Genomic DNA, 288358 nt, shown 5'->3' with positions numbered 1-288358 from the left:
ATAAAATTATTTTTGAAATAGCAACACATATCAGTAAAATTTAATTTGATATTTTTAAAAAGTGTCAGGTATGCTGCCATATGTCTGCAATCAGCACTTGCCAGAAACTAGAAAGAAAACTGCAAGTCTGAAATGAGTCTGGAATACTGGGAGAGTCTAAGTTTGCAGAATCAAACAGAAACCTCGCCACTCAAAACTAACAATAAAGTGTTTTAACGCGGTCATATGGGAAGAAATAGGCGTTTGTATGCTCTGTGTGACCTGTAAAACAATTTATTTACACTATATGGAAGCACATGACACAATTCCACGTAGGAAACTTTTCTTAAAGACAAATGCCCTTGAAGGAAACTCCAGCATTTCTTCGTCCTTCTACAAAACCTAACTGCCCAGCCATCTGTGGCTCCAGGAATCTCACAAACAGCGTAGTGAGGACACCCAGTCCCATGAATTAGCCCATTGGTTATTTGCACCAATTCCTTAAATTTTCTACTTTAGCACCATTTGGAATAACCAACGCTGCCCCTATTTTATATCTGTAATGCCATAGGACAACCCTCAGACTTCTTCAGGCAATGTACTTGAATAGAGCAATTAATTATACTCTTACAAGAGTAGTGATATAAATATGCTTATTAATATTTGATTGATAATTGTTCTTAATAAAGTTTGTTCACAGTATGATTTATTGATGCTAAATTTCCTCACTGGTTTTGAATGCCATCAACATTAACAAAAACAAAACACATGACAAATAGAAAGACAAGCTTTCGTTTGTGATGAACTATGTTCGTTTTTGAGTCTATGCATCTATAGTAGCAGTAAGACTGTCATTTTAAGGTACAGTGGTCTCACCATAATCCCAATATCACAGGTGTGGAGAACCACAGCTCACGCTTTTATTTGCAGCTTTACATTTATTTGTAGTTTTCAGATAATTTTAAGGTAATTTTGACAACTCATAAAGATCATCTCAGAAATAGAACTTTGAATCCAACATTCTGCAATGTCCTTTGAATAAAAATGCTGAGAGTTACATTGAAATCTCTTGATGACAGTCATAAACACACTCATGCATTTTTTCTAATTTTCTTTATGATTTTTAGTAATATGTTAAAGAATATTTATGGGTCGATACAAAGAATTTTAAAATCATACTTAGAGATTTGCTCAGTTTTGTGTTTGTGTTGAATTTTTGTTTCACAATCCCTTTCGTTCAGCTCTCAACTGCTAGGATCACAGACATTGAGGACTGGAGTGAGATACCTTGCACTGATTTTATGGGTTACCCACTGACCACTTGGAACCATTTTATTGGCTGATTTTAAAATAAGATATTTTCTCTCAATATATTTCTTTCAAGATATTGATGTTTCTTTTATGCTATTTCTTTGACTATGTTCTATGGTTATATTATTAAAAATGGCTATAGATACACAATATCTCCTTTTATGCCATGAATAATTTAGAGTTGCCTAGATTATATAAGAAGATTAAGAATTTAGAAGTGTGGTGATTCTCAATTATATAATTTTTATTATCTTTTTAAAAAGTGTTGTTTTTTCTCATTTGTATTTTTTTATAGATTGAAACTCATATTTAAATGAGCCCATTTAAATATGATTTGTTCTTTACAGGCAGAGAGCGCACTGTTCTTCAGATGAGTTCTGTCAGATGAAATTAAAGTTCTGCTGACTGGGACCAATGAAGCCCAAATTCATTTTTATTTTTTTTATTGGTTAAGAAATTCAACACCCCTTTATGTTAAAAGTCTTAGAAAGATCAGGAACTCAAGGCCCATACCTAAGCATAGTAAACGCAATATACAGCAAACCAGTAGCCAACATCAGACTAAATTAAGAGAAATTTAAAGAAATCATGCTAAAATCAGGGACTAGTCAAGGCTGCCCACTCACTCTCTATCTATTCAATATAGTAATCTAAGTTCTAGCCAAGAAATTAGACAACAAAAGGAGGTCAAAGGGATACAAATTAGAAAGGAAGAAGACAAAATATAACTATTTGCAGATGATATGATAGCATACTTAAGTGACCCCAAAAATTCCACCAGAGAACTCCTGAGCCTGATAAACAACTTCAGCAAAATGGCTAGGTAAAAAATTAACTCAAATAATCAGTAGCCTTCCTCTACTCAAAGGATAAACAGGCTGAGAAAGAAATGAGGGAAATGACACCCTTCACAATAGTAATAAATAATATAAAATATCCTGGTGTGACTCTAACTAAGCAAGTGAAAGATCTGTGGGACAAGAACTTCTAGTCTCTGAAGGAAGAAATAGAGGAAGACCTCAGAAGATGGAAAGACCTCCCATGTTCATGGATCAGCAGGCTTAACGTAGTAAAAATGGCATACTTACCAAAAGCAGTCTACAGATACAATGAAATCCCCAGAAAAATTCCCACTCAATTCTTCATAGAGATAGAAAGTATACTTCTGTATACTTAGAAATGGGAAAAATATACTCACAGGAGGTAGAGGGTGGAAGGGAATTGGGAGGAAGAGAAGAGGGGGACAGGAAAAAGGGGGCAGGATCAGGTATGGGAGGAGATGTGGATGATATACAGAGGGTCAGGAATTTGAATAGAGTGTGTAGCAATGGTGGATGGGGTAACCACCAACAAGTCACAGATACCGTGTAAGCAAGAGGCACTGAGGACCCAACGGGGATGAGATTAGCTTAAATGCACAACAGAGGAGAGGGAGAATCTGTAGAGGCCATATCCAAAGGTTAGGCAAGGTCCCCAGTTGGGGATACGGCCACCTACTCATCTCCAAATTTTTAACCCAGAATTTAACCTCACACCAGTCTGCTAAGATCAAAATCTTAGGTGATAGCAGATGCTGGTGAGGATGTGGAGAAAAAGGAACACTCCTCCATTGCTGGTGGGATTACAAGCTAGTACAATCAATGTGAATAATAATACAATCATTTTCTTTGTATCGCAACAGAAATTTTGTTTTAAAATTTCTTAAATTAAAAAATTAGTGTATTGGACTAGTAAGATGTCTCAGCGCTTATGATCACTAGCTTCTCATTAAGAGGACAGAAGTTTGAATTTCAACATCCACATGGCAGCTCATAACTGTCAGTAACTCTCTCTTGTGGTCTCCATGAGCAAAAGGTTTGCAAATGTTATAGAAAAATATATAAGAGGTAGAGGAATTTTACTCCAGCAACATGGCTGCTCTCAAAAAAGGATCACATCCAAAGAGCTAGGTCTGTGTGATCTGACTGGAATTCAAACAAGACACACATTTTTAATTCCTCTGGCAACATCATTAGTCACACCTTTAAGGTAAAATTAGTTTGTAGAAGGAAACACCCATGTTTAAAAGTGACTTCTAATTGAAGGACAGACAAAGTAATGTACTGGAAAGAGATTTGCCAGATTCAGTCAACGGAAGGATACACACAACTCTCAGGAGAACAGCTACTTCAGAGTAGTGTTGCAAAGGAGAGTCAGTTCAGTCCGTTCAGTTGAGTTCAGTCGAGTCACTTGGGATTCATTGCAGTGTGTGCAGTGGACTGGAGTTGAGTTCCTTCAGAACGCCATGCACTTCAGTAAAGGTCAGCAGAAGCAGGTGAAGCCAGAGAATAACAAGGAGCTAGGAAATTAGAACACGTTGTTAAAGATAGTTTTAGGGGCTGGGGATTTAGCTCAGTGGTAGAGCGCTTACCTAGGAAGCGCAAGGCCCTGGGTTCGGTCCCCAGCTCCGAAAAAAATAAAAGAACCAAAAAAAAAAAAAAGAAAGAAAGAAAAGATAGTTTTAGGCCAAGCAGGGCAATTAAGTGAATAGTTAAAAGAACCAAGATTGAATCAATCAGCTTGGAGAGGAATTTGCACCAGAATAGCTAAGCCAGCCATAGTTCAGAAAAAGCTAGAAAGGGTGAGCTTATTCAGCAGTAAGCTTCTGATTCGACAATTACTTCAGGCGAATAAAAAATACATCTACATAGGTAAAATACACATATACATATATGATATGCATATATTACACACACACACACACACACACACACACACACACACGTTGCGGTAAAAGTAAAAAAGCAGCAGAACCGTGTCCCACACGTGTCTTGCTGGTCACTAGTTCCAGCTTCAACGGGTCCTTGGAACTAGCACTAATTCATCTCAGGGTAGTATCTCTCCCACAGGCTTTCAGCTATCCGCAAAAGCTCACAACCGATTGATAAGAATATAAACTGCCCACCTAGATAGGATACAATTTTCCCATCTAGACAACACGAAATCCTGTGCACATCCATCTCTTAAGAATAGTCAAAACATCCTGTAAAATGTGCAGAAGGGAATCTTAACATCAGCCACCATGTTCTCTCAGCGGCCTCCTCCTCGCTCTGCCTCCTCTGACTCTCTAAAGCTTTACTCCCGCCCATTCTTCCTTCTTATCCAATGACCGGCCTCGTTCTATCCTGTACCTGCCTTTTGTTTTAAATTTTCTTAAATTTAAAAACTAGTGTATTGGACTGGTAAGATGTCTCAGCACTTAAGATCACTAACTCCTCATTAAGAAGAGAGAAATTTGATTTTCAACATCATGCATAATGACATCAACCAACGGATGTATTGGACACCTGGGATGGGGGAGACTACTGGGAGTCTATGGTGGTGACCTTAGTTGAGATTCCTACTAACAGGGGATCTAGAGAATAAAATGTCCACCTCTTGTAACCAGTCAGGACTTTCAGGGGGAGGAGGGAACATCAACCTACCTACATATTCTTCAACTCAAAATTTGTACTGCAGTAGAATGTACATGGATAAAGACTTAGTGAATGGCCAACCAATGATTGGCTCAATTTTAGACCTCTCTTAAGGGAGACAGCCAACCGCTGACACTATTAGTGAGACTCTGCTATTCTTACAGACAGGAAAGAAATTGATTCAGAGACCCATAGTCATCCAGCAGGGTGGAGAGTCTTTTGGGGGAAGGCAAGGACACCACAAGAAGACGTACAGAGCTAACTAACCTACATCAGTGAGGACTCACAGAGCCTGAACCACCAACCAAATATCATTCAGTGGCTGGATCTAGCCCACCATACACACATATCTGCAGCAGATGTGCAGCTTGGCTTTCATATGGTGTGATGGATATTACTCGTTGTCAATTTGATTATATCTGGAATGAACTACAATCCAGAAATGGAGGGCACAAGGGTGATCCAGATTTTGAGGCTGGAAGACAAGGTTCTGATCTGGATCTTGACATGGAGATCTTGAGGCATAGCAGTCATAAAAATTTTAGGCCCAGGCAAGGTAGTACAGAAAACTAAAGCAAGCAGATCTTTGAGTTAAATGTCAGCCTGGGACAAAGCAAGTTTTAGGTTAAGGAGTGGTCTTACACATCTTTAATCTGAACCATACCTTCTGTTGGATTCCTACATAAGGACAATGGAAGAAAGAAGAATCACTCGTCTTTGACTGCTTGCACTTACTTGCCAGCACTTCTGTTAGAAACTACATGTACAGAAGACCAGCTTAAACAACTAGCCTCTTGGGACTGAGCAACTATTAGGTCCTTGGACTTCCCATTCCCAGCTGCCCACTGTTGAGTTAGACCCCAGACTGTAAGTCATTACAATAAATCCCCTTAATATAGAGAGACATTCCATAAGTTCAGTGACTCTAGAGAACCCTGACTAAAATATATGGGTCCCTTAACAATTGGACTAGGGCTCTCTCTGATTCTGTGGCCTGTCATGAGATTCCCTTCCCCTATCTAAACTGCTTATGTAAACATGTTTGGTTGAGCCTCAGTGGGAGAGAAGTTGCTTAGTTCTGTTGGAACTAGATGTCCTAGGGTGGGGTGCTATATAAGGGATGCTTCAACTTCTCTGAGGAGAAGGAGAGGAAGAAATGTAAGAAGGGATTTCCAAGGGCAAGGCTAGGGGAGAGGAGGGAATGAGACTGCAATTGGGATGTAATATGAATAAAAAATAAATCAAAGAAAAATTATTTTAAAATCAAGTCACAAGACTTCACAGCTCTTAGATAATCAACTTGCATCCAATTCCCTTCTCCAATGAGAATGAGACTTTTGATTTGCTTTTCGAACTTATTATCTCTACTACTGCTTAAATACAGTTATATTCTGTGCAAAGGTTGAAAATTTGTATTTGATAAAAAATATAATTTTGGCCTATCAGGTGGACCATGCAATTGACAATAATAATCATCTAGACCAAATAACAGGAAAAGAGGTTATTGATTACTGTTAAGCATAATAAACAGTGTATCAAATTTTACATAATGATGGTTGCTATGTAAACATGTGGTACCTGTGTATTTGGGAGGTAGAAAGTGATGGAATCAATGTTTCCAGCTAATTTTTACAATTGAACATCATTGTTTAAGGTAAGGTACAATTACATGATGCAAGATATACTACACAGAGATTTTGGTCCTTTTCATAGTTTCCCAGTGATGAGATATCGACATACTATATACTGTCACAACTAGGAGACTGGAGCAATTAATTGCTATTCTTTCTTCTAAATGCCAAATGTGTTAGAACTAAAGATAAAGAGAGAAGCGATAATTGCTATTGACTGCTATTTCCCAAGTACAACACCAAGTTTATGGTTGTTGAGGAAAGTATATCTATCTAGGTAGCAGATATGTTAAGTAGGCTGTTGTTTTAGGCAGCTGTAGAAACACATAAGAGGATATATTATGCTGGTATGTAAATCAGAATTTATTTGTACTAGTCATTCCTTGCTAATTGAACTAAGAGCTCTAACTCTTTCATGAAAAGCCACTACTTGACTTTCTTTTGCCTTCAGAAGCAGGGCTTCGCCTTGAATTTCCAGCTCTAAACACCAAACGTTCTCCTTGATTCCTGGCATACTGGGTAGGAATGACTGAAAACTCTGTTTCTGACTCTATCCCTGTCTCACTTCCTTTCTTTCTAACCTTTAAAAAGGAGAGTGGAGTCAATCGATTCTCAGGGAGAAAATGAAAAGCATCTTGCCCCTTACATGCATTTACAACATCATGTGAAAGCACAGTTAATTTGGTTCTTAACAATCTGAAAACAGATGGGCACTAAATAACAACAGGATATTGCTATATTGTCAATCATATCAATGGAACTCAAAGTTGTTGATTTGCTTCCCACTTAAAAAAATGAATACGAGTTAAAATGCAAATGAAATAATAAATGCAAGCCCATTTGCCAATTAAAACACTCCCCTGTACAAGAACAGTGGAATAAGATAATGATCCTGTCTTGGGGGAGGCAAGGTAAAATATCAGTCAATAGGTGCTTATTTTGGCTCGCCAGCTCATCACGTCTTTAGAATAGCATTCAGTATGACAGGCCTTGAGAGCCACTCATGAAAACCGTAGCTGTTTCTTCCTTTTTATTTTTTTCTTTCTCTTTTCCTTTTTTTTTCCTCAGAAAAGCATATGACATAAAAACAAGTATCAGTATCTTACAGACTGAATGAGCTCCATGCAAATTAGTCAACAATTATGGTTGAGTAAGAATCATATTTAACAATTGAATGTCATTTCATACATGAATTATCATAGGGCAATTGAGAGGTAGTATCATAAGGCAATTGAAAAATACTATTACAAAGCAATTGAAAAGGAACAGAATATGTGTGGAGAAGTCAATTCTGAAAGGGCAAATGTCACTCAAAGTAGATTTTACTTTTTGAACCAGAGGAAAAACCGAGACTTCTTATATCCCTAATATGAGTAGAGTGAGGTAGTTCCTAGCTCACGGATCATCTTCAGATGATGGGCTGAACAAGATGGATAGGAAATGCAGGGCTTTAACAAGTCTAACTGTAATTTCTCAAGAGCTCAGTAAGATTATTTTCTACTACATAAAATTGTAAAAGTACAATTTATATATTCAGTGGTATCTCATCAAGTTTAATTGCTTAGCCAAATGACCCAGCAGTAATTTCAGATTTGTAACATTTTTATCTCTGTTCCTTTATATCCAAATACATTATTATTGACCTACTATCACCTTTAACTTCTATTTCTAATCAAACTTTCCTCCTGAAAAGAAACACCTGTCATTTGGAACATCTGTCTGATGCTTTCCTCTGCTCATTACGTGGAATCTGCTGATAATATTTTCTTTTTCTTCTAGTTCCTTTGCAAAGCTAATGGCATCAAATACACAGCTTAAGCTTCTGGAATTTTAAATGACTATTTCAAAAAAAATTTAACCCCATTTATCCATGTTTGAACTGAGTGTTTATCCTGGAGATTATTAAAAGTACAGCTCCTAAACAGATTGAAATTGTAACCATCTAGGATAACTAAGATGTTACATAACCAGAAATTTAAATATATTTTTTATTTTCTGAAAGTAGTTTTCTAGTTGAAATCGACGTATCTTAAATTGTGGTTGAAAGTTACAATTATCCCATTATCTTCTTCAGAAAGATGAAAGAAAGAAAGAAAGAAAGAAAGAAAGAAAGAAAGAAAGAAAGAAAGTTTTAAGAGCTTTCCTGTGACACCTTATGTTTTATGTTACTAGTTATCCTGATTTACTTCAAAACTTCTCTGATTACATAATCCCCACTAGCACCATCCTTGGTGGCAGTTTGTTCTGCTAGCTGAGCTTCTTCAAGCCAAGTCCTGTCATAAGTCAATGACATTCAAGCCTGAGCTATCGCTCTTCCTCCATGCTGAAAGTGTGTTATTAGGCAGAAGTCATCTAGGACATCAAGGGTAAACGTTGACCTTCTAAAGGTTCACAGCTTGGACCAAATGAAAAAAAAATGCTATTATAAATCAGTGTTTTAAAGCCCCTAAAGATTGTCTGTATGTACAAAGACTGAGCTGTGAACCTAGTCACAAAAGAAAGGAAATCTTTGACAGTAACGACAAGTTTCCACCCCTAAATTCAAGGACCCTTCAGGGCAGTCCCTAGCATGTCGTGTGGATTATATCCTCCACCTCCTCATGCAGTACCTGTCGCAGAGCAATGCCTTTGGTATTAACTGGAAAAGGAGAAAGAAAAGGTGAGAGGAGGAAACGACAGAAGGAAATAGTCTTTGAATATCACACATCGATATGAAACCTCTTTCGAGCAGAGACTGTTTCTCCTTTAATTTGTATTTCCATTACTAGTTAGTTGTCAGAGAATGAGGGCTGTCAGTCTTTAATTTATGATGATGACAAGAAGTGTGTGGGGAAAGGATCAAATTCATAAGACTCGATTAGAACTAAGAAGCTACTGAGTTTTCCACTGAGATAAAAGTAACAGTTACTCAATTTGAAGTAACTTAGAAGCAAACATAATTTATCATCACATTTTTGGGGGAATTTTTATGAAATAGAAATAGGGCAGGCATTCAGTTACTGAAGGAAGACCTCACCCCAAGCTCTATCTCTGTTCATTGGACCAATTTTTCCATTACATGTATTTAAAATTTCAGAATATAGTCTTCTTTATTTCTTCAAGATTTGATAATACGAGTCATTCTGGCTAGTGTAGGAGCAAGATCTGAGTGTACTCACTAAGAATATCAAAAATGGGAGTGTGGGTTTGGAAAGACAATTTTTAAGAAACAGGAGTCTCTCTGAACAAGCCAAAAGTAATTATCACTTTATGATTTTTAACTCAATGTTCGTTAAAGTAAGGAAACAGGGAAGAAGCTAAAATCAAATAATTTGAATCACAACGGAATTCGAAGAATAACTGGTAGGAAATAGCTGGTAGAGGTACAAAATTTTGGAAAGATAACACATTGATTTCATAAGCACAGTCAACTGTTATTAATGATGTAACTTAATGTGGGTTCTAGAAGGCCTAAGTTATCTCATATTAAATGGTAACAAAAACCACGTGTATATATAGATATAAATTTAATAGTCCTCAAAACCACTTGAAACATCCATCAAAATGTAATTGGGATTATTCTATTATATTAAATCATAATTAATAAAATGCCCAGGAATATACATTAATACAATTCCTTTCTTGTTATGCTTGCTTCTTTAAACATATCTATTTGGGGAAGAGACGATTCAGCAATTATCATTCTGGAAGAGGAGGCAAATTTCTTTTCTAGCCAGTTCTCCACAAGACAGCTGACAGGAGTGTTCAACTCTAGTTCTAGTGCCTCTGACCCAATTCTCTCTTCCTTTGGTTCCAGACACACATGTAATACACCTACATGCATGCAGGTATATCACTCATGCACATAAAGGAAAAACAACTAATTCATTTTTCTGGAACTCTTGACCTGAAACAAGCCTAAAGCTCCTACACCTTAGTAATGTTCAAAAGACCTTTAGACAAACTGGTGGTTTTTAAGATTTGTTTTGTTTTTAATTATATGTGTCTCTGAATGCCCACACATGAGTCCAGGTGATTTCAAGCCTACAGATAAGGATGAGGGGAACTAAATTTGGATCCTCTGAAAGAACAGTGTATGCTGTTGATCACTGACTTAAGTCACCAGGTGTTCTAATCTGTTTTTCTTTTGCTCTGCTTAACACAATAATCAAAAGCAAATTGAAGAAGAAAGAGATTATTTGGCTTACACTTCCAGGTCACAGTCCATCAGTGAGGGAAGCAAGAACTGAAACTTGAGGAGAAAGTGTGAAGGATGTTGCTATCGTGCTCACTCTCTGCCTCATGCATTTCTGGTTTTCTTACACAGCCCAGGATTGACCTGCATAAGACTAGCCCTGCCACAATGAGTTAGGCCCCTTTGTATCAATCATTAATCAAGACAATCTCTCACAGACATGGTCACAACCCACTCCGATGTGTGAAATCTGTCAGTCGAAAAAGTCTTTTATGCTTTCTTCACATAATGTCTGGTCATGCACTCCCTTTGATTGATTACTTTTCTTTCCTCTTCTCATCTTCAGAGGTTATCTCCCACTCATCTTCATATGTAAGGTTAAGCATTTGCTTGTTTGTTGTAAAGTATTTGTTTTGTTTAACTTTATCCAACAAAAACCCTTTATGGACCTGTCTACACTGCTACCACCAGTCAAAGGTAAATGGTCTTTTTAAATATTCTCACACAACTATTTCTTTATTCTGTTTGTAATTATGTTGGCGATGGCATATAACCTTATCTGTCTTATTCAACTATATTAAAATTGAAGCTAGAAAAGGTTGTCTGCCTCTATTCAGAATTGAATAGCCATCTCTTGAAGAGTTTCTTATCAAAGATGAAAACCTCTTACTAGTGATTTGAATGTGTATACAAATTAGTAAGATGTTGAGTCAATGAAAAGAAAAAAGTATTGGGATAGAAGAAGATGAATGGATAATACAAATTCACCACATATATGGAGGAAAGGAAGAGCTATCCAGTCACATCATGACAAAGGCAGAAGAAAATGTAATTGTTGGTGGGTATCTAGTGCTTGAGTCAGAATCCTGGAACAGATGAGACTAGAGGGATATGGAACCATGAATGACTAATTTAGAAACTTCGATTTTTCATCTTGTGGGTTTTGAAGATTCAACATAGATGTTAGGATCAATATTTGCTTATTTATTAAGATAACCAAGCAGCATATGAGGATGAAGAACCAAATACAGAGAGATCATTTAGAAGAAAGCTAGGGACATACAGATCTGATTTTGGAGATAAGCCATTCAAGGAGAGTAGCTAACCAGAACAGTAAAACAAAAAGTAGCTACCATACTGTACTTGGGAAGGAGGTACTCAGAGTTAACTGCTGCATCCAGTTAATGAAGAGTATGTGAATATAACGGTAGAAAAATACCAGTATGTAATGAGTAATAGTTAGCAATGGCATGTTCAGTCAATCAGGGGTTGTGTTTAGCCTTTATAAATTTTATTTTTATTAATAGTTTTTAGAAATATGGCTAAGTAAACTAAGGAAATGGCAACATTTTAAAACAAGGAAAGCAGCCCACAGAATTAATTAAGAAGAGCCCATAGGGACATAAAGAGACTGAAATAACAAAAACAGACCCATAAGAGTCTGAGCTTAGGTACTCCACATGCATTAAGGTATATAACTTGGTGTCACTGTGGAACTCCCAACAGTGGGAATGAGGGTTGTCTCTGACTCTTTTGCCTCATCTTGGTATCTTTTTTTCTCCTATTGCATTGCCTAGTCCAGTTTCAAAATCATGCTTTATGCCTAGTTTCACTGTAACTTGTTAGAGCATGGTTGGGTTATGTCACTGGAAAGCTGCTTTTTCTTCTTCTTCTTCTTCTTCTTCTTCTTCTTCTTCTTCTTCTTCTTCTTCTTCTTCTTCTTCTTCTTCTTCTTCTTCTTCTTCTTCTCCTTCTCCTTCTCCTTCTCCTCCTCCTCCTCCTCTTCCTCCTCCTCATCTTCCTCCTTCTCCTCCTTCTCCTCTCTTCCTCCTCCCCTTCCTCCTCTGCCTCTCTCTCTGTCTTCTTTTTGTAAAATTATTATTATTTTGAAGGGATAGAAAAGGTGTGGATCTGGAGGAGAGTGGAGGTGGGAAAAAGAACTTGGTAGAGAAGAGGGAAGGAAAGGAAGATGGGATGTAATATATAAGTAAAATAATTAAATAATTAATAATAATAATAAATTCAAAATCCTCTCAGGCATTATGTATGTGATTAGGTTGCTGTATACAGGATATTGTTTTTATTTATAAAAATTAAAAATAAAAACAAATGATTGATGGTATGAAAGTTTAAAGTTATCAACCCGTGAAAATGATAAAGAAACTTCCCCTGCCTTATTTGATAATGTTTAATCATTAAATCTTAGGTAACTTCAAAATTACTTGTACTTTTAAAACAATATATTTTAAACAATAAAATAAAATTTCTAGTAAATATGTCATTAAACACTGAAGAAAATACCATGTAATAGCTACTCAGTTTCTAGGGAGAAATTTAAAGATTATTAATTTGTTAATTTATGTATGTCTGCTCATACATGAGTGCACAGAGGCCATAAGAAGGTGATAGATACTCAGGAACCAGAATCACAGTCTGTTGTGAACTATCTAATGTGAGTACTGGCATTAATGTATATGAAAACAATTTAACTTACTGGGGCTTGTTAAATACTCCAGTTAAATAATGTCTTGCCTTTCCTTTGCATGGTAAAATAGAGTCAAGAAATATTCTTCAGCAAGCAAAGTTGGTTCCATTATGTGCACATGGAGATTCTCCCAGATCGTTAGTAGCTCCTAAGGTAGTAACTGACCTGTGCCTATCCTCCTCCCCTGACACCTGTCCCTACCTATCCTCCAATTTTCTTTGTTCTACTTTGAAACCTTGGATATGGACTCCTGATAATTACATCCCCTAAACTACTCTATAGATTGGCTACTAATAAAATCCAGTCATTTAGAACACAAGCAAGAATTGGAAAAATGGAAAAGAGAAATGTTGTTTCTGAATCCTCTGTTCTGAGGATATGTCTGGAGTTCCGTCCTTTGCTCTAGTTCCACTATGCCCAATAGTTAGGTTGACTTTGCTCTCAATATCCACCCATTTCTGGGGCAGCTGGTATTTTCTATTATTGGTAATCTGTGTGTAAAAGTAAGTTGTTGCACTGCTAAACTTTTCTAAAATAAATGTGTCTCCATATAGAACACATCATTTTCTAATTCTATGTTTTCAATAGTTACTCCACCCCTGTGACTTGTAGGACTAGAGCGAGCTATGACTTTGGATGTTCACATGTCTAAAATGAGTGTGATTAATAGATGAGCTTTATTGCAGTCCTCTGAAGACTTGGTGAACAAGAGGATATAAACTACTGTCTACAGGCTATTCCTCAGTGATATGACCAACGTTAGGGAAGAAATTAAGTTAAAATAAGTTATGATTTCATGAATTATGCTAAGGGAAATGTTTGTGTTTTATTTTATACACTGGTCAGGAGAGACTGAGATGTCCTAGATTCTATTCTCTACACCAATTTTCTTCTCAATGAACAAAAGAATTATAGGCCTGACAAGATGAGGTCTACAGGTCAGGACTTCTTAATATCTTATTCTGGAACAGTTATTTTGTATGATGTCACATTTGTAAAACTTACTATAATCAGTCACTTGGAGTTTAAATTACTGTTTTAATTACAGATAGAATTATCAATTTTAGGCCCTCTTCTCATCATATACATGGGAGAAATTATATATGTAATTATTTAAAAAATCATTTTAAAGGCATATTGGAAATAGCAGTTATTCTCAGTGTGCAGATTTTCTATATGTTGCAGAAAAGAGCAACATTAATTGATACTTTATTTAATGGACAATTCATATGCAATCCAATGGAGCAGTAGAGTGTTAAAACAAAACTATAACAATAAAATGTTAGAAAAAAGAATACATATATGATGCCAGATCAAAGATTATATATGACATCAAAGTCTAAAAAAGACTGTATTATATAGTGGCCAAGAAGTCAGGGAAAAAGAAAAGTGCTCTAAGGAATGTATCAGTTCCTCTTGAGCCGTCCATCTACATCAGATCAATAGCTCTTCCAACCATGGGACATTCAAGCTTTCAGCTTGAGAAATTGAAGTTCTCAAAATAAGTCAGGGTTGCAACACAAGTCCATCATGGTGTGTCACAGAAATGAAATGAGTTGTCTCTTGCTCGATTGATGACTGACATCAAACCAGAAGGAAAAACAGAACAAAATAAATGAGACAAGGTTTTTGAAAAGTTGTTTCTGAGACTTCTGTGGGCAAAGTTTACACAGAGGAGCCGTGCTATGCTTAAGCACATGCATAACTTGCCTGCCAGTAATGAGCCACACAGCCTTCTGTGTGGTGCCCATGGAACAAAGAAGAGAGTAGTCCAAGGAAAATTGTTTACTGCAATGACATTCTTTATACAAGATCTGTACAAGAAACCCAGAAATTATCAGATTGGGATGCGTATGGCCAGCAAACACCCAATGACTGAGAGAAGATGAGAAAGGCAAGGGTGGGAACAGGTTATTTTAACAGGCAACGTGATGATAAAGATCTTACATAATGGCCAGACCAACACACACTGTCAGTGGCCTATCCTATAAAACACACTTGTAAGGGGAAAAATCAAAGGCTGTTCAGCATATGTCTGCACTGTACAGCTACAAAGACCCCTGTAGTGCCTACAAACAGGCCACTGAAATCAATGCTTGGCGCAATTGCTAAGCCTCATGGTGATGAAAGAAATAGGAGGGGGAGGATGTTGCTGCCGTTCTGCAAGTCTGCCTGATCCTCTGTTTTTCAGGCTTCCAGGGTGATTGCATTGAAAATACTTTCCACCGGTGTATACAGATGCCCTGGATACATTGGAGACTTATGAACCGCAATGCCTTAAATGCACAGGCTCTTTTTTTCTTTAGTTATTGCCCGGGGCAACAAAAGTAGAATGGGAAGCAATGAGCATCCTTGGATCAAAGGTGAAGAATGCTATGCTCAGAGGTGAGATGGCTGAATTGTCTAAGACTTGCTCCTTCCACGATTTCTAGTTAATGCCTTTTTTTTTTCCTCCAGGAAATTCTAAACCTTTGACAACTGCTGGGAGGCCTAGATCGAAGATCTTGAAATTAGTCTGTTTATGGTCTTGATTTGATATTATCTTCATAACTAACACTTATTTATCACAGAGGCTAATATAATATCACTGTCAGTTCATCTCTGAAATGGGTCTTCCGCCCCTGAAACATGATGGTATAAGGGTGCTGATGGTAATAACAGCTAAAATGATTCCCTAAGAATTTAAAGATTTGACCTCAAAATATTAATGTACACAAATACCCCTATTCTATGTACCTGCTGTGTAAAAAATCAGGGGTTCTACTGTGAATTATGTGCAGCTATGTGATGTTGATTAAATTAGCCCTCACTCTGTTATCAAATATATAATTTTGTGTAGAATTCCTGAAATATATACAGTATTTAGTTCAGTGTAGCTAGAGTAAGCTTAAAGTACAGCTGTAAATTAGTGTTCAGAAAATTGCAATTGGAATATAATGGAGCACACTCGGAAACACATGCTCGCAACTCTATGGCTTAATGTGTCCACGGATGCAATTGCATGCATGATTTGCAATAAAGCACATAGCAAATGCTTCTGATTTTTTACTTAAAATGAATATTGAAACCAACACGTTTTTTCAGCCCTAACTTGACATTAAAATGACTAGTTATCACTCCCTAACGTCCCCCACACCTTGTCTTCCTCTCTCATTTTCCTTCTGACATGAACAAATGTTATCCCCACATATATTGACAGATGCCAAGTTATAGTCATGAAGAATTGTCAGTGACTGTATTGTGAAAAATCTGGATTTTAATTTCATAATAATAAGTTTACAGATGTAAGTTTTATATTTAAAACGGAGTGACGTCTTGATATTTGATCCCAATTTACTTACATTTTACTTACTAATATGTTCCTTTCCACGTTGTTTACTACCGTATCCTGCTTAGTACTGATATTACAGATGGGGCACTAAGTCATGTCTAGTTGCGTGTGTGTGTGTGTGTGTATGTGTGTGTGTGTGTGTGTGTGCTGAGATTTGAACTCACATCTCGATGGTTGTTCAACTATCACTCTTCCCATTGAGTTGTCTCCCAAGCCACATATAAGTTTATTTAAGCACTTCAATCTCTTTCTTTTAACTATAGTCTATTAGGTAGGCATTAAAAATGTGTTATCACAGTGAAAAATTCTGAACTCAGTTTTCTGAATCTGTGCTGCCTGAACAGGAAGTTATATTCCTCCCCTGATGCCCACATAATATTCTCAAGATCCAAATAGAAAAAGAGTCAAGGGTTCTTTGGTTTGTGCTTGCTATATCCTGGGGTGACCTCAGCACATAGGGGTAACTGGTATCTGAGTATATATTACTGGGAGAAATCCACTTAAAACTAGAAACAAGATGGTACAAGTTAGGCTCAAAATTTTAAGTATTTATTTGAAAGAAACTGTCCTTACTGTGGATTTTTTTTTACTTCATGGAAAAGTTAAATCGTCTGGAGGATCTGTCAACTAGACAGATAACTCAGGTTGTCTAGCTTGTTATCCTCCCCTGTGCTCATTTCCATGGCTTGGTAATGAGCCTCAGGAAGAATTTCAATCACTTGATTTTGCTAATTTTATATTATTCCCACCTGCCAACTTCCAACATGCTCTTCAGCTTGTTATAACGCTCGTTTGCATGGCCGTATCAAACTCGCTCTCCATCCCTAGGAAGGGCTCTGCCTGTGCATGTTCTTCTGCGCAGTGCCGATGTTTTGCTTCCTTTCGTCAGCATCTATTCTCTCTTCTCTCTTTAATCTGTCCAGATAGCATGTTTCTATTTCATCATCTATTCCATAAGACTGTGTGTTCTTCATCCGTTCTCACTCAATAACTTGGCTGCCATCTCCTTGTTGAAATCCCTTTCTTATCCAGCATACTATGACATGCTTATTTTATTGCTCATCCACCTCAAGTAAACACTGAACAGTGGGAAACAGCAAAGACCTGTATGACATCATCTGTTGTTGACCCTGTGGGGGAAAAAAAGACAAAATCAAAACCTGCTTTTCAAATATGTTTGGATGAAGGATGATACACTATTCAGAGTCACCCATACATCACTCACGTGATCACTCCAATAAAGTAAACAAAACATATTAGAGCAGATAAGGACATCATGAGGTGGAAAACCATTTTCTAAATTAATTCAGAATATGTCCTCCATACTGGGGTGATATTCTATCCACACACAAGTTGCTCAGAAGTGAATATTACGCCAGTGAAATAGTGCTGCTTACTCTAATGGCCTTAAGATATATAAACAAAACTAAAAGTTGTAGTTAAATAGAGTTAGTTATACGTTAAATCAGGAGACTTAAAATTTTCTTCTTCAATTTGCGTGGGCTGAACACATAGAATGTTAAGTTTTGCATATCTTTTTATTAGTTTGATAGATTGTTACAGACTGAAATAATGAAGAAAAAGGACAGGAAAATAGACAATGTGGCTACAGAGTAAAGAGTTAAAAATTGCTGGGTGTGAATCACTTAATTTTTTTTCTCGCTTGTCTCTTTGTCTGAAAGATCCTTGTCCAGTGGATCAATTTGTCATCAAGGAGGTAATCTATATTTACTTTACAGCAGGTACTGTAGCTCTTAACTCTGCATTTAGCTGATTCAGCTCCGAGCTAAACTACTTTGACCTCAGAAATATTCCCTGCTAACTGTCCTCCTGTACACTCCAATTTGTACTGCCTAAATGCTTACGGCTGAGTGTCCCTCCGGCCATTTTGAAAGGTGTTTCATCACACTACAATAAACGTGAAATACGGATGCACTCAAAATGGCATGTGCACGCGCGCACGCAGACACTCACACACACACAGACACAAACGCGCGCGCACACACACACACACAGCACCAGCAGCAGCTGGATATCGACATGGGACTGGACAGGAGCATTTATTACACTTTACTTTTCTACCATTGTCTACCTTTGGCAAAGGAAGATTGTAAGCGTCCCTGGTGGTCTATGCTGATCAATACTACATGGGAGTTAAATTAGGCCTCAAGTCAAGTACACATCAAAGTTGGCTGAGATACCTTGAACCTAAAATCCCTGGAAAATTTACATTTTTCCACTAAGTTAGCCAGTAATGGAGTGAAGTGAGTGAGAAAAAAAGCAGCTGTCTCATTTGTATCTTAGATTCTTGTTCAGCAAACCTGGTCCCGTAGTCTGTGTCTGTTGATGTGTTTACCTTATAAAGTACCTTTCAAAGTCTCAGCTTAGAAATGATGTTGACGTAATGGCATGCCTTCCTTAAGGAAAATACAGCCTCATGACGTCAAATTTAAATGTGCAAGGAACTGTGATTGTCAAGCTTTTCTAGGTGTCCTGTTTTAAAATTTTCTTCTAAATTCTGAAAGTGACTTGGAAAGCAAATGCACTTTGGACAACAGAAAATACTACCAAGACGTTTACATTTGCTAATTCTTAATTCTGAGTCACAGCATCTATAGTAAACAGAGGCTAAGCAGATAGCCCTCTAAATGGGAACTTGTAGGATTTATATGTTCTATCTCGCCTTTGTTGGGTATTTCCACTAATGTCCTCCCTGCTGGGTTCTGGGAAACCTCTTGTGTCCCTGGCATCTGGGACTTTAGAGGGAATCCCCTTGGTCCTGTGGAGGTTCAATGATCCAGCATAGAGGAAATGTAAACAAACAAATATTTTATACGTTGCTTGGAAGGCATTTTCTCTTACCTACAAATTCCACAACCTTCGAGTTTGCTCCATTTTATTCCTTTTATTTTTTAATTTTATTTTATGTGTGTGACTACATGTTTGCCTGTATAGTGTGTGTGTGTGTGTGTGCACATGTGTACATGTGCACATCAGATGAGAGCATCACATCCCCTAAAACTGGAGTTAGAGGAGGTTGTGTTCGGAGAATTGTATCTGGTTCCTCTGGAAGAACAGCCAGTGTTCTTCTTAAATACTGAAACATCTCTCCAGCCCTGAAGATTGTTTTCAAATCAGGTCAGCCATATTCTTCAAAGGATTATTCTTATTTTTATTTAGCACTCTACTTATCCTTCCCATAAACAGAACCTGGCAATATTGAATGAAATGTCTTGACCAAATTGCTCAAGAGCCTATTTAAAGGAAAAATTTTGTGAAATGCTTTGCCTTAAGTTTAGTTTCTTCTGCTATGCTAAGAACAGGTTGGTAAGTTGGTCAAATAACTTCCATGGAGGGCAGGTATTCACTCATTAAAACTGTTAGCAAGTGATTTAATAGGATTTTGAGAGAAGACTTCCTGCGAATGTCACCAGTTTTAACTATGAAACAGTAAGTTAAAGCCATTGATCATTGACAATATTATGCTCTTGACTCAGGATAGAAGACCCTGACTGGGTTTTGCACAATGAGAAACTCTCCTAAGGGTCAGTTGACCCAGAGAAAGTCATGAGCCAGCAATGAAGTGGCAGCAAGAGCAGCCCAGAAGTCAGCACTGTACTGTGGACTTCCGCTAGAAGGGTGGAATGTCTATATCCTACTCCCAGGGCTTTGTACAAAGATCTCTTCTTACAGAAGAACAGCAGCCCTCATTAAGAGATTCTCCCATTGCTCAGCAAGCGCTGCTCACCTGCGACTCAGAATGAAGAGCCCTGGGTGGTGAAGAGAGAAGACAGTAGCGAAAGATCCAGCTTTGTACATTTGACACATTAATTTGAAATGTCAAGAAGACTTGTGGTCTTTGTTCATGAAACAAAACCTCTGAGATGACCAATGGGAAGAACGATGCTTCTTATGTAAATGGATTCCATGTCCGTTGACATTCTGGGATGTAGCTTTTTGGGACCTCTCGAGAGAGGTGCAAGTGTCCCAGTAATCTGGGGCTCATGCGGGTTCTGTCTTACAAATGCACTGCTAGCTTTGAGCAACAAGATTCATTTTCTGTGTTAACACTCCTTGAAAAACCCTTGTGGTCCATGATGATATGAGAGGCATGTTGGTGTCCATGGCCTGTGCAGCCATCAGAGGCTGTATGGAGTCTACAACCCATACAACCAGTGGTCATTATGGACAGAGACGCTTCTTTTGAAGTAGTACTGATGACAGTCGACTGAGAATGGGAAATTGAGAATGAGACACATTGAAGGCTTCTATGATAACCCCACCCCAACCCCACAAAGACTCAGAAAAAAAAAGGAAAGAAAGAAAGGAAGGAAGAAAGAAAAGAAAAGGAAGAAAGAAAGAAAGAAAGGAAGGAAGGAAGGAAGGAAGGAAGGAAGAAAGAAAGAAAGAAAAAGAAACAATCCAAGTCAAACAGGAAGCCATTGAAGAGAGTGCTTAAAAATTGTGATAAAGATGCTGTAGTACATTTCTTCACAGCTGACAGCTTCTGGCTGGGGTGGAAGTTGAAAGGAATCCGTTATCTTTAAGAGGTGGCCTGTGGGAGTTTGACCATATTCCAATGAGTACAACGGCAACACAAAATACACTTGGTGGTTTAGGTTTAGGTGTTTTGAGGGTGGGGGAAGGGGAGTCACAAGGTAGACATGGGAGGAATGAGAGTGAGTGTGATCAGGATGCAGTGTATAAAATTCCCAAATAATAAATAAAAATTTTGCATTTAAAGCAAAGAAAATTGACTGTTTTTTCCCCGTATGCTGCCTATGGAATCAGATCACTGTGGTTCTGGTTTCGGTGGTAGGTGTAATCCCATCAGGATTCATTTTAATCTGTTAAAATTATGTCTCCAAAGAGAGTCAAGAGAAGTTGGCCCTCTGCTCCGTTAGATGGGCAAACACACTGACTTTTGCTTACCTCCAGAGACCTTGTCTCCTTCACTCTCTGACCTCAGATTTATGACTGGCATTGTTTTGTTTCTTGCCAGAAGAATTAATTAATTAACAAGCTGAAATACACATGTGGAAATAGAATTTCTTAAAAGAAAAATCACCTAGTAAGCAGCCCCTAATCTTTAAACAAACTCTTTTTTCTAAAACATGGAATTAGTATACTACGCACTTGTCCATAGCATTTTAAAATGGCTTGAAAGAAAGGCACAGGCAAGGTTTAAAATAATGGGTTTTAAAGCTACAAACAATTGACCACACAGCTAGAATGAAAAGAGACTATTTTGAAATATAAGGCAGGTAAAGCCCAGTGCCTTTCCCTTGTAAGCAATTTGAATCCAATTTGTGGCAGAAAGTGCAGCTTTCCTGATCAATGGCAAGCATTCAGCACAGCTGACACACTACACCTGACCCAGAGCCAACCTGGCTGGGGACCTATTAGCTATACCTGAGGGACTCTCCCTCGCTTTTATCTCCAAGTACATCTCCTAGGATTACAGGTACTTGAGGCTAATTAGGTCTGCTCTATTACCTGCCATGGAAGGCCCTCTGTTTCTACAACATCCTGTTTACCTCCCAATTTCAATGAGATAATCAGGGTTCCACAGTGCAGGAAAGGTAAAATGATAGCCTAGTGTGCTGCCCCGGTTGCCTTTATCTGATAATGCCATGCACTGGTGCACACGCGAGACACACACAGACACACACACACACATACACACACACACACACACACACACACACACTGGAGAGTAACAGAGATAATAGCGGGACTGACCTGCTACAATTTTACCTGTTTGCTTTGTTGCTTTTCCTCAGAAGTCAGTCCCCTTTCCAATGTAATTATGTAATTAGAGCTAAAGACCACAAACAAACAGAGATTCGCCCCCTCCCCCTTGAGCTCTGAAGTGAAACCTTTTAAATGCTAAGCTTCTGGAAGCCTACAGATCCTGACACATGGTGGCAGACTGGACTTACCTCCTGGATTCTCAAAGCATAGGAAGCACACGAATAGGCAGCAGGGTCTGCCCTCTGCGTGGCGTTCGTTCAAGATTTTGAAGACACGGTTTTGGTTTCCTTCAAATTAGCACTTTCCTTAATTGTATAGCATATTCATAATATCATAACAAGTTACGATCATGGATCAAAAAAAAGTACGGGTCTCTTCTTCATAACTACCCTTTATTATAGGAGTGCCTTTCTTGCTTATTATATGTGAGTTACAGAGTAATTATATTTGTGTGCACAGTCAAATGTTCTGTTACAATGAAACTCTCCAAGGCCAAACCAAATGATTTAACACTTAAAAACCTATTTTTTTCAACTCATAAGGTAAATGGCCCTTGTGAGTCTAGTGTCTGTGAACAGCCCATGTACCTTGTGACCATTAGCAATATCGCTGTGCATTCTGCCTTTGCCGATCCTTCTGTGGCTAGAAGGCAATAATGTCTCAGGAGAAATCTCACCCTCCTTTTTATGTGCTTTACTATAAAGATCTGTGCCTCCACCACATGCCCTCTGTCCATCTTCCAAGTCACTCCATCCTGATAAAGACTCCAAGGTAGACTGTAGAAGTAGGAGCGGCGCCTGAAGTCCCACACTGAATAGCCCAGGTGGGTAAAAGTGAGTCTACAATGGAATCTGCACAGAATTCTCTGCAGATTATTTCCTTCTTCCCCCTTATTTCAAAGTGAGATATATTTGAAATACCTGCTGATTCATATTTGGATATTCAAACCAGACCATAGGAATCACATAAATATTTATACTTCTTGCTCTTATACCTCATATAACTTATAAAACTATGTTACAATGGCACATAGGGTCCTTATAAGACAATACAGCATTTCCATTCTCTCAGTATCCTGTACTTGAGGTACTGGTCCAACCAGCTGTAGCAGCTTTACATGCATATAATCACCCCACAGCTAGGATTCATTAAAATTCTGCATCACCCCAGATTTACTCTTTAGACAGGAAGTACCTTGATACCTTCATATTATCTTACTCTCTCCACTCTTGCTCCTCATTGCCCCCAGTCAAAACTCTGCCATCTTTTGTAGGGTCTCTTGATGCTCTACCACCAGACTGGCTGCTATGAATTTCTTACTCACTAGGTGTTTGCTGAAGAGAGAGAGAGAGAGAGAGAGAGAGAGAGAGAGTGTGTGTGTGTGTGTGTGTGTGTGTGTGTGTGTGTGTGTGTGTGTGTGTTTGTTGCTTCTAATATGACAGGACCTCATATGGGATTTTTGGTCAACAATGCTCTAGTTATACAAAATCTTAGAAACAATCTTTGTGGAGGGGATTGGAAGAGTAAAGGAGGGCCACACTCAGAGAGGGCTGAAAGAGTCTCAGAATCCTCACATAGGCTTAGCAGTGAAAGTGAGGCCAGTCAGTTAGGACTATAAGAAAGGAACATGTTCAGGATTTGTATAAAAAGGCTCCGATCTACTACTATGTGTGTGCACATTTGTGGCACAGTCTATGGGCTGATTAGAAAATTGAAGCACAGTGGTTCCCATAGGCCACACATGAATGCAGGTGGGCTGCCTGGTGAGGTCCAAAGACTAGTAGGTCAGAGAGCTTCTTGTTGCTTATAAGCCATGACTTCTTGGAACAGTCCACCCACATAGTTAGATTACCTGACCACTCAACCCATTATTCTCTTACTTTTTCTGTAACGGAAATTGTGCATGAAGTGACTCTGTCTCAGATTCAGGCTCAAGTACTCCAAGACATCATCGACACAGTCAGGGTAGTCTAAGTGTTTGCCCAAATTGGTATACTGTGGCAGACGGTGCTAGAAAATTCATAATTTGTCATATTGATGATGTCACTGACTCTAGTCAGTTGTGTGATATTAGTTCCTTCTTTTGTCCTAACTTTTTCCTCAGAGAATACTGGAACTATGGTGACAGGCTGTGCTCTTACTTTCTTTTCCAGGGACATGTGTCTATGAAAATACAGATGGGAATAAAAGCAACATATGAATGGTAGACTTCACTGCGGAATTTGATTCTTCTCATCAGAAAAAGATGTTCTTTGTTCTCTATCCTGTTTAATTTTGGTTGCGGTAAGAAAACACTGACAAAAACGAACTTAGAAAGGAAAGGATTTATTTGGCTTACACTTCTTAATTATGGTCCATCGTTAGGGGATGCCAGGGTAAGAACACATGCAGGAACAGAGGCAGGAACCATGGAGAGAAGCTACTTGCTAGTTCACTCTTCATGACTCTTTGCTTTCCTACACAGCCCAAGGCACACCACTCAGTCATATGCAATGGTTTGCCCCCTCCACCCCCATCATCATAAATTAAGAAAATGCTCTATAGGCGTGTATACAGGCCAGTTAGATGGAGGAAAGCTTTTACGAAGGCTCTTTCTTCCTTGATGAATCTAGCTTTTGTTAAGTTGAAAATCAAAAATTTCCAAGAAACCTGTAGAGCCTAACATAGTCACTAGAGAGGGGTTCATGCTTCAGGGGTACTTCAGTGAGTAGCCCTAGGTGTGCTTTAGATCTTATAGGTTTCTCAGACCTTTCTTATTCAAGTTGGATATTTTAGATAAAATAAAATCTCAGAATTATTGGTAAAATACTCATTGCTATAGGCGTGCTAGAGTGAGGAGAATCTACAGCTAGCCAAGATGGCTAAAATATAGCATATGTTTTTCCAAAATAGTAAGTTTTAAGACCCCGTTGGCTTTAGGAAGTGATAGCTTTGAAGAGAAAATCGCATTGCCAATTTTAGCACATTCTTTTCTATTTGAATTGGTACACTGTTGCTCAGACCATCATAAAACTTTAGAAAATTATCAAATCCCAGGGTATTTCAAGTACACTTTGCTCTAGATTACAACACTGAACATCCTCAATGTTTTATAATGTTCTGAAGTTTGCAAATCTCAAGAGAGTGTATAAACGATCCTGACTTCTTTTCCTTTAGCATATTACCTAAGGGAAAAAGGCTACCCCTCCCCAACAAAGAGCTGCTGGAAGTGCACTGTTTGGTGTACACATGAACTAACCTTGTAAGGGATATTTGTTCTTCTCTGTTCATAACCTGGCCTTATGACAAGGTGAGGAGGAAGGAAATGTTGCCGAAGGCATTTACAAGCCTTACAAAGACTTTATTAAGAAGAAAAACACTCACAGCTTTACAGCGGTTCCATCTAGGTTTTTTACCATGCTGGTTAGCTCTCAAGGGAGACCAGCAATATAAGAAATTTAAGTGCAAAAATCTACAAAAGTAACTTTATAATGCAAAGGATAAAGTCCTCAAAGGGTTTTTTTTTTCTTCAAACGTATTTGGTGGGATAATTAGAAGATTCAGGAAAATATTTTTTCTTTATCAATGTCAAAGAAAATTCAGTTCATCTAGCCCACTGGAGTTTAAATTGTTGTTGTTGTTTGCTTTGTTTGTTTCCTTTGTTTTATTGATGGATTGGCATTTGCAGATAGTCTCACTGTAGGTGTAGTTGTTCTGTAACTGACTATGTCTATGTGGAAGGCCTCAAACTCAAGACAGCCGCTGGCCTTTCCCTCCTGAGTGCTGGGAATAAAGGTGTCCACTATCATGCCTAGCATCACTCACATTTTAAAGCTTATATAAAATTTATGTAACTTCTATAATAAATATTTTATTATTATGAAAATATTTATGCAGTATACAAAATATTTATATTTATTTACTACACAAGGAAAATGAGGTTGAAAAATCTTTAATTATAAAAGATAAGTCTCAGCACAACTTGCAGACTTTAGTATTTTGTTACCCAACGTTTTAGGACTTTATATCTCTTTACAACTAAATTTCTACATGAAAAGGGGAAGTGAAATCAAACCTGCTATTCATCATACACATTTCCTTTCCTATTAAATGCCATTATTAGTAGTTTATTTAGACAGTCAGCATAAAACTTAAATAGAGAGAGGCTTCTTCTGGTTAAACTTTAACTTATATTCCCGCAGTTTTACTCTGAGATTTGTTCAAAATACTAAATCTTATAACTTGTTAGTAAATGGATTGCCTAGTAAATACAAGGCCTTGGGTTTAACGTACAATTACACACTAGTACTACTACTACTACTACTACTACTAATAATAATAATAATAATAATAATAATACACTGACATTCTGCATGTTTGAAAGGAAGAATGGCATCCATGGTGGAAAAATGAAGAAATAAATCACTGTATTTACAACCAAAAGAATGTGAGTCAAAAGGAGAAGAAACAGTGAGGTCTGCCTATGTCACTTCTAAAGCCATTAGACTTGACATCTCTTTGTTACCACCTTTTCTGCTAATTGAAGAGGAAATAACTTATCTACCTAAATGAATTATTCTAAATATTAAGCATATAATAAATACAGCTTTGAAAATATAAGTCATTTTCTATATGTATCACATGTGAAAGTAAAATCCAATTACTCAATACCTTATTTAATATCTGTATAATCGAAACATTATTTCTCCTTACAATGTTTAGGGATTGTTTAGCTGGGCATAGGGATGCATGTCTGTGATCCATGTACCCAGAAACCAAAGAAAAGAATATTGCTAGCTTGAAAGAAACTTGGAGTAGATAGGGAGGTTGGGACTGGATCTATGGCCAGTTGGCAGAGAAAGGGTAAATATATTAGGATGCATTGCATAAAAATCTCAAGAAATTAATAAAATGCTATTTTAAACAATACCGAGCAATGAGAGCTTATATTTCCTTCGATTTTTATTTTTTTAAATTGGTTGGGGAAAAAAATCTGTTTCTGCAACCCTAGAGGACATTCTGACAGCATGAATTTGACAGCATGCAAAAACAAAATACTTTCAATGGAGAAATGAAAACTGTAAGAAAGAAGCGCAGGAAAATGGCAGACGTGAGGAACTCAGATGTCACCAGCGGAATGTCCTCCTGAGAGTCCATCAACAGATACAGCATGAACTCAGAAAAAGACAAAGAACGTGGAAGGATGAAGACTCAAATTGGAGACTGAAATATATGTGGAAATATTTTGGGAAAAGACAAGCCTGCAAGACCTAAGAGTACGTTAGTTATCTATGAACATATCTATAAATCTCAGGAACATGACTACTTTCCCCCATCTCTCTCTCTCTCTCTCTCTCTCTCTCTCTCTCTCTCTCTCTCTCTCTCTCTCTCTGTGTGTGTGTGTGTGTGTGTGTATAAATATATAGATTTATATTACCCTAAAACTCAAAACTACTAAAAGTTAAAACAAAGAAACAGTACATAAGAAAAAGGCATAGGCATATATTACCAAAGATAAGGATTTTTAAGAATGCCTCTCTGAAGACACAATGGCCTAGAGATATTGGAAGGTCATTCTTTGTTATGCTGAAAGAAAACTAATAATCAAAAATGGCCACAAAACAAAATCACTATGATGTCCACACCAAGAAATCAGTTCGAAAACTCATTTTTATCACCTCTTCCTCCTCTGGACTAATTAAGAATGGGTAAATAAGAAACACATACATACACACACACACACACACACACACACACACACACACACACAGAGGCAGACACACACACAAATGTTATGAGACAAAATGCAGTAACATTCCATCTCTTTATATTTTTAGAGTAAAATATTTAAGTAACTCTTGGCTCTCTTACTAACTACAAAATTATTTATTAACTATATGTATCATATGAACAAAAACATAATCCACAGTTGTTCATTTTTTCTTAATTAAATTGCCCTGCTCAACCATAGCTTAAGTCAGCCAGAAGACCATGAAGGATACCTGGGAAACTTTCCCACTCTCTCTGTTTCCCCAATTGAAATTCAGAACACCAGCTGCAGTCCCCCCTCTTCTGTGGATCTTATACACCATCTCCTCCTGCCCATTCCCCCATCACCTCATCACTATGTTCTAGCTTGCAACTCTGGCAAATACATTCCTGGTCAACCGCAGGTCATGCTTGCCAGATGACCAGTTAGACTGAGCTGGACCTTCTCCACTCTCTTTGTTCCCTCAGAACCAATACTCAGGTTCAACCTAGTGCTGCAACAGTGGACCATCTCCCTTTTGCATCCCCTTCCCCCACCCTCCAACACCAGCAACTATTTCCCATGAAGATGCCAGCTAAACAGGCCAATCACAGAACACATAGTCAACATACTCACTGAAAACTCAGAGACAAAACAGAAACCAAGGAATAAAATACCACCCAACAAAGCCAAATCCAGAAACCGGCAGCTAGACCTATCCTCATCACAAATCCAGACACCAGCCTGGATACCAGTGTAAGAACACAATTAAAACACCAAAGCAATATGTTTCCACCAGAGCTGAACTATCCTACCATATCAGGCTCTGAATATTCCACCATAACTGAAACACAAATAAAAAACTTTAAACCAACCATATGAAGATGATAGAGGTTCTTAAAGAGGATTAAATACCATAAAGAAACCCAGGAACTGGCAGAGATTGGACTTAGCAGGCAGCTGTGAGGAGAGGAAAGGGGGAAACTGGGGAAACTGTGGTCAGGTTGTACTGTAAGAAAGAAAAAACTAGGGGTTGGGGATTTAGCTCAGTGGTAGAGCGCTTGCCTAGCAAGTGCAAGGCCCTGGGTTCGGTCCCCAGCTCCGGGAAAAAAAGAAAGAAAGAAAGAAAAAAATTGACTTGCAACAAAAATAAATAAATGTATACAAATGAAATTTATTTATATATTTGCTTGTGTGATTGTGTACATCTTGTAACATGCATGTTATTGTGAAAGAAGAGGTGGATGTGTTGTTTCTCTGTGCAACTATATGAAATTCAGGTGGGGAAGCTCAGGTGGTCATGCTTGGATTCAAACACTTTTTGGGGGGATTTCTAAAAATTAATTTATTTATTCTTTTTACAACCCAATATCAGCCCTTCCTCTCCACCTCATGAAAGTTCTCTCCCCTCCCCAATTCCCCTTCGTTTTTTGTTTTTTGTTCTTTTTTTGTATTAGATATATTTCTTTACTTACATTTTAAATGTTATTCTTCCCGGTTTCCTGTCCATAAGTCCCCTCCCCCTCCCCTCCCCCTCTCCCATATGGGTATTCCCCCCATACATCCCCCTTACTGCCCCCCCTATATTCCCCTGCACTGGGGGTCCAACCTTGGCAGGACCAAGGGCTTCCCCTTCCACTGGTGCCCCAACAAGGCTATTCTCTGCTACATATGCAGTTGGAGCCCTGGGTCAGTCCATGTAGTCTTTCGGTAGTGGTTCAGTCCCTGGAAGCTCTGGTTGGTTGGCATTGTTGTTTTTATGGGGTTGCAAGCTCCTTCAACTTTTTCAATACTTCCTCTAATTCCCCACAAGGGGGTCCTGTTCTCGGTTCAGTAGTTTGCTGCTAGCATTGACTTCTGTATTGGACATTCTCTGGATGTATCTCTCAGGATACATCCCAGTCCCTTTCAGCATGCACATGCATTTTTTAGTTTCATCGATCTCATCTAGTTTTGGTGGCTGTGTATATTATATATATATATATATATATATATATATATATATATATATATATATATATACATATATATATGTGCCACATGTGGGGCAGGCTCTCAATGGCCATTCCTTGAGTCATTGCTCTAAACTTCCATTTCCCCTCCTATGGATATTATTCCCCCCTTTAAGAAGGAGTGGGGACATCTGCATTTTGGTCATCCTTCTTCTTGAGCTTCCTGTGGTCTGTGGATTGCATCTTGGGTAATTCGAGCTTTTTGGCTAATATCCATCTATCAGTGAGTGCATACCAAGTGTGTTTTTCTGGAATTGAGTTACCTCACTCAGGATGATATTTTCTAGTTCATTCCATTAGCCTATGAATTTCATGAAGTCATTATTTTAGATAGCTGCATAGTACTCCATTGTGTAGATGTACTACATTTTTTTTAATCCATTCTTCTGTTGAAGGGCATCTGGGTTCTTTCTAGCTTCCAGCTATTATAAATACGGCTGCTATGAACATAGTGGAGCATGTGTCTTAGTTGTATGTTAGAGGATCTTTTGGGTATATGCCCAGGAGAGATGAAATTAGGTCCTCAGGTAATGGAATGTCCTATTTTCTGAGGAACCTCCAGACTGATTTCCAGAGTGGTTGTACCAGTTTGCAATCCCACCAAGAATGGAGGAGTGTTCCTCTTTCTCCACATCCTCGTCAGCATCTGCTGTCACCTGAGTTTTTGATCTTAGTCATTCTGAGTGGTGTGAGGTGAAATCTCAGGGTTGTTTTGATTTGAATTTTCCTGCTGACTTAAGGATGTTGAACACTTTTACTCCCTAGGCCATATCTCTGCCCTTCCCTCTCGGAAGCTCCTCTTTCTCTAAGAAGAAGGATCATTGACAATAAAAATTCACAATGTTAAAATTGAAACTATAATAAATGTGCAGAAAGGACTTCTAAGAGAAGAGAAATCTGAGGGACAGCAAACTAATATGACAAAGACAAAGTAGACTCAAGGAGCACATAAAACACTGCTTTAGTGGAAGGTGAAGAAAAGAAAAAGAAAAAGAAGGTGAAAAAGAGGTGGTACATGTGACTAAAGCAAACTCTATAAACGTCAATATCACCCCGATTCCCTTAACATATGAAAGACGTTTATACTTTCAATTACAAAAATTTTGAATCTATTATGAATTTAAGTGATGTCTCAGAATGTTAGGATATATTTGAGGTGATTGCTTGAAGAGAAAGAGAAACAGTCTAGAAAAAAAAATACAGGTTAAAAATATGCATAAGTACAATGTCAATAACACCTTGAAGCTACTGGGTTTTGCTATTTTAGTGATTTTTTTTTCTTTTCAAGGGAATAAAAGTAATAACACTGGAATTATTAAAACAGTAATATCCAGAAATGGGATATTGTGTAGCAATTTCGCCTCTTTGAAACATTCCCTCCAGGAAAGAATTAGAGGTTCATGAGACTCAGGAAGTAAACACCTCCCAAGTCTCAGGAAGTGCTAAAAACTAACAAGATTTAAAAGGCCACTTCTCAAAGTTATGACAGAAGTGGACTCCTAGGAAAAAGACTGATTTGCTGGTGGCCTAGAAAAAGATACTCTTCAACCTGCATGGCTGGTTGCAAGTTGGGCAGAGAGCTCCTGGTTTCATAATGTAGCACTTAAGTTAAGTTAGACTTTTCAGTGAAGTAGCTGCCCTTGAGTTCTTCTTGGTTATCCAAGTAATCACGAACCATACTCTTGTCAATAACTCCAACAAACACATTGATCCAGCAAGTTGGGCTTTGGTAAAATGGTATCTTTAGTCTGTTGTTTACTTTCTGGGGTGAGTAAACAATTGCTTATGTCTCGTGGGTAAGGGATATTACACAGCATGGAAATATTTGTATCTTCAAACAAATAGATATTAAATGTCAAACAAGTTCAAACAATGCCAAAATAGAATACTTTTTCTTAGAGTTTAGGTTCAATGACAGAGCACTTGTCATTAGGTGGGACCATGGAGTACTGAAACATTAATGGATTGATAAGCAGGGTTACCCTTCTGAGGCTAAACATCTACCTGGCTGCCCACAGAAGTGAGAATACCCCAGTTTCTCCATACACTCCTGTTCCTACAAACACATGAGATTTCCAGACACCCTCTTACATACTGTAGTATAAGAAAGAAAAAAAAAGCCAAAAAAAGAAAAAGGAAAGAAAAAAAACTTGCAGGGGTTTTGTTTTTGTATTTTGGTGGTGTGTTTTTTTCATTTGTTTTGTTTTGTTTTTCGGTTTTTGCTTTAATACTAATGTTTATGTAGTGTTTTAGTTCCTTTGCTCTACAATTTAAAAGACTGCCTTCTGGTTTGATTGTTTGTTTTATTTTGTTGTTGTTTTGCCTTAGAGCTAAGAGGAGGTGGCAGCATTTTAATTTAGCTTAGCTTAGCTGAGTTTAGTTTTCACTCTACCAAGTAAGAAATGCTGGGGGCAGGAGGATTGAAGGTCACATGTCCCTTCCTCATCTTTATCTTCCTCAGTATCGCACTTCATCCTGTCCCTCTCCCCTTCCTCTTCATCCCTAACCTTTTCCTCCTGTCTTGTTTACTCTTCTTTCATTTTCCTGGTTTCTGTTCTCATTCCTCCTCTTTTTCTTCCTCCTCCTCCTCCTTTCTCTCTCTCTCTCTCTCTCTCTCTCTCTCTCTCTCTCTCTTCCCATTTTTAAACAGTATTTCAACTGTAGAACAAGCAATTTTAAGCTGCAGCCTACTACATGGAAATTAGATTCTACACAGAGAACATAATATCAATTAAGACTGAATATATTTATGGCCTTGCTAAATTTTGTTTTTAAATTTTCAGTTTAGAATTATCTTGCAACGGCTTTGTGAAGTTATGTGGATTGACTAGATGGGTTGCAAACACACTAAATTATAGCAGCTTACAATTATTTCCTGTGAATTGGCCCAATGATTTATGAATTTGATGGCATTTCACTTTATGTATATGTTAACTAAACTGTTGGATTTAAGTTAATCAAGTGGAATTGATGCAGGGGAATCTTTTAAGTAAGCCTTACGAAGAGCAACCAGAACCTTCCTTATCAGAAATCTTTCAAGCAAAATATACTCGTGTGTTTGCACTTTTCATGTTCTAAGAGACCAACAGAGCAACACCACCTGAGACAGCAGAGAAGTCTCAGTGAGTTGAGTAGTCCATAGACAGTAGTTGGTAAGTAAAGTAATGCAGTAATAAGAATTAAGAGCCTAAATTCTGTCAACAGATAATTGCACATGGAGAAATACACATATCAATATACACATATATTCAGCCTTGAACAAAAGTGACAAGACCCCACTTCTAGATGGCTCACAGGACCTAGAACTGTAAAATGATAAATGGGTAGTATGTCACATAGTAATAGTGGTTTAGGTAATTTACCATACAATAAAACAAAAGTAGAACAGCCAGCCCACTCAAGTGTCTTTCCTACAGTTTTCTTAACATATTAACTTGTGTGTTAAGTCATCTTAACTACTCCCTTTAAGTATGATACTGGAGGTAGTGATATCTGTGCCAGGGGTAGAGCCTGAGTAGACAGCATAATTCTTTTCATCATTTCTTGCTCCCTACTTGAGAAGAAAGTGTCACCACTTCAGGGACCATCCCTTGTCCTCCTCTAGGTCCTTCAGAGACCCTACCAATTTGTAGCTATAAATAACAATCACTAAATATTTGGCAACGTATAAATAGCTTTACATCCAAATTATGTCCCTATTATGTCACTACTCAGAATACCACATGAGAGTTGTCAGACTAAGTGAATCTTTAGCCTTTTGGTTTTTTAAATAACGCATCAGCAAACTCCAGTTTTACTGATCACAAATACAATTCAGTAGAGAGACTTGTAACTTCTGGAACCAAATTCCATCGATTCTCCTGTTAATCCTAGCCATTGTGTTTTCAAACGGGTCGGGCTATTTGTAGAACACGATTTATGTAGGTAAGCTAAGGTGAAAATTCACAGATAAGTTAAGGCTGAGAGGTGCACAGTTTTGAGGCAGACATAAGCCATGTCTTCAGCTACTGAGGTAGACATATCATCTTTAAAGATGTAAGGTTGAACCAAACAACCTGCTTAAAATTGGCACAGTCCCCTGACTACAGCCACCTGGCTTGTAATTATAGACTCTGTGATAAATAGATGTAAGCTTAGAGTGATTAGTTATTGTGTAGAAACTATTCAACTGTGGGCCACCTGACTTTCACATACTCTATACCTTCCCTTTCAGTGGATACATCTTGCCTATTAATAGAATAGCACCTGTTTCCTGATAGTCTTCCAAGTTTCGCAGACACATATTTATGGGAAAACATCTGGGAGTAAGGTCCTTGTGAAGGACAACCAAATCTTATTCTTACCGTCACAAAAGCTTCTCTGGTAGCTGCTGACGGAAACACTTCGGCTCGCTCCACATCACTCTTGAACATGCTACTACGGCAATCAAAGTGAACCCAGGGATAGTCTTTAGCTACTGTGGGGGGATTAGGAAAATCCTGTAGTAATCAGGTAAGGATTTTTATTTGATCCGACAGACAAAAAAAGCATTTGTAAACTCGCGAACGAGTGATGTAAACTCAGAGCCAGCGATGGAGTTACAAGTATTTAGTGTTTTCTTCTCACGTTGTTTTAGCACCTGCACACATTTCAGCTTCTATTTCTGATATACGGTGGCACCGGGCATGCAGCTACCCCGATAAACATGCAGCTAAAGAAATGGACCATGGCAGGAAATGAAAGTGACAGTTTGTGGGTGTCTGATTACTTTAATACAATGCATGGGGGCCGCAGACATCGTTCCTGTTAACAGTACAACTTGTCTGTGTAGAAAAATAAGAAAACAATAAAAAGAGTAACGGAAATTTCAGAAGAGGACTCAGGCTTTGTGATCAACAAAACCACCTGTTTGGTGCCTTGATTGGAAGCAGCCCCATGCTGCGAGGAGTTATCAGCATCACTCCGAGGCTAGCACTTGGTGCAATGCTTAGCATCTTAACCTCCAAGGAAAGGTGGACGAGATCCTGGAGATCCAGCCCTAAAGAACTCTGGTCGCATTCAGTATAAACATTCTAGAAAAAAAATATATAGCGTAATACCTCAGATTACTTACATCTCTTTAGCGCTTGAGATATCTGACTTTAAATGAATCGGTTTTCTGCTTTCTGCTGAATTCTTTATAATGTAAAAATGATGTTGTTACTTCTGTTCCTCCTCTTAAGGCATGTGAGGTGTACGAAGGTGACTCAGTAGGGGAGGGGTGCTGGGAGTGAGTATGCATTATACATAAGCTTGTATCCAGCAAGGGGGAAGAGAGAGCACTTAATGAATCTATACACAGCCCAGTGTGCTTTCATCTCCTTGTTGGCCCGAGACATCCAACTCTTTCAAGCCCGAATCCTTACAGTTTTCTCCTTTAGACCTATCACAGTCTGATTTCCACTTCTAGCTAATCTAGTTAAATGCCAGCTCTCTCATTTCCAGCAGGCAGCCCTGCCAATTGCCTCCTTTCTGGTAAGTCCCTCTCAGCTCAGAAAATTGTGAATCTGTGGTGCCTGATGCTGCTTTTCTCCTTGAAATGCTTCTCTCCTCTTTTTGTTTTCCTTTTTCAAAAGAAAATACGTTAGAGAAATATGGCTGTAATTAGCAACTGACAAAAATATCTGGGCTTGAGCTGAAGTAGAAAATCACAAAGGTTAGTTACTTATTTTCTCATGCACTTACCATTTGTTCCCTATTCTCGGGGAAGTTGAAAGACCTGAGGTTCAAACTTAATAAGGCCCCATACTGTTTCTAAGAGTATTTACAACATGTAAAGCATAAGCCAGAGCATTGCTTATATTTAAATTTGTTTTCACTCATCTGAGCTATTACACAGTATGCCATCCCTAAACCTTTTATAATAAGGAGCACATGCTTCTCAGAAATGAGAGGAAATAAAATGTTCAGCAATTTGAGCTCTCTGGTACTGAGAAGGTGACAAAACATTTATACTTACCGGAACCATTGCGCTGATTTGGCTCCTGCATTAGGCAGGACTGCCTCAGGCGCTAACCTCCTGCTACATTCACGTTCCTGGGAATTAGCAGGTGAAGCAAATGGCCCATAGTAATGACAGCAACATCTTTCAAAAGACTCTGTGGCACCAAATGGATCCTCCAAATGTAAACCCTCTCTCTGAACAATACCATTTTTTTAATGTTTAACTGATAGCACAGATATTTTTCTCTTTTGTTAGTAGAAAATTCCAAGAAACAAAGGACTCCGATATAGCAAACATTCTTTTTTGCTTTTAGTTGTCCAAGAGAAATAGCCAGTTTTATTTTCTACTAGTTTTCTAGATATCTGTTATTGATTTCAAACTCCCTGATTCATGACAAGATATCTAGAAGAATGATATGTGGAGGAAGGTGTGGCATAGAGTTTAATGTTTTAAATCTGGTCCTTGTGCATGCAAAATAAACAGAAATGGTTTCCCTCTCTGGGGCCATGTCTCTGCCTTGAGTTCCATGTAGAGAATCCTCTGATTGTTATATTGATCTTGTCAACAAACATTTGTGACTTAAGCACTGTAGTTTAGAAAAATGAAAATAACCAGGAAAGCAAGAGTAAAGACAATTTCAGGAGAAAAAAATAACTATAAAAATGTGTTACAATGGTAGAGAGGGGTAGCATTTTACCTACCTGGTTGTAGAGTAACCATTCATTCATAAAGGGAAGACAATGAAAAATTGATCTGAATTCAAGAAGTTTTAACTACTCAAAAGTCCAGAAATTGATGGCTGTGGGACTGACAGTGGGCTGTCCTTGTCTACCTTGCTCCTTCCTGTATAGACTGTTCCCCAAGAGTGGGATGGCAACTGAAAAACCACAACCAGGGGACAGATATGTTAAAATTCACCTGCCTCAAGGAGGGCCATCATTAATTCTAACCACTGAACTTTAGCCTAAATTAGCTGAGTAGATTACATTGTTTTTAATTTTTCAATCACACAAGAGTTTTGAATGCCTTAGCATATAAATATCTGCATTTAAACAATATGTAAAAAGACATTGCTACTAAAACAAAGTCAGCAAACATTCACAACACTTCACAATATTTCCTCATGCTCACATTAAGTATATGGTTTTTGTTCTCTTGTTTGTTTGGTTGTTGTTGTTTTAAACCAGATTCTTCTTAAGCTGACGTGAGCTGGCCTCAAACTCTTCTCAAGAGGCTTCCAGTCAGAGCTGGGCAGCACTATCTTAAATTATATTTTACTCCTTTTCTATTTTTATATGTAAATTGATATTTGCACTTAATGAATCTTGATTCTTCAGGATGGGATTTGGAGAGGAAGCTTGAAAACAGAGGCCCTATAGTTTTCAAAATATGCTCTAGATTGTGGCTTCAGCATTAGCATTTAGCCTCCTGAGGAACAGTCAAGAAATGTAAATCATTTGACCCCACCCACTATCTCCACAATGTGATACTGTAAGGGTCCCAGGAAACATTTATATATATAAATTAGAAGTACTTTAAAGCTGAGAATGGATGAATTAGTCTGTAAAACCATGTTAAAATATATTTATGAACAGTAGGTAACTAGAGACAAACTCTGTTAGTCTTGCATTCCTGTTTCAATTAGAAATATCGCGATTCCAGGAAAGTGGGAGTAATGTTCATGGAAAGACATTTGTAAATTATCTCTAGAGTAATCCATGTCTTTGCTGGGAAGTTTGCTTGTCATAAGTTCTGAAAGTCTCTGAGTAACCCATCCACAATCGCTATACAAGAGGAATGCAAGCTCTATGGCAGTTGACAGGCATGGAAAAAGGTGGTACTCTAGTCCACACATTCCAGACTACAGACTTAAAATGAACAAATGTCTCATGGGATGTTGAAATATCTTTTAGTCATGAAGAGATAACATGAAATGAATCCTATAATAAAAGACTTGTTTGGAAATCATCTCATATTATGGGAGTATTTCTACACAAATAATTCATTCTTCAAATCTATGCCAAAAAGATTATTAAGAGTAAAGGAAGCAAAGGGAAACCTTCTAAGTATTAATCATTGGCTTAAAATTAGAAAAAAAGGAAGATCAGCAATCTCCTTAAGGGTTTAAAAGAAAATTGTACTCAATTCAGATAAGAGTCAAAACTGAGCAGAGGGAAGTTCCAAGAGGCCTTGGATTTCTGTAACAAAGCTTTCGCTATTCTAGGGAGACCTTGACTAAAGTTATCTGACACGTTGGTTGTTATTTAATTTAATTTAATTATATTGGGGTTAGTTTTATCTCCAGATAGTCCCAGAATAAAGACATTAGATAATGACAGCCCAGTGTTTTAATAAGGAAAGGCAAAATGAAATATACATGTACTACAAAAATATTATATAACATATATATGACTACATGATGCAGTTTCAACATAGATAGCATTCATCTAAAACTCAGCTGTTATACATTTGTAGCATAAGAATCAGACAAGAAAGCAGAGCTAATGAGAACATGAGTTTGATAAATCAACTGTTAAAACACCTCTTTCATGGTCATCTTAAGTGGAAATTTGCGGGTTCATTGGAAAGTCTGTTGGATGGTGTTTTGCTAGGGCAAACTTGAAGGAATGTACAGCTGAAGTGGACACAGGTGAAAGATTAAGGCAGATGCATGAAGGAAGGTTTCATGGAAGCAGACACAAGAGCGAGGATGTTCTGCTAACGCAAGCACATCAAAGGACACATGGTCTAGGATTCTTTGCTAACAACATGTATGCATTAGGTCCCTTCATTGTGTTAGTTGAGCTCCGTTTGTCAGGAATCCGTAGAGAAAAATGTACCAAAAAGCTTCTAGTGGCGTGTTGCAGTTTCTTGCCAGTTCCTTAGACTCAGGATGATTGGCAGATTGATGTCAACTGAGACAGACACACATTGGAGGTAAGACGTGTGGAGGATATGTGATGTTGAGAGGGTACAATGACAGAGACTGAGCTAGGCTTGCTTATAGAGCTAGCTGTGCAAAGCTTGTTGGTCTCGAATCTACTGTTCTTCGCCAAGCACTTCTCTAGCCTCCCTTCAGATCCCTCCTGCTGATTCATGCCAAGACTAAGGCCTGGCTGTCTCTGCTACATAGTGCAACTGCTGCTGATTCGTGTTTTCTATCCCAACTCCACCGAGCTGGTCTGTTCACATAGACTCGAAGTGTTTGAGAGTGGATCCAGCTGCTGTTGCTGACCTATGAAATGAACTGTCAATTTCCAGACAGCTCAGACAGGAGTTGCCCTAAAGAACCTTTCTACACAGGTCTACTTTCCCCCACATTCTTTCTTTTCTACTACCTCTGGTGGGTGGTGGGCTACGAGGGAGATAAAATTGTTGAAGAACCATTATTAAAAATCGGTTTTGAAAAAAACTAAAGCTACGCTCATCATCAACATTGAGTTACCAATTCATGTACTGGCTTAAAAGTCATACATCTAAAATGTAATAAGACAGTCTATTTGCTAGTCTTCTACTGGAAGTCATCTAATAATGTATCACACTACTTTTGTCCTACAGGACCCTTTTATCTTACTGAGACCCTTAAAAACTCATTAATCTGGGAGGCCTGAAGAACATAAAAAGCAGATGATCAATTTGAGAATACTTGATACCACTGCAAATACCTTGATCAAGGATACTTTCATGATTGAGTCAGAATCGCAAGCCTTTCCGATGTCTGGAAGTAGTGATTGTCACAAAACCCAAGGCTGGGTCTATGTTGTTCTGTGCCAAAAAAAAAAAAAAAAAAAAACAAAAACTAAAAACCAAAAACCAACCAAACAAACAAAACCCCAAAAAACCCAACTTACAGAAGAAAATAATTTCTACCACATCTGCACATGTATACTCTAGGAGAGTAATAATGAAATTACAATAAGATAAAATAAAGATAAACTCTTATATAAAATTCTAAACTGTCAGAGATTCCTGATAAGATCAAATGTTTCATTTTCTCACTGCTTCCAATTCAGCCAAATGTTTGCTTCTTAGCGTATCTCATGAGCAGAATGAATAGAATGCTTTCTTGAACTGGATAAACTTGGGTTCCAGTCTAGAGGTAGTGAGAGTGAGGCCAATCATCCTGTGAAATATGCATAGTTAAGTTGGAGGTGCACTAGAAACTATGAATTTAAGCTATTGGTTTCTTCCTTGGATAATGCTTTTGCTTCTGTTATTTGGTTTGTTATTATGTCTAATTGAGTACTGAATTCATCTGGGAGAGTGGTTTATCGATGGAGCCTTATTCTGGAGTGTTCCAAAATCCAAACACTCATCTTTTAAAAGTGCCCTTTTAAAAATGCCTTAGGAAAATACAACTAGTTTCCTAAGTCCGTTTAGGAAATGGTTGCTTTGAACAGTCAGGAAAGATTTCAGGTACTTATGGCATCAAAACATTGGTTTTCCAGCATAGATTTCAGTATTCTTTTCATTTTTGTACATTTATATATGCATTTCAACATGCGAGTGTGGTGCATGGGTGGATGTGTGTAAGAGTTTCTGTGCCATGGTTTTTGGGAAGGGATCAGATGAAGACTTTCTGGAGTTTGTATTTCCCTTCCATCAGGTGGAATTCAGGGTCTTATCTCAGGCTGTGAAGCTTGGCACACATGGCCTTTACCCACTGAGCCATTTTTACTGGCTTTTGTTCATTTATATTACTGCAACCTTCAAGTATATTAGTTTGTTGGAAAACAAAGAAATGCTATCATTTTTTAAAAGAAGAAAGTAAAGATACGGCAACCGTGGTAAGAAGGGTCCTGGAGAAACCCCAGGAAGCTCTGTCGCTGCATAGTTATGGGTATCTGCATTGCTATGATTACAGACATAGACCAAGCTATTTCTAACCAAACACCTTCCAAAGTGTTTGAAAGAGAAAATAGTTAAGACAGACTTGTTTCTTTCCAACAGTTTCATTATCCTTATAAACATAACATGAATTCTATATTTATATCTGTTTCATGTTTTTAGTCAGACTATCTGTTGAAGATTGGCTTCTTCGGAAAGAAGATCCCAAGCTGCTATCTGTGTGGTGGATTGAGGCAGGCAGTGGCAGGGACTAGTTCAGTGACTTCCTCGGGTTACACACTCGCTTCTCTTCTGATAATATGCTCTTGGCAGCCAGTGACTCTTATGTGTCTGTTCTATCCTTCTCTGAACAAACCAATCCAGTATCTGGTCTCATCACATTTTCAGTACCATCTTCTCTAAACTACCAAGTAAGTTTCTCCTCCCTTTAGTGATCATCAAGTGTAGATATATTCAACTATACTCCAACTGTGTCCAGGTAAAATGCTATGTGGTGGGAGTAGGGGAATCAGGCCTGGATTCATTTGGGGTTCTTATTCAATACAGAATAACTGTAACCCAAAGTGAACTTCAGGAAGAATTTACCATTTACCATCTTGTGTCTATGTATAACTTACTCAGTATATTATTAAAATCAGATGTATTCTGGAAACACGTATATGCAGATAGTAAGTGGTTATATAAGTTAATCTGCCAATCATAATATATAATCACATAAAAATTGTGCTCCTATTCACCAAGCTTCCATGTAAACCCATGAAAGATAGTTCCTAACATTAATTGGAGTCTTTTAGTACTTCTACCCGTGATGTGCCACCAAACTTGACAGTATCTTCCTTCTAATGTGGACTAGCACTGGGCTCAGAATAAAGTTTTCCCTGCTACTTTACCTACTGTGTATGTCTTTACTTTAATCTTGAATTATATGTCAAATACTTGGAAACATCTAGCCCAGAACTTCACTACCATTAACTGGATGTTTGTCAGAGATGTTGGTGACATCCTACAGGTGAAGTAGGGTTGAGAGACACCCAACTGATGAATTTGACTCTACGATCTTGGTACAGTGACAGGAAAAGATATCCTGTAAAAGAAACTTAGCTGAGAGCTGTCAGATTGAATACTCAGCAGCTGGAAAACGAAATGTTTCAGTTGTGTGGGCAGCAGAGAGCATCAATCCAAAGGAGTCACCGTAACTAAATGTCTGTTTTTACATCTCTAAGAGCCTGTCGGAAATGCCCGTTATCTGTCTTCAGCCTAGAGTTCTATTTTAAAGAACAGTATAATTTCATATGTACTTTCTAGGTTTTTATGTTAGTCGACAGCTTTTAAACAAATTCTTTCATTTACTGATTATTTAACAGCTTACAGGACACACAAAGACCTTTAAAAATCTACTTTATTAACAGGTGAATATTTTGTTTTGATTCCTCTGGAAAAATATTTTCAAAGGCAGTAAAAATAAACCAGATCATTAGCAACCTCTGCATCATTTGAAGACTGTGAGTCATGTTATTATTTTCTAAATGTACTCAGGTTTGTCATTCGATATTAATTTATGTTTGTTATAGGGAATGTGGTCTTAATTAATATTAGATTATGATTTAAGATGTGTATATAGCTAGTTTTTATGTTTCCTGACTTCTTACCATAACTAAGGATACATATTTTGGGCAATGAAAAGAGTTTATATTTAAATTAAGGGTAATTACAAATGCTTTATCCAAACAAAGCAGGGTAGTAGTTTCTTTAATCCCAAAATTCAGGAGGGAGAGGTAAGCAGATCTCTGGGCATTCAAAGCCACCCTGGCCTATAAACTAAGTTCGAGGACAACCAGGCTATAAAGAGAAACCCTGTCTCAAAAAATCAATAAAACAGTTAAAAATTAAAAAAAATACCTACTGGTGATTTTGTGAATAATTTTTTTTCCCAAGCAGGCACTAAACCCCAGACTGAGCATTGCTTGAATTCGTGCTTCTGATGATGTGTGGACTATACTCATATAGAAAATAAGCCCATGCACCCTTTCTGTTTTTCAAGACAGCTGATGAAGCTTCACATTTCTGCAGATCCATTAAAACATTTTCCACTCCATCAATGGCTTGTGAAGTCCAGGAAGCAATGCAAGTTTGCTCTTGCTGTTTTTCTTCTTGGACTTTCTAATTACACAATGACTTTTCAAAGAAGCTATGTATTAATACTTTTCCAGATACTGTAAACAGTCAACCAAAAATGCTGGTATTACAAAGATAAATAAAATGCAGTCCTCGTCCACCAGGAGTTCAAATTCTAGTGGACAAATTGCGTTAAGGTTCAGTGATTAAGGAAATCAATAGAACTGAACAAATGTTCCATTTTCCATTTATTTCTGTTGTCAAGAAGTAGCCACTGCAGCAGTTGTGAACTCAGAAATATCGCTTCAGGAACTGCTGAAAAGTACACAGAGAGCACAATGTTCACCAAAATGAAATGTGTAATCTACATTTCACTGTTTGAGTAACAAAATAATTATTCCAAAAAGCAAGAATACTGTCTATCTGTCCCATCTCTTTATTTAATGCATTACAAATACATTACAAAGCACTGTATTATAATTTATTTCAGATCCTCATGTAGTCCTTCTACCTATTAACTAGACTATGTGAGTTTTTTTTGAGGTTGATAGGGTTTATTATATATAATTTAAATGGTTATATGATAGCCAAGCAGATAAATTAAGTCCAAACTTATACAAGTCAGAAAAAAAAAGATTACATCTACATTTTTGAATCTAAGGCTTTCATAATTCCATATGCATGAACTTCTCAGAACATCATTGTTTTTCACTTGTCTAGGTCCAGTGACAGGCCCAAAGTGGGATCCAGCTCAAGCAGAGGCCCTAGGGCCTGACACCATTACTGAGGCTTTAGAGTGCTCACAAAAAGGGATCTATCATGGCTGCCCTCCTGAAGACCCAATAAGCAGCTGAAAGAGTCAGATGCAGATATTTACACCCAACCAATGGGCAGAAGCTGCTGACCCTGTGGTTGAATTAGGAAAAGCTGGGAGAAGCTGAGGAGGAGGGCAACCCTGTAGGAGGACCAGCAGTCTCAATTAACCTGGACCCCTGAGGTCTCTCAGACACTGGATCACCAACCAGGCAGCATACACCAGCTGAGATGAGGCCTCCAACACATATATATAGCAGAGGACTCCCAGGCCTGGGTTCAGTCAGTAAAGATGTACCTAACCTTCAAGAGACTGGAGGCCCTAGGGAGTTTAGAGGTCTGGTGCAGTGGGTATGGTGGGCAAATCCTCCTGGATATGGGGAAAAGGGTGAGATATGGGATGTGGAATGGTCAGAGGGTGGACCAGGAGGGGAATCAAATCTGGAGTGTAAAATAAAAAAAGATTGTGTTATTTCAATGCACACAAAAAGACAGTGGTCAAAGCCAATTCCATTACCCCTCCTTTGTATTATTCCCCAATCTTCAGGATTAACAATTCTGTATTTATGTTGGTATTTCAGATTTCACATTAGAAGCAGAACAATGGCTTTGTGCTTCTGTGTCTGTATTATTTTGTTTATTATAATTTCTTCAGTTCTGTCTTTTCTTCTCTACAAATTAGTGAATTTATTTTTTTTCTCTAAAAATAACTAAAGACATTGTTTTTGTAATTAATTGGGAATTCCTGGTGGCTATGATCTGTGCTGTTTTATGCAGCCATCATGGATAGACACATGCATCGACTCCGTTTAGCTGCTGTGACTACATGACTAGTGCTACAATGAACAGGAAAGTTCAGGTATCTGCTTGGTGTGTTATTTCATCAATTTTGGAATCATACCCAGAAGTGAACGAGTCACTCCAGATAGTTAACTTCTTGAGCCATCTGAATATAAACAATGGGAACAGATATGGAGGAAATACATTGAACAATATTTGTCTCTGATTTGTTAAATATGAATAGCAGATTAAAGAACAGAACACTGATTTTTAGCTTTCTGAAAGATGGTACTTAATTTACGTTTAACCAAAATGTTACTTACATGTCTTCTCTCTTGATACCCTTCCAAGCATTTGTTATTCTTTGTTTTTCAAAAATTATAATCTTACTAAAAGTTATCCGATTTTCGTCTCGGTACATTTCTCCGATGGCTAGTGATAATGAACACTTTTCAAACACTTGTTGATCATTTATCTTTCTTATTTTGAAAGATATTTAAGTCTCTGTGGTCTATGCCAGTCTTACACTCGCTGTATAGCCCAAGCTATCTTTGAATTCTTAGCAATTCTCCTTCCTCGGCCAGACAAGTGCTTAGCGTACATACCATCCCAGTCAGCTATACAATTTCAGTTGGATTATTTCTTGCATGCTGATAAGGTTTAAATTTCACTCATACTCACTCTGAATATTGGTTGTTATTGTTCAAGATTGTTTTACATATGCATTGTCTTTTGCAGTACGAGTTCTGGGGATATATTGTCTAATTCTGTGAAGACTATCCTAGCTAGCTTGATCAAAATTTCATTGAAAGTACACAAAATTTTAGATAGGATATTTATTTTAAAAGTGTTAAATCTTTAAAGTCATGAACATGGCTGGCACTCCCATTGTGTATTTTTTAATTGGTCTCCTTTAATTTTTACTATAGAAATTTTTATTGGATATTTTATGAATTTACATTTCAAATGTTATCCCCTTTATCGGGTTCTCTTCTGGAACACCCCTCTCCCATTCCTCCTCCCCTGTTTTTATGAGAGTACTCCCCCTCCCACCCACTGATGCCCACCTCACCGCCCTAGCATTCCCCTACACTGGAAAAATGAGTCTTCACAGGACCAAGGGCTTCTTCTCCTATTGATGCCAGACAATGCCATTCACAGCTACATATGCAGGTGGAACCAAGGATCTCTCCATGTGATGGTCTGCTTTATTCTTATGGAATAAATTTTAAAAAGTGTGGGTAGGATAAAGATTTATCATCAATAGATAAAATACTTAATTTTGTATGTTCAGATTGAATACTGAAAACTAACATAATATATTTCTCAATTGTGGTAGTTTCCGTGTTTTTAGAAGGGTATTGCTTTGATTATGGCTATAGTCCTATCATCTGTGAGTAGGAATACTTTAATTTTGTTCTTTCCTATTCATGTTTTTTCACTTAAGATTACTGTCCAATTCTAGTGAGTCAAGCTTCCAGTACTGTAATAAATTAGGATGCTGAGTGTAGGCACAGGGGGAAATATATTTAAAAAAAATCATCAGATCCTACTACAAAAACCTATATTCAACAAAACTGGAAAATCTGGAGGAAATGGACAGTTTCTAGACAGATACCAGGTACCAAAGTTAAATCAGGAGCAAATAAACTACCTAAACAACTCCATAACTCCTAAAGAAATAAAAGCAGTTATTAAAAGTCTCCCAACCAAAAAGATCCCAGGACCAGATGGGTTTAGTACAGAATTCTATTAGACCTTCATAGAAGACCTCATACCAATACTGTCCAAACTACTCCATAAAATAGAAACAGACAGAGTACTACCAAATACCTTCTATGAAGCTACAATTACTCTTATACTGAAACCACGCAAAAACCCAACAAAGAAAGAGAACTTCAGACCAATTTTCTTAATGAATATTGACACAAAAATACTCGATAAAATTCTTGCAAACTGAATCCAAGAACACAACAAAATGATCATCCATCATGATCAAGTAGGCTTTATCCCAGGAATGCAGGGATGGTTTAATATACGGAAATCCATCAACATAATACACTATATAGCCAAACTTGAAGATAAGAACCACATGATCATTTCATTAGATGCTGAGAAAGCATTTGAAAAAAATTCAGCACCACTTCATGATACAAGTCCTGGAAAGATCAGGAATTCAAGGCCCATATCTAAAAATAGTAAAAGCAATATACAGAAAACCAGTAGTTAATATCAAACTAAATGGAGAGAAACTTGAAGCAATCCCACTAAAATCAGGGACTAGACAAGGCTGCCCACTCTCTCCCTACTTATTTAATATAGTACTTGAAGTCCTAGCTAGAGCAATCAGACAAGGAAAGGAGGTCAAAAGGATACAAATTGGAAGAGAAGAAATCAAGTTATCACTATTTGCAAATGATATGATAGTATACTTAAGTGAGCCCAAAATTCCACCAGAGAACTACTTAACCTGATAAACAACTTCAACAAAATAACTGGGTATAAATTAACTCAAACAAATTAATAGTCTTCCTCTACTCAAAGGATAAAAAGGATGAGAAAGAAATTAGGGAAATGACACCCTTCACAATAGTCCCAAATAATATAAAATACCTTGGTGTGACTTTAACCAAGCAAGTGAAAGATTTGTATGACAAGAATTTCAAGCCTCTGAAGAAAGAAATTGAGGTAGATCTCAGAAGATGGAAATATCACCCATGCTCATGAATTGGCAGGATTAATATAGTAAAAATGGTCATTTTACCAAAAGCGATCAATAGATTCAATGCAATCCCCATCAAAATTCCTACACAATTCTTTACAGAGATAGAAAGAGCAATTTGCAAATACATTTGAAATAACAAAAAAACAGGATAGTGAAACTATACTCAACAATAAAAGAACATCTGGGAGAATCATCATCCTCTGACTTCAAGCAGTATTACACAGCAATAATTATAAAAACTGTATGGTATTGGTAGAGAGACAGGCAGATAGATCAGTGGAACAGAATTGAAGACCAAGAAATAAACCCACACACCTATGGACACTTGATATTCAACAAAGGAGCTAAAACTATCCAATGGAAGAAAGATAGCATTTTCAATAAATGGTGGTGGTTCAGCTGGAGGTCAGCATGTAGAAGAATGCAAATCAATTCATTCTTATGTACAAAGCTTAAGTCCAAGTGGATCAAGGACCTCCACATCAAACCAGATACACTCAAACTAATAGAAGAAAGAATGGGGAAGGGTCTTGAACACATGGGCACTGTGGAAAATTTCCTGAACAAAACACCAATGGCTTATGCTCTAAGATCAAAAACAACGACTTCGTGAAATTCATAGGCAAATGGAATGAACTAGAAAATATCATCCTGAGTGAGGTAACCCAATCACAGAAAAACACACTTGGTATGCACTTATTCATAAGTGGATATAAGCCCAAAAGCTCGAATTATCCAAGATGCAATCCACAGACCACAGGAAGCTCAAGAAGAAGGTTGACCAAAATGGGGAAGCTCCCACTCCTTTTTAAAAGGGGAAAAATATATCCATAGGAGGAGATATGGAAGCAAAGTTTGGAGCAGCGACTGAATAAACAGCCATTTAGAGCATGCCCCACATGTGGCCCATATATATATATATATATACAGCCACCAAAACTAGATAAGATTGATGAAGCTAAAAAAAATGCATGCTGAAAGGGACTGGATATAGATCTCTCCTGAGCACATCCACAGCATGTCCAATACTGATGTCAATGCTAGCAGCAAATCAATGAACTGAGAACAGGACCCCATTTAGGGGAATTAGAGGAAGGATTGAAAGAACTGAAGGGGCTTGCAACCCCATAAGAACAGCAATGCCAACCAGCCAGAGCTTCCAGGGACTAAACCACTACCTAAAGTCTATACATGGACTGACCCAGGGCTCCAACTTCCTATGCAGCCTTGTTGGGGCCCAGTGGATGGGGAAGCCTTTGGTCCTGACATGGTTGGACCCCCAGTGCAGGGGAATTTTGGGGGTGGAGTAAGGGAAGTAGAGGGAGGAACACCTGTATGGGGGAGAAGGTGGGGATGCGGGCTTATGGACAAGAAACTGGGAAAGGGAAAACCATTTGAAATGTAAAAAAATATATCTAATAAAAATTTTTTTAAAAAAAAGGAGAAAATGAATAATTCCCTTACAGAAAGCCAAGCAAAACCAAACAGCTGTAGAAAACAAATGAAAGTGTTCAAAATCTAGAAAAGGAAAAATAAGCAAGAAAGAAAACACAAATTGTAGGGATTGTGGAAATGGAAAATATAGGTAAGCAACAGGAAGTACAGATTAAGTATCACCAACAGAATACAAGAGACTGGGGAGAGAATCCCAGGCTTTAAAGACACGATAGAAGAAGTAAATAAATCAGTCAAATGAAAAGTTAAATCAGAAAATTCCTGACATAAGACATGGAGGAAATTTGGGACATGACAAAAGACCAAACCTAAGAATAAGAGGGAAAAAAAGGAGAAAATTATCAGGTTAAAGGTCCACAAACTACTTTTTAAAAAAATCAAAGAAGAAAAATTTCTAATCTAAAGAAACAGATGCCTATAAATGTATAAGCTTACAGAACATCAAATATATTGTTCCAGAAATAAAGTCCCCTAGCCACATAATAATCAAAACAATGAATGCAGAAAAGAAAAGACTATTACAGCTACAAAATAAAAAAGGAAGTAACAAGTAGAGGTAGACCTGCTAGCATTACATCCAACTTTTCAACGAAGACACTAAAACCTATAAGGGCCTGGACCGATGTCCTCCAGACATCAAGAGAGCACAAATGGCAGTGCCAAATACTTCACCCAGCAAAACTATTAACTACAATCGATGAACAAAAAGAGCATTCCACAATAAAAAATGGCTGCCCATTCTTTTGCTACCTATTCAATATAGTACTTGAAGTCCTAGCCAGAGCAATTAGACAACTAAAAGATGTCAAAGGTATACAAATTGGAAAAGAAGAAGTCAAAATGTCACTGTTTGCAGATGATATGATAGTATACTTAAGTGACCACAAAAATTCCACAGAGAATTCCTAAAGCTGATAAACAACTTCAGCAAAGTGGCTAGATATAAAATTAACTCAAGCAAATGAGTAACCTTCCTCTACTCAAAGGAAAAACCAACTGAGAAAGAAATTAGAAAAAGGACACCCTTCACAATAGTCGCAAATAATATAAAATATCGTGGAGTAACTCTAACCAAGCAATCAAAAGATTTTTATGACAAAAACTTTATGTCTCTGTGGTTAGAAATCAAAGAAGATCTCAGAAGATGGAAAAATCTCCCATGCTCATGGATTGGCAGGATTAACATAGTAAAAATGGCCATCTTGCCGAAAACAATTTACATATTTAATGCAATTCTCATCAAAATTCCAATCCAATTCTTCATAGAGATAGAAAGAGTAATTTGCAAATTCATTTGGAATAACAAAAAACCCAGGATAGCGAAAACTATCCTCAACAATAAAAGAACTGAGGAAATCACCATCCCTGAGTTCAAGCAATATTACAGAGAAATAGTGATTAAAAACTGCATGGTATTGGTACAAAGACAGGCAGATAGATCAGTGGAATAGAATTGAAGACCCAGAAATGAACCCACACACCAATGGTCACTTGATTTTTGACAAAGTAACTAAAACCATCCAGTGGATAAAAGACAGCATTTTCAACAAATGGTGCTGGTTTAACTGGTGGTCAGCATGTTGAAGAATGCAAATCAATCCATTCTTATCTCTTTGTACAAAGTTCAAGTTCAAGTAGATCAAGGACCTCCACATCAAACCAGATACATTCAAACTGATAGGAAATAAAGTGGAAATGAGCCTTGAACACATGAACACTGGGGAAAATTTCCTGAAAAAAGCACCAATGGCTATCCTCTAAGATCAAGAATTGATAAATGGGACCTCATAAAATTGCAAAGCTTCTGTGAGGCAAAGAGCACTGTCAATTGGACAAAATGGCAACCAACAGATTGGGAAAAGACCTTAACCAATCCTACATCTGATAGAGGGCAAATATCTAATGTATGCAAAGAACTGAAGAAGTTAGACTGCAGAGAATCAAATAACCTTGTTAAAATGGGGTACAGAACTAAACAAAGAATTCTAAACTGAGGAATATATAATGGCTGAGAAGCACCTTAAGAAATGTTCAACATCCTTAGTCATGAAGAAAATGCAAATTAAAACAACCCTTAGATTCCACCTCACATCAGTCAGAATGGCTAAGATAACAAAACTCAGATGACAGCAGATACTGTCAAGAATGTGGAGAAAGGGGAATACTATTCCATTGTTGGTGGCATTTCAAGCTGTTACAACCACTCTGGAAATCAGTGTTGTGGTTCCTCAGAAAATTGAACATTGCACTACCTGAGGACACAGGTATACCATTCCTGGGCATATACCCAAAAGATGCTCCAACATATAACAAGGACACATGCTCCACTATGTTCATAACAGCTTTATTTATAATAGCCAGAATCTAGAAAGAACTCAGATGTTCTTCAACAGAGAAATGGATACAGAAAATATGGTACATCTACTTAGTGGAGTACTACTCAGGCATTAAAAACAATCACTTCATGAGACTTTTAGGCAAATAGATGGAACTATAAAATATTATTCTGAGTGAGGTAACCCAGGCCAAAAAGAACACACATGATATGTACTCATGTATAAGTGGATATTAGCCCAAAATCTCAGAATACACATGATAAAATTCATAGATCATATGAAGCTCAAGACAATGGAAGACCAAAATATGTATGTTTCAATCCTTCTTAGAAGGGTGAAACAAAATACTCATTGGAGGAAATACAGGGACAAAGAGTAGAGCAGAGACTGAAGGAAAGGCTACCCAGAGACTGCCCCACCTGGGGATCCATCCCATATGCAGACACTAAACCCAGTCACTATTGCTGATGCCAAGAAGTGCTTACTGACAAGAGACGGATATGGCTGTCTCCTGAGAGGCTCTGCCAGATCCTGACCAATACAGATGAGCATGATTGAAGCTATCCATCAGATTGAGCACAGGGACCCCAATAGAGGAGTTAGAGAAAGGACTGAAGGAGGTGAAGGAGTTTGCAACCCCATAAGAAAAACAACAATAGTAACCAACCAGAGCTCCCAGGGATTAAACCACCAACCAAAGGATACATATGGAGGGACCCATGGCTCGAGCTTCATATATAGCAGAGAGTGGCATTGTCTGGCATCAATAAGAGGAGAAGCACTTGGTCCTGTGAAGGTTTGTTTCCCCAGTTTTAGGGAATGGCAGGGTGTTGAGGTGGGAGTGAGTGGGTGGGAGGGAGAGCATCCTCGTAGAAATGGTGCGAAGGGGAATGGGAGAGGGAGGAACCATGAAGGGGATAACATTTGAAATGTAAATACATAAAAAGTCCAATAAACTGTGAAAGAAAAAAAGGAAAGGAATAAAAAGAAAATATATCCATGAAGATTAACTATGATATAGTTTCCACCTTGGTCAGAGCATATTAATCCATGGAAAAGATTACTGCATATTCATATGTATATTAATATATGAATATATATTAATATATTATGGATATATATTCATAACATAATGTGATATATTATGTATTTCATATACTATATATGTGGCTGAAAGGATGCTGATCTGTTAAGAAAAGAAAAATATTTATTTCCTAGGAATTCTTAGTAATTAGTGCATCTCACTTATTCTACCTACTCTATATATATACTGTGTGTTCTTAACTTTATATAAATGATGATATTGTCTCTTGAAACGACCTTTCATTAAACATGATGGGCAGATGAAATTTTAACAACAAGAAAGGTTTTATAGTTACCTGGATCATTGTGTTGGACTCTGTGGCTGAGGTTTCTGGTTTCAAGATGTGAACTAATAACATTTGAGGTTTAAGGACACTATTCATTAGAGAAGCTAAGACTATTTCCAAGTCAGATATCACACACAAACTCAGAGGTAATATTTAATCATAGAGTGATGTCAGGGCAAATCTTTGGCTGGAGACACCCTCCCTGTCAGGAGGAAGCCTTTCTTCTCTTACCCAAAGTCATGATTATGGTGGCCAGAATTTACTGTTTGAAATTCTCATCAGGACACATAATATGTAAGTTGTGTTCTTTTGAGATGTAAGACAATATATTGGGCTTCTCAAAGATTTATTACATGTGACTATACACAAGGGGCATTTCGAGGTCATGAAGGTATCACTGGACAAGCAAGATGTCTCATATCAAAAAGGGGTCCAAGTGAAGAAGTACCAAGTCCACTCATGCTGCTTTTCACACTAGGACAGAGGGATGTGAAGCAATTCCAAACAATGCAACTTAATGATTCTTTAAAACTGTATATATTTATTGTTATTATGTGTCTGTGTGAGTGTAGGCACACAAATGTGGAAAGGGCAGACAGCACTGTTCAATAGCCATTTCTCTCCTCCTACCTCTGTATGGATTCCAGAGATTAACTCAAGTCATCAAACTTTCATTGTTCACTTCACCAGCTGAACAATCTCATCAGCTCTAACAAATGATTTTACTCTACCTGGGATGGTGAAATTAAGAAAACACACAGAGAGCATATTGAATCTAATGTGTATAATGCTTTACAGGTCAAGGGAAAGAACAAATGCTAACACAAGATTTGGTTTGTTCTTTGGTTGTTTTTTGTTTGTTTGTTTTGTTTTTGTTTGTGTTTTTGTTTTTGTTTTTTGCAGTTAAAGAAGCTTCATTCTTAAAGAATAGAGAGACAGAAATGTCTACCCTGAGCTGTGCCTAATGCTTGACCGTGGGTCTCTTATTTGTTTCCGTCAGCTTCTCAATGATGCCTTTCAGAAGACAGTTATGCTAGCTACTCCTATCTCTAAGCATAGTACAGTATCATTGATAGAGTCAGCGGAAGAGTGGAGGAATGATTGAGGCATCCAGAGGGGTCAAGATCAACAGAGTCAACTATCTTGGGCCCATGGGGACTCCCAGAAACTGAACCACCAATCACAGAGTATGAATGGGCTAAACGTAGGCCCTCTTCACATACATAGCAAATTGCAGTATGTTATCAATGTGGGCATTCTAACCACCACAGCAGGGGCTGACTCTTACTCTTTTGCCTTCCTTTAAATCCCTTTCCCCTAGCTGGGCTGCCTTTTCTGGCCTCAGTGGAAGAGGATGTACCTAGTCTGATATACCTTGATGTGCCAATGTGAGAAAGTACCCAGGAGGGCTTGGGTTTCCCTTCTCATTAGGGAAGAGGAGGTGAGGATGGGAAAGAGGCTGGGACTGGGTGGAGAGTATGGAGGGGAGCAGTAATCGGGATGTAATGAATAAATAAAAAATTAAGAAAATAAAGAAATATCTATCTATGAATATGGAACATGGAAGATACTAGAAAGAAAACTCCAAACCAAGAAGGTTAACTAGATCCATGAAATCACAGGAAATAAATCTCATGCCAACCACATCAAAAGAAGGAAAATGCACACACACACACACACACACACACACACACACAAACACAAACATACACACAAACACACAAGCAAACCACCACCAACAACAACAACAAAGTAACAGGAATTAACAATCATTTGTTATTGATATCTCCCAGTATCAATGAATTTAATTTCCCAATAAAAAGATACAAACTAACAAAATGGATGGGAAAATAATTTTCATCCTTCTGCTGCATACAATTTTCTCGATAGATACCACTTTTCCAAGTTAAATCAAGATCAAATAACCAACATAAATAGATACATAACTACTAAGGAAGTAAAAATCAGTCATTAAATATCTTCCAACCATAAAAGCCCAGGGCCAGATGGTTTTAGTGCAGAATTCTATCAGATTTTCAAAGAAGAATTAATGCCAATATCCATCAAATTATTCCACAAAATAGAAATACAGGAAACATTACTAAATTCATTTTATGAGGTCAAAGTCACCCTGACACCTAAACATACAAAGAGTCAACAAAGAAAGAGAATTACAGAACAGTTTTCCTTAAGAACACAGATACAAAAATAATCGAAATGCTAACAAACTGAATCCAAGAACACATCAAGATCATCCGACATGATTAAGTAGGCCATGTCCCAAAAATCCAGGGATGGGTCAACATACACAAATCAGTCAATGTCATCCAACATATAAACAAACTGAAAGAAAAAAAATCATATGCCAATCTCATCAGATTCCAAAAAGGCCTCTGACAAAATCCAAAACCACAACATGATGAATATCTTGGAGAGACTGAGGACACAAGGGGCATACCTAAACAAAATAAAGGCAGTTTGCACCAATCTGACAGGCAACATCAAATTAAATGAAGAGTCCTCAAAGAAATCCCACTTCCATCACGAACAGTAGAAGGATGTCCATTCTCTCCATGTCCATGGCAGAATAACTGTGACCAGCAATGTAGCTGTCAAAAGAGTTAGACAGATTGGTGTGCTCAGACATTCAAGACATCTTTCCCACAATAACCAGGAAAAAATAGACTAATGAAACTCAAACATTCAGAATTGAATTAATGGACTATTTCTTTTAATAAGATAGCTAAATTACTATTCTGATACATACATAGATATAGATATGATATATATGTATTATACATATATCATAAATATATATCATATATATCACTTATATATATATCGGCCTACATATATATAATATATATCAAATATATATATATATCAACCTACATATATGTCATATATATCAGTTATAAGCTATGTAAGTAGTAATGACAAAAAACAATATTTAATTCACTAATTAACCATCAAAAGAATTTATCGCTGTTAAATAGATCACAGGTTGTGGAAATCTACTCGGGTTAAGAGTCCACTTGGAAGTTAGCTAGAACAGGGAATAATTAGCAATAACCACAGAATAGGCTGCCAACTAGCACATGGGGTTTGTCAAGACACTGCTTTAATCTTCAGCACAACATCCTGACTATGCTCTAGGGACACCTCTCCCAATAAATGGGGAGTTAGGTTTGCGGGACACTTGATGATAGGGCCAAGGACTTGTGCAGTGCATGGTTGCCTTACTATTTTAGTCAAGCAGTCATGAAACCTGCAGTAGTTTAGATGAAAATGTTGTAGTTCCTATCATGAGGAAGGGCTTCAAAGAATATGTTGCCAACTATAACCAACCTCAATGTATACAGACAAAGTAGAGTATTAGTAAAGAGACATAAAGGAGAAAAGAAGTCAGTAGTTTTAGTGGGTAAGATGGGTGCTTGGTACAAAGTGCCTGGGTCGCAACACAATTTTATCATTTCATTAGTTTTCTTCCTAATTATGTTTTAAAGGTGTTAATAAGAGAAAGCAAAAATGCCACGTGAGTGTTAGTAGATTGTGCAAGAATCAGAAATTCTCCTCAAGAAGAGAGTACCCTTAGGGGAGATCCAGATTTTAGATAAGGGAAACAGGAAACAATTTCCTGGAGAGGTTGGGGGCACAGCTGTGTTTATTGATTCTTAAAGGGAAGATCTAGAGGACATAGGAAAGGATGGCTCATGAAGGAGAACAAGATGACATTGTGTCGCTTTAGGACAGAGGTCTGTGGGACCGATTACAAGTGTGCAGGTGGATAGCTGGCAACTCAGTTGTCTGAAAAGAAGCCCCAGTGGGTGTGTGAGGGAGATGCACATGGACTTCTTCAGGTCCACACGAGCCTAAAAGGGATAAACAGCCTGAGTGGATCACATGGATTGACAGACAACTAGTGCTGGTATCCAGGGTTGATTACATGTGCCCCTGTGTATGTGAGTGTGTGTGTGCTTGCGTGTGCATGTGCATGAGCAAGTGCATGTCTATGTGTGTGTCAGTATGTGTGCATGTCTGACGGATCCCCATAAACATGAATTACAATCAACTCCATGTGAGCTTTCATGGGCAGAGATATCGATACATATATGATACAGGACCTAGATTTAAAGAGTGACCATATAATCCAACCTCCCTTTAGAGTGAAAGAATGTACTGAATATTTATCTTTTATCTCTGCTGATAATGAATCCTGATAAGTTTAGAGTCCAATCTTTAAGTCAAAATAAAGTACCTGTTTATGCTACACTAGTGGTGCTTGATTTGTCTTCCCTAGTAAGACTTGGACACTACCGTTCTCTCTCTCCTCTCTCTCTCTCTCTCTCTCTCTCTCTCTCTCTCTCTCTCTCTCTCTCTCTCTCTCTCTGCTTCCCATTCTTTCTAAAAGCCACCAAATGATAGATATCTTGGGTTTTTCCATTAATGGAAAGTTATCATTATGGGTAACTTGACTGTAAATTTTATTCACCTGGAAAAAGCTAAAACATTTTCTAGATGTTTCTACATGTGTGTGTTCCAGAAAGACTTGGGGTGCTGGAAGAAGACCCTTCCCAGATTGGTGTCACTTTCTTGTGACCCAGATATTAGGATGTCTGAAGAAAAAGCCCCACCATGGCTTGTCTTTACTTCATGGTCTGGGAAGGTTCTAACTGTGATGCTGACGTTCTATTTTTCACTGACATGATACTCAAGCTTTTATGGGTTCCAGTATGGACAGCAATACAATTCATTATCCAACATGTCTAAGATCTCAGTACCAAATTGGGACTGCTGAAGCATCCAGTTTCACAGGCCTTGCAACTATCCTGTTCTCAGCTTCTTGTCACCTAGGTGGATAGTGTTTCAGTACTTAGCTCCTACCAGTTTTAAGCCATTCTAGTAGTCCCTGAATGAGTGTGTGTGTGTGTGTGTGTGTGTGTGTGAGAGAGAGAGAGAGAGAGAGAGAGAGAGAGAGAGAGAGAGAGAGAGAGAGAGAGATTCTACATGTTCTTTTCCACTAAATACAGAAGGGAGTTGAACCTTTTGACACTGAATAATGGGGTCATCTGAAAATGTATTAGTCTGCATTCATGACCCCCTTGGAATGCATACAGACCCTAATCCACAGGTTGCAAATGAGAGAACCTTGCCTTATACTGTTCTTAACTTCTAGAATGTGACCTCTTTCAGGACTTAACATTTAAGTAAGTGTAGGTTTTTAGTGAAACTGCCTCGGTTGAGAGTCAATCGCCGTTCAAATCAATATTCAAATTTCATAGGAAGTTTATTCTAGAAAATCAGTTTCCTGAGAATTGGCGCCAACTCAAAATGGGCACTGTTGCTGGTAGAGGAATTACAGGGAAATTACAGGTCTTCACATAGCCCAACTCTTAAACTGTTGAATTGTTTTGAGATATGAGCATCTTCTAGTGAAAATCAAAAGGAAAATTAAAATTCTGGATACAATGTACTTTTTTTTTTTAGGTTAAAAACTCAAGACTGTATTGTTTTCTTTTTGCTGCATATGTCATTAAAATAATGAATGTTATTGAAAATAGGTTATTTGTTGGGCTTTTTTTTATAACATTTTAGATTCAAACTGTCAAAATGATATACTAATGACATTGGATCTTTGAAATATTACTGGGACATCTCTTTTAAAAAAGTGTCCAGATATCATTCAATGAAGTGAATGAGATTATTATGTAAATAATTTCATTTAGGTGTACTTTGGTTATAAATAATTTATGTTTATCTATATAATTATATAACATTTTATTCGAATTATAATCAAACATTATTTTATAGAGGAATGTATTATTTTAACTTTTATTATTGAAGAATAAGAATATTTTTATCTATTGTAAACACTTACATGTCAATATATATATGCATTTAAAAATCTCTAATTTGCTTTTCTAAGTGAAAACAGCTTAGATACTTTTATTTCTATGTGTATGTGTGTGTGTGTGTGTCTATTTTGCTTTTCCTTTGTTTTTTCAGTCTTCAATGCATGAGCTCTTTGTAGATTTTTTCCTATATAAATATTAGTGTTATGTTAACAATAGGTGCTTGCAGATGGAGCCTTGTTATGTTTTCTTGTGGGTTTGTCCTTATAGTCCTTCTTTTATAGATTTTTCTCTTCTTTGAAGCAGTATGGCTGGTGTTGTGACTTTGTGCTGTTCTAGTAATAGTCACAGGACACCTGGAATCAGTTTTCTTCATTCCTCTAACCTTATTGCTTCCTAATCCAATCTCAGGATACATTTTTCCCTCAGGTGACGTCATAACCTTTCACACAATTTTGTTTCATATATATATATATATATATATATATATGAAATGTATACAAACATGTATGTATGTGTATATATGTGTGTGTATGTGTGTATATGTGTATATATGTGTGTATGTGTGTGTATGTCTATTTTCTTAAGAGAAATCTTATCTCATGTTTTCCATTCAGTGTCACTAGACAGTAGATGAGAAAGTCCTGAGCGCTGAAAGCAGGAGAAATGTGGTTTTAGCTTCTGCATAGTAAATAAACTGAGGACGCAGTCCAGAGAAAGAACAGTACTTGTTCTCAAAATGTGGGGCTATGGGAGAAGAGTCAGTTTTACATATCTCAAGCTTTGTAAAATGAGTTTTTAGTTGACCAGGGATATGTTTACTTTTCATATCAATGTATTGTTACTAATATTCCTATTGTATCTTATAATTTCTGTCTCTCCTAGGTCTCTCTATTTTCCTTGGTAATTTATGTTAAGAAATAAACATATCAAAACTGTGTACAATATAATCAAACTGAAAACACAGAAAATGACAAGTAAACCAACACAGACAGACAGACAAAATTAGGAAGATATTCCTTTTGGATTTGAGGCACACCTCAGTCCAGCTTCCTGCCATGGTCTCCCCCTCCATCATAGGAGTTGCAGACCAAGGTAAGTTCAGACCTCAAACCTCATTAAAGAAGCCACAGATGACCAGAGTGAGAGAGCAGACCAGGGGCCTGTTTCCATTGATGTATCAAGGATACAACCAGGAGCTCATGAACATGATAGAAGACAGGGCATAGATTGTAGAAGCCTGAGGAGCAACAAATCGACTGTGAGATTGTATTTTTCTCTTTCTGACAGAAAAGGTACACCTAAGAAAGCTCAGCATCATGGCTCCCTGGACAAGACTTAATGCAAACAGTAGATGACACTGACATGGCCAGCCAGGGTAGAAGGAAGGAAAGAGAGAATATTGACATTTATCTCAAAAGAAATTGAGTAAATAAACTGAAAAAAAAAACCAAACAGTTACTGAGTTTCCTAAGACCAAACGACTCAAACATGAAAGAAAAAAAAATGGATTTAATTCTGATTGGTCTCACACTGAGTTCTGTGGCAGGAAGAAAGAGTTAATAAGAACAAAACCCCAAAGATAATATTATAAAGACTTTCCAGAGTTTTCAGACAAATGGAAAATAAGAGAAAATGAGGACAAGCATGGAGAAAATTTTCCCTTTCCCAAAAGCTCCTTTGGAAAATTACTTGGAGACTTAGAGACCCTGTTGACTTTAATTAAGTGCTCATTAGATTGACAAACTTTTTAAAACAGTGTTGCTGCTTGCCATGTGGGTTTTCATATGCTCTCCTGGATTTCTCTCTAAATTACTTTAGAACCCTGTCAAAATAACTTGTTTATTCAAGGGAAATCACTCATAACTCTTTAAAGAACTCGGATAGATTTTTGTCTTGTGGTTGCTGGTTTGTTATTTTTACACGGTCCTATAATTTCCACCGAAATCTCTTAACTCCCCTCTGCAAAGTCAAAGTCTTCCCAAATTGGACTTAATTCCTCTGATACCAGTGGGGAAATAACTTATAATCTTCAAAATCTCCTGAGTCAGAAGTCATTGGTTATATAATTGAATAGAGAAAGTCCTGGAGGCAAGACTGTGCCCAAACAAACAACTGGACGATCCTTCCAAACACACACCTTAGCAGAAAGGAAAGACAAGGGGAATTCGCAGAATAGTGTGTACAGATAGAGTAATGCTGTTGTCTGAGTGAACGCTATGTTTGAAGGGAATTTGATACAGGCTTGTCAAACAGTCTTGGCTTACAAAAGGCCAGGAGAGCCGAGCACTGAAGAAACTGCTGTGAAAGGATTAGAATCAGGACATAATGTGGGGGACCCACCACAAAATGGTGACTTGGAAATGTATCGCTCTAAAGTACTTACCATCAGTTGCGTATCCTCACAATCATCGCCCTCTTGATCCTCTTCTCTTGTTATTTCCTTCTTGTCATTCACTAAAATATCAGATAGAGTATCCATAAAATTAATACTAAAATAGGTTTTCAAGCATGACCCAGAGACCACTAACATACTGTTTTCTACTTTGTTCCTATTACTTATAGGTTTTTTTTTGATTCACATATATATTAATGGTTATTTGAAAGAAATGTCATCAAACAAGATTTGTGGTTACTTCCATATGGTAGGGTGTCATCAGTGGTATAAATGGATAGTTAGTAGCAGTAGGTAGGTTTTGTTTATTCTAGTTTTCCTAATTCAGAACAATGAGTCCTCCTACTACATAAATGGAAGCATTATCTGAAAAGTTAAGTAATGGGAATAGGTACTCATAATTCTTATAGTATCTGCGACATTTCAACACAACATAAAATGTTATAACTTCTGACAAAAGTTCATATAGAACACAGGACCTGTCTTTGACACTGTAGTGAAGTAAGGCTAATAAAAATGGTATGTCATTTGACACCAGGTATGGTGGATAACATTCAAAGAATGGATGTAGAAGAAATTAATCTCTTTATCAGCATTCCCATAGGTGTAAAATGTCACCACTAGGTAGGAGAATCATGAACAGATAAAATCAAGCAAACTTCTACTCTAGAAATCAGCAGTGCAGTCCAAGTAGATTGATAGCAGGATAATACAGCTTCCTCGCTTTATAGTACTTCCAAACAAAACCAATGTTATCCAATAGGGATGAGAATCAGGAAACAACGTAGGATGGAGTCATACAATAGAATGTTATTTGCTGATTGATTGATTGATTGATGGATGGATTGATTTACTCTGGTACTGAGGATTGAAACTAAGGTTTTGCACATTGTTGCCAATTACTTCATCACTGTACAAAATCCCAGCACTTTTTTTGTTTGTTTTGAGATGGGGTCTTGCTAACACATACAGGTTGGGTTTGAATCTATTCTGTAACCCAGAGAGGTCTTCAGCTTTTGAAGTTCCAGTCTCTGATTCCTGAATAGCTGGCTGGCCTTAGAAGGCTATGCTACTAGGGTTGATTACTTAGTGTTTTATTAAATTGGTATCTGAGAGGCTAGAGAGATGGTTCAGTGGTTAAGAGCACTCATTGCTCTTCCAGAGGTCCTGAGTTCAATTCCCAGCAACCACATGTGGCTCACAGCCATCTGTAATGGGATCTGATGCCCTCTTCTGGTGTGTCTGAAAACAGGTACAGTGTACCCATATACATAAAATAAAGACATTTTTAAAAATTAAAAAATTAAAAAACAGATACCTATTATAGGTTAAACATAATGAGTGGGGATAGTGAGATTACTTGTACATAAAGGGGCTTGCTGCCAACTTGATAATCTGTGTTTGTTTCCTATAACAAATGTAAAGCAAGGAGAGAATGAACTCCAGAGACTCACTGGCACAAGAGAGCCAGGACACACCTATACACACATATGTACACACACTCATGCACACACAGATGCAAACACACAGATATGCACACACACACACACACACACACACACACATACACGGTAATAATATAGTTAAACATATTTTTTTTAATTTACCAAATTCTGAGAGCCATAGACAAGACACCAATTTGTATGAAGCTCAAGAGAAACTGAAGTTATTTTCTGGGGAGAAAAAGCTGAAGCATTGTCCGTAGGCTGAGATTGATGTGGAGGAACAAAAGGAGACACACGGAATTCATCTCCTCTTCTGCTATTTAGTCCTAAAATCAGAATAAATAAATCATTTCAATGTGGTTTATATGCTACAGTCCTGCAACTTACTATAGGATAAATTTGACAATAAGGTGACTTTGATCAAAGTCCCATGTTCCTGCTTGCTTGACTTGGGTTAGCATCTGAACCAAGTGCCTATCGGCCTCCCAATTTACTTAGTAACTGAATGTTCTCATCCTGTAGCTTCAGACAATATAGGTTATGTTTCCTTCTACATGTCATACAGAAGAAAAGTATAAATAAATCTTGAAGCCATTAAATAATGTGTCTTTCTATGACAGAAGTCTAGATTAGCTGGAGGCTAATCATATATAGTTTTGCTTCCCCCCACATTTTTTTTACCAAATAATTGATTTTGGTTTATGTTTACAACCAGAAACAAATTTTAATTGAGTTTCCAGACTTTACAGTTCCATTCCTCACATTACAGTAGCCAGATCAATCATTTTGTGTCTTGCTATGCTTGACACCTAGCCACAGACGGTAGGAAGTTCGCCTGTCTATCATATCCTTGCCTTAGGTACAAACTGATAAAAAGTTTAGATGAGATTTCCATATTGACAGCTACCTCAGTAGGGAACGGGGTAGAAGGTGGGTAATAGCTTATACCAACATGCCTGGTAGACAAAAAAGGGCCCGTTTTCCATAATTCGCTCAAACTCCAAACAGCAACTTAATTTTCTTTCAGTTTTCAGTTTGAGATGCACGGCAGGGTTCTCCTCCCTAGGCAAAAGGCAATATGAGGTGAGAAGAAGAACACGCTGCCAGCACAGGTATAGGCCTGCATAATGGAGCCCTGGTTCTGGGAAAGAGCCTTTTCATTTTAACAACTGTGAGAGTGAGGAAAGGAGCATAATGAAGAGAACGTAATTGAGTGGGAGAGAAACATTAGCTATGCACGGAGAGGAAGACTTCAGAGGCCTTTGACTTCGAGTGTGCGCACTAAAGCTGCCTGTGAAGGGCCCAGAAAGCCAGAGCGGTCAGCACCTACATCTCCACAAAGTCACGACTTTTTAAAAAGCGTTTATTTTTAATTACATGATGACAGCATTTAATGTTATTCCATGGCCCTATGAGGATCTAAGTTATATGGGGGCCTGGTAGTTCTTTGGTTTATTTCTTTTTGACACATACGTCAATTTAACAACAAAAAAAAAATAAAAATAAAATAAAATACAAAATTGAAACCATTAAACATAACACAAACTGAGGGAGTGAAAAGGTGTGGAAGAAAGAGAAGGTACAGTGAGGTCCTAAGGCAGCAAAGGGAGCAGGCATAGGCACACACATTAGCAATACTAAAGTAATAGATTGTAGAATCTTTTACTCTGTTATGCACACTCTATAGAGACAAGGTTAAAATCATCGAGTCACTAGTGCTTAATAACTAATATTCATTTTAATTCACATCAAAGTCGTGTGATCGTGACTGTGCATTTTTGAACATTGACTAACGAAGCTAACAGTGGAAACACATTTGTTAAATATTTTTTTCTTTCAATACGACTAAGTCTAATGAGGATGCTACCCCATCATGTGACGCACGTTGATTTCAAACCTGTGGCAATCCTAAGTCAGCCTTCGGGGTGCTGGAAATACAGATAGGCATCGCCATACTCCTATTATTTTATTTATGAGGCATAGCTAATTATACCGGCTGTAGCCAATTGGCTTCCTGAACTTGTCAAACCTCTAAGAATTCTTGGGAAAAACAAAGCACACAGTTGAATGCACTATGGGCTTAACTGGTGTTAGAACATTCCTGGGGCATATTTAATAGAAATAAATAACAAATCTCTAAAGTAAAACGATATTTGTGTTCTTACCTACAGGAAGCTCATGATGAACCCATCGAGGATAAAACAAGGCCACTGTTTATTTCACTTAGGTTCTTATGTCTTTGACTTTATTGATCAATATCACCCCTGAATAGGGATTACTATAGGATTGAGGCTTTACTCGATTCAATAAACCCCCAAGTTTCTTAACCCCTCCCATGTTTTTAAAGAAAGGTGAACAAATACTTTTAAAAGGAGGGTTTATTTTCTCTTAGTGCCTTGAGAAATTCTTCAGCCACACTTTAAAGGTATGTGGATGCTTTTGAAATGCATCATGCTCTAATCTACCCATAGGCTAGGAAAAAACTGAAAATCATTTATTTTTTAGCCTTAAAAAAATCAATGTAGGAAAAAAATGGCATCTGTGTAGATAGAAAAGGCAAATGCTGCTTTATGGCACAATATAGGAACGAGTATCTTAAAGACAGAGTCACTAGGCAGCACTGCTGTGTTAGACACCCAAAACATGCCTTCCTATATGGTTTTATTTATGTATGCATTTATTTTTTTTGGTACTTTTTTTCGGAGCTGGGGACCGAACCCAGGGCCTTGCGCTTCCTAGGCAAGCGCTCTACCACTGAGCTAAATCTCCAACCCCTATGTATGCATTTATTAACAGAGATGTGAGCATCTATTTCTTCAGCTCTTGTGCAAAAATATCAGAAATGTGTTTTTCACATAAAACTGAATTTAATAAACTTGATGCTCTGTAATTTGGCAAATCACATACTATATAATGTTTGAAAATTGAGGATCAATAACTTTACTTAAAGTCCATAGTGATGAATCTGAAATTTGTATTTTAAAATATAGAAACTAAATAAGCTGTTGACTATAGGATAACATATTTTGCTGTATTTCTGGAATTTCAGTAAGCCATGTGGATTTTATAAAAGGCGGAGCCATTTAATTACAATATCTTTCCAGGTCATTGTAGATGAAAACTCATTGATATAATATACCATTCACTTTATTAAGTAATGTAATATACCTTACATTTCTTTGTCCAACATTTCACAGTAGCATTTCCAGGACAATAGAGAAATCATGTCATAGTTTGTTTACTATGTATGCATTACGCACTGATTATAGAGACTGGATTCCTCTAAACAGTGTTTTCTCTCAGCAGTCATCAAACTGAATGACAAGGCACGCTGTCACAGCTGGAGGTTGCCTGTACATTTCCATTTTTAGTTGCTTGTACATTTCTTCCTTTGGATTCGTTAGAATAATGTTAATATTTAATATTAGTTCATATGTATGTAAGTTCTGACCAGCAGCCCTGAACTCATCACCATATACCAATTATTACTTTTCTATCTGGTGGTTATTATGCATTACTATGAAATTTGGATATTCCATGCACACCAATCTCAAAGTTTCCAGTTCTACAATGTGCAACTGATACCAAAAGTGGACATAAGTTATTAAAAAATGCAATATTTAAATAGTAGGCCATATTCTCTGATTCATATTTTTATGTTCTTAAGATTTCATTAGAGTGTGTTTCAGTTAGTATTAGAAGACGTGGTATCATTTTGTGTGTGTGTGTGTGTGTGTGTGTGTGTGTGTGTGTTTGTCACCTGTATCACTCCATGTCACCTTGAATTTCTATTCACTTTTCCACCTTCTATCCATCTTAACAAATTTTCCTTACATTTAAAATATTTTAATTGAATGTTATTAAGGTACAAAGCACAGATACATATAATAGTTGAAAGATTGTCATAGTAAAGAAATGAACATTTCATCACTTAATATGGCTATTCTTGTACTGGTTCCTTAGTAAAAACAGTTGACATTCAACTGTTCACATGACTGTTTGACATGGTACAATTATTTTTATCACATATCAACATTTTATTGTGCGCTGGATTTCTCTGCCTGTTCTACTGTCATTAATTGTCTATTTTTAAAACATTCTATAGCTCCCTTGCCTCTTCACAGCTTCTCCTCCATGCTGTGAGCCCCTGACTCCATTTCATTACCTCCACTGCAGTGTGATACTGGCTTCCTGCCACGCATTCCACAGGACATACTTCTGTGATATCAGAGCTCTTGAAAGGTGCTTCGAAGACTTTTAACTTTGTTATGTGTGTGAGCTTCAATCTAGCTAGTCAATGTAAACACTGTGCTCTTACCTCTTCCTACCTGTTAGCCTAAGTAGTTTTGCATGAAATATTTCCTCATTTACAACTTGCCTGTCCTATGCCAAGAGGTGCTCAGAGCACAGAACCCATAGCCGTACACAAAACAGATAAAAGGAATGTTTTCATGAGTCTCGTATTCTGATTGGAAGACAGTTGTTACTAAGGTACCCTGTTCTGATATCCTGGTCAGACTGACACTCCCAGTCACTATATTTTGTTTGGTTTGATGATTATTTCTGAGTCTTTATTTACATTCCCCTTCTAGAGCAGGGAACACTTCAGACAAACTTCAATTCATAGTCATCATGTATGAATATACAAAGATCTGGCCCAATGAACTCAAGTAGCAACAACGCTAATGGGCTTCCAAAATCCATCCTTCATTGTAACGTGAATTGATACTCAGTTGCAAGCACATGAGAACTCAGTTTCATCCTTTCCTTACTTGTCCTTCCTTACTTGACTACAGGTATATTTCCAAGTAGCACTTCCTTTCTGGGCAGTCTTCATTTCAGAACACTTCCAAGTGAACTTTATCTAAGACATGAAGACAAAAAGTAAAAAACAAATCTTGTACATTTATGGCATATAAGGTAGATGTTTCCATTGCTTCTTTCTGTATACTCCAACATGTTGTTTTATTGTGTATAAGAATCTTATTTTCTTATATCTTTGATGTCATATATTTACACACACATATGCATATACATGCTCACACAAAAGGAACTGTGTGTGTGTGTGTGTGTGTGTGTGTGTGTGTGTGTGTGTGTGGTGTGTGTGTGTGTGAAAAATTGTGGCATTCTCAAAAGTTTCATTCAGAGTCAGATTATCACTGATTTTTCTTTCATTACCTTCTGCCAAAATGACCAGTAGTAACCTGGACAGAAGTAACATTTTATCCTGAAATGGTAGGGAGAGTTTCTCATGCAACAGACACATGTGATCCAGATATGTAAATGTGCTTAAAACAGCTAGTGGGTGTCACAATCAAACAAGGTAAAGCCAGGGAGAGAGTTAAGGAGAGCAGAGCAGGAATGGAGGAGTCAGTGACTTAGGGAACTCACTGATAATATGCCATTTGAACAGAGCTCTGTACTATAGATCTCAAGGAATGGTCTTCATAAGTATCCTGATACTAATCTCCAGAGGCTACACAGGCTGTTGGTATAAATAGGATATTGTGAAAGAGAAACAATTTCGGGATGCAGAGTGTGTAGGCCTCAAAGATCACTAATGCTAGTTTGAACAGTGAGAAGGGAGGCATCAGAGATTGTGTGCCAATACAGGAAGAAATAACAAACATCTAGGCATGTCGCAAAGTTAGACTGAACTGACATAAGGCAGGATGGAGGTAGGTGTATAAAAAAGGATGATTCCTTGACCAAAGTGATTGGAATGGCAGACTTTCCATTTTCTGAGAGACTTCAGAACGAAAGAATTTTGTTAACTCAGGACATCTAGCACACTACTTTTTGCTTGAATTTTCAACACTTTTTTACACTTCTTCACTTTTCTGTTTTAACCCTTACTTTTCTCTCATCTTTATATGATAAATGTTTTTGCCTCTTCCATGTTTCAGATATGTGTTACTCTTCTGTAGAATCTTTTCGGTGATAAATCTCCATATAAAGTATGACCTTGTTCTCTCCCATATTAAAACTCTTTAACCACGTTACTTTTGCCAGTCAAACTTATTATTATATATGGATAATAAGAAGGCCATTGACGGAGAGATAATATAAATGAGAAAAAGATCATAGGCATGAGAAAAAACATGAAAAGGAAAGTGTTATCATTAAAACTTACTGGCACTTCTAAAACACCAATTTACAATCTAAATAATTGGATATTATAATTCACTTGTTGCAATCTCTTTCCTGGTTTTGTTTTTAATATCTTAAAACGTTTTTTACAGTCCATCCCCATCCTGTTCTTCCCTCAGACAGATCCTCTATTCATTCTATCTAACCTGAAACCATGAGGCTACATGCCTTTGTAAATCATCATCTCTTCTGGAACTTGAATGACTTCCTGAAAATTTTTCTGACTTGTCCAGTGGCCATGTTCTCATTTTGTTTTCCGTGTTTCTTGTATTTTCTCCTTTTTGGTCTTTTCATTTACATACTTTGCATTTCTTGAATCAGCATCTAATGTGTGTCATGTAAAATTTGTAGATTTACAATTTTAAATTTTAAATGTTGGAGAGAGTACTTGTTTTTTGCACGAAATCTGGGTTCACTTCCCAGCAGCAACATGACAGCTCAAAACTGTTAATAATTTCAATTCCAGAGGATCTGGTTCCTACTTCTGATCTCTGTGGGAACCAGGAATGCATGTGGTACACAGACATACACGCAAACAAAACATTCACACAAATAAAGTAAAAATAATACAAATATATTAAATAGGAGAAGTCATCATATATATATGTATATGTGTGTATATATATATATATATATATTTGTGTTGTATGGCACCGTTATTCCTGTACAAATTCCCATGATTATCCCCTAAAGTCAATTTGCCATCAGGTAACTATTTCCATATGAAGGATTTTATTAGAGAAAACTCAAAATACTATTTTTAGTATTACAAGTCATGCAAAATTTTCTGTGAGATAATATAATATAGCCATAAAGCCAATAATGAAGCTTGGCCTGAGTGTTACAGAGAAATCTTTTTTAAAATCAAAGATGCAGAATTCTCATGATGAGTTAGATCAGAAATAAGTCAACATATTTATTAGACAATCTCTCTCTAATCTTTGTTTTCAAAATGTATCCAAACTGGAATTTAAGCATCTTCGGAATTTGATGACTCCCACAGGGAATTTGTGTATGAACAGTTTTGAAAAGATGCCAAAACAACTGGCCACATCAATCAAAAAAATTAGTTGAGCAATTTCTCCATGCCATGTAGACAATGGCCCAGTTGGTTATACTTTTCATTCCTCTGCTAAATACTTTGGCAGCATGCTGACATCAAGGCAGTTTGGCCACGCCTCTGATGAATGCGAGGCTGTGTGTCTGACGTGTATGACCTACAACTCAATGCTTTGATGGAGATTTTCTGCAAAAGTTTGACAGATTCCCAGCTATTCAAACTTCATGCTTCTTGAAATTCAAGATTTTTGGATGGTCCCCTAGAAGACTGTGATTCAACAAATCATGGGATCATATAGCACAAAGAGGCCCCTGAGAGTGCCTGTGGTCCTGCAGTTGGCTGTGTATATTTATTTCTTGGAGTCACTTGTACTTCTATCCATATATTTATGTTGGTGTTGCCTTCCCATTATGCCAGGAGGTCTTTACAGACCTGCCCTGCTCCTTTGCTTGAAGTCCCCATAGTCCAATAGATGACTCTAAATCAGCACTGCCTACTTTCTGAGAGTAGCCTGTGAAAAATTCCTATCATGCCACATAACTAGGCAGAATTTACAAGGGTAGCAAAATCCTGGGCCCTCACCTTCCCAATAAACACACACATCTCAGCAGCCATTGGATACATTTGAAATGCCTCATGCTGTTCTATTTTTATTTTCAGTACAAGTTTCACCATTTTTAATTGTAAATTCATGAAGTTTTGGAAAGCGTGCCTATGCAGATAACAGTGATTTACCACGAGAGCAGAATCAAAAGCTACTGTTGGAATATAATGGAAGCTTGACCTAGAGCATAGCAAGAGTGGGCAATAGATCTGGGTGGTTGCTATCATCTTCCATGTCTAGTACATAGCAAATATCCAAGCTGTATAACATAAATAATTATAAGAGAAAGGGGAGTAGTAACTATTATTTCTTTCACTAGAATTAATTATAGAGCTAAAATAGCTAAAATTTGGTTCACTTTAGACAAATGTTTATTTTTACTTTTAAATGGTTTTTATAGTTGGTTTCCAAGTTTTTCGATCTCTTATTTCAAAATGTTATCACTGATCACAAGAAACAAAGTGATTTTATTGCATAAAGTCAGACGTATAGTAGCCTAACAACTCTTTCCTTCTTAAATATTATTGTCCGTATTTAGATTCAGAAAACATATAAAAGTAGAGTTGGTCTCAGTCCACAATGTTGTATACAATATTGCATTTGAGCTATAAAATTTTTCAATTGAATTTGAAGTGTTTGGAATTCATTAATGTTTAAAGATCCACCTAAATGAAAATACAATTAATTTTTGTTTAAAGTTCGGTATGATACTAACAAAACCTAGTACTGAGAAGACAATGAGATTGTTGATCAACTTAAATCACAGGCCACCCAGGCCTGACGAGCGGAGTTTGATCCTAGGCAACCATGCAAAACAAAATCAAACAAGGCAGACACAGTGCCTGTCTAAAATCAAAGCGTTCTTGCAGTGAAACGCTCAGCAAGGACTAGAATCACCTGGAGCATAAGTACACAAGAGTGGACACAAAAGAACGCTTGCACTGACAATGTGGAAGGCAAGAAGAGATCCCCAAATCTATCCTTGATCTCCACAGAAACAAAAGCACTAATTCAGCAGCCTGACAAAAACATGAATGAAATTAATTAATTCCAATTCAAATGTTGAATTCAACACGCCACTTAATCTTTTAGTATAAGATAGTTTTACAATTAAGTCAAGAAAGTGTTGAGGCTGGCGTTTCTGGGTACGCAACCTTTCCAGGACACAGGTTCTAAATTTGTCCTGAGTAATATTTCAGATCAATATACATGCTAAGATGACGTTGCCATAGAATATAATGCTTATCCCATTCAGGATAAAGGATAATTATAACGGAGGAAAAATATCTTGCATTTTCATTCCAAAGAATTAAAAGAAAAAGTTTTAAAACAAATCTAGGAAGTACCAGCTTGTTGAGCTCACCTTTACTGGACAGATGGCAGTGACAAACTCATCTCAGCCAATAGAAGCTGTCAAAACAATCTGTCATGAGCAGGTGTCAGGTAATTATCTAATGAACAGATATGTAAAATAACAAACAAACTAGAAAGAGACTTCAAACATGGAACCGAAGCATCTAAACCTGCAGTTTAGTCTTAAAACATGCATATATAATAAGAATTGGCTAGTACCTCAAGTGTGATGGAGCTCTTGATAGACGTTCTTGTTCTCTTTACCTAATTATTGCTGAGGGAAAGCAAGTTTCATGACGTTCACTCAAACAGAATGTTGGTTTCATTATTGTAATATAGTAATAAAAACAACTTTTACTTGCAAAGTATATTTTAATATCATGTCTTATTTTGAGAAATCAAATTTTATTATAAAAGATATGAATAAATATAAACACAAATATCTATTTAATTTACAATTATGTAAGACATGCAAACATTTTCTTTCAAGTAAGTGAGTATTTGTGTACAGTATTATGGATCATATTCATCGAGTTGCAGACATTTGTAAAACTAAAATTATGTGATTCGCTTTGGTGAAATGCTGACAATCTTTCAATGCATATAAGAAACCAGTATTTATTTCCATAGACAAACGGTGACATTTTCAGTACCAAGAAACTTCCAATTGTTGTTTTGTTTACCTGAAGTCAGTCATTTTCATTTCAGTAAAATGTGTCTCAATGAGTTATTTTGCAATTGGCAAGTTCTGTGAGCAGCAGGGGACTCAGGTGACTCTGCACGGGGGTGGGAAAAAACAACCCTGTTATTTGAGTTTTCTATTTAAGACACTGACTTTTTGGTCTCCAAAGAATCACTTGCAAGGGAGATCTTGCTTCTGTAAATAAAAGAACATTAGCAGCCACTCCCAGGTGGGAAGATGTGTCCTGAAAGAACCTGTCTCTGTTTGCCTTTCAATATCCTTTACAAAACTGGTGCGTTTGCACAAAAGCTCTAACTCCTTGGAGAAGGTGAACTTACTGTTCTGTTCTGGCCCCATCTGATTAACTGCTGTGGCACTGACTGTATTCTCGGTGATTCCTGGCAACAGTTCTCCAACATTTGGTCGGAAGCTCCATTTACACTCGTAAGATTATCTGTGCACCCTAAAGAGCTGTTGATTGTATCTCTCAACTTTCCTCATACTAATAATGAAAGGCAGACATCTTAAAATATGTATTTACCACTCAAAGTAATAACAAACTCAAACAGGATAATGTTAAATGTATTTTGCTGTCATTTTCAAAATGAAAAATATTGGCATGGGCTACTGGTTCACATATTTAAAACTACACTGTATCTGGCAATAAAAAAAAAACACCTAAGTTCTTTATTTGCTTCTGTATTTGATCTATGAAAATGCAGTCTTTTGATTGAAGTATATATAAAAAAACACATATAATGTAGTTGGGAAATATAGGGGTAATTTAAAATCTTTTAAACAGTTTGCATATTCTTTAATATATCAGCATTTTACAAATCTCAGTGTTTTCAAAAGGATTAGAAAGTGAACTCTAAAACAATACTAATGTACTTTTTTTCATTTGTTTATATTAATACCAATCTGTCCAGCATGAACTTCAAATGTGTCTGTTAATCACACATGATTTTACAAAATTGTGCATCATGTCATTGAACTAAATAGACCCACCAAATGCACACTAGAAAAATCAGATGAGAGAATGAAAATTATAATTCATATAATATCTTGATTTTACTAGGAAAGTACTGTTTACCTCATCATCATCATGCAAATGATCTCAGGGTGGATCTCAAGATCTCCCTGCTCCACATATTTAGAATCAGTGTATTTACAGAAGTGCCACGTTGACTTAGAGACCACACTCAGCAGCAAATATCAGAGTAGCAGGGTGTGACAAGACCTCAGGAAAAAGCTGATGCTTATCACCAGCATTGTATAGAAGCACACATCAAATGTGGATCAGATATTCAAAGAGTCAGAATTTTCACAAGCACTCACTGAACATGATGCTATTTTATGGGCAGAGAAAAATCCCGCAGTGGATTTGAGCCTGAAGTTTGTCTCGTATATACATCAGACAGTGTGATCTCTACATAGCCATACGTCCACTGTGAAAAGGCTACTTACTAAGTAGAAGTTGACTAGCAGCTATACAAGATTATAAACTTGGCACCATAAATCCAGATACTTACTGGCCATCGAAGAGTGCAAAAATTATGCTAAGGTAGAATCAGTTTTTCCTTATATGCCTTGCCATGAAGAAACCTCAGTATGTGAGTAGACAAGACCATTTCAGATAGTCTGTTTTACAAAAGGAACAAATAGTTTGTAACTGAAAGGAACAAAATAGAAAATAGGACTTACAAACGTACAGACAGAAGAAAGGATTCATATCCTTTTAGACTTCCTGGTCAGATTCTGTCACTGAGCTAAGCCATGACAGTATCACGAAGCAGGAATAAATCCTGGAGCAGAAGTTGTGGAAGAACTCTGGTTTCTGGCTCACTCTCTGGCTCGCCCTTAGCTGCCTTTCTTATAAAACCCTGGATATCTGTTGATCTCACCTTTCTTTTTGACACGAATTCTCTCAATGACATTGGAGCTCACCGTTTTTCTAGACTAGCTGGTTACTAATACCCAGGATCTACCTGTCTAACACCCCTCACCCCACTTTGGTATTATCAGCATGCTCCATCACAACTGTGTTTTACATAGATATTGGGGATCTGATCTCATTTCATGCTTACTCACCACTTTACCCTCTGACCTCACCCCCCAGTTCTCTGTTATAGTATTCTCTTTCACATGGCAATAGTATTCTAGAACAACATAATAGTAATAAAACCCAATGAAATATACCCATTGAATATTTTCTTACTTATTTAAACAAAGCTTAACCCCCCCAAAGAGACTTTTGTTAATTTTCATATTATGTTTCTTTATGTTTTTAAAGATATAATATGTCAACATATCCCTGGCTACCCTGGAACTTGCTGTGTTGACCAGGCTTGCATAAAACTCACAGAGATCTAAGTTCTGGGATTAAAGATGCTGGTCATTGTTGTGCACACTTCCTGAATCAGTGCTTCATACATTCTCTTGGCTAAGGTTATAGAAAAAATAGTGGAAAGGTTAGGGAATTCAGACAAACGAAGAAGAAATCACATTAACACAAATGAAAACACATTTGCATTTGTAGGTTTAAACAAGCTACAGAGCTTGCTAAATAAAGTGCACGAGTACTCTGACGGGATCTTTCGGGTTATAGACTACCCCTTGAGGAAGCGCCCACACCCACAGAGTTCCTGAACTCAAGGGACACACAAATGCTCTGGCAGTACACTGAAGAAGTCATATGCTCAAGACCCAGGCAGGCTTGTGCATGGCCAATACCAACTTTTCTGATACCACTTTTCCAGTGTGGTTTACTTCACATTTAAATGAATGTATGCTGTTCCTATGACTAAGTATACAACTGTCAGTTCCCTTCTGTTTGGTGAAAAGCAAAGAGGAGGCAGAGGATGGATAAATTCCAGTTACTGGAGCAAATACGACGCACCTGCTTCCTATAACCTGGGGAAGAAATACAAGCCCATTAGAGAAATATCCATGACATCTCTACTTCTTTACAAACAATTAGGCCTCTATAAGGATTTGTCTCCTCATTACAAATTTGTTCCTGTTTGTTCAGTAGACCTCTGCAGTGTGGATTCTTAATAAATGAGGGACGTTCACAGAACACATTGGGCACTTTCCCTGGGGGACAACCGTAATCACAAAACAGACTAGAAATAACTCAATTATTGTCTGTTCCCTGCTCAGGGGACAGAAGGAGGGCTGTTAGGCTAAGAAATCAGGACAGACTATACCCAGGAGCTAAACAGACCTGGCTGCAAATACATAACGTTCAACAGTATAGGGCGTTTTTTTTTTTCTTTTTCCTCTCTCTCAGTTATTAAAACTCTGAAAATAACTGAAGTAGCACAAAAACAAGAAACCTGGTTACCTTCCTGGAAAGACTATTATTCTCTTGATTTAAGAAAATGCTGTTTGTTTGTTTGTTTCTGATGAGATTTCATGCATGAAGTTCTCATGGATGGGGCTTGGGAACCGCTGCTTTGCCTAGTCTGACTCAGAAGCCATAGTAATCCTCCAGCCTCAGGAATCTAAGCACAGATGCTACTGGTATCAATTTCCAGGTAGTGATAGCAGCAGTTACCCCTCCTCCTCCCCCTCCTTCTCATCCTCCTCCCCCTCCCCCTCCTCCTCCTCCTCCTCCTCCTCCCTCTCCTCCTCCTAAAAATTTCTTAATTACGAAATCTGAAAATGGAGGAGAATATTTTGCCAAGAACTTGTGATTATTAAGTCCAGCACATACAGGGAAGCCTGAATACACTGTACGCTACTCATTGAATCCAATCCATCCACATTCCCTTCACAAAAAGTGCTGAAGATGAGCGAAAGAGAAAGGTACCAGAGTGTCATAACTCTAAATGACTTTTAAAGAGAAGAACTTTTCTTCTCTGAGTTTGTATTTTTGTCATGCTAATTCATTGGGTTGCTCATGCTAACAGATGCATCAACAGAGTGCTAGACATATCGTGGGTGCTTAATAATGCCTTATGATTGACAAACTCAAAAAGTGATCTAGATAAGCCTTATTTCTTTGGAGTCCATTTTGCATTACTTAAACATCAGTAGACCGGCTGCCAAGTCCCAAGCTTCTCTAGGTCTTTGCTCTGCATTTTGCCAGGCAGGACTGATATTTTTTAGTTGGTTATGGCATGAAAATGCCCCTTCAACACTGACATCCCTAACTCGTTTACAAGAACACAGTTGGATCTTTTATAACCATAAAGTAATGTAGTTTCACACTGAAAATTTGAATTAATAGAAGGGAATAAAAAATAAATTAATGCTCCAAAACTTCAGGGAATGTTTATTGAAACCTGCCTTTCACAAATGTTTTCTTCAATGTACTTGTATCAATCTGCTTATTCTCTAACTATGAATGCATATGCCCATGATCATAATATACATCATATATACATGTACATATTTATGTTTATCGGAATTTTATGATTCACTTCACAGTGCAAAATAGTCATGAGACCCTCTTGTGGCATCCAGTACTGCTTTAAAATGCCTACCCCATCTATTGTTACAGCATTTCAGTGTACATCTCTCATTCACAATCTGGTTAGCTATCTTCTGTTACGAAGTAATATTATTTGTAATAACCAAGATCAACCAGAAAACATCTGGGCATACTTTCTTAAAATTTAAGCCGAATGCCAAAAAGCTTTGAACATGAAACCCTATAGCTCGATTGCATTCAATGATATTGATGTCAGAAGCTTTACACCTATTTTTTTCAAATGTTGCCATTGTTTTCCTCTAGGGTACTGTTTTTGTTTTGTATATAAAATAATCTTTCTTATTCTGAGTCTGCGCTAATTTAATATATTCATAATTTGTTTTATTTTGAAATATTTTTATATATCAATAATGGTTTTTAACACAGGTATAAAAATCAAATTCGTTTGACTCTTCTTCAAAAGCATAGTTGATTTCCCAGCATCAGCAATGGAGTAAATCTTGGTTTTGCAATTAGTTAAAGCACTAGCACAATCATTTCATAAATTCTCATTTTTTTTAACCCCAGTCTTGTCATTCCATCCTCTTCTAGTTCATACAGTGATTCATAGATTTGTCCTTTTGACCACTGTCCATTCCCTCCTCACCTAGTGTTGGACGGAGTGTTGGCTGGTGAGTAGTAGCATTGCTCTCCAGTTTATAAAAGAGCATCCAAGCTCTAACCATTCAGGTTCCTTGCTCTACTCAAACAGACATTGAAGTCAGAGGAACTTACAAACCAACATTGTACGTCAGCATTATGTTTGTTCTTGTTCTGATGGACACACAAGGGAGCAAGCATATAATATGGAGACAAGAGACTCCGGAAAGTTAAATGTCTCAATGATCTACTGCATTGTGAAAGAGGCATTTGTAAAAAGAGGGGTTGCCTAAAATACTCCTGTTTTCTTCCAGGACCTCATGTTGAACCAACCCTAAGACCATGTTTATTTAAAGTGTGTTCTACTGTGAGGGTCTGTTTTCTTCAGCTAAAGGCAATTTCAGAGGAGAAAAGCTAACCAGAAAAATCAGAGATTTAGCAAGTCCCGTGAAGTCTATTCCAGGTGTTTACCTTTATAAAAGTTATTTTTCAGATATAAGTTAAATATTTTAAATGTTTCTAGTCGTCTATGAAGTCAAAGTTGTTTGGGAGTTATCGTAGAGTCTCATAGTCCCTTAGTGAACTGAGGGGTTTGCCTGCTACCACTGTACTGCCATCATGAAAGCTAACTAAACCCTTAGGGGGAAAAAAAAGAAGAAGGAAAAAAAAAAACCTTGCTTCTTGTCTTACCCACACTGCTATTATCACATAGTGTGTTTCACATGAGAAGCCATTCATTAAAGCGTCACCTACTGTTTTTTCCTTCCACAGAACCAGCTAGAACATGATCTGTCTCTGCATGAAGACATTGGACCTCTGACCTTTTTTGTAGCTATTCTGGGCAAGTATAATAAACAGGGTTCACTAGGTTTCTGTAAATCTCTGATTATATTTACTGTGAAATCCAAGTGTTCATCTCAGGCAGAAAAAAAATTAAGGCTGATTTTCAAATATTATGTACAAACTGTAGCTACTAAGCACTCCATAATGAGCACTTTGGCAATTCAAAGCAAATTAGGGTTCCCACTAGGCAAAGATGACATGCACTGCAGTCAAAGAGAGATGGTGTGTTGCTAATGGAGAATATTCACTGAGAATTTAAAGCAAATCCAGACAGCACTGCCCACTGTAGTTTGAGAGAGAGAGAAAGAAAAAACATCTTAGTGTACTTCATTAGTGTGATTTTTGTGTCAGTCTTAACTATTCGCCTCTATTTTTAATATCAGTTTACAGAACAACGCTAATGAGTTACAACCTACTAAGCAGTGGGTAGTTCTTTAGAAAGATGCATTTGTACAAAAACCAGTTTCTTCCTCGTGTTCATCAGTGAAATATTTGTTCGAGCTGCCAGTGACTAATGCAGGAGTTGATTAAAATTGAAGAAGGAACTTTTTATTCTCAACCAAGCACAAAATCTAATCAGAATCACACCAATCACACATAGAAAAGGACAAAGTTAGTTGCTAACTCATGGCAGGCAATTTACTCACATTATTTAATGTGCACATATAGAAAACATAAAGATACGAGTAAAGATCATGAAATGATAAATTCATCAACATTCCTATAATACTGACATAGTCATGATTGACAGGTAAGACCTATATTTCTTAGGAAATTGTGTGAAATATAGATCAAGAAAGAGATAGCAACAAATGTATGTTGTAGAAAAGACGATATGCAAATATAATAGATATGTATGTATATGACAATGGAACTTTAATGTTGAGCTAGAGAAATGATTAAAGTGTGAAGAATGCTTGTTACCCCTGCAGAGTACCAGAGTTTTGTTCCCAGCACCCATGTCAGGCCACTCACTGCCACCTATAACTCCAAATCTAGGAGGTACAAAGCCCTCTTCTGGTTTCCGTGGGTATTGCATATACATGCACACACACACACACACACACACACACACACACACACACACACACACACATTTCTCACCCCTCCTTTGCCCTTGTGGATATATATGAAGATACTCATGCATTTTTATATGTAGTGTATATATTTACTTCCAAAACAATTTGGCCAACCACATCTCTATGACACACACACCTATTTAAGTCTTAAGAGAAGAGTTCACTTTGATTGATAGTCCATCATTACTATTATTTTTTTTACTATTGTTGAAGTATATCTTGTTTTCAGCTTGTTTTAGTATTAACATTTTAATGAAAATCACGTATACAATTCTTTGATAGGCTTCTTAAGAATAATGAAATTACTGGGTTCTTATTAATGTTCTTACAAATCTTATAAAAATATTAATAACTACGTTACTTCCAGAAACTTTGTGTTAGTTTACCTTGCTATTAACAATGTATTAGAATAGTTCTTTCTTTCCTAAACCGAGATGCTTCATCATAGTAGCAAATTTGATCTGTATTAAATACAAAGGAAATTAAATTTTGTGTGCTTTCTCTTTTCATTAAAATATTTCTTTTCTCATACCAACATATGTAAGTATGTATTATACATATATATAGTAATGGGTTTTCTTCAGACATTTCCGTTGAAATGATTTTTTTCCTCTTTGTCTTTGCCTTTTAGTTGATTATGGTGGTAAAGGTTTTTGGTTTTGTTTTGGTTTTTTTCCATTCAGTTGCACTTAACCAAAAAGAAGAAGAATGCATTTTACATTCTTCAGACATTTCTGTTGAAATAGGTTTTTTTTCTCTTTGTCTTTGCCTTTTAGTTGATTATGGTGGTAAGGGTTTTTGTTTTTGTTTTTGTTTTTTTTTCCATTCAGTTGCACTTAACCAAAAAGAACAAGAATGCATTTTACATATTCAAATCTATCCTTTATCCAGTGGCCTAGAAAGCCCATTGTCTCCAAATGAACCTTTCCTGGTTTTTCTTCTTGTTTTACCCAATTCACCATTCTCAGAACTGATCCTCAGGGTGATTTTTGGCACTTAGACATACTAATCTACTTTTCATTTCCAGAACTGCATTCTTTTTATATTTTTCTTATAGAATTAATATTTTCCAAAGAAGCATACAGTATTTTTGTTTATTACCATGTAGGACTATAACCTTCTCTTCCATTTAATTTTCAGATTTTCAATATAAGTACAAGTTGCATATGTACATTTTTTACATCATATCTCATTAATGAGTTATATCACAAGGTCTACTACACAAATTATACAACATATGTTATATGTTAATATGTTAACATGATGGGTTCCTTTTCTATTTGGAAATTATAATCTCTTTATTTTGTAATCCACCTTGACGTCATACCATACACAAAGTATTCATCTTTAGATACTGTCATTACCCTGATATCTTACTCAGATTTTCTTTTGACATTTGACAGATACGGTATACTATTTCCAAATGCTCTGTAAACATAGACAGAAAGAATCTGACTTTCAAGATTATAGGAAACCTGATGACATGACATTTAATCCAAATAACTTCTGAGAAACTAATATTTGATTTCTTTTCATTCATGCTTGAACTCGTTTAGCTCAGGTTGTGTCCTTTCCTCTTCTGCAGCTGCTTGTGTAGCATTCTATCAGCACCAGAGAGAAGGCAGTCTCTGATCTGAGATATCTTTCTCCTGACACTTCCTAGATTTCATATTTCTCATTCCATGGTATGTTCTTTTCACTTAATGCTCTCCATTGTCTGCACCCCTTCCTTACGTGATGCAGGCTGCAATTTTCCAATGTCCTATCACAATAAACTTCGAATAAGTTGTAGTTACATCAGGCAAAACGTCTGTGTGTCTGTCTATAGGTGAGTTCATCTCCCATCTCTACTTCAGTTTCTGTTCTTGATCAGGTTTGCCTGTGGCTTTTGATCATCATCAATTATTTCAACAACAAGTATTCCACCTGCATCTGTACTCTTCTGCTAAAGTACGTTTGTGGCATGGCCACATTTGTCAATTCAATGCCACCAGGAAGTGTTGGGAAATTTTTCTTTTTTTTTATTAACTTGAGTATTTCTTATATATATTTCGAGTGTTATTCCCTTTCCCGGTTGAGAAAATTTTCTAAAATGCTTAATGTGAGTTGATTCATATGGCCAGATAACTTATTTAATATTAATTAAAACTTTATAATCACAAATGACTGCTGCCTTATTAGGCCCTCTCACATCGACCGCTATTCACTATGGGCTTGTCCACAAGCCAATCTGTGTGTGTGTGTGTGTGCGTGTGTGTGTGTGTGTGTGTGTGTGTGTGTGTGTGTGTGTGTGTATGATGGGTATTTCCTTAATTGAAGCTCATCTTCCTGAATGACTCTGTATTTTTTTAAAAGTTGATGTAAAATTTGCCTACACAACTGAGCCTAGTCAACTTGACCTACAAGATTTCACTTTAATGGTTCTGGTCTCTTGTTAATCATAGCCTATTTCTCAGCTCTGGCTAGCCAGATCTACATGTTCTTAAAGCTCAAAATATCAAATGACTTCAATAGTCTTTAAGAGATGAGCATTCTTTTCTAAGTTCCTACAGAACAGCATTATGTGCTCTCAGAAAGTAATGACTTCTACAGCCTAAAATTTCAAAGTCTTTTGACAACCCTCCCCAAACTGGTCACGATAGTCATAGCAATATCTCACAATCTGATAGAAATATGTCATAACTCAATAACAATGTTTGCCTTAGTTACAGCATCTACTGCTCTGTGTGATAGAACATCATAGACAGAAGCACCTTGGGAGGAAAGTGTTTGTCTTGCTTACAGTATCAAATTACCATCCATCACTGAAAGATGTAGGACAGAAACCCAAAGGAACATTTCTGTCTGGAGTTTCTATTTGTTTGCTTGTTTTGTTTTGTTTTGTTTTTGTTTTGTTTTACAGAGACTGAATATGAACTTGGTTGGGTAGCATGGAGGGTAGAATCTAGAACGAACTGACAGAGGGGAAAGAATATCAAAATATACTGGCTGTGAAAAAAATAAAGGCCATAAATAACTGAAAAGAACCACTTGGAAATAAACAGTGTCCTTCTGGAGAAGGAGAACAAAGTATACAATGCCCAGAAATCTTAGGAATTTTCTGAAACAAAATATTTGCAAGGGTTCTGCCCAAGGATATGCAGGCCACATGACTGTCCAGTTGGGAAGAGTGAATTATGCTGAGTGACTTGCAAGCTGCCTGCCTCCATAACTCCAGAGGTGAAGCTGTTGGAACTCACCACCCCTGCTGGGGTGGGCTTTTGGTGATGAACTTCCTTTGAGTCATCTATGTGCTGGTAAGTAACCCCAATAAACTCGCTGTGTTTCTAATGTGGGCTGGAGTAGAATCAGTTCTTTGGTGTTTCACTGGTGACCTATGTAGGGCGAATAGATGGCTGTTTATGTTTGTAGACAAATGTCAATGCATCTGAATCTGTATAGCTGAAGAGTTGGGTTCTTATACAGCCTTAGAAATATCCCACATGCCAGATTTTGCCATTGAGTGCAAGGATAGGAGCTTATTTTGGTCAGCTCTGAGAGCAAACACTGATGCACGTAAGGAGTAGGCAGGAGTTGCAATGTTACCATCCTCTGCCCTGAGTGTTACTGTCTAATCAGGCATAGGCAAAGCCTCAAACCCAGTTATGTTCAAAGAATCAACAGTGCAATCTTCTCATTGGGTCATTTCAAAGAATGTATGAACACTCCACTCCCAATAAACACCCCTCCCCCAATCAGCTTCCCAACTTTAAAATGCAGCAAATATCAGTTGGCAATCTCAGTCTAAAACTGTGATTTAAAAATATTCAAACCCGCTGGCACATATGTAGCAGAGGGCTGCTTTGTGTGGCCTCCGTGGTAGAGGATTCACCTAATTCTGTAGAGGCTTGATGTCCCAGGTTGGGGGGATATGGGTGGCCTCTCTGAGTTTGAGGCAAAGTGGATGGGGGATAGGGGAAAGAACTCTGAAGGTTGACAAGGAGGAAGCAACATCTGGGATGTAAATACATAGAATAATTAATTAAAAAATATTCTAAAATGTGATACATTTTTAGTGTTACCATGGTACCAGAAGTGGAAAAATTGAAATCAATTATGCTCATCACAGATTTATTTCAACTGTTATATTTGAATATGGAACGGTCACCAGGTAGACACAGTCTGCTCCCTCTAACCTGGTTCCTGTCCCATTAGCTAGCAGAACAGAGTTGGGGGAGACAATGAGTGCAAATGGAAGATTCTTTAGTGCAGAGACCTTTAAACCAGTAAAACTGCTTAAACTGCATTGCCACAGGGGATTCAAGTAAAAGGAGTTTGAACTCTGCCTAGCACTGAGATACTAGCCACTAAAGCTTCAAGAAGTGTTAATGTCCACACTCTTCGGGGCTCAGAGTGTGATCAGACAGCAGCCCTTTGCTGACTAGGTCTTCTCGCAGAAGTAGCAGGTGCAGACCTCCTCATGTCTCTGGCAGTTTTGAAGTCTAATGTCACAGGTCACTGATAGTTGAGACAGGAAAGAGTCCCTCTGCTTGAAGAGTCCTGATTACTGACTAGAGCAGGGGTAGAAAATAAAGAACTCTCTGGTGACCTGTCTGCCAGGCCCGAAAGGCTGTCATCTGGTTCCTCATCTAGGGTAAGTTAGCAGACACAGGAGCATCTAGGGCTGGCCCTGGCTACAGTAGTAGAAGACAGAAGAGTTCCTCAGCAAAAGTAGGTATCAAAACCCCCAAACTGGCATCCAGGCAATCAGGAAGAGTGGTCTGAACAAAAAATGATCATCAGTTGTAGTTGTGGGGCTTCTTTTAGCCTGTTGTGCTTAGCGCCTGGTCACACGGGTTTTGGCTTGTTAGAAACTGGTGACATTGTGCTGTCTTCACTCAGGGTTTTGTTTGTCCTTCTGCTCCCGGGACCTCCAGGCTTCAGTTTCTGGGAGCCCCACAGCCACCACGAGCTGGAAACTCAGCATCAGGAATCCTCCCACCCCTATCAATTACTTTCAGGACATACATGTCTATGGGAAAGTAAGTAAGTAACTGAATTAAATCTTTACATTTGAGTTCTATACCATAGGTACGTCATTTTTACATATGCAAATAGTGCCACATCTGAAAAACTCCACAGTTCGAAGCTTTTCTGCTCCAGAATATTTTGGGACAGTTATTCTCAATTTGTAATTTCAAATAACTACAGTTGGTTTTATGTAAGGATTAAATTAGTTAATACATGCAAAATCCTTATTGGCACATAGTAAATATTCAATAAATGCTAGCTATTAGTCTTACGATTGCATAACTGGAAATATTACTGTATAGCAATTACACTAATTGTTGCTATGGGCTCATAATTACGTTTATTAACACTTGCTAAATCGACATTTTTTTTTTGCATACCGAGCATTCATTTATTTTCTCGGTTCCATGACTTTTAGTAAGTTTTTTCTTTTCTAGTTACTTCATATTCTGTCAGACAGATGTGAATCCTTTGGCACTCAGAAGTCAGACCAGTAGTCGGTTGTGTGGTAGAAATAATAAAAACCAAGCAAGAGCTTTATAGTTTATAACATGCTTGCATATTTTGTGACCATTTACCTATATATTCCCTCAAGAAAATGTTGCAATAAAATGCTTCCTGAGTGCATTCATTTAAACTGAAAATGTACTTGAGACTTTGGGGCTTAAGAATTACCTTTTATTTATTGGTCCAATAAAAAAATATCATATTATCTACTTCATCTACTTTTCCTGCAAGGTACAATATCATTATGAATATATTTTCCATGGATTTGTAAATTTTATCTTTATCAAATTCAACTTAAATAGCAATTTAATCCAAGAAATCTGGTTCTAATGAGAAAAAAAAACCATTATCATTTTGTATTTCTGAAAATCTGCTGTATCTTCTTTGGAGATGGTATTGCAGCCGTTCCAAAAGCTGTGCAATTGTTTCAGCCCATTCTGCTGAAAGACTTCTGATATAGATGCTTTTAAAAATTTTTTTGTTTGCTTTGTTTATATTTTACCATTTCTCAAAACTCCCCATTCCTTACGCCTTTGTTCTACCAAACGTATTATGCTTTAATTATTGCAAATATTCTTTCATTACTGAACTTGAATCAATGTCCCTGTTTTTACAGAAGGGCTAATTATTTATAGGGTTAAAACAGCAAGACATGCCTATAAGGGTGTCGATTAAAATTGACACAATTTTTCCTGCTATCCAGAACGCAATGACCCCTCATTATATAATATAAATTTAACATGTCAGCATAGGGCTGAGAGACAAGCTTTGTCAAAGAGGTCAGGACCCCATTAAGGGTGGGGCTTTAAACTCAAAGGCTAACAAGTGCCAGTCAGGGAAGTCAAATGGATGAAGCTAGCATGCGATTACACAAATGCAAAATTAAGATCTCAGGGATTAGAGAAAGAGATGTCTCATTTACAGGGTCAGCTACGAAAGCTCATGTGCTCAGCTCTGGGCCAACACCTACATGCCAATATTTTGTTAGTAAATTTTCTTGGAAGTAGCCTTATGTATAATAAACTTAGAGTCTGAAGAAGGGGTGTAATTAAAAGGGGGCAGTCAATAAAAGCTCCATGCTTTATAATTGAAAAATCTCTTCTGCTTAATTTTTTCCTTATAGCCAATAACATTAAAGTTTTTCAATACTTTACACAAGAAAATAACTGCATTTTTAAAATTGCATACCTATATTATTTTATTTATTTATTTTTGTTCTCTAGACACTGAACATTTACCAAAAGCTAGACAGATTAAAGACTTTTTCCAGTGTGTGTGTGTGTGTGTGTGTGTGTGTGTGTGGTGTATGTGTGTGTTTACTGGAATACAGCTAATTAAGGTTTTAAAATCTTTCCTTATTTTTTCTTTGCTATTTGTTCTGTTTTCAGATTATATGCCTTTACTGATGGTTAGCCAAGACTATATAGAACACTGCAACATTGAAAACCTAGTCAATAATATCACTAAATGGATGTCAGGTGTAATGAAAAGTCTATATCATTCAGAAAATAGGTTCAAAACTACAGCTCACCACAGCTGTTTCAACTAACAAAAGCATGTAACCTGCAACTACCAATGCTACCCATATGATGAGTCTGGGGACAGAAGTTACATAGAATGAAAGTTTTCCAGATTGTATTTTCTTTTAGAATTTGCTGGACTAAGTTAGGTCTTTTGTCTAACTTTGATCTCTTACCAGTTCTCCAGAATTTGGACACTCCTATTGTTTTCTCTGTATCCTTTTCAGTGTATTCTTTCTGGTTTAGGTTTTTGTAAGTAATGTAATGTCTGTATGGTACTTCTTGAGCCCAGATGCTGCCTTATCTGAGAAAAGCCTTCATATGTTGTTGCTTATTGCTTTGTATATCATAAAGAGGTGACCCATATCGTGGGAACATTCCTATCATGAGTGCTGGTGCCAGATTGCCCGTAGTCGGTGGATAACTAGAGCTGGAAGTTATTCTTTCCCCTCCGAGTGCATTTTTTTGGATCAAATCAGAAGATTTGACATAAATGTTTAGTTTTCCCATTAAATTAGTGTTTATTTATTAAGTAAATGAAACCAACCTGGGCCTGGCTTTCAATCTCCAACTAGAATTCAGATTTTCTTTCTTACTTCAATTAGCAATGCATCTAGACCATTAATAGGAATTTTGTGTAGATTTTTATTTCTAGTGTCAAAAATTTGTAATATAAACATACTAAAATTCATCATGGACCGTGTGCACCTAAACAAACTGAGTGTTGCCAGGTAAATCATGCATTGCACAAAAAGGTATCAGAGGTAAAACAACCCTGGGGAAAGAGCATCAGTATCACTGCCAGAGGGAGGACCGGCATCCACCTTACAATGAAAATAGTTGCGCTGTTGGACTGTTTATAACTGGTAGCTCAGAATTCAAAGTATGCTTCTCTGACATCTCCCCAATTCCTTGTACGCTCTTTCCCTTTTTCCTATTAAGTACTGAGACACAATCTTTCTAAGAAGAATACTTCGTATTTCACCATATAGTTTGTATTTCTTTATTCTGTCTGATACATTAAATTCAATTTACCTCATTCGCTACCAAATTTTAAAATCATTTGTCATCACTGCGCACTCTCGTTTTGTATTATTTATTCATAATAACACATGTCGACTTATAATTATAAGCAGAAACTATTAGAGTCACAAGGCATAAATAAATGAACATCACCTACACTACAACTTTTTAAAACCCATTTCTAATGATTCAGATGTGGCAATATTCATTACCACTGAGCGACAAAATCCTCCAAAAGTGTGAACCAGTTCCAATGAGAATAAAGAGAGGAGAATGGTATGTGCAAAGAAGTAAATTTTTATTTTATTTTCCAAGAGAAATGGAGACCCATGAGAAAAGACTAGTGGATTCTCATTAGAAAACAATTCAGCAATGTATGGGGGAACCAGTATATAATCCCTGGGGCAGGATGTATGTTCCACCCTCCTGGGTCCCATCAGTGTTTGACCCCTGCTGAGTCTTGCTGATGCATGTGGAAGCCTTTTTTTTTCTTAACAAAGGAACGCCCTGACCTTTCTGTTTGCCCTGGGAGGTACACCAGGGAGGTACACCTGGGTAGAAACACTGTTAAGTCGGTTCCTGTTTTTTGTTCCTGTTTCTTTGTTCCTGAGGGCATAAGACTGTTTTTCCACTGTGCTTCCTGGAATTTTCCACCCAGTGAACTTGGGGTATATATTCTGTGAACCACAGTAAAAGCTTTGGCATTCACATAACATGAGTGTGTGTGTTTTTCCTTAAACCTCCCAGGCCTATGCCCGGTTCTCAGTACTGTGTCGGCACTGGCACTGCCAAATGTGAAGAAAACAAAATAGAAAGAAGAAAAGGGAAGATAAGCTGGATTCAGCGCCATGACAAGTACACACCTTGGTGGCTACCTTGAGAGACAGCAGCTAGCCATCCTTTACCTAAATGAATCATATGTGGCAACTCTGAAAGTACCTGAAGGCACACCCAGAACCCTCACAAGACCTACCAGATTAATTTCCCACATCTTTGATTCAAATCTCAATCTGACCCCACAGCCTCGTGTTCTGGGTCTTCCCACGCTACAGACAACCTACAGACAATTGTACCAACCTGCTGCTGGTGTTGCCTTAATTTAAAACACAAGAAGAATGGCATTGACCAGTAGACAAACCATGCTTTTCCCTTCCTACATTTCTGGGTTCTTTACTAAAGCCTGGAGGATGTAACCATGCCAGGAAGTTTGGTAAGGTGGAGCAGACTGAGTCCTGGAGACTCAGTGGTCACACACCTGAGGCTTAGGTGACTCCCTGCTCCCTGCCAGACTCCTGACATAGAAAACCTGCCAATGTTCTTACAAAAAAAGGACATGACTGCAGTCACATAGGCCCCAAACTGAGTTCTCTATCCTAATGAGGTACCTAGAGGCACAGAGGGCTTAGCCAATAAGCTTTCCTTCCCAGACATTCCTCCTTATAAAATGTATTTAGTCTCAGGCCCACCCTGAGAAGCAGGGTATGGTTTTAGTCATCTATTTTCTGCCGTGGCAATAAACTGTTTAGAACCACGGTCTGTCTCTTTCCACCAAGATCTGCCATAACCACCACCAAGATAAGGACAATCCCCACTTCGACCCCCTACCCCCTGCTCCAGGCTCCCCAGCCCTTGGGGTCCTGAATCCATTCTCTGCTCTTCTGTGACTCCCAGCGGTGCCTGGATGTCTAAGAGCATGGGAACCCCTCAGCCCAGATCTCATGGCAGACCCTGGGACCCTTGAGCCAGCTCTGGCTTTCCCACATCTCAGACTGTATTTTCCCACACCAGAGAAGTGCCTCTGGGCTTCCCTACGGCCCAGTACCCACACCTTAAACACAGACAAACTCCCCAAGTTCCATCTCCCCAAGTGGCAGTGCCATGTGGCGGGGTGGATGCAGGCACCACAAGCCGATTACACACTTCATTCCAGAGCAATGAGAATAAAAGTTAGGACACCAAACTAATACATTACATAATCTACCAATAACACAAATTGTGCGTTTTGACTTCATTTTTTAAATTATTGCACTTAGTATTTGATATTATGATATAATTACATCAATTTTCCCTTTCCTTTCCTCCAATTTGCTATCTTTCAACTTCCTGACATCTTCTTCCTCCTCTTCTTCTTCTTTCATTAATTGTTGGTACGCCCACATGCACTCATGAACACAGATACAGTTTTTAAATCCATAATTACATCCTACCCAATGTGTATAAAGTTGCTTTTATGCTTGTTTTCAGGGCTAGCCATTTGAAAAATTAGTTGGTATACTCTTTCCTAGGGAAGATTATTTCTCTGATTCTTGGCATTCCTTATTTGCCTGTAGTTCTTTGTGTAAAACTGAGGCCTCCTGGACTTTCCCCAGTCCTCTTTAGTATATTTATTTTTGTTATCCATGTTCACCTAGTGGTTAAGCAACCATGTTGGTTAGACACTATGGCTAGAGATTCTGACATTGTAGAAGACACAATTTCACAGAAAAAAATCTTAAGCTTATATTCTTTTTATCGACATTTTTCAAATATTCCCTAAGGATTGAGTGCAGGAGTTTTCTCATAAACGTATATCCTGGGATTTGGTCCCATAGCTCTGCATTCTGATTGATCATGGGTTTTGGAGTGGTCTCTGTCAGTTGCAAGGAGAAAATTCCTTGATGAGAGATGAGGACCACTTATCTGTGGGCATAAGAACAAATAATTATATATTATGATAGTTTAATAAAGTGGTGGCTAAGGATTTTCTTCTAAGATCTAAGATCTAGCCCTGGGTTGGTGGCTAGGTTTCCAGTGCCAGGCATGATCACCCTCTTTTTGGGTTGATGTCAAGCTCAATTTAAGAACTGTTGATTACCTCTACATCCTTATCAAGGCATGAGTAGTACCATTTTGAGTTCATCACCAAGGCAGTCTAAGAGGCTCCCAACGTATACAGCCTATTACAGTTGTCTTTGCTTAGCTCCGGAGGTGAGAAATGAGTTCCATTTTGAAGACATGATATATTTCTGAAACAGGAAACTGAAACCCTGAACTGGAGCTGACCTTAATGTCCCTCCATGAGAACAACTTTTTACAACCTTCCAAAGGAGGGAAACAGCCAATAATCATACCCAGATTAACACAAACCATACCAATGAACAGCATAGTAGGTTTTATAGTGTTTAAGTTTTTTTTTTTGTTTTGTTTGGTAAGTAGTAAAAAATATGATTCCCAGTGAGTTTCCTAGACATCTTTCCTTCTTCTGCATTTATCTTCTACCTTCGCCCCAAGTAGAGGCAACTTTATTCCATTCATTTCCTTCATCAGATTTTTCACCCACTCTTTTTCACCCACTTACCCACCTTGGATATGCTTTATTACTACTTTCCTTGTTTCTGCACTTACTCTGGGCTATGTACTGAAATCTGGGGACTTAGAGTTAGAAACCTCAGATGAGAGAACATGTAGAGTGTTTTGGGAGTCTGGGTTACCTTACTCAATATACTCTTCTGTAGCTCAATCTATTTGCCTATACAGTTCATGAATTCCTTGCTCCTTATAGCTGAATGCTATTCGGCACTGAACATTTATAGGTGTCATGCACGCTAAAATGTCCATTCATACAGTGATATAGGGTCCTAATCTTGGTAATTGCAGAATTTTAAATTCAACTGCTCCCTGTAAATCATTTAACTCAGTAAAGTGGATATAAACCTCTTATTTCAACATTGTCTTCCTCCAATTATTTTCTCCTACAAGGTTAAGGATTTACTTTTTACTGACTTTCATGGTCATAGAGGCTTGCTGTTACTAGGATCATCTTATTTTCTCTAAAGTTATTTTACTTTCCAGTTACTGCTGCTTCATCATTCCATAGAGTCAGTTCTCATAAAAATTATTCAGAAATTAATCAGTTTCTCTCCTCCTGTTATCTCAAAAGGTGTAGTAATATATTTTACTAGAGAAACTATTGATGGAGCCTCATTAAGGCCTCCTATTTTATTATCTTGTTGATTCTGATAGTCTTTTAACAAATTATTTACTTTATATCCCAATCACAACTTCCCCTCCCTCCTCTCCAACTAGTACTTGCTTCTCACCCCCCATCCACCACTCCTGCCTTTCTCCTAAGTAAAGTAGAGGTCTCCCAGGAATATCAACCAGCCTTGGTATATCAAGTTGCAGTAAGACTAGGCACATATTCTATTGAGGCTAGACAGAGCAGCCCAATTAGTGGAAAGTGATCCAAAGGCCAACAGTGCAGACAACCCTTACTCCTGTTTAAGAGTCCCACATGAAGGCACAGCTGTACAATTGTATATGTGCAGGGAGTCTAGGTCAATCCAATGAGTACTCTCTGGCAGTTCAGACTCTGACCGCTATAGTTTCAGGTTAGTTGATTTCTGTAGGTTTTCATGTGGTGTCTTTGACCCTTTTGACTCCTTCAATTTTTCCTTCACTTACAGGATTCACCAACACCCACTTAATGTTTGGTTGTGTGTCTCTGCATGGGTTTCCATCAGTTGCTGGGTGAAGCCTCTATAATGACTGTTATGCTAGGTACCTGTCTGCAAGTTTAACAGAATATCACTAATAGTCTCAGAGGTTGGTTACTTCTCATTGCATGGGTCTCAAGATGGACCAGTCATTGATTAGCCTTTCCCTCAAATTCTGCTCAATCTTTTATCCCTATACATATTGTAGACAGGAAAGATTGTGGGTCTAACAATTTGCAGATGGGTTGGAGTCTGAAGCCCTCCATTGGAAGTCTTGCCTGGTTATAGGAGATGGCCAGTTAGGGCTCCATATTGCCTCATTGCTAGGAGTCTTAGCTAGGGTCACCCTCATAGATTTCAGGAGTTTCCATTGTCCTAGGTTTCTAGCTCATCCTATAGATGTTCCCACAATCCAGTTGTTTCTCTCAGTATTCGCTCCCTCAATCCTTCCCTGCCTCATCCCTCCCGTTCCCAGGGGGAAAGGACAATTCTGACATTCTTGACATGTGACCATTGTCTTCACTTGGCTTCTAGGATATTATAGCCATGATTTCTTTCAAAACTCAGTGTTTGCTTCTTTCCAAACTTTATTTTATTTTACTGAGTTCCATTCAAATTTCCAGTCTTATAATATTAGATGCCATAAAAATTGATCGCATTATATATTCTTCTTTTAATCCATACTCTCTGTGGAATATTTTATTGGAGATGATAGCTTTACAGGTTTGCAATAGGGTGATGTGTTTTTACATATCCTTTGTAAAAGTGAGAGTCCAGTGGGGTATTGTGGTAGGGACAGCAGTAAAGGCAGACACATAGTAACGTAAAGCATAAACTAGACCACAAAGCAATGCCGGATAGCACAAAACAGTTATAAGAACAGCAAAAATGTGAGAGTCCCCCACTCTATTTCCTCACAGATATTTACAAAAGTAAGAACTAGAGACGGTGCAGGAAAATAAATGTTAGAGATTGCTAAGCAGCTTTAATATAGCCTACGCAATAAACTAAATAATGTGAATACAAAATATTGTGGGGTGTATTTTTCTTTACTCCATATTTCAAATATGAAGAAGGAAAGAGATAAGAGAGTGAAAAGACGTTAAATCTATGAGGAGATAAAACATGTGTCATCATTTGTTTCATTATTTTCTTTTCCTTCACTACTTCCATAGAAAACAGCTTCATAGCTTCGTACAAACCCAACTTAAAAATAAAAAAAAAAGTGTTATCCTCTCTAGATAATCATCTGCTGACAATCAGAAAAAAATAAATAGAATTAATTGATTGGTTGAAAATTCTTTGGTGTAACATTTGTAAAGCATGAAAATTTGCATAGTTGCTATTTAAACAGGCTGGATAATAGCACTTTCTAAGAAAATGAATGAGGAAGAAAGGCCTTTTAACCCCATGGCTGCATATACTTACATAAACTCCAAACTGCAAATCAACTGTGAATTACTCATTATTTAAGCAGCCATGTTTCCAGCCGAAATTTTTCATTGCCAAAATGCCTTTTTCATTCAATTGGAGTTCAACTGAATTTCCTACAGTTTTGCTGTCCACATAGCTATCCATTGAAAGTGATGACTATTTAGAAATTTTAAAGAATGTATATGTGTAATTTGGCTGATCCAGTTAACAGATGTCTCATAATACTCTTTGTACCAATTCCTTCTGATGTTAGCAAGATTTCTAGATAAAGACAAAATTACCCTTTGCCACCTCTCAGCTTGACAGACATACTAATATCCCCACTCCCTCTCCCTCCCTCTCTCTCTCTCCTTCCCTCCATCCATCCCCCTTCTCCCTCTGCCTGTGGTGTGAGTGTGCATGTATGTTAGAGAGAGAGATGTAGTTTTGCATTTGAAAACAAATATGTTTCCTTATTTGAAATGCTGGCATTATTATCAACATTGAGCAAGAATTTCGTAAGTTTCTAACTTGACCCACAGGTTGGGAAACAAAGCATTATTTTTGTATTATATTTCATATTTAACTACATATGACATTGCTTTGTTGAGAGGGCTAGGTCTTTACATGCCCACCTTCATTCTCATTTGCACTTACTTTGTTGTTAATTTCTCTAGTATATTAATAAAGGGAAAACTTTCAAGCAATTGTTTCAAATGTTTACTAACAGATCATATAAAAGATTCACAGAGAAAAGTGGAATTATTTTATAAAATGAGATTTAAATCTATCAATCATTATTAGAGCTCTAGTCACTTAAACATCCCCTTTTGGATATCGAACCTGGAAAGGCCACCTCCTTTAGCCAGACAGGTACACCAGTGGAGTCATAGAGACATAAACTTACCCACAAAACTTTTAACCCAAAATGTACTCTGTTTACAAGAAATGCAGGCACAGGGGATGGAACAGAGACTTGGGGGATGGCCAACCAATGACTGGCCCAACTTAAGACCCATTCCATGGACAAGCACCAATCCCTGAAACTGTTTATGAAACTTATTATGGTTATAGCCAGGAGCATGTTTTCCTCTGAGAGGGTCTACCCAGAAACTGACTCAGACAGATATAGACACCCACAGTCAAACAGTTGTTGGATTTAAGAAGAAGGTTGCTGGCAGAGAACAGAATAGGAACTCCACAGGTAGTACAAGAGTCTACTAACCTGGACCCTTAGGACTCTCAGAGTCTGAACCACCAACCAAAGAACATACAGGGGCTGGACCTAGGCCTCCCTGCACTTATACAGCAGATATGCAGTTCAGTCTTCCTGTGGGTTCCAAACAACTTGAGTGGGGGCTGTCCCAAAAAACTATTGCTTGTATGTGGGATATGTTCTTCTAGTTGCCTGCCTTGTCTGGCTTTAGCGGGAAAGGAAAGCCTGGCATCACAGAAACTTGAAGTGCCAGGGTCAGAGGATACCCAGGGGTCTCCACCCACTCAGAGGGCAAAGGAGGGGGATAGGGGAAGGATTGTGGGAAGGAATAACTAGGAGGGTGAGCAGGATGTAAAGTAAATAAGTAAAAAATTAAATTAAAAAGATACCTTTTTTTTTTCTGGACACAGACCTAAACATCTTTTCCCTGCCCTATCAGGTCATATTTCAGCAATAACAAATCAAAAGATAAAGTCTTCAAATATTTTGCCAACTGGAAATCATACTTTGAGCTCAGTACTGAGTTGTCAGCTTCCCCAACTTTTTATATTATGTTTCTGATGTTGAAGTGTATTATTAATCTCAGTCAATAGAACAATAGGAACAGCAAGCCGATGTCCCTTTTTTCGATGGCAAAACACATACTTTTATCATATCCCCAACAAAATAATTGTGGTTTTCAATTTAGAGAATTAGAGAAAAAAGTTTAATCGGCCTTTTGGAAATAGATCTTTATATATATATATATATATATATATATATATATATATATATATATATATTTTAACATCTAAACTCAAAGAGGAATCGAGCAACTGCCAAACAAAAACAAACAAAATGGAATTAAAGAGTAAATGGAATAAAACCTATAAGGCACTGTTGTATGTTTCGAGAAAGAAAATGCAGGTGGTACTGGTGAGAATCCAGCCATGGTGTCTTCTCCAGTTCCTCTGCAGGTGTGTGCAGTGTAGGTGCTGGGAACATTGCAGCCAGAACAGGGCCGAGCCCAGCATCAGGTTTGAGTTTAGCCATTTAGACAGTAACCTCCTCAGGAGGGGAGAATAGAATTTACTAGAATTTGGTAAAATAGGGGTTATCTAAAAGACAGCAATTGGAAAACGATTGCTCGGAAGGCTTTCAGACTTAGGCCATCTGAACTCAGATGTGGCTTCTCCATGACAGAGTGGATTAATGTTTTATTTTAGTATATTTTTTGAGGCACGGTCCTACAAAGTAGACCTGCCAAACTCAGCGGTCATTACATAGTCCAAGCTGGACTGAAACTCTCAGAAACTATGCTTCAGCCTTCTGAACGGTGGCTTATAGGTTTATACCACTGCACCTGGCTTAGGTATTTATCTTAAGCAACTTCCATATGTAATAAATGTGAATAACAACTGTGAAAACAGTGCTCTGTGTGCGTGTCTACTTGTTCTGGGAATGAAATGAGACCTAATCTAGAAAGCACATATAAATTACCATCACTAAGTATTTGTATTACTATGATGCAAATGTGAGATTGGACTGTTTACTAATCAGTGTGGCCATCATGAGCACAGTGGAATCTTGTCATCTCAATGCTCAATATGGGTGTGCTGTTCCAATATCATACATATTTGCACAAAATGTTTGACTTGTGCTCATTCTCTTTATCCCGATTATCTATTTTCATTTTGTATGGAAAACCTAAAATTAAAAAAAAAAAAGAGATTAGACCCAGGCATCCAAAGGAAGAAGAAAATCAAAAGAATAAATAAGTCAAATAAATGTAATGACAATAACCTCTCATTTAAAATGTCCCCCCATTTCTTAATAAGGGGTGCTCTCCTTCACATGTCTGCCAATACTACTTAGAATGTGAACCAGCAACAGATGGAGGGGAATTCCAGTGCATCTTAAATTTACTCTCTGGCTTTTAAATTGTGTACCCTATATTTCTGATAGATTAACCATAATGCAATTCTTCGGAAGACTGAGCAAGCAAGACACCCCCATGCTTCTCAAAAATAATTTGTGATGAACAACGTCAAAAATACACCCCACAACACCTGCTGGGTTAAGGCTATAAAATAAAACCTGTAGTAGCAATTTCAGATTAGCATTCAACAATTACCTAGCATTTATTAGTTCTTTTAAATGTTTTATTGGAATTGAAACGACCAATATTTGCTCATGTTTCATTAAATCCCATTTTCAATGTTGAGCTCAAACCTAGTGATGAAGGAAGGTCCTTTGAGCTTAGTGGTAATATCATTTAAGCCTGAGAATAACAGAAAAGACTTCAAAGTCAACATCTCTTTGGTCTAAGGTAACAAGAATACCTGAATAATTACTCAAAATTATAATACTAATAAAACATGAATAAAGAACCACTTATAGTTCATCTGGCATGAATTATTTTAAGTATGTCTAATAAAAAACGCTTTAAAAGAGCATTAGCAGAATTTATTTAATTGCAATGTGTTCAGGGCGGTGTTATACTATGTACCTGTGGCTTTTAAGAATCACCCGCAATCTCGTACTTAATGTATATAATCAAACAGGAGAATAATAAAGCTGAAAACTATTCTTCAATGGTAAATTTTAGCCCACTGAGCTGTCCATTGTTGATGGATTCATGATTGATCGGAATAATACACAATGGCACAGTGTAATTCTTTAGTGTTGTGTTGTAAAATGGAGTATTGCTTCTGCTATTTTATCCAGTTTGCTTTTATATGACAGGGTTTATTGTGCGTTATGTTGTAGCTCATTCCTCTGTTCACAATGCCTACTGATGTGTAATTATGACTTGTCTGAACTGTAAGAAGGAGCAATATGTGAAAGAAAATCTGCAAACACGCCTGATTTATGAGTTCGGATACTATATTACCAGCCCTAATCTGCCTGCTTAACTTAGCTTCAGGCTCACATAGTGTACAGCGTGCTTACGATTAGCAAGGCAGCAAGTTATGGAAGATGTACTTTGAAGGAGCCACTGCACCCTTTCTTTAAAAATTTACCATAATTTCAGTTACAGGTAATGTGATATATTAATTTATTTTGTAAAGACTGCGTGTGAAGCAAAACCTTAAAATGCATTTTCTGTAATAGCAAAGAATGGTGTGTGGAATCTTTCCCCCTTGTTAAATATCATAATGTTGTTGCTTATGTTTTATGATAAAATCAGTCATGATCTTCCCTTTATTTCTTGGTGTTACAACTATGCTATGAGACCCTGTTTTGATCTGGGGCATCTGATTTTTTTTTTTGCAGCAGCAGCCAAAATCAGAAATGACTCTAGACGAACAAATGAAAGCAATCCCATAAAGCAATGACCTCAGTGTCAGCAAGGAAAGATGCAAGCAAATTTGCCTTTTTAGAACCCCATTCACAAAGACAGATACAGCTGGAGTTAAGCATCACAGTGCTGTTATTGAGTTCTGGCACGTTCAATTCACATGCTTTTAATAAGCTAAAGTTATAAATTACTGTGTGTTTCAATCTAAGTCACCAATATGAAAAATATTCTTCTCCAATCTTTATTTCTGATCAGGTTTTGCTAAACGTCTAAGGGGAAAAAGAACTTGAAAAATCATCTGCATCTGATATTTTGGTATGAAATAAACAGCTTTGTGCATAAGGACATGCAAACACCCATGACTCATTACAGAAGTATCTTTAAACTGTATCAAGAAGACGATTTGTGTAATTCCAGATTTTTAAAAAATCCTGTCATTTATGTCGTTTTTGAATTGTCTTTTGTTCGGCTATCTTCCTATTTCTTTTCATTTCTCCTGAGTATCGCCTCCGTAATCAGCAAAGCCTGCATTTTTGGAACCAATGGACAAAAAAGTATAAATTACTAACTGATTATGTCATGTCCACTAGAGAGTTCCAAAAAAGCAAGACAGAAATAATCTCATGGTGGACAAAGAAAGACTGCCATCAGGAACAAGCATCCTCGAACTTGTATAATTTTTTTGAAAGTCATTCAGAACAATGGCCTTTACACAAAAGCATGCTGTTACACTTGAGATGTGTGAGAATTCGTTGTGCAAAATATTTTGATTGTTTTGTGTTAACTAATTAGTTAAGTTCTCATTCTCAGTGCAAGAGAAAAACATACTTTGAGCTAAGGAAAGTAAACCCTTGCTAAAATCCCTTCAGAAGTAAGGGTTCCAGTAGGTAAATATGTGAAGTGATGGTGGGAGAGTTCGTCACAGTAGGAATCATTACAGACAAGGTGTTTCAAAATGCACAAATGATATTTACTAAACTAAATAAATGTCTGAACAATGGGAGAAAACACAGAATGTTTCTCCTCTACAAATTATCAAACCAAACCTGATTCTCCACAGTTTTAATGTACAAAGATGTTTATAAGTACTGCAGATTCAATTCAATGTCTTTTAATTTAATTAAACTGTTTCTTTCGTAGTTCAGCTACTGGTGACAAAGTAGATATGATGCCCCCATCCTGTTAGAATAAACCAGAAAGCATGCACTTTTCTCAAAGCAGCAGAGTTCAAGGTTGGCATAGCTCACACTCAGGAGAGATGGCAAGTCATTTTGTACAAACATCCCAATCAGTAAAAGCCTCTTCCTGTAACCAAATGGAGCTTTAACAGTTAGTTATGTGGTGACTAAAATTATCAACCAAAACCAAAGAAATGCGGTGGGTAAGAAATGTTGGTTATCATATTTTCAATAATGATCTCACAGCTAGGCAAACTACATGTATTTTCAAGAGAGCATATATTTAATGTAATTCTCAGCACACTTATTAATATACTTGCCATGGTGACGTATTTATGCCTATAGGACTATATTTTCTGGCCTTTCCTAAACTAAAATCTCACATTATGATCACTATATCCATATAGAGTCTGTACAGATGGCCCAGTATTATTGAGCAAAACTCTCCATTTTATCAGTGTTTAATAAAATCAGGGTTTTGTTGTATTGTAGTATCATGCAATATGTGAGTTTATTACAGTCTTAATCTGATATACGAAGCCTCACAAAGCAAACCGTTTATAGTGTTCAACATTTCGTTTCTTTCAGAGTAATTAAAATCATTTGTTGCTTTTCTTTAGGGGTCTCTTAATAGACAGATATGACATACCAGAAGATCTGAAGGTCAGCTAGGCCTTCTCTAGCTGGTGATCACCCGGCATTAGAACAATGTATCACCAGCCTTGAAAACAGGACACCAGGTATAGCTTTCTTTTCATATAACATTGCTAATTTCTCTCCAAAAGAGCCTGAGGTTAAATGGCAAATATCTGGTCTCAGTTCCCTCCTGCTTCCCATGTTTCTAATTCTTTGACATAACTATACACATATTATGATTCTTTAAAATGTCTAATAATTGCCTTAAGAGCAGGCTTATAAAAAAGTTGAAATACAAAAAAAAAAAACAAAAACAAAAACAAAAACAAAAAACATCCTGAGAGAATCATGCAAACTGCTTCCCCTCTACCTGTTAAATGCGTCTATGTAGACTTCATCACCATCAACATCACCACAATAGACACCACTGCCACAACCCTTAGTCATCTCTCTGGGATCCCTGTTTTAAATGGTTCCCCTCCTCTAATGTCACCATCCCAGCGATCATTCAGGTCTTCAAACCTGACATGGCCGCATGCACTTAAGCATCCTGAGTATGGACTTCCTTATTTCCCAATAGACTCCCAAGATGCATTTCCCCCCCATCACTTCTAATCTCTCCTTATCCCTTTATGGAAACAAGGTGTCATACATTCAAGCATCTCTTTCCTAGCATCCTCCTAGGCTCGACTCCTTTAGCAGAGAATTTCAAATCTGCATCCTTAGGGAAATCTTTCCCAATTAATAGAGATTTGTTATGCCATTTGCATCATCCTCCACCACCTAATCAAGCCTAAGCCCTGTGTATAAACAAGGACAGCAGTGCAGCTTAGGAATCCAATATTATTATGTTCGTTCCTACGCAATTTGTTATTTGATGTGTAGTATGTTTATGCTTGCATTTTTGCTGTCTTAAAGGCTAAGGAAGTAAGACCAGCCATGCTCAGGGAACACAGCATATTACAGAAGAGCTGTTCATTTCCAGTGCCTACTGCTTTTTCTTGATAATTATTTGATGGGACGACACATGTATTAGAAAGTAATTAGGTAAGAAGCATCTACTTGGAGTGACACTTGAAAACAGAAAAACTAAGATGCCTTTGCGACAGGAAACCTAGCGTTTAGGCAATAATACACAGAAATGGAAATGTTTGCCAAACTAATAATCGCTAGATTTTCTTTTAAAATTAGCAGTCGAAAATAAGAGGCTATAAAATAAGAGGTATGCTTTAGGAACCCACGTAAAAGCAGGCTTTTTGTCAACAAAAACTAATAAAATCCCTCACATACAAAGTTAAAAATGTGACTATGTTGTTAAAGGGATAATCCAGATTTCACACGGACAGAAAACCATCAGTGTCACATTCAGAAAATATGCAACATTAATGGTGAAGCATCTGTGTATCATGTGGTGTGTTCTAAGGACGGTGGCCCTTACCATCAGTGTTTATCTGAAACACAGACTGTGCTTAAGAATTACCTGAGTGGCTTGCAGGAAAATAATCTCTTGTGCACTCCTAATAAAATCTTCAGGGCCTACTTCTCAGAAGTGATTCTGTCTTCTCAACCTGTTGTAAGGGTCCTGGCCACTTTCTCTGTCCTGGACATGTACACACTACTCTCAAAGCAAAACAATATTCAGGGAAAATATTATTTTGAAGTTTTAGACTTAAATTTTTCTCTTTCTAATCAGTAACTGTATTCTCCTTTAGAACACCTTGTTGTTGAATTGGGAGAAAATCTTTGCACGATGGTGTGTGTGTGTGTGTGTGTGTGTGTGTGTGTGTGTGTGTGTGTGTGTATTTTTTCTTTGGCGATAGGATAGTAACTGGATAATTTGACTTATAAATGAATAAAACAAGTATAAAGATACATATTGGGTTGTAAAACACCTTTTGAAATAAATAAATGAAGTCATAGAGATAATCTTTTTATTCTATATTATACTGATTCTATTCTGATTGTGAAATCAATAGCATATAAACATTTTATGAATTTATTTACCAATAGATGATACTAAATATTTCCTAGTTCCTCAACAGATAGAACATTATTCGAAGAGGAAAATTCCCCCTTAGAATATCTTCCATTTTCTCTTTTTAATCTATTTTAAAATGTAAAGCACAAGACTCCCTCTGGGCTAGTGGTCTGCTGAGTGAGGTGCTTAGCTCTAACCCTGATCCCCAGAACCTACAGGATGGAAGTAGGCCTTCTTACATGCACAGTGACACCTGAGTACCTCTGCAAAAAAAAACCCCAAAAACCAATCAATTAATGTTTATATGTATGTTTGTATGTATGCATGAATGTATGCATATATGTATGTATGCTGTAAATTTTCCTTCAGGAAACATTTGATTAACTAAAAATTAATATCTTTAAATTGTAATTTATTCTTATATGTATAGTAATATTGTGAAAATTCTGATTTAAATATTTACATTTTATTTTATGTTTTATATTATCTTTAACAAAATAGCACATAGTTCTAAGTATTGTATCTTTGGATGGTTTGCTTTGATAATAAGTAATTTGAAAGAATATTTATATACTATATCATCCAAAATCTTCTCAAAGTCTCCTTGGTAAAAAATATAATGCTGCTTAAATTTGTTAGGCAACATACACTCTACCTATTTGCATTATGCCAAATGAACTGGATCATTCCAATATGGTGTCACATGTGTATGGAAGCCTGTAGCATTTTGTAACAGGTGTTAGGAAAATGTACTTGACAGAGATGTTTACAATAAGGTCATCTGTAAGCATGAAAACTGAAAATAGCAAGGAGAAAATGAAGTCACTGTTAAAATGGAAAAGAAAAGCAATATCCAAGAGGAATTGACTATGATGTCCTCCATCCTCCAAAAACATCATCAAAGTATATATGCATAAATAGATACTTCTTAATGTTTTTATTTATTCTTTGAGAGTTTCATAAAACATATTTTGATTGCTTTATTTTTCCCTTCTCCAACTACTTCTAGATCTTTTCATCCCCTTCCCCTCCAACATTTAGGTGCTCTCTCTTTCTCTCTCTCTCTCTCTCTCTCTCTCTCTCTCTCTCTCTCTCTCTCTCTCTCTCTCTGAGGATCCTATTTTGTTGTTGTTGGTGTTGTTGTTGTTGTTGTAGTGGTGGTAGTTGTGGTTGTGGTTGTTAGTTAAGTACTCCTCAGCACAGAGTGTGGCTGGTATACCCAGTGTCACTCCATTGGAGAAAACTCAGTGCAATGATTGTCTGTGAATATCTGCATCTGTCTTTGTCGGGTGTAGCAGAGTCTCTCAGACGAGAGTCATTCCAGGCTCCTGTCTGCAAGAACATCTTGGCATAAGCCACAGTGTTGGAGTTTGGTATCTGGGGATGGAGTGGGTCAGTGTCTGGACACCCTTTCCTTCAGCCTCTGCTCCATTTTCCCCCCATGCATTTCCTTTAGACAGAGATAGTTCTGGATTAAAACATTTGAGATGTGTGGATGGTGCCATCCCTCCACTGTGGGCAATATCTATCTATTAGAGATGGTCACTTCAGGGTCTATCGCCCTGTTGTTGAGTATTTCAGCTAATATCATCCCCACTAGGTCCTGGGAGCCTCCCATATCCTTGACATCTGGGACTTTCTAGTGGTTCCCCCATTCCCCACTCTTACTGCTCACTGCTACTTATTTTTACTCATTCTCCTTTCCCTCTGAACTTATCCTCTGTCTCCTCACATACCTGGTCCTGCCTCTGCTTATTTTCCTCTCTGCTCCCCATCGCCCAGCCAGGTTCCTCCTTCCCTCTGCCTACCATAATTATTTTGTTACCCCTTCTAAGTAGGTTTGAAGCCTTCACACTTTGGCCTTCCTTCTTGTTCAGTTTCATATGGTCTATAAGTTGTATTGTATGGTCTATAAGTTGTATTGTATGGTCTATAAGTTGTATTGTATGGTCTATAAGTTGTATTGTATGGTCTATAAGTTGTATTGTATGGTCTATAAGTTGTATTGTATGGTCTATAAGTTGTATTGCGCGTTTCTGAACTTTTGGGTAAATAAGTGCGTACCATGTATGTTCTTTTGAGTCTGGGCTGCCTCACACAGGATGAGTTTTTCTAGTTTCGTCCATTTGCCTATGGATTTTAGGAAGTCATTGTTTTTAATAGCTTTGCTAAGTTGTCATTTTTAATAGCTAAGTAGAACTCCATTATGTAAATGTACCACATTTTCTGTGTCCATTGTATCCATTGTGCCATTGAGGAGCGTCTGGGTTTTTTCCAGCTTCTGGGTATTATAAATATGGCTTCTATGAACATATTGGAGCTGTGTCTTTGTTATATGTTGAAGCACCTTTTGGGTACACACCCAGGAGTGGTATAGTTGGGTCTTCAGGTAGAGACATTTCCATTTTCCAAGGAACCCACAGACTGATTTCCAAAGTGACTGTACCAGCTTAGAATCCCACCAGCAATGGAGGAGTGTTCCTCTTTCTCCCCATCCTCACCAGCATTTGCTGTCAACTGAGTTTTGATTGGTGTAAGGTGGAATCTCAGGGTCAATTTGATTTGCATTTTCATGATGACTAAGGAAATTGAACATTTATTTAGATGCTTCTAGGCCATTTGAGAAATCTAAGTTATTAGAGGTAGAATTATGTTTGTGTAGCTATGTTCTTTTGGGTTTGTTGAAAGATTATTTTCTTGCTTTTCCTAGGGTATCATTTCCCTCTTTGTGTTGGAGTTTTCCTTCTATTATCCTCTGTAGGGCTGGAAAGATATTGCTTAATTTTAGTTTTGTCATGGAATATATTGGTTTTTTCCATCTATGGTGATTGAGAATTTTGCTGGGTATCGTAGCCTGGGCTGGCATTTGTATTCTTTCAGGGCCTATATGCCATCTGTCCAAGATCTTCTAGCTTTGCTGAGAAGTCTGGTGTTATTCTGATAGGTCTGCCTATATGTGTTACTTCACCTTTTTCCCTTACAACTTTTAAAATTTGTTCTGTGCATTTAGTGTTTTGATTATTATGTGATGGGAAGAATTTCTTTTCTGGTTGCATCTATTTGGTATTCTATGAGAGCTTCTTGTACATTTATGATCATTTCTTTCTTTAGGTTAGGGCAGTTTTCTTCTATGATTGGTTTAAGATATTTCCTGACCCTTTGCTTTGGAAATCTTCTATTTCTATTATTCTTAGGTTTATTTATTTTCATTGTATATCCGGAATTTCCTAAATGTTTTGGGTTAGAAGCTTTTTTTTTTACTTTGTATTTTCTTTGTTGTGTCAATATATTTTATGGTATCTTCTAGGCCTGAGATTTTGTCTTCTATCTCTTGTATTCTGTTGGTGATGCTTGCATCTGTAACTACTGATTTCTTTCCTGGGTTTTCCTCTATTGTTTCTATTTCCAGCTTTAGATACTGGATGGTTTTGTTCAACTCCTTCATCTGTTTGACTGTGTTTTCCTGTATTTCTTTGAGGGATTTATGTGTTTCCTCTTTAAGGGTTTACCTGTGTTCTCCTATATTTCTTTAAGAGAATTACATATGTTTCAAGGTCTCTATCATCTTCATGAGACGGGAATTTAGGTCAGAGTTTTGCTTTTTTGGTGTGTTAGGATATCCAGGGCTTGCTGTGGTAGGAGAACTGGGTTCTGATTTTAACAAGTGGCATTGGCTTCTTTTGCCTATGTTTTTGCACTTACCCCACACCATCTGGTTATCTCAGGTGTTATCTGGCCTTGCTGTCTCTGACTAGATTCCTTCCTCCCTGTGAGACTTTGCCTGGTTGTGATGAATCTCCTGGGAGTCAAGTTGTGTCTGGGTGTGGAAGGGTGTCTGGAGTGCTAACTTTGCCACCCCTGACCCCCTGGGGTCAAATAGTGGGCTGGAAAAAAGATGTATCTTTAGGATGGCAGGGCAGAAAGGGCCTGCTTATGCTGTGCCCCTTGGGGGTCCCAAATATACTAGGTATTGGGTCAGGGTATGTTTCACCTGTGACCTGGTTGTGATGGAGTTCCTGGGAGTCAAGCTGTCCCTGGATGTGGGAAGGAGTCTGGAGGGCCACCTCTGTTCTGTGGTGAGTTATGTGAGTTTTATGAAGTCATAAAATACAGCTGAAGTTTTGGCATTTAAAATATCTTGAACCTACTGAGTACAAGTGATTTGTGAAATGTGATCACAAAATACATTATACAACATTATGTCATAATATGTACATAATATATACACATGCATACATCTTTGGATTTTTACAAAGACACTTCAGCAACATTTTCAATGAGGGAAGCATTTCAACTTCTGCAGTATCTGCAGGAGTAACTAATGATGGCCAAATTTGCCTGTAGCGTTTGCTTCAACATGTTCGTGCACTTCCCACTTCTCTGGCAGCCAGAGCATTTGTAAATTTTCTGGTCACTAATCTCTCAAGAACAATTGTAAGTGATCAGTTTTTAATTGTCCAGCTAAGAGAAAAAAATGAAAGGAAATTTGCATGTAGTTATAAATGAATACTTACAAATTAATACTGTAAAATCTTAAAGGCTTATGCATAGAAAATTATTTGCTGTCTGATCTATAGTTTGTTCTATTTTAAAATCTAGTTGTTTATGAAGATAATATTTTCTTTAGCTTAGGCAGATAAAGCCCATATTTTGAAGGATCTTTATTATAACATCATGTTTGAAACATGCTTTATTCTCTATTCTTAGCCTGCTTACCATCTATATTTGCTTGTTTTAATAAAAAATGTTACTTTAATTATGTCAAAATCAAAAAAGTATATTTCTCCTACCTACTTTACAAGCAAAAACATTTAAATAATTCATAGTATAAGTAAAAACTTTCCTGCCAGAACCCAACATTCTTATTATAATTTTATCAAGACATAGCAGAGATAATTTTCAGATACAGTTTTGATGAGAATGAAGATCACATGCAGAACCTCAAGAAATTAGATATATAATCCTAAAATATTTTGAAAAATTAAAACCATACTAATTAAAAATTTATGGAAAATGATGAGGATGCAGGCATTTAATCGCCAGTATCTTATCTCATACAGAGCTATTACCAGTAAGAATCAAGAGAAATTTTTAACTGAACAAAGAGAGTTATTGCTCAGGGAAGCTTTCAGAGGCACTGTTGCTGCATCCCGGTATCTCTGCTTTCCTAGGCATGATAATCATTGTTCCATGCACTTTACTGAATGTATAGCACAGATGAAGCTAGGTTCTCTTGTAAAAAGCAAGCTGACCCTAGAACATCGAGCCATGATATGCCCCCAAGAAAAAGGAAAAATCATATACAGACTGATTGAATGTATGTATGTGTGAATGAGAAATGAACAGCTTCTAAATAATTCACAGATGAGCTTGATCCAAATTTCTTAACATTTTTAAAAGATGGCATTTCATGTTCATGCTTATACTGTGTATGTGTTTGTCATTTCCATTTAAATTTCTCTTGACTGATAAATTATGAGGTTACATTATTTGGCTGAGAGAATCTCTAAGTGCATAGGAGTTTGTTGACTACGAGGTGCCAAATCAGCTTTAAATATATCTCACATTATGGCTTAATTTCATGTTTTCATTGAAGCCCAATCACACTGGCTGCCATTCAACTGGCTACCAAAATCTGATAGACGATGGATATAGAACTGTTACAAATAAAGAAGCACTTGCTAGGCAAAGAGAAGAAGAAAGGTTCTGCCACTTGGGACATAAGTGTCATTCTTAGCTTCCTGTATTAGACGTCTTGTTCTCTGATCCAAACATTGGAGTTCTTGTACCAACATATTAATGCAGGTAAACAAAAACTGATAATGAAAATGTAACCAAAGCCTTCAGGAGCACACAGTGAGAATTATATAAAAAGAAGATCAACTTGGCATCTCCATTGTATCTTTCTTGTTCAGCTCACATTTGAGCAGTCATGTTGCTGAGATTCTATGGCTATAGATTCTGATGTTACTAAGAGACACATCACACAGCACACTCTTAGAATCTTCTCGCCCCATATTCTGCCATGTTGCCTGAACCTTAGGTGTGGGAGTGTCTTCTAGATGTATCCATTGAGAGTGGATTCCTCAACTATGCATTTCTATTAGTTGTAGATTTCTGTTGTGCTCTCCATCTGTCATAAGAGGTTTTTGTGATGACGAGTGAAGACTGTACGCATCAGTGGGTATGAAGACAAATGTTTCCAGACTGCTATTAGAGTAAAGTTCACAGACCCTCAATCCTACACAAAGAAATATAGGCAATTGAGGAAATCAGGGACCCGTAGAAGTGGTCCTCTTCTGGGATGAACATACCATTTTCTTGTCCAGTGCCAAATAATCAATACTGAAAACATGCATACAAACAATATTGTATAGAGTGAACAGTTATCTGAGTAATATGTATGCATGTTTATGTGTTTGTATGTGTGCATGTGTGTGTATGTGTATGAGTATGTTTGTGTGTATATGTGTATGTGTACATTATGTGTATGTGATGTATATGCATACGTATATATAAATGTGATAGGTTTTTTGAATTTAGAAAAAATAAGAAGTTTTTATTTTTTCCTCATCTTACAATCGTGAAGTTACATTAAATTCTTCCAAAGAGGTTAGCATAAATTTAAAGTTCTGAATTGTATACAAGCTGTTTTTCTTAGATAAATGATATTAATTACAAAGTTTAGTCACAAGCAGAGAAGAAGGAAAGTTAAGAGAAACAAAAATTAAGAAATGCAATTTGCTCCTAGAGAATCCAGACTCTTCAATCTTTAGACCTAATTTCTTGGACTCCATATTTCAAAATAGGAGTGTGGAATGATATACTTATTCCAAACATTTCTACACGTTTACCTTTGACCTACATTGGATCCAAGATCTATCACTATAATTCTGAAACCTTTCTCTTGACCATGTGGTTTGGATCTATTTGGAAATTTGAAGGAGAGAAGGAATAGTTATGTGGGAGGGTTTGGAAGGAAAAGAAAAGGGAAATGTGGTGAATATATTATATTACTATGATATAGATATATCATAGTAGATTCCTTCGTGTATCAGATCCTTCCCTCTGGAAGAATCCCTCTCCCAGTCAAAGGCGAATGTAGAAGAAAGTGCATTTGTTTCAAGCATTGTTCTTATGAAACAGTTCTGTTCTATACCTGAATCGAAGCTCTGACAGGTAGAGCATGGCCTAGTTTGAATTTCAATTGTGTTTGCTCCTATTCTCCAGAGATTTTATGGTGAATAAAAGCTATATATCCTTGCAAAGTTACCCTAGACAAAACTAACACCTCTTCAAAATGATTAACCAGCTTCTGCTTTTCAAGTAATACTCTTTTGAAGTGCTCAGTTCTAAGTCCTGAAAGAAAGTTAGAGAAGCTAAATTAACATTAGAAAGATCATCAAGGTAATCTGGGTAAAACAAAGAAACAAAATGGGTCTCTTAGCAGAAAGAAAGATTCTGAGTGAAGAAAAAAGCACATAGAAAAGAAATGGAAATGAGATTAAGAAACTATTAACTCTGAATAGGAGAGGAAATTAGTAGTGGGATAATTTTCCAAGTCTAATTGCAAAGGTATGGTTAGAAAGTAGAGGAAACCACAGTGGACAGCTGACAATATGTAAATTATTTTCATTACAGAAAGTGGCAAGAGCAGAACCTCAGAGCAAGATCCCAGAGTCCAAAGGTACAACCTGCTTTGGGAAAAGCAGATCCTCTATCAATGGATACAGTCCAGCTGTCACCATATTGATGGAAACCTACAGAGTCAGAAATATAGATATAATTTCATATTCTTTCGTTTTCCAGCATCTACTCATTGTTCACATCAAACCCAATAAAAGTCTTATCTGTATTTATTCATACTTGCAGCCTTGTTTTTGTAGAGCTGGACTGAATATGCTTGAAATATCTGAGAAGGTAGGCAGATAGACCATGGGACTGAAACTTTGTAGTGAGAGGCTGAAAGGGGAACTGAGTATGATGGTGACACCATGAAATGCATCATCCAGTAAGAAACCAAATGAAGACATGTTAGGGCAATAGTTCCATACCTGTGAGTTGTGGCCTCTTGGGGTCAATGAACCTTTTTGCAAGGGTGGTATATCAGATATCTTGCATCTATGATAGTTGCATTATGATTCATAATAGTAGCAGTATGAAGTAACAACAGAAATTGTTTCATAATTGAGAGTCCCCACAACACCTGGAACAGGGTTGAAGAGGCACAGCATCAGGAAGGTTGAGAACCACTGTTTCCATGTATAACTTCTCAGTTGTGTATTTCTTTGCTATGTTGAAGATGCTGTAGTTGATTGTCCAGCCAATGATCATCTGTGGTCCTCTAGCTCAGAGTCTCTCCCATCAGCAGTGACCCACTTTTGAGTATTTTATACATGTACCTATCACACGCATTTCCAATTCCTTCCACGTCTAACCATTACCCATGTGCTCCCCCAAAAAATAATATAAAAAACAAAACAAAATACCAAATTCACTTTTTGTTACCTATGTACTCATTGGAGTATGGTCATCCCTTTAAAAGTAACTGAGTCTGTCCCTACCCCATGCCCCAGGATAAGCTATCAACTGTGAAAAGCTATACAACAGCATCTTTATCACAATTTTAAGTACACTCCACAATGGCTTCCTGTCTAGAGTGTTTCAATTTTAGCCGGAAGGTTTGTTAAAGAAGTCTTCAATGTCTCCCAGACTCAATTAGGAGTCTGGAGTCATTATATCACTGCAATAGAAGCTTCTTGTCTCAAACAGCCAGCAACAGCATGGATCTGGACTTTCATGGTTTCTCATGGCTACATGGATCTTGGACATCCACATAGCCTCAGGTTGTACCATGGAAGATGGATTTCAATGTGGTCCCTGGTGACAGCATGCAACACGAACCTCATAATGGCCTCCAGTAGTATGGCGGGCATGTGGTCGTCCACAAACTATGCTGCCAATGAAGGTCATGTCTAGGTTTTGGGTCTGTGGTCCCTGCTGTTGTCCAAAGTCATACCACCTAAGGCCATGTTTGTCTCCAAGGTGTCACCTACAGCTAGAGGCCACGTGAGAAGATGGTATTTCTAAGGCTACAGATGGCTGTACTCACACCTTCTTGTTGGCTTTGACATAGGGTTTCTCACAGCCCAGCATCTGTCTTACCTGAGAAGGTATAGGAAAGAGAAAAGAGAAGAGCAAAGAGACTGAAGTAGCTATTAATAGTAGTACTATGTCTTTGTGTAGTCTATCTTAAAAATTTATCTGAACTTTATTGATACACTTCTCCAGATAATGAAAACTGCATGTAATTATAAAGAATAATATAGAGAAATAAAATTTTTGTAAAACTATAGTAAAATGAACTCAAGAAATTGATACATATTTCATCAGATTTTTTAAAAAAGATTTCTACAGATTATTTCTTGCTTAGTCAAGTGCATATTTGTATTTAACTCCTTATACTTTTACCACATGTGTAAATTTATGAGTCTTATTTCTTCACCTGATATTTTTAACTGTGCTGGCAATGAATTTATCTTTATTGGCTTATTTTTTCATACTTTTTTCTCCTAATCTTACCCTACCTACACCCTACCTTCTCTCTATATCTAATATTGCCAACCATTGTCTTTTCTCAAGTTCTATTATTTGTTATTTTAAATTATTATATGCATTGAATAGTCCATTGTACATCAATGGATTTTAGATTAACTTTTCCACTCAGCACAATTACTTCAAGATCTAATCAAGTTAACCAAGTTATCACACACATCAAAAGTCATTCCCTGTGTGTCATGAGTTATCATCTATGATAGGTATGGGTTAGTATAAGCAATTAGTTATTGAAGAATATAATTTTCATTCTCACTTTTTGCTTCTTATGTCTGTAAATAACACACACACACACACACACACACACACACACACACACGAACAAACACATGGGTTGACCATACACAAGTTTACTTTCATGTGGAAGACAGACATCACTGTCATCATCTCACTTTTTGAGACAGGGCATCTCACTGTTCTTAGAGCTTCCCGGACTAGCCTCAGTAGTGACACTACTATTACAGATCCATGTCCCCAGGTCTGGCTTTTTACATGGGTAATGAGGATCCAAACCAGGTCTTTATCATTTTCCAACAGGGATTTTACTGACTGAGTCATGCTCCAGATTCCAAGACCAGTTTTGACAAAGCTAAACAAAGCTCCTAAAGCATCTGAGTACCATCTTAAATGATCTTAAGCTATCATGCCTTTGGGAAAAACTGGTCAACAAATATGATTATAGGTAGTTACATATTTAGTCTTATGAGAATCATTTCAACATCTTAAAATATTCTTTTTGTCAAAAGTGAGTTTCTTGGTCTAAGCCACATTCAGAGAGTTCATTACAAAGAAGAGGAAGGGCCCCAGGAACATTGGGACCTGTTCTGTTGTTTGCCTAAACCACCTTCTGATACCTCCCTAAAATCTTCAGATTTATTTGTGTTTTCTCCCATTTAGAACGTATAACTGAATAGGTGCAGGCTGATGGAGAAGGTTAAATATGTTCTGTGTATAAAATGCTTTGGTGGCAACACTCCCATTCCTGAATTTGATTCCCAAGTTCCCTCTATGATTTAAAAAAAAAGTAGATTGAAGTGTAGTCTATTCAAAAGTAGGACAGTTCTGTGCCAGTTGAAACTGATTACATATTAAATTCTCCAGCATTTCTAAGAGAAAACAGCTTTGAATAGAGATAAATTTATTCATTCTTGTTAATGTGTAGATAATCTTCCAGAACACTATTTTTAGGACAATAGATAAAATACTCTAGTTTCTCTATTGTTCTTGAGAATCTATTGGTTGTATATATGTATTGGGGTGTGTATGTGTGTGTGATATTTTATATAAATGTTTACAGGAATAAGAATAAGAATAAATATATATTTAATGGTATTCAATAATAAATGGCAGATAAACACATTAAAAATGGCAGTTTCCAGGTCAGATCCTTGTTTGAAATCAGAATATCTACGCAAGTGACTAGTCCCAATGAATAAGTTGGTTCAGTTCAGGTTTCCAATTATAAATCTGGTACTATAGATACAGAAGCAAGAGGATTACGAGTTCATGGTCACCCCAAGATACATGCAAAGACATGTTAAGGAAAACAAAACAAAACAAAATTGTAAAGCAAACAAGTAAAACCCAAGGGAAATTTTAAAACACATTTAATAGAGAAGTGGTGGTCCTGGCAGTCATGGCCCTAGTCATACGTGCAGAATAATTGCTGAGTTCCTACAAACTGAGACACTTTTAGGAAAAACTTCAGTGTTTTGGAGCTGCATATTCTGAACCAAACTAAGATGCATATTGTGTCAAGGAAAGCACCACCTTTTCACCTAGGAGAAGGTTTTTTTTTTTTTCACAGACCAGGCTCTCATCCTATTTGTCACCATGAGCTTGGTGAGCCAATGCTAAGAACTGAAACCCTGTTCTCAGCTAAGCTCAACAGGGCCTCTAATGTTCAGTAAATCTTCCTGTTCACTTTATTGAAAATAACTAAAGAAGACTCCCAAGGAAAACTGAAGTCTCCCCTTCCTTTGTAGTTCAACAGTAACAGTGCCCTTTGCCCTATATTATCAAACCATTTTAACTCAATGAGCATCATAATAATTATCAGTGAATGTAGTTCCTTTCAATTTAGAATACAAAGGTAAAGAAGCGTAGCCATTTGATATCTTTTTGATTGGCAACTTGTTCAACTGATGTGAAATATTAGTCATATATGGATTATTTTGGAAATAAAAGGGTAGATTGATACTAATTTCATGGATAATATGAAACAACTACTATTTGCCTTTCTCTGAAAGGAGGCTGGTCACACACATAAACATGAGGCATCTAAGCACCCCATAGAAGACAGGCTGACTTTCCTCCAACTACACTACTTTCAACTTCAAAGTTCTCTCCTTAGCATCAACTACATTATCTTGATAACTATAATTTCCTTTTCAAAAACATCTTAACTTAAAAAGAAAAAGGAAGTAATTTTCTGCCCACATGACTAGACCAGAAGACACTAGACAGGAGTTCAATAAAACCATTATAGTTTTTGTAATGAGATTAAATCAGTTCTTGATTGAAGTACACAATATACTTCTTGCCAAATCATATTAGGTCCTCCACAATCACCACCATTTTAGGGCAAGGGATATTACTGAAGTCAATTTTCCATTTTAAAAATGTTGCACTTTGACGAATCCTAAGTGCTTCAAAATACCTCCATAGAAGTCTTTGAAAAATATAATAATTTTTAAATAATAGGACAGTTTCACCAAGTCTTATAGTTGTTTTTATAATTTTAAATGCTAAAAACATATACATCATGAATAGTGATATTTCCTTCAATATCAGGCCATCATTTCACTGGCAGATTCCCTGTTATCCCAACACTGTACATATTTGTGGAGTATCTGTGATCTATAAACCCCAGAGTTTTCCCCCAAAGTAATATTTAAGATTGTTATTTTTAGCAATATAAAAGGATCCTTGTTGTACATAGTATTAGCCTTTTATTTAAATAAATAAGATTAAGACCTTTTAAAATTGTTGACTACCATATAGAATAAGAATGAATAAGAATATAGATTCAACCAAAATCCCTTGAATGTCAATATTATCATGGTTTTAACAAGACTACATTTTAAAAACAAATAAAATTCTGATTTATGGGGGAACTACTAGCAAATATGTATTTATATAGCATATTTTCCATTACCTGATAATTGCAACTTCCTTTAGACATCAAAACTTGGAGTAAAAAAATGCGTTATATGATTTCAAAATAAAGTATTTTGGAAATTCAGTTACATTTCTTCTTTCCTTCTGGTAATGTATGAATGGCATGTGTCAGAATCATATGCTGACTGAATCAAACTGAGGACAATGCTGATATGATTGGTTATTCTACAAGCAAAACCACATCTATAATATGTTGGGTGTGTAATTCCGTTTATGAGAAATGCACTGATGATCCCGTGAGGTTAATCTGGAAAACCAGAGAAAACAAGGAAAGTGGTGCTGGTAATTGAGCAAGTTCCTGAGGGTCAGAGTTCAGCTTTATTCTATAAAGCTCCATCGCTCTCTTTGTATTCAGATCGCTCATGCTTAGTGGCTGAGAACATTGAACATAGTCTTCTCTTTTTTATTTAGAAAAATACTTATCATGCAGTATATTTGGTCCTTTTACCCCTTACTCAACTTCTATATTCTCCCCACCTCCCTACCAATGCAATAGTATACACTTCCCTTCTCTCTCTCTCTCTCTCTCTCTCTCTCTCTCTCTCTCTCTCTCTCCCTCCCTCTTCCCCTCCCTCCCTTACTCCCTCCCCTTCTAAAAAGGCACACACACAAAAAGAACATAAAATCAAAACAGACAAATAAAGAATACAGAAAACTACCAAAACAAAACAAAATGCCCACAAAAAGAAAATGACGTTACTTTCACACTGGCCAACTACTCCAAGGCATGGGGGATCCCCTAGAGCATGGTAGATATACTTAGTTACACTACAATAAAGAAAGATGACTTTTTTCTTTGCCAGTGCCTATCAATTGCAAATAGCTTCTTGGTTAGACATGGGACTTTCGAAAAAACTTCATGGAAAATTACAACTATAAATGCAGCCTAAAATATAAGCACATGTGGAAGGACTCTATATGGAGTCATCATATATTGGAGCAGATATTGCCATCACTAGACCTCCTATACCACCAAGTAAAACCTCTGGAGCCAGGAGTGAGTTACAGCTACATCTTGCTGATGCCTTTGGTAATTCCAAATATCACAGGCTATCACCAGAACAATTTACTGCTTGCCTTTTACAATCTGATGGTAAGACCGTACTGTTGAAAATAACACTTAACTTATACCATCAAACATGGAGAACTTGAACTTGTCCCCAACTAGAAATTTGTTAGAAGAGATAAACACAGGTGAGACACTTTGGAATCTTTCACATCCATATTAATGACAGTAGCAAACACAAGTTTCACTGTGTGGAGCACAAGAAAACTCACTTGAAGACTAGAGGTCCCAGCACCAGTCAGTAGATCCTTCTTCAATACTATAACAAGCTGACTTTTGTCTCCGTGAAAACTATCGAGAACAGAAAAAGGGCTTCTGGATGTAATGCTACCTCTCACTTTAGATTAAAGTAGAATTGGTTTTATTTCATTCTGTAATGGCCTCACGGTCTTGAGACACATCTTTAGTAAGAAGAAAATTACCATTTTTAAAGATCTGAGCACTGTCATCATTATTTGTAAACATTCTGTCTAAACTCCACCCCACAGTTACCTGGCAATAGCCAGGTATGCCTGACTCACTATAAAAGGGGCTGCTTGCCCTCTGACCCTCTCCTCCTCACTCTCTTGCTCTCTTCTTCTCTTACCCTTTTCCCTCTTTGTTCCTTCTCTCCCCATTCCTCTCCCCTGTCTCTCTCCATATGCTGATGGCCAGTCTCTCTCTCTCTCTCTCTCTCTCTCTCTCTCTCTCTCTCTTTCTCTCTCTCTCTCTTCCCCCCTCCCCCCGCTCTCTTCCCCATGCCCCAAATGAACTATTCTATACTATATCTATACCATATTGTGGCTGGTCCCTCAGAGGAAAAGGATGCCTCAGCATGGGTGCCAAGAGGCACCCCCTTCCCCTACGCCTCCATAGAGCATATGCCCACTCTCTTTTTTTTTATATATAAACACATCATTATTGCCAGCCAGCAAATATCTTTAGGTCAGTTGCCAGAGTTATTTCCTCCTTCAGACCTAAAGGTACTGAGAAGTTCATTCCCAAGTTCTATGGCTGGATTTCCTCTTGATAGTCTACAATTGTAGGAGGGTTTTCCCTTCCGGGGTATTTGACCTGAATACACTGCCATCAATTCTCTCAGCTTCAGCTCTCTGCTCCTTATCTTGGTTTGGATGGTCTAAATTTTGTTGTTGTTGTTGTTGTTGTTGTTGTTGTTGTTATTGTTATTGTTGTTGTTGTTGCTGCTGCTGTTGTTGTTGTTGCTTGTCACTATGCTACAAGTAAAAAGAATGCAATACAATTTCTGATAGTTTACAGTCTGCAAGAATTAGAAATCTAAGTTGCTATTTTGCCTTTTATTAAAAAAATACATTGAGTACACTTCCTTCAGTGATAGCTTGACTTTTAGTCTATTTATTTAATTTTAACTTTCTTGTACCCAATCAGCCTAACCTCTTCACAAAAGACGATACTATACCTATTCATGTAACAAAAATCCATTGTAAGACAGAAGTGATAAAAAAAGAAAGAAAAAAAAAACGGAGTTTGCAAATTAGAACTAGAGATTTTTACCACCTTTAGTTAATGTTAATGCCTTTCTTACAATGCAGATCATTAAAATTCTTCACAATGCTTTTGGAACCAACAGTTGTGAGCATACTGTCAGCATTGCAAGCAAACATCCAATGTGAGTTTCTATTTTAATAAAAATCTCGATATGCACTTTATCATATATATTACATAAAATAAATGGGTTTTTCTAGAGTTCCTTTTTCCTCTCTATTCATAAATAACAGGATTACCAGTGAATGATTGATTGAGTGAAATACACTGCTGTTTACTTGACATGGGAATTTGCAATGAAAAGTGAAAGGGTTAAAAAAATAACTAGTATTTAGACTACTAAGAAAGTTTATGAAAAAATTACAAACTGCAAATTAGATAATTGACAGAGTTGTTATAAAACATAGTTCGCATGTTACTATTAAGGACAAACAAAAAAGAAGAAGTAAAATAAGAGGAAGTAGGGAGGAAGGGAGAAGGAGGAGGAAGGAAGAATGGGGAAAAGGAGGAAAGAGGAGGGAGGAATTGTGAGGAGTAGAAAGAGGAGGAGAGGAGGAAGAAGAACAACAAGAAGAAGGAGAATAGAAATATGGAGATGTGTTGAAGTTACCTGTGTAGGATAATCATGAAATTGATAGTTGTACCTGTCATTTTATAGAGCTGGGTTTTTTGTTTTTGTTTTTTTGTTTTTTATTAACTTGAGTATTTCTTATATACATTTCGAGTGTTATTCCCTTTCCCGGTTTCCGGGCAAACATCCCCCTCCCCCCTCCCCTTCTTTATGGGTGTTCCCCTCCCCATCCTCCCCCCCTTGTCACCCTCCCCCCAACAATCTAGTTCACTGGGGGTTCAGTCTTAGCAGGACCCAGGGCTTCCCCTTCCACTGGTGTATAGAGCTGGGTTTAAGATATTATTATCCACATGTATTATCTTAAACGTTTTTGCAGCTCAGAGTCTCAAGTTTTTCGAACAGAAAAGCCTAAGTATTCTGGTTAGTACAGATATTTTTTTAATCATATACAAACTGAGCAAAGAGCAGTTTATAATTTATCTTAATATATAAAATATCCCCTTATGAGAACTTTCTGAATAAGCAACTAAATTTTAAAGCATTAGCTTAATAATATAATATATAATGCATAAAGATAAATATCTCATTAAAAAGATTAAAATTTCAAAGTTTAGAAATTATTTTAAAATGAAATAGATCATGTAACACTTTATAAGTGTCACATCAAAGAAAGTTTATCACAAATCCATAAGCAGTAGACTTGCTTTTTTATCATTTTTATTTCTTATTTTAATTATTTATATTCAAATTGATATTCTCCTCAGTTTTCCCCCAACAGACCCTCTAGCGCCTCCCCTGTCTCTATCAGGGTGCTTCCCCACCCAGCCACCCACTCCTGCCTCAGCACACTAGCTGTCCCTTACCTAGGTCCATTGAGCCTCCACGGGACCAAGAAACTTCCCTCCCATTGATGTCAGACAATGCCATCCTCTGCTATATATCCAGCTGGAGCCATGGGTCCCCCCATTTATACTCTTTGAAGGGTGGTTTAGTCCCTGGAAGCTCTGGGGAGAATCAGGTTGGATGATGTTGTTGTTCTTCCTATGGGATTGCAAACCCCTTCAGTTCCTTCAGTCCTTGCCCTAATTTCTCCATTGGGGTCCCTGCACTCAATCCAATGTTTGGCTGTGTGCATCTGCATTTGTATTGATCAGACTCTGGTAGAGCTTCTCAGGGGAGAGCTATATGTAGCAGGATCCTGTCAGCAAATCTTTCTTGACATCAACAGATGGATGTCAGATCCCTAGGTGGGGAAATCTCTGGATGGTCTTTCTTTCAGTTTCTGCTCTATCCTTTATCTCCACATTTCCTTTTGACAGGAGGAATTCTGGATTAATATTTTTGAGGTGGGTGAGTGGTCCCATTCCTCAACTGGGTGCTGTGCTTGTCCACTGGATATGGTCTCTACAGGTTCTCTCTCCTCTCTGTTAGGTATTTTGGCTAATGTTATCCATGTTGGGTCCTGGGAAATTCTTGGGTCTCTGGCATCTGGAACTTTCTAGTAGCTACCCCCAGTTCTCCCTCCCGCACTGCTACACACCTCCTTACAAATTCCTGACCCTCTGTACTTCTCCCTCATCTCCTCCCATATCTGAATCATCCTCTCTTCCCCTTCCCTTCCTCTCATCCTCCCAAATCCCTTTCTCTACTTCCTGAGATTATGTTCTACCCCCTTCTGAGTAGGACTGTGGCATCCACACTTCGGTGTGGTCTTCTTTCTTCTTGGGTTTCATATGCTCTGTGAGTTGTATCGTCGGTACTCTGAGCTCTTTTTGGCTAATATCCACTTATCAGTAAATATATACCATTTGTTTTCTTTTGTAATGGGGTTACCTCACTCAGGGTGATAATTTCAAGTTCCATCCATTTGCCTGCGAATTTCATAAAGTCATTGTTATTAATAGCTGAGTAGTACTTGCTTCTTCTTAAGAAACTGGTTTCAAACATAGTTCAGAGACATTAAGAACATTTATTTGCATGATACATCGATGGCTCCATTATCCATCCCCGTTATCCATCTCCATATCCAGAACCTGTCTCATTTCCCTAAACTGAAACTTTATTCCTCTCAAGTAAGTTCTATTCCTCTCTCCTCCAGCCCCTGTCAATGCTTCTACTTTCTGTCTATAAATTTGACCACTTTGGGTCCTCCTGTAAGTGCGATCAGATACTTGTTCCTGTCTTTTGCCCTTGGTGTGATGCCTTCAAATTCCATGCAGGCTGTTATATTTGTCAGAATTAGCTTTATGTCTGGTTGCCGATTCACCATGTTGTGTGTGTGTGTGTGTGTGTGTGTGTGTGTGTATTCCATATGCCTTACCCATTCAACTGTCAACTTGGGATTCTTGTACCTTCGGAATTATAGTATGAAACTGGGTAAGCAAATATCTCCTGTAGGTTTGCTATGAATTCTTTAGGCACATATAATTCTATTTTTGATATCCAAGGGAACCTCCATAACATCACAGTGACAGTGCCATTTCACATTAAGTGTCGGGAGGCATACTTGTATGTGAGAATATGCATGGATAATATGCTTGTATGTAGAGGTCAGAGAACAAGCTTGGCTGTCATTCTTTTTCTTCCTTTTTATAAATTATGAATAATTCATCATCATAAAAAATTAAGCTAAAGCCCCTGGCAGGGATGGGGTGGAGGTAGGAGAAATGGTCCCCACCTCACCAGAGTATAGATGGTTGTTAAAGGCTTCCTTACTGGAAACAAACCTCAAGATTCTACATTTACATTCAAAGGGAAAGATTAAGGACAGTTTTGTGAATTCATTGTGTGTTTGGACCGTGGCAGGTTCTTCTGCTCCATTCACCTTAACACAACCATTGGAATTCTGGGAAAAACAGAAGCAGAAATAGTGGCAAGAAAGATTGCAATCTGCTCGCTACCTGTTCCTACCCCTCTTCTGCTCATCTCCTAAATTTTGCTTTCCAGGATAGTGAGAATCCTACAAATAGTTTGGAGAAAATAATCCTGGGTGTTACCTTTCAGGAATCAAATTATTAGACTGAAGAACTAAACATATCATGATTGAATTGAGATGAAATAGTTAGGAATGGGTAGGCACTTTGTTGGTTCCTTAGCCACATAGTGTAAAACCTTATTTCAAGGAATTTAAGTTATATATTACTATTCTTTCTTTTCATAGGGAAAAAAAGCAATTGCAACTAGTTTAAGTCAAGGAATATCACACTGACAAATATTGAGGTTGAGATTTGACACAGGTTGCCCTGGAGACCACCCTGACACCTTGTTATTTCCAAAATCTCTAATCTCTTTTTCTTATTCTTTTTATTTTTCCTTTTGACAAACTTTGACTATTTAGCCCTGGCTGGGCTGCAATTCACTTTTCCCATAAGACTGTTTTTGAACTCAAAGAGAACTTCTAGCCTTTACCTCCTTAGAGCTGAAGATAAAGGCATGGGCCTCTACCCCTAGCATTATTTATTTTTTCTTTTCTTTTATTGGATAATTTATGTATTTATGTTTCAAATATTATCCCCTTTCCCTGTTCCTACCTCTCCCATCCACCATGCCCCTGCTTCTATGAGGATGCTCCCCCTCCCACCCGCCCACTCCCACCTTACTACCCTGGCATTCCCCTACACTGGGGAAAAGAGCGTTCAAAAGGGCTTCTCCTCCTATTGATCGCAGTCAATGCCATCCTCTGCTACATATGCAGCTGGAGACATGGGTCCTTCCCATGAGTACTCTTTGGATGGTGGTTTAGTCCATGAAAGCTCTGGGGGGGGGGAGTCTAGTTGGTTGATATTGTTCTTCCTATGGGGTTGCATACCCCATTAGCTCCTTCAGTCCTTTCTCATAACTCCTTGACAAGGGTCTCAGTGTTCAGTCTGATGGTTAGCTGCAAGCTTCTTAATCTGTATCAGTAAGGCTCTGGCAGAGCCTCTCCAGAGACATTCATATCAGGCTCCTGTCAACAAGCACTTCTTGGCATCAGCAGTAGTGACTGGGGTTGGTGGCTGCATATGAGATGGATCTCAGGGAGAAGCAGTCTCTGGACAGTCTTTCCTTCAGTCTCTGCTCCAGTTTGTTCCTGTATCTCCCCTGTGAGTGTTCTACCTCACACCAGTCAGAATGACTAAGATCAAAAACTCAGGTGACAGCAGATGCTGGCAAGGATGTGGAGAAAGAGGAACACTCACTCCTCCATTGTTGGTGGGATTCCAAGCTGGTGCAAACATTCTGGAAATCAGTCTGGAAGTTCCTCAGAAAATTCGACATAGTATTACATGAGGACCCAGCTATACCACACCTGGCTGTATACCCAAAAGATGCTCCAAAATATAACAAGGACACATGCTCCAGTGTGTTCATAGCAGCCCTTTTTTTATATTAGCCAGAAGCTGGAAAGAACCCAGATATCCTTCAGCAGAGTAATGGATACAGAAAATGTGGTACATCTACACAATGGAGTACTACTCAGCTATTAAAAAAACAATGACATCATGAAATTCTTAGGCAAATGAATGGAACTAGAAAATATCATTCTAAGTGAGGAAACCCAGTCACAAAGAACCCATATGGTATACACTTACTGATAAGTGAATATTAGCCCAAAAGCTCAGAATTCTCAAGATACAATTCACAGACCATATGAAGCTCAAGAAGAAGGAAGACCAAAATATGCATGCTTCAGTCCTTCTTAAAATGGGAAACAAAATACTCACCCCCAGCATTCTATTTTCTTTCTAAGTTGCTTTCTAGCTTCCTGTTTGTTCTCTTTCTCAGCTGCTTCCATTTAGAATAGTCTACACAGTCTCACCATCTTTCACTGTTTCATATTTACTCATGAAAACTTCCTAACATTAGATGCATCTGCTTTCCTGAAGTGTACTCTGTTACTGAAGTCATTGGTTGGATTCAAAATATCCCAGGTGGGTGTTTCCTCTGCATTGGCCATTGTGGTGGTTTGAATAGAAATCCATGTGTTTGACTGCTTGGCCATAGCGAGTGCCACAATTAGGAGGTGTGGCCTTATTGGAGGAGATATGGCTTGTGAGAGGAAGTGTATCACTGTGAAGGCAGCCTTTGCCCAGTATGGCACATATTCAATTTTCTCCTGGCTGCCTTCAGATTAAGATGTAGAACTCTCAGCTCCTTCTTGAGCACCATAGCTGCCTAGGTGCTGCCGTGCTTCAACCGTGACCATCATGGACCAAGCCTCTGAAACTATAAGCCAGTACAACTACATATTTTCCTTTATAAGAGTAGCCTTGGTCATTGTGTCTCTTTACAGCAATAGAATCACTAAAACAGCCATTGTCAATGACATTAGTGTACAGATATTCTGTGTATATTTCACTTTTAAGTAGTTGAAAATGCTTAATTTTCTTTTAATCTTGATATTTGTATTGTGTTTCCATCTTTTTCTGTGAATGTGACAAGCCCCACTCAGGTGTCTGAACTCTAATCCCAGGTTTAATCCAAACTAAGTAGTAGGGTTTTTGTTTGTTTGTTTGTTTTTTGGGGTTTTTTGGATTTTTGTTTGTTTGTTTTTTGTGGGAGAAGTTAAGTTTGTTTGTTTAGAGAAAAGTTTTTTTCTTTGTAGCTCTGGCTGTCCTGGGTCTTGCACTGTAGACCAATTTAGCCTCAAACTCAGAGATTTCTCTGCCTGTGACTCCTGAGTGTTGGGATTAAAGATCTGAGCCACCAGGCCTGCTCCCTGGCACCCCCCCAAAAAAATCTCTGTATTTTTATGACTATTACTGTAATAGAATATTCCTCACTAGGTTATATGAGGAAAAGAGAGTTTGAATTTGAGTATCTATCTTTATAAGTTTTCCTATGATGCAATCCAGAATATTCTACAAGATTGTGAGTCATTTCTTGATAAGGCCTTTAAAGTACGGAGGTCTATCTTCCACAGGGTCTGAGCAGAAAGCAAGGCCCAGTGGAAGTGTAAGGCCTTCACGCATGGGGTAGAGAGTCACCCTGGCATTTTCCAAGCATGCGCATTTTAGCAGGTCAATCAAGCACATAGTTGCCAAGTCAGCCTCATCCTTGGACTATGGGATTCCAAATGATTCTACATAATAAAAGAGTTTGTGCAAAGCCAATTTCTACTTGGTGTCTTCTGTTCTTGTCAAAGCCTAGCTTTATTCCTCCTTTTGCTAACCAGCTTTATTACAGAAGATAGGCTGTCAATGAGACAGAAAACCAGGGAAAGATTAAATGGAGATCATCAGGAAGGAAGAAGCTATACAGAGTACCTCAAAAATGCAAGCTTTCTAGTGACATTCACTTCACAGCCTTGCTGGACCAAGTGAGTCAGTCACACACTGTGAAGCAAATTGATTCTTAGAAAACACTTTCTGTAACACGGAAAGCCCAACATGCATTTATCCTAGAACCATCCATTTCCAACACACTTATTTCTGTGGTATATATTTCAATAGCAAGATCTAGAGTGCAGTTTCCACTATTAAAAATTATCATCCTGAGAAAAAATTCAGATATTATAGGTTGACATACTTATTCTTCATCTTGAAAAATACCAACATTTTATGAAAAATCTCTTAATGAGAGTTCTCATATATGATTAGTTACTTGACTATTTTTTAAAACAATAAAATACACTTTGGGGAGTATAATAAAAAGGAAGAATACAAAATTATATAATATGCAGTTGTGGATAACTATGGAGCACATTTAATGCCATGGTTTGCTCTGTGCATTTTTAGTAGGCAAATAGCTTTTACGAGGAAAAGCTAATGGTCTAAAAGAGGCTATAGACCATTTTATATAAACCTAATTAGTAGATGTATATACTAATTATATATATAAACCTAATTAGTAGATAATTATAATTATTTATTAAATGTGCTGACTTACCTGTTCATATTGTTACATGGTAACTGAATTCGGAAGTCATGTCCAATCACTACACATTAACTCAGAAATGTCATAGGAACTTGAAAATAGAGTTTCATACTGAGTTTGCAGCTGGATTCAACCACCGATGGAATTATAACTCAAGGTAAAATTCGTAAGTCACTGATCACATGAACCATCATTAAGAAAATCATTATATTGAACTCAAAGAATTGTCATATATCTCTTAAATTTTTCCTCCAGTGTTTTTCAGGGCATTATTTCCCTTCATGTAATTTCAATTCATCACCTGTGTGTTTGACACGACAATGAAGTAAATTCTTCCATCCCTTAAAAAAGAAAATTTATGACAGATTTAATAAACCTCATATTTGGTTGGTAGTTTTCTTTAACCACAGTTGATTTCTTAGAAACACTTAAAAATCCTCTCTCTTTGGCATTTGTTAGTTGCTTTTAATATGATTTCAGAATTGGAAATGGCTTGCTACATTGATGACTAAAATTTGTGTGGTTTTCTACCTCTAGATCAGCGTGGAGACAGCATTCAGTTCTAACAGGTCTTTATTAGAAGTGTACTGAACCATCTGCTCCTGACAGCATACTTTATAGAATATGCTAAGGAACCAAATTTATTTTTGTCTGAACCAACATATTCTTAGTATCTATGTAGCTTTATCAATATGAAGTTTTTACCGTTGTTGTGGACAAAGGACTAAAATGTCAATGATATGGACAGGTACTAAAAGGGACAAAAATTGACTAATTGAAAAGCAATAGAAAATACCTGAGCCTAAGAAACAAGAAGAGAGTAAGAGTCATCTAAACACAGCTGTCATTGTGCTAATCCATTTATGCTGTCAATCAAGCTAAAAGAAAATATGTCTCATGTGCCTATGGCCCCAACCTCTCCCTGAAGGCTATCAGTCTTCAGACCTTGTTTAAGCAATCAATTTGTCAAAGCTTGATTAAGTAACATAAACGAAGCTAAGTATTTGCTGAGGGGTCAAAAAGTAAGAAGATAAATCATCCTCTTGAGAGAGGACTTCGTAGATGGACAACCTCTGTGACCTGCAAGAACCACACACTTAGAAAGGCACCCGGTTTGGGGTAGTGTTCTCCTGTTGACCCTGTGACATTCTTAACAGGTTGTTGGAGCAGAAGCCTTGGTGGATTCATTTCATACAGGGTATAGTAAACCAAGCAACTGGTTCTGATCCTGTTCAAGATAGCATTTGAAGCATTTCTCATTTATGAGCTAATATTTTTCTTTGCAGACCTGATTAGCTACTTAGGGGGAGTTTTTGCGATGCACAAAAAAAGCATGCGGACAATGTGGTTCTTGCAAACAGTCATGTGAGAATTTGAATGAGTATGCCTTTTCACTTTTCTTCCCATTAGCCACCTGCCAAAAATAGGTGTGGGGGGGGGATTTGCCTGTTTCGTGCAACAATGGAACAAGGGTAAAAAAAAAAGAGGAGAAGACTAGATTCAAATTTACTTGTTCAATTTATTACAAGGCTTAAGGAAACCCAGAAGTTTCATTCTTCCTTTGAATTAAATGTAAAATTATGAAAAGAATTCTAAAATAGGTTCGTAGTTGATGTTGCTGACAACTGTGGTTCTGCTAATCTTCAGGTTTCTCTTAATTGTATATGAAATAAGTTGTCAGTTCAGTTTGCCTTTAGCATTAGCCGGGAGGAGTGGTTTATATTGTGTAGACGGTATCTGAATCATCTCTTCGCCACAGTGGACTCAAGTACAACACCAACTTCACTGGCATTCACTGAAATGCAACTGGACCTTTTTGTAGCTCCCCGAACACCAGTAATCCACCTATTTCTGGCTCATAGAAAAAACTACAGGCATTTAACTTTAAATCTTGGGGACGGAAAGCATAGCTGGATTAGTTCATTTTCCCTACCCACCAATGCTTTCGACATGGTGCTGGAGCATGCCTCTTGCCATTGTGTGGGCATGACTAAGTACTGTCTCAGGCATGGCATCAAGTATCAGTTGTCTTGGGTTCTCCAGGCTGGCTACAGACACGACAGCACACAGTGACAGTAATTTGCACTGATCTGCCCCCACTGGTAGTCTCGCTGCTACAAATAGCAATTGATTATTATGTTGCCACGTTATTGACTCACTATGAACACAACAAGCTTTATTTCATTTTTAAAGCGACATGTTGCAGATCTGTTCGCAGGAAAATATTAGTTTCTAAGAATTGTTTGCAGTCACAAACACACAACTAAAGTTTGGTCATCAAACATTTACTTTAAGTCATGATGAACATCAGCAGCAACAAACAACAAACTCTGCTGTGACATTTATATATAGTATGATATAAATAAATAATTTCCAAACCCATAAAAAGTACAGAAAACTGAAACCTTTCTCTGCTCCTAATTGCAGGGAAGAGAGGGATAGAAATGTTTACATATCCTTCCTTCTCTGACTTACTCTTCACCCATGCCTTGACCTCCTCTCTTTGTTGAAAAAGAACTCAGAAGACTATTTTCCTCACATGTATTCATTGACACAACTGATACTTAGTAGTCTGGGTTTCCCTGGTGTTCATAATATAATATCCTTTCTCCCTTCCCATCTGAAGCCAGCCAGGAATGGTCCTCATACTGCAAACTTCAGTAATGTAGATATAAAGTTACCATGTACAACACTAACACATGTGTCCTAATTATAAGCCTGAGCTTCTAGGAACTGCTAGTTTGAATTCTTAAATTCTTCAAATATCAGCATTACTAGGTAGCAACCCTGACTTTTTTTATGCCATCAGCACCCCATAAGCTTGGCTGTTCTACCAATATGCTATCAGCGTTTCAAACTAGAGATTGGAGTCAAATACCAAGTAGAGTTCAGAACACAACACTGTTTTTATAAGGACATAAAACTACATGAAATTCAGCAGGCTTTAGCTGCCTGGTCCTCTGAATGGCTCTGTGCCCAACTCCAAAGATTCTGGGTAACAGAAGGGGGTAGTTTGACATTGAGGTCTTCAGCGTCCTACCGATATGAGCCATCGGCAGTGGATTACTCTGGCTTGGGGCAATAGATGTTTTGAGATGCTATTTTGACATCTTCGTATTTATTAGTTTTTCCTTACAGCATTTTATACAAAATAGAAAATTTTGTCTAATTTGGGGCAACGTAAACTATTTAAATATTTTCCCCTTTCTGTTCTGAAGTCTACTGTCAAAAGAGGAATTCAGATATTTATAGCCAAAAGGTAACTTTGTCATCCACTCCGAGGCAACTTAGTATCTAAATGGCTATGAAAACATGTTTTTAAGATATCTCCACTAATCATTTGAGAATTTCATGCAATTCATCTTTTAAAAGGATCATACTCACCTTCTATCTGTCATCACCTCCAATGCCATGACCTCTTTACTTAGAAAGTCCAATTTCTGTTTTTGAAATGTATCTCTGTTATAATTGTCATTGTCTATAGATAATTTAACTTTTTCTCTGTATCGATAAAGGAAGGGAGAGGTATAAAGAATTTTACAGCAGAAGTGAAGAAATTCACTCTCGTGCTTTGCTTAATACTTAGGGTAGTTTATCTTACATCATGTCCAAAACAGCTCAGAAGTATTTCAGAGGTCACAGAGAGTAAGAAAATGTTGGATAAAACTAAAGCAATCAACTACTATTCAAAGATATTTCCTTTAAGTATTTTCAAGCCTGAAATTTGTGGTCAAACATTAGCATTTTTTTCTTAAGAGAGCTACTCCGATACTGCACTATGCCACAAAAGGTGTGTGATATTTGTTAGTGGAAAGAAAATGACAGGTAATATTGGTTTCATAGTCATAACATGATTCAAATCAATGCTAATAGCTATGTGTTTATCAATTAGCATTATTTCGCTCTCTCTCTCTCTGACTCTATATTGGTGTAATTTCATCAAATAGTCATTTGCTTTTATATGGTAATAATCCCTTCATTTTCCTTCCTTTTATCTGAATCTTTGTATGTTATTTGTTGTTCTGCTAAATCCTTATTACAGAGGCCTATGAGTTCCAAGAGATTGATGAATAATTTGAAACGTTTTATCCCTGAGCTTCAAAAAAAGTGCTACAAATAATTATAAGTAAATATCTTCTGTGGCGTCCCATATCAACCCCATCCTGCTTTATGCTGTTTGTACTTTAGATCGAGAAGGAAGCACTGAGGCCCTGTGTACCAGCTCTCGCTGCATAAAGGAGACAGATGTTTTGGTTTGCACTGCTTTTTCTTCTCTCTGCTCTGTTCTTTCTGGCAGCCTGAGCCTGTTCACTACAATACGTTCCACGGTTAGTCAAGCCTGTAATTTCACAAGGTACAGTTAATTATTGATCAATCAAAATGAACTTCATAATCCTTTTGGCAGCTTGTTCTGCACTTGAACTTCTCTCTTGCCCATAAAATAGCTTAATGGTCTGCAGTGTAATGAACATGAAGGATATGAACTAATGTTCAAAGAACTCAGCAAATCCTACCTTTCCTGTGAGTGCCAATTCAGGATTACTTTTCCTAGCATACGACATACTCCCTATCCTCTGCAGCTCATCAGCAAAGATAAAAGTCTGCTCTAAACCCTGTTCCCATCAGAGATGAGGAGCTCTCATATCTTCTCTGAGAATTTGGCTCCTTTTAAAATATATCATTTTTGCATACAATATTTTAGGTTTTTTTTTTGCTTTTAATATATAAATCACTTTTACCAGATAAGAATTGTTCTCATAAGCCACAAAGCTTAAATATTTGTGCAAGTAAAACTGCTTTTCTGAACAGGCAGTTTGCTTAAATATTAAAAAAAAAATCTAAACGGGCCATACATCATAGATTAGGCCGTTCTCTCCCCTTTTCCCCCGTTAGTGACTTCATGGGGACAAACATCCCAAACTACATAACATCTATACAATGTATATGAAAATTATACAGGCTGGTCACTGTCCACATATTCAGTCAACATTTACTGAGTGCCAACTTCTCATTCTAAGGACAAGCAGAAATTTAAGAGTGGTGTGTGCATAACAGAGCACTGGCTGTCCTGAAAATCGCTTTGTAGAGCAGTCTGTCCTTGAACTCAGAAACTTGTACCACTAATTGAAAAACAATTTGGTGGTTTCTTAGAAAACTGGCAATAGTTCTACCTCAAGACCCAGCTGTACTACCCAAAAGATGCCCCACTCTACCACTGGGACATATGTTCAACTATGTTCATAGCAGCTTTATTTGTAGTAGCCAGAAACTGGAAACAACCTAGATCTCCCTCAACTGAAGAATGGATAAAGAAAATGTCATACATCTATGCAATGGAATACTATTCAGCTATTAAAACAAAGACATCATGAGTTTTGCAAACAAATGGATGGAATTTGAGGATATCATCCTGAGTGAGGTAACCCAGTCCCAAAAGGACATGCATGGTATGTAATTATTTATCAGTAGATATTAACCATAAAGTATTGGATACCCACACTCCACTCCACAAACCAAAAGAAGCTAAAGAAGGAAGGCCCAAGCAAGGATGCATTAATCTCACTTAGAAGGGGGAACAAAATAGCCATGGGAGGTCGATAGAGGGAGAAAACAGGGTGGAAGAGGGGATTTGGAGGGGAATTGGGGTGGGTCTCATGATCAGGAGTGAAGCAGGACAGGAGAGATGGCAAAATGGCCATGAAAATGAATGGAAATATGCGGCTTATGAGGGTGGAGGTAAGGTGGCATCTCAAGGGCATACCAGAGTCCTGGCAAGGGGATGGTTCCCAAGAGTCAATGGGAGTGACTTTATCTGAGACTCTTAGCAGTAGGAAATGGGATCTGAAGAGGTCACACCCTGTAGCCAGACAGGAACACCAGTGAAGGGATAAGGACACCAACCCACTCAAAAAAGTTTCAATCCAAAATGTATCTTCTGTACAAGGAATACAGGGACAAAGATGAAACAGAAACTGAAGGAACGGTCAACCAATAATGAGACCCATCCCACGGACAAGCACCAATCCCTGACACTAAGAACACTTTGTTATCTTCTAGACAGGATCCCAGCACACCTGTCCTCTGAGACAGCAGGTGACTGAAACAAATACAGAGAGCCACAGCCAAACATTGGGTGGAGCTTGAAGACTCTTTTGGAAAAGTAAATATGGATTGAGGGCCCTGAAGGAGATAGGGACTCCACAGAAAGACCAACAGAATCAGGTAACCTAGGTCTTTACAGGCTCACATAGACTGAACTACCAACCAAGAGCATACATTGACTGGAGCTAGGCTCCTGCACATATTAAGCAAATGTGTAGCTTGGTCTTCATGTGGGTCCCCTAACAACTGGAGCAGGGGCTATCCCTAAATCTGTTGCCTGTCTGTGAATCTTGTTCTGCTAACTGGGCTCGCTTGTCTGGCCTCTGTGGGAGAGGATGCACCTAGCCCTTCAGAAACTTGATGTTCCAGGGTTGGGGGTGGGGATCCCAGTGGTGCCTTTACCTTCTCAGAAGAGAAGGGGAAGGGAAGTGGGGGGAGGTACTGTGTAAGGGTAGGCTGGGATGGGGGCATTGACTGGGGTATATAGTTAATAAACAAACAAACAAATAAACAAATAAACAAATAAATAAATAGAAAAAAGATTTAAAAGTGGTATATGAATGTTAGTGCATCATTTATAGTGAAAGAACTATAGTCTATAACTAAGAACATGTGAAGGGTATACAATAATTGTCTCGTTAATCAAGTTCGCTCAGTCTGCCACCCCAACAGTGTTTTCCTACAAGGGGTGTTTTCATTGTGTTACCCAGACAACCCTCAGCGTCTGCATCAAATTCTGCATGTCCTTATGCTTAAGGTGCTACGCTTGCTATCATTAATGAGTCATGGTCCTTTCCTGCAGGCTGTATGGATACTGTTAGTTTCTCAACTTGGTTTCCATTAAAGGAACACAGTCCTAGGGTCGCCTCTGTTTCCCCATAAATATGGGTATGTAATTTAGCTTTTATGTAAATATTAACGTATAGACATGAACCCAGGAGCTTTAAAGTTACCCAAGAAATATTTTGAATTCATTGACTGAGCATTAAAACCAGCTTCAATTTTAGAGGATAGTGACAAACTAGACAAGAAAAGTAAAGTAAAATATCAGCTGTGTCAAGGAGAAAGACCATTGCAACTGAAGGAATCAAGGAGAGTTCTAGATTTTGTGGCCATTTGTGTTGGGGTGTCTAAGGATGATCACTTTAACGTGCAGAGAAACTGGAGAAGACAAGATATTAACCATGAAGAGAGGGTTGGGGAGAATTAGCAGCAAAAACTGACAAGGAAATGTAGATGCAGTGGTTTCAGTGAGAATGGCTCACATCTCCGAGTGCTTGTTCTCTGCTTGATGAAAACCTCTGGGAATGAACTTTGAAGTTTTGAAAGATTGCCTCCATCATAAATTAGCTCTCTCCCTCTTTCTCTTTCTCTCTCTCCCTCTCTCCCTCCCTCCCTCCCTCCTCCCTCACCATCTCTCTTTCTCTCTGCCTCATGCTTGTGGATCAGATGTAAATTCTCAGATAATCATTCTCTGAAGAACTTCCCTAAGCCAATGCTAGAAGAAGCTCCTGTCTCCAGCTTGGTTGCTTTTCTATATCCTGTTTCCATCTTGTGGTGAAGATTGGTCTACATGATCTCTTTACTGTCCTCTGGCTTTGTGAATGCCAAAACATATAGCCTCTCACCAACAAAAACAAAAACATGTCTGTCTACATACAAACACATACTTATGGCACCACATACATAGTCACTTTTGTTTACAGCATGAGCTTTCTACATGTTTAGAGAAAACATTCTCAAGAGGAAAAGAAACATACCCAGTATAAAAGTAGCTTTGTAATCTTTTCCTTTGTCATATAGATATCTGTAATGGGGTTTAAGGGAGATTGCTCAGTGGGTATACCTGTTTTCTGCACATGTGAGGATCTACTTTAGATTTTTAGTACCCATATTGTTTTTAAAAGTATACATGTGTAACAATCATGCCTATCTTAACTACAGTGCTAGGGACATTAGCTGGAGACAGCAGGATTGCAAGGTTTGTTGTCTATCAAGATAACCATGAAATGACATAATTCAGGATCAAAGGGAGACCATTTCTCAAAAGAACAACATGAGATATATAAAGATACCCAAACTTCTTCTGGCTTCATTCACAAATGGAGACACATGCAAACAATACACACACACACACACACACACACACACACACGCATACACAAGCACACACACAAGCATACACAAGCACACACACATTCTGGGACACAGAGATATTATGAAGAAAGCCATTGTTTTCAAATGCCTAAGGAAATTAATCATTTCTTAATGTTTTAAATGTTAATATTAATATACTTAAAGGCTTATCAATGATGGTTATATTCGGGTTTTAAATCTCTATTTCTATGGTCAAATTTTATACTTCCTAATTTCCAAACAATTCCTTCTCCAATAAAAAGAAGAAAGGGGAAAGAAAAAGACAAGTGGCAAAAGATGAAACAAGAAGACACTTGCCTGAAGGAAGTAAGCCTGTGACATCATTGTTTGTAGAAGTTTGTGAGCAATAAGGAAATATGATCACAACCAGGCTTTGGCTAAGGAAACCAAACACAGGTTTCTATTGTGGAGACAAAGACACAATAGTAAACACCAGGGTAGAGTTTTGTTGGTGTAATAAACTCTGACTTGCAGGAATGAAGTTAGAAGGTAGAACCCAGTGTTTGCAGCCCAGATTCCTCTGTGCTCTGTGAGAGCAAGGCAGGGCAGAAGGGAGTCACATTCTTCTAGCAGTGTGGTCCCCAAGATGAGCTCATTGATGGGCACAGCAAAGGGAATTCTCTGAATCTATGCTCTGATGCCTTCCCTGGGAATGAGAGGTTTCTTGAGGCTTCATTGTGTCTATAGTTACAGTAGGAATCTTCCCTTCAGGACTTCACATATTGAAGGACGGTACAAACAAATATGGATTTCCCCCCTTATTTTAGTAGAATTTTACTAAATATATTCTCATTATATGCAATAATTTCAATAGGAACAGTCCTCCCAGAAGCTCCTATGTGAAAAGCAGGGTTCTCTAGCAGACTTTAGTAAATTGCAGAAAACTTTAATGGGTTGTACCCAGCACAGAAAAGAAGGAAATATCTACCAAAAGATTCTGTCTTGCCTCAGACCCTAAGAAATGGTTCTACTCAACCTCTGACTTCAGTCTGTGAGACCAAATATTATCCTAGTTTATCCCAGGGAATTTTCACTTTAGAGGAAAAACTAGCATAACACAGTAATCAAGCATATCAGGTCTGACCGGAAAGGGTGTGTCTTATCTGTCTTCAAATCCCAATTCAGTTGTCTCCATCCACCATGTAGAGTCTGTGTACCACAGGGACCCAATATCAGAGAAAGTCACTAAGAGTTTTAGAAAGATTTAGAGGAACAAACTTGTATATAAAGGACTACCGTTCTCTAGGTGGCTAAGTTCTGAGGTTTTGTCTCTTCATCAGCAGTTCTTCTATGGACACAGAGCGATCAAATGTTATTAACAACTAGGAACATTGCTCAGTAAGGGAACACTTAGCTACCATGTGCTCAGTTCTTTGTACAATTCCAGTGCTACAAAGAGACATTAGACCTAAGCTTTCAACACATAAGCCTGAAAGTACTGGTGATTTTAAAACAGTGTAGGAATGATAACTCTTTCTTTTCTTTTTTTTAATTGGATTTTTTCTTTAATTATTGGATTTTTTTAACTTACATTTTCAGATGTTATCCCCTTTCCTGGTTTTACGGACATCCCATCCCCATCCTCTTCTTTTATAAGGATTCCCCTCCCTACACACAAACACACACACATACACACACACGCGTGCGCACACACACACACACACACACACACACACACACACACACACGGGGCAGGCTCTGGATGGTAGTTCCTTCACTTGCTGCTCCAAACTCTGCCTCCATTTCCCCTTCTATGAATATTTTTGTTCTCCCTTTTAAGAAGGAGTGAAGCATCCACACTTTGGACGTCCTTTTTCTTGAGCTGTATGTGGTCTGTGTATTGCATCTTGGGTGATTTGAGCTTTTAGGCTACTATCCACTTATCAGTGAGTACATACCATGTGTGTTTTTCTGTCATTGTATTATCTCACTCAGGATGATATTTTCTAGTTCAATCCATCTGCCTATGAATTTCATAAAGTCATTGTTTTTGATAGCTGAGTAGTATTCCTTTGTGTAGATGTACCACATTTTCTGTATCCATTTTTCTGTTGAAGGGCATCTGGGTTCTTTCCAGCTTCTGACTATTACAAATAAAGCTGCTATGATCGTAGTGGAGCATGTGACTTTGTTGTGTGTTGGAGCATCTTTTGGGTATAAGGCCAGGAGAGGTATAGCTGGGTCCTTAGGTATTAGAATGTTCAGCTTCCTGAGGAACCTCCAGACTGGTTTCCAGAATGGTTGTACCACTTTGCAATCCCAACAACAATGGAGGAGTGTTCTCCTTTCTCCACATCCTCAGATCCTACTACAAAAGTCTGTATTCAACAAAATTGGAAAATCTGGAGGAAATGTCCATATCCTAGACAAATATCAGGTATCAAAGTTAAATAAGGAACAGATAAACAATCTAAACAACCCCATAACTCCTAAAGAAATAGAAGCAGTCATTAAAGGTCTCCCAACCAAAAGGAGCCCAGGACCAGACGGGTTTAGTGCAGAATTGTATCAGACCTTCATAGAAGACCTCATACCAATACTGTCCAAACTATTCCACAAAATTGAAACAGATGAAGCACTACCAAATTCCTTCTATGAAGCCACAGTTACTCTTATACCTACACCACATAAAGACCCAAAAAGGAAAGAGAACTTCAGACCAATTTCCCTTTATGAATATTAATGCAAAAATACTCAATAGAATTCTTTCAAACTGGATCCAAGAACACATCAAAACGATCAACCACCATGATCAAGTAGGCTTCATCCCAGGGAGGCAGGGATGGTTCAATATACAAAAAAAAAAATCAACCTAATCCATTTTATACCCTAACTGAAAGAAAAAAACCACATGATCATTTCATTAGATGCTTAGAAAGCATTTGACAATATTTGACACCCCTTCAAGATAAAAGTCCTGGAAAGATCAGGAATTCAAGGCCCATACCTAAACAATATATAGCATGTCAGAGCTAACATTAAATTAAATGGAGAGAACTTGAAGCAATCCCACTAAAATCAGAGATTAGACAAGGCTGCCCATTCTCTCCCTACTTATTCAATATAGTACTCGAAGTCCTATCCAGAGCAGAGAACGAAAAGAGGTCAAAGGGATACAAATTGGAAAGGAAGAAGTCAAAATATCACTATTTGTAGATGATATGATAGTGACCCCAAAAATTGCACCAGAAAGCTACTAAGCCTGATGAACAACTACAGCAAAGTGGCTGGGTATAAAATTAACTCAAACAAATCAGTAGCCTTCCTCTACTCAAAGGATAAACAGGCTGAGAAAGAAATTAGGGAAACGACACCCTTTACAATAGTCCCAAATAATATAAAATACCTCGGTGTGACTTAACCAAGCAAATAAAAGATTTGTGTGTTAAGAACTTCAAGTCTACAAAGAAAGAAACTGAGGAATGATAACTCTTAAAAACCTTGCCTTTAGGAGGAAGGAAGGAAGGAAGGAAGGAAGGAAGGAAGGAAGGAAGGAAGGAAGGAAGGAAGGAAGGAATTGCTACTGCTGGGTAGATTGCTCAGTCAGTGAAAGAAAAAGAAAGCTGGGCATAGCCTAATTAAAAAAAAACCTTGCCTTTATTTAAAAAGAACTATAACTACCATGCATTGGGTTTAAATCTAGAAAAATTTACAAATAGACTTATATCAAATTGATTATATTAAAAACTAGTTTTTAGATTGCATCTTGATATATTTGATAATTTAGAAAATATCTATTCATACTAAAATATTGTAGAATATTTTAGTATTTTACAATATTTTAAAATTTTACAATATTTTTAGTACTGTAAAAACCTTTTGTTTTTTAAGCTCTATTTTAAACAGATACATTTGAGTGCCTAAAATAAAGAAAACAATTTTGAAAATCAAATGTATAAAAGGTTTATAAACATTTTTTTCACAAAGGGTCGGACAACAGATGCTTTCTTTGACACATCCTTCCCATCATATTTTCCTCACAGTGAGAAAGCAACCAAAGGTAAACATGTGGCTGTGACTGTGTCTCAATGTAACTGTATTTGTAAAAACAACAGCAGGATTTGCTCCATGGCTATCAGCTGATAAGCACTTTAAAGCAATCACATGTTGGGGAATTAAAGACACTACATTCAAAAGGAAAAAATATTCCTAAAAGAGGATGAATTATAGGGACTGAGAATACTGCCAAAATATGGGATTGGTGGGGAAAAGTCTTTACTACTCTCTCCATCGATATTACCTTCAGGGAACAACACTTCTCTCTTAGAACAAAACACTAAACATATTGACTCCAGGTGACTTGTTGCATAGGGAATTTACCATTTACATGATAGAATACATTCACTATTTCTAAATCCCATTTGGGATGTAAGTCCCAAATACAAGGGGAATTAGAGGCAATGTCTTCTCTCTTTTCCTGGAGTTCTGTGAGCAAGGATTTTTTTTTCTGATTTCCTCAATTTTAAATTGTCTGACCATGTTGGAAATGCCTCACCCACATCCAGGAATTTCAATGGCATCCTGGTCAGCCAGGTACCAGTGACTGAGCTCCCTAGAGTATTCTGTGCTTAGAGAAAAGTTAAATAAGCAATTAGAAGAGTTCTTTCCTCAGTCAAGATTAAGATTCCATCACAAAATACATGAATCTACACTAGACACGCAGGTGCTGAATGCTTCTTAGTTTGTGTTATTTGAATATGGAGCCTGAGTTCTGTAGATTCCTGGTAGAAAAAAAAATACTTTGGCAAATAGAAAAATAAACTTTGTCTCAGTGGAAGATTAGTCAAGGAGGCCCAGTGGACATTTCACAGCCATAAAATCCATGCAAAATGAATTTGGACAAGAATACTCTGTCTAAGATATCAATTTGCCCAAATAATATATTTATGGGCTATTATTACATCTAGGGGAAAAACCCAGTAGATTAAAACTGTAAAAACCCTCTGATAAAAATGATCCATTCTCAAACGTCAACCAGCATTAAAAGGGAAAATTTGACACCTTTAAATAAAAAATGATTTGCAAATTACACAAGGAGTCTACAGAGACTTCTTCAGGTCTGTTCTTTCTCTCTCCCACTCTAAAACATGCAATAAACCTTTTTCAATTGGAGGTTTAATCTATGTGTACAAGGGGACTTAGAGGCAATGCCTGCTCGCTTTTCCTGGAGGCCTGTGAGCAAGGCTTTTTCCTGATATTGATTGGGAAAGTGATATCACACCAGAAGGTGCACTGATACGGTGCTGGGCAGAAAGAAAGCAGCAAAGGGTCCTTGCAGTCTAATCAAAGCTCTGTCCAAGCCCCACACTCTGATGAAATCCAATCGATGTAGACGATTAAATGACACACATGGAGTCATCAATATTAAATACACTCCATTTCCTGTACAAGATCTGGGTAGCACAAAGTGGACAAGATAGAACTTGACTCTGCAGCCTTATTTATAGTGCTTGAGGTATATTTAAATACGGTGATGAACTTTGACTTCTGTCATCATTTGCCCAACATCTGTACACTTAAAAATGTATTGAAGAAACTTTTGAAGGGACTCTCCTGGAGAAATTTTTACAAACTTTTCATTTTTTGTTGTTATTTGATTTTTTGTTTGTTTGTTTGAAGTTGAGGATGCTACTACAGAGAAATGCTGTGTAGTATGAATTTCCTACTCAGGAAAGTGAGCTCTCTGCTAGGAATTACAACCCACACACTCCTCACTGGTATGGCCCAAACCCACAGCTACATGATCTGCAAAGACTGCCTGATGTCTGTCTAATTGAAGGCTCTTTAAAGTAAGAGGCTTAGACTAAGAACTTAATTTGCTTCTCTTGATGTGAGTCTTTAAACATCAGTGGGAGAAGCATAATGGCCCACTAGGTATGTATGAAGTATGAATAAAATCACATTTTAAGCTGTCCACTTGTTGCAGAGGAGGAAGTTATCAAGGGATGAAAAATGTCTGTGTCTAGTTTAGATTAACAGGTATGACAATCAGATAATAGAAGCAAGGATATTTTGAAGCAAGGTTTAGCAAAATGGATTCAGGAATATTCTCTGTGACGGAGCAGTGCGAGCACCAGTGTGCTTCAGTCAGTGTGGAGGAGAGTAGAGAGTCACTTTGCTGGTCCTTAAACTCAAGAGGTAGGCTTAAACTATACTCTGAAATTGTTCTCGCTTTTTTAAAACCAAAACCACTATGCAACCAACTAACTCAGGCTCTGTAAGTGGAACACATCCCAAATCTTCATCCAGACAACCAATTAAAAACACATACAACGCTCAACACGCGCCAAGTACTATTTGAATATCTTTATATTATTGTGTATAGTGTTCACAGCACGTCACTATAGCTGATATCCTCCTATTCTCCCCATTTTGGAGATGTGGTAGCAAAGACACGGGGAACACCTTTCACAAAATAATGCACATGCTTGTACTTTGTCTTCTATTATGTTCTGAGGAAAAGGTGCTTGTGAAGAAAAGAGTCTATGCAAATTAAAGCTTATAGTCCCCATGGGAAGCAAAGCCAGGATAAGCTCTAATATAGACCATGGAGGAAGGCTGCTTACTGCCTGGAATAGAATGACTTCCTCATCCTACTTTCTTATTACATCTTGGACCACCTTATTACAAATTGGCACCACCCAACATGGGCTTGGCCATTTCACACCAATCATTAATAATAATAATAATAATAATAATAATAATAATAATAATAATAATAATAATAATAACAGCTTCACAGGTTTGACTGAAGGTGAATCCAATGGACCCAATTCCTCACCACAGGTTTTCTTGTCTGAGAGAACTTTAGCTTGAATCAACGTGACAAAAAACAAAACAAAACAAAACAAAAAAAAACAAACAAACCAAACACCAAAACACTAACACACACAGACATGAACGCACAAATGAAATATCGTCTTTAAACTCAGGCGTCTGTTCACACTGTAATCTACTATTCTATGCTTAACCTATAACTCTTACATATAAAGTTATATAGAAAAGGTAGAATTTTAGAGATATCTGTTAGAAGAAGAAATCAAAAAGCTTCTTAGCGATTGAAACGTATTACAGGGGTTTGAAATGTATTATAGGCACACAAAAGACAGTTCCTCTGTCGACAGTGACTTCTGGTAATATTTCTGGGAAGGAATGAGAACAGGTACAGTCATGTTACGTTCACAGGTGTTGAGGAAGAGTTCACAGGCAACAATGAATTTTGACTATGGGACACCATTGTTGACACTGTGGCCGTGCACTGAACACTAGGGAATTATTATTCAGAATCCCCAGCGCAGAGAGTTATTGTATTAAGAAAAAATGTCATTTGTCATTCGTAGAATAATGTGACTTTTATTATTTTCAGTACACAATGTAAGAGGAAAAGAAACTGATTGCTTAATCTAGGATGGAAGTTATAGAAATAGCTTATCAAGCTATTTCCTATATTGCATTGGCTTTTTAAAAAAGTGTGTCCCCTTAGGAGTAACAACAATGTCAACCAGCCAGACCTATCAGAGCCCCCAGGGACTAAACCACCAACCAAACAGTACACATAGGGGGACCCATGGCTTCAGCCACATATGTAGCAGAGGATGGCACTGTCTGGCATCAATAGGAGGAGAAGGCCTTGGTCCTATGAAGCCTCTTTTCCCTAGTGTAGGTGAATGCCAGGGCGGGTGGGTGGGTGGGGCATCCTTAGAAAAGAACAGGGAGGTGGTATGGAAGAGGGGGGAACTAGGAAAAGGGATAACATTTGAAATACAAATACATAAACTAGCCAATAAAAAAGTGGATCTTTCCTCTCTCTCTCTCTCTCTCTCTCTCTCTTTGCAGGTAATATCACTTATTTCCTTTTTTCTGCTTATGCAAAATAACAAATGTCTAATTTAGAAACTGGGTATTTGGCAAATTTAGACAATTGTTCCAGAACCACATCTTAGTATACCTTTGAAGCACGTGTTGGAAGTTCAAAGGCTTTGAGAGGCCAACTACTGCACAGCCTGCTTCCCCAAGTCCTTTGATGTAAGTGGTCTTGTCTGATTATGTTTTAAGCTGAGGAAGTAGGGCTTTAATACCACAATCAGATACAGGTTTTAAGCGGAGGAGGTCACGTTTTCCTCCCAGATGTAGATGCATGCTTGATAAGGCAGAAAACAGACAGATGTGCCTCTATGCACCAGGGAAGAGGTGTGGAGAAGGAACAGATAAAACAGTTGAGAAAATTCCATTAAGCTGGAGTGAAGTACTTTTGGAAGCAGTCCCAGTTAGGAAATTTCTCATGAGCACGCAACTCATAATTTAGGCACAGACTCTAGACTTTAATTTTGCTACCGACCTAAACCTACACATTATCCTCCTCAAGTTAAAAGTGGACTAGCAATTTGCACACAGTCAACTTGTTGAATAAAAGCATCTTGTTAAAAAAAATTAGTTACCAGTCTCTGACTTTTCTTTCAAAAGTGTGATACTAAGATACAGCCTACATTTACCTTGTTAATGCTCTACAATGAGGATCATTACATAGAATCTATTTCATGAGTAATGAAAGGCAAAAAGACTCAACTCCAGAGAAAACATGTATGTGTTTTTGTGTCCTTCTGCAGAAACTTCCCCCTACTTACATATGTGTGCAAACAAGGCCAAATTTTAATCCAATTATAAGAAGCAAACACACACATACAAGCATGTGTGCTCATGCAAGTGTACACACAGGTGTGTGTGCTCACCATATGCACACACATGCACACACACATACACACACACATGAGAGAGAGAGAGAAAGAAGAGAGAGAGAGAGAATTTAAGTGTTTCTCATGAGATAGTTAACAAATATTTATAGAATACTTAAAATGGGTAAGACACTGGACTAATTTCAGACATTATAAGATAAAAGCCTTGTATGGGACATTTATAATCTAACAGGACAAAACATACCATGGCACACATAGTAAGAAAACTTAACAAAGGAGAGCAGGATCCAGGAAAAACAAAGTCCTCGAAGATGAGGCTATCTGAAGTTTTGTTTCCAGGAGGAGACAGCTGTAGGTAACAAGGAGTTACATAAAAGAGAATACTCCATCCTTAAGTCATTGGCCTGTGGATCCAGGAGAGAAAGACAGAAGCTTAGTATATTCTTGTTTCACACCATAGTAGGAATAATGACTAGAGGCAAGATCTTAAGAGGCAGATAAAGGGCAACTGAAGTCCATTATCAGAAGGGAAATCCAGGGCCTCTCTCCATCAGCTCTCTCGGAGCCCGTGCACACCTGCTGAACCTTCAAAAAGACATAGCTTGGCTGAAAATGTACATATACTAAATACGAGGAGGACCTTCGCAAATAGCTCTTCTTAAAAGGTACTTGTGCTGAAGATCAAAAGTGCTAGGGAAAGGGATGTGCTTACACATGCAAAGCAAAAAGACTCCTGGTGACAAGGTGAACACATTCGGTTCCAGCTGGAGAAAGGGAATTCGGACCCACCGAACAAGGACCTGGTTCTTACAAACTTCTCAAGCAGTTTTGCTGCTGAGATCGTTGGCGCCCGCAACCATGCTGTGTTCCATGGTTCAAACCAACTGAAAGAGAATTTTAAAATGGATCTGTGCTTTTGTTTCTAACAGAAGGAAAATATCAGAGCAGAAACCCCCTTGTGAAGGACACATATGCCGGGTGATGGGTAGGTTGTATCAAGCGATGCTGAGGTATGATGGAAGAGGACAGTGATGCCAAGTGAAGGTAACTAAAGTTCATACCATTTTTATGGATCATTTTGATTAGATAACAAAGATTCTCAAATTTTTTAAAACATTAATTTGTAGACATTAAAATGCACATTTTGGTTCTGGGGAGATTGTTTAGTGACTAAACCTGTCCTGCAAATCTGAGCACAGAAGGTGCGATGCCAGGACTGAAATAACAGGTAGACACCTAGGCTCATCTGTAACTCCAGTCTCAGAAGGCAGAAATGGGGATCCTCAGAGCATCAAGATGGGTCACACCAGCAAGCTCTGGGCTTTTTTGATATACACAACCTCAGTGAAGAAAATGGAAAGTGACCAAGGCTGATTTCTGACGTCAATATTTTGCCTTCCAAGGTGCATACACACATGCTTGTACACATACAAATGTGCATCCATATGCATACAAGATTATACATACACACACACACTTGTACACATACAAATGTGCATCCGTATGCATACAAGATTATACATACACACACACTTGTACACATACAAATGTGCATCCGTATGCATACAAGATTATACATACACACACACACACTTGTACACATACAAATGTGCATCCGTATGCATACAAGATTATACATACACACACACACACTTGTACACATACAAATGTGCATCCGTATGCATACAAGATTATACACACACACACACACATGCTTGTACGCACACACAGGAAGAAAATTCAAAAGAAAAATAAGTGTTACACACATGTTTTTGTGCATGCCTGCATAAACATGCCCCCACACACATACACAATAAATGCACATAAAAAGAAGGAAGAAATAATAGTTATTTATTAGTCCTGGAAACCAGTGCTTTGTTAGATGAGTACATGGTATTACGAGTACTTCTTCCTTCTGACCTGCTCACACTTCTCACAGTGACCATGCTAGAAACCTGCTAATGTGCCATGCTCATTCTGAAATGTCATCAGCTCAGAGTAATGACCAAAGAAAACCTCACATGTAGGCAACTATTCCTTTGGAAAGAAAATGCCCGTCACCCTCAACAGGCCCATGCCCTTTAGCCCTTCATTTTTTTCTTCTTTGTCATTTTCTAGAAAGAACTGTACACTGTGTCCAATTTCAGAATCTATACATGGCATCCTCATTCGCAGTGACAAAGTCCTTCCTCCAACAGGGCCTACTCCGCCAAGGCCACACCTCCTAATAGTGCCACTCCCCAGGGGGCAAGCCTTTAAACACTGTCCTTAGAATAAAAGGAAATTTCATGTGTCATATGTCATGTATGTCTTTCTGTTTCTGTCTTGCAACCATCATCTTCTTCTAGTAGATTTTAATGTATATACATCCACATACTCACTCAGTAATTCCAGCTTTCTTTCAATACTATCATTCTATGTGTCTATTTTTTTCTTCTCATACATTTTCACCTCACACTTCGGTTTTATGCCTTGAGATGTGAGCCATTTTCTTGACTAATGTCTGTTCTAAGGGCCACTTGGTACAATCTACCCAGAGCTATTTCACACACACACACACACACACACACACACGCACACGCACACGCACACGCACACGCACACGCGCGCACGCGCACACGCACACGCGCACGCACACACACACGCACACACGCACGCACACACGCACACACGCACACACGCACGCACACGCACACTCACACGCGCACACGCGCACACGCGCACACGCACACACGCACACACACACACGCACACATGCACACACGCACACACACGCACGCACACACGCACACACACACGCACACGCACACGCACACGCGCACACGCGCACACGCACACACACACGCACACACACGCACACATGCACACACGCACACACACACGCACACACACACGCACACACACACACATACGCACACACGCACACACACACACGCACACACACACACGCACACACGCACATACACGCACACACGCACACACACACACGCACACACACACGCACACACACGCACACGCACACGCACACACGCACACACACGCGCACACACGCACACACGCACACACGCACACACGCACACACATACACGCACACGCACACACACTCCATTCTACTGCTGTCTTTACATCTGCTGAGTTTACCCACTATCCATTGCCATGGTATCCCCACCTTTCACCCAGTCCTCCCTTTCTTTTACAAGTTTATTTCTGGTCCGTTACATGTGTGACTCCTTCACTGATATTCCGGAGAGTACAGAGTTATTTTTCATTTGTGCTTTCTCATTCTTTCATGCTTGTCCCCAATAGCTATGGTCACCTTGACATGCTATACAAACAGTTCACTTGAGAAGTAAGAGAACTTGTTACCGTTTTGCAAAAGATTGTAGATAGCAAGTCTTGAAGACTACTTCTATGAGTTGCTTAATCCCTTTCGGGTCCAACCATTTCAGATGCCGCTAGCATATATCAGCTAATTAGTATGTCACACAGCATTTCTCCAAGTGCTATATAAGCATTCCTTAGCATTCCCTCCAGTGACCATATACTGTAAATACTATTCCTTCCCACCAGTGAGCCATGCTAAACTCAGGATAGAGAAAAAGTGAGTAACTTGCTCCAGGTTTCCCGGTGAGTAATTGTGGTTCCACAACAACCCTCTTACCAACTATGTTCTGTTCACATCAATAAACACGATTACAGGAAAAATGGGGCCCTAAGCAGCCTCTTCTCCCACACAGACTGCATGCCGCATCCTGGCCAGCAGGAGGTGGTGGCTGTTTTGCACCAACTGTTTAACAGAGAAAAAGAGGCACTGACCTTTTCCACTAATATCCATTTTGGAATGTAGAATACCATAACTTGTTCATCCACCATCTCACAGATAAGAGCTAAGCAGGGACATTTGGGTCAAGTAACCTTTGTGGACAAAGAGAAGAACCCTGGGCCACAGGAACTCCCTCACTCTTCTCTGATCTCATAACCTAGTGCTGGAGAAGGCCTTTCCATTTTCCTAGAGTACTGGGTGGTGAGAGGAATTCCTAGGCATGATAGGCTCCTTTTTTTTTTTAGCACAGATAATGTTATATCATTTCTCAACATGAAGCCTTTCAGGGGCTGTCCACACTTTGAATAAATATCCTGCATGCTAAGGTGCACAGTGCTCTCTGCAGCAGTGTGCCCCTACCAGTCAAGATTTTTATGCTGTCGCTATTCTCAACCTACCCTGATCTATTTTGTTCCCTTTCTCATTTTCCCTCTCTTGACAAGGTAACTCCTTTCATCCTTTAAGTATCAAAAGAGATATCAGCTCCTTAGCTTGACCTGTTCTGGACATCTAAGTATGTCAGCCTGCCTTCCAAAAAAATCTCTACCCTCTCACCTTATAGGGCTCTGTCATGATTCAATATTACTATGTTTGTGTATTTATTTACATTCTTTATCTGCCGCTTCTACTAGAAGGCAAGTTACTTCTACGAAGAATTTTATCATATTCAAAATCTCACTGATAACACCTCATTTAACACAGAATGTTTTGTATATTCTAAATATGAGATATTTTGGAAGGAAAAAGTAATAAGTGATATACTTCACTGACTTTCTAAGATCCCTTTTCTGCCAACTTATATAATCTTCAATTTCTTTTATATATTTATCTGAAGGAATATAGATTTAGGAGTGAAGTAGGTAGAATCATCAGCATTTGGGTATCTTTATACCCTATAATTTTTCTCTGATTTGATCAATGAAAAATTAGATTTTTACCCCAGAGTCAGAAATAATCATTTAGTAAAATAATATATTTTGAATGATTATCTAAGCTCCTGGCATACAAATAATAGATGTTTATTTTCATTATTCTTTTGATTTCGTGTAGCTGTGTTGAGAGTTCTGTGTGACTACATGTTCTTGTCCATGGGTATATGTGAGTATGTGTACTCAAGCAGACGAGGTGTTGGGTATGTCTTTCCTCACATGCTAGCATACTTCTCCCACCATTTTGTTTTCATTTTTATTCTTTGAAAACAGAATCTCTCAGTATTCTAAAATGTCATCTGTACATAAGGCTCGCTGGCCAGATAATCCAGCAGGTCACTTGCTGCTATCTCTCTAGCACCAGGATAATAAGCATGCCACCCCACTCTGCTTTTTAAATTTTATTTTATTTTTTTACTTATTTATTCACTGCCATCTCCTGTTCATCCCCCTCACAATCATTCCCCCTTCAACCCCTCTCACCTTTTCTCTAGCTGGTGGAACTCCCCACCCCCACCCATGGCCTGTGTATCATCCTACTCTATCACATCATGTCAGTGTGAGTCTAGGTGCACCCTCTCTCACTGTGGCCAGAAAAGGCAGGCCAGCAAGAATAACACATCCCCCATACAGACAATCAGCTTTTGAGATAGTCTTGCTCCAGTTGTTCAGGAGATCAAGCTGTACAACTGCTACACACATGCAAGGAGGCCTAGGTCCAGCCCATGTACGTTCTTTGGATGGTGGTTCAGACTCTGAGAACCCCAAGAGTCCAGGTGGGATGACCCTTTCGATCTTCCTATGAAGTTCCTATCCCTTTCTGGGCCAACAATTCTTTCTCCTATTCTTCCATAAGAGTCCCCAAGCTCCATCAATTGTTTGGCTTTGGGTATCTATATTTGTCTGAGTCAGCTGCTGAGTGGAGCCTCTCAGAGAACAACATTTTCCTGTCTGTAAGTATAACAGAGTGTCATTAATAGTGTCAAGGATTAGTGTTTGGAATAAATCTCAAATTGGGCTGGTTATTGGATGGTCATTCCCCCCAATCTCTGCCCCATCCCTGCACTTCTTTTAGACAAGATAAATTTTGAGTTGAAAGTTTTGTGGGGGTTGATGTCCACTGGTATTCTGGCCTTGCTACAGGAGGTGGCCTTTTCAGGTTCCATAGCCCCAGTGTTGTGAGTCACAGCTACAATCACTCCCATTGATTCTTGGATGACTACGTTATTTCAGGTCTGTCTCATCCTGGAGATGCACCCCTAACTCCTCACCCCTGTCAGTTGCAGATTTCCTTTCCATAGTTATCTAGCCATCTCTCCTGTCCTTCCCCACATCTGATCCTGACCCCCTCCTTCCCTTACCCATCAGCCCTCACTCCAGTTCTCTCCCTCCAGCTGCCTCTTAGGACTGTTTTATTCCCCTGTCTAAGTGAGATTAAAACATCCTTGCTTGGGCTTCCTTTCTTTAGCTTCTTTGGGTCTGTGGAATACAGTGTGGCTATCCTATACTTTATGGCTAATATCTATTGATAAATGAGTACATATTACGCACGTCCTTTGGGCACTGAGTTATCTCGCTTATTTTCCATCCATTTGCCTGAAAAACTCACGATGTTTTTGTTTTTAATAACCAAATAGTATTCCATTGTATAGATGTACAACATTTTCTTTATCCATTATTCACTTGAGGGACATCTAGGTCATTTCTAGTTTCTGGATATTACAAATGAAAGCTCCTTTGAATAGGATTGGGCAAGTGTCTTTATAAGACGTTATAGTATCTTTCAGGTATATGCCCAGAAGTAGAATAGCTGGGTTTTGAGGTAGGACTATTACTAATTTTCTGAGAAAATGCCGGATTGATTTCCACAGTTGTACAAGTTTACAGCATGTGCTATCCCTTGAGTTTTTGATCTAAGTCATTCTGATGGATGTAAAATGGACCCTCAGATTCGTTCTGATTTGCATTTCACTGATGACTGAAGACTTTGAATATTTCCTTGAGTACTTCTCAGCCATTTAAGATTCCTCTGCTGAGAATTCTCTGTTTAGCACTGTACCCCATTTTATAATTGCCCATCCAGCTATTTTATATTGGTTTTAGAAATCACATGTAAGCTCAGCTGTGTATACAGCAATAACTTTATAAACTAGGCTATCTCCTTATTCCTCACTCTTCATGTCTTTACTACTAACCCTCTCTAACTTAAAAACTGCCTCTCACATATGGTAGAAACTGAAAGGTAAATAGAAAAGTAATTTTGTCTACTGTGCCAACAATTTACAATTACTTTTCTTACCTTCAATATGGTAGCATATATATCACAAAGCTGTATTTATACTCTGCCTTTATGCTTCTTACTTTTGAACATAGTAACCCTATAATCTGGAGTTCTTTGAGTGGGTATGTTAGATATAACGCTGACCAACAGACTCACTTTCTTATAGTGCCTTGTGCATGGTAAAATGATACCCTTGCAACAGTTGACAGTTACCATAATAAAAATAATTTCTGGTCATTTCCCATAAAAAGCAACAGAAAACCTTGACTCCTGAATTCCTGGGAAGTCCATGCCATTCCTAGAAAAGACATCCCTTGCTTCATAAATCCATTTAGCTCTCTCATTTCATTTAACTCATGTATCAAACCTTCTTACTTCCCACAAGTTGAACAGTTGATTTTTTTTTAATTTATCACCCATTCCTCCTCATCTTAACAAAGACTTCAATGAAGTCAGCTTTATGACCTATCATTGGCTTCGTCTATTCCATAATTCTGAGAATAAAAACATGCAGTTTGGCAAGATAGATTGATAACAGCTTGATGCGAAGGCTCCTTCACTAGCCAATGTCTCTTGGGAGTGGCATGAATTTTAAGATGTGGAACCTAGTTAAAGAAGTAGTTTATGTGGGTATCTATAGATGGTAATATTGGTACACAACCCTTTCACTCTTTGCTTCCTGGCTCCATAAATTAATCAGCCTCTTTTATTATATATCTAGCATGAGACTTGCTGCTGTTAAAATTGGACATAATATAAGAACATGTTGAATGGATACCTCAATTGAAAATCCCCTCAAGAAAAATGATATTAATATATTTTACATTATTGTCCTCATGGGGGAATATGTATACATGCATGTATGCATGTGTGTGGGTGTGCATGCATACATGTGTGTATTTGCACAGTCTGAAGTCACCAGAATCCAGTGTCTTACTGGACTACATCCTATCTTTCTTCTGGAGCAGGATCTCTCACTGCACAGGGCTCACTTTTGTTCAGACTTGCTAGCCAGAAATCATTTGGGATCTTTCTCTCTCTACCTCCCAGCAGTGAGATTGCAGGCCTCAGTCATCATGTTGGCCTTGCTACATGGTTACTCAGAATCCATGATCAGGGCCTCAAAATTGCCTAGCAAGCACTTTATCCACTGTCATCTCCCTGAACCCCATGAAAAAGACTAGTATTATTTTCTTACTAATATTATCAAAACAGCTTGGCAAACATTTTATATATACTATCTCATCTACTCTCCAAAATCTTTTATGATGTAATTAGACATGTAATTTGTCTGTATTGGTTAGCTGGTGACTGTCTCTGCCTTGGAGCTAATTTAAGGTCCATTTTGCATGGCCTTTTAAACCTTCGTCGTCATTGTAGATAATTCTCTTACCAAAACATATTGCAGATGCAAAAGCCAGGATTAACTAACTCCTTTATCACCTGAAAACAGGCCAAAGAAAGACCTTGGCTTTGCCACCATAGCTTGTTAACTTCTAGTTCATAAACGTGACATTGGTGTATCAGTCTTACTCAGAAGGGAGAAATTTGTGTTTTGAAGACGTAAAGATAGTGTGCCCAAGTTATGTACTTAGCATGAGCAGTCTTCAGGTAAAGATGCTGAGGATTTTGTTACAGTGATTAAATATATGACTTACTGTAAGTGGGATGGATTTAGAAATATATAAAACCTCAAGTGAAACCCAAACTCTTACCAGTATTTACAGATGTGACTATAATCAGTTTATAAACACTCCACTGGATACACTCAGACATAGCAACTATATTACCTCTATCACTTGCATATAACCACAAACACCATTTCATAGCCACAAGCACCTCTTCTGATTTCATTGTATCCTCTGAGAATGCTAGGATATCATATCCTTAATTCTGACTCTGGGTATAGTTTTTGGCTTTCAAATTAAGGAAAAGGTAGTTCAGTATATCAAAATTACAACCTAGCTTTGTTCAAGAAAAGAAAAAAAAGATACTGTTAGGTTAGGAAGAAAAATCTAAATGCTAATTATTCTAAATCTTTTCTAGTTATCTATTTTAGTTACTGTTCTATTGCTGTGAAAAGACACCATGAGGAAGACAACTGGTATAAAAGAAAGCATTTAGTAGGGGCTTCCTTACATTAAGAAATTTAGTCCATTATCATCAGGGTTAAAACATGGCAGCCTGCAAACTGTCACGATACTGGAGAGGTAGCTGAGAGTTCCACCTCCAGGTCTGCAGACAGCAGGAGAAAAGAGATAGCTATTGGGCTTGGCTTGAGTATTTGAAGCCCAAAGGCACACCCCCAGTGACACTCTATAAATGACACGCAAGCATAAAATTAGGGGAAATTTCCACAACGTAAAAATTTCCTGGATCCTCTTCTGACACCTAAATTCAAACTCAACTGATTGGTTAAACTAATAGCATAGCATGGGTAGCAGAGTAGACCAAATGTATAATTTACCCCACCACATTGAAACCACCACTTCTGTTCTCTTGGGTGTGCAACAAAAATTTAAACGTGCGTTCATCTAAAAGTCAGGAGGGCAATCATGAATTGTAGATTATGTAAGCCTCTCTCTCTCTCCCTTTTTTTAATACACTATGGCAAAAGAAAACTTAGCTGACTGCAACTAACAAAACACGCTATAGATACAGAAAGAACTTTTGATTTCTATCACAGCACATTTTTCTGCAGGCAACACTACACTGTACTGTCAAGGGCAGGATGGATGTCTTGGAGAGCAGATGGTAGGTGAGTTAGGCCAGATAGAAAAAAAGGAAGGTGTGACCACCAGACAAGTGTTGGTAAATTATGCAGTTTGCTTTTCTCACTTTCATTTAAAGAAAGAACTAAAGAAAAAAAAGGAAAGAAGGAAAGGGAGGGAGGGAGGGAGGGAGGGAGGGAAGGAGGGAGGGAGGGAGGAAAGAAGAAGGGAAGAAAGGAAGAAAGAGAAGAATCAGAGCATCATGCATAGGTGCATGGCTATGGTCAGAATTGCAGCCACGTGAAGGCTGTCCAGTTTTTGGGGGAAAGCGAGGTGTCCAAGACAGGACCTAGTTTGCAGGTTCTCCCAAGGAGTGAGGAGATGGTAATAAGATCTTGCAGTAACTCAGCTGCAAAACTCAGCTCGGCTCATAACCACAGTTTTGTCTTGGAGAAGACAGTGCTATTTGAAAAGATAGGTGAGGTGTGAACCTTTATCATTAGGAGCAGACCCAGCTGTGGTAAGCTGCTATTTTGCTTCTCAGGGTGTAACAATCAAGAAGAAAATAAATAAGCTTCAGAGACAGAGGAGGACGGAAGCTGAGACGCTTGATTTAGATCTGAGACCTGAAAAGTCTGGGAAACCACACCAGAAGAGATTATGGGGTTCCCTTTGAAGGTCTCGAATTATCGAATCGATATTTTCAAGACTTGGGTCAATTTATTTGTGAACAAAAATGCCGTGAGATAATGTTAGATAAAAGGACAATATCTCAAAATATTTTTTTCACTCTTTGTGCTGAACAGCAAAATGATTGGGCCACCCTGCCCACTCTAATGCGTCCGTCCTTCTTAACAGCATCACGTTGCATGAGGTCGCCCTTCCTAAGAGCATTATCCGTTCGCCAGCAGCACTGCAAACACCGCCACAGGGCCCACACCTATGTTCTTCGCATTCTATTTACACAGAAAAAAGGAAAGAGAGAGAGAAGTTGGTGAAATCTGAGCTCATCCTCATCAACCGCCTTCCCAAGACTCTACTCATCCCGACTTGTTACCGTGTACTTGAGCACTGCCGGGGTGCTAGATCGGCACTGAGCTGAGTGTGAGGAATAACATTGAAGAAGCGCGGAGAAACAGTAGACAGCAAGCATCTTAGAGCTGCAAACAAGTCACTTTGGTAGAAAGGAGTGTGGGAGGAGAGAGAGCTCCATCTGGGAACCTCACAATGACAGTGCCACAATTTGTAAGAACCTCAGAAATAACATCCACAAACTGATTTGCGGGCATTCTCCTAACAGCCACAGGGAACCTGCAAGGAGATCTCAGCAATGAAATCAGAAATTAGAAGGGAGCTCAGGTATATGTTTAGCTTGGACTAGAGAGAGACTAGTTTGGGGGCACAGAACTCTGTTTGGACTCTTCAACAGGGCCATGGGTTGAAGATGGTGTCGAATTGTACCAAGAAAAACTGGATATAAGTGAACCCTGACTAGGACACAGGAGTACATTGGAGGGAAAAGAAGAGAGATAAGGGTGACCGCCATCTTTCTAGTCCCAGAAAGCACAGGAACTGTGACTTTGGGAGAAAGAAAAGAAATTACATTTTAAAATGACATCTTCTGCTTTTGAGCTAAAAACTGTAGCTTCAGTAATCTGCCACTGATTCTCCTCCAGTCCATTATTAATTGTTAGAAGATTCTGCATAGAGATTGGATATTTTTATTAAAATTGAAGTGTGCAAAGTACAACATGCCCTAAATTATCACAACGAATAAATCTAATTGGCATCAATTAACATCTTGAATTCCCTTCCAAAAATTGATGATCTTGTTCTTTCACAAAATAGTTTTCAAATATGCAGACCAGCACCATCCTTAAATTTTGTCTAAATTATATATATATATGCATATATACATATCTGTTTATGCATATATGTAATACATAGATTTAGGCAGTATTCATAGCGTTACCAAACCCAAAACAATATTTTTGTATCAGTTTCAAACTCTCTCCTCACGATTGGGAAGCCTTTCAGCAGGATACAGAATGTATTGTGCATTCTTTAGTCCGGACTGCAGGAGTTCTAAAGCATACACTGCTTCCTTCAGAAATGAAGTCTTCATTCACAGATGTACTTGTACACTCCTTATGCCAAGATGAGACAGATGTGGCTCTATTCACTCAGGGACAGGTGCTATGGAAAAAGAGATAAAACATTTGGAGAAAGTGTAAGCAGCTCCATTGCTGTTGCTAAATAAATAAACCCTCTGCCAGAATTAAAAAAAAAAAAAACTTTGTTTGCTTATTTCTACTCACTCCTTCCTAATGTTTATTTTTAAGATCTAGTAGAGCTGAGGTCTTTTCAGTTTCACTTATCTGTATGGATCAAGTGTGCAGAATGTACATGTATTTGATTAGGTTCTATATGAATGAATAGTACAGAAGCCGTATTCGGTACCCACTTTCATTCATTTAAAGCAACTTCCCTTCCTTCCATACACAACCCTGATTCACACGACTTCTAATAATACCATCTTCACGATCCTTTAAAGCAGCATAAATTTGTATAACTGGGAAGCCAGGAAAGTTCCAGCCATTTGGATAGGGGAGAAAAACAACTGCATTTTTTTTTCCTAAGAGGCGTTTTGGTGAGCTGCAGACTGAGAAGAAAGCCGGGAGAAGAAATCTGCAGCTGCTGGAGTAGGGCAAGGAAACAGAAAATGATTTTGATTTTTAAAGATTCATATTAAATCTGATTCCAAAAGAAGGATCGGGTGGGCATCAGCAGATGGGAGAGGAAAGGCGAGTGGAAGAGATGATGTTGATTTTAAATGTATTTAATCATACTGAGACAGAAAAAGGACAGGAATCTGCAGCTGGGCTGAGGGAGGAAGGTGGGGAGCTCTGCTAGAATATTGTTCCAGGAGGACCAGGAAATGTGTAAATACATAGCATGATTTTACAATGTGACAGGGTTGTAAATGGAAAAACTTGTCTGCCAGTGTAGACCTAGAAATCATAATATTGACTATTAGGACACTTAGATATAAACTCAGATTCATACTCAGACCAGAAAGTCAGTGAGCTGTTGGATACGAGCTCCGTATAATGAAGAATCACTCTGCTTATCTGATTCTTCTATTATACAAACTATTGCATGGCCATTCCTCAATAATCAGTCACCCAAAATATACCAGGCACTGACACACTAATGAATACGGTGCCCTACCAAATTTGTGATTCTAAAATAGTATATGAACTTTCAGGATTTTAGAGCCTCATATTAGGGCATATAATTTGAGGTCGGTTCGACATATTTGTAGAATGAAGTGAAAATTCGTCAATCAATCATCACTAACCCGAGTCTTACACGCGGAGCCTCCAGTACCCTGTGTATATAGTTTTGTTTAGTTTTGGTGGGTGTTGGGGGGAGATTATGTCCTTGTTGTTTGTCTTGCAAAATGTAGTGCAATAATAATGGAACTGTCTTTCTTTTTCTTTTTCTTTTTTCATATTGTGAGTTAATGCTGAGTTGCATGTGGTAAGCTTCCATAGACAATTCCCCTCCCAGGGAAACGTGGTTAGCCCATAACTTCACTGCTTTAAGTTGGGAAAGCTCGCTGCTTTTAGTTCCTCATTTCAAAGTTTAACTTAAAACCCGACATTCCAGATTCCACGTATCTTAGGTCCTTTTCAACAACACCTATATCGATTTCTTTTTTTTTTTTTTTTTTATTAACTTGAGTATTTCTTATATACATTTCGAGTGTTATTCCCTTTCCCGGTTTCCGGGCAAACATCCCCCTCCCCCCTCCCCTTCCTTATGGGGGTTCCCCTCCCAACCCTCCCCCCATTGCCGCCCTCCCCCCATAGACTAGTTCACTGGGGGTTCAGTCTTAGCAGGACCCAGGGCTTCCCCTTCCACTGGTGCTCTTACTAGGATATTCATTGCTACCTATGAGGTCAGAGTCCAGGGTCAGTCCATGTATAGTCTTTAGGTAGTGGCTTAGTCCCTGGAAGCTCTGGTTGCTTGGCATTGTTGTACTTTTGGGGTCTCGAGCCTCTTATACTGCACTTTACAGAAAAGAAAGCTGAAGTCAGCCAGCATCTCGGTGAAGTGATTTATAAGTGAAATTCAAATTCGTGCTGCAATAACCGGGGAGTTATTTGCTTTTTAAAGAAAGATGCAAGCAAAAATTAATTTCCATGGTGCCACATTTATTTCGCTTGGGATTATTTACCACCTTGAGATAGTATTTGTGAGAGAGAATTTAATATTAGATCTAATTCTTATATCTGTAATGATATGATTTCAGATGTAATAGATACTTTGTTGATAACTAGCAATATCTTCTTTTTAGTAAACTGAAGTATTTCAGTTTGGAACAATGCTTTTAAAAAAAAGCCAAGCATTCGCAATGTCGTCAGGATTAAGGCTCAGTGGTGGATTATCGGAGGAATGCTGCACAGGAACCAGTCTTTAGTTGTTGATATTTGTTTGTTTGTTTGTTTGGTCAACCTCCCTCCCTAGGAGGTGCCTTCAGCTATGCTTTTCAAAGCTTGACCAATGAATCCAGCATAACACAACCGTTTCCTTTTAGCTGCAGAAGACTCAAGGCCTTAACTGGTTAAATACAAAGGAGAGATTTCAGTTTGTCTGAACGCCAGAACGCACACAAACAACAATTATCCAAGGCATAAAATCCATCTTTATGCCCATCGAGAAGCTCTGAGTAGCAATGGGCGCCCATTGTTCAATGTCACCCCGTGTGCTCCTAGGCGGCTCTCTTGGAAATATATTCTTTATTTTATTTTTTTCTTTACAATTTCTGTCAATAACAGTCTTGGAAGTAGGCTGTATTTTTCCCTTTCAGGGAAGCTGGAAGAGGCAAGTGTATATAAAAAAAAATACGGTTACTTCCTTACATTTATATTTTGTACAACCCAGCATTGATTTGCTCCTTATTTAAGCAACATTTTCTTGATAAATTAAAAAAGCAGCAATAGCCATTACTGCAGGCTATATACAGCCTCTAATATCACTTAAGCATATTACAGAATATAATATCTGGTACTTAACGACTAACTTGCATATGAAAGCTCACATAATGTCTCATAAAACCCTTAAAATGGCTTCAGTTTAAGAGTCTCTTTAAAAAAAAAAACACCTTCAGGGAATATTGTAAATGAAGTAGCACTCTAGCCCTGGAAAAAAAATTCACACACTTGCAGAAATTTTTAATATAAATTGAACACATTAAAAATTAATTTTGCATGACCATTTCGCATTGCGGTGCCAATGCATAGTTAAGATAAGGCCTTAACTCTTCTTTGTTTAAAGTAACGCGGAAGCTCTTGGCTTTCTCTTTCTGCTTTCATCTGTACGTAATTATTATTTTCATTAATCAGAAAACGGACCCCCTTTTTTCCTATTCTGACAGTCTCAGCTGGAGTTAAAAGAAACCCTACCTGAGTCACCGGGGTAACTTAACCATAAACTTCTAGGCAACTCATTAAAGGAAGGTGTGAGCTGACAATTACGGGAGGCGGCGGCTGTTCGCCTTCATCCCTTTAAGTCAAGGAGCTCAGAGCAAAGCTTACTCTTCAGAAAAGCGGGTTTCTTCTGGGGAGATATGCATGTACCATCGCTTTCTCTTCCCAGACGGCAGATTTGAATCCACTCATTTGCTCCAGCTGCATCGAGGCTGCCCTTCCTTGTCTGTGTGCTTTTAGCTTGAACATTAACAAAGAAACAAGACATAGATTTTTTTTCCTTTTGTTAACATATTATTTGTTGATGATGATAACGGGGGGCAAAAATAACAACCAAAGGCATTCTGTTGCATATGTACAGATCTTTTTAATAGTCTCATGGCCACAATTTTACAACAAAATTCCCCAAGTGTACATCAGTCGCAATAAGACATTGAGTGATGTCTTTCTCTGAAGAGAGCTGGCGCGGCATGGATGTGACAGGCCGTGGTTTTCTATGGTTCTGACATGAGCAGGCAGTACGTGCCAGTGGGAGCTTGCAGAAAGTCAGTGGGGTGATTCACGGATTACATCTCAGGTGATCAATTTTAAAAAGGTGGGGAAGGGTTGACCGAAGAATGGGCCCCAGACCTTAGATCAAAGGTGACATATAAATCTGGCAAATGAAGAGATACAGAAACTAAGAAAACATTTTCATGGCTCAAATAAGAGATTTTTCACTAGGCCAATCTTAAAGCCTGAGAATGGAGAACAAACATTGGGCTTCTGTCAAAATTATTGTCTATCATACTTGGAATAGGACAGAAAGTTTTGCATAGGAGTATTTTTGTAGCATCCTGATTCTTCTAAAAAAAAAAAAACCCATTTAAACTTAAGAATGCATTCTCAGCTCTCTCAGTTCGTAGACTTCATGCAAATACAACACAAGGTACACAAACCTACAGACTCCAAAGCCTTTGAGAATACATGCATAGTTGTGCTGACGTCCAAGGAGATATTATATGCTGAAAACCATCATTTCAACTATAAATACACAGAAGAGTTGAGAAAAAACGTCTAACGGCTTCCAAAGCATAAAAATCTTCTACCGTGTTCACCTTCCACAATCATGCCACCCCCACTTACTGGGTGCCACGGGCTTGTTCTGAAAGTTCACAACCTGCTTTTGCCTTGAAATGCTTCTGTCTAGAGAAATTTTATGCATTAATTTATAGCAAAATCAATCTCTTACCCTACAACATTTTTTTGGGGTGAAATGTGTGAGTCAAGCTTGCTTCTTGTTGTTCTTTCTTTGTTCATTTGTTTGTTGTGTTTTGTTTTTCTATGTCAGGGAAAAGTGGTGATGAGGAGACCCTGACAAGGGCTCGATACTTTATAATCTTTAGAGGCTTCAGGGTAACGCAGGATCCACTGGTGTACTAAATTATACCAAATGGGAATGCATGCAACAGCAGGTGCCCACAGAGAAGCACACTCCTTAGACATCTCAGAAATTCTGATATGCAAGTTTGTGAATGATATCATTGTCTTTGCCTTGCTGCCACTCAGTTTCTCTCTCTCTCTCTCTCTCTCTCTCTCTCTCTCTCTCTCTCTCTGTCTCGTCTCTCTCTGTCTGTCTCTGTCTCTGTCTCTCTCTCTCTGTCTCTCTGTGTGTGTGTGTGTGTGTGTGTATGTGTGTGTGTGTGTGTATCTTTGTCTCTGTATGCTTTTCTCTTTCTCTGTCTTTAGGTATCTTGCCCTATCATACACGTATATGCAGAAATCAATGGGAATCTATTTAAGCTCAAATTTAAAACAATTAGACAAAATTATTTCTCAATATCCATTTATTTCAGTGATGACCTGGAACAAAGCTATTCAGTGGATAAAGGCAATGGAAATACAATAATCTATATGATTAAAAGTACAAGAAATTTTTAATTAAATTATTACTTATTTTATAGTTTAGAAACAGGAGGAAATCAAATCAAATAAATATATCAAAGTTGATTGGATGTTAACGCACACAAAAAAAGCATGCTTGCATGATAATTAAGAAATGCACGATTGTCAGCTAAATTTGCTAGGGAGACTTAATGAGTAATTCCAAAGGCAGTGAAACCACTAGAACACAAACAACCCTGGGTTTCAAAACACCCTTCCTGCTACTGCAGCTTTGAGCATGATATTTGGGTGCTACTCTAACCTCATATATGATCGTTCGAGTAATAAAAATGATATGAAATTTATTTAGCATGCATTTTCATTCTCTAAGTGCAAGTGATAAAATTAAAATTAATTGATATTTAAATTTTATAATATTTTAACTGATATGTGATCTACTGTGTGTGTATGCACATGCACACATTTGCATGTATATATGTGTGTGTGTGTGTATGCTTTGTTTCTAAAATATTTCTAAAGAAACATATTCATGCTCTTGAAAATGTTGGTACAGGTGTTTAGAAGATATGAAAGGGGTGATTTAGGTAATGTCCTCCTCTATTCTTCTGTGATTCACAAGTAATGAAAAAAAAATCACAAATCATAATCCTCAAAATGTCTATGTGGAAGTATTGAAGTTCTATCCCTAAAATGTTGGGTGAAATGGGAATAACATTGCCCATCCAGCTTGTTAAAGTTGGGTGAAGTCATAATACAGCATGAGTAGTGGTTTTATGAAAAGAAGCAGGGATAGAATTGTCTCCGTGTTTAATAACACTAGTTATTTTTGTAGATGATCTATGTTTGACACCCAATAACTACACTGGAAGACTCACCAACACTTGTACCTCAACTCCAGAGTATCAAACTCCTTCTGCCCACCATGGGCACTCATGTGCTTATACATGCACCTAAATATTTACACATATATAAAAATACATAAGAAGATAAGCCTTAAAAATAAAATAAAAGAGGGACACTTAGACTGAGCTATTCAAAAAGAACGATGCTTGTGAACATAAAAACAAGGATAAGATTAGTGTATCTACCAGTCAAGAACAAGAATATCCATGATACAACCCACAGAAAATATGAATTTAATAAAAGGGAAGACCAAAGTGTGGATGCTTCAATCCCACATAGAACGGGAAAGAAAATAATCACAAGAGGTAGGAGGAGGGAGGGGCCTGGAGGGAGTGAGGAGGGGGAGGAAAAATGGGGCAGGATCCGGCATGGAAAGGGACAGAAGAGAAGTACAGAGAGTCAGGAAATTGAATAGAAACATGTAGCAGTAGGAGATGGGAAACTGGAGTTATTCACTAGAAAGTCTCAGAGCCAGGGAAGAAGAGGTTCCCAGGATTCATGGGAATGACTTTATCAAAAATACGCAACAATGGAGAGATAGAACCTGTAGTGACCACTTCCGGTACATAGGCACAGCCCTCAGCCAAAGGATGTGGCCACCCACCCATTTTTAATCCAGAATTGCTCCTGTCCAAAAAAAAATAAGAATCAGGGACAAAAAATAGATCATGTAGGGATCCTCCCCACCTAGGGACACCAAACCCAGACACTATTGCTGAGTACGAGAAGCGTTTGCTGACAATAGCGTCATATAGCTGTCTCCTGAGAGGCTCTGCCAGAATCTGACCAATACAGATACAGACAATCACAGCTAGCCAGCCATCAGACTGAGCCTGAGAACTCAATGGAAGAGCTAGGGGAAGGACTAAAGGAGCTGAAGAGTATTGTAATCTCATAGAAAGAACAATATCAACTCTCCAACTAGACCACATAGAACTCCCAGGGACTAAACCACCAACCAAAGAGAAACATGGATGGATCCATGGCTCCAGTCTCATATGTTGTAGAGGATGGCCTTATCTGGCATCAGAGGGAGGGGAGGCCCTTAATGCTCCAGCATCAGGGGATGCTACAGTGGTGAGCCTGGAGTGAGTAAGTGGCTGGAGGAACACCCTCATAGATACAGGCAAAGAGGATGCGGGATTGGATGGCAGGTTTGTGGGTTTCTGGAGGGGAAGTCGGGAAGGGAGATATCATTTGAATTGCAAACAAATAATATGAATATATTATATATGAATATATTCATTCCTGAGTTCATTTGCTGGAGGGTGAGTAAATAAATAAACAAAAACAAACAAACAGATAAATAGTATTCTAGCTCCCAAGTCTTTGTGTAGGATTTCCAGACCCCTAGTTTCCTGAGCAGTGTGTCATAAGTATGGTAAACAGCCAAAAGAGAAATTTGAAATTCAACGTAGGATAATGTTGGGGCTTGGTATTGTGCAATGTATATTCAGATGCTGATTTCTGTATCTACAGAGCTGTTACAGTATGGACACTAGCATTGTTGTTATTATTAACTCATCTTCTTCATCGATATTGTATAAAGAATGCTCCCCAATTATCTCTGATTGGTAAATAAAGAGTGAATAGCCCTATGGATGAGCAAAGGAGATTGGAAGTCTAGTCTTCCAATCTCTTCAAGAAGACCCAGGGAATGGGAAGTAGAAGAAGGCCCATGAGGAAAGAAGGGAAGAAATTAGAGAGACCATGGGCAGAGACCAGGAGGTGGCCATGAAGCAGAGGATCCAAGGGGTGTTGTGATGGGCAAGCTGTTCACAAAGGGATTCAGTATGGAGCAGAGCTAACCAGAGCAAGACTGGGATGGAAGGGAAAGTCCATGTGGCTGAGAAATAGACAGTTGAGAGGGTTAGAATAGATGAATATCTGCCGAGCATAGGCCTACACTTTATTAATAAACTTCAGAGGTCTTTGTGTCAATTATCTGGAAGCTAAAGGGAACAGATAAGGATTTCATGCTTAAATTACAGGCTACAGGATAAAGGTCAAAACAGCATTGCTTTATGTGGTAACTTAATAAAGAATCAACAAAAGCAAGAAAGACTGAATCTGCCTTTCACTGACTTTTTTCCCCTTACTACTCCTGTTGCCTGAAGGATAGTTATCACCATTGGAGAGAAAAAAGAAGTCCCAATTCACTATCCATCAAGAAGAGAATCCATGTCAAAGCTTTTAGCAAATATTTGTTAATGATTAAACAGAGAAATGAAGTCCAGAAAAGATTTGAAGAAGTAAAGATTTAGGAACTCAGGAAAAATCTGAATACTAGAATATGTGACCTGGTCATTTATATGTTCTCTAAAAAGAAGAATGTGGCTTAAACCATAGAGGATGGTATGATTTGACTTCTTTTCTGGTACTTTTCTGATCTTTGGTAGATAGATAGATAGATAGATAGATAGATAGATAGATAGATAGATAGGTAGATAGATTATATATGTATTATATATAACATATGGCTCACATACAAATACATAATCACATATGCACCTAACTATATAGCCATGGGCAATATGCCAGAGAAGTCTGGCACCTACTGAGCATAAGTAGATGCTTTAGGAATGTATCTAGAGTGCTTTCTACATCCCATTGGGCTTCCTAAGGAAGCAGAAGCTTGAGCATTCTCACCCTGCTTCCTCCAGCTAAACACTGCCAAGGCAAACATGTGGTTATTAGTAGACTCATCCTTCTGTTTATCTTCTTGCGTTTTTCCTTTAAAGTGATTACAGACAAAGGAAAAGAAAATAAATCAACCCTTCTCCTTAATTATTTAACAATATAAAGATTTTCTCGAAGAGAACTAATATAAGTGGATTGAGGTGAGATAGGATTCCCCTTATGACTAACTATATCCATCCATTAGAATTGTATCATGTCCAAAACTACAGAGGCATGTAGTAAATTTAATCCTAGAGATAAACTAAGATACAACTTTACTACCTCTAATTCACATAAGGCATCCATATGTCATAAATTAATGACACAGTTTAAATAGCAGTACATTAGTAACGAATAGACAACATTCAGTCTTAATCTGTGACATATATAAAAGGTTTTGGGAATTCAATAAAAAATACATGCTACACTATTTCTTTGATTTAAAACCAAGAAACAAATGAAATCAACAATGGTCAAAACAATGTCCCTTTAAATCAGATTTTAACTAAAATTATATCAGTAAAAACAGACTTTTATTTTATCTAAATAAGAAAAAGATGAGGGCAATGGAATGTATTGAAGAAAGAAAATAAAATGCCATGCAAAAATACACATATATAATGTGATAGTTGGGTTTAGGTGACAAGCTTATGGGGCTACTGGGTGTTCAGGTAGATGGTAAAAGAGTTCTGTGGATGTGGATGTGAGGGTGGTTCTGAATAAGACTAACATTTAATCAGTATAATATCCAAAGTGGCTGTCCTTTTTAATATAACAGAATCTAGTCAGTCCATTGCTAGTGCAGAGGAAATGTGCCCTTCACTGTGTTCATACTCAAAGCTAAACTGAGCTATACCCTTGGTTCTCTGAGGTTTCAGATTGCTTATCCTATACATAGATTTATTCATTAAATTTAATTGTGGTATACTTATTTTAATATTCTCCAACTCTTTCAGTGCACCCCTTTTCTGCCTCTCATATTCATACCCTCTATTTCTTTCATTGTTGTTACACACACACACACACATATATGTATGTATATATATACATATATACACACACATATATTATATGTGTATATATATACTAATATTATATGTGTATTATACGTATAATATATATATATATATATATATATATTCCTAAAGACAACTACTCACCTTGAGCTTTTAATGTCTATGGCTTTGTAAGATAATTTTTGCATAACTTATTTTATGTTATATATCATTGTGTTTCTCTAGAAAACAGTCTTATGCTTATGTTTGCACACATATCAGTGATTTTATGACTTTGAAGTTATGTCCGGTAACACCAACATATCATTGGACAGTATGTATTGCCAAAAAGAAAAGCTGGACTTTTACAGAATATTTTACAGAATATTGAGGTGTTTTTAATTCATCTTAAACATGTTATTCACTTTAAAAATAGTGAAACAAATGTTACAAACTTACTATGGGAACTTTAACTCTTCCTGTTAACTGACATCCATGTGTTTCTTCACTGAATTCTTCAGAATTAAAGAAACAGTGTATCACATTGTCTTCCATATAACATTTGAACCACAAGTTTATTTAATCATAGCTTGCAACAAACATATATGCACCAGATAAGGTCTTCGGAATCATTCAAAATCCTAAGCAATGTTACCAGAACAAATTCCTGCCAAGAGCCAGTCTCAAAGTCTAAAGCATAGTTGAAGTTGGTGGATGGGTGGAAGGAAACACTATGGTTCAGATGGTCAGGGCTACCGCACATAGTGATTTTGACAGCATGCGCAGAACCTATGTAAGCGTAAACTTTAATTTTAAGCAACTCAATTTTAAATTTAAATGACCTGAAGCTAAGCTTAAAGAGGGGCACATACTCTTATCCCTAGAATTGGAGTAATTTGCAATTGATAGCTATGGAGAAAACAAAGGTTAGTCTCTCCTGAGAGTGTAACCTTTGTTAAAGTAACCATTCTCCAGGGAAGGACAACCCCTGCAAGAACATTTTGGGCATTACGAATTGGTCCGGAAGGGTTAAAAATAAGTAATAAATTCCTAACTTTGTGTGGTTAGGAAAAGTGCTGTGGATCCGGAAAGAGTTGGGGGTGACTATTATCAAAACATGTTGTACAAAAGGTGAATATTTCAAGAACAAATAATCAACAAACAAATCTAAAAACAGTTAGCACAGGAATGTGCTCCATGGGTCAACTTTGATCCCTTCCCATGCGTGCCTTCCTCTTGAGACTTTGAAAACATCCGTCTGAACACTGAGGATTACTTGGACTTATCAGTCACCTCGTAACTCTTTTCTTTTTTCTTTGAAAATGAATTTGCCACACATTTTAAAAATACATCTGAAGATTTATGGAATGTTATACAAAACATGTTTTCTTAATCACAGTGGAAATCAGCAATGATTCCACTACCGCTCTATGCTAGATATAATTCATGTGGTACAAGGAATTGGTAAGCTGTACCACTTTATGTTCAAGGGCAGAGTTTGACCCATTTTAACAAGGGATGTTTCATTTCTTCTTACAGAAAGCTTTAAATACTCCCTAAAGGATAAGCTCTTACAAAGCAGAATCAGGATTGATCCTGCCATTTCCCATGTTCCTGAAAGATTCAACATTCTGTGGTGGAATAAGGATATGTATGATAATGCTAAATCATGCAAAAAAAACTGTAATGAAATTTGTATTAGATGGTACTCTTTGTGTCCATTTCTTTGATTAACTACCAAAATTAGGGATACTCAAATTGATAGCATATTATACTTCTCTGAGAAACTTGTTTTAAAAAAGAGAGATTATAGGTCAAGGGTAAGTGTACTAAATGATGCCAATATTTACACAGGGTCAAGAACACCTACACTGAGCCAACAGTTCCTGAATATGCCTGATAATCACAAGTACCTGGGAGTTCTTTAGATGTATAGAGACCTTAGATACTTTACAGTCAACTACTTCACAAACTATGAAATAACTCTGGAATCTTCAAAAATCTCTGAGCAAATTCTTTAGAAATTTCTCTATTATTTTAATATATAACTAGCTTCAGAGACCATAGACTATACACAGTGTCTTATATCAAGTAAAAAAAAAAGGTAACACTCAAGACAAATAATCAAAATGTGGAGTTTTGACAAACTTTGCAATAATAGTGCATTGAAATTAGACATCATATTATCAAAATATCATGATATCAAAATATTTGGTGTTACATATTCTCGTGTAACCATTTCATAAATGTGGTATTATAGCATGTACCCAACTACTTCACTAGCTTCAAGAGTCTCCTCTTTAGAGATTCTCTCTGTACACCTCCCATGAAGTTAGATGCTCCATTCTGTCAGTTTTAGGTCTTTCCATACAAAAATTCATTATGGAATCTATTCCCATGGATTTTTTCTACATTGGATCTATAGAATATTCCATGCTTTATGCATATATATCTCCTCAGTAGATTTTCTTAGATTTCAAGAGCCACGCAAAATATGGAAAATTGAAACATACTTCTCTGCCAACTAAAACTGGAAGGTTCCAAAGTGATGATACTTTTTCTTTTGACACTAAAGTTTTAACAATAAAACTGGAAGCTATAGTCTCTAAGATTATAGAAAGAGAGGAAAGGAGAATCAATGGCATATCTTTCTTCTGTTGTGCTCCATGCATTTTCTGTATTGGACCAAACTAGGAAAAAATAAGTATAATTACTTAATAAGCTTCTTCATTCTCCCCTAAGCCCTCCTAGAGATACTATGCTTTAGAATTTGAATCCATAGCTTAGCTAAGTTACTTGTTCAAGAGTAGAATACTCCTGGTGGTCAAGAAGCCAATTAATTCCAGAAGAAAGCGTAGCTAATACAAAGAATTTGTTTTTTTATTATGGTATCTAATTTGTGTGTAACACCTCACATAGGAGATCAGCTTTACTATAAATCCTTTTAGAATTGCTTTCTTTATGCCCTTATGATACAATGTGAGAGAGATTCCCTATGAGATTCTTTGTCAGTGATGCCTGCCTTCTTTCCCACTAGAACCACTTTTTTACAACAGTTGGCATAATTTCCACATCATTCTGTCCCTATTACTAGCAGAATTGTTAAAGACACAACTCCTTTAGATGTATGTCAGATATTAACATTGGACATATGTAATACACCCTAAAAATAAGGTGTGAAAATGTTAGGATAGATAGGCATTTCCTCTAAGAGGTTGGACATTTTATGGAAATATGAATGTCCAATTCTCATTTCTGAAATTTAGATATTCTTGTCCTTAGTTGATACTGGAAAAATAATATTGAATGGATACAGAGTAAATTTACAGGCAAATGGATGGAACTAGAAATTATCACCCTTAGTGCGGTACTGCAGACCTAAAGTAACATGTATGGTATGTACTCATGGATAAGTAGACATTAGCCATAAAATATAGGACACAATGCTACAGTCCAAAGAGTCAAAAAAGCTAAATAACAAGGAGGGCCCAAAGAGGAATGCTTTAATCTCACTCACAGGGGGAGATAAAGTAATCATCATAGGGAGGTAAATGGAAAACTTGGGTGGGAAAGGAGATTCGAGGGGATGGGGGATCAGAGGGTCAAGTGAAGGAAGAACTGGGAAGAGAGGGCAGAGAGAGTAAAAAAAAATAATCAGCAGTAAGGAGGGGAATATCTCTAGGACATGCCAGAGACCTAGGATGTGGGTGCCTCCGGGAGTCTATGAGGGTGACTATTTTTTCTATCTTTATTAAATTGGGTATTTCATATTTACATTTCAAATGTTATTCCGTTTCCCAGTTTCCAGGCCAACATCCTCCTAACCCCTCCACTTCCCCTTCTATGTGGGTGTTCCCCTCCCCATTCTCCCCCCATTACCGCCCTCCCCGGACAATTCCATTCACTGGGGGTTCAGTCTTGGCAGAACCAAGGGCTTCCCCTTCCACTGATGCCGCTACTAGGCTATTCATTGCTACCTATGCAGTTGGAGCCCAGGATTAGTCCATGGTTAGTGGCTTACTCCCTGGAAGCTCTGGTTGGTTGGCATTGTTGTTCCTATGGGGTCTCAAGCCCCTTCAGCTCTTTCAGTCCTTTCTCTGATTCCTTCATCGGGGGTCCCGTTCTCAGTTCAGTGGTTTGTTGCTGGCATTCGCCTATGTATTTGTCATATTGCAGCTGTGTCTCTCAGGAGAGATATACATCCAGTTCCTGTCAGCCTGCACCTCTTTGCTTCATCCATCTTATCTAGTTTGGTGGCTGTATATGTATGGGCCACATGTGGGGCAGGCTCTGAATGGGCGTTCCTTCAGTCTCTGTTCTAAACTTTGCCTCCCTATCCCCTCCTACGGGTATTCTTGTTCCCCTTTTAAAGAAGGAGTGAAGCATCCACATTTTGGTCATCCTTCTTGAGTTTCATGTGTTCTGCGCATCTTGGGTAATTCGAGCATTTGGGCTAATATCCACTTATCAATGGGTGCATACCATGTGTGTTTTTCTGTGATTGGGTTACCTCATGCAGGATGATATTTCCCAGTTCCATCCATTTGCCTATGAATTTCTTAAAGTCATTGTTTTTGATAGCTGAGTAGTATTCCTTGTGTAGATGTACCACATTTTCTGTATCCATTCCTCTGTTGAAGGGCATCTGGGTTCTCTCCAGCTTCTGGCTATTATAAATAAGGCTGCTATGAACATAGTGGACCATGTGTCTTTGTTGTATGGTGGAGCATCTTTTGGGTACCTGCCCAAGAGAGTTATAGCTTGGTCCTCAGGTAGTGCAATGTCCAATTTTCTGAGGAACCTCCAGACTGATTTCCAGCATGGTTGTACCAGTCTGCAATCCCACCAACAATGAAGGAGTGTTCCTCTTTCTCCACATCCTCGCCAGCATCTGCTATTGCCTGAGTTTTTGATCTTAGCCATTCTGACTGGTGTGAGGTGGAATCTCAGGGTTGTTTTGATTTGCATTTTCCTTATGACTAAAGATGTTGAACATTTCTTCAGGTGCTTCTCAGCCATTCGATATTCCTCAGCTGTGAATTCTTCGTTTAGCTCTGAACCCCATTTTTAATAGAGTTATTTGCTTCCCTGCAGTCTAACTTCGTGAGTTCTTTGTATATTTTGGATATCAGTTGTAGGATTGGTAAATATCTTTTCCCAATATGTTGGTTGCTGTTTTGTCCTAACAACAGTGTCCTCTGCCTTACAGAAGCTTTGTAGCTTTTTGAGATCCCACTTATCAATTCTTGATCTTAGAGGATAAGCCATTGGTGTTTTGTTCAGGAAATTTTCTCCAGTGCCCATGTGTTCAAGATGATTCCCCACTGTTTCTTCTATTAGTTTGAGTGTATCTGGTTTAATGTGGAGGTCCTTGATCCAATTGGACTTAAGCTTTGTACAAGGTGATAAGCATGGATTGATCTGCATTCTTCTACATGCTGACCTCTAGTTGAACCAGCACCATTTGCTGAAAATGCTATCTTTTTTCCATTGGATGGTTTTGGCTCCTTTGTGACCATAGGTGTGTGGGTTCATTTCTGGGTCTTATATTCTATTCCACTGGTCTATCTGTCTGTCTCTGTACCAATACCATACAGTTTTTATCACTATTGCTCTGTGATACTGCTTGAGTTCAGGGATAGTGATCCCCCCAGAAATCCTTTTATTGTTGAGGATAGTTTTAGCTATCCTGGGTTTTTTGTTAGTCCAGATGAATTTGCAAATTGTTCTGTCTAACACTCTGAAGAATTGTGTTGGACTTTTGATGGGGATTGCATTGAATCTGTAGATCGCTTTTGGTAAAATGGCCATTTTTACTATATTAATCCTGCCAATCCATGAGCATGGGAGGTCTTTCTCCTATTTCTCCCAACAACTGATTCTGACACCAAATTCTCATCCCTATACCCTCTCCCACCAAGTTCCCTTCCTCCATTTGCCTCTTATATCTATTCCCCTTATAAGTGAGATTCAAGCATCATTGTTTGTGCATTCTTTCTTGCTTAGCTTCTTTGGCTCTATAGAGTATATCATGGGTATCCTGTATATCACGGCTAATATCCACGTATCAGTGACTACATACTGTGCACTTCTTTCTAGATCTGGGTTACCTCACCCAGGATAATATTTTATAGTTCCATCCATTTGCCTGCGAAATTAATGATGTCCTGATTTTAAATAGCGGAATAGTATTCCATTGTGTAAATGAACCACATTTTCTGCATCCATTCTTCAGTTGAGGGACACCTAGGTTACCATGAGGTCCTTTTTATCAATTGTTGATCTTAGAGCCTGAACCACTGGTATTCTATTCAGGAAATTAGCTCCTGTACCAATTTATTCAAGGCTTTTTTCTAGTTTCTCTTCTATTGAACTTAGAATATACAATTTTATGTTTAAGTTCTTGATACATTTGTACTTGAGTTTTGTGTAAGACAATAAATATGAATATATTGACATTATATTTTTCTTTATTTTTATTGGATTTTTAAATTTACATTGCTAATGTTATCCTCTTTCCCTGTTTCCCATACATAAACCCCCTATCTGCTCCTCCCTTCCCATTCTTCTAAGAGAGTGTTACCTCCCAACTACCCACATCTTCCTGTATCCCCGCCCTTACATTCCCATGTACTGGGGGGGTCCAGCCTTGGCAGGACCAAGGACTTCTCCTCCCATTGGTGCCCAACAAGGCTATTCTCTGCTGCATATGCAACTGGAGCATGTGTAGTGGTAGTGGTTTAGTCCCTGGGAGCTCTGGTTGGTTGGTACTGTTGTTTTTATGGGGTTTCAAGCCCCTTCAGCTTCTTCAGTCCTTTCTCTAACTCCTCCATTGGGGAACACTGTTCTAAGTTCAATGGTTGGCTCAGAGTGTCTACCTCTTTATTTGTCATGATCTGGTAGAGCCTCTCAGGAGAGAGCTTTATCAGGCTCCTGTCAGCTTGCACTTCCTGGCATCATCAATATTGTCTGGGTTTGATGGCTGTATATGGGCTGGATCCCCAGGGGATAGGCTCTGCATGGCCATTCCTTCAGTCTCTGCTCCAAACTTTGTCTCCATATCTCCTCCTATGAATATTTTGTTCCCTCTTCTAAGAAGGACTAAAGCACGGTTGTCCTTCTTCTTGAGCTTCATGTGGTCTGTGGATTGTATCTTGGGTAATTCGAGCTCTTGGACTAGTATCCACTTATCAGAGTGTGCATACCATGTGCGTTTTTTTGTGATTAGGTTAACTCACTCAGGATGATATTTTTCAGTTCCATCCACATGCCTATGAATTTCATGAACTCATTGTTTCCAATAGCTGAGTAGTACATCATTGTGTAGATGTTCCACATTTTCTGTATCCATTCCTCTGTTGAAGGATATCTGGGTTCTTTCCAGCTTCTGGCTATTATATATAAGGTTGTTATTATATAGCGGAGCATGTGTCCTTGTTATATTTTGGAACATAATTTGAATATATGGCCAGGAGTGGGATAGCTGGGTCCTCAGGTAGTAGTATAATTCACTTTTCTGAGGATTCTCCAGACTAATTTCCAGAGAGGTAGTACCAGCTTGCAATCCCACCAACAATGGAGGAGAGATCCTATTCCTCAACATTCTTGTCACCATAGGTCGTTACATATGTTTTTGATCTTAGTCATTCTGACTGGTGTGAGGTGGAATCTCAGGGTTGTTTTGATTTGCATTTCCCTGATGACTAAGGATGTTGAACATTTCTTTAGGTGCTTCTCAGCCATTCTATATTCCTCAGCTGAGAATTCTTTGTTTAGTTCTATACCCCATTTTAATAGGGTTATTTGATTCTCTGGAGTCTAACTTCTTGAATTCTTTGTACATATTGGATATTTGCCCTCTGTCTGATATAGGATTGGTAAAGATCTTTTCCCAATCTGTTGGTTGCCATTTTGTCTTAATGACAGTGTCCTTTGCCTTACAGAAGCTTTATAGTTTTATGAGGTCCCACTTATTGATTCTTGATCTTAGAGTATAAGTTTTGTTTAGGAAAATTTCCTCAGTGCCCATGTGTTCAAGGCTCTGCTCCACTTTTTCTTCTATTACTTTGAGTGTATCTGGTTTTATGTGGAGGTCCTTGACCCATTTGTACTTGAGCTTTGTACAGGAAGATAAGAATGGGTCAATTTGCATTCTTCTACATGCTGACCTCCAATTAAACCAGTGCCGTTTGTTGAAAATGCTATATTTTTTCCACTGGATGGTTTTAGCTCCTTTGTCAAAGATCAAGTGACCATAGGTGTACAGGTTCATTTTTGAGTCTTCAGTTCTATTCCCTTAATCTACATGCCTGTCTCTGTACCAGTCTCATATAGTTTTTATCACTATTGCTCTGTAATACAGCTTGAAGTCTGGGATGGTGATTTCCCCAGAAGTTCTTCTATTGTTAAGGATAGTTTTCACTATCCTGGTGTGTTCTTTTAATTCCAAATGAATTTGCAAATTGCTCTTTCTAACTCTATGAAGAATTGAGTAGGAATTTTGATGGGGATTGCATTGAATCTGTAGATTATTTTTGGCAAGATGGCCATTTTTACAATATTAATCCTGCCAGTCCATGAGCATGGGACATCTTTTCATCTTCTGAGATCTTAAATTTCTTTCTTCAGAGACTTGAAGTTCTTGTGATACAGATCTTTTACGTGCTTGGTTAGAGTCACACCGAGGTATTTTATGTTATTGTGAAGGGTGTTGTTTCTCTAATTTCTCTCTCTCTCTTTTTTTTTTATTAACTTGGGTATTTCTTATTTACATTTCAAATGTTATTCCCTTTCTGGTTTTCTGGGAAAACATCCCCCAGCCCCTCCCCCCCTTCTTTATGGGTGTTCCTCTCCCCATCCTCTCGCCATTGCCGCCCTCCCCCCCAACAATAACATTCACAGGGGGTTCAGTCTTAGCAGGACCCAGGGCTTCCCCTTCCACTGGTGCTCTTACTAGGATATTTATTGCTACCTATGAGGTTGGAGCCCAGGGTCAGTCCATGTATAGTCTTTAGGTAGTGGCTTAGTCCCTGGAAGCTCTGGTTGCTTGGCATTGTTGTTCTTAAGGGGTCTCGAGCCCCTTCAAGCTCTTCCAGTTTTTTCTCTAATTCATTCAACGGGGATCCTATTCTCAGTTCAGTGGTTTGTTGCTGGCATTTGCCTCTGTATTTGCTGTATTCTGGCTGTGTCTCTCAGGAGAAATCTACATCCGGCTCCTGTCAGCTTGCACTTCTTTGCTTCATCCATCTTGTCTAATTGGGTGGCTGTATATGTATGGGCCTCAACCAGTTTATCCTTTGAATAGAGGAAGGCTACAGATTTGTTTGAGCTAATTTTATACCCAACCACTTTGCTGAAGTTGTTTATCAGGATTAGTAGTTCTCTAGTGGAGTTTTTGGGGTCACTAAAGTATACTAATATATCATCTGCAAATAGTGATATTTTGACTTCTTCCTTTCCAATTTGTACCCTTTGGTCTCCTTTTGTTGTCTGATTGCTCTGGCTATATTGCCACTATTAATTAGTCTCTATTATGCTTTCAGACATGAGCCTAGAAGATCTGTTCTGTTAGAGGTTCCACACAGCAGCTGACAGAAGTAGTTGCAGCTACTCACAGCCAAACATCAGACCAGAGTCTGGAAAATCTTGTAGATGAAATGGGAGAAGGACTGAGTGACCTGGAGCAGTCCACAAGAAGACCAACAGAGTCACCTAATCTGGACACTTAGGGGCTCCCAGAGACTAAACTACTAATCAAAAGACATACACAGGCTGGACCTAGCCTCCACCCCCCCTTTTATATAGTAGATATTCAGTTTGGTCTTCATGCAGGTCACCCAACAACTGGAGCAGCTATGTCCCTGGCTCTGTTTTCTGCTATGGATCCTGCTTCCCTAACTGGGCTGCCTGTCTGTCCTCAGTTGGAAAGCTTGTACTTAGTACTTCAGTGACTTGATGTGCCCAAGTGTACAAGGAAGCCTCTACCTTTTCAGAGAAGGGGAGGGAGGATTGGGTTATGACCTGGAGGGGTGAGGGTGTGGCTAGAAGGAGAAGGGGGCTACAATTGGGATGTAAATAAATAAATTAATGGAATGAAAACAAAAGAAACAAAAAACTTACTCAAATATCTTCCAAAATATGTCTAATTTTTAGGAGTTCCTAATGTATACTTCAAGTCCAAGGTTTTAATGCAATATACTCAGACTTCTATTTTTCTGTTTCTATGTTTTGTTTTAGTTTAGGAATAACAAGAAGCACAGTCTTGGAATATTCTGCTAGTATCCACTTCTCCCCTAATTTCAATAATTACTGACGACCTTTCACACAGTCTTGGGCTTTTCCTGGCATTCAACTCTCCAGTTTCAGATGCTGATGTCTTTCAGGCTTGCCTAATCAGATCTTGGCCTTGTTTTACATGAACCGCCTAGATGCAGGGATAAGTACTTGATCTAATTTTAGCCTAATAGACAATAAGATTTTAGCAGATGTTTTTGCTTGAAAATTTGAAGTAGGAATCATTCTTTTCAGTTAAAAATTTTAAGAATATGAAACGTGGGGTAGTGGTGGCCACTGGACCACTCTATGTATAAAAATATACTGACATGGACACAATGCAGAAGGAAACATGACTTAGAGATGGAAATTCTCCCCAGAATGGGAAGCATTTCAAAAGAAATGCCTTGTGGGCTTCTGATTTATCACACACACACACACACACACACACACACACATTCCGCATACAGTGGTAGAAAATACATGCAGATATACACACAGGCATTGAATTTATCTATAAAGTATGTTAAATATAAGGTTTGAAGTTATATATATATATATATATATATATATATATATATATTTACTGAAGTGTGTGCTGACATGCTCAAATGCCCAGGACAAATAAGGCAATTTCAAAAAATTCCTTTAACTAGGGTACTAGAGTGCTTCAGTGGAATTTGCTGAGAGTAAATGCTATAAATAAAGAAGCAAATGGATATAAACCTTTTAAAGATCTTGGTAACAATGTAGAGCCTTAGATAGTATAATCTAAACATGTTTGGACAATGAGATAGGATCAATAGTTGACAGTAAGAATACTGTTGCCTTTTTTAAACTTTTACTGCTGAGAATATCTGTTGCCATTTTAATCTAACATTAGTTATTAGGAGGTGGAAGTAATGTCCAAGCAGATGGTTGTCAGTAAACTGACGACTACAGTTATGGATGTGTGTCCAAATACAATCCTCAGAATTTGGTATGCTACAGAGATTCCTGAATGTGACTGCCAAAATAAATCTGGCCTGGAAAATAATTTTGAGGATTTTTACCCTCTTAAATTTTTCCCAGCATTTTAAGAGAAAGTTATTTACACAAAACTGAAATTACAGAGACCTAGACACTCACTCAATAGTGCAACTTTAAAGCTTTTGAGGAAAAGTTATCCCAATACACACCTCATGTTAGTTTCATCAATCCCATCTGTTTCTTTATTGTAAAAGTATCATGGAAAATATCATCCTGAGTGAGCTAACCCAATCACAGAAAGACATACATGGTATGCACTCATTGATAAGTGGCTATTAGCCCAAATGCTTGAATTACCCTAGATGCCTAGAACAAATGAAACTCAAGACGGATGATCAAAATGTGAATGCTTCACTCCTTCTTTAAAAGGGGAACAAGAATACCCTTGGCAGGGAAGAGAGAGGCAAAGATTAAAACAGAGACTGAAGGAACACCCATTCAGAGCCTGCCCCACATGTGGCTCATACATATACAGCCACCCAATTAGACAAGATGGATGAAGCAAAGAAGTGCAGGCCGACAGGAGCCGGATGTAGATCGCTCCTGAGAGACACAGCCAGAATACAGCAAATACAGAGGCGAATGCCAGCAGCAAACCACTGAACTGAGAATAGGACCCCTGTTGAAGGAATCAGAGAAAGAACTGGAAGAGCTTGAAGGGGCTCGAGACCCCATATGTACAACAATGCCAAGCAACCAGAGCTTCCAGGGACTAAGCCACTACCTAAAGACTATACATGGACTGACCCTGGACTCTGACCTCATAGGTAGCAATAAATATCCTAGTAAGAGCACCAGTGGAAGGGGAAGCCCTGGGTCCTGCTAAGACTGAACCCCCAGTGAACTAGACTGTTGGTGGGAGGGCGGCAATGGGGGAAGGGTTGGGAGGGGAACACCCATAAGGAAGGGAAGGGGGGAGGGTGATGTTTGCCTGGAAACCGGGAAAGGGAATAACACTCAAAATGTATATAAGAAATACTCAAGTTAATAAAAAAAATACTGAAGTTAATAAAGATGTATCCAATTCAAACTTTAAAAAAAAGTATCATTTATTCACTACATGCAATTGACATCATGGAGGCTTACTGCTGAATAAGTTTACCCTTTCAAGCTCATATTGAACTCTGGTTGGCTGGTTCAACTCAGCTCTTCTGACTAAAACTCTTCTCCAAGATGACTGATCTATCTTCTCTCAACTTCTCACTGAATTGTTCTGCTTGACCTCAAACGAACTCTGGGAATTTCTTCTAATCTCTGGCTCCTTCTTATTCTTGGGATTCAACTGACTTTGTTTACTTGCACTGCACAAACTGCACAAACTGGACAGAATTCATGAACAGACTCATTTTGGGTGTGTCCTATATGATTCATTCAGTGAAATCTTTCTCTGATTTATCACTTTATCCGCTCCTCAATTAGACGTCACTTTCAAACATGGCTGCTTCCTTCTACGAACTAACTTTACCTTCATTGTTTGGTATTAAAGGTGTGAACTAAGGACATGTCTGTCTTCCAGTAAGAGGGAGTAAATGTGTATGCTATGGGCATGTCTGTATTCCAACCAGAACACACAGAGCTAGAAGGCCTTTGCATAGGATCTCTTGCCAAACTAGCCATGTTGCTAAGAGTAAGATTTCTCTACACTTTATTTATAAAACAGGCGTTTGTGATCAGTGTTAGTTTTTTACTATCCTCTCACATTAGCTCCCCTGTATGTTGGATAATTTTTGTATACATGACCAAAATAAGTGATGGAATATTCCATGCCCACCAGTTCTGTGATCTTTGTTCACATTTTACTGAAACACAAGCTGCCTTTTGTACAGGAAGTGGCGTGTAGGGCCTCAGTCATTAGACAGTTTGAACTTACACTTGTTGATTTCCAAAACATGTAAAAAAGTATATTAAACTCACCACAGAAAAATTCCCCCCTCTACCTGGTAGTTATAAAGGCTTACCTTAAAGGTGAACAGCTCCTCTGAGTTCTCTAAAATGTACTCAGCATTAAACTTAAGAAGCATCAATAGTTATATCATCAGGTAATGGTTTCCCCAGCACATTTGCAGAGAGCCATTTCCCTTGGACCATGTCCTTTGATAAAATGCAGAAGACACTGCTAAAAATTGGATGATGAAACCATGGCTATAGTCGTGATAATGGTGACAATGAGTATGGCTCTCATCGTGTTACACAACATTCCTTGTAAAAGGACCTTTGAGAGGGCAAGCAAATAAATTACGGTTTTACAGTAGCAGAAGTCATTTCCTTAAGCATTTGGTTTGCTTTTATCATAGCAAATTTTTATTCGCCTTTAAGGTAGATGTCAGGCTGCTGTCTCTGCCGTGAATTAGCAACATTTATAGATTAGCTTCCATAGCCTCATTAAAAGTCAGAGATGCTGCAAAATGTCTCTACAACATGGTTTCCTAAACAAGACTGGAAAAAGGAGGACATCAATGGGTAAGCAACATGTATGGGGTCTCAACCCCAGTCAGAGGACCAAGGATAAATGGTGAGAACTGTAGAAATGATCTTCCTCAAGGACGACCTACCAATTGGTATATTGGTATGTGTGTGTGTGTGTGTGTGTGTGTGTGTGTATGTGTGTGTGTATGTGTGTGTGTGCGTATGTGTGTGTGTTTGTGTGTAACATGAAAGCAAAAAGATGTATAAAATGGAGTAGAGAAACGAAATAACATAATTTTAGTTTCAAAATTAATAATTAACAAAAACGTAGTCACTCTTTGGTGTTTAGACATAATCTTTATTCTTGTAACTGCCCAGCTCACGTGGGTTGTTCTTCTGGATGGACAGTAGAAGAGGTAAGTGTGATTTCCTCGCTCCTCAGCTGGAGTACTTGTATAGGAAGCACACTGGCCACCCGAACTTCAGTTCAATAGGTACATACTGAGAATTTGCCAAGTTCTGTGCTAAAAATCTGAAACTGTCTATGTTACATTTAATCATGTTCTTAATTTTACATTTTTTTCTTTCCTGTTTTCGCTTTTATTCAACTCTTCTATATTATTTTTGGATTATCCTTTAGTCCTGGATATATACCATTTTCTGTTGTTGACCTAGATTCAAATTTACACACTGTGAAGCAGCTAATAAATCCCTATTAGGGTTATAAAAGGAGAGGGTCCAACTGGTATATATGCTATCAAATTCTCACATAAAGCTGAATGGTCCTTGATATTAATGATTTGGACAAATTGTGCCCCTCTTCTTAGGATATTTTACGAAAAAGAGATTTGAAGCGGTTTGGTTAAAGGTAACTCACCTACTCTTGAATGACCCAAGGATTTCTGTGCTCTGGCATGGTCAATTCTCTCTCTCTCTCTCTCTCTCTCTCTCTCTCTCTCTCTCTCTCTCTCTGTCTCTCTATCTCTATCTCTATCTCTATCTCTCTCTGCCTTTCTCTGTCTCTTTCTGTCTGTCACTCTGTCTCTGTCTCTCGGTCTCTCTCTATCTCTCTCTGTCTCTCTCTTTCTCTGTCTCTGTCACTCTGTCTCTGTCTCTTGATATCTCTCTCTCTGTCTATTTCTGTCTCTGTCACTCTGTCACTGTCTCTCGGTCTCTCTCTCTCTCTCTCTCTCTCTCTCTCTGTCTATTTCTCTGTCTATTTCTGTCTCTGTCACTCTGTCTCTGTCCCTCTCTCTCTCTCTCTCTCTCTCTCTCTCTCTCTGTCTATTTCTCTGTCTATTTCTGTCTCTGTCACTCTGTCTCTGTCCCTCTCTCTCTCTCTCTCTCTCTCTCTCTCTCTCTCTCTCTCTCTCTCTCTCTCTCCCCACCTTAAAGACCACACTTTCTTTCAGTGCCTACATTACTTGTACTAACTCCGTTTGCTAATTTTGCTTGTATCTTTGAGGCTGGGGTGTTAAGGGAACTTTCCTTTATGCTTTGGGCTGCTGGAGTTTGGGGAAAGTGGGACATAAAGCCCTGTGGAGATGTTTTTTTCTTTTCCCTTTTTTTTTGTCGAGCAATAGAGAGTATTACAATGATTTACACAGACATGTTGAAAGTAAATTATGTTGTAAATGCTTGTCCCTTGGGTCAGCTAAGAATCACAGGGAAAAAAATGCAAAAAGTTTGAAATTCCCAACAGCAAAGGTTGACAAGAAAATATGGTTTTGTTTTTCTATGAGTAAAAGTAACTTTTATGTTGTGTTTTCCCATGAGAAATTATAAACTTTCAAAGAAATTTCAGTCTCTTGCATGCACATATAAGAGCAATTTATCTGGGACTGCCCTAGTGAAAACAATCCTAAGACTTAAAGCTGTTAGAACTAGGGCTGAGTCTCTTCAAAACCACTACTTCTTATTTGTCCTTGGTGTCTCATCTTGTCAAAACATTTACTCAGTCTTTGAAGTGCTGCAAGTCGGCAACATGTTAATAATATGAAAATGCATTTGTGCTGCCCATGTGGCTGCAATTTTTGAGGATACTCATCACTTACTTAATGACTTACTGAAAACTTTGCAGTAGCTATGGTTACGCAGAAGGACGTAGCTTCCAATACATCCAACTTGTCAATGTAAAAAAAAATGCTAAGTGTCACCAGTGGATCTTTGCCTCTTTGTAGCTTCCCGCAAGACCCTCTGTTAAAACTTTCCTTCTGACTCACCTAGAGAGACAGGTTGACAGAAATTCTATAGGTAGGTGGGCGTTTTAAATAGCTCAATTCTATTTTGTGACTATAACACAATTTTGTTCCCCAGATATCAAGATCTATATTTACTTCAGCCTCATAATTCTGTTCTGGATTTTTCATATATGTTTATGACCTAAGCTGGGTAAGCAGTACAAGTCTCAAACTACTCAGCCGCCTTCTCAGCTCACGCCCCGTGTCTTCCTCTGTGCTGTTTACCGTTGGCTGGTTTTGATCTGGACATCCTTAGTGTGTGTCCCATCTCCAAAGCTCTTCTTGTTAAAGATTCAAGTTGTCTTTGGTGTTTATAAATCCTCCTGATCAAAATACAAAATAGTCTATTTCTCACATGGCAGGAAAAAAATCCAGCTAATGTCATACCAGAAACAATGAGGATACGTAGTGATTCACCACTCTTTGCCTGCCATTTCAGTCCTGGAATCAAAACTCCAGTGTGCACAAGCTGGATAAACACCTCAAATCTCGAGTCCTTCTGATAAAGCACTCCATACTCAGGGAATTCATCTCTTGTACAACACACACACACACACACACACACACACACACACACACAGACACACACACACACACACACACACACACACACACTCCCTGAAAAATGATCATAAAACATTAGGAAAGCTATAAACATCATAAAGTACACATGTATTCCACTGACGTAAAGTAGCTGTTTATCATTACTTCATATATAGCTGTGATGAACAGAATGAAACGTAAGGCAGCATCATCCTCCTTTGCTAATTGCTCCGCTGAATAGGCAGAGACCCTGCTGCCATGCATTGTGTCTGCACCCACCCCTTCATTTACTCCGCCTGTGATCGACATATCCTCATTTATGGATTAACAAGCATGGAGATCATGTCACTTCCTGACATAAATGATAATATACTTTTGCTCTGAAAGATATATTTAGACAGAATAAAATCCCCATGAAAAGGATCAGATTGAGTTGTTGGCTAAATAGAACTATTCGATTAAAAATACCATGGGGGATTCTTTGGAATGAGAATGCTTAAAGCAAATACTTATGGAGTGGGAGAGGCTGTAATTCCAGTTATACAGCTTAGATTTTTTTTTCCCAAAATGATCCTCATTTAGATCACAATTTTTAAGGGGAAAAGATGAAGGGGGTCATCAAAAAAAGATCCACAAGTGCTTAGTTTTCTCATTGTTGTCCTGCAAAGGAGAAAATATTTTTAAATGTTAAACTTCTTAATGTTTAAACATAATTAATGAAAGTAAAGCAGATATAGTCCCAGAGTTGACCATGATTATATATTGAGGATTTATCAGGTATTATTTTTGCTATTTAACAATTTTTTCATGTGCATATTGCATGCTCATTACCTGTCTCCTCCCCTGCCTGTTTTTGCTCCTCAGTCAATACCAATGTCTGTTCCCTGTTTTTTGAACTGTTAATTTAGCCATGGCCATTTCTATGACCACTGGATTTGAATAATCCATTGGTGTCTGATGGCATCCGCAGTAGATTATATACAACAAAGCGCGTTCTTTACACCTTTCATATAATTGATTGGAAGCAAATAATCCAGCAGTAAGGAAAGGAGCCCCACAAGTTTTTCCTTCATCCTGGCTTGAATGTTGACATGCCCATTCTGGTACAGATCTAATATAGGCATCTAGAGTTGCTGTGAATTTGTGATTAGAATGCCTCTCTCTTGTTCAGAAAATGTTAATTCATGGCTCCTCTACCTATCTTATAGCTCCCCCATTCCTTCTATCTTTATTTTCAATATTTTCTGAGCCTTAGAGAGGTTAATATTAATGACTTGTTCAGGAGTAATCATTCACCTGCATTTATTCACGATATTTTGTGTGTCCATAAAACTCCATTCAAACAGTTCCCTAGAAAGAGAGGCTTCCTAGTTAAGACTAAGAATGCTTATCCATATGTATAAATATAAATATTTAGTGGACAAAGCTTAACCTTGCCAATCTTGCTAAACAGCAGTATTTACTTTTCCATGAGGGTCTAAAAACTCTTTGGACATTTTTTGTTTTGTTGTTGTTGTTGTTGTTGTGGATTTCTGTTGTTTATTTGTTTAAAAAAACAAGCAGCTTTCTATTGCCAATCATAAATTCTGTCTGCAGAACAGGTCCTAAATCCAATCAGAGAATGTTTGGTTACCTCCATAAGAGAAGTGCCACAATCACACAAGTGGGCAAGTCTTATTTGGCATGCTGCTCTTGAAGTCTGTGGAATTTACTGGTAGTTAAGACAATTGCCTCCTTTTCTCCTCCAGAAGCTTGCAGAGTATCTTTGAGGATTGGAAAATGATTACGGTATTGGGTAAGAAACTTCCAGTTCAATTCTATTTAGTTCTTTCTACGTAGTAGCATCCAAGATGGGTGATACTTTTAGCAGTGGGAACAGATCATCTACCTCTGGTATGCAGCTAAAAGTAATGGTAAGTGCATATTTGGGGGAAGAGGACTCTTGCCCTTTGCTAAGCAATATGTTAGGAGAAGGTAGTCCATACCTAGCATTAGGATGTATTTCTTTGTTTGTTTAATAACCCACAACATCTTGGAACAACTTTTCCAGTTATTTTACATATATATATGTATATATTATTGACCCCTGATCTCCTTTAAAATATAAATTGTATTTTGAAAATTTTTACAAAAGTGTAGGTCTCCAAATGGCTCTTTCATACCTTCTCTATTTTATTTTATTTTATTTTACTGGTTTTACCATACAGTTTTTTTGTATCTCCCTGGCAGTCCTGGAACTCTGTGCTTAAACCAGGCCGCAATCAAACTTGGATGCTTCTGCCACCTTAGTGCTAGGATTAAGAGTTTGCATCCCGCACGTCTTTATTTTAATTAACTCTACCCAATCCCATGGTCTCTCCTATCACCATACCCTTTCTGAGTAAACATTTCTACCTCCAATATCACAACACTCCACTTTCAAATAACCTGCATTCTACTGCCCTCTTCCCCATGCAGCAACTTGCATGGCAGAGAGGTTGACATACTGGGGAAGTAGAGAATGAAGAAATCACAGACACTCACTCAGAAAAGGTGAGATTGAGTGGAATATGTGTTCTGTTAGAGACACATTAGAAGGAGCCTGGAAACTCAGTGTGTTTATTACATGTAGCTCTATGAACTGGAAAACAATTAGCTAATATCAGTATAAGGTCTGAAGAGTCAGCTTATAGGCATTCAGGAAGAGGAAGGCACAGTTGGTATTTTCTGTACATGTTGGTTTTAGTTAAAGGTCACATCAATATCTGTACTTGAACTAGGGAAATGTTTTGCCATTCCTCTAAGCTTAACTTCAAAAAGGCCTTGTCATTCCCGTGTTCCTGAGTCATGGGAGACGTTGACAGCCATGCTTTTATCAATAATATTCATTCTCTCAAGATTTCATTTTCTCCCACACCTGGACCTCAAGGTATCCTTTTCCTAAAGACCTTTGTTCCTCTTTTCTTTTCTTCTCTTTTCTTTTCTTTTTTCAGTAGCCTTTTTGTAGTAAGTGACACAAGACACTGAAATGACAGAATAAAGTGGGGGAAGAGGGTAAGAATTATTCTTTGCTTCTGTTCATGGCACTGAACTTAAAAACAAACATACATGCACATGTGACCACAGATACATATACACACAGGAGGAAGGATAGAAATGATGAGAGAAGAAAAGGGGGAAGAACAGGGGAGAGAGAGAGAGAGAGAGAGAGAGAGAGAGAGAGAGAGAGAGAGAGAAAGAGAGAGATCAGCAAAATCTTTTACTCTCCATAAAGATAGTATTGTCTTTTAGGATAATGAGGTTACTAACATACATGTGGGGATGTTCAGATAGTTTCCTAAAAATTTATATGGAAAATTACATTCTTTTTTAAAACTTTGTTATTTTACTTATTTACATTTCAAACATTGTCCCCCTTCCCCCTTCCAGGTCTCCCTTCTGCAAACCTCCCATCTACTTTGCTTCTAACAGCATGTTCCCTGACAAGTCTTTATTCATTTTAATTATATGTGATTAACTAAAGATGAATGGTAAAGGGTTCAGTGGGATTTATCTTTTTCCTTATCATTCTAAGATATGTCACTCCTATACATATTTTCTCTAAAAAAGTCTTAAATCTTGTTTTCCTGAGGAAATATCCTAAATATTTTTCACTAAGAACTTTATTTATAATCAGAAATTATTTTGTTTCTCATTAAAGAAATTTCCATAATATATATTCTGACTATGGTTCCCCCTCTTCCAACTCCTTCAAAATTCTTGCTATAGCCCACCTTGCCACCTCATTTCTCTTTCTCTTTAGAAAACAAACAGGAAAAAATAAAGAAACTAAAAATAAACAAGCAAACAAAACAATAATATACATATACACAAACACATAAAAGCTCAAAATTGGAAGCCATAACACACAGGCAAAAGACATTAAAATAGTACTCGAACAAAGCAATATGAGACAAATATTCTTCAAAATTGCCACTGACTCTTACATCATCCCTCACACCCACACCCATACCCACACCCAATTTGATTCAACTAATCTGGTCTCCTAGGAGCTCACAGAGACTGAACCAACAACCAAGGAGCCTTTATGGTCTAACCTAGGTCTTGTACATATATGTAGCTATAATTGTGTTGCTTGGTCCTCTTGTGGGACTACTAATAATAGGAGCAGGGACTGTCTATGACTCTTTTGCCTGCTTATGAGACCCTTTTCATCCTACTGGGTTGCCTTGGCCAACTTCAATATGAGAGGAGCTGCCTAATCTTACTGCATCTTGAGGTTATGTGTTTGTTCATATCCATGGGAGGCCCGCCGTTTTCTCTAGAGAAGAGAGGAGGGGTGGATGGGGAGGAGAAAAGGGAGAGATTTGGAGGAGAGGAGGAAGGTCCAGATGTAATACATGAGAGAACACTAAATAAAAAAAAACAATAAATGCCACTGAATTTCCTTTGTGTTCTCCATCTGCTACTAGGCATAAAATAAGGCCTTCCCTTAAGTGTCATTAGTATGGCAATTCAAAGAGAATGTACACACACACACACACACACACACACACACACACACAGAGAGAGAAATCTACTCATATATTCTGTTCACATAATATATATTTATATGATATATAATATATATTTATATTTATAATTCTATATATATGTATATATATATATATGAAAACAGTCACCATAATCAGTTCGTCAACCACTTTAGGGAGAATTAGTCTTATTACAGTGAGCTTTAATGCTTCTTTCACCACAGTTGAAACACACCTCTTAGCAAGAAGACAGGTCACATGCTATGTGTCACCCAGCTATAAAAATTCCTAGGCTTTTAGAATGTGTGTGGCTAGTTTACCTACACGTCACTATTTTAATGTGTTTCTGTAAAGAATATCTATTCAATTTGTTTTTTCCTGTGAAATTGGTAGCTTACACACTCAGAATCACTGTTATTTTTATTTTTATAAGTCATCCAAAATCTTAGTCCTGGATACCCACAGTACACAGGTTGCCCTTTCATTTTTAATTTCATATGTTACATTTCCATTAGACAAGTTACAATCCTAAAGTTTGTTGTGTCAAGCTCCTTGTTCTACAAATGAGAAAATATATGCTCACCGTTAATTATGGAAGAAATTCTGCTCATTAACCTTTCCCTACAGTATCATTTGCATTCTTCTAAAATAATAAAAACCACAGATAACACCAAGATGAATATTTCAGCTATCACTCCTATTTAAACTTTGCATAAGACATGACAGGATTTACACTCTAACCACGATCACTAAGTAGTACTTCCTTAAGAAACTTGGAGATGGATATCCACTTTTCTCACAGTGCCAAACACAGAACTTTAATGTAATCCAGTTGCTTCTTTACAACCTAGGATCTGTGAACTCATTTTGATTTTTGGTGGTGAGCAGTTATACCATCACAGAGAGAAGGAAATAAACTAGAAAGCCTCCAGAGATCTCACATTTGCCGCCAAATCTGTTAGTGATTTTGAATCATTATTATATTTAGAGCTCCCAGATACTATAATTTCCATTTCTCATAAATTGCACGATAACATTTTTCTTATTACACATCCAGACAGATTACCAGAAAGCTTATTGGAGTATCATACTTATAATGTACTCGTCCTGTTTGTGCATTCTCTGCGGTTACCTCAAAACACATGAGCATTCATACCTAAGATAGAATTAATGCATTATTGCTGCCGTCATTTACAATCTGTACTCCCATCGATTCCACAAAAAGAAAACATGAATGCCAAGCTAAAGTGGCCCAAATCGAGAAAGAGTCCATTCCCCCATTCAGTGTGATTTGTGATATTTTCTACCTAAACCAATGCTAGCAACGATATTACATTTAAATAGACATTCCATACTGGAGTGATGACAACTGGCAGGACATGGTGTAGTAACAGAGAAAGTATAACATTTGTGGTGTAATTGAACAACGTTGTTTCCAAAGGGGAGAAGCAGCATTTCTCTACAAAGGAAATTGCAAGATGAGGTAGGCACGAGCCGTCATCCTGGGTACAGATGAGAACCTAGAAATGTCATAAAAATCTCTCTTTGATCTGTTGTCATGAGCATTGGTTGTCTGGGAAATTAACATATTTAATTAACTGTCTGACCAAAGCAGCTGTTACCTTATATAAGACCTTGAACATTGATGCCTGGCTTATCCCACTAGGTGTTTGAATGTGCCAGTGGCATTAGACTGAGGTATTTTTATATCGCATGGCACAGCATGATTCCTCCCGCAATCAGCTCAAATGAAGATCTTCTTTAAACTCTTAGTGAGAATAACGATGTTCCAACTGAAACTGCTTAACGTCATACCACTTCAGGCCAGCTAACAGGAATCTTCAAGCACAACCAAATATGTTAAGTGTCTCAATCACTCCAAGATCCTCAAAGAGCCCCTGCTACCTGGGAGCTAGAAGGTCCAGCCATGTCTTGCTCTTCTTCACCACACAGTGCTCTATTTTCGGTCTATTTCTCATACTTTTGAAAGACGATGATTTACTTTCCTTTTTTTTTTTTTTTCAAAAAAAATTCTCCGGCTGCAAAATTTCCAAATGGAAATAAATGTTTTCAAGTCAGAAGTTACTTTCCATTAGTTTGCTAAGTTGAGGGTCCAAAGCTATTGTGAAGATCTTATAAAATAAATTTAATGCATCTAATTTCATGTGGTACAAGGACTGGCTTGAAGAATTTCTCTGAGCAGTAAGTAGTAGGTAGTAGGTAGCTTTTCTGACCATTGGGGAAAATGCTTCCTTTACTTGGTTTGTTATTTCACCCATTTGTGAGAGAGTAAGGATCAAGCATTTTCTATTTCGGAAGGCTAGAGCTTTGAAGTGCTGAGTTTATCTCTGGCTAAGATGGAAACCGGAATGTTCAATACCTTTCTCGGGGGTAATGTGGCCACACTGGTTATCTTGATTGCCTGTGCTGCCCTTTTCTGAGTGAATTTGCTTTGCATTGAATGTGTCTTCCTCATCATACCTTTGCGACGGGATACATTTAATATTTCCTTTGTGACATTTCTGAAATTCTTGGAAACTCTTGCAAAGTCTGCAGTTCTGGCTGGTACCATATGCAACTTACAAACACTTTGCCAGTTCAGCAACTGAGAGGCTCAAAATCCTGATTAGACAGCAAGGCCTCCACAACATCTATGGGAAAAAGTTAGCAAGTGAGGACTTTTCTTCAGCACTGGAATTATTGTATTTTAAGCAGCAAATGCTAAAATGTGCAATGACTACACATATTAATTTATTTGACTGCAAATAACTTCTGTGAATGCAGAACTGACAAAACGTAGATATATGAATGACATTTACTTCATTTTTAATGAGCATATCCTGCATTACACATGCATTTGATCATACAAATACTACATATATAATCACATAGAAAATAAAAACCTTCCAATATCAAAGAAAGACAAAATGCTGAATGGGTAGTTTATCTTTTAGATAACTCATTGTAAAATATGTATAAATATACATAATATGTACATAGATACACATACTCAGATATGTAATTATAGACTTTATTTGTTATTTGAAAATATAGTACCACAAGTGTTCTTTTAAAAAGCATTACCCAGATGACAAGATGTCTCAACAGGTACAGGTGCCTGGACCCAAGCCTGATGACCCAAACGCAATCTCCAGAAATTACACAGGGAAGGGCAAGAACCCATTCCCACAAGATTTCCTCTGACCCTCATACACTAGTACCTCCATATTGTAGGTACATATACAAAATAAAAGGCAAGTTCATAACATCCAAGATATATTACTAAAACTCCCGGGGAACCCCAACTTTATTACACTGAAAATTACAGAGCATTTACAGGCCTATGCCATTTTCAAGCTCAATTACAATTAGAGGCAGAAACGACATCTTCCGGTCACTAAGTAAGATTCTACTAGTCTGCCATACACCTGCTTGGTTTACTCTGATCATGATGTTTCTGACTGCCATATTTAGACAAAATAATTAGCTCCGTCCCAGCAACTGTTTTGCTAGGCACTGGAACAGAAGCTACGAAGGGCCACATGAAACTGCCTCTCTCATGGTACTAATGGGGTGGATGTGTATATTCATAAGTGGGGAGCCGGGAATTTGTTGGAAAGAGAAGTTTGATGAACATCAACATAGCAGCCCTTGCTTTAATTCCCTGGATTCCATGTCTAGAATTGAAGCAGAGAAAAGTAAAACACTGGTGCCAAACGTCTGGAATCCTAGTAATGAAGAAGGTAAGACAGAGATCTAATGAGTTCAAGAACAGCATGGTGAACAAAGGAAGAGCTTGTGCCAACGTGATAATATATTGTTAATAAAATTAAAATTAATGAATCAAATCAGGTATTCAGTTAAGGGGTCTGTACAGTTCCTTTCCTGCATGTTCCATGCTATGATTCCGCCAGTAATCTTATCTGTTTGGTCAAATATGATGCAAGAGATTAATTTCCAAAGGAAATTGTCACTCATAAGTGTCAGAGGAGTTTGTATGTGTGTGAAGATCTTCTCATCTACGCGTGTTATGTGCTCTCTGACTATAAAAGTCTTAAGTCTGATCAGCTGGTAAATTCTTTTGGCAGCTGGCAGTTGTTGTGATCTTTTGCTAAGTCTGAATTTAGCTCGGGACAGGGGTAGGCTTTATATATCCGCATGCCAGTTTCATTTTTGCTAGCATTTTATTCTATTGTTTTATTTTATTATACATTTTGGATGTCCACAATCTTCTGAACTGCCTTTGAAGGTCTCCTTTCTGCCATCTTCCTTGTTATTCTTCATCCTAGAATGCCTCCTCTCCCTCTTTCCTTAGGCCTAGCTCACCACTTCCTGTTTCCACACACTGGTGTAAGCTGTACGGAATCTGCTGAGGATTTAGACACGCCTTAAGAAGGATAAGAATTCCTACTGGAATTCTCATTATCACTTTACTGCATTTTCCCACCCTTGCACTCCCTCAGAAGTATGAATCTCTCCTTGGCCAGCCATGAATGTAGTACAAATTGGTATAAATACAAGTACATAGGTGATAATGTGATCATCCATCCATCTTTCTATTTATAATATTATAAACTTTTTTCCTAGTCTTTGTCTCTTAATTATAAAGAGACCTTAAACCAAGTTTCGTATTTTCGCAGAGAAGTGGGTAATACGTAAAGTAAGGTAGAACAGTGGAACTCCTGCTTCTCCCATTTGCCCCTAGTTACAGAGTCTCTATAATAAAAGTGTATATCACACAGGCAACGTGGAGCCTAGGTTTCATTTTGGTTTGGTACTTAGGTGGGTTTTTAACAATTTTTGGATAATGTATCTATTTTTAATGTGATAATTCATCATTTACTGGTAATCTGAGTAAAAATATTCTACTTTCTACTGCCCCAATCCATTACAAAAAATAATTAAAGTCACAAATATTTAAAAAGTAACTATAAGGAACTTACTTGTAATAGAAACATACTGCAGCCATGATTCTTGAACTAACTTTGCTCATACTATACCTTGTGCTATCTTTCTGTCGATTCTTGCCTAGAAATGGGTATCAGACACACATCATATACACATACAAACATATACAATTTATATTTCTACTTATCTATATATGTCATTATGCAGATGCAGCAGAATACATTTATGTATTTTATATGTATTTATTTATATAATAATAATACTTAAATTAAAATATAAAAGTACATGAATTAAAAAGGGGGTTGAGTGAAGCATGGATTGGGTTGGAAGAAGGAAATGGGGATAATGTAACTGCATTTTAATTAAAAAATAAGGTGGTCCAGACTGTGCCCAGATATGAACAGACCCGATCAAAGAGCTCCCTCCACCCAAATCCCATGGGAGGGAGAGCTAGACCTTCAGAGGGGCAGACATGCCTGGGAAACTAGAGGAGACTATTCTCTGCCCACATTTCTGACTCTAGAGAAAAACACCACCGACATCAGGGTCCCCTGCACACAGGGACCCAGAAGTAGGGGCAGGCCCTTCTGGTTGTTGCCCTCAAGGAGAGATGAAACCTAGCCTCGAGGAGTGACATCAGGGCCAAGACAAGAGGTACGACCAACTTTTCTTCTCCAAGTGACCTGTCTAGTGGACTCAGGACACACACTCACAGGAGCAGCTGAAAGCCAGTGGACAGGAATGACTACACTCCTGAAAGCAGAACACTCTGTTCCCATAACTGGCTGAAAGAAAACAGGAAAACAGGTCTACAGCACTCCTGACACACAGACCTATAGGATGGTCAAGCCACTGTCAGAAATAGCAGAACGAGGTAACACCAGAGACAACCTGATGGCAAGAGTCAAGCACAGGAACCCAAGCAACAGAAATCAAGACTACATGGCATCATCAGAGCCCAATTCTCCCACCAAAGCAAACAATGAATATCCAAACATGTCAGAAAAGCAAAATATACTAGATTTAAAATCACATTGATCATGATGATGGAGGACTTTAAGAAAGACATAAAGAACTCCCTTAGAGAAATGCAGAAAAACACAAGTAAACAAGTAGAAGTCCTTAGAAAGAAAATATAAAAATCCCTGAAAGAATTACAGGAAAAAAATAATCAAACAGGTAAGGAATTGAAAATGGAAATATAAACAACAAAGAAAGCACAAAGGGAGACATTCCTGGATATAGAAAACCAAAGTAAGAGACAAGAAGCCGTAGATACAAGCATCACCAACAGAATACAAGAGATAGAAGAGAGAATCTCAGGAGCAGAAAAGTCCATAGAAATCATTGAAACAACTGTCAAAGATAATGTAAAGCAGAAAAAGCTACTGGCCAAAAACATACAGGAAATCCAGGACACAATGAGAAGATCAAATGTAAGGATAATAGGTATAGAAGAAAGTGAAGACTTCCAATTCAAAGGACCAGTAAATATCTTCAACAAAATCATAGAAGAAAACTTCCCTAACCTAAAGAAAGAGATGCCCATAGACATACAAGAAGCCTACAGAACTCCAAATAGAGTAGACCAGAAAAGAAACTCCTCCTGTCACATAACAGTCAAAACACCAAATGCACAAAACAAAGAGAGAATGTTAAAAGCAGTAAGGGAAAAAGGTCAAGTAACATATAAAGGCAGACCTATCAGAATCGCACCAGACTTCTCTCCAGAGACTATGAAAGCCAGAAGATCCTCAACAGATGTCATACAGACCCTAAGAGAACACAAATACAAGCCCAGGTTACTGTATCCAGCAAAACTCTCAATTAACATAGATGGAGAAACCAAGATATTCCATGACAAAACCAAATTTACACAATATCTTTCTACAAATCCAGCCCTACAAAGTATAATAAAGTCCAACACAAGGAGACAAGCTACACCCTAGAAAAAAGTAAGAAACTAATCATTTTGCTACAAAACAAAGAGAAGACAAGCACACAAACATAATCTCACCTCCAAATAAGAAGAAAACAGGAAGCAACAATCACTATTCCTTAATATCTCTCAACATCAATGGACTTAATTCCCCAATAAAAAGACACAGATTAACAAACTGGATATGTAATGAGGACCCAGCTTTTGCTGCCTACAGGAAACACACCTCAGAGACAAAGACAGACACTACCTCAGAGTGAAAGGCTGGAAAACAACTTTCCAAGCAAAGGGTCTGAAGAAGCAAGCTGGAGTAGCCATTCTAATATCAAATAAAACCAATTTTCAACCAAAAGTCATCAAAAAAGATAAGGAAGGACACTTCATATTCATCAAAGGAAAAATCCACCAAGATGAACTCTCAATCCTAAATATCTATGCTCCAAGTAGAAGGGTACCTACATACATTAAAGAAACCTTACTAAAGCTCAAAGCACACATTGCACCTCACACAATAATAGTAGGAGATGTAAATACCCCACTCTCATCAAAGGACAGATCATGTTTGAAACAGAAATTGAATAGAGACATAGACTGACTAACAGAGTTATGAAACAAATGGACTTAACAGATACTTGTAGAATATTCTATCCTAAAACTAAAGGATATACCTTCTTTTCACCACATCATGGTACTTTCTCAAAAATTGACCATATAATCCGTCATGAAACAGGCCTCAAAAGATACAGAAAGATAGAAATAATCCCATGCGTCCTTTCAGACCACCACGGGCTAAAGCTGGTTTTCAAGAACAATAAGGAATGAACGCCCACATATACATGGAAATTGAACAATGCTCTACTCAATGATAACCTGGTCAAGGAAGAAATAAAGAAAGAAATTAAAGACTTCTTAGAATTTAATGAAAATGAAGGCACAATATACCCAAACTTATGGGAAACAATGACAGCTGTGCTAAGAGGAAAACTCATAGCTCTGAGTGCCTGCAGAAAGACACAGGAGAAAGCATATATCAGCAGCTTGACAGCACACCTAAAAGCTCTAGAAGAAAAAGAAGCAAATGCACCAGGAGGAGTAGAAGGCAGGAAATAATCAAACTCAGAGCTGAAATCAACCAAGTTTCTATTCTCGGTCTTCTGTAGGTAATGATTTCTTCTTTATACTGAACTTAGGGTTTACCTTTATTCTTTCTCTTTTGATTTAGTTGTATTAAATGGAGTTTGCCCCACATTTAGTTTTAATTCCATCCTTCCTTTATGTTTGTAGGTATATACTCTCTTAATTTTAGAAGTATGCATATTTGATTAAATATGAAATGTTTAAATGGATTTTTAGGAAAAAATCATGAAAAAATATGAGAAATACAATCTTTTTAAACTAACAAAACTAGTCAGACTTAAAGGATTTTGCACATTTTATTTTATATATTGACAAGGATCATAATAACTTTGATGAAAAACATGTAACAAAATGGCTTCCTCAGAAAAACAGGGAATTGTACATTTGTACATGTGTACATGTTCTATTTCTAACATAAGCTGAGACACTTTTCACATTTGCTTGACTAGGCCCAAATAACTTAATAAAAAGGCAAATCATGTCTCCACCACACCACTACTAGGACATAACATTCCAACTTTTCTTTTAAGAGAAAAAAATCATCAAACATAAAATCCTGGGATAAAACCTATAATAAGAAAGTTACTGCCTTAATGAAATATTAAAATTGCATCAGGAATACTCCTCTGTCATTAAAAATAAACAATAACATTTATCCCTAGTTATGGTTCACTTTGATTCTTTAAAAATTAATTATTACCTTTTTAAATATTTGATTAAATTAGATTTCAGTGGGCTATAGCTACCCACAAAATACATGCTACTATATATAAATTCTCATCTCAGTTCTGATATATTTGTCATGTCATTATTTAATTCTATGATGAATTCCTTGAATTTTACCTCAGTAGTATTAAAAAGTGAACATAACCAAAGCTATTATTTTCAGTATAAATATTGTATCCTGTAAAGAAGTACCATAAAAGATAAAGTATTACAAGAATGCCTGGTACCTCCCTATCTTATATTGTCTGAGTTTCTCAGTCCTTAGCAATTGAACTCTCAAAAATTCCCCCCCAGAATTCCCAGGAGTCGTTCAGCTCAGCTGTCTATGATATACACGGTTTTGACTGTCAACTCAAACATTTCTGGCACGTATGTTCACAATAATAATAAAACCACATTTTCAAGGGAAGTGAAGATGTTTAATATTGTGTTCAGTCTTCCATACTCACACACATCTTCTAGTGCATCCTACATTTATAATATTACATGTAGATATATACAGTATTATCAACACAAGGAATTAACATGTCAAGACACCATTATTTTCCACATAACTGTCTTAGGACAATTCATATTTTACCTAAATTTTCATAAGTGTGTACATTGTCAGTCAATAAGCTTCAGCATTTATACTTAAAAGGAGGAAAAGCTAATTTAGTTGGTATGCAAAAAATCTTATAGAAAAGATTATGTAGATGTGATTGGAAAATAAAAAACACTTGAGGCTCTTTTACTTATGCAATATCTCATTGAAGCCATTTTTCCCATACATCAAAATTTATAAGTTAATGACAAATGACTATTCTTTAACCTAAACCAGTGTCACTTTTACCATGTATGTCACCAACTCTTCTCTCCAATCCAGTTCCTATTTTAATATTAAAATTTACCAATAGTACTAAATTCTCTCAAATTACTGGACCTGTAAATGGTGGATTTATGTCACTTCTGCATTATCTAGGATCCTCCATGTTAATTCTTTTTTCTTGGATGGTACCTTAATGCCCAACCTCACTATGACAGTGACTTTTGCAGTGGTAAGGTAAAATATATACTCATCAAAGTAAAATATAACAAATACATTTTTTTAAAATGATACATGAAATTAAGTAGTTCCAGAAAGAATTGTTAATTTCAATTCCTAATTTCTTAGAACCCAAGTTTAGTCACCAGGAAAACCAAATTTATACTCCCTAGTCTCAGATACTAAGTATTGTTTTGTGGCCTTTATTCTAAATGTTCAGCTTTTCTGGCTGTCTATGTTTTCAGAAAAGTACTATTTCTCAAAATTCAAGGCCTTGCCTAATGGCTCTGAAAGTCGTGTGTGTGTGTGTGTGTGTGTGTGTGTGTGTGTGTGTGTGTGTGTGTGTGTGTATGTGTGTGTGTGTTTGCATGATATATATATATATATATGTATATATATATATATATGTTTTAGTTAAATTCCTATTGCTGTAATAAAGACCATGAGACCATAACCAAAAGCTATTTGGAGAGTGTAGAGAACTTTTATTTAATCCAGCAACATGGCTACTCTGGCTAGAATACAGACATACCCCTAGTACATACCTTTAATCCTAAACAATGTGTGCAAGGTTAGTTTGTACAAAAAAAGCAGCCATCTTTCAAAGTGACTTCTAATTCAGGGGCAGACAAAGTGACAATTCAGACAGATTTGACAAAATGAATAAGAAATAGAATGTGACCGACCCTCACAAGAACAGACAGGAATGGGAGGGTTTTTAAGAGAAGTGCAAAAAACAAGAGAGTGAGTGGACAATCAGTTCTGTCCAGATAACTGAGTTCAGAGTAGTTGGAATTGAGTTGAGTCAGTCAATTAGAAGTCAGAGCAGTAAGAGGAGTGCAAGTAGAGTTGAGTTTGGTGAACAGTTCATGAAGTTCAGTACAGGTCAGAAGAAGCCATTGAAATCAAAGAAGAAGGAGACAGAAGCCTAAAATAAATTGCTAGAGTTAGTTTGAGGCCAAGCAGAACATTCAGTGAGAAGCAGAGAGAAGCCAGATTGAATCATTCAGCTTGGAAAGGAGTTTGAGCCAAAGCAGGTAAGTTGAACCAGCCAACAAGAGTTCACAAAGAATTGTAAAGTGTGAGTTTATTCCACAATGGGCCTCTGAGATAATGAATACATCTTGTGAATAAAAATTACATTTACAGAAGAGGAAAGAATTTATTTAGTTAAGAAGACAAAGTTCATCACAAGAGAAAGCAAGGGTAGGAACTCAAGGCCTAACATTGGTTGAAGAAAATGATGCAAAGCTCATGGACAAACTCAGTGTAGTGTCTTACTTCTACAAGGACTGCTTATCTCTTTTTCTTATACTACCCAGAACCACCTACCTGGGACTAGTACCATCCACAGTAACCTGGTCCCTCCTGCCTCAAACGGTGATAGAAAAAATATACCTATGGGCTTGCCTACAGACAAACTGATGAAGGCATTTTCTCAATTGACTTTCCTTTTCCTATGTACCTCAAGCTTCTATCAAATTGAAAAAAAATTATCAGGACAAGAAGAATCCTCACACAACAACATTTATTAAAACCAAACAGAAAACAAAACAAAACTTTAAAAAAGTTAAGAAGGGGTGGAAAAAGAAATATCTTCACATTTCCATTCACATTTTACCTATAAAAGGTAATAAGAAATTATCATTAGGGTGTATTCCAATAACCAGGGACAGCAAGGAAGAAAAATTATCAAAATAAGACTGGATATCCCACTGTGGGTGCCACTATTTCTACACAAGGAATCTTAGACTATATAATAATGGTGCTAGTGAGCTGAGGACTCACAGGCAGGCATTTATTTCCAGGAAGCACCCTGGAATTGTAAGGTAAAGTTAACCTCTTTCGGAATTAAGTTGGGGTTGTCAGATTATTTTATCACTATGAAAAAAGTTGTGAGGTTATATAAGTTTTAAGTGGACATTCAGTATTTTGAAAAAGTTGTCTTTTATAGCATATATCAGCAATGTAATTCAACATGAATGTTTCTTCTATTCAGCCTTTGACTTAGAGTGATCCCTGCATAATATTCTATTATTAAGTCTTTCCACTTTACTCAATTCTTAGAACATTATTACCCATATCATTGTAGACCTTTAAACTAGATGTCGCCTTAAAAAAAAGTGAGATTATTCCTATAAATACTTAACATAATGCCATGCATTTTAAAAGCACGTAAAACATCCTTGCTAAATTTAATTGCCTAATTATATAGGCAAAAGTTGAATATATTATTAATTTTCACACATCACCTGGAAAGTCTTCGCAGTTACAAGGTGATATAGGTGTTAGGAATTGATAATATTGCTGAGGCTCTAATGTTAATGGATGAGATGCTTGTCTAAATTTTTTTATCTCTTTTCTTTATTTAAATGTATGAGGAATGGAAGTTATTACCAGCTTACAAAATGAGAGCAGAATTAATCTGTATTGAATGGAAAATTATTTATCCCAAGGATATAAGTTTATGGGATTTGAATAAAAAGAAGACTACAAAGCAGAAACTTTGACACAAACATGACCTTAGTTCAGGATTCAAGTCAAAGCAAGATACCTTAGCCAAGGACTCTTCTCTCTTGGTCTGTAACTGCTCCAAGACACATGGTTACTATTTGCATATTTATGTTTATTCTTCATATTATTCTTATTTACTCTACTTCCTTGCTCAAAAACTAGTGAGCATGATTGTGTATATGTGTCTTCTCATGGGCTTCATAGCTACCTAAACTGTTTTGTTTCTCCAGTCAGAGACGTTTTAATATCTCATTTATGACTTCTTGGGTCTTGAGTTTTGACATGTGTGGGTTTCCTCATCAATCTTTTCAAAATGGTAAGTTCCATACCAAAGCAAGAAAATCTAATTGATCCAGATAATCACGCTGAGTCAGATAGCATTGTAGGGTAGAAAAACAGATTTGATGATATATAATTTCTTATTTTTGTAAACAGATTTTACTATTTAGGAAAATCCATGTTCAATCTTATTCCTCCTTCTTTAAGCCCTGACACTAATCTTAAATATACAACAGTGTCTAAATGTTGAAGGATGCTATTCACACACTAAAACCTCTTCCTGTCTCATCAATTTTTCTAAACTTACAAAAACAAAGAATAATAAGAAATAAGAAAGATTTCTATTGTGACAAATCAAACCAAGGATTTGATGTTAAAATTTTGAGAAAATTATGAAAAATAGAGGCTACAAGCATCAATGGAAGGCAATAGGTTAAGAAAGATGGAATTTTAATGGAATTACCCTAAAATGGGTGGTGGGGGCAAAGTTCTATCTAATCAACATAAATGTCAAATAGAAAGAACAGGTTAACTCTTTTTAAATTGTTAGTCAAAAGTTATATAGATCCTCTGAAACATCACAGGATATTGCCATTGCTATTGGTTACCCTCTAAGCATGACATCACTTGCTTGCCATGTGGGGAAGTACAACTCATGCTTAAACGGAAGATTCATTCCTACTGGATAGCTTAAATAGTTCTGAAAGTTGCTATGTACTCTACCTGAGGAGAAAAACAGTCATGAATCACACCCCACTGTGAACATAGTCAGTTACAATAATGACCTTCCTGATTGGATATGTTCACTACTACAGTGGTTACAAAACAAATTTTATGGGAGTTTATCACTTCTCTTTGGTTGGGTTCAAGGAACATTTCATAAGATAGAATCCATACCTCATACTGTAACTGAAGCTAGGAACCTGTGGCTAAATAACACATTTACCCTAGGATAAAACCTATTATTCTGCCAATTGGACATAGCAATAAAAATGGCTCCTGGTCATATATTACTATATAAACAGAGCAGTATATCCATCAAACTTCATCAGAGAACCTACATTTTGGAATAAATTTGACTTAGCATAGAAACCCAGAAATGGACAATGTACAAAACTAAGAATGTTCAACCCTAAATAGGATGTCTATATTCTACTGTCCTTATTAATTCATTGATCTATGTGTAAGAGAACGCATAAAGATTTTCAAAGATCTCAGAAGATGGAAAGATCTCCCATGCTCATGGATGAGCAGGATTAACATAGTAAAAATAGCCAAGAAACTTGAAGCAATCCCACTAAAATCAGAGACTACATAAGGCTGCCCACTCTCCCTACTTATACAATATAAGTCCTAGCCAAAGCAATCAGATGACAAAGGGAGGTCAAAAGGTTACACATTGGAAAGGAAAAAGTCAAAATATCACTATTTGGAGATGATATGACAGTATATTTAAGTGACCCTAAATTTCCACCAGAAAAAAATAGTAAGTCTGATAAACAACTTTAGCAAAGTAGCTGGGCATAAAATTAACTCAAACATATTAACTCAAAGTAGCTTTCCTCTACTCAAAGGATAAACAGGTTGAGAAAGAAATTAGGGAAATGACACCTTTCACAATAGTCACAAAGAACAGAAAATACCTCCGTGTGACCTTAACCAAGCAAGTGAAAGATCTGTCTGACAAGAACTTCAAGTCTCTGAAGAAAGAAGTTGAAGAAGATCTCAGAAGATAAAAAGACCTCCATGTTCATGGATTGACAAGAGTAATATAGCAAAAATGGGCATTTTGCTCAAAGCAATCTACAGAATCAATGCACTCCCTATCAAAATTACAACTCAGTTCTTCATAAAGTTAGAAAGATCCATTTGCAAGATCGTTTGGAATAACAAAAACCTAGGATAGTGAAAACTATCCTCAACAATAAAATACTAATGGGAGATTCACCATTCCTGACCTCAAGCAGTATTACAGAGCAATTGTGATTTTAAAAAAAAACTGTATGGTATTGGTACAGAGACAGGCAGGTAGATCAAGGGAATAGAATTGAAGACTCAGAAATGAACCCACACACCTATGGTCACTTGATTTTTGACAAAGGAGCTAACCATGCAGTGGGAAAAAACCATAGCATTTTCAACAAATGATGTTGGTTCAACTGGAGGTCAGCATGTAGAAGAATGCAGATCGATGAATTTTTATCACCTTATACAAACCTCAAGTCCAAGTGCATCACGGGCCTCCACATAAAACCAGATACACTCAAATTAATAGAAGAAAAAGTGGGGAAAAGCCTTGAACACATGGGCACTGGGGAAAATTTTCTGAACAGAACACCAATAGCTCATGCTCTAAGATAAAGAATCGACGAATGAGACCTCATAAAATTGCAAAGCTTCTGTAAGGCAAAAGACACTTTCAATAGGACAAAACAGCAACCAATAGTTTGGGAAATGATCTTAACCAATCCTACATCTAGTAGTGGGCTACTATCCAATATATACAAAGAACTAAAAATGTTATACTGCAGAGAATCAAATAACCCTATTTTAAAAATGAGGTATAGAGCTAAACAGAGAAATCTCAGCTGAGGAATATCGAATGGCTGAGAAGTACCTAAAAAAAATGTTCAACATCCTTACTCATCAAGGAAATGCAAATTAAAACAACTCTGAGATTCCACCCCACACCAGTCAGAATGGCTAAGATCAAAAACTCAGGCAACAACAGATGCTGGCGAGGATGTGGAGAAAGAGGAACATTTTGTCATTTTTGGTGGGATTACAAACTGGTACAACCACTCTGGAACTTGGACATTTCACTACCTGAAATACCATTCCTGGGCATGGTATTACATGCTCTAACATATAACAAGGACACATGCTCCACTATATTCATAGCAGCCTTATTTATAAGAAGCTAGAAGAACCCAGATACCCTTAAACAGAGGAATGGATTCAGAAAGTGTGGTACATGTTCACAATGGAGTACTACTTAGCTATCAAAAACAATGACTTCATGAAACTCATAGGCAATATCCTCCTGAGTGAGGTAACCCTCCCCAAAAAACCACACATGGTATGCACTCACAGATAAATGAATATTAGGCCCAAAGCTCGAATTACCCAAGATACAATCCACAGATGGCATGAAGCTTGAGAAGAAGGATGACCAAAGTGCGGATGCTTCAGTCCTTCTTTATTTTTTTTTCCTGTCTAGAGGAATTAGAAGGACAAACAGTCAAGTAGAGAGTGACGGAAATGCCATCTAGAGACTGCCTCAGCTAGGGATCCAACACAGCTGCAAACATTAAACCCAGAAACTATTGCTAATGCCAAGAAATGCTTGCTGACAGGAGCCTGGTATAGTTGTCTCATGAGAGGCTCCACCAGAGCCTGACCAATACAGATGTCGATGCTCACAGCCAACCATTGGACTGAGCATGGGACTCCAGTGGAAGAATAAGAAAAGGACTGAAGGAGCTGAAGGGGATTGTAACCCCATAGGAAGAACAATAATACCAACCAACCAGACCTCCCTCACCCCCGGCGATTCCAGGGAGTAAACTACCAACTGAGGAGTACACATAAAATGACCCTTGGCTTCCAGTTACATATGTAGCAGATGATTGCCTTATCTGGCCTCAATGGTCCTGTGGAGGTTTGATGCCCCAGTGTAGGGGATCGTAGCCTGGTCTAGGAGAAGCGAGTGGGTGGTTAGGGAAGCACTCTCATAAAGTCAGGGGAAGGAAGAGTGGGATAGTGGGGTTGAGCAGGGGAAACATGGAAGGGAGACAACATTTGAAATGCAAATAAATAAAATAACCAATATAAAAATATTTTCAGAGTAAGAGGTATTTGGTGGCTTCCAGGAAACAGTGTTTTCTTGACATAAAGGGGCAGATACAGATATGAACTTACAGATTGTGACGGAATGCACAGACACACACAGGCTCAAACAAGACAAAAACACCAACTGGATTCAAGAGGGATGGGGACAGAAAAGAGACACAGACAGGGAGGCAAAGACAGAGACAGAAAATAATAGAGTAATTGAGAAAGAAGTTGGGCAGACAGGAAAATAATGTAGAATATGAAAAGAGTTGTGGGGGGAAAGTAGTGAGGAATGCTATCAAAATATGTTGAATGGAATTCTCAAAAAGTAAATAAAAATCTATCTTCAAAAGAAAAGAAAACACTGTAATATGCATTGCATTGTCTTTCCACTTTATTTGCTGTTATCAAATGCTGGGAGAGGAGGTTGAATGGAAACTATCTCTGATTTCCGCATACAAGAGACAGCAAATTCAGTGAGGCATGAATGCAGACACTCATCTGATGGAATTACTACTAGAAATGACATCCTTTGATGAAATTACTACTAGAAACGACATCCAAATACAAAAATGTTATTTTTTTACTTTGTTGACTACTCAATTATGTTTGTTTATTTTAGTGTGGGTAGCATAAGTTCCTGCCCCATGACTATTTTTAAAATAGCATGAAATAACTTAAATTTCATTTTATAAGATTGTTAGCTCCCAATTGTCATAATTTTCCAAAAGCTATAGAGGCATCTCCAGGGGTAAGGACATAGGACTCTTTCTGTCAATGAACGAGGACATGGACTTGATCCCCAGCATCCATGTAGAAAGTTATTATTGTGTGTGGAGGAATTTTATTCCTTCAATATGGCTGATTGTGCAAGAGATCACATTCAAAAATAACATTTTAAGAACAAAGCACCCATATTTGAAAGTCGCACCTAATCGAGGAACAGATAAAGTGACGAATCAGAGAAAGATTTGGCGGAATATGTCAGAGAGGATATATCCAAACTCACACAAGAGTAGCAGAGGAAGAGGGGTTACTTAAAAGCAGAGAGAGAAAAAAGGTGTGGTGTGTGGGAGATAGTGTGTGTGTAATGGCAGTTCTAACAAGACAGGTTACAGAGAGAACAAGCTAGACACAAGAAAGACAGAACCAGTCAGAGAATGAGAGAAAGTGCAAGATTAGAATGTATTTCCAAAGTGAGTATGAGACCAGTCAGAGCAATTCACTCAGAAGCTGAGAAAAGCTGGAATGAATCAGTCAGCTTTGAAATTAGATTCTACAGAGACTAAGAAGCTTTCAGGTCTAGGCCTAGGGATAGTTAGAACAGAAAAGGAAATGATCTGGGCTCAGCCCAAGTCAGGTATTTGCACATCATTGGTAGGCTCTCATCTTTTCACTTCATCTGAGAAAATGTGATGTTTACAGTTGTGTATTCTCTCATGTAACTACAGTCCAGTTTGGGACAGAAACAAAAGGCTACATGTGGCTTGTTGCCTACTAGCCTAACTCCAGGCTTAGAAGCTGTTAACAAAAATTATCACTGAGAGAACAGGGCAGAACAGCCCACATTTTTCCTGACCTATGAATGTATGTGCACAGGCATACATATAGATGTGTGTCTGTGTGTGTGTGTGTGTGTTTATGTGTGTGTGTGTGTGTGTGTGTGTTTCACAAAATGTTTCTATTGCATTGAGGGTGAGCTATGAAGTCTAAAGAGAAAATAGAAAAACTTAAGATGTCCCAATCTATTTTTTCTATAAGATATCACAAACCAGTCATAGTGAGTGCCAATATTAACAATGCTATCAACAGACCACCAGAACCACTTAGCTAAAGAGTCTTCTGGGATATTATTGTACATTATGAGGATATTATTCTTTTTAAGGATACCTATTGCTGCATGATAAATGTGGTAATTGAAAATCTGTCTTGGCCAATTTTGATCCTGTGCTTTTACTAGAAAAACCACCTGAAATTAATTATATTACTTTATTTGACCTCTACATATTCAGATTTTCAACTATGGAATTTACCCAGGCAAAGAAGTTGGGCTCATTATTGGTTTAAAGGCGTTTTCATGGATGTCAGGTGGTAGTGTAGGTGAAGTTTCTTGGGCTGGAACTGTTCTTTTTGGTTTGATATGGAAGTAGCAACAAAATATTTCGTCAATGGTACATCTCAACTTCTATCATCTTTTAACTTTGAATATCTTTAGAGTATTTATGAATAAGCCATGACAATGAAATCAACTCAGTTACTTCTTATAACTTATAAAATTCTTCATGGTAGAGTGTCACCACCCCCCTTGTTTTACTATTATGCAAAATGATAAATCAAGAGGAAAATTTTTATTCTTTTTCCTTAATGGCAGGCGCTAATTATAGGACTTCAAACATGCTCGGCAACGCATTATAGCCCAGAAATACAGCATGGGTCTAAAAGACAAGGTCTAAGCTTAAACTAGTGAATTAATAGACCATTGTTATTTTATAAGAGAAACATATTTGAGTCAGTATTTACTGTGGGTTTTCCTAACACATACAGGATTCAAGGCATTTGGGGGTGTTTGTGTTTACTTTTAGAAGACTCTCAGTGCCAGGAGTTCTCTTTACAAAGAAAATTTCCTGAATCTGCAATAACTTCAGGGACTAAACAACCTTCAGTCATAGAATATTTCTCCATTAACTTCCTCTTTATTACTGTATTTTACTTTTTATTAAGAACTCACATCAAGATACTGTAAAGAATATGTGAGAAATAATAAATTACAATGCCTTATATTTACATTCTACTTTCCAGAAAGTTTATTTATTATATATTGTCTTACTGATATTTAGACTTACCCTGAGAAGGAGGCAGAGATACTGACCTGTGAGAGGATTGCAAAGAAGCACCTCCCATCTGCCTTCACCCCTGCGTTTTATCTTTACTTGTAAAAGACAAAGAAAAGTAATAGAAGAAATTTCTATTCTTCTATATAACCTAAAGTCAGTAACTCTATCTAACGCTGATGGAATGAACGGTTAACAAATTAAGAAAATGTCTTGTATATTCAAAGGATTAGTAACTTTAATGAATTTTTAGCCTTGTCATAATTATACTTACATGTCACACATAAACTCTTCCCCTGCTTAGATTATTTTACCACAATTTTAGAAACATTTACCACAATTTTAGGAAAGTACATAAACAGCAGCAATTTTTATTGGACATTTTATGTGTTTTCATTTCAAATGTTATTCCCTTTCCCAGTTACCCCATCTCCCATACCCTCTCTACTTCTATGAGGATGCTCCCTCGCCCACCCTCCCATTTCCACCTCACCTCCCTGGCATTCCCCTACACAGGAGAATCGAGCCTTCACAGGATCAAGGGCTTCTACTCCTATTGATTCCAGACAATGCCATTGTCTGTTACATTTGCAATGCGGCCATTGTCCACAAGACTAGAAAGACATATTGGGATAGTCATCATCAAACTTCAAGTATAGCAACTAAAAGGGCTAATACCCAATGATAAGTTTAGCTTCTAAAATCTCAGTTTTTTTCTCTGAAGTTTAGTTCATTCCTCTTTGGCTTTACTAACACTAGTAGTGGAAAAGAAAGCAAGGGACTATGAAACGATTGAATTTAAAAACACTCATCTGTCAGGAAAGTTCTCCAGGAATTTAAAAAATTTTGCATAAATACCCTTAGAGAAATATGGTGTCAATATTTGTTTTCATTCTTTAAGCCTAAACTATGTTAACCACAATTATCCTGTTAAAGAAAGAAATATATGTAATAAAAGGAAAACTGTATAAAGAAATAACACTGGGTAGGGTTCATAATGGAAACAAGTCTAAGACTCTGGTGTTGTTAGACATTGCAAGCAACTGAATTGGAGGATAAGGATTCTCCATGTTGCATAAATATAATTACATAAGCTAAATTTTTATCAGGAACACATCACAACTTGATTATAATGTGTATATATTCAGGATCAAAGCTGAGGGAGCACAAGTATGGATATATTAATCTTAAAGGACACAGAGCTCATTTAAATTTATTCACATGGAAATCTTATAAAAATCTAGTTTGCTACACACATTTATAAATTAAAAAACATGTTGCAAACAAAGTATTCAGACACAGGCTTACATTCTTAAATTTAAAGTTAGCTCTTCTGAATGTTAAGGTTCTGGTTCTTCAACAAACAGCAAAAGTAGACTTAACTTTTTTGTCTCTTCTTTTTCTTTCTGAGACAAGGGTCTCATTAGGTATCCCAGACTCACCCGGAGTTTGTGCTCTTCCTCCCCAAATCTCTATGGTGCTGATCCTATTGCTGTTACCCCCATATTTTTATTTTTTCTTGGATATTTTATGCATTTGCACTTCAAATGTTATTCCCTCCCCCATCTACCCTCCCCCTCCCCCTGCCTCTATGAAGATGCTCCCACTCCCACCTCATCATGCTGGCATTCCCCTACACTGGGGAAAGGAGTCCTCACCAGACCAAGGGTTTATCCTCCTATTGATGCCAGACAAGGCCATCCTCTGCTACATATGCAGCTGGAGCCATGGTTCCTGCCATGTGTACTCTTTGATGGGTGGTTTAGTCCTCAGGAGCTCTGGGGGATCTGGTTGTTTGATATTGTTGTCCCTTTTATGGGGTTGCAAACCCCTTAGGCTCCTTCAATCCTAAGATGTTGTGTAAAGATGGTTTGAACTAAAGCTCAACATCACAGGTTTGGTTGGATAATAAATTAAAATATGAACAATGTGATACATATATAATAGTGAGATAATGAAAAATGTATGTATATTTGAAAGTTTAGCTATGTCACTGTGGGTATATTCGTGTATATATTTGCTTACATATAGTACTAAAGAGATAAACTTTTTTAAATAGTTGACAGTCCAGCCAAATATTTCTATTCTGTGTATTCAACTTTCACTATATATCTTATCAACCAAACAATGAAAATCACCCCACAATATCTCTCTCTAATTATTCTATTTGTCTTTGTTATTAAATGAGCACTATTATATCACAGTATATAAAATGTCAATCTTGTCAGGCCATTGCTTAAACATTTTTTCATTATTCAGGAGAGAATGTGCTCGCTCTCTCTCTCTCTCTCTCTCTCTCTCTCTCTCTCTCTCTCTCTCTCTCTCTCTCCTATTATACCATCCCATTGCCTGTTGGCCTTCTACCACTTTAAGCCATGTTGAATGTTTTGGGTTGTCCCAATTTGCAACCTCTTTGTCATAATGTAATTTAACATGGTCACTTAAAATTTTAGATATGTCAATTTGTGTTCATATTTGTTTTGATTTATTGTAATTATTTTTCCAGTTTAAATATTAACCAGCATATGCCCTAAACCCTTACTTTAGAATTAGTCCTTGTTCATATTTATCCTGTGCTTCAAAGATATCTTCTCATAAAAATATTGTATGCCAGTTATATAAATGAACATTCACCCAAAATAATTTCTGTCGGGAAATCATAGTTTCGAATAGCAAGTGAGACTCTTTATTTCGCATGCAACAATAAACTTTATAAAATAAAAATATGGCATGTTATATTGGTTGTCAAATAGTAGAGGGTGCTTTTCAAACTTCAGAATAGATCAAAAACTGATGGGAAGAACGAGACACCCTTTCACACAGCCCTGTGAACCCTGTCTAGTTACTTACCACTTACAGCACTTAGCCGCTTCCACAACTTGCTCCGACAAATTTTACCACAAAACCACAAGCTCCTGCAACTGCTCGACAGAAGTTCAACTTGAAAAGATTTTCACCACAGTGGATTTTCTTGATGTTTCCAGCTAGCGCTCGAACTGAAGCCTGTCACGGTCTGGGTGGGCTTTATTCTCAAATAATCTGGGACCCCAAATAAAGGGGTAAGCAAAACAAAGAAAGAATTAAAAAACAACAAAGAGCCAACAAATAGGATAGCCCACAGGACTGTCGCTTGAGACACATAGTTGGCTGCTCTTGATAAAGCTAAATGGCCTTTTTTCTAAGGAGTATGATCTGGTACGTGAGACCAGATATTTGCCAAGTGGTAGCAAGGTTCAAAATTATGCATGCAAGTAGCGCGTGTTATTTTGAGGTGGTCAATATGGGAAGTGACTGATATGGTAGCTGTTGAGCTGGGGAAAGAGACGAGGCAGCCAAAAGAATGATGGCTTTAAATGTGTTTGATTCAGTCACATACTGTAGTATTCAAAGCAATACTCCATCCCACAGAGATGAGGTTACTAGAATACCAAGAATGTGTGATCCTCAGGAGAGCAGGCTGCTCCACTCTTGCCTTGGGTGGCTGTTGTGTTAATACAAGCTGTGTGGTCTCTTGGCCCAGATGGAGTACCACTGTGGATCGCAGCCTCCTGTGGGGGTCTGGTGATGGAATACTGGGGGGAGTTTTCTGTCTTAAGAGTTTGTCATGTGGTGCCAGGATAGTTTCAGAGAACTTCGTGTCATCAGATGCACAGAAACAGTGCAGAACTTTCTAAAATGCAACTACAACAGTATAGGTTTGGACTTTGCTGTTCTAGCTCGTAGCCTTGCTTGGTAGTTACCGGGCCCTGCTGATAAAATAATGCTGTAGAGGTCTGTGAGCATGTCCAGGTTACATTTGAAGTCCTCCACTTTCTGCTTAGCAGACTCTAGGACAGGAAGCCTAGAAATGTTATTTCTCCTGTGTCTTTTCAAAGGCCTCTGGAGAAGGCTTGAATTTGACTAGTCAAGGTTCTTCTTCTCCTTGTTCCTTTTGCTTCCAACCATCACCTGCAGCAGTATGGTCTACCTTTATTGTCCTTCTGACTTTTACACTGAGTTCTGTGGCTTCTTTTAGTTTCATAGGACCTTTCTGGGACGGTTCATTGACTCTGTGGATCATGCTGGCTCTTCTGTGGACATCACGAACGATTTTTATAATTAGGAAAATCTGAATGATCAATCAGTAGCTGGCTAAAGGAATCTAATAATTTGGTTGCTTTTTTACTAAGCTACAAACGCCATGAGATTTAGACTTATAATTCTTTGGTAAGTAGTTTTGTTGACATGTGTCCTGTTTCACACTAAAAATAATTGTGAAAAATACTTTCTTCAATATACATGAAAAATTGGAGAGAAGTAAAATTTTCCTTTCACCATTTTCTGTGTTATGTTCACAAATCATATAGGTTCCCTGTGTCTTGGTTACATCATAATCCTCTGGGGTAAGAGGTTTCTTTTCTTTGAGGAGTAGTCTAAATTGTCAGAATCTCTCTTTCCATTGTCTTCAAGTTTCTTAACACTGTGTCAAAAGACATGCTTTGTCCTTGTTCTTTTTTAACTTGTTAAGGCTTGTTTGGTGATCCAACATCTCCATTTGAGAAGATGTTTAAAAACTTGAAGCTAATGAATATTTTATTGTTTAATAGAGGTTTTAAATTACTTTAAAATAAAATTGGCTAATTTTGATAAAGTGCTTAGTTTCTCACAAAACCGATAGCTAAATAGTTCTTTTATAACTGCAATACAATAAGCAAAATGTGGATTCTGATATACTATAAACAGGACATAAAGCTCTGTATGTGATTCCTCTGTGTTTTCACACTTCTCAGCCAGAGCAAATTGTGTGTGTGTGTGTGTGTGTGTGTGTGTGTGTGTGTGTGTGTACTGGCTTCTTTAATATAGCAGTGTGAGTTCACACTTCATTTAGCTAAATAAAAGATGTTTACACTTCCTTTAAGACCATTGCTCTTCCAGCCACTCTGGCAAGAGATGTAAGAGAATAACATCCTGTTTTGAACGGTCAAAGGTTCCTAGGCTGCAAAGATGCTGTACCAAATGTATTTAAAAAGTTAATGGTGCACTGCTTTTAGAAACACTGTATTACCAGTGAGAGGAGTTCAATCTTTACCTTTGATTTTCTATTCAGTTTACTGTTATTCCCAAACTTTCCTGGACTCCCAGATGGTAGGCAGAAGTTTTTGAATCTAATGACATCCACAAACAAGTTCAGCTGAACACTTTCAGCCTTTTATTTTCAATTTCAATTCTTAGGAGTGAATTTAAGCACAAGTGGAATATGTAATTCTGCAGAAAGTTCAATAGCTGCTTTAATGTACATACAGAGTGCTCTCCAGGAGAACTATCTAAAAGAACTTATAAATTCAAAAGGTCACCATGACATATGTTAGCTTTTTTTTTTTCATTTCTCTATGATTTAGAATTAAGGAGGTAACACTTCTAACACTTTCATTAGGGTCACTGAAATAATAAGACCCCTCTAGCCAATCACCATTTCCTTCTAAACTTTAGGAATGAAAGTAGTGAAGAGATCAGTTGATGCCCTTCGTAATACTTACACACTAAAACTACATACAAATTTTCTTTGGAATGAATTCATATATAAGGTATGTCCTTGTGGCAAAATGCAGGAGTGCTAGGACACAAACCTAATAATGTATGCGCACCTCAGTATTCATGACACGTTCTGCTTTCTATCCAAAGTGTCCATTTAAGACAAGGAGTTGGGGAGTAAACTAAGCCAACCTGAAATTAAGAGAGAATTGAGAGAGGGATAGACAATTGGTGATACATACATGACCAAACTGTAGATTGCCAGGCTAGTTTCCAAATTAAAAGCACTACTTCCATTGTTCCTTGGGTCTTGATAATGGTGCTTCAGCTTGCCTTTCAAGCTCTTTCTTAGGAGTCCAAGAAACTCCCCAAACAATATAGGTTATTACTATTGCCCTAGATTCCATCCCAGAATATGAAGGTAAGATCCTATAGCTGAAGACTTCACAAAATTCAAAAGGAGGATTTGAGGAAACAAGCTAGAACTGGTGTGAAAGTTACTTTCCCACCATATTACAACAAGAAAGGACTTGTTGCCATATTACCAGAGGACCCTATGAGATGCCAATGAGGGAGAGTGATCAATAGTCCTACAGAGCAATCATCTTCAGAAATCAGCCTTGTTATAGGTTATCCAATTCTAACATAGCAGCCATGTACACACATGAGCAATATTAAAGGAGCCTAACATATATAATAAGATGCCATGAATTGGAGGAGTTGTGGGCTGGCATGTGAGGACTCAGAGAGAGAAGGGGACATAATATGAATACAGTATTGCATTGATGTGTGAAAATTTCACAAAATAAGATATTACATTACAATAATATTAATACATTAATATATACTAATAGTTGTAATGGGAATTTTGGTTTCTTTAAAAAAATAACATAGGAATAAGAATTACCCAAGATATAATCCACAGACCACATGAAGCTCAAGAAGGATGAACAAAATGCAGATGCTGCAGTCCTTCTTAGAAGGGGGAACAAAAATATTCATAGGAGGAGATATAGAGAAAAAATTTGGAGCACAGACTAAAGGAAGGGCCATCCAGATACTGCCCCACCTGGGGAATCCAGTCCATATACAGCTACCAAACCCAGACAATATTGCTGATGTCAAGAAGGGCAAGCTGACAGGAGCCTGATATAGCTGTTTCCTGAGATGCTTTGCCAGAGCATGACAAATACAGAGGCAGATGCCCTGGGTCCATATTGAAGGAGTTAGAGAAAGGATTGAGGGAACTGAAGGGGTTTGAAATCCCATAAGAACAACAATACCAACCAAGCAGAGCTCCCTGGGACTAAACCACCATCCAAAGAGTACACATGGACAGACTCATGGCTCCAGGTGCCTATGTAGCAGAGGAGGGCCTTGTTGGGCATCAATGGGAGGAGAAGTCTTTGGTCCGGCCAAGGCTCAATATCCCTGTGTAGGGAATGTCATGGCAGGGAGGCAGAAAGAGGTGGGTGGGTGGGTGAACACCTTTATAGAAGCAGACGGAGGGGAGAAGGGATAGGAGGTTTATGAACAGGAAACCGGGATGGGAATATCATTTGAAATGTAAATTTAAAATCCAATAAAAAAAGAATGTTCTCGTGTTTTAACCACATATGTGAGGATGTGGGATGCTTCAGATTGTCCAGAGAAGCTGTGATTTGTCTTATGCTCTGGCAGTGCCTCAAATTAAAAGGATGGACATTAACATAGTAATATATTAAAATAGTAACATAGTAAAGAGGAAACAGCATCCTGTATTATACCTGACCACAAGGGCAGACATTTAGATACCAGTGGCAAAAGAAACCAAAGAACAGATCTAAAGAGGCACTAAAAGGGTTCCAAACTAAAAATTTTTTAAAGCCCAGATTTATTCATTGCAAATATTGCCAGATCTTCAAAAATTAACTGATAGCAAAACTATTCTAATTATTCTATGTAATAGAAAATAAGGCATGACTCCAACTTTTTTATTTTGGTATGAGTCCGCAAAAATCCTGTGTTGCCCAAACTAAGTAAATACAAATGCACACAAAATTACAGAATGTTATCTCTGATGGGTGTCACAATAAAATATGGAAAAGCTAAAACTTATATAGAAAAGCTGGATTCAAGATGATATCAGTCATTTGATTAAGTTGGTTTCATACCAAAATGAAAAGATAGTTTAACATATATAAATTAATCAAAGCATTATATCATATAAATAGATTCAAAGACAGAAACCATATGATTTAGATATTTGACTCAGCATATGTCTTTTATAGAATCTAATATCCCTTCATGAGGCTAGAGATGGAAAGAGCATATCTCAATACAATAAAGTTTAGATTAAAAAACATGTACCCGATATCACACGAGATTGGGGAAAATCAAAGTACTGATAATAAAATTAGGAATAAAACAAGTGTAGTAAGCTGCTTAGTCATTTATAATATAATGCTTAAATTCTTAACTAGATCAGTGTGAAAGATAAGCAAATAAAAGGGGAACAAATAGAAAAAAATTCAAAGTAATCCTATTTGAAGATGATACAATTCTCTATATAACATACTCTAAAGGATTTACCAGAACAAACCACAATGAACCAAAACAAACAAAACATATACTTAGAGCAGATAAACACTTTTAATAATGTTTTTTTATATGAACTTGAGTATTCCTTATATATATTTCAAGTGTTATTCCCTTTCCCGGTTTCCGGGCAAACATCCCCCTAATCCCTCCCCCTCCCCTTTTTTATGGGTTTTCCCCTCCCCATCCTCCCCCCATTGCCGCCCTCCCCCCAACACTCTAGTTCACTGGGGGTTAAGTCTTAGCAGGACTCAGGGCTTCCCCTTCCACTGGTGCTCTTACTAGGATATTCATTGCTACCTATGAGGTCAGAGTCCAGGGTCAGTCTATGTATAGTCTTTAGGTAGTGGCTTAGTCCCTGGAAGCTCTGGTTGCTTGGCATTGTTGTACATATGGGGTCTCGAGCCCCTTCAAGCTCTTCCAGTTCTTTCTCTAATTCCTTCAATGGGGGTCCTATCCTCAGTTCAGTGGTTTGCTGCTGGCATTCGCCTCTGTATATGCTGTATTCTGGCTGTGTCTCTCAGGAGCGATCTACATCCAGCTCCTGTCGGCCTGCACTTCTTTGCTTCATCCATCTTGTCTAATTGGATGGCTGTATATGTATGGGCCACATGTGGGGCAGGTTCTAAATGGGTGTCCCTTCTGTGTCTGTTTTAATCTTTGCCTCTCTATTCCCTGCCAAGGGTATTCTTGTTCCCCTTTTAAAGAAGGAGCGAAGCATTCACATTTTGATCATCCGTCTTGAGTTTCATTTGTTCTAGGCATCTAGGGTAATTCAAGCATTTGGGCTAATAGCCACTTATCAATGAGTGCATACCATGTGTGTTTTTCTGTGATTGGGTTACCTCACTCAGGATGATATTTTCCAGTTCCAACCATTTACCTACGAATTTCATAAAGTCATTGTTTTAGATAGCTGAGTAATATTCCATTGTGTAGATGTACCACATTTTCTGTATCCATTCTTCTGTTGAAGGGCATCTGGGTTCTTCCAGCTTCTGGCTATTATAAATAAGGCTGTGATGAACATAGTGGTGCACGTGTCTTTTTTATATGTTGGGGCATCTTTTGGATATATGCCCAAGAGAGGTATAGCTGGATCCTCAGGCAGCTCAATGTCCAATTTTCTGAGGATCCTCCAGACTGATTTCCAGAATGGTTGTACCAGTTTGCAATCCCACCAACAATGGAGGAGTGTTCCTCTTTCTCCACATCCTCTCCAGCATCTGCTGTCACCTGAGTTTTTGATCTTAGCCATTCTCACTGGTGTGAGGTGAAATCTCAGGGTTGTTTTGATTTGCATTTCCCTTATAACTAAAGATGTTGAACATTTCTTTAGGTGTTTCTCAGCCATTCGGCATTCCTCAGCTGTGAATTCTTTGTTTAGCTCTGAACCCCATTTTTCAATAGGGTTATTTGTCTCCCTGCGGTCTAACTTCTTCAGTTCTTTGTATTTTTTGGATATAAGGCCTCTATCTGTTGTAGTATTGGTAAATATCTTTTCCCAATCTGTTGGTTGCCGTTTTGTCCTAACCTCAGTGTCCTTTGCCTTACAGAAGCTTTGCAGTTTTATGAGATCCCCTTTGTCGATTCTTGATCTTAGAGCATAAGCCATTGGTGTTTTGTTCAGGAAATTTTTTCCAGTGCCCATGTGTTCCAGATGCTTCCCTAGTTTTTCTTCTATTAGTTTGAGTGTATCTGGTTTGATGTGGAGGTCCTTGATCCAATTGGACTTAAGCTTTGTACAGGGTGATAAGCATGGATCGATCTGCATTCTTCTACATGTTGACCTCCAGTTGAACCAGCACCATTTGCTGAAAATGCTATCTTTTTTCCATTGGATGGTTTTGGCTCCTTTGTCAAAAATCAAGTGCCCATAGGTGTGTGGGTTCATTTCTGGGTCTTCAATTCTGTTCCATTGGTCTATCTCTCTGTCTCTGTACCAATACCATGCAGTTTTTATCACTATTGCTCTGTAATACTGCTTGAGTTCAGGGATAGTGATTCCCCCTGAAGTCCTTTTATTGTTGAGGATAGCTTTAGCTATCCTGGGTTTTTTGTTATTCCAGATGAATTTGCAAATTGTTCTGTCTAACTCTTTGAAGAATTGGATTGGTATTTTGATGGGGATTGCATTGAATCTGTAGATCGCTTTTGGTAAAATGGCCATTTTTACTATATTAATCCTGCCAATCCGTTAGCATGGGAGATCTTTCCATCTGCTGATGTCTTCTTCAATTTCTTTCTTCAGAGTCTTGAACTTCTTATTGTACAAATCTTTTACTTGCTTGGTTAAAGTCACACCGAGGTACTTTATAGTATTTGGGACTATTATGAAGGGTGTCGTTTCCCTAATTTCTTTCTCGGCTTGTTTCTCTTTTGTGTAGAGGAAGGCTACTGATTTATTTGAGTTAATTTTATACCCAGTCACTTTGCTGAAGTTGTCTATCAGCTTTAGTAGTTCTCTGGTGGAACTTTTGGGATCACTTAAATATACTATCATATCATCTGCAAATAGTGATATTTTGACTTCTTCTTTTCTGATCTGTATCCCCTTGACCTCCTTTTGTTGTCTGATTGCTCTGCCTAGAACTTCAAGAACTATATTGAATAAGTAGGGAGATAGTGGGCAGCCTTTTCTAGTCCCTGATTTTAGTGGGATTGCTTCAAGTTTCTCTCCATTTAGTTTAATGTTAGCAACTGGTTTGCTGTATATGGCTTTTACTATGTTTACGTATGGGCCTTGAATTCCAATTCTTTCTAGGACTTTTATCATGAAGGGGTGTTGAATTTTGTCAAATGCTTTCTCAGCATCTAATGAAATGATCATGTGGTTTTGTTAATGTTGATAGGACCCAAATAAACTAAAAATTACTGGTATATATATATATATGTATGTATATATATATATATATAAATGATAAACATATGGGGCAAAAGATATGGGAAAATTTCTATTTAGAATGGCCATAAAAGGGTAAATTATAATTTCTAGAATAACCTAGAAATGGAAGTACATCATAACCAAAGAAATAAAGACTTCTACAATGGATGCTTCAAAACCTAGACAAAATCGAGGAAAACATTAGAAAATGTAAAATTATTCAATACTCATAGAATGGAAGAATTAATATGATGAAAATGACTACCATACCAAAAGCAATTTATAGATTTAATAAAATCCCAGTAAAATTCTAGGGCTGTTTTCCACAGATAGAGAAAAAAATACTTTAGAATACAGAGGGAATTACAAAAGAACAACAAAAACAATTCTAAACACACACAAAACAATGTACAAGGTGTCACCACAACGGATTTAAAAATATACTAGTGTCAGAATAGTCAAAGCATCATAGCACTTGCACAAAATTGATGCATACAGCAATCTGACAGAATAGATAACCCATATGGGAATACACATAACTATATCTACCTATTTTGACAAAAATGCCAAAATACATTACAGAAATATAGCATCATCTACACAACAGTAGAGAAACTGCATATAAAAAACAAATCTCAATCCTTATTTCTCACCTTGAACATGACTGAACCCTAAATGGACCAACTTGCTCAATGGAAAGCCAAGTACTCTGACACTGCTGAAGGTAAAGCCCTATGCTTCAACATAGGCACAAGTAGAATCTTTCTAAATATGACCGCAGTAGCACAAGAAAGAGGTATCTATTGAAAAATGGGACCTTGTGACATTGCATCATTTCGGCACAGCTAAAGGAACTGCCAATTTGGTTAAGAGAGGGGTCCCACAGAATAGCTGGAGAAAATACAAATACCAGAGATCTACATGTACCAGAGGATTAGTATCTAGAATCCATAAAGACTTCAAAAACTAAATATTGAGAAAAAATCCAATTAAATTGGTCTACAGAGGAATGAATACAGATGCTTGGAAATCTCTTTCAAAGTCTTCAATATCCGTAACTATCAGGGAAAACACTTCAATGGCAAGTTAGACAGATGGAGAAGAGTTATTTGCTGTTCTTGCAGAGGACCTGGGTTGACTTCCAGGTACCCATCTGATGGCTCTGGTTCTATAACTCTGGTTCTAGTGACTCATACTCTCCCTTCTAGCCTCTGCAGGCAACAAGGAAGCATTGGCACATGTATACACATATATAAAAGCACTCAAAAATTAAATAAAATGTAAACCTTGAAAAAAGTGTCAATTCCAACCATTACCTCTTTCCTTTTGAGAGAATATTGGCCAGGGTGACCCCGGAGACACTCCTGCAAACAATCTGGACTAAAGCAATTGCTATTTGTTGTTAACCATAACTCAGAAGGTAAGATTCCACAGCTGAAAATGTATGTTTTGTTAAAGGACACAGAGAAATCAATTTTGAGTCAACAAAGAAACTACCTCCCAGCTGGCTAACTTTCACAACACATATATGTTGGAATGAGGACATTAGTGATCTTACCTGGTGTTGGGCATCACATGTTTTAAATAGCAATTTTCCTGCCAAGATATCCCTACTTGTGCAATAGTGGCACAACTTTGATGGGGTAACCAATCACTTCAAAGCAGATTTGAGGTCTGATAAAGAAGAAGGAATTCCTACCTGATACTATAAACCTGGTCAAAACATAGCTTAAGTATTCATAGGCAGTAGGAGTGACAATACCATTATCATTTTGCCAAATGATAATGTCAAAAATCCATCTCTGTATTTGTTTATACCTACAGATATGTGTGTTTCACATAACTTCAATCAGGGAAGTTTCTTTTGCAGTAGATAGTACCTAATGCAAAGACTCATATTTGGTCAAAATGCTGAGAATTAGTCACTGCGAGTTCTCAGGCTTCTTGAAATGATCAATATTCCATCGCTAAGCGCGCGCGCACACACACACACACACACATGAGCAAGGGACATCATAACAGGAGACAGAAGATATATAGAAGCAGAGGGGGATAAGGAATATTGTTTATGCTATCTTCAGGACATGACTAGCCATTGGTCTCATGAACCTGCCAGATCTGTGTTACATACATAGGACTTACACAGGATCAGTGTAGTTGACATTCCCACTATGAATGGAGGAAGAGTCTCATAAGGTCCCAATCCAAGCTGTGTAGCAAGTGGATGCAAGGGGACAGGGAATAATTTGGAGGTGGAGGCAAGTGTGACCACTGGTAGGTTGCCAGTGCTTTAGTGTATGGCCCCATAACCGTGTAAAATTGTCAATACTAATTGGATTTAGTGAGTTGTACAAAAAGAGAATAAGATGTAGATTTGTAAGTAGGAGGTGTTGAGCAGGGGTTTTGGGGAGCTGAATAGGAAGAATGGACTGGAAAAGAAAATGAAAAATTAGAAGTCAGATGTATCTTTATCATCCATATTTATGTGTATAAATGATAAAGGTAAGAGCATGGCCTGAACTTAGGTTTGTTGTGATAAAGGAAAGTAGCATCTAAGGGCACAGGCAAAGCAGTCTTGATGTCTTGATGGCCTCAAGACAACGTCAGGAGTTGGAATCATGAAGAGTCCCAGGTCTTTCAAAGAACATTCAGTGTTCCTGCTGCTTGTAGCCTCTCAAAATGGGTGTGCACACAGCTGAGGTTGGTAGTGGAAATTAAATGGTAAACGTAGAGTAAAATTACAATGTTCTAGAAGTGAGATGTCTCAACACTTGATTCAAATTTCTTCTTTCTGTTGAATGCAAGAGGCCCATAGGGTGTTAGTCTTTTTTACTTCAAATTTACAACATTCTAAATATAGTACGCCATGCCAATATGTATAAAACTATATGATCTCTTCTCCTACATTAACAATAGCATACTTTTTTTTTCTTTTTTATTTTTTCTTTCTTTTTTTTTTATTAACTTGAGTATTTCTTATATACATTTCAAGTGTTATTCCCTTTCCCGTTTCCGGACAAACATCCCCCTCCCCCCTCCCATTCCTTATGGGTGTTTCCCTCCCAACCCTCCCCCCTCCCATTCCTTATGGGTGTTCCCCTCCCAACCCTCCCCCCATTGCCGCCCTCCCCCCATAGTCTAGTTCACTGGGGGTTCAGTCTTAGCAGGACCCAGGGCTTCCCCTTCCACTGGTGCTCTTACTAGGATATTCATTGCTACCTATGAGGTCAGAGTCCAGGGTCAGTCCATGTATAGTCTTTAGGTAGTGGCTTAGTCCCTGGAAGCTCTGGTTGCTTGACATTGTTCTACTTTTGGGGTCTCGAGCACCTTCAAGCTCTTCCAGTTCTTTCTCTGATTCCTTCAATAGGGGACCTATTCTCAGTTCAGTGGTTTGCTGCTGGCATTCGCCTCTGTATTTGCTGTATTCTGGCTGTGTCTCTCAGGAGCGATCTACATCCAGCTCCTGTCGGTCTGCACTTCTTTGCTTCATCCATCTTGTCTAATTGGGTGGCTGTATATGTATGGGCCACATGTGGGGCAGGCTCTGAATGGGTGTTCCTTCAGTCTCTGTTTTAATCTTTGCCTCTCCCTTCCCTGCCAAGGGTATTCTTTTTCCTCATTTAAAGAAGGAGTGAAGCATTCACATTTTGATCATCCGTCTTGAGTTTCGTTTGTTCTAGGGATCTAGGGTAGTTCAAGCATTTGGGCTAATAGCCACTTATCAATGAGTGCATACCATGTATGTCTTTCTGTGATTGGGTTAGCTCACTCAGGATGATATTTTCCAGTTCCAACCATTTGCCTACGAATTTCATAAACTCGTTGTTTTTGATAGCTGAGTAATATTCCATTGTGTAGATGTACCATATTTTCTGTATCCATTCCTCTGTTGAAGGGCACCTGGGTTCTTTCCAGTTTCTGGCTATAATAAATAAGGCTGCGATGAACATAGTAGAGCACGTGTCTCTTTTATATGTTGAGGCATCTTTTGGGTATATGCCCAAGAGAGGTATAGCTGGATCCTCAGGCAGTTCAATGTCCAATTTTCTGAGGAACCTCCAGACTGATTTCCAGAATGGTTTTACCAGTCTGCAATCCCACCAACAATGGAGGAGTGTTCCTCTTTCTCCACATCCTCGCCAGCATCTGCTGTCCCCTGAGTTTTTGATCTTAGCCATTCTCACTGGTGTGAGGTGAAATCTCAGGGTTGTTTTGATTTGCATTTCCCTTATGACTAAAGATGTTGAACATTTCTTTAGGTGTTTCTCAGCCATTCGGCATTCCTCAGCTGTGAATTCTGTTTAGCTCTGAACCCCATTTTTTAATAGGATTATTTGTTTCCCTGCGGTCTAACTTCTTGAGTTCTTTGTATATTTTGGATATAAGGCCTCTATCTGTTGTAGGATTGGTAAAGATCTTTTCCCAAGCTGTTGGTTGTCGTTTTGTCCTAACCACAGTGTCCTTTGCCTTACAGAAGCTTTGCAGTTTTATGAGATCCCATTTGTCGATTCTTGATCTTAGAGCATAAGCCATTGGTGTTTTGTTCAGGAAATTTTTTCCAGTGCCCATGTGTTCCAGATGCTTCCCTAGTTTTTCTTCTATTAGTTTGAGTGTATCTGGTTTGATGTGTAGGTCCTTGATCCACTTGGACTTAAGCTTTGTACAGGGTGATAAGGATGGATCGATCTGCATTCTTCTACATGTTGCCCTCCAGTTGAACCAGCACCATTTGCTGAAAATGCTATCTTTTTTCCATTGGATGGTTTTGGCTCCTTTGTCAAAAATCAAGTGACCATAGGTGTGTGCGTTCATTTCTGGGTCTTCAATTCTATTCCATTGGTCTATCTGTCTGTCTCTGTACCAATACCATGCAGATTTTATCACTATTGCTCTGTAATACTGCTTGAGTTCAGGGATAGTGATTCCCCCTGAAGTCCTTTTATTGTTGAGGATAGCTTTAGCTATCCTGGGTTTTTTGTTATTCCAGATGAATTTGCAAATTGTTCTGTCTAACTCTTTGAAGAATTGGATTGGTATTTTGATGGGGATTGCATTGAATCTGTAGATTGCTTTTGGTAAAATGGCCATTTTTACTATATTAATCCTGCCAATCCATGAGCATGGGAGATCTTTCCATCTTCTGAGGTCTTCTTCAATTTCTTTCCTCAGTGTCTTGAAGTTCTTATTGTACAGATCTTTTACTTGCTTGGTTAAAGTCACACCGAGGTACTTTATATTATTTGGGTCTATTATGAAGGGTGTCGTTTCCCTAATTTCTTTCTCGGCTTGTTTCTCTTTTGTATAGAGGAAGGCAACTGATTTATTTGAGTTAATTTTATACCCAGCCACTTTGCTGAAGATGTTTATCAGCTTTAGTAGTTCTCTGGTGGAACTTTTGGGATCACTTAAATATACTATCATGTCGTCTGCAAATAGTGATATTTTGACCTCTTCTTTTCTGATCTGTATCCCCTTGGTCTCCTTTTGTTGTCTGATTGCTCTGGCTAGAACTTCAAGAACTATATTGAATAAGTAGGGAGAGAGTGGGCAGCCTTGTCTAGTCCCTGATTTTAGTGGGATTGCTTCAAGTTTCTCTCCATTTAGTTTAGTGTTAGCAACTGGTTTGCTGTATATGGCTTTTACTATGTTTACGTATGGGCCTTGAATTTCTATTGTTTCCAGGACTTTTATCATGAAGGAGTGTTGAATTTTGTCAAATAATAGCATACTCTTTTAACCTCACATGCTTCATCTACATCTCATGTAAAAGTGTAATAATTAATAGTATCGAGCTTATGTGGTGTCCTGGAGGCCTCATTTACTTAATTATACAGAGCTCTTAAAACAAATGCTAAATTAAATGTCTCTGCATTGTTTAGATTTTAAGAGTTCTTAGTTGAAGACTAACATTCATAGTAAATTTATGTAAGTATTATATAAGAAAAAGGGACATTCAGTCTCATACATATATTTAATTCACATTAGTTGTATAACATTACAAAAGTTAATTAATATCTTTGAAGATAAATAGACAATCTCTTCTTCAAAATATATTATAGTGAAGGTACTAAAGTATTTCAGAACTTTCCGTCTCATTTGTGAACTAGATTGCTAGTAAAACTGTAATTTAATAGTGGGTGTTATAGTTGATAAACCATGATTTTAATTTTAGATACCATAACACAATTTGTTAATGGTCTTTTAGAAGCTCACATGGAACCCTAAAATGGGGAACATTTGGCAATGATGATATATAAAAACAGGGATTAAACATCATTATTGTGTATATCTGTCATCACAAATGCATTTCTTGCTAAAATCATTCATGTCTAAATTAGGTAAAGGGAAATCATATAATTTTATCTTTGGGCCTCGTTTAAAGCCAAAAAGATGAAAATTTTTTGATCTTTCATTCTCAGATCTAAATTTTTAAATATTACAACAAAGAAGCAAAAGTATGTTGTCTTTTTACCTGAAAAAAAATTCAACCTTTATCTGAATTTTATTCCTTCGAACTCTGTGATGAGCAAGGGCTTCACTTCACCTGCCAGAAAATTCACTCATAAAATTTTTCCATTGTTCTATTTCCAATGCAGCCACAATCTCATGGCTCCTGACCTTTTCTGGCTTTGGCCAACCAGTTGCTGGGTTCTTTGAGTGATTATGGCGGTCATACCTAGTGATACTCTTATGTCATGGACAGCAGTAAGGCTTTGAATGCTCAAAATCCCAAGACTGTCCATGAACAGATTCTTGAAAACTCAACCCAAGCTCCCTCAGTGCAACAATGCTCTGTTGCATATGATTTGTCTTTGAACCAAACCTTAAGAATCAATAAATATTTGAGGAAAACTGGAGCTCTCTGATTTTAGTCCATGAAGTCAGAGAAATAACTGTATCATATAAAAATGTCACAATAGTGTCTTAAGTGAGTCGCAAGTTGTAGTTTTTATTTCCAGATGAAGTAATCTTTGGGGCACAGAAAGGACTTTTAGGAGCGTGAATGCTTCCCAGTCTGACGCTTCCTAATCTATTAGACTCAATACAAAGTTGATCTGTGATATGGATAATGCATATTTTTAGCATTCAATAATCACATTTACTATCTGTTAACACATAATGTTATTTGAGCATTATATTTTAAAGTGGCACGAAAAGTAAAAACTCAAAGAATTCATCAGAAGTGTTGACAAGATTTTTAATTCCTTCTGTTTCCTTTGATATTTTTCTTAAATAGAATATATAAGCAATGCAACCCAGGCGTAAACACATCTCAGTTTATGTTTATTCTGCTTTTATTGCACATTTGAAAATTAATAATTCAATGTTCTAATATTAGCTGTCATCTTAGCTGTGATAAAATTAATAATTCATCAAAATGATATCAAACAAATGGGGCCTTTTTTGTTCTGGATGAGAAACAATCTTTTCAGTGTTGAAAAATTACAATGGTAAATTTATTACTTTTCTTTTGGGTCAAATAATATTTAATCTTTTCAGCTATAATTTCAATGTTTTCATTTTAAATATAGAAATCTGCATATGTCACAACTGATGCTAAGAAACAACCTTCGTCTTGTTCCAGAAGGTTGTTTTACCCTTGCTTATATCTTGGCAGTTACATCTTCTTCAGAAAAACCACAATAAAAGAGTCATGTTTTGGAAAAGTTGAATATAAATGAAATGAATTCTTTTTTCGTTCTGGCTGATGTAATCTCCTCCATTTGCTGTGTGCATAAAATAGGAACTATGGTTGCACCAGGAAAAGACTGAACAGTATTTCTGCACATAATACATTTCTTGAATCTATTTGTATGTATTTTTAAGTTAAAATATATGATTAGGTTAAGCATACACATTTACTTATAAATGGGATCTTAAAACATTTGTTTCCAGGAGTCTGTAATTGGATATGTTTTAAGGACAGAAATTTGTTTCCTTTTAACTTATAGTGATTGCTCTGGGTTTCCTACACTTTCAATGGGGGTGGTAGTAAAGACGTTTATTTAAATTCTACTAATTTAACTCTCACACTGTTTTCAGAGAGGTGTTAGCAGCAAAAAGAAGAACATTGCAACTTAAATTAAGGCCTTAGTTACCACCTCTACTCAGGTAGATGTTACCCACGACATATATACAGTAGGAGTTTGTAATATATCAAAGGATATTTGAGGTCTTATGGTAAATTTCTACCATATGAACATGCAGGGTCTCCATGAATCATGATGCACATTCCTAGATATGCTAAGAATAATTATATCTCCTTGGTGAGTATTAAAAAAAATGGGATACCTGACTCTTCACTGTGAGGCCAACTATTGTTTTGATTCTAATCTCTCCAGTCATAATGTTCATTAGTACCTTCTGAAATAACTGCTTAGATGTGGAACTCCAGATGAATGAGATGAGAAGTGAACTCATAACTCTCCTATACCAGTAGTCTGCAAATCATAACCATCCATACAACTTGACTAGAGAGTTACAGCAGACCTACCAATACTAATATGAAATATGTGCTTAAGATAATACTAGTTCTTAGAAATATTTTCATTTAGATGATAAATAAAATGTTTACCCTATCCCTAAGTCTATAGTACAGAGCACGGAGCCATTATTCCCATCCATTTCTTCCCATTATCGCATGAACACTTACGTTCTGAGAAAGCACAGCGATGTGACATATTCTGGGCTGGTTTGAGCTTCTGAACAAATGTTTCCCTTTCCTTCCATTTCTTGCCTCCCTACCTTCTGTGCTAGCACCCCACATTCTTCATCTCAATACACTCAAATTTCTCTTAGTTTATATGGAGATTATTTAGTTAAATGAAGATGTCAAAGTAACCAGTATTTACCCTTAAGCATAGTTGTTTGCCACACCTATATACTAACAAAAATTACCCTTAGATGTGAATCTTCTATGTGCAAAAAATATCTGATAAATATGTCCATGAAAAAGGGATGCATATTAATAATGAAAATTTACAGTCTTTTTTATCTTTTACTCCCACTTTTTACATATTAAGTAAAACTATCCTCACAGCAACACAGCAGTCCTGTACTGTTTCCCTTCCAGGTAGAGTGCTTTTCACTTTAATAAGTCTTTTAATACACATTTTTTTCTTAATACTTAAGTTTTCTACAAATATTTAGTCTCCAGTGCACTGTAGGTGCTATGGTTTAATGTCTCCTCCAGAACACAAGTTCAGTATAACTATCTTGCAATAGTTAAGATGCATTTATGCCATAATGGCTGTAGGATGCCCACGCGTGAACCAAGGCATGTGAACAGATGAGAAATTAACTTTTGATAGTGTCAGTTGTCTGCTTCTATTATGCTGAGTCCAGGGATTGCATTAAGGTTTTAGCAGCAAGCACCTTGACCTATCCTCATTAACTTGGTACTGCCTTCATGGGTGAGATTTTGCCATTATCATAGGAATGGGTAGATTATGACTGAAATGGGCTGCAAAGAAACAATAGTTGGGCTAGCTTTCTTCTTTCTCTTTTCATATAGGTTAACTTGCCCTCCTGCTATATTAGACAAGATAAAGAGCCTCACCTGACACATGTAATGTGCTTTTGAACTTCTGGGCACACAGAACTATAAGGCAGTTAAGCCTTACTGATTTTTTAATTATCAAGTATTGATTATCTAGCATTACAAAAGAAAATGAAATGGTAATATAATATGCTGACCCTACAATACAAAGAAAACATAATCCATTTTGAGAAAATAATTTACTATAAAAAGTAAATAGTTAAACCCTTTAACCTCATTGTAATGCACACTATCCTCTAGGCAGATGAGAATTGCTATAGAAATATGTAAGATGCTTAGTTCCATTACGGCCCACCCTAAACAATCAGCAATACTTTCTTTTCACAAATATCTAACTAATAGAGCATTCAGTCAGGCCATTCATTATGAAACAATTCTAATTGTAAAATAATATGCAAGTGAAACTTTCCTGAGTGTTTCGTTCAACTTTTAGTATACACTGAAGAACCTACTACATGCAAGCCAGTTTTCTTAGTAGAGAAGCTAACAAGTCATATAAAGCATGGCTTCTGACCTAAACTAGCTTGCAGCCATGATCTAGAACACGACATAATAGCTGGTCTGAAAGAACAGTTTAACCTGGGGGTTCCGGTTCTGGATGATGAAATGGGGAACAGATCTGCACCCCAGCTTGTGCCAAGGCAACAAGAAGAGAGAACAGATAGGTAATTGAAATTAAAAACAACTACTTGTTCATTTCTTGGTTAGTGTGTGTGTGTGACAGAGAGAAGGGCCAATGAGGGAGTGATGGAGGAGAGCGCAGGAGAGTGAGAGACTTCAGGTAGATGAGTGTTATGGTCAGCATGTGGAGGTCAGAGGACAGCTTTTAGAAATCAGTTCTCGCTTTCCACAATACTGAAAAAGGGTCTCTGTTTTTGTAATTAGCTTCGTGTCAATCAAGTTTACACCCTCCCATTTCCCGCTAAGAGTGCTGTATTTAGAGACTCATCCTATCTCATCCCATCCCATCCAGGTTTTATATGGGTTCTGGGAGTGAAAGTCAGAGGAAGTTTGGCTTGCCAGATAACTTGACCACCTGAGGGGTCATATCTCATATCCCAAGATAATTTTTTATTGGGTAGAGAATAATGATTTCTAGTATTAGTAATAAATTTTTGATTTGGGCTTCTAAAATATAATCCTGAAGATCTATTTATCTATATACTATCGATCTATCTATCTATCTATCTACCTACCTACCTAACTCTATTTGTCTGTCTGTGTATGTGTGAATGTGTATTCAAAATTGAACTTTTGCCTGCCACAATTTTCTTAATAAAGTATTTTTCTATAACTTTATACCAAATTCTTAAAGCACAGTAATGCACTAGAATGGTATCTCTTCTCTCCTCTCTAGTTGCATTGACATAGGCTGTGCTATACATCTATTCTCTATTTCATTATCCTTTTTTGTAGAGCACAAAACCCTGCTTTCTCATATCAATGAGCTCCTTAGAACTTGTCAATTCCTGGTTTACCATGGGATGGTTTCTAAATGCCTTTCCCCATAATAGTTGAGCCAGAACCTGAGAACTCTTAAATACTATGTATTCGGATCATTTTCCTATACAGTGCTCTACTTTGAATTCAGTAAATGGTACCTAATTTTCTGTTATCTGGAACTGCCCTGAGGAGTTGAGAATTTGTGAGACTCTGGTTAGAAAAATACAGAAAACTACATCCTTTTAAGTAATTAAAGAATTGTGTATCTAGAATATATGAGTAACTTAGTAGACACATGAAGTGTTAAGCTGAAGGAGAAATAAGTACTCTAGAAATTATAGCTCATTCTGAGAGACAATATTTCAAATGACACTTGAATGAGCAAACTTCAAATTTAGCTCAATATTATCCTCCTATTTGTTTCTTTTCCTTCCAAGATAGATAAATAAGAGCTAACATGAAGAAAGAATTTTAGTATCTAATAATGCAATATGATTGAAAACCATTTGTCTTCTGGAGACATGAACAGTGTATGTCTCCATTATGTATCCTATGTCCTTTGTGGTATTATTTAGAATTATGACTTCTTTATACCTTTGGAGTAAATAATATCTGATAATGCTCAAAACTGACAAGTTAAACATGCTAAGGAAATTTCTGAACTATAAACTTTCTGGTCTGCTATTCCTTCTGCCTATTAGCCATGCACATGGTTTTAGCGTTACTTTTTATTTGTATCCAAATCTATTGACTCACAAGATAAATATTGACCTGACCTTGCCTTCACCTCAGTTTATATCTACTTCTTAAGTCAATAAATCCAGAAACTGATCTGACAGCAGTCAATATTAGTTGAATTTTTTAAATAGCAGCCTTGCTGTAAAGTAATCATTCAGTATTTTATAGTTTCTGCCTCAAAGAAATAAAAATGCAGTGGGACTCACCAATTTGTTGGGCAAAACTATTCCTAATGTCATTTGAAGGCAAATACAAAGCTGCCCTTGGTGCCAAAGAGCATCTCTAATGTTCATAAATCTTCTAATCTCGGATCGGAAGAGCTTGAAATATTTTACTCTGCTTGCTGGTGGCAACTGCACACCAGTGTCCTGCTTAGGTTCTAATTATAATTAGACCACATAATTATTCTTCAGGTGACGGATGCTATTTTGTTGGTTTCGCTTCCCTCTGGACTTATTTTTACCTGAGGGCGTAATAAATAGAGTCAATAGTCATACTGGACCTTAGAAGTTAAAGGCAAGAACACGTTTGTCACTCCATTTATCAGCTTGTTTTGATCTTTTCAAAGTCGAGCGGGTATAAATCTGTGGGTCACGATTTGCATATATTTATACTGTGTGCTATGGAAGGAAGCTTAAGGGGCTGGTCATAACCAAGGCACTGCGTTTGACAATTTATCGTCATTCTGAAGGCCATAGCACTCATCTTTGACTTACAGAGTTTCTTAGCGCTCTGGGGAATGGATGGCAGGCCCATACTTCAGGACGCCATAACGAAAGACGCCAGAGTAGTCTTTAAAAACTTTCATTCCCATAGAAGTAGAAAATAACCTGTTTGAAAATAGTACTGTGAAAATAACCAATACAGAATTGTGTGCTAAAAAAATAGATTGTAATATTAAAATACAACTATTTAGAAATGGAGGCTACATGTCAAATTTGAAACCGTATCTAGTTCAGGATTCTACTCCATCAGTGAAAAACAAACAACCTAATTTAGGCTATTTCAAAGTTTGTGGTAAAGCATAAAGTTCCTGATAATATTATTGAAATTGTCATCTATTCCTGCTGAATCACCACTGAACCATAGAGAAATCGTGAAAATTGAGAAAAATTCTACAAAGGAGAAATTAATGTTTTAGATAATGCTAAAACATGGCTGAAAAATCACTCTAGAACACGGGAGTACAGATAAAAGCCAGACAAAAAATTCGGAGGTTCTTTGGTGCAGACATCATATCTTGTTCATATTCTTCTTACTATTACAATTATGTAAGTGGGTTGCTCTTACTCAGTTCTGAATCATTTGCAACCAGATTGTGATAACCTTACCATTTCTTAATAATCCTTACCATCATTTATCCAAATGAGACCTCCAGATTTGATAGAAATACAATGGCTAATTATATATTCATTGTGGGTTGAGTCACTTTGTCATGTATCATGCAAGTCAAGACCACAGGGAAAACGCATATAGGTAAACATCTTGACTAGAACAGTAGAATTCTTCTTAACTTGTTCACTTTTAATCCTATTTGTTTGTAAACTTTGCCATTTGATTTTATCTCTATGACTTATCATCTATTTCATCTCAATTATTTTATTTGTCACACAGAACATGGCACATACCATGAAGAATATTTTTCACAGTGCCTACTTGATCATGAAACTTATTAAGAAAGGAAGCAATTTTGGATTTAAGATACAACTAGCAATAACTGCATAACAGATTCCAGTGAGATTACTTGCGATGTTTTTGTCTACTTTTTATCTAAACTCATAGCCCGGAGAATAAGAATAATGAAAGAGGATCCCTCATCACATTGCTCAGTTCCCTGCACTCTCTGATGTTAAGAACCAAAAAAACGGCTAGATAGAGACAGTTATTTCCAGACAAGTAGCATTTGAAATTCAGCTAACTGCACCCTCCCGATACCTAAGACTCTTCATATTTTTCATACATAGTTTTGGTTAGCAGAGAGTGCTGCTTACAGTATCTCTCATTTGTGTAAGTGAAAAATAACTATGTTTTTATTACTTAAAATATTACAAAAAGGGACAATATGCTAAAAATATGCACTGAACAAATATCATCTGTACAGACTGGAAGAGAACCTTCATAAATTAACCTTATTAGTGCATTACTGTAAGCGAATGCCAAAAAGCTCCTAATTTGCATTAAGATAGATTTTTCAGGTTGGCTGCATGATTTAATTAAAGAAAAGATTAAGAATCATTAAACAAGCTGCTCTACCTTGCAATAACAGAATTCATATCTGATTCAGGTTAACGAAAACACAGATGGTGATTCAGTAACTGTTGAGTTGCTGTAACAGAATGAAAATGATCCCATTAGTTCTCTGGAAATGTGAGGGAATTTGGAAATTAGTATGCAGATACATTGTATGGTGCTAGACAGCTTGGTCTGCTTGGATCATCGCTGATTATACTTTGTTTGGGTTGGCAACACTGAACTTAATAAATGAAAAAATGTTCCAGTATACCACAGTTGGAAACTGTTCAAGGTTGAAATAGGTGTGCAGGCTCTCAAAAAAAGAGAGCTAAGCAAACAAATGCCAATCAATGCAAAGCTAGCTACTTTTTTTTCCTTTAAAGAATATGTCTGCTCTTGAGAAGCAAGTGTCATAAAAATGGAAGGCCTTTACTGGATACATATGTCTGTGTGGTATTTATTATCACAGAGGCATTTTAAATGCATAGTATCAGTTGGAGGGAGATGTGTAAGCATTTTAATAGTTTTCTTTCTGGCAGAAATAGAGAAAAAAAAAACTTGGTCGCTATGAGGATTACTATATTTTTTCACAAAAGAAATCAATATAATTCTGATGGAAAATGTTATGACAGGATAAAAAAAAAAGTGTAAGTGTAATGGCTACTGAAAGTTTAAAGGTGTCAAGAAGAACCACAAAGTAATCCTCAAGGAGCCTTCTGGGAAAGGACGACTTAGAAAAAGTGGCATAGTTAATCACAGCAGCTGACAGAAATAACCAGTGCATCAAAGGCTCAACCGGACAAGAAGCTTCCATTTTCCACACCTGGTTCGTGCCAGCAGGCTGTGTGCTTAGCATTTGACCCTTCTGAATGCATCTCAGGATAGCGCAAAAGACATGTGTGGTCAGAGGACCATCCCGGCAGGAAGAAAGCGGCCCTTTTCTATTAACATGCTGGGGTGCATCACGGTCAGCAAAGTGTAATTTAAGTCCAATTTGATTTGCGCACTTTCCAGACACTAACTTAAAGCCTAGACTTAAATAAATGTTCAGAGATTTGAAGATGGAATGTAAACAATTGAGATTGCAATGTCCCCTACTTATATATACCTAGTAATCTTTCCAGAACACAGTGTATCAAGAAATTCTTCCTGGAGAGCACATATTCCCAACGTGGTGATATTAGTCTTAAAGAGACCATTCCTTTTGTCAGGATCACGACAAATAGGCTCTAAGCATGTGCTTTTTCTCTACTGCTACTCACTTCATTCAATCATCTAAATGACCGCTTTTCTAAAGTGGACACACTAAGATTTCTACTCTACAATACTTCAATCCTGGCAACACTGGAAAGTGCAGTTTACAAACAAGAGTATGGTTACTACAAGTCACTTTTACACAGTACGGGGTAACAAGTCGTTTCTGTGGTATTCAAGCCAGCTTTTTAATGAAATAGCACTGGCTATTTCACAAATAATTCACTTGGATCTGCAATATCACAAAAACACTTTCTGTATGGTGAAGGATGAAAATTCACCATTTATGTTACAAGGCCTTGGTATCTCCTCTGAAGGCATCTTAAACCCGTTTAAAACTTTTTTTTATTGTTTTAAAAGTTGTCCCTATGGCTCCTTGAGGAGCTGTAGGAAGAAACACATGAGGATCCGGTGAGGCAGATAATCTGTTAAGACTGTTCTTCAGGAAGGACTACATTCACTGCCCAGTAACCAAATCAGATGGTTTGTAGCCACCTGTATGTACAACTCCTGTGAACTGAGACCTTCTTCTAGTCTCCACAGACACCTGCATACACAGACACATAGACAGACAGACACAGATGCATTTTATAGAGCAAGACAGAAAGAGATAGAGAGGGGGATAGGGATAGACAGAAAGACACAAAGAGACAGAGAAAGAGAATAACCCACATACACACATTCTTTAAATAAAACAAAATTTTTTAAAAAACATAAAGACCTTTAGAGCCAACTAACCTGGGCCCATTGGGGCTCACAGAGACCAAATCACCAACCAAAGAGTATGCAGGGGCTGGACCTAGGCCTCTTACACATATGTAGCAGATGTGCAGCTTGGTCCTTATGTGGGTCCCTTAACAACTGGAATGGGAGGTGTGTTTGACTCTGTTACCTACCTTTGGATCCCTTTTCCCTATCTGAGCTGCCTTTGTCTTCTGGCTTCAGTGGGAGAGAATGCGCCTATTTCTGTGGCAATGATGTGCCACACCAGGTTGGTACCCATGTTTTGGGGAGGGGCTCTCTTTCTCTGAGAATAATGGAAGAGGAGGAAGTAGGTGTGTGAGGATGAGACCGAGAGGAGAGGAGGTGGGCTGTGATCAGGATATAAAGTGAATAAACTAATTAATAAATGGAAAAATGAAAAGATTTTGAGAATATGACTTGTACATAGAACATTTGGTGTTATCTTAAGTGGGGATGTAGAAGAAGGAATAGTTATTGAATAGAGGTGAGACACTTCGACCCTGAAGGTGCAATGATTGTACAGTTAGATTTCACAGTGTTATTTAAGTGTTTATTCTGGCCCCTTTCGACTGTCCTTTAATGACTTTAACTAGGCTTTCATGTCACGTGCCAGATTTAGCCATTATCTTCATGTCTAAGTATCTACAGAAAGGCTTTAAGCCAATGAACTATTGAGTTTTGGAAAGAATTGTGTATTCAGATCTATTTTTCTGGTATTTAAAATTACTTGACCCATTTCTTATACAGAAACTCTGTTCTGTGGCAAATTGGTAGTTACTCTTTTACTGTTGAGAAAGTTATTTATGGTGTTATAATTGCCTGTAATGACTCGAAGAGAAGTTGAGTTACAAAGTTAGAAAAGTAAGACATAAGAAATAGTAAGCAGCTTTATTTTATTCCGAGCTTTAGAAATAATCACTTATTATAAAATGTTAATTCCTCTTTAGGAATTAACATTTATATATTATAATATACTGAATATAATAAAGTAAATTTCTACATACATTTTAGGTAAACAGTCCTACATACACAGTTAGGCTAGTAGATAATAATAATAGTAATAATACATGTCCTATTTTATAAACACATTTTATGAGATGATTAAAATTAAAAATGCCACTGCATAAATACACTTGCATGTTACTGGATGTTTATCAGTGCTGTCATTGCTATATATGACTTGAACACAGAGCCTCTACTGTTACATTATTTCCTCAGTCATGATAAAGCTAACCAGTACAACTATTTCAACCATACCTATAGTTATTCTAAGAACATACTACGCAACCTAGAAGCACTTGGATCTGCAACATCGTGTACCAGGTTGAAGTCAGCTCCTTAGTGCGTTGCTTTGCAGCATCCTTTAGCGTCTTTTCTGCACTGTAGTCTGCTTTTCCAACAATATCACTTAAAGCTCTCATCTCAGCTACCTTCATAACTCTTCTACAAACTCAAACCTACACTAAAGAGTAAACAATGTCCCCATGAAGACTGTTGTTTCTCTGTTCCCTTTTACTTTTGATCGTTTTAAGGCTGCAAAAAATGTACTGTGATCATATTCACCCAGTACCCTCCCATTCTTGCTATCTTCCTTCTTCCCAACTAGTCCTTTCCCGTGTGTGTGTGTGTGTGTGTGTGTGTGTGTGTGTGTGTATGTGTATGCATGTGTGTGCGTGTGTGTGTATATGGATGTGTGGACCATGTACAAGTATTCATAGCTGCTGTATGTTCATTTTCTAAATAGCCACATCATGTCCAGAACACAGTGTAATGTAGCAAACCCCAAACCTTTAACTCTTACAGTTATTTTCCTCCAGCATCATTGACAGTGTCTCCAGGACTTTCAAAGGGATAATTTAAATGTCCCATTTAAACCTGGGTGTTTATTCTCAGCAGTTTTGACCAGTTTTGAGTATCTGTATGAACTATTGATTACTACAAAAAGAAAATTTACAAAGTCTTATATTAGCTCTGATCTATGGATCTAAAAAATATATTTAGAGAATATTTTGACTCCATGTTCTGTGCTGCCAAGTTTTATGTCAACCTGAAACAAGCTAGTCATCTAAAAGGACAAAATATTGATATTTAAAATGATTCTATAAGACCTCAGTATAGGGCTCTTATTAGTGATTGATGAGGGAGGACTTAGGTCATCGTTGGTGGTGCCACCCCTGGCCTCCTGGTCTTGGATGCTATAAGAAGTCAGGCCAACCAAGCCATAGTAACCAAGTCAGCAGTCAGCACCTACTTCTGTGGCTTCTGCATCAGCTCGTGCCTTTAGGCTCCTGCCCTACTTGAGGCTCTGTCCTGACTTTCTAATTTGATGAACAGTGATGTGGAATCATAAGCCAAATAAGCCCTTTTCTCCCCAAGTAGTTTTTGGTCATGATGCTTTATCCAAGCAGTACTAAGCCTGACTAACACGTGTCCATCTGACAAGATATCAATAGTAGGTTCCCCTCCAGAGTTTGTGACCAACCTCCTCATAGATTTTTGACTAGTTTACAGGATGACACATTTTCCCCTGTCATGAATCAGGCTTAAAAGCCAATCAGAAACTGGTTTAATTTACATCCCAGCCAAGCTGCAATTTCATGAATTGGCATAGCTTAATGCAAGAGGCTGATGTAGCATGGGTGGGCCACAAACAGGTAAGGTTATTGATCTCATTTCTTTCCCAGCAGTCTATACGATACCTCCCAGCACCATGAGAATGAACCAGCAGCAAGAAAGCCTCCAGCTTACCTCCAGCTTCATGTCTTATACCCAAATGCATAGTCATCAGCTATAGGGTCTTGCCATCTGTTTCTGTTAAGACAGAAGGAACAATAGAAACTGTGTGCATTGTTTAGGAGTTAAGAGGAACCTACTGGACAGTAACTCATAAAAGTTATTCCACACCTGTCACTGGGATTTTCCTTTAGAAACTTTTGGTTCTGACTTTTTTACCATACAATATACTTCCATTCAAATTTTTTCCAAATTATATTTTCTAGTTGCTTTATGAAGCAGTAGCTTTCTTTTTGTCTTTTTCAAAAAGCCTTAGTTTTGAATAACCCTTTCTTCAACCTGCACCTTTCTTTTTAAACATTGCCATCCTCATATTTGCTTCAGAACCCATGTGCTAAGGAAAATATCTGTTTATGACATGCTTCTCTGGCTAACTGTTTCTACAATAATATTCTCTTCATGGTAGTAAATCTCTTTCATCAAAGTAGGCAGAGATCCAAGATTCCAATAAACTAGTAATAAACTTACCTCTCTTGTAGAACTTGTAGATTTCCTCTTCTGAAGATGATAGACAACCATTATTGCATTATTATTTATATATTGTGGTGGGAGGAGGCTTCCCACCACAGTGTGTGTGCCTGGTCCTCTGGCGCTACAGTGACTTGTGAGTTAGCCATCAATAGTGGAAGCTAGGAAACAAACTGTGTCCTCTCAACAGTAGTATGTGCTTTTAACTGCTACATCGTCTCTCAGCCTCAGATAGGTTACTTGTTAAAGCAACGAAAGACTGATGGGAGAGAGAGAGATTCGCTGGTTATATAACTGCCTGCCTCCAAGTTTTACAGGAAGCACCGGGATGCAGCTTTCATAAGCTGTGATGCATGCTGGGAAGGACTCATCACTGGTAATCCATGCTGTATCAGGTTTGTGGCATTGTAGGTGCCTTTGTGTCCTCTCCTTTGTAAAGGAGCCCTCAGCCACAATTTTAAGTAACTACAGTTAAGATTACTGGTTCATTAATAGAGAGATGGTTGTAGTCATGGCACTGGACCATTGAGTTGCTCAACACAGAATTTCACTGTGCAAATAGAACTGGGCTCGAATGTGCAGTCCTCCTGGTTCTGCCTCCCAGGTTTCTAAAGTTGGGATTCCAAAGTTGTAATAAAAAAGACCTCATTTAAAAAATTTAAATTGAACTAATATGTGAGTGATACCTAGTCAATAAAAAAGTAAATTCATAAAAAGTAAAGAAGAACCAGTCAGATTTTGTTTTAATATTACCTTGTTCTTGGAATTGTGGCATGAATGCATTCAAACATATTGATATCTATATCATCTATATCTATATCATCTATATCTATTTGATAAATATCATATATAATGTATATAGAGATACAGACATCAATGATATCAATATAGATAAAGGTATAGGTATAGATAGATGGTATACATACTGATAAATGATATAGATACAAATTGGTACAATTATATATATTGCTATATATAGTGATATAATATATAGTAGTATAATTATGTCATTTTGCAGAAAGAGCTAAAATGGGCATACTGAAAAAATTTTAAAGCATACAACATTATTCTCTTATGGATCTGACAGACTATTGTCTGTATTATATCTTAACGTTTAGAAAGAAAACAAACCTCTTTGTATTACCAGATCATACAGTATAAAGAAAAACTTTAGGAAAACAACAACCACCACCACAAAACTCAGGATGCTAAAAAGCACTAGACAAAGCATGTGTTGCAATAGTGAGGAATAACCCTTACAATTCATAGTGTTACACACACAACGTGGATTATACATAGGGGTATGTATGTATACCCATATTTGCATGCAATAACAATCAGTGTAAAGTGCTTTTATAATTTTGAGAAAGACCAAGAAGGACAATAAAGAATTGTTTGGAGAGAGGTAGGGGAGGCATAAGTATTGTAGTTATAATTTCAAAAAAATGTAAAAAAAAAAAGACTGAACTACATAATGTATCTGTATGAAAAGGTCCAAACAAAATGTATTATTATATATGAATACATACTAATATAAAATCATCATTAATACAAAAATAAAAACACCCTAAATCACAGCCAAGACTTAGTAAGCTGACTCTTGGGAAACTCGTCCTCTATGAAATTCAAAACAGAGTAAGAGTTTAAAATTAAAAGGAATTTTAGTTTATTTGATGTTCTCATCGCTGACCTGATTATGCGTCTCTGAGAAATTGGATTGGTTGTTGTGTCTCAGGTCCGGTAAGAAGTACTGACCTGCATGGAATCTTCCCTTTTGAAATATTATATTCATGTCTTATAAAATGAAGCCTTTAGCCAAGGAAAGAACTCTGTCTCTTTAACTCATTTCTGACAGGAAAACAAAAACACACAATCAAACAAACAAAAACCCCACAAGAACCACTTAGTCCAGGAGAGTATTAAACTCTCTTGCTTTTGTCTAGCTTTCTTTGTGACTTCATAGAGTGAAAGCCACCAAAAAACTACTGGTATTATGCTGACTCTTCTTTTCCCTCCCTCCCTCCCTCCCTCCCTCCCTCCCTCCCTCCCTCCCTCCCTCCCTTCCTTCCTTCCTTCCTTCCTTCCTTTCCATTTATAATGATAATTTCTTCTTTTAATTGAATATTTTATTTATTTACATTTCAAATGCTATCCCCTGTCCCGCTTTCTCCTCCACATATACCCTATCCAGTCCCACTCCCCCTGCTTCTATGAGAATGCTTACCCACTCACTCATTCTCTCACTTACCCACTCACTACCACCTCCCCACCCTGGCATTCACAAACACTGGGTCACCAAGCCGTCACAGGACCAAGGTTCTCTCCTCCCATTGATGCTCAACATGACCATCCTCTGCTATATATAAGACTGGAGCCATGGGTCCCTCCATGTGTACTCTTTGGTTGGTGGGAGGTCTGGAAGGTCTGGTTGGTTGATATTGTTGTTCTTTCTATGGGGTTGAAAACCTCTTAAGCTTCAGGAACCTTATTCTCAGCCCAATGGTTGGCTGCAAGCATCTACCTCTGTATTTGTCAGTTTCTCGTAGAGCCTCTCAGGAGACATCTATATCAAGATCCGGTCAGCAAGCACTTCTTGTCATCACCAATAGTGTCTGGGTTTGGTGTCTGTATATGGGCTGGATCCCCAGGTGGGGCAGTGTCTGGATGGCCTGTCCTTAAGTCTCTGTTCCACACTTTGTCTCTGTATTTCCTTTAGACAGGAGCAATGCTGGGTTAAAAATTTGGAAATGAGTGAGTGGCCCCATCCCCCAACCAGGGCCCTTAAGCAACCTCTGGATTTCGTCTCTACAGGTTCTCCCTCCTCTTTGTTGGGCATTTCAGATAATCTCATCCCCACTGAGTCCTGGGGGCCTCTTGCTTTCCTGGCATCTAGGAATTGCTGGTGGCTACCCCCAGTTCCCAATGCCCTATTGCTACACACCTCTGTTTAAACTCCTGACTCTGTATATCATCCCACAGTCTCCCCCCATGCTTGTTCCTGCATGCTTTTCCTCCTAAACTCCTTTCTCACTCCCAAGTTCCTCCCACCCTCTGCCTCTCCTGAGTATTTTGTTCCCCCTTCTAAAATGAATGAAGCATCTACATTTTGGTCTTTATTCTTCTTGAGCTTCATATGGTCTGTGAATTGTATCTTGGGTATTCTAAGCTTTGGGGCTAATATCCACTTATCAGTGAGTACACACTAGGTGTGTTCTTTTGTGACTGAGTTACCTCACTCAGAATGATATCTTCTAGTTCTATCCATTTGTCTAAGAATTTCATGAAGTTATTGTTTTTAATAGCTTTGTGGTACTCCATTCTGTAAATGTACCAAATTTTCTGTATCCATTCCTCTGTTGAAAGACATCTTGGTTCTTTCGAGTTTCTGCCTACTATAAATAAGGCTGCTATAAACATTGTGGAACATGTGTCCTTGTTATATGTTGGAACATCACTTGGGTATATGCCTAGCAGTGGGATAGCTGGGCCCTCAGGTAGTACAATGTCCAATTTTCTGAGGAACCTCCAGACTGATTTCTACAGTGGTTGTACCAGTCTGCAATCCCACCAACAATGGAGGAGTGTTCCTCTTTGTCTACATCCTCACCAGTGTCTGCTGTCACCTGAGTTCTTGATCTTAGCCATTCTGACTGGTGTGAGGGGGAATCTCAAGGGTTGTTTTGATTTGAATTTCCCTGATAGCTAATGATGTTGAACATTTCTTTATCTGCTTTTCAGCCATTTGAGATTCCTCAGTTGAGAATTCTTTATTTAGCTCTGTACCCCATTTTAATAGGGTTATTTGTTTCTCTGATATTTATAAAGATATAAAAATCACACAAGGCCCCAAGCTGATCCTGTGCCACAACCCTTCATACCCAAATCCCACCTGGACAGAGCTGGTCTCCCAGAAATGCTCTCAATTCTAAGTTCACAGGTGAGACCACCACTTTGGTTTCAATAACTGGCCAAAAAGGGACCCACCAAGAGCCCACAGGGCACATGAACAGTGAACCAGTCAAAGACAGGATCTTTCTGGTTTCCATCACCACCCTGGAGCTGACCCTGTGACACTATGCTTCAAACCCAAATCCAACCCTGAGAGAGCTGTTCTCCTAGGAGTGCTAACACACCTAAGGTCACAGGCTCACAGGTTCATAGGAAATACAAGCTCCAGTCAGGGACAGCGAGACCAACTAACACCGGAGATAACCAGATGGTGAGAGGCAAGCTCAAGAACCTAAGGAACAGAAACCAAGACTAGTTGGCATCATCAGAACCAGTTCTCCCAACATAGCAAGTCCTGGATACCCTAACAAACTGAAAAAGTGAAATTCTGATTTAAAATCACATCTCATGATGATGATAGAGGACTTTAAGGACATAAATAACTTCCTTAAAGAAATACAGAACAACACAGGTAAACAAGTAGAAGCCCTCAAAGAGAAAACACAAAAATTCCTTAAGGAATTACAGGAAAACACAAGGAAACAAGTGAACAAAACCATCCAGGATCTAAAAATGGAAATAGAAACAATAAAGAAATTGCAAAGGGAGACAACCCTGGAGATAGAAAACTTGGAAAGAGATCAGGAGGCACTGACACAAGCATCACCAACAGAATACAAGAAATAGAAGAGAGTCTCAAGTGCAGAAGATACCATAGAAAACAATAACACAACAGTCAAGGAAAATGCAAAATACTAAAAGCTCCTAACCCAAAACATCAAGGAAATCCAAGACACTGTTAGAAGACCAAACCTAAAGATAATAGGTATAGAAGAGAGTAAAGATTCCCAACTTAAAGGGCCAGTAAATATTTTCAACAAAATTATAGAAGAAAACTTCCCTAACCTAAAGAAAGTGATGCCCATAAACATACAAGAAGCCTACAGAACTCCAGATAGACTGGACCAAAAAAGAAATTCCTCCTGTCAAATAATAATCAAAACACCAAATGCACAAAACAAAGAAAGAATATTAAAAGCAGTAAAGGAAACAAGGTCAAGGAACATATAAAGGCAGACCTATCAAAATTACACTGGACTTCTTACCAGAGACTCTAAAAGCCAGAAAATTCTGGGCAGATATCATACAGACCCTAAGATAACACAAATGCCAGACCAGGCTACTATATCCAGCAAAATTATCAATTATCATAGATGAAGAAACCAAGATATTCCATGACAAAAACAAATTTAAACAATACCTTTCCATAAATCCAGCCCTACAATGGATGATAGATGGAAAAACTTTAATGCAAAAAAGGGAAACTACACCCTAGAAAAAAAGCAAGAATCTTTCAAGGCACCCAAAAAAAGAGTCACACAAACAGAATTCCACCTCCAAACAACAAAAGTAATAGGAAGCAAAAATCACTGTTTCTTAATATCTCTTAACATCAATGGACTCAATTCCCTAATAAAAAGACGTTGATTTTGCGGTCTGAAATTGGCAGTCACTCTTTGAGAGAAAATCAGAATTTGTAAAAAGTGCTCAGGGCTGGAAACAGTGTTAATACTGACTAGTTCTTGACCTTAGATAAAATTCCTAGAAATCTCCATTTACTCATGCCCTTCACCTACGTTACTATGCACAGAGAAAGATACACCCCTTCTACTGAAGCATGTAATTTTATTAGGAAATTTATGACATGAAAAGAAATCAAGCCATTTAGTGTCTAAAGGGCCATGTCTACAATGGGAAGAAATGTTTTCCATGTGAGATTTGTTTGAGAAGACACAACACAGTGAAAATATCTCTTCTAATTCTTAAATGAAACAAGTCAATGTAGGATTAGTTGAATGTAATCAAAAGCTGTAACTGGATAAATCAAATGGAGAGATTCAGAATGTAGAGTTTGCATGTACTTCATGATGGTCTCATATAGAGTTACCATGTTAATCAAACCATTGCTACTTTCATTTGATTCACATCCCTTCTTCAGCCGTCACCTGAATTTCAATTATATTTTGAAATGCCTTAGATTCCCAACCATAATATGTCTATATGATGTGACTTGAATTTGTAAAAATTTTACATGTTTTAGGCCTAAGAGTCACCACTTGCTGGACCTTTCTCTTCTATAAATAACCCAATCTTTTTGTTTATCCCAAATGTATTCTGTTAGTCTATGGCAGAGGTAGAGTGGCAGGCTACTGACTTACACCACTCCTGCCAGATCGCACATTGTACAGAGAAATTCAGTAGGAGTTACCACAAAAAGCATTATCTCTCACCCTGGGAGGTTTGCCCTTCTTGAGAAAAGTTGAAAGAAATACAGGGAAGTCCACACTAATCCCCTTCACAGTTTACCAGACTGAGAATACAACACAGCATCCGGAGACACAAGTCCATGGGCACTTTTGAGAAGCCGTCTGGAAGGGGTGGATTCAGAGATAGAAGCAAAAAAGTATTTTCCTGCAGAACCCATTCTGATTCAGAACCATAATACACAGCCCTTAAAACTGCCAGTGTTATCCAGCAGCTGAAGCACCGTAAGCTAGTGTGCTTATGTTTAAAATGCAGAAGGCACCTTTCTGTTGCTTTTATTTCACTGTGCCCTGGGACGAGGATAACTTTTGTAAACATTCATTTATCTTAATAAGATTGTGCTTTCATAAAAAACCATTAATTCTATGATAAGTTTCGAGGGGACCTAAGGGTAAAGCTGGCAGATAAAGTAAAACACTCGATCTCTTTCCCACAAGAACTCCTTCTCACTCCTGGAAAACGTTTAAAAGCATAGTCACTGCGATGCAGCTCAACAGAAACAAGGAAGGCTAAGCTGTAATACTGTGGCCAAGGAGAACAGGAGAGTATGGTGTGCTTTATGTGTTTGCTGGGCACATAGGTCTCCCTCTTCTTACCAAGGAAGACAGAGAGAGAACATAAGCGAGCAAACTGTAAGGGAAACTATCTGAGTGAGAGAACTGACTGGTGACTCAGTTGCTGCCTGTGGAAATGAATCACAGGAATGCAACAGAAAGAGGGGGAGGGGTGTCGGAGAGAAGGTCAAACCACGGACTGTCTTAAGGTGGGGAGATCAGGCAAATCCCGGAAAGATGGTGTCCAGTAATCAAAGCCAAATGAAGAGAAATATCCCACGTAATAAAGTCGAACTTACTAAAATTTAATGTAAAGAGAAATCTGACAGTGACTTCAGAAGGATCAAACGTTAAATATACTTAAGTTCCAGTAGTGAGCGATTGTCCCTTTCCTGGCCGTCATCACAGTGGCCACTGACACCAACATGTTTTCTGGCTAGTGCTGTTTCTTCAGGAGCTCTAGGAAAGCCTGCAGTTCCTACTCTACAAGATTACGGTATCATGCTTGCCTGCTGGCCTACTTTCAGGAACAATAAAGCTGAGGGGTTTAACAAGTGTCTGAGTCCATGACAGAAACACTAATGATTTAAACTTTATGAGACATGGGAGGGACTTAAGTTCTAGACCATTGCTCCTACACCCATGACTGGGGCTTTGTCAAAGCCACAGAAACGAACACGATCCACAACTTCGTCAAGTATATACCATCCAGTATAGTGTTTCTCTCGGCCTAGCTAACCATACATGACTATTGCCAATTCTGCAGAACATGAGGAAAAAACAGATCACAGACCTGTAGTCATTCACTGAATGCAACTAATCTTTAGTAAGATGAGGAAAGGAAGTGTGCTTCTAAGAATGTACACCTATATTATGGCAGAAGCATCTGAAAGTCTGTATGAAAATTCTCACATCAGGCTAAACTAAAAAAAACAAAAAACAAAAAAAAACAAAACAAAACAAAAAAACCCAGAAATACAGAAAAACTAAGAACTGAACAGATCATGCAGGAAAAGCTCAGTGACTGTAATCCAAAGTGAGGAAGGAAATGCAAATGAAAATATTTCTTGTGATTCACAGTAAACAAACATTTAAACTGAAAAAAAAATCAGTCCCCAGTGATTTACTTGCAAGAGGGTAGCTGAAAACAGTTAAAAGAATAGCAGTACCAATAAATGTGAAAACCTAAGTGTTTTCAAGAATAAATTTAATGACAGCGAGTCCTGTGGTTTAAAAGTTTTTTGATTCCTTCTAAATCTCAACTTTAACCATGATAACCACTGTCAAAGTGTTGGGAAGCAGGTGGTTAGTGGACGGTGTCTGGGATAAAGCAGCACTGACCTTGTAAATGGATGGGTGAGTCAGTAACGCAATTGGTCACCTTTACTTACATAGTTCCCTCATGGCCTTCTTCCCATATGACGCCACCATTTAGTGATGCAACAAGAAAATCCATACCAGAACCCGATTGACAATCGAAGACCTCACAGGCCTGCAAGATTTTGTGCCAGTAAATTTATGTTCATTCTTAGTAACCCAACATGGCTTTTGGTTGTAATTAATAATGTAGACAGACTAAGACAGTGAGTGAGGCCTAATCAGGACTACTCGTAGCATAGAAAATCTGTAAAGATATTTAAGAATCAATAAAGGTGTTGAAAGTGAGAAGCATATGGATATTGTGTTAAAACCCAGTCTCAGCACATTAAGTTCTGAACCTGTGAGAGAAGGGGCTCAATCACGTGACTCTGACATTACATTGCATTCAAATATACATAGGGATCCAAAGGTGTACAGAAAACTTGAAGTAGCATGGTACACATAGCTTTACTGATGTGCAGATAAACACAACTATACAAACCACTGCTAAACAGTTTACTACTGTAATGTACTACTGAGGATGCGGGAGAAGTGGAGTGGTGGCCTTCCTAAGACAAAGCACGACAATCGGCCATCTAGTGCCCACTGGTCAGCACTTAGAACTTACATGCAGGTACCATTACACATAATCAACAGGTAATATTTAAAAATGCATGTGTGTGTGTGCGTGTGCGTGTGTGTGTGTGTGTGCGTGTGTGTGTGTGTGTGTGCGTGTGTGCGTGTGTGTGTGTGTGTGTGCGTGCGTGCATGCGTGCAATAAGAATTTGTTTTTTAAAAGACACTATAAATTTGACAGAAGGTGGGGAAGAGTATATGAGACAATTTGAACGAAGAAAAGAGAAAGATTTTATAATTAAAATATAATCTCAAAAAATGTAAAGGGAAGAAAAGAACAAAGGAGAAAAGGAGGGACTATAGTGTAAGTTTTTCAAAACAGAATGAAGACAACATAGCAAAGGAACAGAACCAGAGGTTGGGCTATTTAAAAGAGGAAAGTAAAATAACCAGCAAATCTAAGGGTTAAAGAAATCCAGATTTAGCTTTGAAATGATTCAAAACAGAAGGAAAAAGTCAGTAGAAAAATAGTGAGATAAACTTAATATGTCTCTGGGACTATAAGTGCTCAAACTATTGTCGCACATTAATATGGCTGGTTTAGTTGTCAGTTTGACAGGACACAGCTAGGAAGGAGGCTCAATGAAGTGTGGTCTTCACTGTGCCCAGCCGATGGACATATCCATGGGGGTTTATCTTAAATAAGTGATGTGGGACGTCCACTGTGAGTGCCGTCATTCCCTGGCTTGCTGTAACACAGTAAAGAGTAGAGAAAGCTAGCTGAGCATTAGCAAGAAAGAAAACAAACCATCAAACATGCATGCAGTATTTCCCCTCTGTTTCTTCTTCTGGTATGACCAATCAGCTGTCACCGTCTCCTGCCACTGTGACTCTCCTACAAGCGTATAGTCTGGACCTGTAACATGGAATAGAACGTTCTCTTCTAAGTTGTTTTCTGTCAGAATATGTTATTACAGCACTGAAAATGACACTGGAACGTATATTCTCCTCAGAAAATTACTCGACAATGGGCAAACACATGGAGACAGGTGTGACATCGCGAGGTGAGGAGGCAAATGGAATTTAGAGACAGTAGAGAAAAGGAACACCGGGGTGACACTGTGTAAGGAGCGTGGAGAGTACACAGACAGAAGCAGGTGCCCACGAGTACACAACTGATGGATCACAGACCATCGAGGACATACACAAATGAGGTTTCCCGTGTGTTGGCTTTAGGAAATGAGTAGTTAATATACGCCAATATAAGGCAAACAAAAGTCAATGTAAGTGCAGGAGCAAAAGGAACTGTAGTCTCCTCCATGTATCTTTTGTAAACAACAGTTATCTAGCAAAATCTGACATTAAATCTTCTCTGAAAGGATAGATCAAACCAAATAACAAGGACAACTGTGTCACACCTAATGGATACTTATTACATCTCCATTACGGCCTGCTTGCATTAGCTAAAAAACCATGGTAGATACAAGCATCATATAGTTTTTAAAAGGAGCAATTGGTCCAAGCAGAAATTTTTAGCAGACACGGAGGTTTTATTTTTAATGTGAATGAAAGAGAAACTCTACCTACAGAAAGCTTGGGTATGCTGCAGTAATGATTGCAGGAGGAAGTCAATGCCAGTGCCTAAGCCGGTTAAGTGACAGAGCCTTTCAGACATCTGCACAAGAACAAGCCCAGCTCCTAGCAGCCTGTTTCTAGCAGTATTCACCATTTCACAGGGTGACGGAACTCCCTGTGAACCAGATTTTGTTTCAGGCCACAGTGGACCCGAATAGATATAATAAAGGTTCCCTCATCCACTTTGCCTTTTCATGAATTCAGTGTCAGAGATAGGAGGACAGTGTGTACCAGCTCAGAGGAGATATTAAATTCAGGTCTAATGCTGTTTAAATATAACATGAAGGAATGAACATTTTAAAGTGTGAAAATGCTCAGGACATATGAACGTGGACTTTTTATGTCACAAGTCAATCAAGAAGTGACACTGAATAAAGAACTCATGAATGAAGAGTGTATTGCAAAAAGAAAAAAAAAGGAAAAAGATACGGAAGAGTAAGGATTCTATATAACCTTAACTGTAAAGTAAGTGTGACTGTTTATAAGAATTCTTTCAAGAACTAAAACAAAATTAGTAAGAATTGGATATTATACCATTATTTCTGATTTTGAAATATCAATCAGCTAGAATAAATGGATTCAGAGAATGAGGCATCATTTGTTTACCCAGAAATAACACAGTTTTAAAATATTGACCCTGGCTTTGTAGATTTATAACTTCTTCCTTGAATTGCGCAAGATGTTTTCATAACTGGTTTATCTGGAAGTTTATCTGTGAAATGTACTTCAGGTTCATCTCATTCAGTAAAAACAAACTGCTTATGCTATTTTTCATACTTTTAAAAATTGCTTCTGTTTTAACCCACCTGTGCATTCTTTTTTTTTTTTATTAACTTGAGTATTTCTTATATACATTTCGAGTGTTATTCCCTTTCCCGCTTTCCGGGCAAACATCCCCCTCCCTCCTCCCCTTCCTTATGGGTGTTCCCCTCCCCATCCTGCCCCCATTGCCGCCCTCCCCCCAACAATCTAATTCACTGGGGGTTCAGTCTTAGCAGGACCCAGGGCTTCCCCTTCCACTGGTGCTCTTACTAGGATATTCATTGCTACCTATAAGGTCAGAGTCCAGGGTCCATCTGTGCATTCTTATCATTTTGGAGAAATATTAACTTTCATCCAATAACAGCTACTATTAGGTAATGTGCTTTGAATTTTTTATTTTCTTGCTTGGGTTTGATTCTTTTATTCTCTAAAATGGTTATAATAAAATGAATCCATTTTCTAAATTGTAAGTATTTTATTTTAGAATTAGGAAGTTATATTTGGGTTTTTGTTTCACTTTCTTCTTGTTTTCCAACATATTTATTTTTAATTGTTTAAATGTATGTCTCTTGTGTCTTTGTATGTGTGTGCATATGAGTGTGTAAATACCCAAGGAAGCCAGAAGAAGTCTGAGACCCTGGAGCTGCCATTATAGATAGACGTGAGTTGCCCAACATGGGCAATGGATAATGAACACCAGTAGCACTGGAGAAGAGGAAGCAGTTTTAATCTCTAAGGTGTCCATAGGACTCCACAGGTATATATTTTTGACATAAGCTATCATTTATATGTCTGTCCATCCAACCACCTAGCTATTGATTCAACTAAGTAGTCCATCCTTTCCTCTACCTGTTCAAGTATCTCTTCACCCACTCATGATCCCAACATAATTTTTAATTATTTTATTTACATTCCAGTCTTTGCTTCCCTCCTGGTTCTGCCTTCCACAGTTCCTCACCCCATTCCTCCTCTCCCTTCTCCAAAAGAGTGCTCTCCCCCACCAAATCTCCCCTTCCCTGGGGCCTAAAACTCTTGAGGATTAAGTGAATCTTTTCTCACTGTGACCAGGCAGGGCGGACCTCTGCTATATGTGTGCCAGGGGCCTCAGACTTGCCTACGTATGTTCCTGGTTGGTGTCTCAGACTCTAGGAGCTCCCTGCGGTTTGGGTTAGTTGAGACTGCTGGTTTTCCTATAGGGTAACTCTCCCCTTTAGCTTCTTCAATCCTTCCCCTAATCAAACATATCGGTCCCCAACTTCAGTCAAATGATTGGGTGTAAGTATCTGCATCTGTCTCAGCCAACTGCTGCAGAAGAGCCAAGCTAGGCTACTGTCTGTAAACATATCAGAGCGTCAGTAATGGTGTAAGACATTGGAGCCCCCACCTCCAACATGAGATGAATCCTAAGTTAAGCCTGTCATTGCACTGTCTTTTCCTTCACTCTCTTCTCCATTCTTGTACCTGTAGTTCTTTTAGACAGGAACAATTCTGGGTCAGAAATCTTGACTGTGCGTTAGAAACACCATCGCTCCACTTGAGGGCCAGGCTATCTACTAGAGGTGGACTCTTTGAGTTCCCTCTCACCAGTGTTGGGTATTTTGGTTAAGGTCACTCCCACCTAGTCCTGAGAATCTCTCACCTCTCCAGTCTCTGGCACTTTCTTAGAGGGCCTCCCCACCGCTCACAAGTCTATTTTTATGCCTGCTTTCTCACATTACATTTCCAAATTTACTAAAGTATTTTAATCTTTAAACTCCAGTCACGGATGGAATCAAGAAACCCCATTCCTTCCTAACACTAAGAATTGGATGGCTGGTGAAGGCCTCAGTTCTGGAGAATGAAAGTTACCTTTTACAGGCAATAAGGGATTCATAGAAATCATGTTAAAAATCAGCAGGGAGAACAAAGAGCCTTGGAATTCTGGGGAGAATATGAAAGTAGTCTTCTTGCAAACACAAATCCTTCAAACTCTGTCAATCTGGGAAGTAAACATTTCTTGAAGTAGAAACAGAGTCTGCAGTCCCTTAGGAATACATGAAGTATAGTAATTCTGATGGTTCAGACTAGGTCTTCTTAATATGAGAAGGATCCATGAAACAAACTCTAGTAAGTGGAGGACACATGCCAGATGTTGGCTTTCTTGGATCCATTTACAAGTTAACCATTCTAAGTATTGAGCCATGAGTTCTTTTCCAAAACCAGTGTCTTTAATTTCATTGTTCACCTGGCCTCCTTTGAATTCTTTTGCAATGTTAGAACATTTTCCAGAATCCATTGATAAAGATTATAAGTTATCCTGAAGAATTATCTTGAAAAAGAATCTTAACTCTACCATTAATTCCATTGACTGTCTTCCTAACCTTCTAAAAAATATGAGAAGAGACAGGTATCATTGTGTGCTGTGAACATTATCTGTGTATCACTAATGTCTCAACTCCTACTAGATAAAAAGCCTAGGCAAGCTATATCAATCTACATGAGCCCTGTAATAAAACTGATTCTCAGGGTTGCTCACATTTATCCCCTGGCCTTGCTATTGCTATGTTGCTTATATGTCTCTGCCAATAGGGACAGCTTTTCACAGCCTAGTTTAGGTTCCTTCTAATCTTCTATAAAATTGATTTCTTCTAAAATTAAGTTGATACTTCATATCATCATTTTCACAATGTCTACTGGACTTCTGAGTTAGAGATTCTGTATTAGGCTTGATTATCATGTGGTGCTATGGACCTAGAACTATGATCTTGGGAAGCATTAAATTAAGCTAAGTGAACTTTCTGCTTCACCTTCATTTTCTTCTCCCGTCATGATTTTCTCTTTTATTTTATAGTTTTCCAGTATGTAGTGGCCAAAGCCATCACAGTTTCTTCAATTCGGCCTTCAGATTCAGCCAAGTTAAATAGAGTTGATTGTCCTCTAGACAGTTCTGCCTCCACAGAACACTCCCTTTTTGATGCACAGGAAACCAAATCAAATTAAAGGCTCACTACGATGTGTATGCATATCAGGCATACTCTTACTGCAGTTCATGAGGGAAAAACTTTCAAAAACAAACAAATGAACAAACAGAGATTAATGAGAAGCTAAAACCCCCATTCAAGACTTTTGCACTCTTTTCTGATCTGTCTTAAATCTGCAATGTCCTACCTTTCAAGAGAAATGGGTCTTTGCTGACACTCTGGTCCCCAGAGGGGCTTCTTTGATACAGTCCTTGGCTCCCATTGAAACACTTCTGTGTATTAAAGTGTAAGAAATTATTCAGAGAATTCCAAAAGTATTGTATTGTCAAGAAGAGGGGAAAGTAGACCGGCAGGAGCAGCTGCAACACAGAGTGGGCCCCACACCCTTGTGCATGTCTCAACATTGAAGAGATTTCTATCTCCACTCTTTCATAGGGTGTAGCCCTTTCGGAACACCCAAGATCAAGCATGCTTGTCAAACCCCATGTCATGTCCTCACGTTTCCCATGGCCAGGAGCCAACACTGTCAACACTCAGTTTTGTGCTGGTTTAGGACAGAAAACGTGATTGTTCAGCAACGTGTAATCAGCTTAAAACAAATCTGGAAGATGTTACCCAGAGACGAGATGATATCCAGGCCCTGGAACATTGAGCAGACAAAGAAAATGAAAGATTCCTTTAAGATAAAACTCTATCTGTGGCAAGGAACTTGAGACGCTGGAACAGGTTTCAAGTCGATAAGTTTCATAGTAAAGCTTCAAGAAACAGAGGAAACAATCCAAACAGCCCAGTCACTTCCTTTGAGCAGTGAAAGAAGCCAGGATTCAATTTCTGTAACTGTAATCTCTGTCTCCCATGCCCAGAAATCACTTATAATGTGTTACTCAGGGAAGGCACCCTCCCATGGGAAGAGAATGACGCTTAGGAAGAGCCAAGATAGCAGTTCTACCATTTGAACTTAGTCCTGACTTAGATGATTTGTGGCCATGGCTATGGCATCTGGCTTATTAGCCCATTTTTCCTTTATGTGAAAAAAGTGGAGGTAGCAAAAAGAAAAAAAAAGAGAAAAGAGTTCAGATAGTGTTTCAAGCTAACATCCTTTTCATTCATATTTTCACCCCATCATATCTTACGCTATGCTAATGTAGGGGACATAAAATTTATGATACAGCATAGGATTAGAGAGGGAATCATAATACGCCAATGTTAGTAAGAATTTGCTTTCTGAATTGTAAAACCCTGTTCTTTTCTATAAAGATGGGTTTTTGTCCCTTCTGAATCGGTGCCGTGTGCATGCCCTCTCTTCTTCCCTGGGACTCCCTTTTGTTAGACTTTGCAGAAGGACATAGCAGAAGAACTTCTGCTAGGAGTTCAAACCTGAAAACATGCATGAAGCCTATCTGGAAGCAAAGGCACTGAGTGGATCTGCAAAACTGAGTGAAAACAGCTAATGCCAACGAAGTATGAATTACCATGATGTATTTTAATGATTCATTTAAACCTTAGGCTACAGCCTTGAAGAAGCAATCTGATTATTATTAGCATGGGGTAGATGATAAACGGAGGGTGACAAGAAGGCTCAGTGAATTGGAAGCAGATGTCATCTTCAGGTTTAGAAGGGATGCTAGATTGTAAAACAACTTCAGACTGTATATTTTCAGCAATAAGTTGCTGTGGCATAAAATTTGGCCTGAAAGAGAAAATAAAAAAAAAAAAACACAGACAAATTCCTAATTGGTAAAAGGAAGCCTCTTTAGAAAGTACAAAACAATTTCACAAGGTGAGGAAAGAAACAAGGTGAAAAGGCAGGAATGATAGAAATTTTGTTTTTGCACAGGGCCTGAGAGTGAGAGGGTGTACTCCAAACTCCAGACAAAGTCAAGTTAACGAGAGAAATCTGGAGCTTCTCATTACCCAGCATCCTAAAGGGCAGTAGCTTACCAATAGCTTCATGGTGTTTATCTGTTAAGCCACAACTTTCTAGGAAAGAAAAAAGCAAAACCAAGTAATGGTTGTCTTAAAGCCAGTGAAAAGCAAAAGCTGCCTCCTAGAATAAAACAAACCTAAACACCATGCACTTGCGGAAAGAGGATCAATATGTGCACACAGTTACATAACATGGAGTCTTGGATTAAACCAGGTCTCATCAGGTATCATCGTGACAGAATACTTTCCCTGTGGCCCATTTAGCCATCATCCATGTTCAACTCTGTGTAAATTAGTCTTTTAGTCTTGAAAACATTCGTTTTAGTTTTTGTGATTATAATTTTATCACCACACTTCTTTCCTTATCCTCCCTCCAAACCCTCTCACATATTTCTTCCCACTCACCTTCAAATTCAAGGCCTCGTCTTTTTACTAGTTGTTATTACATGTATATATTTCACTCACATGTGTGTACACATACACACACAACCTGTTTTTTATTATTATTAAAAGTATTTATTATTAGGATTAAAATAAAATAAATAAAATATTATTATTAATTAATAATAATGTTATTATTGCTGTGATGAAATACCCTTGTCAAATACAACATGGGAATTTTGTTTGGCTTAAGCTTCAACATCACTGTTAATTGTTGAGGGAAGTCAGGCCATGAATTCAAACAAGGTCGGAACTTTGAGGCAGAAGCTGGTGCAGAGGTAATAGAAGATTGTTGCACATTACTTGATTAGCTTTCTTTCTTATAGAACCTAGGACTACTACCCAGGAGTGGTCACACCCACAATGGGCTGAACAATCCTACATCAAGTCTATACAATCTTACTTGGATGTGTGTTTTCATGGTCAAACCTTTAGCACTGGACAACCAATCAATGTGCTGCTCCCCGGAGGAGAACCTCTCTTGGTCCCAGCTTCCCTCAGTTGTTTATAATTCTCTGTGCAGAACTGAGACTTCATGAGCTTTCTTCTGTCCAATATGGTGTGTTTGGTGTTATTACTCTTGTTCAACTCACATTTGGGCATTCATTTTGATGAGACTCCATGGGTTTAGCTTCTGACATTACCAGGAGACACAAACTCCCTGACCTCTCTGGTTCTTACAGATGTTCATGGCCCTCGTCCACCATGTTTCCTAATCCTTAGATTTCTCTCTCTCTCTCTCTCTCTCTCTCTCTCTCTCTCTCTCTCTCTCTCTCTCTCTCATATATGTATATAAGCGTGTGTGTGTGTGTGTGTGTGTGTGTGTGTGTGTACACATGTACATCCACTGTCAGTAGACTATACAACTGCATTTTAATTGGTCGTCATTTTCTGTAGTGAGCCCTATCGGTTGTAAAAAGAAGTTTACTAAATGAGTGCTGAAAACTACATTTATTTGTTACTATAAGAATAAGAAGAAATGTTTATAGATTGTTATTAGGGATTATACTGGTTTAGTAAATTCCTAGTTGTAGATTAGTCTCCAGTAACCATGACTTCACAAACCCTTAGTAGCTTATCTAGGTTTCCAGGACCCAGTAGGGTTCCTCTCTTGTTGAGAGGGCCTTAAGTCTAATTATGGAGCTGTTAGTTACCACGAAGGTATGCATGTCAGTGCTGATCCTGCAGGGTTACTAGCCATCCACAGTAACATTGATTTGGTTCCCATTTATCAGCCTGGGTAGGACTGTTGACTGCTTCCCTATGTTGGAAGTTTCTACAGTGCTTTCTGGTACTATGAAATCAGTTCTTACGGAAGACCATTCAGGTCAGTTCTAGCTCAGGATTCTGGCCCAGAATCTGAACGACATTGTATGTTCAGCAATGGGAATTTCCTTCCACCTCTCTGGAACTCATCAGACTCAGGATTCTGCTTTCTCACAGACCTTCTAACTAATCCATGTGGTATGGAGACAACGAAACCTACCTGTACTCATTTCATAAGGGAAGAAAAGATAAAGCGAATGAAAATTAAAAAGAAGCTCATCTAAGGTCACACAGCTCATATAGTATTGATTGTAGGTAGGCAAGCTATAGACTCCAAGCTTCTGTCTAACACAAGATGCTGTTTCTCCATTTTAAAATTATCTGTGCACATTTAAATTAAGTTAAGCAGGGAGTCTGTCCTTAAGGGACTGGCAACTTAACACAGAATGTAAAATCCTAACAAATAAGATTCTGAATGTAGAGCAGAGGTCCTCAGAACTGCTCAGTACGCCTCACCTGTTTCCCTCACATGACGGTGGATACTATGTCTATGCAGCACTGGCATTTACTTTAGCAGACAAGGAGGTTTCTCCACTTTGAATTATAACTAGCTTGTGTTCTTGGGAGCTTACTAACCATTTGCACGACCAGGAGAGTAGATCACCACAGCTCAGAAGTTCAACAAGAGCCAAGGCCAGGGCAAAATTAATTGCTATGTACTTATCTATGACAATTTCCTGTCCAACGACCCTCTCCAGCACTGAGCCTCTTGGAGACCTCAAACAGGTACAATGAGCTTGGTAATGCTCATTCTGATCTGAGAGAAATCCTTCACTTATGATAATAACTTGCAATTACACAGCACCTGCCTGCTTTCCAAGCCAGGCTTTATGAGTTCCAAGGTGAGCATCTGCTAATAAAAATTTGCAATTAACAAGATGAAAAGCAGAAGGCGACAAGCTTGAACAATCTTTAGGAGTTTTGTGTCTCCACAGAGTAGTGACTGGGACACTCAGAGTTATAAATTTTTCTACATAGTCTATCCCTACAGCAGGGATTAAATAATAAGTGTTAAATTAACTAAACCATAAATATTTAAACTTGAGTTTACATACAAAATTTTACATTTAAACTTTCTAGAATAAAAAGGAACCATTATAATTATTATATAATTAAAATTATTACATAATTAAAATTAATTTTTAAATTATCTCCTAAGTAACCTTTGGGGGTGTAAATAAAGTCAGTATCCCACTTTTGTGGTAAGAAGATTGAGTCTGAAAGCTATTTTTCTCAAATGCATGAGTGTGTTTAGCAAACTGTATTTGAACTGTGTTTTAAAGAAATTTCTGTTCTGGTTACCTCACTCAGGATGATATTTTATAGTTCCACCTATTTGCCTGCAAAATTCATGATATCCTTGTTTTTAATAGTTGAATAGTAGTCCATTGTGTAAATGAACCACATTTCTGCATCAATTCTTCAGTTGAGGAACATCTGGGTTGCTTCTATTTTCTGGTTATTATGAATAAAGCTGCTATGAACATAGTAGAGCACATGTTCTTGGGTGTTCAGTGGAACATCTTTTGGGTATATGCCCAGAAATACTTCAGGTAGAACTATTTCGAAAAGGACATGCATGGTACGTCCTCACTAATAACCAAAAAGTTCAGGATACTCATGATACACCCCACAGACCCAAAGAAATTAAACAAAAGGAAGGCCCAAGTGAGGATGCTTGAATCACACTTAGAAGGGGAAACAAAATAGTCATGGGAGGCAGAGGGAGGGAGGGACCTGGTTGGGTGAATGAAGGGATAGGGAAATGGGGGATGGGGGGAGGGCATCAGGAATTGGGAGAGAGACAGGAGTCTCAGAGGCCCAGGAGAATGATTGGAAATATGCAGCTGCCTGAGGTTGGAAATCAGATTCTCAGGAAGTCCCAGAGACTCCGGATGAGCGAGGTTCCCATGAGACAATGCAGGTGACCGTAGTAGAAACGTCCAACAATTTGGAATGTGGAACCCAAAGAGAACATCTCCAGTAGCCATACAAGACCCCAAGTGGTGCGATAAGGACATCAACCCATCTAAAAACTGTTGACCCAAAATAGGGCTTGTCTAAAAGAAATGCAGGGACAAAAATGGAGCAGAGACTGAAGGAACAGCCAGCCAGTGATGAACCCATTTTGAGACCCAACCTAGGAGCATGCACCAGTCCCTTACACTATTAAAGATGCTATGTTATGCTTCCAGATAGGAGCCTAGCATAGCAACCCCTTGAGAGTCTCCACCCAAAGCAGACTGAGACAGATGCAGATACCCACAGGCAAGCACTGAACAGAGGTCGGGGACCCCTGTGGAAGAGTTAGGGGAAGGACTGTAGGTCCTCAAGCAGATGGTAACCCCACAGGAAGGTCAACAGCGTCAACCAACCTGGAACCCTGGAAGCTCCCAGAGACCGAGGCACTAACCAAAGAGTACATGCAGGCTGGTCCAAAGCCCCCAATTTATATGAAGCAGAGGGCTGCCAAGTCTGGCTTCTGGGAGAGGATATACCTAATCCTACAGAGACTTGATTCACCAGGATGAGGGATGCAGGAGTTAGGGCTTTCCTTTCAGAGGCAAAGGGGAGGGGTAATTTGTAGAAGGAACCCTGCCAAGTAGAATCAAGAGGAAGGATTGGGGGGAGGGGGGCACAACATTTAGGATGCAAATAAATAAATGAATTAAAATAAAATAAAAGGGAAGTTTTGTTCTATCCTATTTCTTCGCTACAAATATCTTCAGATTGTTGGCTATAAGCCAACAAAATTTTGAACAACAACAAAAAAAATGATTTAACACACAAAAAAATGTTATTGCGCTCACATATTAATGTGTCAAGCATTCGGGAACAGCCTGAAAATGCAGTACAACTGATGATGTGGGACCCATGGATCTGATGATGTGGTACCCATGGATCTGATGATGTGGTACCCATGGATCTGATGATGTGGTACCCATGGATCTGATGATGTGGTACCCATGGATCTGATGATGTGGTACCCATGGATCCGAAGGAAGAAGTTTCTGCTCCAAGAAGACTTCCTTTTTCATGGCTGGTGCCTCAGAGCTTCATCTCTCCTGGTCTGTTTCCAGATCATGCCTCATCATTTAGAGGCTGAACACCTCATGCACTGGCAGTTTTAAATAGCCTCATGTTTTTCAATGGAAGCTGGCACTCAAAAGTAAGCACTTTCACACAGAAGGAAGTGGAACTAGAAATTCTTTAAAAAGAAGGCATACTGCTGCCATAGTATGATTTCTCCTGTATTATATGGTAAATTCAATTAATGGCAGCTGAAATTCACCAAGAAGAAAAAGAGTCCCATATGAAAATAGGAGGAGTAGCATAATACTTGTCCATATCTAACAAGCAAACATTTTCATCACAGTGGTAATCGGCATAGGAGTCACTTAAGGATCTTTTTGGTCAAGCATCTAAAGATCTCCCTCATATGCCTAGGAGTTGATGTCAGCCATTGGCTGGGAACAGAGTGAGGCCCTTAAGCAGTGTGTTAATTTCCTTATCAGTTTTCATGATAAAATGCAACTTACGAGAGAGTTTCTTCTGGTTCATAGTTCCAGATGTAGTCCATTCCTGTAAAACAATCAGAGCAACAGTAACTCTGGATACATGTCTATTTCACATTCATTGTTAAGAAGCAGAAAGCAAGAGTGCACCTAGGTCATGTTCTCCTCTGTAGTTCTAAATCCCTCCTAGGGAATGGTTCCACCCATTCATTTAAGATCTTCCTAACTCAGTCAATGCAACCAACATAATCCCCGAATATAATCCTCAGGTCAACCTACTCTAGGCAACATCTCATTGAGATACCCTTTCTACGTGTTTCTAAATTATGTCAAGTTGACAATTAAGTCGACCGTCAAAACCATGATGTATTTTCTATGTAAACTCACTTTATGAACACTAATCCCATCATGGCTGGGTTCTGAGAGAGAGGGTTCTAATAACTGTCTTTGGAGAGGCAGTACAGATGCTACAGAGCTCTGTTCAAATTTATTAGACAATTTCTATTAAAACAGTTAAGTGAAATTATGTGATACTGCTCTACACAATGTGCTTTCAATTTTATCCCAAAACCACAGGCAATGGAAGCATAATGTAGCCAGCGTTGTTGTGTCACACTCAAAGGCTTTACACATTGAGTCATGTATCTAGTAAGGAGTTATTGTGGGACTCTTAAGCCAGGCATAATACACCAGCTACTTGGGAGGTTGAAGCAAGGAAGGCCACTTTGGCCAACTCTTTGAGTTTAAAAAAAGGGAGGGGGGATTGGGGAATTTTAGAACATGGCTCAGTGACAGAGTACTTGCCTAACATATTTGAGACCTGACTTAAACATCCAATATAGAAAAAGAGTTGGGAAGGAGGTTAAAAAATAAAAGAACTAAAGATCTTAAGTAACTTGATGGCAAGAGAAAAAGCCCTTTCAAATTAAAAACTGAGGAGGAGGTCATGTTTATCCTGCCAAGAATTTTATCTTGGGACCAGCAAGATGGCATCGTGGGTGAAAACACTCACAAGTGCATGCTTGATGACCTGAATTGAATTCCTGGAACCCACTTAGAAAGCTAGACTCAGCACTGTAATTTGTAATCCCAGCACTTCTATGAGAAAAATGGGATGCAAAAATAGGAGAATAGGTTGTGTGCTACCAGGTTAGCCTGTCTGAAATACACAGCACTTCAAAAGCAACGAGGATGACCCTGTTTCAGCACAATGGCAGGAGACAACAGTCTCCTAAAGGTTGTCTTCTCAGCTCCATAGGTCATGGCATACATATAATCATGAGTGCATGCAGATGGTCATATATGAACATATATGCATGCGTGGACACAAAGAGGGGGGAAAAGGAGAGAGAGAACATCAAAAAACAAACACTGGGCAAGGAACATAAATAGCATTTCTTGAAAGAAGATATACGTGCTAACACATATGAAGATGTATACATCTCACGTCAATGAAACGCAAATTGGTGATGAGTGAGATATCAGAATAGTTAGCAAAAGGATGAATAACAGTAAATCTTCAAAACAATATGGAGCAAAGGACCATTGTACACTGTTTTTGTAAAGGCAAACTAAAATAGCCATTTTGGGAAAATGTTGGGAAGGTTCTTCAAAAGAGAAAAATCACATGCTTGAGAAATTTCACCTATAAAAATTTAGTAAATATGTGGAGAAAGTTTAATAGAATGAATCCTGCACCTCCATGTTCATTGCGGTAATATTAAAATGGCCCGTGAAATCATTGCAAGTGTATATCACTAGATGAATGGCTACAGAGTTTGGTGGTCATATATCATGGAATACTATTTAATTTTTAAAAAGGAGAATGTTCTATCATTTTCAACAGAAAGTTTAGAACTTGGGGTCATTATACTATGAGATATAGTTTGCCCACTGAAAAACAAGATCTTATTGTGCATTTTTTAAACCAACCCAAAATATTATATTCAAAAAAGCAGAGGGGACAGACGGTTATATGATGTGAATGTAGAGACACGAGGAAGTAATAGTCAGAGGTGTCAAATCAGAGAACGGAGGAATTCTTTGTTCCATTCCCCAGCGTGGTGAATATACTTAGATAACAGAATACTGCACATTTCAGAACTGTTAAGAGAGTAAATTTCGAATGTTCTCACTAACAAAGATGTTAAGCATTTGAGGTGATGTATGTGTTAAATAGCTTTATTTAATTATTCTGCATTGTATTCATAGCTTATCACCTTGTACCCCATACATTTATACAATTATAAATCGTCAATTTCCAATTTAAAACAGATGAAGAGCAGCTTAGATTCCTTGGGAGAATAATTGGATTTCACTCCCAGTGTAAGGTTAAGTATTCCCAACACCTGCACGGGTCACAGTCTTTGCTGTTCTGGTGGCTGCCTTGCACTTTGGTACTGCACTCAATTCTGTTAGACATCATTGCTTTCCTTACTGCTTACATAAGGAGCAAGGGACTTTTGAAGTCAAGTGAAGTGACCCTTAGCAGAGATAGATCAAATCATAAGAAAGGTTTACCACTCAATCAACTTTGACCATCAAAAATTTCATCTTAATATTTTAGATGACCGCTGAGATGGAAAAATTCAATGTTTTTGTTGTATGTTGCACTGTTACATGGATACTTGTCCATTTAGAAATGAAATTGTGTTGTCTAATCTTCAAACAGGAGAGAACATTTGATGTCGGGTGAAGGTTGTTTGCCCAACATTTTTGACTTCTATTCTTCGTGTCTCATAGTCTTAGTCTATGAACCTCCATTCTGAGACTGATTCTGTGAGGTTACAAGAACATTAGCTTTACTTGTGAAGTCTTGTGAAGGCAAGCTCCCTCATTTATCCCCATGGGAGTCAGGGTCAACTTATTACCAAGAGCAATAGACAAGCTGTCTTTCACACCAGATCTTCTCATTTTCTCTGTGATTCTCCCAGCGTTGGTCCCCACATGAAACTCTTGCTGTTTACTCCTTTCTAGAAAGCTTTCAATAACAGATGCTGTCAAGCAAGCCACACTCTTCAAGTGAGGGAAGGTAGCCAAACCTCAAAGTTCATTGCTGACTACTTGCTAAAGTGGTGTGTTAGGAAGATATTGTTGTGTGTAAATAGCTCTCTCAAATCAGGGTTTACATGGTCTGAAACACTCAACGAATGTCAAAGAGATTAATCTGTCTTCTTTACATCACTGATACAGTATTAGTAGACATAAACAAATCAGCTAAAATTTCACCTCAGAAATGTTTATTGTTTAATCACACATGGTTCAGGACACTGCAATACCCCATGATTTCTTCATGAGGTCTTAAACGCTAATATTATGAACTTGAGCTTTGTCTTGACATTTGAAACATAATACTTTTATAATACCTCATCCGACTCCAGAGAACCTGGAGAAAGAAAGCCTTAAGTGGGAATTTGGAGCGAAGGGGAATGTCTGTCTCCCTGATATTCTGCAGAAGATTTCAAGAGGCTGTGAACTCAGCATATCTGAACAGAAAAGAAGTGCGCTAACTAACTATTCTCTCTTTAAGGAAGTCTGGGATCTGCTTGGTGTTTGGGCTGAGATATGAAACAATTTCTCTATTTTCCCAAATAGTTCACCCCTCCTTAATTATACCTATCAGATGAATGTTTTGTTGCCATCAGAAATCAAGCAAAGCAGGAAGGAAATAATCATGCATTTTCACTTGGAACACAGAATTTTAATACCCCTTTCCCTTTGCTAACAGACCTTTCAATTTCTTTCTTACACATTTTAAGTATGATAAATTTTACCTTTCACAATATCATTCCCCATCCATAAAATTGCACAAAAAAATTGCCATAAACAAGCTGGCTGAAAAGGAACAAGCATATATTTTTAAGAAAAAAATAACCTTCATGTTTACAGAAATAATAAAGCTCATGCAGTACTTCTTTTAAAGATCTTGCTCTAAACAAACTGAATTATTCATGCATAGAATTGTACAGCATTAGAACACCTGTTTTCAATCATGCATAATGTAAAATCACTCATTACCTCACAAGAGCCTCTACATTTCCAGCAATCAAATGGCATTGAAACAGCAAAACAGGTGCCTGGCAGGTGGATCCAAGCAGATGTTTTGGGCTTGCATGTCTTTTCTTGTACAGGTGTGATGATCTTGTTTGCAACTGCATAATTGCTATTTAAATAGGTAATATTTAATTCCTATGTACTTTAATATTTATTTTTGCTCCTTCAATTCTTCTCCTTCCTTCTCACTGCCAAAGCTTGTGGTGGATTTGAAAGCCTTCGGGAACCTGTAAGGTGTAGCAATGCCAATTAAAGGTGTCATTCCTTTGTCTTGGATATTCATGACAAAAGAACCTTCTGTTTTTAAAATGTGTGTCTTCTGGATGAGAATATGGCATTTCTGCAGTGTGAATACTGACCAGGATTTTTAAAAGGTTACTTTTTCTTCTTAGGTATCATCTAGAAGTTGTATTTAACTATTTCTACATTACCAGTAATTTTAAAGGTATTCAACGTAAATCTGTTAGAACAAATCAGAGAGAGTATTCTTCTCCAGCTGCCGATACATACTGTATTGAACTTCTGCAAAGATAGCTCTGTGTGTGTCCTCCTCGTGAGGCATCAAAATGCATTTGCTTAAGCATGTTTTACTAAAACATCTTTAAGTCTCAGCTGGAAATAGGGTTTTCACTTCGCCCTGGATTTATCCAATATAAATTCATTCAAGCAGAATAAGAAATGCAGCCTTCCACAGGGGGTGTTGCAGGCACCTTGTTTCTATGTCTGTCTCTATAGTTCTTGCTTTCTCTTCTTTATAATCAGCAAAGTCAGTATCAATGGAAGGTGCTACATGAAAAACTGCAAAGACAGGAAAGCATTTGTGAGAGCAGGTGTAGCATCTTTTCAAAGCTATGTTTCTCCAGAGATCCTTGCCTCCTTGTTAGTCAAGGATGACAGCCAATGAGACTGCCGGAAGTGAAACAGATATCTATTCTGCTGATACACTTAAGGGCCCGAGTACTCATATCCCAGGTGCAGGAGAACTCTGGATTCTGCCAATATCATAGCAGGACTTTAGCATGTCACATTATATCAAAGAGACTTTCAGGTCTGTATAGGTTGATGATGTCATTTAGGTTTTCAGATGTGGCCATGATTTGTGAAGAGCAGAGACCCCGGATGGACTATCGTTCTCTATGGTCTCTTTCAATGTAGGCATTGACTAATGTGAAGATGCCCCTATTGCTGAAGTCAGTCACATACTTTCTCTCCTGACGATATCATGAGATGAGTGCCCATAAGAGCACTCACATTAGTCAGGTGAATGCAATGGATTATTAAAGTCAACTTAACTTGCCTAATTATTGTCAACAATTTGCCATGTCAGTGATTGTAGCTTTCTCTTGCCTCATATGCATCATAAATGTCATTAGAGTAAAATACCTGTTGCCATGTATACTGACCAAATCAATCCCACTTTCACATGCAGTTCTATAACTTTATAAATGTGTGCGTTATTGATATCTTATCAATAATGCTTTTATTGTTAACTATGCATGTTTTAAGCTGAACGCTGTGTAGTCAATGTCACAATAAATCGTAATCTCTTCCATATACCTTCACCACCATTGTTTCCTCATGGCTAGCAATCATGAAATCTGTTCTCAGCAGCTACTGTTAATATCAAAATATATGTTTGTTTTAAAATCAAATCTGTTTCTTTAATGAAAACTGTTTTTAACTGATATATATATATATGTATGTATATAATTGCGTACCATAGCATCAATAATAGTGTCAGGCCTTGAAGCCACCCCTTGAGCTGGTTCGCAATTGGGTCCTGTCACTGGACCTCCTTTCCCTCAGTCTCTTCTCTATTTTTGTCCCTGTAGTCCTCTTAGACAGAAACAAAACTCTAGCTTTTTGACATAGCAAACAGTGTATCAGGGTGTCTTTGTTTCTATTGGAACTCACTGCTCACTGATCAACTCCTCCCTAACTCTCTGCTCCTTCACTCTTCTGGGCTCTACTCTTAATTCTCATAAAATCTTTTTTCAGTGCCTGTTCTATTACTCATTTTACCAAAACTTGGTCAATTTTAGGTAGTTTGCCTTCCTTGACATAGAATGTCAGACTGGAATTGTACTGCAGAGAACACTGTTATTTATTTTCTCTTACTGATATAAGGTCATGAAATATAATATATTTATCATTCATATAAATATTTTGAACAACTTCATGTGATCACATTGTTTTTCATTTCACCTTACAATCCCATGAATTATTTTCCAGTACCCATTCTCTAAAAACCTGTCTTGTGGTTCTTTAAGGTCTGAGTGAATCTATTTTCAAACTTTTCAGAGAAAGTTTACTTTTTTCAAAGCTAAAGACTGACAAAGACCTACTCAGGCATTGAAATAAATTACAGAATGCAGATTTTCGGCATAAACCGGAAAATCAATGATCTATGGCAACATGTCGTGTCAACTCAAATTATGACTTGTGCCTGAAGTTAAACACGCATTAACTAGAGCATTCAGTTATCTTGGCCCACTCTTCAAGGCTCCCATTCCTGTCCAATTCATCAAATGCATCCCTAGCTTCTATCATTTGGGGCATTTCTGCATGTAGGTGCACTGCGTGCATGGAATTTGATCACCCACCAAGTACCATGGGAGGAGGCTCTCCAAATGAACTGTTTGTTACCATCCCACAAGCAGGGCAGAGTTTCTATCCTAAAAAATTCAGTGTGATATGGCTATGTCCTTTGGTACATAGGCTGCAAAGACATCTTCTAAAACTTGATTACTTGTTGCAATGTAGATGAACAGCTTTCAGTGAAAGGACTAATCATTTTCACTAATTAACTAAAAATTGAGATTAATAAAATGGTATGTGTAAATTTCACATTTATTTTTCATTAATTGCTGCTTTATTTTTGATTTTTACAACTTTATTATTTAAAAAATCTTGCGAATAAATAAAATTACCATACCAAAATTGAGCGGACTCAAAGTCTATGAAACTCAGTGAGCTTCTAGACAGCAGGGGAAGCGTGTGAGGCAAAAGCTGTGGGCCTTCACATTTAAACTTGTCCTTCAGAATCTAATGTATTTTGTTTAGTTACCAACCACAAAAACTAAAATAATAATAATAGAGAAATTCAAACTAGAAACACAGTCTAATATCTTATTTCATAACTCCTATAATTCAGATGTCCCATCACAGATTCTGAACTTTAAATATCATATCAACTCACTTTACATTGTAGACTCATAAGGATCTTGACACATGGTCCTCTACCATTCTGTAATGCTGAAACAGCTTAGAGAAGAGGCACAGTAATAAGACTTGACTTTTATCTCTAAGCATGGTTATCTGTGGTTTTAGAGGTTGAATGTGTGTGAGTTTCTATTCAGTCCAGACCATATATAACAGCATTTAAATTCAACAAGTGAATAAAGTTTATGGATATGCTGAGGCTTTTCACTTTAATTGACTTCCTAGACTATATCATTTAAAAGAAACAGTAAACCAAAACTGAACTTAAGTTCTTTCTTTGTAGAAGCAATCTAGTAAATCTGCTGTTTTGGAACACTTTTTCTGCAAAGTACTAACCTAGGCCAGAGTTGTCACTTAACATTAGCTGTAGGTGAGTCAGCTTTAATCCATGAGGATTTGTCCTCTTCATTATGGGTCTCTGCTTTCCATATCAAATATATATTAATTATTCACAATATTCTCATGAATAAAGACATTATTTTAGTATATCAGACAATCATACTCCTTTAGGAAACACAGAAAGACAATAAATATACATAGATATGGTAACTCTATAAAATTTATTTGAGCTTCATGTTAAAAAGAAAACCATATACAAAAGCAAGCCTTAGCTCACAGAATTAGACATTTCTTTTCATAGAAAATGAACTCTAGAAAGCACAAGGTCCTGAGGTCAAGAGGCATGGGCATTGCCACAGAAAACAGTGCCACTCCTCCCACCCAATCACAAAATACAGAACCAAATAAGCCAACAAAGTAACTCAAAACTATAGCAAGCCCATATGTTGCCACATATTTCATAATTCCAAATTATTCCATTAGGATCGTTTCAAAGTTATGCTGTAAAAAAAATGAGTTTACTTACTTTGGTCAAGTGAGAATGGTATTTAATAACACCATAATCAATTTACTTTGTAATGGCACACTTGGTGTGTAATGAACCTGAGATAAAATGCTAATTCAAAATAGCAGCCCAGTGAGGTGCTGGAGGTCAAATACTAAAGTGCTTGTTAGTTAAAGGGAATATAGTATCACGTTCGACAGTGAACAAATATTTACTGAGTGTACTTCTTTCCGAAGCAACTGTTGGCGTTTGCAATATCTCAGTGAACCAAAGAGGGTACAATGGTTGTCCTCTTGGATCTTGTACTTTAGCACTGCAGGACAGGTTTCTGAGTAGCCTTAGGCCAAGCCCATGTTATGCCTGCTCTCATTAGACCTGGTTCCTCTCCCTCTTCCATGGTGCTTCTATCTATCCCTGTCTATCGTGTCACTGAATCTTGATGTCAAGTTTGAACCCAACAGATATAAAGACATAGTAAGCTGCTCTGGGGGAATAGCAGCTGTAATGGGGTGTTATGGGAAGAGGTACATGAGCTCTTATCCACACTGTGCAACTCGATAGCTCATCTAGGCATGAGCATTGGGCTTCTATAAGCACCTGCTGCCTATGGCTAATGAAGTTCTGTTGTACAACTTATAGAGTCTTCTACTGCAGGATTCATACCCACTGAATACATTTTTTGCCGGGGCTGCAGTAGACTGAACTGGAAAAAAAAACATAGTAAATCTGATTCATAGACACGGAAGATACAAAAGAGAAATAAAAGTCATCAGATAATAAATTATGGTGTCTGTTAGAAGACCACAGAGCTGTAACATGGGGATTAAAAGGGAACTGTGAAGAAATGAGACTACTATGTGTAAAGTACACATTCGACTCTCGAATTTAGTGTATGTGATCCTATTGAGTGGGTGAAACAGGTCAAAAGAGTTGGTAAAGTGAAGATCTAGGAAAAGGGTGCTCCAAGGGTGAAATCATCCAGTGTGAAGTCTCCTGGGTGAGAGTAAGGATGCCGGAGTGGTTGCAGCAAAGAGAGGTGGGTCAGCTTGTGCAACTCTAAAAAAGTATCAAAGAACAGGTAATCAATCGCCAAGCAGTCAAAAGACCTGAACGCATTTCAAATGAAGAAATGACAATAGACCAAAATAATACATGAAAAGTTGTTGAATCGCTTTAAATAGCAGGAAAAACAGAAAAGAACTAAATTGAACATCCATCTTATCCAAGTTTCAATGAACAGCAATAAAACAAAACAGCATAAAAAATGAAATAATGAGTGTTAGCAAGAATAAAGACAAAAGGGAACCTCTATACTCATTGGTTGGAAAATTAACACAGCCACTATGACAACCAACATGGCGGTTCTTTTAAAAAAGACTAAAAGTAAAAATACCATGTGACCTGGCATAGATCCAGTTTTGAACATACACACAAAGGGCTCGAAAGTACAAGAAAGATACCTGATAAGTTATTATACCATTCACAGAAGCCAGGTCATGGGTGCACCTAGGTGCCATCAATGGATGAATGGATATAAAAATGTGGCCAATATAGGTAATTGGTTATTATATAGCTAGTAGAAAGAACCCATGACCTTAGCCTGAATTTGGATGCAGCTTGGATCAACATGTTAAAAGAATTAGGGCAGACACAGATACGCACCACATACCCATTTTTGTCACATGTTAATTCAGAAAATCAAATGAAAACAAAAGTAGAATTGAACTATTAGATAACCATAAGAAAATCATCAGAAGGAAAGTGAGCGAGGAGAGTGGGGTGTTATAGATGAACATAAATGAAAATGATTCTTTTTTACAATTAATATACTGCATTAACAGTAAATAAATAAGTGAAAATAAAAACTCTATCCCCCAACCCACAGGCTGGCAAGAATACCTAATGAACCAATTTGTCATACAGACAACCGTTTGCTGACCTTTGATGGCGGATAGGGCTGGCCATTGCAGGCTGCTGCTTCTCAGACTCTGATAAACGGGGTTGAGATTCCCAGGATAATCAGCATGAGAGTCTTTATGCTTCCTGAAGGAAATCCTTCCACCTGGGAAATCTGTGGATGGAAGAGTGCAGAGGACAGCGACTGAAGTGGGCAGGCTTGTCAGGGATCCAACAGAGAATTCTAGATCAGATGGGGAAGACCCAGGACAAGGTGCAGGTGAGAAAAATGGATCGATTCTGGGCCTGTTGTGAATTGTCAACCGTTACTTTCCCCTACTGATTGTATAAGGAAGAAATAAAATAGGAGCATCGAAGTGGGACTGTGAGTGTCTGTCAGAAAAAAAAAGAATAAAGGCCTTGGAATTACATTAACCTTGATTCAAACCATGTTTCACTATTAATGTGACATTAGGCAAATTACTTAACATTTACATGGCTTCATTTTCTCAGACTAAGTGGCAATGGCAATGTTTAATCTACATACCGAGTCAAAGTTGTGGAGCAAACATCAGGCACTGGGTAGTAGCAGTGAATTATGTGACATGCATGGCTGTGTGTGCTTCTTATCGCTCGTCAGCATGAATTCCTCCATTGGCTGAGAGAGCAGGCCTCCTGTCATCTCAGAGAATCTGAGCCCTTCATGCAATGTTACCTGTTTTCATACTTGCTACGTCTTATAGGACACATTTGAGACTTACTATCAGAATCAAAAAAAAAAAAATCCATGCTTCTATCCACTAGGGAAAAAAAAGTACATTTTAGTAAAACCAGAGAATTAATCAATACTTTATACCTATTGGCATTTATTTCTTTGTAGGTAGTAGGTAGATTTAGCATTTAGAATTCAAATCCTAGGAGCAAAAGGACGAAATAACTGAGCATAGCATTATATTGGAAAAGAAATTAAATATGGAATCACAAGTTTTTGACAAATGTCCACTGGAAATAATTTAAAGAAAATAATTTTTAGACACAACATTGAATCCTGATTTTCTACGGGGACATACTGTCCAATGTAGAAAAATAGAAAACGATTAATTCATTTGATAAATTTTCTAAAAAGCATTAGGGAAACCAGAGATCAAAGCAACTCAGCTAGAGGCGTCTGGGTACTTGCAGAAAACTGTGATGGGGCTGTCCTAGGTGGAGTTGGGACACAGTAAGTCCTGGAAGAACAGGGTCAGCATGGCTGATTCATAATCCTTTAGGAGAGGGAGCGAAGCCAGCGCGTCTGTGCTGTGATGGAAATTTTACATTTGCTAATTTTGTAAAGGGGATTCCAGAGAAAAGAAAACAGTACTAAGCACTAAATGTTTTAAATTCTTATTTTTCCCACCAGCCAGGCGCACACACCAGCTGATACGAGACTCCCAGCACATACACAGCAGAGGACTGTCGGATCTGGACTCAGTCAGAGAAGATGCACCTAACTCTCGAGAGACTGGAGGCCCCAGAGAGTGGGGAGGGGTGTCGCGGTCCCGAGGAGGTTTCAGATGTAGAACAGTCAGAGGGTGGACCAGGATGGGAATAAAGTCCGGACGGTAAAAGAAAGTTTAAATTAAAAATTATTATTATTATTATTATTATTATTATTATTATTATTATTATTATTTACTTTACAGGCCATCATGAGTATGACTGTGGGCTTGACCTCTAGACTGAGCCAGCTACACAGGGTGTCGCACGCTGAGGAAACTAGGACGCAAGAGAAAGAAGGCAAGCGCAATTGCAAAGTGTCTCAGAGAGCAATGTGACCAAGCAAAATCTACTTAATGATCATATATATATATGATCATTATATACATATGATTTTAGATATATATATACATATATATATGTGTGTGTGTGTGTGTGTAAGAGAAGATATGTGAAAGAAGATGACATCACGAAATGCATGACCATATACATTCGTGCCAAGAACATTGCAGATTTTTTAATGCATTCTTAATAAAACCGTATTGACCTCTGCATCAACAGGAAAGGAGTAAGCGTCTTGAATGGAGACTAACACACTAGTTCCTCTATAGAGACATCCATGGATCCTTCCGAATCCTTTCTCTGCCCTCTAGCTCCGATCCAGGCCCCGGGTTGGTGCACCTCTGGGGGCTGGCTTTCAGTGGTATTGTCCCGTACACCTAGCAATGCCTGCTTGCTAGTGACTGTCTCCTTGACGAGCAGGCCGGGCCAGTCCCAGGCAGCTTGCCTTTCAGCCTGACAGCTGCGTATCCCAGGTGGTCTGACATTTGAGATGTAGGCCGTGGATAAGATTGAAGGTGTTTTAGGGGAGAAGTAGGCTGTGAATAACACCAAGACTTCATCCAGATGGGATCACTCATGAGACAACCTGAGATACTCTATTACTGTCCATATGTCTTCTAGGTCTCCAAAGGCCAGACTCCATTGATTTATTAGAAGCCCAGTATTTATGTTTTTGGCTCGTCTCACGGCAGACTAGAGTAAAGGATTTATCAGAGATGCCGTTTTTTCTCAGGCGGTTATTGGATTTTTATAAGTTCTTTAAATAAAACAGCCTCCATAAATATCCTAGTAAACATCAGACAATAAAGTAAATATTTGGGGGTGAGATTCAGTTTATTTCCTCTTAATATATATCACCTTTTTACAAGTTTCCTCCTCAGGGTAGCCTCATAACAAAACATTTCAGAGGACGTTACCTACTTTATGTCAACAAATGCCTAAGAGACAGAAGAAATCCAAATTAAGAGATATAACCATGCTAATAGAATTGCTTAAACACAATTTTTCCCTGCAAGGGGAAAAAAAAGCATAAAAGAATCATTTCATTGTTTTATCAGTGCAAGCGCTGTTACTGCTGGATCTTATTTATAGATGGCTCTTTGAGGGACTGTAGTAATATTTCGAAATATCAGTTATTCCATCACAGTGGTGAATTTAATGAACCTGAAGGTGTGTGTTATTTTAGCACTTGCCGTAGCTCCCGTGAAAACCCAGTGGTGCTAAAATCTGTAAACCTGTCATTGCTTAAGTAATAACCTTGTTAAAAGCATCTTCATTTAACTTGCTTTAGCTTCTGCAGGATGCAGGTTTATTTTATCAGAGTGGAGGCGTGTGTTTCCAAACCAAACCACTTACAGTAAATATAATTAATTGTACTTCATTAATTTATTCTTGGAGTAACTGCTTTTATTTTAACACTTAGTTTAGATTAAATATTGTCTGGAATCTAATACCTATTTTCAGTTGGTATTTTTTTTACACACTCTAATTTCCATCGAATTTCTGTTGTTCTGGGGGTAAACTTTGTGTGCACCAGTACAAGTGTTCATTTTAATTTTTAATATTCCTTTTATGGGAAGCCCAGCAGACTTCTCCCAACAGCCAATATGCACAACACACAGGAAAAGAACCGACTGTGTTGGTGTTAATCTGCTTGCAATGGATTTGAGTTTCTTCTTGCCTTTTAAAAAATATGGAGAAAATTGGATATTGATGGTAGGTGTCCAGAATTATCAATTGATTTCTCTAAGAGCACAACTACAATAATTGAAATGCCAGCAATTAAAAAAAAACCTTTCCCCTCTCACTTGGAAATACTCTTGAAAAGAAAAAAAAATAGGCAAAGGGGGTGGGGGGGGGCAAGAGGTGGGTTGGTCGCATTTGTACAATTACAGTCTTAAAGCCAAAGACATTTTTTCTTTAATTACCTAGACAAACCAACAAAAAATGTGTGATGAACTCTGCGTGTTATCAAACACTTTGAAACCCCTGGTTAATTGCAGCAATACAATCCATCAATGCTGTTACACGAGGCATAATCACACCTGTAAAAATTACATAAATGAAAGTAACCAACCGCTCTTTCATTATTACTGAGTTTCTTTAAATAATTCCTAATCTATTCGTAGCTTAAGCTTAACTTTACCCTAAAAGATACCGATAAAAATATGATAGACATCGAGTGTTAATTCCTTCCTACAATGTTTGTTTTAAAAAAAAGTTACTGTTTGTACTAGAACTTCAAAACTAAGTTCAAAAAATTGTTGTTTCAGATACGCTAAAGCCTTGGAAAATCCAAGTCGATATTGTTCGTCTATGTGTCCCGAATTTGGGGGGGATTTTTTTTTCTTTATTGGTGACTTTATCTTGTGATAAGTATTGAGTTTGTCCAATGAATTGGACGTGATTTAATGAAACATCTTACTGTTGGGATAAGAATTTGCCGTTTCAAGCAAATGAGAGGACATGCTGGCTGTATGTCCAGGAAGAGAGGCTAAAACCTTTTTGAATTTTGAATTAAGGGCTAGCCTATAGAAAGATGATCTGCCATTAACCAGTGAATGGGGAGGAAGAAACGAATTCAATGTACACAATTTAAACAAAACATGGCTTTTGAACAAATGGAGATAAGGTTTCTTTGGGATCCCAGAATCTAGGCAACATTTATCTGTATAATCCAGCTATTATTTGGCTTAAATGAGTTTATGGCAAATGCTATCATTTGTACTATTTTCCATAGAGAAAATATTTTCCAGTTTATCAAGTAACTCTGGACTATGGAATTACAACTGGTTCTTATGCTCCAGCTGTCTGTGAGGTTGTTTCTCTGAAGTTGTACATAAAGTGCTTTTACATTAAAATGTGTTATTTTATAAAGTACTGAGTTATGCCATAATAAAGATATCAGTGCTTTAAAAAAATTCTTCACTGTGAAATAAATTTTAATCCCTGAATCAGAGTAATCACCAGTAAATTATTATTCTGGACAATATATTATGAAAATATTAAAATGTAACCTTGATATTGATTCCTCTGATCATCTGATTGTGGTGAATGTTTTAAATTTGGAAGCAGAGGGGTGAAGAAAAACCAAGATCTTTGTTGATCCTTAAAACTATCCAAATGTTAAAATAATCCGACCTTTAAGCATTGTTCTGGTCATTGCTTTGCATTCATTGATGACTAGAACATGCATGATTGTTCAGAAGCATAATTGAATAAATAGTGGTAGTTTGGTTTAAGCTCAAACATATACAAGTTCCATAATTATAAATCTTTTATTCTACATTGGATTTTATTTTGTACAATTCAATTAATATTTATCACTTGTGAGGGAATGATATTTTGTCAACATAAATGACTATATTAATTTTTGTTTGGCCTGACAGCTAGTACAGTCTCTAAACAATAGCTGGACAGAAGATTATACAATTTTATCTTTCAATAAGAGATATTTAAGTGTGCATTAAAGTTAAAGTGATTTAATGATATTCATACTTACTTCAAGGATTTTTTTTAATTAAATCTATTGGTTGTTGGTGTCTGTGAACTCTTAAGAATAAACACCTGCAGAGCTTTCTTATGTAAAAAGGTGGTTTAATTGCACCATATTTATCACAGACAAATCAAGCCCTATTCAGAAGGTAATAATGACAGAGTAATTGGATCAGTAATTGGTTCAGGATGACTCAATATTGTACTAATAATCATAAATACTGCTGTCTTCTGCTTTGATACAGGGGTGACATGCTAATAAAGATTGCTTTTGGAGCAATAAATATTAGTGAACTGGATCTCGTATTAGGGTCTAGCTCTTAAGCTTAGCTACACTCGTCGGAAGCAACCGTAAAATTGATGCTCCCTTGCAAACAGAGATCTTACTTTATAACATACCTTTACTCAACGCTGTCTATTGGATTTTCTTAACCAGACATCTTTGAAACCGACATCATCGATGAGAAGGGAAGCAGAAAAAGAATGTGTTTATTTTTCTTATAAAACCTCTGGGAAGCACCGTAGCTTTTACATTTGATTTAGCCAAGTTAACATGGCTGATGTGACATGGTGACCTGGTGAGCAAAATTATTCTCGTGCCAGTCATGTAATGATGAATAAGAAAATCTTTCCTATTCCATACTGTGTTCGACAGACACTTGGCGGTTAAACAGGACTATTTCTTAGCTATTGTGGTAGCAGCTTTTCAGAGTCAGCCAAAGGAGGGAGGGAGCCCATTATGAAGGAAACAATGATACTTATTCACTCAACATGGAGACTTGCCTTCCAAAAGCATATTGGACAGCTCAGGGCTGGAACAAAATTGGCATAGTCTCTTTTTTCAGTGGAAGAGAGACCCAGGATCAACATGTCTAGGTTGGAATGCTGCCTACGGGTGATGTAAATGGATATATTCAGCCATTTGCCTATTTTTTTGACATTTATATGCATGAGTGTTGTTTGCTGTGTAAACATCCTATCCCTCTGGAAAAGGTCTTCTTTGAAGAAGTAGCGAGTGGTAATTTCCAAGTACCAGTATAGTATCCAATTATCTAGTTACAATTCTTAATTTGTAAAGCAGATGTCCAACTGAAGATAAAGTGCTTATCTAGTAAGAAAGAAATTTGTTGTTATTACTAACAAACTTTAAGCAATAGTATGAACGAAATCCATGCATAAGATCCAAAGAACGTAACAGGACATACAACTGATTCTTCTTGTAAAAAAGTTTTATTGTAAGGGATATATTTCTTTAAAAACATACCGAAGACCATGGGACCAGAGAATTTATTAATTTTGGTTTTTCTATTACCAATTTTTAAATACAAATTCGGTTATTTAAAAATTTGGAATTAATATCCTTAGAAAAATGCTTTCAAGTACACTACTATAAAAGTTAATGGTAAATACAAGGATAGATGTTGAGTTTACCTCATATTATTTATCTCGGTGTTAACTAATTGACAAATCTTTAAAGAGGGGTTCTTGATCTGACTTATGTCACTATAAGAGAAATGGTAAATTATGAAATAAAGAGGTTAATCTGGAGGCTGGAAAATCTGAGGTCAGAAAGTGACATCTACTCGGGGCTATGCACTTGGTGCTGTGTAATAAGGAGACATGTGACAGAATTCCTGTGAGTGTGTGTGAGTTCGTGTGTGCGTGTGCGTGTGTGTGTGTGTGTGTGTGTCCCCACATGCGTGTACGTGTGTCTGTGTGTGTGTGTGTGTGTGCGCGCGTGCGCACGCATGCGTGCACATGTGTAAGAGAATCAGAGGAGATGCGCTCACTTTTCTAACAGCTCTGCGACCATGCCATCACTCCACTTACAGCACCGTCATCATCATCGTTTTGATTACCTGCCAACATCACTCTTGAGTATCAAGCTTCCAACCTGAAATCAGGGATACATTCAAACTGCATCGCAGGCACAGGCAAAGGATGACTTTCTCCTTGCTAAAGTCAGTCAGGAAGCGGTATACTAAGGAAAAAAAGAGAATCGGACTACATCGCGTTTGTGAGATTTCAACAGCTCCTAGATTCTCGTTTAAGGGATAAGCTTCAGCATTAACTGGTGGGCTCAGCATTCCCTCTCCGTGCAAGGTATGGATGCCACTATTTTCTCAGCATAAGCCCAATTGAGTTTGTCTAATGGCATCCACATTGGCTGATTTTCTACCTAGGTGTAAAGGATCTCATCATCCGCAGGAGTCTGCAGTCACTGCCAAAGGCAATGGTCCAACTCCACGGGCAAGACAAACAGATCCTTCTAGTTCCTGAACCACACTGTGTCTGAAACACCTGAGCAGCGAAATCCTCTGATGTGACACCCTCATTCAAGATCCCAGGAATTCAATGTGTTTGCAGAACCGAGCAGCCTCCTAAGTGAAGTGACTGTTTATTGTTAAGTGTCTCGGAAAGGAAATCGCCAGTCAGAGGGCAGGCAGGCAGGCAGGCAGGCAGGCACACATTGGCCCAGCTCTGATCTAACTGCGCAGGAGTTAAATGGTAACTATTTCACAGGGTCCTATGTTACCTTAAACCCCGTATGTAGTTGTGGTTCACTGGTTTACTGACATGAACGAGGAGAATTTGCTACACTTCCATTCTCTCATTACATCTTAATTAGGACCTCAGCTAGAAATATCAACATTCTCACAGCTGCAGCTGACAATATTTCCCATCTCATTTTAATCACACACCGTAGAGCGTATTGGGGCCGTTTACCAATGTTTCCTTCCTTTGTTTTCCTCCTGATTAAGAACCTCTAGTCACATAAGGCAACAAAACGTCTAAGGCTGTGGCCTTTCAGTCTCAGCTCGGTCTCCCAAGTATCAGTCAGAAAAATAGATAATAAGCCTCATCACAGTGTGTATACTGTTAAGGATTAGCACGTTATAATTTAGTTTCTATTATGTCCTGTGTCTGTTGGGCCTTTAAAAGATAGCAGCTTTACCATGATGGCAATTTTTGTGAAATTTGATAAATTTCTAAGTTTTTCTTTTTCCCAGTGCTCACATTCACTCTGAAAGCTGTCCCGGGGACACCAGCTACACTTTCTTTAACTTGAGCTCCTTTGGAGCGTCTTCTGTGAGGTAGATGTCTAATATAGAAAGCTAAAGTCAATGCTTAGTACATGGAATAATATATAGCCTTTTAAAACTATTTTTAGATATCATTATAATGTGTTCATTCTAAACTAAGGAATATTTATTTTACTTTTACTTAAACATTCGCCTTCGTCGAAACGTTCAAATAATTCACCTCTAACACCAAAAAAACACAATCTTTTGTAACTTTTCAGAAATTTCACTCTTGAAGAAAGAAGACATACAATACTAAAATTTAATCTGTCCTCTGGGGCATGAGACAGCTCCTAGGTCTGGCCAGCCAGCTAAATGACAGACAGAAGGATCATGTGACGAGAGTGTAAGAACTAATTAATCTCCGTAAGCTGTGCGCGAAGGAGGTAAGATGGCTTGGAATCTGATTACGTTATCGAATGTAAGGAGGGAAAATGCGGCATGTATTTTTCATGTTGATTTTAACCACCTGAGCCTCTAATGACATTTTGTTCCTTCTGAGAAAACTCATATTTCACGTGTATGTTAAAGGAAGTGCCTTGACGCTACTGCTGTGAGTGTGTGAGGTACACATTTTAAATACTGAAAAACCAGATCGTGTAGGAGCCCTTGGAAAAATTTTCCAAGTCTAGATAACTCTAGTGAAATTTGTTTGCTTCAGAAAGGAAATTATAAACCCACAGTTTAGGAGAGATACAGTCATAGATATTTGAAGAAATAATAATTTAATGATTCCTAACATTACTTTCGAAAGGAGCAATTATGTATATATTTTGGCTAGTGAACATTGATGATGTACTCTTATTATATCTTGAGTTAAAATTTTATTTAAATAATTCCAAAAATAATTAATATATGGTGTTTATGTTAGACATTATGCTGGAATGGCTGAGAAGTGTATGTGTGTGAAAATATAGAGACTCGTAGTTTTACTAACAAACATTATTAATCAAAAATAATATAAATAATCAGCTATCTACAAAAATATCATGGAGAATGCCACATTTTAGTAGAAACACAAAACACAGAATTTACTGCCACCACATAATCCATTGCACATTGAATAAAGTGAGTCTCAGTCTCTCGTTTTATGAAATGCTAATTATTTTTCATAGTATTATTGATGAACTTGAGAAGCTAATATGTCATAAAATGGGACCTTTTACTATTGCATTTTACAGGAGGATCGTTTTCTTCAGTAAAGAATATTTACTCTTTTTAAATGAAAACGTAATTTATATAAAGTCTGAACATGACTCATTTTTTTTCTCAAAATACAAACTTTAGCTGAACCATCCAGATGGATGTTTGCTCCTTCATTTTTTCCCCTAATGTCCTTAAGTTGCATGTGTGTGACGCAGACAGCTGTGCATGTAAAGATACACCACTACACACAGTGTGCAAGATGAGCTGCCTAACTCCCAGGCCAGTGGGCTGGGTGGAGCGCTGGAGAGCAACAGTATATCACGACGGAAAGGGGAGGCGCTCATTCCATCTGTTCTGACCTCTGCCTTTACGCCCATCCAATATTCTCCCTATCCCTTCCTGAGACGCTCTGTCTTTCCACCCCACCCCTTAAAGTACAGAAAACATTTCCCCTGTTATGAATAAGCATGGAGAACAGCTATTTCCTGAGTTTGATGAATATTTTTAGAATATATATATATTCTAAATAAATATATATATATATTTTTAGAATTTTAGAGCTTGAGTTTGATGAAGATTTTAAAATATATATATATATATATATATATATATATATATATTTCCAGGTAAGATTAGCACTTGCTTAGTAAATGCTTTTTAATACTTATACTTCAAATGTGCTCTTTTATCCATATATCTGACATTTTTGTAGATAGCTGATTATTTATATTATTTTTGATTAATAATGTTTGTTAGTAAAACTACGAGTCTCTATATTTTCACACACATACACTTCTCAGCCATTCCAGCATAATGTCTAAAATAAACACCATGTATTAATTATTTTTTATGTAAATAATTTTTATGTAAATAATAATTATTAATTATTTAAATAAAATTTTAACTCAACTGGAATTCTATTTTACCATGTAATGATTCACAATTCCCTGACCATGTATGACCATGTATGCCTACAAAGCGTACTAGAGTAAAGGCATTCACCATCCTCAATAATGGAACAGATAAACCTTGGCACTTTCCACTAAGGTGAATGAATTAAAGGATAGAAAAAGTAAAATACAATCAGAAGAATAGAGCATTCAAAGAAAAGACTGCTACAATATTCTACCCTAAATTTCTTTCAACTTCCTTCTTTACTTTTGTAATGGAATTTTTCAGTAGTCTTCGAAATGCCGAGATCCAAAATGATTCAAGGGTACAGCTAGGAATGCTTTTGGCTGGTTTTAAAGTACACTTTCAGAGGCTTATTTTTTTTTTTTTTTTAGGCACTAATTTATATACTTGGAATCAGTGGTTGAACCTCTATGATCATGATTGTCATGCAAATTTCACTTTTGGCCTGGAATTTAAGTTTCTGTTTTTCATTTCTTATCTTTTCTATCTGTCAAGAGGTTTCCTAACCCATGTGAATTTGGATGGAAATTGACTTCTAGTTTGATAATTGATGAATAGATTTCTAAACCACCATGACTCCAAATTATGTGTCTATTTGTTTTTTATGTACTTATTTCTTTATTCATTCACTTATGGACAGAACATTAGACAAAAAAACTCAATTGAAAACACTGTCATCAGAAAGATAGTAAGCAAAGTCTCATTAATACAAAAGCAGCTTCAACTATTCATCTTGATTACTGAAAGTCCCTCATTGTGACACAGTACCACTTCACTTGGAAAAGGTAGAAGCAGGGATAGATAGCACACCCTGCATTCTGCGATGCTGTGTAATAAAATTGTGTAAAGAAAGCTTATGTGACCTAGTCTTTGCAGGAGCTTAAATTACCAATCAAATATATATAACCTATTTCATTTGTTAAGGTCTTGATTTTATATGTTGTTTGGTCTTTGTTTTAACAAATATACTTGGCTATAATGAAAATAAACCTGCTGAGGTCTCTGAGGTCTGAGACAAGCTATAACACATTTCTGCTCCGCGGGGTGGGCTCATGGGATACCTACTGAGAAAATGCATGCCCACTGAGCATGCCCAGACTATTAAAATGAATTGACATGTTAATGCTGACAGGAAAAGAGCACAAGAGAGCTTGCTAAATTACTGCTCAGTCAGGCACTAGGAATTCCTGAGTGGCTAACTCCTGAGCAAAACCCACAGCAGGCATAACAACAAAACTTTATTGTCAAATGCACCCAAACAAACACTAACAGGGTTGTCATATTCGTAATCCACCTACCCATAAATCATACGGATTTTAATCATACCTGCCACCTTAGCAGTGTATCCTTGGGGAAATGGTTTTCTTTTTGCTTCCTCCTTCATTCATTTTCAATTATCTGGAAGCTACTTCGTGTGTTTATTTATTTATCTAAAGTTCACGTACAGTATGCACACACAAATTTTCTCTAGGGGTCTGGGATCAGGCAGATCATACGAGGGTGCAGTGGTGCGAAGCAGCTAACAGCTCGTGTGAGTACAGTCCGTCTCACAAACCAGTTTTGGACCACGATGACAAGGGACGAGGAGGACAGAAAATAATTAGTGCGTGTACAGTGATTGATTACGTCTTAATATGCAGACCACTTCAGAGCATTCTAGGTAGACTTAAAAATAATGGAACAAGAAATCCATAGCTTTTGATAAGTGAGGAAAAGAGAGCTGCTTTCGTCATTAGTGTACTGGGAGGTAGAATAAAGTATGTTCGCTGTTAAACATAGATGTTGGATTATTCAACTCACTGATTGGCTAATTGTACGAACTTTCATCTGTTGAGATGAGCATAAGCAAATCAGAGCAGCTCAGGGCTGGCAGAAAGAAGGTAGGGAAAGTGGAGCTCTATGTTTAAGATCAGATCATCCAGGCTCGCCTTAGATCCTCGAGAACAACTTCAGGAAGTCACATCAATTTGACTAAGAAATCAGTAGCCCCCTGTTTGCCCTTTTTTCACTCCAGCAAGTGATGGAGGAACACACATGCACTGTGATGACCACATCCTTTGGACACAAAAATCGTTGTCATGAAATAAAATTAGCCAAAAAAAAAATAGCTATGCTACAGAAGACATTTAACAGAAAACCAGATTCCTTGTCAGGCTGAATAATTTTTTTTTAATTTGTGGCGGTGATGACAGGATTTGTGTGTGCCACTGTGAGGCCTTTTATGCGCATCCTGATCCATACATGGCATGCTGGGGATGAGCTCATGCCCAGATATGATCTGCTTAGGACACCCATAGAAATTAAAAGGATCACATGGAGTTTGACATTTTGCAAAATGAAAGAATAATGGATTTATTATATTGTATGGGTTTTTATTCCCTTTTAATAAAAAATGTCTGACCCTCGGGAAGCTTGGTTGGAAGTTTAGAAGTTTGAATCATCTTTCCTTTTTATATTCCAGAAAAATACAAGCATACGATATCCTCTGTTCCCCGTATCTTTTTGATATTTCAGAAATTTGAGTTATCTTCTTCATAAATCAAAAACTCAATGTCTATTGTTCCTAATATAACTTCTTATTTTATGCCAATTTAGAGTCTTATATTTGCATGCTTTAATTACTGACTCTCTTTGCTTATTTACTTTAATTTTTCACACTGCTATGATGAAGACCATACCCGGAAAGCCCAAGAGAGTTTTGGCCTCTGACCTCAAGTCTGAATAGAATAAGTCATCTATATCATATTGACATTAAAACTTGCATTAACAATGATAAATACCATTTGCCTTTATTATACATCTAAGCATCTAATTTCATATATATCATTTTTAGGATTTATCATTATTGTTTTATATTTTCTCTATTATTCCCTAAAATTGTATTCACTAATCTATTCAACAATTAGTTACTGACCACCAAATACAGGCCAACTTGGTGCCATATCACAGTTCTTGAAATGAAATAATGTTTATATAGGGTATTAGTCTAGCTTTAAAATATTAATTTCAAAATACAAAGTTGTTTTAAATTTGCATGTTGGTTTAGATGCATCTAAATAACCAAATATATCCATGGATTTTTGATGTTCCCTTTAAAGAATTCCCATGAATTTATAACCATCCAGGGTTATAATGATCTATTTGCACCATGTGTCTGAGAAGACAGACAGCTTATAAGATACCTCCTATCAAGGAAGCAAGAGTGAGGGGGATGAAAAAAGTTGTAAAATATGGAAATGTTCACACACATACACACACACACACACACACACACACACACACACACACACACACACACACACACATGAAAGAAAGCCCAGTGCTGGTACATGAAGACTGACAAGACAAGGCCTTTAAGGCCTCTTTGGTCTATAAGATGATGCAGATCCTGCAGTCATAAAGAAGTAAAAGCCAGATTTGAGTGACCTCAGACATGGGAAGAGAAAAAGAGGAAATAAATGATGACAAAATATTCTTTAAAATTCTTAATAAGGAGGAGAAATTAGTGGATTATAAAAGTAAGAGACTATAAAAGACATGACTTTGAAGGATGGCGGGAAATATGTTGTATTGGAAGAAGAGCATGTGGCCAACTTATATTGTGTGCATGTATAACATTTTCAGAAAATTACCTTTTGATTTCTCAAAGGGCACCTTGTGGGGTTAGCAGAAAAAGTAAAATAGAAAATTATTAAATTAAATAAGGTCATTAGTGTGGGACTTGTCTGGTGCTCATGTCAAAACAGATGATTAACCAGGTCAAACCTCAGGGGGAAGAGAAATATCCCGTGCCCAGAAGAGAGGACTCAGAAGAACACAGCCCCACCTAAACTTTAACCTCAGACTTCTAACCTACAAAATTATAAGAAAATATATTTCTTTAGTCTAACCCATATAATTTGCAGTTCTTCCAAGAGTTATATATTGATAGGTACTCATATCAATGGAGATAATGTTGGTGAGGTAATCCAGTGCACTAAGAAACCATTATAATTCTTAAAAGGTAGCAAACGGGAGATATGGCAAGTCAAGCAAGCAGGAAATTCTTAGCTCCAACCTGTCTGCATAATCGATTTTCTCACCTAGTAAGATATTTTCAAATTCAGAGTTTCTGCCTAGTTGGGTTAGTTAGATTTTTAGCCCTCTAAAAACTTACCTAAGAAAACGAAATTTCAAGAAAACAAGATTTTTTTTTTAAGCTGAGGCTTCAAAGGTTTAGTCTTTGGGCCTTGGTTCTATCACTGTGGGCCTTTGTCAGGAAAGAATTTTGCATTTCTAAGTACATAGTGGAACAAAACCAATATGATGGAGAATCTTGATTGTTCACAAGACACACCCAGTAGCTTAGTAAATCTCACCAATCACCACTGGATATGTCTTTGAGATGTTTCCAGAAAAGATTTAAGTGGCTATACCTGCCAGGAATATGGGGTGTGGAAACCCCTTAGCCATCAGTTGAGGGCTAAGATAGACCAATATGGGAAAGCCAGCAGAGAAAGAACAAAGGTACAATACCCGCTGCCAGCAACCGCCATCATTCCTGTTTACTTTAAGATGAACAGCTCCCTCCTCCAAACCCTCTGGACAACATGTTATTCAACCTCACCCACGGCCAGAAGTCATGTGCCAAGCTGACCACGGACAGAAGGAAACATCTGAAAACATACAATAAATAATTCTTTAAGTTGTTTCTCTCAAGTTTTCATCACAGTTAGAGGAAGAGGAAGCTATCCTGCTCTCCTTATGAAAGCCAAAATGAAAGAGAAAGGGAGAAAGAGGTGTGTGTGTGTGTGTGTGTGTGTGTGTGTGTGTGTGTGTGTGTGTGTGTGTGTGGTGGGGGGAGACCCTCAAGAGCCTACTACCTTCAACTAAGTCTCATCTTCCTTGTTTCCATCACATTGAAATAGTTCACCAGTGGACTAGTCCATTGTTGAGATCCGTGTACTCATATTGACATGAGATTTGTCCCCCATGATGTACGAACTTTCCAAAGCTCATTTATAATTATCACCTAGCTGTAACTCAGCCCTCTATGCCATGATTCTTTAGGAAACCTTCCGAATGCCCACCACAGAGGCGGTTTAAGTGGATATAGCCTGTCCCACACATATATTGATCTTCACAATTTTCTTAGTTGTTTAATTGTGCTATACTGATATCTATAGCTAAGGTTATCTGATGTCAGTGGTTGTGGAAACTTTGAGCAATCTAATATCTACAGAAACTTTCAGAAGTTGACTCAACGTTGAGTTTCAATAAAATTATTGTAAATTCATTTTCATTTCATAGTAATATTAAATATAGTAGCAATATATGCGTTTTTTAAATAGTAGCCATGTGCGTATTCTTTTAAAAATATTACTTTTCTTTTATGTACATGAGTGCCTAGGTGTGTTTATGTATACCACATATCTGGCTGATGTCCACTGTGGTAGTCTGAATGGGGGTGGCCTTCATAAGCCCCACCTATTTTCTTTCCTAGTCAGTGAACTATTTAAGAAGAATTAGGGATATGGCTTTGTTGGAAGAGGTATGGTATTGGAGGAAGTATGATATCAGAGGTTGGCTTAAATTTCAAAAGCTCATGCCTAGCCCAGTATCCCTCTGCTTGCTACCTGTGGATCGGGATGCAGTCTCTTAGCTGCTGTTCCAACAACCATGCCTTTCTCCTTTCCACTATGATGATCATGGACTAACCTTCTAAGACTGTGCTCAAGCTCCCAGTTAAATGCTTTCTTTTATGAGAGGTATCTGGTTCATGGTGTATCCTCACAGTAACACAACAGTAACTAGCACACCATGTATGTCAGAAGATGGTGTCAAACCTCCTGGAACTAGACTTAGGTAAGGGTGTGGACCACTGTGTGAGTGCAGTGCTCTTACATGGTAAAAATCATAGTACAAGTGTTCTTAACCAAAGAGACATCTCCCCAGGCCTCATACATTCTCATTAATCAGTCTGTATCTAGGTTTGCACTTACAGTGAATGAAAATGCGAAGTTTTTCTGAGTTCATCAGGAAGGACAAATATTTATTTTATATGTGCATGTGATGTGTGCTTTATACGCACATGCAAGTGTTAGTGCACACATGCCTGTGGACATGCAAAGGTGAGAGGTACCCCCCTCTATTACCTGTGACTTATTCGTTATTCTCTGAACATGAAGCTAGAGTAACAGGCATCGAGACAGAGATATCCCCTTTATTCCTCCAACAGTGCTGGATTAGAGGTGTGTATGGCCATGCATATACCTGTTTCTTATACAATGGCTGGGAATTTGAAGTCAGTTCATCATGCTTGTCCAACAAGATTTTAGACTTTGTGTCATCTCCTCGGTCCCATGAGAAATATTTCTATTTAAAAGTAAAGTGTGTTTGTAGTGCGAAATAACGTGACGTTATTTCTCCAGTATTGTATCAGAGAAACAATTTACCATTGAGCATAGGCTTCGTTCTAAATTCAGCATTTTTGAGAAAGGTCACAAAGTGAGATCTAATTCATAAGTGGCTTTCTGAAGTTCCATTAAAGGCTGGAGGGTCTTCTAGGCCGAGTTTAAGAAAAAAATACATATTTTTTTTGTTTTAAAACAAAACGTTTGTTATTACCTTTGTCTTTCTGAAGTGACTATACACACTTTACAGTGCCACTTTGCTGTCTGTGTAGAATAAATGGCAAACCACCAGGTTAAGAGCAATCTATTTTGTTTAAGGTCAAAGATCACATGTTTGGTTTTGCTGCTTTCCGCCTCTTCATTCATAATTAGGGAGCTTGAACCAGCGAATGGTTCCTCACCCTCACACCAGCCATTTGAACTTGCTGTTAGACTTACAAATATATAATTGTGCCTTATCCTGAAAACTTTGAACTTGCTGTTATAGTTACAAATGTATAATTGTGCCTTATCCTGAAAACCACACCTACAAACGAAGTAGAAACCATCTGTAGCCACCATAACACCTTCTTTCAGGCACCGATTCAAAGTTTGAGGTCAGTGAGAGTTTAAAATCTTTCTAACTTTTCAAAACTTATATCGAGAGGTCCACCTGCTGCTCCAGTGACGCAAAGGCAGGTGGAAGACGCTCAGAAGCCAAGCGCCACTGGCTAAGCAAGGGGTGGCGAGATGGGACAGAAAGAGAAGCAGCAGATTGTGGACTATGAGGAGACATAGAGCTGGAGACTCACGACAGCGAGAAGCAGCTTCATCTGAGAGGCCTGCGCTGCCACCCAAGACCAGGGTGCTGACCGGCCCCCTTCTGCCACAGAGAGCCATGTCTGGGTCTCTAGCCCTGTTGTAGGTGGAGTTTATGTCGATGTCTGTGGTGCGGGTTACCATCAAAAGCAATGAGGACATCTGTCCTCTGAGCTGTCGCCTGAAGCCATGTTCATGTCTGAGGGCCTCTCTGAGCCGGCCCCACGCCTAGCTTGCTGTAGCTCATAGGAAAGCTGGCCCAGCCCTTCTGCCTGAGCAGCACTGAAAAGCTGGCCCTGATGGTATAAGCTTCTCAGCTGGCCAGTGTAGGAGAGCTGGCCCTGGTGATGCGGCCGCCAGAGAGACGGGGTGGGCTGACAAATTCAGCTTCCGGCCAGGCCCAGATCCAGGGCTCGGAGCTGGCCCACGCCCACATCTACTACTGGATCTAAGAACTGCTGGAGAGAACCAAACCTGCAGGATCTCCAAGACACAGGGCAACAACAGGATATCTGAGAGGAGTCCCAGCGAGGATCCTGTAAGGATGGTGCAGCAGAAGCCCGAGGCCTTGAACTAGACCCATGACTCATTGCTATGAGCGTTAGCGAGGAAAGCTGTTTGGGCAAAGGGGTGTGATGCACAGTGACTCATGGAAGATTGCATGGCAAAACTTTGTTTTGTTTTTCCTCCCCACGGGAAGGGGAAAGGGGGGAATATTGAAGAGGTGCAGAACAGATATCTAAGGACTGGGAAATGAATAGGATTTGGGGACATGGTGTGAAATTCACAATGAATCAATAAAAGTTTTCATAATAAAACAAAAAAATGTTATTTTTAAGTATGTGCATGTGCATGCAAGTGTGTGTGTGTGTGTGTGTGTGTGTATGTGTGTGTGTGTGTGTGTGCGCACGCTGTGTATGTCACTATCCATGGGGGACAAAAGTGTGGGGGTATAAGGTCCCCTAGAGTTCTATTTAAAACTGTGAGCCACCAGATGTGGGCACTGGAAACTCAATTGCAATCATCACCAGCGCACTACAAGCTCTTAACAAATGAGTGAGCTCTTCAGACAGCCCAGTTCTTGACTTCTTCCCATCTTGACTCATCTTCTTTTAGCTCCCACAATAAAGGTCACAGAACACAATGTATGCAAATTCTAAAAAGGACATGTTTCTAGAGATCCAGAAAGCTGGCAAGGGCTGCCACATTCCCATGGCTTCTGTCATTCAGGTGAACCTCCGGAACTTGAATGACAACACTCCCTGAATTGCGCAAGCCTGCAGAGGGCAGGATTCCACCTGGCTGGGATCTCCTGCTGGATGCAACACAGGGACCCCGCCTTTGTGAAGTGAAATGGGTTGCAAGGGAACAAAGTGACGCAGATTCCTGTGTTCAGTGACCGTATGGTTTTCATTATCTTGTTCTCAAGGAAGAATTCATCCAAAGAACAACCAAATGAAAGCAATGTGTACTCTGTGTCAACCCATCCTTGGATGAATGTGCCACATTTGCTCCATTATCTTGGCGGTGATTGTCTAAAGGTGGAGATGCTGGGTGGTAAAGACAAAGCTAAAACAAGGAGAAGCGATGGCGGTGGGGGCAAGAGGAAAGAAACATTCTGGTGTCTTATTATGTAGCTTCCCACACTCAACAAAGCTGTAATTCATCCTGCAGGTGCAAACACTGCTGGCTTGCTCACAGGCTCTTGACGGATGGGCCGGATGCGTGTTTCTTACCCCAGATGCTCTTTGGAACAGCAGCTATGAGATAGGCGACTACGTGCACCTGAATCAGCACATTCACTGAGGGGTTTTATCTCATTCCTGATTTCACAAACAGTTCTGTACACAGGGCAGCGAGCATTTGGCAAAAGGCTGTTATTTTTCCTTTTAATGGAGAAAAATAACCAACCTACACACCTCTGGAGTCATTTCTTTATGGTTGTCACTGAGGTAACCATGGTATTAATGCCTGGGTTACCAAGTGACACACTAAACCATTATCAGACTGTAGGGAAATATTACATTCGATCATAAGATTAACTCTTGTGATTTCTACATGATTTTGAAGAATTTGGGATTTTCTACAGTAAACTGAGGGGGGGTTCAAGTCGTTTGAACGGATAGACTATTCAAAATAGTAAAGGTCGTGTGACCTAAAGCAGTGTGCTCCCCTCTCCTGCTCATTAACTGCCACCAGATTTAAAGATTTCAAGATTTGAAAGAAAACCAAGTCTTTCAGGTTGAAGTTTCACTGACTCTTGGCAAAATCTAACTTCCTGGTTGAAAGGGGGGGAAAAAGTTTATGAAAAAGCTCACAAGGGTTCTTAGACATCAAATGGGTCTTACGAAACCACATTTTGATGAGCTAAGTGTAAATGAATCAGAAACACATGGATTAAATTTCCCTTGAAATACACATGGGCTTGGAAATTAAGGAAAAAGTGTTTAGCCAAATGTGTTTTGGGTTTTCGTGAACTGAAAACATTTGAAAAAAAAAGTTGAAGTATTTGCTAAACCCTAATATGCTGTTGTGTTTGTTCAACCTTTCTCCAAATGAATTACGTTTCCACGAGGCTCCCTCTGTCCCCTTGTGGTTTGTCTTGTCACCTCTGTCCTGACACTTTATAGGCCAAACTAAATTTCCATTAAAAAAAATAGTGTGCTGCTCATCTACTTAAAAATGAGGTAGCTATTAAAACACACAGAGAATCAGAGACATTAAGGGAAGGAAAGCACCCATGAGGTCATGCATTCTGTCCTAAGGGTTGGAGCACAGGCACTCACAAGTCTCTAGTGCTTTCTCTACCACAATTTTAAATATCTCAAATAACAGGACTTCTCTGTGTACCCTTGGGAGAAGAGTGTGCGTTCTAATAGATTTTGCCATTAGGAGCTGTGCTGAAACGTGTGCAGGGGGATACAGGGGAAGGCAGGACGAATACTTAACCCTTTCATCACTCGGTTTACCTGCAGCGTGTGCTCTGAGATGTACAGCAGTGGTCTAGTGCTAATGAATGAACAAGGTGCACAGTTTTCATTAAAACAAACAAACCAAACGAAGAAACCAGAAAAAAAACAAAACAAAACAGTCCTTTCACATATACAGAGAAATTACTATAATTGTATCGCAACACAAATTTCTACTGTGAGCAGCCCCCTCACAAGAGAGCTAGGATAAACTAAGTATCCTGTTTCGTGATTTTTATCTGCCCTGTTACTTGAAAACTCACAACATTGAAAGCCTTAGGATGTTTTCCTGAACAGGAAATGCTGACTGATGCTAGCCAACTCCTGAAATGACAGGGTACCTGTGTGCATTTTTCACTTTGTATCTTTTATTTTGTTATTTTCTCCCTAAACGCCTTTGTTCAACCTGCAGTGTCTTTTCCTTAACCAGCAAGTAAAAGCACTTGCCGTTTTTCCCTGCTCAGGTAGGCACACTGTAAGGAAACATCTGTCTTTCTGGACAGACAGAAAAGCCACGCTCTCAATATAACTAATGCATTTTCAAAGGTCTTCGGGCAAAGTTTACATGAATTTGCTCTCATTCTTGTTCTACTTACAAATGAGGTATAAGGTAGGTAATGGCATACATGGCCTGCCATACGGCTACGACACTGACCTTTTCAAGATTCTGCATTGTGAGCAGCTGACAGGCAGGCCTCTTCCAAGCCGGTTATTTCAACCTATAAAGTTTAGCCAGTCTTCGAAGTGCTGGGAGAACCGAGTACGGGGAAATGGAAAACAGTACTCTGTTTCTGATGGTTTTTTTTCTACACTTTCTTAGCTGTACACAGGTTTGTAGGATTCTAGAAACCTTGGTTTTGTTTGTTTGCTTGTTTGTTTGTTTTTAAGTGAGAATTTTTCTGTTTCAAGCAGTGTCTTATATTAACCAGTTCCTCTGTCCTACTCATTTTAATGACTCCATGCAAACTGAATCCCTTGTTGAGCTGGGAAGTCCTGAAGTTGGCATAGAAGTGCTCTCTCTCTCTCTCTGTCTCTCTCTCTGTCTCTCTCTCTGTCTCTCTCTCTGTCTCTCTCTCTGTCTCTCTCTCTCTGTCTCTCTCTGTCTCTCTCTCTGTCTCTCTCTCTCTCTCTCTGTCTCTCTCTCTGTCTCTCTCTCTCTCTGTCTCTTTCTGTCTCTCTGTCTGTCTCTGTCTCTCTCTGTCTCTGTCTCTGTCTCTGTCTCTCTCTCTCTCTCTCTCATCCACCTGCCTCTGAAACTAGAACAAAAGTAGAAATACTCCACCTCCACACATAACCACTTAAAACAACTCTCCTGAAAGATTTTTAAATAATATTTAAAGGTGGAAACTTACCTTTTAACAGAACATCCCTATCCTGATGACTGTTCCTGACGTATACAACAGGTCGTTTTTCTCTTTCAATTGCATCAGCATGTGGCGTTGCTCTGTCTCCATGGTTTACAGTACAGAAGTAGTCTTTTTTAGGATGGTTTTGTACCAACATATCCAGCAATCCCCTTTTCTATGATTATTAAAATAAGTCTTTCCTGTGGCCTCTTGAACTTCTTCTAACAACTCCCCTCCCTCTCTTGCTTAACAGGTTGCTGGTCACTACTTAAAGTTTTATTTTCTTAATTATTTAAAGCTAGATATCACACATTTTGATATTTGGACTGGCTTAAATTCACCTCAGACTTTAAACAAAAAAGGACTAGAAATGAAACCCCCACATCTTTGTCATTTGAAACCAACCAGGATCAAAACGAAGAGGGAAAACTGCTGCTTTCTTTGGTAAAAATTATTCAATATTCGCATGATTCCAATCAGAGGGTGGAAACAATATTCTGAATCAAGTTATTGAGGTCTGTATTCTACCCTGGATTTTTTAAAGATGTGTGTAAAAGGATATTTATTTTATCATCTATAAAATGCTTTGATTTTGTTCTCATTTTCAAAAAGAGAGCATTGGGTTCATTCTTAGTGTAGAGTTAAAATTTGAGGTTATGGTAAGCATATGATGAAGTTGGTCATATTAGGACCAGTGCCTTGTTTTCCTCATTACTGGAAAACCTGAAGCCAGACTCTGTAATGCACATAAGCCTGTGCCTTCAGAGGGCACAAACTTAGTGAAGTCCAAAGATACAGCGTATGGAGCTGATGTCCAGTTGCCCTCAACTAAGGTCAAAGACACACATTCGCTTGCTTTTCTACACATTCTGTAATAGGTCCTTTAAATAAAAAGTTACCCCGCAGTTCATTGTATTAACCACATTAGATAAACTATTCTCTGGGAGGGAATTCAAATTCAAGGTTTGTTTTTAAAATGTGTTTTTATTCTATCTTGCAAATTCCTGTTATTTCAAAAAAGAGATATTAATAAGTCCTTGAAAGCCAACATTTTCTATGCTGTGATCATTCCATAGACATTGGGAAAATAGAAAAATATTTATAAAGCATTCACTGATGAGTCATTCACAAGGAAATAATTACAAATACAAGTCAAGCAAATTGGCAATTGTTTGCTTTCCAGGCTAGAAGTGACATGGAGAAACAGTAGGGCTCTGAGTGGCTGTGTGGGTATGGGAAGGAAAGCTCTTCCCTGCTCGACGACACTCACATGGAGGTCTCGCTGATAAAATGTTAGCCGACAGTCTGGATTTCATAAAGTCTCGCTGGCTCTATCAGACCTTGCTGTGTGGCCTGATGGAATTCATTCGGAATTTTCTGACCTTCAGTTTTCTCATCAGTGCGACTGGGAAATGAAGCAAAAGAAAAAAAATTAAAGGTATTGATACCGAAGTGTGTTAACAATTTATGAAAACCAAACCATGTCTTCTTTTTAATAAAAAACAACAACTTTTTCTTTCAAACTGCTCATATCCCGGCGTGCTGTTTGGTTGTTTGCAAATCTTCTCAAATTGATGTGGGCTTTCGGACAACTGTGTGGGCCATTTCTGCCAAGTTCTTAAGAGAAAGGAGAACTCGGCTGAGGGTAAAACTTGAACAGCCCTGGGCCACCATGGATATTGGAACAGCATCGGTGCTCAGCAAGTACTATTTAACATGATCCTGTGATGTTCGACCCAGATTAAACAAGCACAGCTCATGTCCGCTAACACCTTAATTGGCATCATCAGCTCGCCCCGTCCCGTGTGTAGCTTCAGAGATCAAAACGTAAAAGTTTTCTGTTTCCTTTCATAAGTAATGCTCAAAACAGTCTTTGCCCTCAATTGCATAGTCAGCGGCTAAAATGAGAATCGGTGAGAGGATAAGGAACAGAGGTTATGCTATGTGGAAAAACCGATACCAGCCCAAAATGGAGCTAAAGTCTTGAGCTCTACAGACACAAGAAAACTCTTGTCAGTGGTAGTTGACATGAAAATGTTTGAATGATTATTGCAATTCGTGGTCCTCCTTTTCACTCCTGTAACGACCACTGGCTCTATGTACAGTCAGCCAAAGCAATGACATTCATGTCAGGAAATTATGTTTCCAAATTTATACGGAGATTCCGTATTCA

The 288358-nt window shown here is 37.9% G+C and overlaps 1 long non-coding RNA gene across 1 annotated transcript; it reads left to right on the top strand.

The window, feature by feature from the left end:
- The first annotated feature begins 107019 nt into the window (after window positions 1–107019).
- Window positions 107020–108905, top strand: LOC134486358 (uncharacterized). The gene is made up of 2 exons (XR_010065182.1): window positions 107020–107224; window positions 108682–108905. It is a non-coding gene; the product is annotated as an uncharacterized LOC134486358 (long non-coding RNA).
- The last annotated feature ends 179453 nt before the right edge of the window (window positions 108906–288358 follow it).

The sequence above is a fragment of the Rattus norvegicus genome, chromosome 3, assembly GCF_036323735.1.
Source record: "Rattus norvegicus strain BN/NHsdMcwi chromosome 3, GRCr8, whole genome shotgun sequence".
In the NCBI taxonomy this organism is placed as follows: domain Eukaryota; kingdom Metazoa; phylum Chordata; class Mammalia; order Rodentia; family Muridae; genus Rattus; species Rattus norvegicus.
This window is presented reverse-complemented; position numbering and strand designations above follow the sequence as displayed.